General features: G+C 40.9%; 20 protein-coding genes across 35 annotated transcripts in view; 14 read left to right on the top strand and 6 right to left on the bottom strand.

Annotated features, from left to right (window-relative positions):
* The window catches only part of LOC122779654 (ephrin type-A receptor 4-A-like), a 23667-nt gene extending 23035 nt beyond the window's left edge, over window positions 1–632 (top strand). Inside the window, exon 19 of the mRNA XM_044042220.1 lies at window positions 118–632. Within this exon, the coding sequence (XP_043898155.1) occupies window positions 118–235 (118 nt within the window). The 3' untranslated portion in view covers window positions 236–632. The remainder of the gene's footprint in view (window positions 1–117) is intronic.
* An 8436-nt stretch (window positions 633–9068) lies between these two features.
* LOC122779110 (phosphatidylinositol 4-phosphate 5-kinase type-1 gamma-like) lies at window positions 9069–22317 on the bottom strand. 4 transcript variants are annotated; one of them, XM_044041198.1, is made up of 18 exons: window positions 21889–22247; window positions 18252–18280; window positions 18027–18116; window positions 17785–17915; window positions 17564–17681; window positions 15927–16079; window positions 15145–15444; window positions 14703–14911; window positions 14303–14386; window positions 14080–14128; window positions 13890–13974; window positions 13614–13778; window positions 13016–13172; window positions 12841–12909; window positions 12244–12742; window positions 11110–11184; window positions 10408–10491; window positions 9069–10296 (listed from the first exon to the last, which is right to left on the bottom strand). In XM_044041198.1, the coding sequence occupies exons 1-18, from the start codon at window positions 21983–21985 to the stop codon at window positions 10294–10296; spliced, it is 2397 nt and encodes a 798-aa protein (XP_043897133.1). In that variant the 5' UTR covers window positions 21986–22247; the 3' UTR covers window positions 9069–10293. The 4 variants fall into 4 exon arrangements, with proteins under 4 accessions (XP_043897133.1, XP_043897148.1, XP_043897139.1 ...); XM_044041213.1 differs by lacking the exon at window positions 21889–22247 and adding an exon at window positions 18573–18683; XM_044041204.1 differs by lacking the exon at window positions 11110–11184 and having other exon boundaries at window positions 21889–22246.
* Window positions 22318–23148: 831 nt separating this feature from the next.
* Window positions 23149–27747, bottom strand: gpx4b (glutathione peroxidase 4b). Its single transcript, XM_044045935.1, has 7 exons — window positions 27664–27747; window positions 26229–26323; window positions 25792–25936; window positions 25474–25625; window positions 24640–24664; window positions 24474–24533; window positions 23149–23663 (listed from the first exon to the last, which is right to left on the bottom strand). Exons 1-7 carry the CDS (start codon window positions 27730–27732, stop codon window positions 23631–23633), a joined length of 579 nt encoding a protein of 192 aa, XP_043901870.1. The 5' UTR covers window positions 27733–27747; the 3' UTR covers window positions 23149–23630.
* A 24197-nt stretch (window positions 27748–51944) lies between these two features.
* LOC122765505 (C2 calcium-dependent domain-containing protein 4C-like) lies at window positions 51945–54706 on the top strand. Of its 3 annotated transcripts, none has more exons than XM_044019813.1 (3): window positions 51945–52106; window positions 52571–53346; window positions 53507–54706. In XM_044019813.1, exons 2-3 carry the CDS (start codon window positions 52600–52602, stop codon window positions 54056–54058), a joined length of 1299 nt encoding a protein of 432 aa, XP_043875748.1. In that variant the 5' UTR covers window positions 51945–52106; window positions 52571–52599; the 3' UTR covers window positions 54059–54706. The 3 variants fall into 3 exon arrangements, with proteins under 3 accessions (XP_043875748.1, XP_043875731.1, XP_043875739.1); XM_044019796.1 differs by having other exon boundaries at window positions 51945–52208; XM_044019804.1 differs by having other exon boundaries at window positions 51945–52356.
* Window positions 54707–57017: 2311 nt separating this feature from the next.
* Window positions 57018–60738, top strand: fem1a (fem-1 homolog a). The gene has a single exon (XM_044043859.1). The coding sequence runs from the start codon at window positions 57331–57333 to the stop codon at window positions 59182–59184; it is 1854 nt and encodes a 617-aa protein (XP_043899794.1). The 5' UTR covers window positions 57018–57330; the 3' UTR covers window positions 59185–60738.
* A 3508-nt stretch (window positions 60739–64246) lies between these two features.
* Window positions 64247–132434, top strand: LOC122768129 (receptor-type tyrosine-protein phosphatase S-like). 2 transcript variants are annotated; one of them, XM_044023897.1, is made up of 37 exons: window positions 64247–64538; window positions 77778–77992; window positions 81677–81822; window positions 83769–83910; window positions 90588–90776; window positions 100418–100528; window positions 101263–101274; window positions 103381–103387; window positions 107106–107368; window positions 108416–108795; window positions 110082–110283; window positions 111058–111194; window positions 111370–111514; window positions 113507–113824; window positions 113943–114136; window positions 114287–114316; window positions 114975–115092; window positions 115267–115932; window positions 116699–116793; window positions 117494–117747; window positions 118358–118445; window positions 118629–118847; window positions 119539–119696; window positions 120308–120322; window positions 120479–120594; window positions 122172–122269; window positions 122517–122640; window positions 123083–123258; window positions 124345–124464; window positions 125126–125280; window positions 125518–125803; window positions 126607–126785; window positions 127854–127980; window positions 128075–128200; window positions 128783–128937; window positions 129045–129180; window positions 129754–132434. In XM_044023897.1, exons 2-37 carry the CDS (start codon window positions 77848–77850, stop codon window positions 129820–129822), a joined length of 5901 nt encoding a protein of 1966 aa, XP_043879832.1. In that variant the 5' UTR covers window positions 64247–64538; window positions 77778–77847; the 3' UTR covers window positions 129823–132434. The 2 variants fall into 2 exon arrangements, with proteins under 2 accessions (XP_043879832.1, XP_043879824.1); XM_044023889.1 differs by lacking the exons at window positions 64247–64538; window positions 77778–77992; window positions 81677–81822; ... (8 more) ...; window positions 114975–115092; window positions 115267–115932 and having other exon boundaries at window positions 107111–107368.
* An 850-nt stretch (window positions 132435–133284) lies between these two features.
* On the top strand, window positions 133285–143601 carry LOC122768152 (GRAM domain-containing protein 2B-like). 5 transcript variants are annotated; one of them, XM_044023938.1, is made up of 14 exons: window positions 133285–133378; window positions 133982–134082; window positions 136996–137881; window positions 137981–138035; window positions 138277–138349; window positions 139112–139215; window positions 139719–139808; window positions 140636–140707; window positions 140788–140850; window positions 140972–141068; window positions 141170–141226; window positions 141351–141450; window positions 142397–142507; window positions 142833–143601. In XM_044023938.1, exons 3-14 carry the CDS (start codon window positions 137655–137657, stop codon window positions 142846–142848), a joined length of 1065 nt encoding a protein of 354 aa, XP_043879873.1. In that variant the 5' UTR covers window positions 133285–133378; window positions 133982–134082; window positions 136996–137654; the 3' UTR covers window positions 142849–143601. The 5 variants fall into 5 exon arrangements, with proteins under 5 accessions (XP_043879873.1, XP_043879882.1, XP_043879900.1 ...); XM_044023947.1 differs by lacking the exons at window positions 133285–133378; window positions 133982–134082 and having other exon boundaries at window positions 136062–137881; window positions 140791–140850; XM_044023965.1 differs by lacking the exons at window positions 133285–133378; window positions 133982–134082 and having other exon boundaries at window positions 136062–137881; window positions 140972–141041.
* Window positions 143602–143660: 59 nt separating this feature from the next.
* On the bottom strand, window positions 143661–151894 carry LOC122768140 (alpha/beta hydrolase domain-containing protein 17A-like). Of its 2 annotated transcripts, none has more exons than XM_044023909.1 (6): window positions 151715–151894; window positions 150876–150979; window positions 149547–150022; window positions 149180–149374; window positions 148585–148764; window positions 143661–147273 (listed from the first exon to the last, which is right to left on the bottom strand). In XM_044023909.1, the coding sequence occupies exons 3-6, from the start codon at window positions 150017–150019 to the stop codon at window positions 147048–147050; spliced, it is 1074 nt and encodes a 357-aa protein (XP_043879844.1). In that variant the 5' UTR covers window positions 150020–150022; window positions 150876–150979; window positions 151715–151894; the 3' UTR covers window positions 143661–147047. The 2 variants fall into 2 exon arrangements, with proteins under 2 accessions (XP_043879844.1, XP_043879853.1); XM_044023918.1 differs by having other exon boundaries at window positions 150894–150979.
* A 977-nt stretch (window positions 151895–152871) lies between these two features.
* Window positions 152872–181240, top strand: LOC122772152 (semaphorin-6B-like). 3 transcript variants are annotated; one of them, XM_044029885.1, is made up of 17 exons: window positions 152872–153189; window positions 166012–166135; window positions 166846–166957; window positions 168773–168833; window positions 168948–169010; window positions 170400–170498; window positions 170936–171026; window positions 171261–171380; window positions 172080–172168; window positions 172248–172465; window positions 172554–172685; window positions 172954–173103; window positions 173253–173429; window positions 174613–174753; window positions 175288–175365; window positions 177122–177183; window positions 178474–181240. In XM_044029885.1, the coding sequence occupies exons 2-17, from the start codon at window positions 166015–166017 to the stop codon at window positions 179454–179456; spliced, it is 2697 nt and encodes an 898-aa protein (XP_043885820.1). In that variant the 5' UTR covers window positions 152872–153189; window positions 166012–166014; the 3' UTR covers window positions 179457–181240. The 3 variants fall into 3 exon arrangements, with proteins under 3 accessions (XP_043885820.1, XP_043885834.1, XP_043885826.1); XM_044029899.1 differs by lacking the exons at window positions 152872–153189; window positions 166012–166135; window positions 166846–166957 and adding an exon at window positions 168607–168673; XM_044029891.1 differs by lacking the exons at window positions 152872–153189; window positions 166012–166135; window positions 166846–166957 and adding an exon at window positions 168635–168686.
* Window positions 181241–183218: 1978 nt separating this feature from the next.
* On the bottom strand, window positions 183219–185991 carry gpr35b (G-protein coupled receptor 35 b). Of its 2 annotated transcripts, XM_044029919.1 has the most exons (3): window positions 185771–185991; window positions 185364–185487; window positions 183219–184106 (listed from the first exon to the last, which is right to left on the bottom strand). In XM_044029919.1, exons 2-3 carry the CDS (start codon window positions 185385–185387, stop codon window positions 183237–183239), a joined length of 894 nt encoding a protein of 297 aa, XP_043885854.1. In that variant the 5' UTR covers window positions 185388–185487; window positions 185771–185991; the 3' UTR covers window positions 183219–183236. The 2 variants fall into 2 exon arrangements, with proteins under 2 accessions (XP_043885854.1, XP_043885847.1); XM_044029912.1 differs by having other exon boundaries at window positions 185364–185991.
* A 12069-nt stretch (window positions 185992–198060) lies between these two features.
* Window positions 198061–214317, top strand: LOC122773447 (nuclear receptor ROR-beta-like). Its single transcript, XM_044032156.1, has 10 exons — window positions 198061–198541; window positions 206835–206920; window positions 207234–207375; window positions 208222–208746; window positions 209458–209579; window positions 210046–210178; window positions 210508–210615; window positions 210774–210884; window positions 211204–211316; window positions 211814–214317. Exons 1-10 carry the CDS (start codon window positions 198535–198537, stop codon window positions 211973–211975), a joined length of 1509 nt encoding a protein of 502 aa, XP_043888091.1. The 5' UTR covers window positions 198061–198534; the 3' UTR covers window positions 211976–214317.
* A 1114-nt stretch (window positions 214318–215431) lies between these two features.
* LOC122779363 (endophilin-A2-like) lies at window positions 215432–224531 on the top strand. 2 transcript variants are annotated; one of them, XM_044041602.1, is made up of 9 exons: window positions 215432–215627; window positions 217954–218022; window positions 218171–218387; window positions 218607–218740; window positions 218861–219019; window positions 220223–220326; window positions 220943–221076; window positions 221205–221261; window positions 221854–224531. In XM_044041602.1, the coding sequence occupies exons 1-9, from the start codon at window positions 215583–215585 to the stop codon at window positions 222039–222041; spliced, it is 1107 nt and encodes a 368-aa protein (XP_043897537.1). In that variant the 5' UTR covers window positions 215432–215582; the 3' UTR covers window positions 222042–224531. The 2 variants fall into 2 exon arrangements, with proteins under 2 accessions (XP_043897537.1, XP_043897547.1); XM_044041612.1 differs by lacking the exon at window positions 221205–221261.
* Window positions 224532–224831: 300 nt separating this feature from the next.
* On the top strand, window positions 224832–230749 carry stap2a (signal transducing adaptor family member 2a). The gene is made up of 11 exons (XM_044022454.1): window positions 224832–225061; window positions 226543–226614; window positions 226697–226816; window positions 227567–227623; window positions 227714–227865; window positions 227958–228089; window positions 228180–228249; window positions 228824–228926; window positions 229011–229106; window positions 229188–229316; window positions 229651–230749. Exons 1-11 carry the CDS (start codon window positions 224954–224956, stop codon window positions 229704–229706), a joined length of 1095 nt encoding a protein of 364 aa, XP_043878389.1. The 5' UTR covers window positions 224832–224953; the 3' UTR covers window positions 229707–230749.
* Window positions 230750–232117: 1368 nt separating this feature from the next.
* LOC122772375 (semaphorin-4E-like) lies at window positions 232118–239972 on the top strand. Its single transcript, XM_044030377.1, has 15 exons — window positions 232118–232642; window positions 234755–235068; window positions 235228–235373; window positions 235749–235811; window positions 235926–236024; window positions 236113–236212; window positions 236482–236592; window positions 236697–236848; window positions 237335–237513; window positions 237641–237797; window positions 237962–238184; window positions 238305–238420; window positions 238550–238707; window positions 238789–238841; window positions 238928–239972. Exons 2-15 carry the CDS (start codon window positions 234960–234962, stop codon window positions 239473–239475), a joined length of 2214 nt encoding a protein of 737 aa, XP_043886312.1. The 5' UTR covers window positions 232118–232642; window positions 234755–234959; the 3' UTR covers window positions 239476–239972.
* Window positions 239973–240156: 184 nt separating this feature from the next.
* LOC122772365 (cactin-like) lies at window positions 240157–245043 on the bottom strand. Its single transcript, XM_044030368.1, has 10 exons — window positions 244696–245043; window positions 243740–244346; window positions 243546–243641; window positions 243311–243456; window positions 243037–243199; window positions 242255–242369; window positions 241902–242094; window positions 241487–241609; window positions 240955–241292; window positions 240157–240838 (listed from the first exon to the last, which is right to left on the bottom strand). The coding sequence occupies exons 1-10, from the start codon at window positions 244980–244982 to the stop codon at window positions 240348–240350; spliced, it is 2559 nt and encodes an 852-aa protein (XP_043886303.1). The 5' UTR covers window positions 244983–245043; the 3' UTR covers window positions 240157–240347.
* A 613-nt stretch (window positions 245044–245656) lies between these two features.
* LOC122780712 (ubiquitin-conjugating enzyme E2 R1-like) lies at window positions 245657–250803 on the top strand. The gene is made up of 5 exons (XM_044043900.1): window positions 245657–246406; window positions 247406–247492; window positions 247624–247721; window positions 248767–248901; window positions 249008–250803. The coding sequence occupies exons 1-5, from the start codon at window positions 246221–246223 to the stop codon at window positions 249216–249218; spliced, it is 717 nt and encodes a 238-aa protein (XP_043899835.1). The 5' UTR covers window positions 245657–246220; the 3' UTR covers window positions 249219–250803.
* Window positions 250804–252539: 1736 nt separating this feature from the next.
* On the top strand, window positions 252540–261673 carry sirt6 (sirtuin 6). The gene is made up of 8 exons (XM_044028269.1): window positions 252540–252703; window positions 253946–254073; window positions 257109–257291; window positions 258346–258405; window positions 259539–259634; window positions 259719–259799; window positions 260445–260568; window positions 260739–261673. The coding sequence occupies exons 1-8, from the start codon at window positions 252638–252640 to the stop codon at window positions 261036–261038; spliced, it is 1038 nt and encodes a 345-aa protein (XP_043884204.1). The 5' UTR covers window positions 252540–252637; the 3' UTR covers window positions 261039–261673.
* Window positions 261674–267227: 5554 nt separating this feature from the next.
* Window positions 267228–269692, bottom strand: LOC122778597 (relaxin-3 receptor 1-like). The gene is made up of 3 exons (XM_044040646.1): window positions 269185–269692; window positions 268121–268564; window positions 267228–268023 (listed from the first exon to the last, which is right to left on the bottom strand). The coding sequence occupies exons 1-3, from the start codon at window positions 269386–269388 to the stop codon at window positions 267412–267414; spliced, it is 1260 nt and encodes a 419-aa protein (XP_043896581.1). The 5' UTR covers window positions 269389–269692; the 3' UTR covers window positions 267228–267411.
* Window positions 269693–274478: 4786 nt separating this feature from the next.
* LOC122770165 (collagen alpha-1(XXIV) chain) lies at window positions 274479–283422 on the top strand. Its single transcript, XM_044027181.1, has 15 exons — window positions 274479–274572; window positions 274834–274941; window positions 277195–277302; window positions 277422–277529; window positions 278846–278899; window positions 279028–279090; window positions 279302–279355; window positions 279479–279514; window positions 280231–280266; window positions 280600–280626; window positions 281604–281669; window positions 281770–281938; window positions 282073–282182; window positions 282437–282673; window positions 282997–283422. Exons 1-15 carry the CDS (start codon window positions 274489–274491, stop codon window positions 283141–283143), a joined length of 1407 nt encoding a protein of 468 aa, XP_043883116.1. The 5' UTR covers window positions 274479–274488; the 3' UTR covers window positions 283144–283422.
* Window positions 283423–285259: 1837 nt separating this feature from the next.
* LOC122781958 (solute carrier family 25 member 36-A-like) overlaps window positions 285260–286111 on the top strand; it is a 12764-nt gene continuing 11912 nt past the window's right edge. Inside the window, exons 1-2 of the mRNA XM_044046093.1 lie at window positions 285260–285286; window positions 285597–285796. Coding sequence (XP_043902028.1) covers window positions 285260–285286; window positions 285597–285796 — 227 coding nt within the window. The remainder of the gene's footprint in view (window positions 285287–285596; window positions 285797–286111) is intronic.

Below are 286111 nucleotides of genomic sequence, written 5' to 3'. Positions count from 1 at the left end.
GCCATTTTCAAGATATCTGTCTGACAAACTTACTGTAATGTTACGTTTGTGTTTGGATAATGCATGGTGTATCTGTCCGTGTTTGAACATACACATCTTTTGTCTTTGCACCCTCAGGGAGATGGACAGACTGGGAATCATCACACCGTCACACCAGGACATACTCATTGCCAGTGTGCAACAAGAAATGCTGTCTCAAATTCAGCACATGCAACACTCAATGGTTCCGGTCTGATACAAACCTGTTTTTCGTGAAGAATTTCATTTACCTCATTCATGCACTTTAGAGGGACTTTTTTCATCCGAGGAAACACGAGGAGAGGATTCATGTAAAAATACAAACGAAGACGAAGATGGAGAGAGAGAGAGAGAGAAAAAAGCAGCACTTTTGTGAACTTCCGTCCTGTGGAGTTTTCTTAGACTGATAATAAAAACATGATCTGGACGTGGCCACAGAGAGTACTGAGCTACTGAGAGCTCAGACTGAAGCCTCGTCCTCTTATTCGACTCTGTTTTTCATTATTTTATCATCTGTTTTGTGAAGGCAGATTTGTAATGGTGTGCAAAAGCAGAATGGCTTCTTTTTAATTTTGCTGCTTTGGGCTTGACTTGAATAAAATATGTTTCATATTTGCTTGTATGTCTGCGTGTGTGCGTGCGTGCGTGCGTGCGTGCGTGCGTGCGTGTGTGTGTGTGTGTGTGTGTACTGTGATCTCACACAACATGGAATCTCCCTTGTCAAGGTGCCAGCTGTCTTTAAATATTCAGAATATGCAAAGTTCACACAGAGAGTGGGTGGAGTCAGATAGAATGTACCATTACAAGCGCTTTATAGTTTTGTACTGGAAGATCATACTAACAAACTATGAGATTTGCCTGTTTTTTTTTTTTTGTTTGTTTTTTTATTCAGCCTTTGTTTTGTATTGTTTCTTGTACAGATGATTGTTTCTGTTGAAATAGACATGTAGATTAGTACGATCCGTGTCCACGTTAATGCCTCATGTCCAATGCTAAGAATTAGCTACATAAAGCATTCTCTTTATTTATTGTATGTTTTTTTTTTTAAATATAGTTTGTAAATTGTACAATAGAAACACTGAGACAATATTGTAATGATTGCCATATTGCATTCCAATAAATGCCAAAACCCATATGTTTATGTCGGGTTTGATCTTTTTTCTTTTTTTTCTTTCAATGAAGCATTGCGTTGTATTAAATGGACATTAAACTGAATATTGTACACGGATAGAAAATCAAGTGGAGCCTCAAGCTCTTTTTGTTTATCATTTCATTTCTTCTGGCAGAAGAAAATGTTCTCTGTGAAAGCAGAGAGTTAGTCAGAGGTTCCTCCAACGAGGAGAACAACTCCAGAAGAACACCCCGTCGAAATGCTGCTTGTGTAATCATCTCATGGTGTTTTGGCGGGTGTGTGTGTGTGTGTGAGAGAGAAATAGAAAGAAGACTGACACACACACACAGACAGAGAAGAAAGAAGATGACAGAAAAACTGAGGGGGAGAAAGAGCTCAAATTAAAAGGAGAGAATATTAAGAGTGGGCTGTCACTGTGACCGTCTGTATGGAAACATGTTTCTTGTTGGCCAAATTGGGCTGAGTTTGCAGTGCAAACTTGTCAAATCAGCAAACATCTGTGTGTGTGTGTGTGTGTGTGTGTGTGTGTGTGTGTGTGTGTGTGTCCCCATACACACACACACACCACTCACTGGGATATACACACTTCCACACAAACACCAGGGAGTTGATTGGTGGAAGCCTTTGATATATAAAGGAAGAGAAGATACGATCTGTATTCTGGCGAAAAAGAGAGAGAAAAAAAACCTGTCAATGTTTTTCCAGCCTAATGAGAGCTGCCTGTACACACACACACACATGCGCACACACACACATACACACACACACACACCACCCCCTTCCTCACTTGCAGTACGTCCAAATCACACAGAGCAAACAAAATGCTGATGGTGTTTAATGAGGCAGATTCCTCTGAGAACGAGACAGAAAGCAGACAAGAGACAGCGAGGGAAGAGTGCGCTTGACTGGGGGCAATGAAACAGGCAGGTTCCGTCAAATAATGAGACACTGACAATACATTTAGCGGGAAGCCTCTTGTGTTGATGCATCGCACACTGATGTCGACCTGAAAAGTGATAGAAAGATATGTCTTGGCTGAAAATAGCAAGCTGTGGATAAAGTAAGTATTGACTTGTTGTCAGACCAGGTGGTTTTAGCCCAGCTAGAAGCAAAGTACTGTGGATGTCAGTCCACTGCTGTGAAACATCTCAGTAGCTATTTGATGACCTGACACTGGTCACCTATGGACTTTGGTAATCCCTCAACAAACGAAGATACAAATAGTCTCCCTGTAGGGGATTTTTCCAAAGCTATGTCATGCCAAGCCTTAAAAGTTCAATTTTAGATGAGTTTAGTGACCAAAATTGAACGTAGTACCCATGAGTATGCTTGTGTAAGTGCAATAATCCAGTTTAGGCAAAGGTCTGGCTGTTTAGGGTCAGGTCATAACTTATTCGCATGTGTGCAGAGGTCCACCAGGGTCCATGTGACGTAAATTTAGGTCAAAAGATACAGAGAAGAAGATGGTAACTATGGAAACCTGCTTGAGGTTACGAGTCTGCTGGTACCCAAACATGCACAACTCTGTGCTGTGGAAAACAGAGAAAGGGGAGATCGAGTACACTGATGTGGACACTCATTAAGTATAAAAGCCACTAAAACATGAACGCATGGAAAAGCAAATTTAAATGACATGGGCGCGGAAGCATGACCCTTACAGAGGCTGCTATCACGATAAACAAAAATGAACAAGATCCTTGTGCGTTATAATCTGCAGTTGTGACTAATTCCTACACACCAAACCTGTAATAAATGTCTAATTCTGTAAGGAGCCCCTCCCTCAGCAGACAACAGCACGTTTTCTGCATTCATAGACCATCGATTGAGTCGAAAACGCCTCCATTTATATTCACTTCCACAGAGCGATCGCTGTAAGTGCTCCAGATTGTGACAAAAGGGATCGATCATTGGGTTAAAAAGGACACAGTTTGAGGCTGAATCCACATTGCCCCATGGTAGACTGAGCAGTACTAATTTACCCCTAAAAGACACTCTTGTTATATTGAGGAGGGCAGATCAAATCAAATCTTTCAGTCTCTGCCTCTCAGCGGGAGGCGATTGTGGGTTTTGTCACGGATAAGGGCGGGTATGGAGCTGGCTAATCCTGCCTGCTCTTCCATGTGGGAGTGGCAGTGGGGTGTCTTTGCTGCACAGCCAGCCGTAATCTAATGGGTATGAGATTGAGCTTTGTACACAGGCAGGCTCACTCACACACCGACTCAAGCACACACACACACACACACACACAAAGTCTAGATTTGTTTCAGGATTAAATACATCACCTCAGTGACTGACACAGTGGCACAGGCATTCCCACAGTCTCCCTGATGAGCTTGTCTACATGTGTGCGTTTGTGTGTAAATGAGGCCGTTTGGTGTGAAAAGTGCTACCTGATGCTTCTTGATGAGAAATACACAGAAACAAACAGAGGCAAATTAGGGGAGAGAATTCTACACACAGCACTCTATCCCAGTGGAGAAGCAGCTGCCCAAGTTGGCAGGCCATGTCCCTCTCATTATGCGGGTTGCTCACTCGTATCCTGGCACTCTCTTCCCTGCTGCTGCTGCTGCTGGACAGGTAACATCTGACACACATTAGCCTGCTATTAATGACTTCTGCTGCAGCCATTATCGCACATTTGGGGAGGAAACTTCCCCTGGGGACCAATTCTGCAGTGGCATGCGTTATATGTTCAAAAGAAATCAGATTTTCTCAAAAGTTCTGCAAGCAAAGCAGTTGTTTTGAGTTATTTTTGGGAAACACGACTTCGTTGAATGTTCTGTCAGGAATCTCCTCGCTCTTCTTCTTCGTCACTGGCGCTTCCAGTTAAGTCCAGATTTTCTGTGATTTGCTCCGAGCGGTTCCTCTGAAGGAATGTCAGTGGGTGTGGCCCGTGGACCTCCCACACGCAATTGATTGTTTACCCATGATCCCCGAGGCAATACAACCATGATTAACACTAATCCTACAAGTCTGTGCACAAACAGCAGAAATACCATCTCAACATCTCCTACATAAACAGCAGGTGTTTAAAAAAAAAAAAAGCCTTGTGTGCTCCTTGCGGTTTATTTCATTGATTAAGGCATGAGTAGTATCATATACTGCATAAATATTTGTCATATCAAGCGTCTTCATTAGAGTAAAACCACATTGTGAAGATTATTACTAAAGGGACTAACGTACAAGTAAAATATCTAAAAGACTTGGATCTTTGTTCCAGAAAGCATCCTTCGTCAAAGTCTTGGACTCCCACACTGCTGAATAAATTAAAAATGTGACATTTTCAAAGATTATGTCCAATTTAGTTTAGCCATACATTTCTTAAAAGCTACAAACTAGAGGCTGTTGAGACGCTGTCACAAAAACCATCCGAAGTATGACTTCAAGTCATGTCCCATTGATTTTCATCCTACACAAGGCAGCGAACTGTGAAGTTCTTTTAACCAACATATTCGTCTATTTAGAGTGGCATTAAGTTGTGCTTCAACACACACACACACACACACACACACACAAAAGCTGTAAACAGTGAGCTTAAGAATGCCACTTCTCAAGCTGAGGGCAACTGCGGAGTTGAGGAGTAAATCTCTGCGGGCTTTGTCACCACAGCGGGCTCCAGGTGGTATTTCCCTCCTTTCTCAGTAGAAAAAATAAACTGTGACCGTGCAGCTTTTGAAAACAGATGAATCTTACGTGTGTGTTTCTGCAGTATCTGCATTTATGCACAAAGCGCACCATTTTCCCCTGTATAATTCAACATATTTCATATATTGGGAAATGACTCTGCCACGGCTGTTTACACTGATGGGTCTCTGATGAAGTCATACGAGATAAAGACGAGACAAGCCACAGACATTTAGCATCTGTTAAATCTGTAAACCATCCATCCACCGGAAAGCAGCGGTTTAGGCCACTGAAGTGGTTGCAAAAACAATGATTTGAATAGAGGTCTATGGGAAAATGGATCTATTTCTCCCTGGATTTATTTATTTCTATAAATGTATTTTCCCACTTAGATAAAAAAAAACAACTGACATCTACAGTAGTATTATTCAAGTATAAGTAGTATTATTGGCTGCAAGTGAAGTCTGTGAATTTACAGTCGCTCATACAAACTACATCTATTTTTATTAAGGGATGGGACGATGCCACTGTTTCTGTGTCCGATACCGATGCCGATATCACAAACTCAAGTATCTTCCGATACTGATATGAGTCCAATACAGTCATTTTAGACCATTTATGAACGTGTGAAGCTGTTAACAACACATTTTGTGCTGAGTCACTTCAAAGACATAATTACAAATATTGTTCCCCCAAAAAGAAGAAATAAACAGCCCAAACATGACTCAGCTAAAATGCTTTTGCATATTACATTTGTAAATATCTAATATCCGATTCTGTGATTTTGATCAGTATCGGGCCGATACTGACCGATATCGATTCCCATCCCTAATTTGTATGTGCAGTCCATGTCTATACCACTCACCCTGTGAGGGTTACTGTAAACATACATGAGTGACAATAATGTACAATAATAACAATAAATAAACAAAGCAAAATACAAACCTAAATATCTTGAATTAGACAGAAATACAGACGTGGTGACTCATGTGAAAGTGCCATCAAGAGGAAAACATCTCCTCCACAGTTTCATTAACATCTGTTTTAAGATCAAGCGTATGAGGGAATGACTGTGTATAAGCAGAGCGGGGGAAAAAAGGAGGGGAAAAAAGATCCATTATCAGAGAACATCGTCAACTCCGAGACTCGGTACCACACAGAGAAAAAATACCATTACTGATGTTTGGAGTCAAACTCAATATGCTCTCACTGTGTATGCAATGGGAGTGCTTCTGTGTGTTTAGTGCATTCATCCTTGTCATTCAATTTCAATATTTAGCTGAACCTCCTCTGCTCTGCTCTGCCAGCCTGCAGGTTTGATGAACTTCTGCAGAAAAAGCACCAGGCCGCGCTTATTTTCCATTCCGCCAGAACGACAAGTGAGTGTGAGTGAAAGCCCCATGAGCGAGGGAGACGGATTGGAATGAGAGTTGGGGTGGAGGCAAAGGTGGGAATTTTGTCCTTCATCAGCCCTCCATTCCTCTATCCCTCCATTTCATTAAGGATGGATCGATGATCAATAGGAGAGAAGCAGTAGAAGGGGATTAGGATTAGAAATCGATGGCTTTGTTTTCTTCAGCCTGCCAAAGATAAACACTGCCTTAAGACACCGACAACGCAGCACATAGACTTTCACAGCTTTTCATCCGTGTGAGAGGGCACGACATTCCCTGTGTGTGGACAGACAGACATCTGTTTGCAGCTTCTCATGCTGAGTTGAAAAGAGACACTTCAATCCCTCCGTGACAACAGTAGAATGGGAGGTTGGCTTTGATCCAACCCAGTGGACATCTTACAGTGAGATGCACCGTTCTTGCAGAATTTCTGCGTAGCACACTTAAGTGCACATGTTGAACTGTGTGTGGGAGGTGCAGGTTATCCACGACAGATCAGAGACTGACTGCTGGTTCACACCGAGTCCCCGTTTCAAGGCTGTCTGACAATAGCTGGAGATAACTGATTAAGTGGGCACACTGCATGATTGGCGGGATGCTCCTAAAAGCCCGTATTGGGCTGCGAGGAACGAGGCAAGGCATTCTGGGTAGGTGAGGTTTCACCTCCCACAGTTTCAAAAACATGCCCCCTGCTTTGATCTTTCTCTCTGCTATACACACACACACACACACACACATTAGTTTTGATATCTTAATGAAGACACCTCATAGACAGTGCTTCCCGTAGCCCCTTACCCTAACCATCACATCTAAGTGCCTAACCCTAATCCTTACTCTAATCCCAATTCTAACCCTAACCAGTGAATGCGTAACGCTAACCTTTACCTAATTTCCCTAGAATTTAACCAGTTCCTCAGAAATTTGTTATTTCTTTGCGTGTGGGAAATTAAAAATGCATTTTTAGGACCAGGTTTTGGAGCCATGAGGACTCACTGGTCCTGACAAGGTCGGTGTTTATGACGGAGCGCTCACACGCACACATGCACCTTGTTTGTTGTGGCTTTCGCCCTCTGTCTCACTCCTTTGACAGAACAAAGGCATTTGTTTGTGTTTCCTGCAGATGAAAGCAAAGCTTTGTGACGGACCATTTCACCTCAGGTTGCAGCCTTACACAATTTCACTTAAAATTCATCCAATCTTTTTTTTATTTTTTTATTTATTATTATTTTTATTTAACAATGTAAACTCTACAACTGTGCTCATCCATTATTTTACTATATATTTCATTATGATAATGTTCTTATTCAAAGTCACCAGTGTTTGATGATGACCCCCACCAGACAGCTGGAGGGACGAGCAGACACAGACAAACAAAGACTTTCATATCAATCCATCCGATCTGCATGGGTTTGAACTGTGGACGACAACTAAAGCAGCATCAAGTGGACACTAACGGATAAAGCAGATGCCACCATGATTTCGTCTTATTTCCTTTTCCTCTTCCACTGCTTTCTGTTTCCCATTGAATGGCTAAACCATCTTGGTGAACTGCTGGGCATTGTGATATTTATAAACACTCTCCTTGTGGATAACAGTGCCTTTGTTGGGGAATATTTTTATCTGTGGATTAATGCACATGCGGCGAGGCAGCTTATTTGTGCATGGGATCACTTCCAAATGAAGTAGCCAGCATAATTGTGGGACTAATTAATATGTCTGGACAAAAATGGAAGGCTACATCATCAATTATTCTTCACCTTAGTCAATCAGGTGCGGCGTTTAAAAAAAAGGTGCAACTCAAGCAGAAGGAACCAAAGAGACAGAAATGGGAATAAGTTTTTCTATCTGTCTGTTTCTGTTCTATTGTGTGGTGTCTCTCTATGGTTGTGAGGACTCAATAATGTCATTGAGAAGACATGTTTGTCCTGTGGGGACACTTTGGTGATCCCTCATATAACATCAGAGAGCAGGATTTTGGCCAGGATGACCAAATGAATGAAAGTCAATGAAGAGGCCTAACAAGAATAGCTGTTCTGATCTATGTGTGTGTGCACGTGTGTGTGTATGCACATGTGTGTGCTGGAGACCCACTACAAGGACCAAGACTAAAGGGAAAAAACAAAGAGAGAGACAAATTCATTTCAGGACAATTGTGCAGGTGGCCACTGATCCATCCCAGCCTCACACACACACACACACACACTTGTGCTTCATTCAGAGTGAGGACCCTCATAGACATAATGCATTTCCTTACCCTAACCTTAACCATCACAACTAAATGCCTGACCCTAACCCTAACCTTAACCTAACTGTCACCGCATCCTAACATGCAACATGTTTTCACCTTAATATATAATAATTGACATTATTGAGACTTGCTTTTTGTCCCCATAAGGAAGACAACTCCCCACAGTGTGTCTGTGTCAACAGGTCTGCTTTAGTTGAAGCCATATTGATCGCTTTTTATAAAAATTCTATTTATTTTTAGCCGCAAAGCCTCTGCAGATAAAAGAAAAAGGGGGAGAAAAAAAAGAAGCAGCAGCAGCAGCCCTGCTGAGGCAATCACGATTTCATCTCATTATGTGTGTGTTAAAATGTCAGTGGGATGTGGAGGGGGTTGGACATGAGGCTTCAAATATGAGCCTCTCTTTCTCTGATCCATCAAGACCACCATAAAAAGCTCATATACTGTCATATGTCTCTGTGCTGTTGAGTTTTACAATGCAACTCACAGTCTGGAGTGTTCATGTAGTCCAAAATACTAAATTAGATCCTAGTCAAGATGAGGCAGCACTAAGAGCCGTAACATCTGAGATACTGTGGTGCCATCTGGTGGCCGGATTTTACACTTACATTTGCGACTGCTTTGTTGTTAGAAAAGAAAAACCAACAGTAAAATGTTTTTTGTTTTTTTACACAATATAATGTTTAATTCCTTTTACACAGTGATCCTCGTCGAATACTGTAGCCTGCAAACAGGCAGCTTCAGCAAACTGAAATGATGCCATAACAAGTTCCAGCAGTGCTTAGCCATGTTGTTTCAGTCGGTTTCATTTGGTAAGATATCATCATGATAAACTCAGTGTCGTCAAAGAGCAGCAGGAGTACAGCATGTTTGACGTTTCTCACACAGCCCACATGCTCATAGCTGCTTCAGACACGGTGGAAGTTACATCCTTTAGACAGTTTGACAAAAACAAAGATCTCGTCGTATGCATGCAAACACATGCACACAGAGACACACGGGCACAGACGAGACGTGCATGCATGTGCTTGAACACATACAGTTCTACATGTTTTACAAAAAACAATAATCATAACTTGATATATTTCTCCTTCCTTTGCCCTATTTCGATGTCTCTGTTCTGAAAAGGGTGTAAATGCATGGCTGTTGTGTATTTTGTTTTGGTATTTATGCACAGTATAATTCTCTGCATATTTTTTACTTATTTTGTTCGTATTTTTGTTGTTGTTGTTTGAGTTTGTCAATAAGGCATTTTGAACACAAGCATTCACAGTCAGACCAAAGTATTTTGAGTGGATCACCAAACACCACTGGAACAAACACAGCAACACAGAACATGAACTGTTTTTGAGTGGGTGGGGTTTTTTTTTCTTCACACTGATGACAAAAATAAAACACGTATACGATTTCATAAGACTTCAGCCACATATATAGATTGGTAAGGTGCTAAAAATATAATCATATACAGCCTTAATGAAAATAAACGTTTGCGTTCATCTGGAAGAGGAGGAACTCACATCACGCACCGTATGTCTCTATGTATGTTTGTATTGCATAGCCAGAGCTGGCACTGTGCACAGTGACTCATGGACAGTACAAACGTTCACAGTTTATTCCTCCACTCGATATTCAGAGTCAGATTGTCCATGAATTTCGCGGTTTATGATTTACTATTTGTTTGCATAATGATTTGTGATGATGGTTTGTCATTACCCACAGTAGGTTTGCCCTCCATGTGTATTTCTCCCTTTAGTGTGTCACAGTCTTCAAGGTGAGCTTCCACATGGAGCTTAAGCAGAAATTGATTATTAAAACTTCACAGCTTTGTGTATGTGGAGACAACCTCTGGCTTCCTCCATCACTGCCACCTCCACTGCGAGTTACTGAGGGAGAATTAAAGACACAGAAGATTACCACGAGGGATGCACACAAACACATCAACGCATCGCCGCTCTGTGCCGTCACTGTCAATCCTGTCTGAACCCAGAACTTACTGTCTCGCTCTCCCCATCGGAGCTCCGTCTGGACTCTGAGCTGTAGTGCAGAGGAGAGTACACCCAGCTCCGGTCCTCCTGAGTCTTCCATGGTCATCCAGCAGAGGGCAGCAACAACAAGAAAGAAGGGGGAGAGGAGGGAGGTGACTTTTGGGGTGATTTCAGCATGAAGACAAAGAGTTAATTAAAGCTGAACTGTACTGATTTATGTCTGAGGTGCTCCAAAGAAAGCAATTAATGCTTTGAGCTGCATAAAGTGAGTTTATACAGTGTACGAATTTAAAGAGAAAACTCAACGGGTGAAACTAGACATTAAGGTTGTCTCATTGTCATTCAAGACACACAGGCCTGATCCGTTGTTGACAATAAAAAAAATATTGAACTTTTCACAACCAGGTTTACAGATGCTTTAAGTCAGTGCCAAGTGCAGCTTTAATTAACGGACAATTTCATTCATGAGCTCTGAATGAACTGTGCTCAACTGTGCTACCTGGCTGCTAGTGAACACGAGAAGAGGGCATATAAGGCGTGGCAGGTAACTGTGTTACGGATGCACACAGATGCATGCTACCTTTAAATGCACACAGCTCCTTACAGAACACCTTTGAAGATCCTGAAGGAGTTGTGTTTGTGAGCGTCTGAGTGAAACAGTTACCCACAATGCCACTGAATATGAGAACAACTACTCTGGCGGTGACTTACATTGTAACTTGAGCTAGAGTTTAGCTTACGGCGACCAAGAACTGGAGAGTACACCCAATATCTGCCATCTGCATACTGATAGATGGACACACACACACACACACACACACAGAGAGATGTACAGAATGTGTTGACAGGAAAATAAAAGGGAAGTGAGTTACAACAAAGGAGAAATTTACAGAATGGTGGGAAGCAGTAGCTGGAGTGAGACGATAATGAAAATGGAACATGAGTGCGATAATGTAGAGCCATAGGCCTAAAGTCATACACAAGACAATAAAGACATCATGCTGCAAAAGTGCATGAACTATGAATGAATGCAGCCAGGCGCTGGAGATAAAAAACATTAATGACAGCAACCCCGTAGTGCGTGCACACCTCGAAACACACCCTGTCCCCTCACCATCATAACTCTACCACGCTGTCCTGACTGGCCCGCTGTAAGAAACCCAGCGGATCAAAGAAAGACAGAGGAAGAAAAATATCTTTTACTTTTCTGGTATGATATTTGAAAATGCAGTGAGTAACTTTAGATGATTATTTGTGTTGTTTATGTTATAATTTCGCCCGTTTGGTCTAGGTGAACAGAAATAATGTGGCATCATTTGAATGTGGCGTCACAGAATACAATCCAACCTGACCGAGGGAGAGTCTGCTTGCAGCTGTCTTGCTCTCTAAGCATCATAACATGTCAAGTCTGTCTGGGCCAAAGCACAACTGATAATGATGTCACCCATAACAACCTAAACACATAAACACACAGCTGTGATGGCTCAGACTCACATGTGCCGTCGTTGGTTATCGTCTATTTTCCTCTAAACGAGAACATAACTTTGTGAAAAAGACATCATGTTTTGCTCATTTTCCATAAACTTCCATTCAAACCGAGTTGTTTTTGCTGCGGTCTTGACATGAAACTAATCACCGCACGACACAACATCTAAACACCGCTGTACTGAGAAACACAGAGACAGAGTTGTGTGGCGCTTCATCAGCATTGTGTGAACTCATTTGAAAATGTTTCGAACGCAGTGCACATTTGCATATATTTAAACGTCCCGTCCCGCAGTTTGTTTCACGTCTTTGAAAGTTGTTCATTAAGTCAAAAAAAAAACAAAAAAAACAAGCACTTACGAAGTAGATGTCAGACACTTGCACCTCTCCTTCCAAGGAGTTGTGGCTGCTGGACAAAGACAGCTGATTGCACGACGGGCGTGGGGCCTGCCGAGGAGCCTGGGAGCTCGGAGAAGCAGAGGAGGGAGGTGTGAACGGGACGTGGGAGGAGGCACGAGGAGAGTCAGGGCAGATGGGAGTAAACGCTGAGGCGGGAGGGAGCGTGGAAGCGTTCGCCGAGGTGGGAAGTGTGATTTCGGCAGTTGTCTGAGACTGCGCGGGAGGCCGAGCAGCTGTGGGAGAGGTGAGCGGTTTGGTGGACGGCGAACGTGTGGACGGTGACCTCGCGGCTGATGCAGCAGCGGAAGAGGAAGAAACAAAGGAAGGAGGGAGGGTGGAGGAGGAGTAGGCTGAGGACGGACTAACGGAGGGAGGTGTGGACGGAGGACAGGCGAGGGGCTGATGATCAGGAGAGGTCATCTCTGTTATCTGTGTGAGCTCCGTGCTCTTGGGGATTTCGCTGTGAGAAACGGGACAAACAGTCAAACACCAAACCAGCATTAAAATGCTGTTCCATAGGCAGCTCTCCTAACATTTTCATTTTGCATACGTGTGCACCTTAGTTCCACCTCCACTGTTATGGTGTCCTGCTTTTCCTCATGCACCTCAACTATCTCTTTTTGTGACCTACGTGAGAAAACACAGGGCACAGGGAATCACGCTGGCGTGTTTCTTTGGACAGAATACAGAACCCACGAGGAAAGACACTGGGGATTCACAAACGTGTTCTCACCTGACCACATTTGGGGAATTCATCTGTCTCCTGAAGCGCGGGTGCTCTGGGGTATCGAAGGGAGTGGTGGGTAAGGAGTTGTTCGAAGAAAGCGTGGTGGCAATAGACGCCGTGGTGGCATCTTCAAATGAAGGAGGAGTGCAGGGTGGTTCTCTCCCTGAATGGTGGAGTCACAAGCACAGAAACAGATCAATAATAGAATAGAAAAAGAATATCTCAAATATGAATACAAACCACATTAGTCCACACTGTGCCTCAGTTACTGCAGATGTACTACTTTCAGTACAGGTAGCAGTACACACATTGTTTATCTTAATTTAAGTAAGCTTTACACTTTATTTGAACGACCCTACATCAGACAGGTTTCTCTTTTTATTAACATTATTTAAATGTTCATTACTGAACCCTCAGTGTACCATAATGGTGGCATTATTTGTTCTCATTTTGCTGCATGTATAAAACAAATCATATAATTTACAAGAGTTAGAACCACACAGTTCAAATAATGCCAGACTATCAAATTCAGGTGTTAAAGCATCGCATTTTAACACTTACTGTTACAGTTAGTGAACTACTAGAAGATTAAAAGAAGTTCTACCATTTTCCTCCAGCGTGGGGAAGCCGCGAGCTCCTCGCAGGTTCTCCAAGTTTTCCTGCATCTCTTCACTCAGTGAGGGTCGTTGTCCAGCTGAACTGGTTCCAGCGCCGGACTTGGACATGGACAGAGCCCCTCTGCCCCTTTTAGACGGAGAGGACCGCAGTGCTATGAAAGCAGGGGACACAGAAGTCAGAGTAAGCACGAAACGATTGCTTGTTTCCACCGATGTCGTCAAGGGAACAAAGTATTGTGTTTAACGCACACTTGCACACTCACAGCTGCTCTTCTTGAACACGATGGCGCTACAGAATTTGTAGAACCTCTCAGCGTAGAAACCAGGCCTATGAACGGACACTGTGTCCTGTGAGCATGGAGAGGCACCAGTCACCAAAAAAGCAGTTTCACGGTGCACGGTGAGATTTGCTTTGCAGATTATTATTGCAACGATTGCGTGAGAGCAACTCACCCCATCATGGATGAGAGATTTCCAAGAGTGCTCCAGTTTCTTACTCAGTCTGTCAGACAAGACAATTCAATTATTTAGTTGATTCACAGACTTATAGAGGTTACTTGGTAACTGCAGGCTGGATCAGAGACGAAAAGGGACAACGTTGCAATTCATATCCTTCATTTTTCTTTTTCTTTCAAACTGTTCCACATCTTTAGCCACTGGTTTCCTCTTTTCTTACCTGTAGGACTGCAGAATATCAATAATCCCGATGAACAGCAGGAGGCGCTCTCCTTTACTGCTCACAGCTGGAATACCACCCATGCTGCGGGATGGAAAAGAAAACATGACAATAATTAGAACAATTTTATTTAGGAGGGTGTTTGGCTGTAACTGCATATACTACCCATAAGTGTGTTTGCATATGTGTATATTTGCTTCAAAATAAACATTGCTTTTTGATTTTTGTAGCCTTTTAAATGTACTTTAAGCAAGGGCCTTGCTTGACGGGTAAACTGCAACTTCTGCATAGTGAGGCGGAAACGTACAACCCAAATAAAGAAGAAAGCCACCATCGTTCCCTGATGTGCTTGGTAAAGGCAGAGCTTAGCAAAAGAAAAAATGAAGAAACTGTGACTCACGAGTCATCGTGGTCAAGCGTGTCTCTGCAGGTGGAGCTTCCCTGTATGGACTCCATAGCGGTGGAATACAGAGCTCTCTGAGCTGCAGGCCTCTTCTCATCCCCGCCGCCTGCAGGTGAACCCTGGGACTGATATTCTCTTTCTGCTTGGGTTTTATTGTGGACTCCAAGCAGCAAACTGTAGTCCATGATCTTAAAACTCTCCAGAACCTGAAATGACACACACACACACACACACACACACACACACACACAGGGACATTTCAGAACATCCCTCAAGCTTCCAAGATTTAGAATTTATGATAATTATGGTGTAAATTCTGAGCTCCAAATGAAGTTAATTATTTTTATTTTGTATGGTAGTCTTTCAACTACTTTGGATTTATTTTTTTAAAGTGATTTGGAAGCGACCACTTGTTCAGTCAATACGGCTTTTTTCTCACCAAACAGTCTCTCTGCAGTGTTTTCACCAGAGCACTGTACGTGTCCTGGTCCAAAATCAGGCCTTCAGGAACGTCGCTCATAAAGTCCAAGTCTTTAAAGGTGGGTTTGGACTTCTCTCTTTCCTTCTTGGACGCTCGCCTCTTGTACGTGGAGCCCTTCAGGTCAAACTTGAGGTGCATGCGCACCGAGCGTGGCAAGATATTGTTCATCACAACAACCCTGATGTTCTTTCCTCCACTCTGGACGCAGTAGAGGCCAAAGAATTTTGGCAGCAAGGTTCGGGGGTTCTGGTTCAAGTTCTGGAAAAGGGTTGGTGCAGTGGACAAAGAGCAAAAAGAAATAAGGATTATCTGGTAATAACACATGCACCTGCCTGACAGCGTGACCCCACCCACAGTGGCTGCAGTGTGCACGCTTAAACTATTATGGAGAACTTAGCCCCTGTCTTTATCGGGTGCAACCTCTTGGCTCTTATGTATAAGAAGGCGGCCTGGTGGCGTCACCAAACACCAAGAGGTAGGATAAAGAGGATCAAGACGAGTTCAAGTTTCAGCTGCTGCGCTGCTCTTAAGAATGCGTGCTCATGTTCACAAACATGCCACAAGAGCATGTGGAAAATGTTTCCCTCAATCCTCCAAGTGCATATTGATATTTCAGTAGTCGGCTGTAATCACACATTTCCAACAGGCAGACAAAGGAAAACATTTAAAACAGACTACAAATGGATGAAAAGCTGAGAATAAAAATGATAATATCACACACAAGGAAGTTGCTCTCTTACCATATAGTATCCAGGGAGTAATTTCTGTAGAAACTCAGCTTCCTTGTGCTGCACAGTTTTGATGATGAACTCGTCGTCGCGGGTAACGTAGAATATGGAGCCACTTGCTCCGGGATTTGTCAACTCGATAAGTGCCTCGTTACACAGAGAATACTAGACAGAGCGGGAACACAGATTAGAATTAGTCAGATCTTTGTTTGAGTCTGAATATTAAAGCTGTCGAGCTCGCCTTCCTTGTTTTGAAGAAATGCTCTGTTTGTAAATTTCATATTCATTTCATAACACTTGGATGAGCCTGCAGACATGCAGTGCTCCTACTGGACGCAGCATAACGTTCAATTAGTCAACATAATTGTGATAAGACTTTCGAGTGCAATGTTTGAAGAAGCTTTGTGCAACCAAGCTATTATGCAACTTTATACCCCCGATAACATGTTCAATAACTGACCCGTCTTAAACATTAGCACTTTACTACCATCCAATGTCCCTGGCACTTGTCTTTTTGTATTTAACTGTATCTGTATGTATGTACTGTACATGTATAGTAAGTTAGTGTGTGTAACTTTTGTATTTTTGTGAGCGCTCATGTTCCTATGTTTGTTTACCTGAAGGTGTTTTCATCCCAATCGACCTGCCAGGGGCCTACAGGCAGACATTAGCCTCAGGCTATAACCTGGCATATTTACATTTTAATGTTTATTAACCCTGTAACACCGAGCGTATCGCAGACATAACGTTTCCACAAGCGCACTTGCGGTTATAACGGTCATTTTCACTTGCACTGTTGCAGGAAGCCAGAGAATCAGCGCCTTTGTTGACAGAGAGGGGCGCGTTAGAAAAACGCCTATAGTTTCTATTTTTTAACCTGTTTTTGGACATTGAGAAAGAAATTGAAACAAATGTTATTCTAAACATGTTTCCTACTGTTCAAATTTCAAATTTGATCATTCTAATAGTTAATACACCATTTTATCGTGCAGTAAATTGTAAATAACTGCCAGATATTGAACGTTATTCTGGAAAAATGGGCAAAAGCAATTACTCACAGGACATTCTCTGGCCCTTTTATGGTTAAAATAAGCAAAAACGTCCAGACATATATGTTTAACTAAAGTGAACAACACAGCAGCCCAACAGTCCAACATCAGTGGTGTTTCTAGAATTACACCGGACATTTAAGAGATTTGTGGACGTGAATGTGACCACCGTCTACTGTTCATTTGTCCAATCAAGTCATTCTAATGGTTAAGTTGAGGCAATGCCGTTTGGCAGCATTGGCACCCCACCCCTTCACCGCCAACACACACACACACACGTGGACACTAAATACTTCCTGTCTAATATGCCACAGTACAAAGAGTTTAAAAAAGACAGCTTTAGTCTGCTAATCTTCTGGCACAGGTAGTGTGAGCTTAAACATGCAGCTGAGTGAGTACTTGTGAGGGTTCGTTTTTATGCTGTTTTTGTAAATGTAACAAGCAAGAGAAACAAAACACAATTTCTACTCATCTCAGACAAATTAAGGGAACGATAACGTAGTGTAACGCGACTTCACCACAAATAATATGCTGCATATAACAGGAAACAGCACAGACATTCATCATCATCACTTCATCAGAGAAAAACAAAGATCCCACCAGGTAGTCGTCAGGTCGAATTCCAAACAGCTCCCTGAAGTAGCGGAAGGCCACAGGAGCGTAGGTTTTAAACCTGAAGTCTGGGAAGTGGTGGGCCGGTGTGAGGTTGCTGCCTTCACTGTGTGGAGCATCACGAAGAGTAAAAAAAAGCTGAGATATTGTATAAGGTACTACCCACACGCATGTGCTCATAATTACAAAACACACGCATGCAAACGCACTTGGGGAAGAAGATGCTTTCAACCACATAGAAGTCTTGCATCAGCACATCTCTCTCAGGCTTGGAGCTGAGGTTGCCAACCGTGTAGCCAATACCCAGCTGGATGGCTCCTTTCAAGGCAGAGGAGGTTGTCTGGAGGTGGAGAACAGAGAACAACAGAGGTGTGGGAGGAAGGTACTGTACATGAAGAAATCGTGACACCAAGTACACGGAGGAAAAACAAGTGAGGAAGAAGAGCGTTACCTTCTTGTATGTTGTCTCACCAGAGGCATCAATCCTCCTGTGGCCGATCTTCTTCTCATGAGCGGGGCCCAGTCCAAATGGGGACGGCATCTGTCACAAGGAAAGCACCGCATGGGTCGTGTGTGATCGGAGGTCATATTCAGTGAATAAAGACCAGAGAGAGACAAGGACAATAAGACAAACACGTGAGACGTGGTGCATGGCTGCTGTAAAGCCTCCCCTCACCTCTGTTGTCTGAGACTTCTTGGTTGAATCTGTGGACAGAAACAAAGAGATTTAAGAGTGGAAAATGATTTTTTATGATTTAGCACAATTAATTAATTGTGCATAAAAATCAACTACATCAACCTTGGTCCTTGTTATTTATTTTTCTTATTTACAACTATGGCAGGACCTTTTGAGGGAGGGGGAAAAAAGGGGCTATAAAACAAAACAAAATTAGATTTAAAACATGCATAGAAACACTAGACGAAGTAAACATGTTAAGACATTTACAAAGACACAGCTAAAATACACACAAAGGCGTTATTTTCGTCCGATGCCTACCGACGTGCTATTCCAAAAAGGAAAACCAGATCCCGGCTATAACAAAATCTGACATTCCTTTTTCAGACAACAGAAGAGTATAATTTTCCAGTTCCAGTCAGATTTGTACTGAGAGGTTAAAAACACTATTGGATTGACTTCCTCCATAATCTGATTGTTGCCATTGGCTGACGTTTCCAGATCACATTCCTAACCAATCAGACGGAAGGATTAGGAAGAATCCTTCCGTCTGACATGAAGGACACAACTCGACTGTGTTTGTACGTGCGTGTGCGCCCTGAAGAGGACGAGTGTGACAGAACAGAGGAAGTGAACGGGAGATGAAACAAAACAACACACACTATACTAAAAACTTGGTTTGCATCATGATGCTGAATTTCAGGTCATGCGAGGTGAAGATTAAGGGTTAGTTTAGGGTTAAGTGCTGCTGGCAGAGAAGGGATAATGAATCCTTAAGCCATGTTAAAGCGCACAACACACACAACGAAGCATATGGTGCTGCCACAGAGACATGACATAATAAGAATTGTGTATGAAAACATCCAGCGATTTTTTAATTTTTTATTTCTCTGATGATTTCAGTGAGATTTCTTTCTTTCTGCACCTCTGTGACACTGAACTGAATAAGTGAATGTTTAAAAGATTTAAAGATGCCATTCCAGACAATTCATCGATTAATCAAGAAAATAATCAAGATATTGATATATGATTGCTATTTGTAGGCCTAAATAGTCTCTATCTAGGCTATGTGTTTCTGTGTGGTTCCAATCCAAAGCAAATTTATTTCTATAGCACACAACAAACAACTGAGGCGACCAAAGTGCTGCACATCGCATACACATAAAACAGACAGCATATGAAACAATACAAACGATAAAAACATAAAATAAAACCAATAAAACATAGAAACAAGGACAATAGTATTGGGGTCAAAGAGGCTGAAGGGCATGTCATGAGTTTTGCAGCTACTGGGGTCAGGAACCAAATTACTCGTTAACCTGATGCTAGATGCAAAGAAACAGCATCACCAATCAATGCAGTAGTGGTTGACATATGTGGGTCAGTGTTCATCCGGCTGATCGATACATAAACTTAACACAGGCATACAGTAGATCCATGCTACAGCACTACAGTGGCTAAAACATTAACAAAGACAATGAAGAGGAATCTTTCAGGTTTCTTTGTACCACACACATCTACTCGCACCTGTTATCTGAGTAATGCTGCATCAAAGTCTGCACGACTGAACATTGTCAAGGTGTATCCTGAGCTGCGCACGCACGCACGCGCACACACACACACACACACACAAACACAGAGTCTTTGTGGGATTAGGGTCACGTCTGTATAAAGTGCCACTGGGGCTGCAGGCAACTAACGGGACAAACTTTTGGTGGCATTTTTATTTTATTGATCAATAACGTACTGTATGTGTGTCAGTGTGTTTTTACTGTATGCAACACAAAAAAACCTCTCCATGTCTCTCACTATGGCAGTGTTCAGATCTCGTCTCTCATTCCTGCACTGCACAAAAATCACCAAAAGCTTTAATACTGACAGATATTTGTCGGTGTTTAGAAGGATTAGTTCTCTCTCTCTCTCTTGCTGTGACTTTAATGCAACACTAAACGCAGGTGTATGTTTCCATGCCCTGAGGTGGATTAAATAATAACCATCTGTATACAAACGTGTGGGTGAACAAGCACATGTAAAGACAACTTGTTGGATCTGTTGAGCTGATGAGGGCAAAAACTTCTTAATTTCCGAGGTTACATTACGTTTTTGCGAGGGTCAGCCCATTCAAATGGCGACCCAGGCTCTCCGAGTAGCATGATAGGTTTGCCAGCATTGATAGAGCTCTTTTGTATTCTCTTAAATGCATGTTGACACGAGCATATGATGCTCACAAGCTATTTTCTTGTTCATTTTAAATAGAAACTAGTGACAGCTACTACTGCGCACCTTTGAGGACAGACTGACCAAACTATTTATATTTCAAAGTGAAAAACATTATTGCTAGCCCCCCAGGTGCTCAGGTACAGTACTTTTATTATTTCTATGCACTGGATATGCCTGGATACTTCTGTCTTTAATAGCCCCGGCCTAGTGTGTTTCTAGTGTCGATAGAGGTTTTATTTAAAAGGAACAATATCTTTTTCACTGATGTTTGCTTAGTGAAAAAAAACAGACTGTGTGCTTCAAGTTTAAATCAATGCTGGAAATGTTTAGGATAATCTAAATATACAAGTTAAACTGATGTCGTGAAAATCACTAACATCTTCAAAATGTCACAATCTAATGATTTAGTGATACCCCCAGACATACACGCCTCATCTGGATAGGAGGAGAACTGGCACTTGTTTTTCTTCCCCACTTCCCGCACTGTCTCTGCACATTATATCATAAACCTCATACTGCACATTGTGTAGTATTTACAGCTACGGCATAAACATCCATGCTTGGAATTGATCTACATGAGGGGATTAGAGTGCGGTTTATGCTATAATTCCACATCAGATTATGTAAAGGCACTCTCCAGATTTAGCGAGGACGAGGAAGAGTGAGAGACAAAAGAAGAATTATGGACACAAAGGAGAAGAATAAAAATGTCATCATCTCGACACGTGAACAGCTCAGTCAGGTCAAACGCATTCATCGGTTCACTCACGTGAGAGTGAGCGTGTGCACATTATTTTTTTGGCACAACCTGTGTTTGTGCCAGCCTGCAGCAAACCACTGACACCATTAGCAGCAGAGCAGCAAGCAGTGACTTCAGTCTTGACACCGTTATCTAACCTAGCAATCGATTATTCATTTCCACAGCTTAGGTTCCTGTTCCTAAGTGACATAATGTAGTTATTCCCTGTGTGCTGGGCTGAATTCACACATTATGCTGCAGGTTAGAGTGCTGCCTGTTGATGTCCAAAATCCTCTCACTGGCAGGGCTGCAACTATTGTATGTGAATGATTAATATGTGTCTTATTTTCTGGATTAATCAATTGTTTGGTCAATTAAATGCCAAAAAGAGAAAAGAATCCATTACCATACTCCTTTCATTTTTCAGCTCCTTAAATGTCCTGTTATTATTTGTTTTCCTTCTCCATACCAAAGACACTAGAAAAGATTATATTTATATATTATATTTGCTGAAACCATAGTAAAATAACTCAAACTGACTAATCACATATTATTATTATTTTTTACATAACATTAATTGTCGATTAATCGGTTAATTGTTGCAATCCTGTCACGTGTTTTGAATGATGGGTTGCCATTTAGGGACGAGTCCCTCTGTCACTGGAAAGACATACTCACCGGAGTCTCCCTGGTCGAGCTGGATGGTGAGGCCGGCAGCCAGAGCCTCGCTCGCTGTCCCCTCATCCCCGGTTTCCGCAGTCCTCTCCTCCTCCATCTCCGGGACGCTTCTTCCTCGCGACGACGCGCGGGCACCCGGCGGTCTTTCCTCAAAGAGAAGCAGATGCAGCGGCGGCGCGCGCTTCCACAGTGTCCGTCATAAATCCTGCCATCGATATACTGAGTGCACTAATCAATGACTACATGCTGTGACTGCACGACGCTGCGTGGCTGTTTGTTTCGCCTCGGTGAGAAGCAGCCGCCGGCGCTGATGATCGTCTCTGCCGCTGCTCTACGTCACCTGTGATGCGCGTGCCGCTACTCTCCAGCGTCGTCCTGTGACGTGTCAGCGCTTATCGTACACTGTTTATGTCGGGAAGGTCTTTTCCAAATGTTGTTACATTAAATTCCACTATCCAGAATCAGCATTGCAGATACCAACATGTTAATTAAAAATAACGGTAAATACATTTTGACTCTTTTAAATCTAAATAAGTCAATTTCGGATGTAGGCCACAACCTCTACAATCAGGGTCTATTAGTCCCATAAAATGATTTTATGAAATGTATATATAGATAAACTACACATATAAAATTATTATATTTTGTTGCATTTATGAAATTCAAGAACTATACAAAAAGAAAACAAGCTGTTAATAAAACCACCAAAAAACAACAACAAAATACTGGCATGGATTGGCCTACCTTGAAATAAACCACAGAACTCTGGAGATCTATTTTGGCACTTTTCCACGATTCAGTCCCAGCAAGCCCTGCCTCGGCACAACTCTACAGTTTGGTATGGTTTTCCATTACTATAGTACCCCCTCAACGGGCTGAGTCATCATAGCACGGCTGCATGCAACTGCTTTGACTTTGTTTTATATGCTACAATATACAAGTTTGGCAATGGCAACACCACTCTTGTAAAGCATGACAGCTGCAAACTGGTTGGATGGATAAACATGTGTCCTGTATACACACAAACGCTCCCACAGTTAGGTCCGATAGCATCGTTTGACAGAGCCCAGGCAGAATAATAACTTCTGCCAGGGATTACTAGTTTTTGAGCAAATATTAAAACATATACGACATAGTTAAAACTAACCCTAAATCTTAATGTAGTTCAAACTGCAACATACAACCTTCAATTATTATTTATAAATATATATATTGCAGAACATTCAAAAAAATTCAAAAAAATAAGTAACAAGCCATCAGTTAAACATTTAACAGCATTTATTTTTGATAAATAATGCATGTTACATGATCCTTTCATAACTTAAGTGCAAACAATATTATATTTTAGAAATTAAAATTAAAATTAGTATTTCAGAAATGTGTGAAATTTATGGCATCCTAAGTGTGTTTACACAGACACATGCATGAACTTAACTACCAATCACATTCAGAAAGAACAAGATAGTATTTGTATTAGAAGTTGTATTGGAATGACTAGTTTTAGGCTGAAGTAAAATTTGAAGCACCTCTACTTTGAATAACTGGTGAAATGACCTCTCATATGGACTTGTAGGATTTGATGTGGGTGGGGCTCTGGCGTCTAGTTGCACGCAGGAAATCATCAGGCCTGCCCCGCCCAGAGGTGGGTTTACAGACAGGCCGTCACTGGTCCAGAGACTCACAAACACTAACACCCTGACGTCCATAGGAGAGGTCAGGAGACCAAAAAGAACACAGCTGTGTTACATATATGAGGGCAGGTCCTTCTCCACCACCTGCAAAAACAAACAAATAAAGATTTCACTAAGAGATGATACATAATGAATGGCATCTACTAAAGAAACGTGGACGGATAGAGAGCCATTTATCACAAAATGTACACTTTTTTTCAATGCCTTATTTTGTAGCTGGGTCATACGAGGAAAAAAATGCAACAAAACAGCCCAAACTGTAATGTGATTGTCTGAAAATTAACATGTATTGTTGCTATAGATATCTGCAAGAGTATTATGACTACACTCCTTATTTCATGATGAAGTCACAATGAACGTGTGACCAATTTAAAAGATATTATCATTACATTTTTTACATATCTGTGTGTCAGAGAGCTGCAGTGTGTGTGTACGATGCCCACAGATGCTATCAGAGCTTAAGAGCTTCAAATCGATGTGATACAATAATAAAAACACCTCAAAAGTCTCTCAATTTTTCTCTCAGTGGAGGTGGAGACATTTCAGCATAACACATTACCAGCAAAAATGCTTTCCTTGCGTGATTTAAATAATGATTTTCTTTTTTTATTTCTCTCATGCGTCAACTGAACTCACCATGATAGCATGATGTGTTGTGAGGACTTTCCTCCTGCATTTGTTGTGTAACAGAGGTTGGCACACGGCATTACTGCCCCCTGGACTCAATTGTGGGTACTGTGATGAGTGACTGACTTTTATACCCACTCAGTCACAGTCCAATGCATTCACTGTATGGCGTCATGCACCAAAGCCATGACAGTACAGGATGAATACACATACCCACAAACCCCTAACAAGTAAAACACCCAATTCAACAAAGAGCATACTACTTACAGTGGGATCATCTGTTGGACCATATCGCTTCACCACTTGTCCTTCTTTATTTATAAGAAACTATCGAGAAACAAGACATTCCAATATTAGCACACATATTTATTTTCATAAGAAATATACTGAGAAATTTGAACAAAAATTTACTTTCAACTATGCGGTAATTTACCTTTGTGAAGTTCCATTTGATGGCACTGTGATGACGAAGAAGGAAAGGAAATAAATGATTGAAAATTCAACTGTTACACAAACGATAAGCAGCAAGATTGAAAATGATTCATCATCTGAAGAGTAACTGCTGCATCCAGTCCTCCAACAGAATATACTTTTTCTAGTGAAACTGTTTAGGAAGTCAGTTCAAATGCTGGATTCCCAGAAAAAAGGCATACATAGGCACAATAATACCTCAACATTCTAAAAAAGTGGCAGGAATTCAGCCAATACTGTCCAACTAGGGTTGAAAAGGAAAAATCAGTACAGTGAAACATTGTGATATTTTGCGTGGCAATATTATGTCACTTTTGAAACATTAAGTACTGATTTTTTTTTAAGCATATAATTTTTTTTTTTTACTGATGTTACAAATAAACATCACATTTTGACATTTCAGTCCACTAGATGCCAGTGTGCTCACTCTGATTAGAGCTATTGTGATTCAGTATTTTGCAATAATATTGTGATAATATCATAACGTGGCGTCTCTGCTGATTCGCAGCCCCACCCAACTACCACGGGCCTATGCAAATAATATACAAATAATATACAAATGAGACCATTTAGTCACACAATTTTTCTCACCATCAAAATCAAATGTGCCTAATGAGTTGTGACTGGACTTATAGATGCAGAATTTCTGGGTATGTTGCAATCTATTTCACAATACCCAAACCAGTTTCAGGTAGGACTAGCTCAGACATGATTTTGCTGATCCCCAACATGAGATTGAAAACTGATAATGAATACAAATGTGTTGACTTCATGGTGAAATAGGACAATAACTCACTTTCCAAACAGCCCCTTGCCTTTCGGCTGTGCTTTCATCCATTGCCACAGAGGGTGAGCATTGTCTCCATTCACCTCAATCTTACTGAAGAGATCAAACTCAGCATTGTAACCTTTAGCAAACTCTTTGATCTCTGCCTCAGTACCAGGCTCCTGCAAGACAGATAAAAAGTTAGACAAAAGAAAGAAATTTAACATTATATGAACACAAGCTTCTACAGTATATTCAAAATATGCAAGAATCCACTGTACACTGTCTGAACTCAATGATGTTAAGATGATTCACTGATAAATGACATTCATCTATCATAGCATTTACCTGTCCTCCAAACTGGTTGCATGGGAAGCCCAGGATACGTAAACCATCATCAGCATAGGAGGCGTGCATTCTCGCTAGCTGAGTGTAGTTCACTTTGGTCTTTCCTCATTTAGAGGCTACATTTACAATGATGCATACATTTCCTCTGACGGGGGGGAAAAAAACCCCACCACAGAACAAACAGGAAGTTAGACAGAGAAAGTATTACATTACATTACATGTCATTTAGCAGATGTTTTTATCCAAAGCGACTTACATTACAAGTACATTTCAACATTTGGGTACATACAAGAGCTAGAAGTAGAACCTGGGCATATGACAACTGTGTGTTTAACAAATATAAAAAAAATTAAAAAAAATCAACCCAATACAAGATATTAAATCGCTGCATCCTTAGAGTTCGTGAAATCATTAGGGTAATTGAGGTCACATATTACCTGTATTTCTCAAGGGACACTTCATTTCCATCAATATCTTTGGCGGAGAACTCGTAGATGGACTTGGCACTCTGCCAGTCTACCGCCTGAGCACACTGCATAAAAATGAACATTGTATAAAAGGTGTGTGTGTGTGATTGAATAAGACCATTGGAGATAACCTGTTGAGGTTAAAGTACACAAAAACAAACCAAAGGTTAAACCTAAGCTCAATCTTAGGTGTGGGAGACACAAGCTACTACCAGTTTCTATAAGAGTTAAGTTTGATCTACTGGCATTTCCACACTCAAACATCTCTAGGGGTTTAAAGGTAGCGGTCTGAAAAAAGGAGAAAACATTGAGAAAATACCACGTTGATGTCAGAGGAGAATGACCATACTGACTAAAAATTATAGAAAGACAACAGTGACCCAAATAATCCCTTGTCAGAACCAATGTATGCAGAAACATAGAAGCAAATGTGCAGCAACAGTAGACCATTGGTTACTTCATCAGGTATTATTGTGTACCTAAAGAACAAGCTGGTGAGTATAATACATGTCCTTTAGCGGACGCTTTTATCCAAAGCGACTTACAATAAGTGCATTTCAACATTTGAGTACCAACAAGAGCTAAAAGTAAGCAAGTGCTTCAAGTAAGCCAAATTATAAAGTGCTACTCATAAGTGCAACGAGTAGCATATATTATAGAAAGTAAATATTTAACTTTCGTTGTGGCTATGATTATATTTAAATTGGACAGTGCAAAAGTAGGCTGTACGCACTGAAATTCCTATTGAGTCATGAATTAAATACATTCGACTCATGACAAATGGGAGAAAATGGAAGGAAGTGAAACTCCGATACACTTTGGCCCATTTGGTTCTTTTAAACACATTGGAATAAAAAGGTGTTTCATTTGGCTTGTATGTGTCTATACAAAAGCTAGACATAACAACACACTTAAATCCAATGCCTTCACAGCAAGGGATTAACATGAGGACGTTAAGTATTTACATCATTATTGGGCCTTCCCTGCTGGTCTGACATTCGGTTACACCGTTTCACTTATACATAATCTGCAGTTTATCAGATATCGGGGGCGGTACCCGATAGCAAAGTTAGCTTAACGTACAACAAGCGAATAATATCAGTTAAGCTACTGAAACAGGAAAATTCGATATGAGTTCAGTTAGTGAGCATCGGATATTCAATCTAGCAAGAGGAGTGAACCGTTAATTAAACCCAGTCATTGTACCATTAAAAGATGTTGACATTACGCATTAGTTTGTTTTACCCTACAAATAGGGGACACATTTAGCCGCTGCACTGCATTTATAAATAAACATCTTGAAGTGGAGTCCAAATGTCCGCTTTGTAACAGCAGCACATGCAATTACATTAAAGCCACAGTTAATATAAACGTGAAGACGTATATTTTGATAGCGTGTACTCACCATGGTTCTCAATATTCCTCTACTCGCCACCAGTCCTACTAACGCTGCTCTGGCTATCAACAGCCGCATGGCGGCCACAAATGATGACGCCGGCTGTCACGTGTACTAAATGAAGTTAGGTTTAGGTTGGACTCTAGGATTAGATTTTCATTTAGGGACCATCAAAACATTCCAGTTTGAAACAGGGGCGAATTCTAATTATTTCATTAGCTTGCGGCATGTCACCCACTGACTCCAAACTGCAAACTTCAAATGTGCAATATCCAACGTTTATCTTCAAAACAAATCTTAACTATGTAAACATATATTACTCTGTTTTGGTAGCCAGTGCAAAAGAGACATATTCACGTCCTGTTTACTGTTACATTTTTTGAAAGTTCGGAGGTTAGGATGTCCTTTACATGAGGCGTATGTCTTGATTTTCAGTTCCATTCAAATGTAGCACTATTTACACAATTGGAAGTGGAATAAAGTAGGTCAAAGAGGCCAACTAATGGCGCCTTTCTGGATTTACGTCCAAAGACCACTCACTCTTAAGATAAAAATGCTTCAGATGAGGAGACAGGTATCAGATTTTTTTAAGGAAAAAATAAAATAATTCTTTATTGCATCCACACCTATGTTTTTAATAAAAATGGTTATTTGTATATAGTAGTAATTTGGTTTTCATTTGAAGTCAGTAAGTCATGTTTTATTGAAGGTATGGAAATATACATATATAATAAGTAAATAAGAATATTTACATGAACTATTAAGAGCCCTCTTGGTCTAGGATAGTCATACTATATAGCTTCAATTTGAAGCCAATGTGGGATAAGAGTTTATTGATGGTCCCTATGAGATCCCAATATACGAACCAAAAGCTAACTTCACGACTGTAGGCCCCGCCCACTGAAGGACGTCGCAGCTTTTTTTCTTGTTTAATAAAACCTTATAATCTCCTTTCAAGTTAATAAGACGATATTTTAACCAAACAGTTAACTGGCCTTTTTACTTATCCTTATTGTGGCTGTAACAACTGTCAAAACTAAAACTCTTAATCTAGAGCAGAACAAATGAAGTAATCACTGCTGTGAAACAGCCAAGTCACTTCGATCATTGTTGGTGCTCCCTCAGTCACAGGAGACTTATCATGAGGTTTAACTACTTGATGACGTCTGATTTCCTGTCTAAACAGGTTGTTATACTCAACCCAAACACACTAAAAATTGGAAGGCAAATAAAGCACATTTGAATGTACTGGCTGTGTACGTAATATATCATTTTCGCAGAAAATGTTTGCACAATGTTGTCAGCGATACCTTAATGTTGCAACTCAATCATCCCCAAAACAAAACAGCATGAACGGACACGGGGAATCCTTTATTTGTCCAAATTAATTAATGACTTCTAAACAGAGCAAAACAACCTGGAGTTGTGGAGTCCATAGAACAATGGGGTGTCAAGTCACCAACATAACAGAAGAGTTAGTGAAGATTCTGTCTCATATTGTTCATGAACATGTTGAAATAAAAATTGTATTTCTTTTCTTGTGGAACTCAAAAGCCTGGACCAATGAGCATTCATTTGCCAGCGATATGCAAGCACAATACAGATGCTTTCCCACTACACTCTAAAATTGGAAATAGAACAGAATTGGTATATATATATATATATATATATATATATATATATATATATATATATATATATATATATATATATATATATATATATATATATAAATAATAATACAGACAAGAAACTAAAACTGTACAATCTGAGAAAATGTTATCAAAGCTGTAGTTTTGCCATTTTTCCAGCAGTGGGCACTATCTATTTATAAGAAGAATTAACTGTGCAGAGTCCAAGTCTTATATAATGTCTCTGGTACAATTCATTATATCTTAGGATAAAGCATGCAAGTTATGTCGAGAAAGAAACTGGAACAAAACTTATATGTGATTCTGTGAAATGTGATATTTATTTCACTGAACAACAACATTAAAGTAATGCTTTATTGTGTTTTTATTTTATGTTTGAGTCTTTGTGAAGAGCTGAATTTTGACCATGCTTTCCGCTCACAAGCTGATTAGATGACACAGCACATCTCTCTGTTTACTGCACTGAAACTAAGTGAGGAAATGATCAATTTTCTGGTTCTGTGATATTGTTCTGAAAAAGAAGGACTTCATCGAGTATATTATCAAACGGATCGAAGCGATTTCACCCGAGAGCTATTAAACATGTATTCAGTCTAGTTAACACTGTGGGTTTGGACTGAATCAATGTTCAACAATCTGCATCACAAGGGGTTCAAGAGGTTCTTCTCTGAATGTCAGCTGTCTGATGGTTGTGTGGTTACAGCTGAACGTTCTACACTTTGTCCCTCAGGGATTGCAAGGATACCCTCGACTCTGGATGTGACAATTCCCTTTAGTTTTGACCAAACTGACACGCCGTATTAGAGTTTGCCGCCTGGATCACGAGGAGCAACAACTGACAGGGATAATTAAAGGGATGCTGCATGCTAACTCGCTGCTAGTGGTGGCAGCAGGTTGTCTGCCCTCTTTCACACACACACACACACACACACACACACACGGATGCTGACATGCACAGTATGTGTATCTGGGTAATGTGGAGGTCATGTCTTCTGAGGAAGAGGTTTTTAATTAGGGAATGGCAAAACACAGAATCCGCCACAGGTTTCCAGCCGAAACGACCCGTGTAAAGCCTCTAATTAAACACCTCACATGTACAGTAGCCAATTAAAACCTGAATCAAAGACATGAGGAAGAGTAGGAGGTAGACGCTGTCATTAGTTGCTCCTCTTGCCTGTACTGGCAGGGTGTGTGCATATGGAAATAATACAGAAGGTTTGCTGTGCATGTGCTTTTTTTGACTGAGATGCACAAAAAGAGAATTCCCTCACATACACAGAACGCATGTGCAATGTATGTGAAGGAGGACAAATGTCCAAACATATCCGCGCACACACAAAGGACAATTCATCCAGACGAGCAAACGCAACTTTAATTAGAACGATGAGGATAATAAGGTCACAAGATGACATTTGAAATCACAGCGTGACACACATATGTCCCCCTATCAGCAGATGTGATATTGCTTTAAAGCTTGCTGCAAAGACAATTCTCATTTAAGGTTCTTTATATTTACCTGACCATGACATGGTGTATGAATTGTGTGGCACACCATCAGCTGTTATACAGGAGGTCAAAGGCTGAAATATCACTCCATCTTCATGCAAGCTGCAGGATGTAAATGGAAAAGCAGAATTTGAATGAACACCACAGAAAGGGAGGCGCAGCGTAACCGTGTGCATATTTTCATTTCACCAATGTCTGCGTGAGACCTGGCCGCATCTGATCTATATTACTGACAAACAGCGGCCAATATCCTACGCTCTAACCAATGTTTTAGGTCATTTGGAAAAAAAAATGCACCAAGCTTTATTGATGCATTTTGTTTCTCATCATGGAGTTATGTTGGGTCATACATCTGAGAGTCGGGTAACTCTGCCTAACTGACATCACATGTTGGGAAAAGCGGAGCATAATGAATAAGAAGAGACAGTAAACACAGAAAAACAAACAAGTTTCATATTAAACAGGGAGAAAAAATACAACAGTTGCCTAGGAACAACCTCTTCTAAACCTGACTCTCCGAACCACCACCCCCCACAATGCTCGCACATGCACACACACACACACACACACACACACACAAAGCCTTGCACACCATAGGAGATTAGATCAGATGCTACAAGAAAAGTTAGGGTTATTTCTCACTGTTCCTAAGCAACAAGTTTGCTATTTTTTCCCCTTGGTCATATCTGTGTCAGCTCCACTGGAAATTAACAGTCAGAAACAGAAATTAAGTTGACCACAGACCTTTAGTTTTTTAAAAGTTCCCTTTGTATTTGGACGTTCAATTGGCATGAGAGCTGTACAAGTTTGAATTAAAAACAAAATAATGGTTTTATTTATTTGAAATATGTCCAGATATATATCACATTCACTGGTATCCGGTGTCAACTCATTTTCAACAACTTGAAAACATTTAACAGTTTTGCCAGCGCACATTTTAAATGTTATTCTGCTCAGGCGGGAGCCTTCACATGCTTACTTTGTTACGTGCAGGGACGCTCTCATAATGACCCCACATATTGCGCTCACATAAGAAATCAAATTAGGCAACTGATCAGAACACACACACCTACAAGATGGCTCTCACCTGTGCATATTTTAAAAAATGCAACACGAAGGGAGTGTAATGAAAACAGATGGCAGCCTATATCTGCATTGGCAGAGAATCTTTTACATTTAACCCTCACACTCTGAGGGGCTTGGTTGGCAAGGCAACAGATTCTGCAGTCTGTTTCCCATGACTGCATCTCAATAGTCCAGATCAACCTCCTTATCACCCCCTTCCTTCCTTGGGAGAACACAAGTACGACCAGGCAGGCAAAGCACGTGCTGAAACCTATTGTGTGATACTGACAGGCAAATGACACCTTCCTTACGACAATCTCCACCCATGAATCCCTTCCCAGGATTCATCAGGCTATTCCACGTGTTAAATAGATCAGAAAACATCTGCCTACCTTTACAATGTTCTTAAACTGGTTACACATTATATTACCAAACACCTATATGGAATAACCATGTTCTGAAAAATACATAAATACACTTACATAACTATTAAAAAGAAATGTTTAATTGGGGAATTATAATACTGTATTTCATTATTATATTAAAATATAACTGTTATACTGTTATAAATAAACTGTTCAACAGTTATGAACTCAAATTTAAAAGTAATCTGCCAAACACTGACGGTGAAACCATGCATCTATCACACTGTTAATGTTCTGGAAATTAGAATGTAGGGTTAATATTGTATTTACCCACTGAAGCATTTTTTTGTTGTCAGAAACAAAAACCTTTTTTGGTGAAAGTTCAAAAGTCTGCACAGAACTCTGTAAAGCTCACCGGGTGGAAATAATGAAAGACACTCACCACTGCCTGCAGTTGGCACAAAAACAGGGGGGAAAAAAAGAAAAAAAAGAATCCTAAGTGTCAGAAGAAAGATTTTGTGGTCTGATGAAACAAGACCTGAACTCTCAGCTGTAATTGAAAGTGCTGTGGCTGGAAGAAAAGCAAGCACAGCTCATTAACCATTTTACATGATTCCCCGCTGTGAAGCAATGAGGTGGCGACAGCGTGCTGGCAAGGCGCCGGTGTCGAGCAGCGGAGACTGGGACACTTGAATGAGACAAAAACAAATGGGAATTTAAAAATATCTCCCATAGAATCAAATTGAGAGGACATAAAAAATGACTGGGTTTGGCATTTTTGTTATCTGACAGAACTTGACTCCATCAACAGTAAACAGTGCTTCACGGTTCCGCTGCACGGTTCTGAGTGTAAATGCCACATCACAGGCATAATCAGGCAGATTTAACTAATGTCACCCCAAAATAACGTTTTTTAAAATCTTTCTTTTCCTTAAATATGGACGTTGAGCAGGGGAATGCAATTATTACGACTGTAAAACAGTTTAAAATGAGTCATTCTTGCATACACACCAATTAGCGATAGTGAATTTGACCTCTGCATGAGTCCCGACCTTTTTACGCGCTGTTTGGAAAAACACATGCTCTCATTTGTTAATCATTAACTCAATTCCACATCATTTGAAATGCCCCCCCCCCATCAAGTGGTATATATATATATATATATATATACATGTATATATATATATATATAGACATATACATGTGCATTTCAAAATTATTGCTTGGGACAAAACTTGTATCTATAGGCTGTACAGAGACCTGACAGAGATTGTACCATTTTGAAAAGTTATTGTCTTCACGCAGTTTTGTGGTTAGTTACAGCCTCTCGGTGTTGTGTTGCACAATGTGCTTCCATCTAGAATATTTGCTTTGTCTCCAACAAACAGCAAACAAAAGTAAACAAAAATGTAGTCTGTATTCACATGTTTACATGTGCTAGGATAGCGTTGTGTGGTGTAAGAGTGTGTGGAACAGTTTTATGGTACGATCTTGTTGTAGATTCTATTCTTGCCCGCTACTGTGTGCCAACCGAATTTCATCGTACTCACCTAAAATGACAAATCTGAATCTGAATATAGCACCTCTCTAGTGTTACTGACCACTTTGTCACACCCATTCACTCACACATCGCATCTATGGTCACCAATGTTTTCCTCACATATTTAGTATACCCATTCACATGCTGCCAGCACCTGCAGACAATAGAGCAGGGAATCAAACCCCTAACCACTCTATCACTGATCCACAGCTGCCCAGATACAGTTTCTGCTGTTGTTAACATGATCCTATAGATTCCACTGTAATTGTTAATGCTAATTCTGTCCTAAAATAAAAATAAATATCCCTTTATTGTCATTTAGAGACGCCCTGAGATGCAGTGTGGAATCATCTGTCTGGTTTGAGGTTTGGTACGTTGGGCAATCAGAGATGGTCATGGCTGCACTGGCTGTGGTTATTTGAGATACTTATCAGTCTGGTCCTTCTCCTGTGATCTCTGCCACCCACAAGACATTCTCACTCAGAGAACCGCTGCCCTAATCCTCACTGAATATGTATTTATTCTAAACAAAGGCGAGAAAATCGTCCGTGAAAATCCCAGTGGATCAGCGGGCTCTGAAATGCTCGGACAGATCATCAACCACACCATTTTCAAGGTCACTTAAATGATGCGCGGTTTGAACTTCAGCAGGTCACATGATTGGCTGATCAAATATGTGTGTTAACAGGTGTACCTATAGGTGTGCACTGCAGCCAGATAATGAATCCTCAGCTCACCCGGCCTTTGTAAATGTCACATTCACTTTTACAAAATGATGCCAACAAGCTGCAGCGGAGGAAAACAGCTCTGCCACAGCTTGTTATTGAAAATTGACCGGAAGGAACATCTATTTCCTAAAAGTCAATGAATAGATAAATATGGCTATTCAAGCCAAGCCATGGTGTTAGGGGTTCAAAGAGAAAAGGAACATATGAGTCAGGTCAGATAAACAATACAGAAGTGCCTCAGCTGGAAATGTACTTGTTAGGATTCGTGTTATTTGGAACTATTAAGACACGTGATGTGATGCTGGCCACCACAGCGCCACATCCCTGCTCGAGATGTGCACTCCAATAAAGCTACGAGTGTGTCAGTAATATCAGGAGGAAGAGAGCAATAGACGTGTGTTCACCTGCTGCCTCACAGCAAGACTGACCTCTGCCTGTGTATAAAGCCTTCTTCTCTTTCTTTCTGGGTTTTCTCTGTTTTTCAAGCAGATAACTTGATTTTTCTTTGTAATGTTACCTCCTATATGGTAGATTGGACACTCTAAATTGAGGGTTGTTTGTCTCTATGTGTGGCCCTGTGATGGACTGGCGAGCTGTCCAGGGTGAACCCTACCTATCGCCCTATGTCAGCTGAGACCTTCATCCTGTGGAGGATAAAGCGGTAGAAAATGGATGGATGGATGGTTCCTCCTCATGTCTTTCAACTCAACCCATCACTGACTCCAGAGGTTCCGTCAGTGGGCCACATTATTTTATTTTAAAAATGAAAGCAGAACATAGAAGAGGTTTAAATAAAACACAACAAGCACTAGGAGTTGAGTCTTGTAGTCAAAGCCTATATTGTTGCATTCATTTGGAGTCAGTGTCAGTCCCATGACAGGGACACTTGAAAAAAAAAGAATTGCATTTATATTAATTGAAAATAATTGGTTTTGAGTCAGTGGATCATTGAAGAAAAATATATTTGATGTTAATAAACACTAAAAGCACAGATTTAAAAAAACAAATGCTCATATCAAATGTAATCCATTATTAATGAGAAACAATATTCTTTATATTATACGTTTGTGCCACTTGGTGTTTATGCCCTAATAATGTGCTTGGCATTATGCAAACAGTCATATGCAAATTACATGTAAAGTGCCTGTATTTATAAAGTCCTTTTGTAGTCGTGAGCTGCCTCACATCCATTCACTCACACATTCATTCATCCATTCATACAGCCGTCATACACGTTCACACGCTGCTGTCACAGCCATCAGGAGCAACATGGGGATAAGTGTTTTGCCCAGTGTTGTAATGTAAGTACAAAGTACAAATACTTTTTTCCACTTGGTCAAGTGAAGAATTAACTCAAGATCCTTGTGATGCTGCTGTGTTTGTTTATTTCATATTCTCTTATTCATTTTCTTCTTGAAGAAGCTCATTGAAGTTGCCTGTATGAAAATATTCAATTTTGAAAACTGACAGAATTACACTTACAGTTTTAGATGCTGCTCTAACAAGGATTGTTGTAGCCACCTGAAACTTGATATGCGAGACGCCAGACCCATCCTGAACATGTCCGTAAAAGATTACCTCCCCACAGGAAGTAGAAGCCCGAAACAGGAAGTAAAGTGTAACATTGTCCGATCTGCACAAAACTTGATTTGTGAGTCAAGGGACCCTACTTAAATGTATTCATTCCATAGAACACAAATCATTAAAACCAATTCATTTTGTGGACAAAACAAGACATTTGAGAACATAATTTCCAGGTTTGAGAAACAATATAAATCAGCCCCCTTCTCCACAAAAGCATCATCACACCAAAATGTCGGTCAACTCTGTTTCCTGTCAAATTCATGATGCACTGGATGCTGAGACTGGAAGAATCATCTCCTCGCCCCTCTCTCCATCTTGGGTCACCAGTGTTTGCAGCTTGCAACAAGCCACTGACTTCTTTGTCGACCGCTCGGTTGTTCCAAGTCTGATCTTTACTTCGGGAAACATCTTGTACATCTGTGACTCACTCTTTTATTTAACTGTTGAATATTTTCCTGCACTAATGTGTGGAGCATTATCTGGCTGTGATTCATCACATCACCTACCTGAGGCTGAGACAGTCAGAAATATTAGCATGTTCAGTGGCATATTTTTATGCATTAGCCATATTTAGTGTTAGTGGCTAGAAGTAAGGAAGTTGAGAATGGGGCAAGTAGCAGCATCACCATCCACTCTAGCATTCCCTGCTTTAGAGTCCAATTTATTATATTCCCTTTAAAACCTTGTACAAATCCATATAGGGTTTGAGTTTTCTGGTTAAGATCAACCGAACACTTGGAGCAGTGTCAAAAGGTGCCAAGTCTACAGTAACAGATCAGTGCAATTCGTTTTAAAAGAATTCCACATCTTTAAGTTCAAAGCACTAACACTCATCACAGTATCAACACCCATCTCTATATCATTTACTTGATATAAAGAAGGCAATAAATACAAGTTTTCAATGTCTAACATTACAGGCTGAAAGTAGCAGTGTCTGTACACCATCACCACCTACAAGTGATGTGATTTACACTACAAACCTGTCCATTCCAATCCTTTGTTTCGGCAGAAGATAAATGCATATCATGACACAGTCACAAAATCAGATGGATCCTTGTCTGATTTTGGAAACTGCACAGCCATGGTATGCCACTCAGTCAGGATCTGTGGCCAGATTTCCTCACACACAGAGAAGAAGGGGAAGGACGAAATGCCTTACCATGTTACGGGTCGACTCAATTTACCTTGTTCTCTGTTGTGTGAAGAAGACCCAGCACATAAAATCTTGACTGATTTAAAAATTGAGCAATTAAATGCGATCTTTTACAGACTGAAACAGGCTGAAAGTAGCAGTGTCTGTATTTTAGTGTGGTGATGCGTAGTAAAAATAATAAAATAAATAACAATTGTATATGTATATATATATATATACATATATATATATATATATATATATACATACACATACATATAGACATATACATACACACACACACACACACACACACATCCTATATCATCCCAATCAACTTTGTGGTTTTAAGAAACTGAAGTCGCAGACACACATTATTAGTATTGGTGTATTTACTGCATACTGGAGGTTGCAGTAACTGAATTGTCAGTTTGCTGTTTATATGGTGTATGTTTAACAAGAAAGATTTTCATTCACCCATTTATACATGAGCTCACTGATGGAGCCCAATCCATTCACACAGTAATGACACAGCCAGCAGGGACCATTTCTGTGGGTCGTGCACCAATGACATTTACCAAAAACTGAGAGAACTGAGACTCTGATTAAAGTACGATCTGCCTCTGAGCTCCAAACATCCTGTGTACCGTCTGTGTAGATGAATAAATTAGGACAAAATGATCACAGTTATTCATTAACTTCAAGTTTTTTCTTGTGATTACTGCACGACAAGTAACTGTGGTCAAGTCAAGTGTGAATGTTTGGGTTGTGTCTTTGTTGGTGCAGAAAGAGGAGCGGAAAAAAACAACAACTAATAAACGCCATCGTTCAAATTCATCACAGAAAATCAATTTCAGTGATCATAGTGTGACGTCTTTACGTATCAAATGAAATACATGTTCCTTGGACTTAATGATAGCTGAGGTTAGGAGTGTGGTAGCAGCTGTGAGCTGACCATGAGGAATGAGTAATCACACACCCCTGTAGGTATGGCGCGTAAGAAAGCTACAGAGAGACATATCTCTGTCTATAAATAATTTTGATTCAAGGCATAATTGTCTGGCACAGAGGGAAGAAACAGGAACACAAGCAGGTGCATGAAATCCACGGCTAACATTTCATAAAGGACTTGTGTTTGAAGATAGTTGTTAGTGACAGATGGATATGCTGGATTGGAAAACAGTAGCCATGGATGAGGGAAATATCAGCACAGTGATGAGCTGTATACAGGCATGACATTCTGTTGCTGCTCTTGCAACAGAGAAAGAAATGCACTCCCACATGCTCTTCTCTGGGTTTCTTATCCATAAATTTAACTTTTGGGTTACACGCTATGTAGGAGGCGTATGAGAAACAGCTTGTACTATGTATGATATATTCAGTGTATAGCAAATACAGTATATAAACGAGGGCAACGTGCACGTCATCCCAATCTCGTGAAAATGTGCAATGGCAAAAAAGTTCTTCAGCACAACCACTCCATCAACAGTCGCTTCTCACCAGCCAGGAGTGTATGAAGCGATCACAATTATGCAGCGGTGCAGGTGTGAACACAGCAGCATCGGTGTGAAGACATTCGGGGCGCCACATGCACTCCATGTTCCAGCGGACTTCTCAGTTTGTGCCAAGTATCGATCCATTTCATGGCAACGGTATCAACGAAGACGGCCGCACGTTACACGTCTTTTTGGTGACATCTCACACCAAACACATGGCACAGAGGTGGGTGATTCAAATGATCTGATTGACACCCGTCAAAATCAAAGAATGGGTTTGTTTATGTCAATGATTTTTAGCTGAAAATTACTCATATATATATACATGTGTGTATATAGATATACACATAAAGTATATATATATATATATATATGCATACATACATATATCATTTTTTTATATACACACATATATACATATATGTATATAAAAATGTGTTAATAATCACAACAACAGCTTTGTAATCACATACAACTTTGCTGGCACCTGATAACTGGAGGCTGATTAGTCTCCAACTGTAGTTTGTGGGAGTGTTAACAATATAAATAAATGCAGGCTCTGTAGTGCAAAGTGTTGTTGTCTCACCACCTCAGGTCCTCCCCCATTTCAAACACACCCCCCACTAGATTGCCGCTGTGAGCGACTCTTGGTATAGGCCAAGAAATATAATTTGCCAAGACAAACGCTGAACCTTCATGCGAAATACAATTAACGGGTTAATAGAAGCCACACTCGTCATATTACCAGAGTGTGTAGGCTTGTTATTTACCACAAATACCGGCTCTGCATTGGGGATTCATGCACAACTGAGGACAAATGTAATGTCAATGAGTCAGTGCATTAAACAAAGAGCCAGGAAGACAGTCCAACAATCAGAGATAAAGAGCAGGTTAAGATTTGACTTCTACTTTGTGTGCACATTTTTCTCGTAGAGTGTTTAATACAAGAAACGGACAATAGCCGATAGATTTGAAAAGTGAAGCCGAGGAAGTTCGGGTGTGACTCTGCTGTTTGGATTAAATGGTAGTTTTAAGGGAAACTTTATTTATAACATCAGTAAACAGAAGTTAATGGTCTGCTCTCAATCGTTTCAGCTCTTCTTCAATAGAACATGATGCCTATTTTGTAAATGATGTTCCCATTTAGAGGCAAACAGATGATAAAACGTGGCACAAATAAATCGACAGACGCTTTTATCCAATGCGACTTAGAATAAGTGCATTTTATATTACATGTCATTCAGCATTTCAACATTTGGGTACAAACAAGAGCTAGAACTAAGTAAGTGCTTTTGCTTAAGCCAAAGTATACTTATGCTACTCATAAGTGCGATGTACAAGTACTTTTTTTTTTGTGTCGTCGTCGTTGCTGCCTTAGTCGAGGTAGAGTCGAAAGACATGTGTTTTTAGTCGTCGGCGGAAGACGTGGAGGCTTTCTGCTGTCTGGATGTCGATGGGGAGCTTGTTCTACCATTTTGGAGCCAGGACAGCAAACAGTTGTGAGTTCGGTGAAGGGGGTGTAGGGTTCGATCATGTCCTGGATGTTGGACTGGATCCGTTTGTATCGCAGATGCGAGCAGCTACAGGAAGCCAGTGAAGGAAGCAGATTAACGGTGTAGTGTGAGAGAACTTAGGTAAATTGAAGACCAGTCGGGCTGCTGCATTCTGGATGAGCTGCAGAGGTCGTACGGCACATGTAGGGAGACCAGCCAGGAGGGAGCTGCAGTAGTCTGGACCAGAACCTGTGCCGGGTTAGAAGAGGTTGTATCCTTCTGATGTTGTGCAACATGCATCTGCGAGATCGAGCTGTTGCAGCAATGTTGGCGGTGAGGGAGAGATGGTCGTCCAGTGACACCAGTGTTTTTAATAGTTGGTCAAATCACAAATGGGGGGTTTGTTTTGTAACCAGATAGACTCGGGCCACTTTTTACATATAATATGTAGGTTTTTCAACCCAAGGAGCATTTGATGGCTACAGTGTATGTTATTCTACAGCCTATGAGTAAAGTCACAGTACTGAAATATACTGTTATCAAACTACATTCAGCATCTGTGTGTGCGATGATGAACATTTCCCACTCATTATTTTTGCAATTCGTGTGGTTATAAGCACATAAATTTCCATGTTGATCTCCTTATAAGCTCTCATTACATTTGGGATGTTTTCTGCCCCCTGCTCTGGCACAACGATGATGTTGCTATGAAACCCGTCTGCTCTTGTTTTACAGCCTCAATCACTGAATATACAGTAAGTCCTCGTATTCAGGAAGGTTAGGAGAGCAAGCTCCTGGACAGCAGCAGCAGAGGTCACATGCCTCCGCCGGGAAATAAACATAATGAAGAAAGCTATAGACAAATTCTGTTTTTAAGTTGCAGTGACAAGGATTGTAATGTTAACGTTCTATAGGACAAAAGAATGCCGTCTTTCACAGCACAATGTGTGGTACAGCACTTTCTCCAGCCTACAAGAGAGACATGCACTCAGCCTCAAAAGTAATTAACTCTCTTCTGGTGTTGAACTTTACCACAATCTGAATTCTGCTCTCTGCTGAAAGGTTGCTTTAAAATTGCAAAGGACCTCTCTTCAGGTAGAGGACTCAGCATCACAAGGACTACAACATCTTACTTTTAACAACAGGATCTACTCGGAGACTAGATCGACTCTTTAAAGGGGCTCTTTCAGGATAAGGGCTGTGTTTTAATTGTTCTTTGCTGAAAACTCCCTTTTTACAATTACATATATATATATATATATATATATACTGTATGTATACTGTATACACACACGTATACCCATACACACACATAAATCAGCGCACTGGCAGAAACACCAAGGAGTGTTTCTTACAAGCTAGGCTGTGCATTCATTTGATGAAGTTAATTGTATAATATAAAATATACACACATTGTCTGGACATAGTCCAGTTATCCACCATCAGATGTGGTTCCATCAGTATGTTATATGTTTCACTTCTATGTGGCAAGAAATAAATGACTGGAATAAGGTCCAGTGTGAAAGACACATCCAGTAGATGACACAGCAGAGGTGATGACTCTACGACTGCGAGGGAAACTCTGACTTCTGCTAAAATGTCATCAAATATGTACGGTTGTATATAAGTGTGGGCCACACGGTGTTGTAGTGGTTAGCACTCTCGCCTTGCAGCGAGAAGACCCGGGTCCGAGCCCTGGTTGGAACAAGGGCCTTTCTGCATGGAGTTTGCATGTTCTCCCCGTGTGTGCGTGGGTTCTCTCCAGGTTCTCCGGCTTCCTCCCACAGTCCAAAAACATGCAATGTGGGGATTAGGTAAATTGGACACTCTAAATTGACCGTGAGTGTGAGAGTGAATGGTTGTTTGTCTCTATCTGTGTGTGGCCCTGCGATGGACTGGCAAAGTGTCCAGGGTGTACCCCGCCTATTGCCCGATGTAGCTGAGATTGGCACAGCACCCCCCACGACCCTCTGGTGGAGGATAAAGCGGTAGATGATGACTGACTGACTGACTAAAAGTGAGCTACAACGTGATAGAATCAGCTGTTTATCACAACAACAGCTGACCAGCTTCACTTGACCTTTACAAGGCTCGTAAAGGTGACTGACTGAATACATGGGGCAAAAGTGTCTTGTCCAGGGCAGCGCAGCGTCTCTGGGTGTCAGTGGAGCAGTAGGCAGCTGTGGACGTACAAATAAGTGGGTCTGAAATGAGCTTCCCCGTCCACACGCTGGACCTTTAATAAGGCTGCTGGAGAGCTAAATGTGATGTGTTTTACAGTTAACACTTGATTAATGATGCTTTTATAACCAGACAAAGACCACAGCTGATGGTGAAGCAGAAACACACACACACACACACACACACACACACAAGGAAAATACATTCTGTATAATTTTACATAATAAACAATGGGTATACTTGCACTATATGGTTGCTTAGCTACATATAACCACTGATCAGGAAAATGGGTTAAATGAATGTTTGACTGTAAAATGACGCAGCTCGTGGTACAAACTGTGCTGCACACTTGGTTTTACAACATTTCAACATACAGTCATTGAACAAATATAAACCTGGTATTTAGAGGCATTATTCTTTCATTTATCAAGACAAGCTGTTGATTATCATTGAATTGAATTGTTTAAGACTCTTGCCTTTGCAGTTAGAAGACCTGGGTTCGCGACCTGGTCGGAACAAGAGCCTCTTGCATGTTCTGCCCCGTGTGCGTGGGTTCTCCGGTGTCCTCTCACAGTCCAGAAACATGCACATGGGGGTATAAGGCAAACTGGACACTCTAAATTGACCGTAGGTGTGAGAGCGAAAGCAACTGTGAGAATGTAAAAATCCTGGAATTAAAGGAATACACTTGGTCCGAGCCTTGAAACTGCAACACTAATTCTGCACTTTTAAGAACCACTCGTAGCGGTAACAAGACCTCAGTGTCACTGGTGGGCACGTAACAAAAAAAGAATGAAGATATTTCTCAACGCAGGGGAAACTGAGGTTGAGAAGCACAATTTTTCTTTTGCTTTTGAGTACTGTAGCTGAACTGTGACGTTAAATAAATACCAGCAATCATTCACATTTAGACGGTGAATCAGGCCAATGAGTCATCCGCGTGTTGTCCTTTGCATTGTTCACAAGAAAGTGAGTCCAGCGAGGCTTAAGGCTAAAGGATCCTCGTTTCATTTAATGTCTCCTATTAGTGAAGTACTTATCTCTTCCTCCATTTCCCACTCCTTCACCCCTTGGGCTTTGTGTTGACACTAGGCAACCAATTATGAGACTTAAAGAAAGAATTAAAAACATTGTATCATATATGCATTTTTTTTTTTTTAAATGCAAATCCCCACACAAACAAACAAAAAAGGAAATTGTGCAGATCCACAGAAAACCTTCGGCTCACGGTGTTGCCAAAGAGAGTCGACATCAAGTTACACAACACACAGAACAATACAGTGGTCGTTTTATTTGTCTCTGGCAACATATTTGATGTCCTGCCTTAACTCATGTGACAAAGAGAGAGAGAGACAAACACCGGTTTGTAAACTGTATAAAAGATCACGACAAGTATTGACGTCTCCTGATTGTGGAACCAATCAAGCTTCTCTTATCTCCACACCAATCAACGACTCTCATGATTCACTTATCGATTGACTTGTATTGGCGACGAGCCTCGGCCGCAATGTTTACCGCCTTGTCAAAAATATTCAGTGCAGCATTTGGTCGTCCCTTCTTGTCTCCCTGTTTGAGAGACACTGTTCATTGCCAGCATATTGTGTAAGGATTCATCATGCTGCCGTTGTTGACAGACTTGACTGTCACACACTTGTCAAAATGCCAAGCAGTCACAAGGGATGGAGCGGAGACAACACACACACACACACACACACACACACACACACACACTCTCTCATGCACGCATATGAACGCAGGGGGAGGAGACTGAAAGTATCCAAGTAACAGAAGGATGCCATCTTGTCTGTCAAATACAAGTTCTTGATGGAAAAACAGCAAAACTCAAGTATCTTTTTTGACATTTAAAAATCACTGAGTCACAACGGAGAAAAAGAAAGATTTCCGTAATTCTCTTACGGTAAAAAAATACAACATAAACTTAACATAAGTTAAAAAATAAATGACATATACACCGTGATGATGTGTTTCCAACATGTTTATACGTGCTATTTTATTTTCACAAGCATGTGGATCGTAACAAATCTGTTTGACTATAACTTAATCAAAAAAACATTCATAAGATTTATAGAAGACAACTTTAAACTTTATCGTTTTTCCCCCCCATTCATCTATTACCTGCTGCGGAGAGAGTGGAGCCACTCACAGCTGTCACTGGGCAGGGTTCATGCTATTATTATCACGTATCAATTAAGAGGGAAGGATTGTTTTAAAATGAATAAAATACGTATATAAATATTCTGCATTGCATTCTGTGGTGTAAAACTATGGAAAAGTATGGGTGATTTAAAAAAATTAAGATTAATATATGATTGCTGTTATGTTCAGTTTAAATGGGTTCTTTGCATGTATTACAATTTGACTCCAAGTTCAAGTAGAAAATCAAAATTAAGTTGTTGGTTGTGTTTTTTACCTGTGGGATTAAAATGAATTTCCTTCCTTAAATTCATGGATATCTCTGCTTTATTGTGCTTGTGTTTTCCATTTGAAATAGCTAATTCATTCAAAGTTTAAGAACACTAAAACAGTTAAATAACAGTTAAATAACATGTCACACTTAAATGACCAGAATACTGCAATTGCACTTATAGTGTATTCTTTTCTTTGGAAAAGAAATCTTGATTAAAAACTTAGGTCACAGTATTTTGGAAAGACTTCCACATCAACAGCATTTCACACAAGATCACCATCGATAAGACTTATTGAATTTATTAGCTTTATGAAACTGAAAACTGTCAAAAATGAATAAATAAAATATCTTTGAGAAATCAACATTTCATGAGCAGTTTTATAAGCTTTATAAGCTGTGCCATATGGCATGTGTCCACCGGCTCGCCTCGGCACAGCGCGGCACAGCATGGCACGGATAAGTTGCGTTTCCACTAGCATAGTACCTGGTACCAGGTACTTTTTTTAGTACCTGCTCTGGCGAGGTTCCAAGCGCACTGAGTAGGTTCTATACGTGACGTTGTCAGACTGCCGGCCACTGATTGGTCAACGTGCCGTCACAGGAAGCGATGGAGTCTGTGCTCCAGTCATGGAGGACGTACTGAACAAATAGTTTTAATTAACCGATTCTAATGATTCACTGAACTGCTTTACAAGCCAGTAGTGACTGGTTTGTGTGTGTCGTGTGTAAAACGAAGTCACTACAGTTTGGAGTGATGACTCCGCCCACGTTGAGTAGGTCCTATTTTTTGTAACTGTGTTGTGCTGTGCCGTGCCGTGCCGTGCCGAGGTGAGGCGAGGCGAGTCGAGGCAAGCTGGGGCCATAGTGGAAAAGGGCCAATAGAGATGAGAGAGGAGAGCATCTGCTTTGCATATATACTACGCTCAAATGACATATAATGTGAAATGACTTGCTCCTTTTTTTATTCCTGTTTCTTTCTACTTCAGGCTGTTGCTCCCAACTGTTTTACAGATGGTGCATGTCCACCCTTCACTTTGTACATACTTTATCTTGCACTGCATTCACCCCCTCGCCATCTGTCTCCTCTTTCTTTTTTTGATTTTTTTTGCCTTGTTCACTTGTTCAATATGAACTCGTGGTTTTGGACCTGTTTGGTTTGTATATGTGATAATCCTGACGCATGCCATTACACCGCTACAGATCAAGGCCCGAGCACCAGAGAAGCCTTTCTCTCTTTAGCTGTATGTGCTCGCTGTTTGTTTACCTTGGTGCCCAGTGGCCCCTTACCAGATGGGCTGGTTGTCTCAGAGCCACGGAGAGGATATCAGTGCAGCAGCAGAGTGCGCCTCATGCCAACCAACTCATAGTGATCAGAGACTATATCCTCTGCTCATTTAGACACTTGGGCAAATAGATCCACATGCAGAACAAAAATACAGAAAACACAACACACAGATGAATGGTTATAATCAACATTTAAAATCATAATCCAGTATTACATTACATTACATGTCATTTAGCAGACGCTTTTATCCAAAGCGACTTACAATGGAATTGAGTACAATCAGCCAGGGGTGGAATCGAACTTGCGACCATGATGTCTTTCGCACACAGGGTAGGGTCTTAAACACTGAGCCACTCCACCCCACTCCATCCAGTACCTCTGTGAAATGCAGTGTGGACGTATTTTGCAATAAAAATCTAATCAAATCCTAATTTTTTCATTTCTACAACATGCAACAATGAGACGATTGTGTCCACGCTCGCACTGTTCGTCCTGTATCCGTGTGACTCAACTCTCAGCGCTGTCGTAGTGGGGGCCATGACTCACACTGAAAGCTTTTGACTTCATTGTGGGCTTATTTGCTCAGATTATATAAATATAGCATATTATACAGGCCACGATTTCCATAATCACTTTGGCTGGTGTTTGATTTTTCTACTTTCGTTCCAATAACAGAGGAAATTGCGGCATGTTTGAGCCGACACAACAGCCCGAAACAAAATCTGCAAATGTACCAGCGACAGCTAAAAAAACAACAAGTCACTGGAGTCCCACAAGTGTACTTCAAATTGTTTATACGGTTAAATTGTTGTGTCGGAGGCAGAGCTAAGGAGGGGTGTTTTTTTAGTATGTGTGTCCGCTGCTACACACTCCCCCTTTTTCAATCCTTAGGATCAACCAGTGACAACTCCAGTGGCATCGCTAGGGCATATTGATCGCGTAGCTCCTGGAACCACTGTGTAAAACTGTGTTGTGAGGAATGGAGAACAAAAACAAGACAATCTCCAATAAATTCTGCAGACACATTTAGTGAACCCTTTATTTTATTTTTTTCTGGGAGATGCATTGCATTAAATTAAAGATTATTCATTCAAATCAAATCCAGAAATGTTGACATTTCATACATTTCAATCAGTTTTCAGAGAACTCAACACTGCATATGTAAGCAATCAGCTGGAAATCAACAGATGCCATTATACGCTGTTGTCCATATAACAACAGCCCAAATACATCCAGTAGTGAATATACGCTAATGAGTGTAAGGCTGCCAAAACGTGTGGGTGGGTGGACCTAAACATTTCTGTCTATGCTGCTTTGTATTCTATTTCTAGGCAACAATTCCTCTAATGTAACATAACTGAAAAACACGGAAAGGTCCTTCATTCTATATCTATAAGTAGTTAAAATTCACTTCAGGATAAAACAGCCACTTAGAAATCAGTGTAAAGCAGATGTTGCACTAAAATGTTGTTGCAATAAATGTCTAACCCTAACCCTAACCAATTCCTTCAAGCAGGAACACACTCACTTTCACATTGCCTTGACGTATCTCGGTCAATTTAATCAATTACAAGACTTTCAAGTCAAAAGGCTGAGGGGGATGCAAGAGTAACAGCTACAGCAGGGGAATCCAATATTATATCTGAATAAATATGTGTTTCCAAAGGACATATCTCCCTTTGTACAAAAATCAGGCCAAAAAAAATAAAAATCCATGTACCAAATTGCAAAGACGGTGGCAGCTAAGAATAATTGGACAACTTCATGAGCCAAATCAGCCGAAACCTTGGAAGACAAAGCAGAGAAGGGTGACGTGTCCCACTGTTAAATGCACCTGGTGATTATTGGGATTAGCCGATGGTCAGGTGACGTGGCAGGCACGATTTACTGGAAAAGGACAACCTGCAGCCGAGAGCTAATTGGAGCGAGAAATAGCGTCATCAATAGTGTACGTTGAGAGTGAATGGTTGCCCCTATGTCCCTATGTCAGCTGGGATTTGCTCCAGCGGAGGAAAAAGTGTTATGAAAAGGAGCACACAGCCATGGTCCAATTAAAGCTGGTACGTGCACATGTTCATACAGTGAAGGTGCTCTTTTTTTTTCTTTTTTTTTTGTTAGTTCTGTTTCACTGACAAAAAGATTCTGTGAATCATCAAACAAATAATGCAACGCTTAGAGAATGAGGAGGAACTCCACTTCTCTGAGTGTGTGCAGACATGCACACTGGCCGTTATTCCTTCTTAGTTCCTTCATATCGGCACAATCTTCTTCAAAGAACTAAACAGTGGCAGCCCGTCCATAGAGGGCGCTTGGGCGCCACCCCGCCTCACGTGGAGAAGATCGGAATCATTTAAAATAATTTATAAAAACATGGAAAATTTAACTAAATGAGCTACACCTTATACAATCCACGACTCCCATGTGTAATCTGCATTCAAATGTTGTTCTGTCGCTCGTTTACAGTGCTGGTCAAGTGATGTATTTCCTGTTCCTTTGTTTATTGTTTACAACAACTTTATAAATGTTTATTGCATATTGTGAGGATGTGTATTTTTGAGCATTTTTTCCTTCTCTGTTTTTGATTGACACCAAAAAACTCAGACTGAACAAAGCCTCATGTTGGGGGACATTCTCCTTCAGTTTAGAAATCCTTTTCTTTAGAGATGTTTAGCGTTGTTCAATGTTGTGCACCTCTCTCGCACTTGGCTTCAATAAGTAAACATTTCTCTGTAGCAGCCGTCGTCGACCATCACTCCCTTGATGTGCTTACCTAATGGGTTGTCATTAATCTGTAATTGCCTGTGATCCTGCAGCAGAAAACTCTCCATGAATGGATGACCATTTGCATATGTTTTTTTATAGACCCCGCAATGACAGCCTTTAGAGCGGAGAGCGTGTTCATTTCCAGGCTCACACGCCTTCATTTGAGCCACTCCAGCTCAATTAGTTTGGCTCTAATGCATCAGTAAATTGTTATTTTCAGACATTTCTAATGTAATGTGAATACAGTTGGTCAATATTGTGCAGTGGATAGAAAGACACTTCATAAGAAAGTGGACTTTTGCTGTTGTTTGCGGTGACAAAAACTTGTCACTGGTTATAATACATATTTATGAGTTGCTCTGGATAATATTGATTTTTCAGGACTGACAACCTAATGACCGCTAATCTGCGAGCCAATATGATTATCAATCTTCCTTCTCCTATCAGCTGAAGATGCTCTTTGACAGGCAGATTACCGGAATACACTTGAGGTTAGATGCTCAGTGTACACTGGCTACTGTGCTGAGGGTTACAAATGAACTAATATAAATGTAAATAAGGAGCAATGATACAAAATGATACATCATATATTATTATTTTCAACACTAGTATTAGAACAGTTAGAACAGTATGGAACAATGTGACGTAATGTAATGTGAAAGTTGGTCTGCTATATGAACAAGCTCATACAGCATTTGGACATAAAATAGTAGGAGGAACACGTGTGTTGTCAATGACATTGCTCAGTTCCACTCCACAGTCCTGCTGTTGTTCAAGTATGAGGGGAAATCACATGAAATACGTGAAATACGTGAAATACTCGTCAGTTTAGCGTGTAGAAGCAGTACAGAGTGTCCCGTGGACAAAGCCTGATGGCTGCACATTTGTATAGGCCATTTAACAAACCCTGCAGAACACCGACTGGTCCAAATGACTCCTACGAGATGGCTGCTCATACCATGACAGATCCACCTCCATGTTAACACTTGGCAAAAGACACTTTGGGTTGAATGTATTTTTATTTATTTATTCATTTACTAATATACGATGTATAATTTTGGAATTAATTTTATCATTGCTCCTTATTCCAGCAACTATATAAATTAAATGAATTTAAAAAAGATTAGTCCATTACTTTATCTTTACTTGGTTTGTTAGTTGCTTATTATTATTATTATTTTCTATATTCTGGATCTTTTGAGCACATCTTTTGCAGAGGTTCTCATATGAATTAAAATCATCATGTTTTTGTTTTTTGTTTTTTGTTTTTTTAGATGTCCACCATTGTCACTTTGTGCCAAAATCAGCTGTCCATTGATGGCACATTTACGTTATGCCTCTAATCTAATGAACGGTGACTGTTGGGCATTATTTCACACAGGAAATGCAGCTCAGTGTGATTAATAACATTAATAACAACAATTGGTATCACTTTATTGTAAGTCTTTCATAAGCGGTAAAGAAACATCTAATGAGTGGGTTATAAAACAATTATATGCTAGTTGTTCCTTGGCTGTAGTGCTGATTAATGTAGTAATGACTATTCATGCACAGGTCTCCAAAATGAATACAAGATAAGTTATAAGTATGTAATAAATCACAGCAGTTAATGCAGGCAATGTGTTGTTTAAAATTTAAATGACATAAACCTAAAGAGACTTGACTTGATCTTCATTATAGATTCTAAGATCTGCTCATTATCATTAAATATTGACATATTCGGCACAATGTTCTGAAGCTGAAATTATTATTATTATTATTATTATTATTATTATTATTATTATTATTATTATTAATAATAATAACAATAATAATTCTATTTTCAAGTGCTTTTTCTAAATACTCAAAGACACTTTACAGAACATAAAAGCAGCAAAAACAACATTAAAAAGTAAAAAATTGCTGCCTGTAACAATAAACCAAGCAACACCCACGGATATTAAGTTGTCCTATAAAACAAAACAAAAAATAATAAATAAATAAAAGTGTAAGAATTAGTGTCATCTGCTCCTTCTCCTTCCCTTTCTCAAACATCTCAAGGAACCTTAGCACTCATTCAGCTGTTATAGAAATGTGTCAGAGAAGGCTCCATAAAAAAGCCTCTTACCTAAACAATAATATACATTTACAAACTCATTTCTGACAATAAACGCTCCTAAAGGTTACAAGCCGGATCTTTAATGCAAATATCTAATCAGCCTATAATACACGGCAGCAACCAATTTGTTTTCGGCTCTAAATAGAACATTAGGGGTTCTGTCAAAGGGAAAAGTGAGTTTTCATTCTGAAGTTTAGTCCAAAACTGTCACAGACTGCTGCTTCACTGCAGAGCTCTGTCTGTGAGCAGCAGTGTGTGTGCGTGTGTGTGTGAGAGAGAATCTGGAAGCTTAGTCTTATGTCTACAGGAAGATTTATGGACATCAGTGGGATTTTGAGACGCAGTCCAAACTCAAGCTGAAGCAAATGTAGAGACTTCAGAACAGGGATGTTTGAGCTCTTATTTCTTTGTACAGATACATTTCTCTCTGTGGGCAGTGACTATATGATTAAAGTGTGCAAAATGCAGTTTGATTCTGTTACTTATGACACAGATATGCATCTTAAATTGTGATGAAAGCAGTTTATTTGTCACTTTATTTGCCCACTTTCTGGTGACAAAAGCTTTCCCTTTCATTATTATTGCTGAGAGTGAATTCAGATGGCGGATGTGAACACAACATTGTCACTTCAGATCATCGTCACCTTCTCACCGGGAAGTCCAATTATGGCACCTTTATTACAGAGATAGATGCACTGTCAACACAAATGCATCTATGCAACAATGCACCAGAGAGTAGGATCTCACGTGAACACCAAATGAAATCACAGATACGATGTCTTTGAAAATCAATGAGGCGTGAGATATGAATCTCACATAATTTGAGACGTTCCGTGGGCGAAAAAAACAACAACAACAGCCTTTAGATGAGATTCTTCCCCTCTTCGTGCCTACGCAGGGAATAGTTTGGTGATAAATATCATTGGGAGGTTTCACAACCTTCTCATTGGCTCTTAAGTCACAAACCCCCATCATATAAAGCGGGAGGACCCGCTCCAGCCGCCTTTTACCGCTGGCAAGCGCTCAGGATCAAGTCTTGACACCCTTTACGCACTCCTGTGCTTGGACGGGCTGTGGATAAGCGCACGCACGCACGCGATCCGTTTATCGAAGGAAAGGAGTTTTATATTCAGCGGGTAGATATATTTGACATTAATTGTGCATCGCATTAGTGTTGAGTGTGGTTTGTTTGAGGGGAAAAAAGTTATCTGGACTCGCCTGGCACCGTTATTTTACGCGTAAGTAACGGAAAATGTGATTGTTTTATTTGTTTAAAAAACAATTGAAAAGTCGTTCGTTTCAATTGTGTAGATTCATGTGCGTTTTGGACCCTAAAACCTTCATGAAGGAATTCTAAAAGAAATGTCTTCGCTTCTTGGCTGCAGCGTATGTTAACTCTTCCTTCAATTACTTGATTAAAATAGTTTAAGGGGATGTTTTTGCAAAAACAAAACAAAACACATGCATATAGATTTAAGGCTTATGTCTTGAGGGGAATACATTTATATTTATACATTAGTTATCGAGTAAAGTCTGTTGGTTTTGTCTGTTGTCATTTTTGGATGCAGTGTCTCTTCATGCATCACTGCTCTGTTCACAGAGAAACTGAGTAGAGGATTCTGAGTGGGCATGTGGCTATTGGAGAAGCTCCGTGGCTCTGTGGAGAGTAGTGGGACACAATCTCAACAAACGCAGACAGCAGAGGCCATTCCTGTCTCTGTTTATGCCAATGTCCTCACTCCAGAGAAGATCCCAGATTTCTTCATCCCCCCTAAACTCATCTGTTGCCCACCTGAGGAGTCTCTTACCTCAGAACCTCAGCTCTGCTCCACCCTGAGACCTTCCTCCTCTGATCATGCCATCTGCAGCCAGAGCCCCAGAGCTCGCAGGAGCAAGAACCCCTGCAGCCCTCGCCTCTTCTCCCGCATGGCGGATGCACGCAATCTCCAGAAGTCTGCCAATCGTCACATCATCCAGATAGAGAGTGCGGATGAACCAGGTGCCGGATCTGCAGACAGAGTCAAAGTTGAAGTCAACACTAATGCAGACCCTCAGTCACAGACTGCAATGTCTCTTCCCTATGTACCTAAGGCTCAGACCTCCTATGGCTTTTCCACCCTGGTGGAATCTCCTCACACCCGACGCAAGGAGAGCCTGTTCCACAGTGACCCGGGCAGCCCGCTCACCTCCCCAAACTCACAGAGGCGCTCCCAAGGGGGGACTTTACTGACCCCTGCTGACTCCAACCCCTATCGCTATTTCAGTGGTGGAGAGAGTGACACCTGCTCCTCAGCAGAGTCATCCCCCTTTAACTCCCCTCTCCTGTCCCGCTCTGCCTCTCTCTTACGATCCATAACTCAGGAGACACAAGCAAAGGTGAGGATTTCAGTTTCTGTGTGTCTGAGAATAAACAAACAGATGGGGGGGACCGTGGGGGGACCGTGTTGTAAAAGTGTTTTTCCTTGTTTAATCAATGTGAGACATTCTGTAGGTTTACTTGCTCACTTTGTCTCTCTGTCTCTCTCTGTCTCACTAGGTTTCTCGTGCCAAGCGTTCCCTGGCGCGGCACAGTTCTCTCTCCACTGACGAATGCAGCTCAGCAGACAACAGCCCCAACATGCAGCGCCGCCGCATGCGCTGTCCTCCCTCTCCTGCCTTCCGTGGATGTAAAAACAGTGGACTTAGGGGGGCTGCTTCGAACCTCCTGCAGCGCGAGCACACCGTCAACCTCCACAAGGGGGGGACACTGAGGCTGAGCACTCACTATGACTCGGAGGCTGCTCGGCTGAGGGTGCGTGTGCTCACGGCTGAGGCCCTTTATGACAGGCAGACAGATCTTAAAAGCATTAACTGCTGTGTAGCAATTTACCTAAACCCGGGCAAGCAGCAGAAACAGAGGAGCACCATTATCAAGAATAGCAGGAATCCCGTGTTTAACGAGGACTTTTTTTTCGATGCACTGCCTCAGGCACAAGTAAAGAGTCTGGCCATGAAGATAAAAGTAGTGAACAAAGGAACCAGTTTGAAGAGAGACGTGCTTCTAGGAGAAAGAGAGGTGTTGCTCAGTGAGCTGCTCGAGGGCCTTTAGGGAGCTCCTGTCAAGACTGGAATGAAAACAAGCAGCTAAGCACTGTGAGGGCCCTCTTTGTTTCTCTGGTGATATTTTTTTTATCCCTCTCCACAAAATTGGTACACACTGGACAGGAGAGAGCATGCTGATGACAGGGATCCCAGCACACTGTGTTATGTACATCAAAGGACGCAAAGCAGATGCCTCTGTTGAATTAATTCCCACTTTTTCCCGTCTTCAGGTTCTCTATCTGTTTTCAGAGATCAGTGTCAGACCAGGTCCAACAAACCACCATCATTTACATGTTTAATAGTCGTTTAGCAATGTGAACTGTGGATCTGTGGTCCATGTTTGTGTATTTATTGAGCTTACAAAAGGTGTTGCCTCCTCTGAAGAGCATTGTGACGTGGGACAATAACATATCGACTGTAATGCAATGATGATCCTGTGTGAGCTGACGGTGTATTTTTGTAATAATGCAGTAACATTACATGTGTGTTTTTGCACGCTCCTGTGTAAATTTATAATGCCATTATGTCGTTGAAAGAATTTATATTTGGGAATTAGATTTTAATGGCTTGTGGTTGTACTGTTGATATGAATGTTGTTATGTAACGTGCCTTTGAACTCACAAATAAAAATATTAAACTCACACTGGTGAATTTTTGTTGCTGTCTGTTGTTTGTTTTTGACCCTACAGTATTGACTTGGTAATTTTGTCCTCTGATAATTCCTCTGGCTCAAGCACAAGCCCTGGGAAATAATTCTAAACCCCTATTCTGCGCTCCTTAATTTCGGCAAAGGGTGAGGTAGGGTCCGCTGAGACATGCACAGGCTGTGTCATTTGTGAGGCTTTTAATCCTAGTTCTCTGCACACAATATTGTCTTTGTGAGCATTCAAATTCCCTGTTTAATTAAAAAAAAAAAAAACATGCTTCCTGTTTAGGCTGCTCTCTAGTGATTTTCAAATTGTTATTAAGGAAGGCAGGAGGTAAAATCATGGCTGAGTTGCTGGATGGAACATTCTCCTGCTCCATGTACAACAGAGGTTATATACTGAATTACGTATTAAATATCTATCATAAAGGCATATTTTTAATGTGGAAATAAGTAAATGTTCAAGAGTTATAAAACATATCCTACTACATTTGACTGGCACTGATGAGCCCAGAGTAATATCCAAGTTTGGATCGTATACTTCCCCTACTGGTGAAACACGAGAATGACTAAAATTGTTATAGTAAAAATCTCTCTTTTGTCTATGTCCAATGAAACAAAACAATGATTGAATGGAATTTATTGCAAGAATATGGAAGAAAACACATTTAAAGTGTAAATCAAAACTGTCCAAGTAGTCAATTAAATTAGCAAAATTAAAGCGAAGCAATAGATGCAATCCAGTGATAATTGTGCTGCGTATCAAAAAGAAAAGAAAAAAAGACAAGATAAGTAATCTGTGTCACCCATTGTATTCCTAATTGGAACTACTATATAATCCATCCAAGCCTTTCTTTTTAAATAGTTGTTGACCTATCCTGTTAACACATGTGAGAGTCTATTGAAATATCTCTCAACAAGCAGCCACAGAGGCACTGTGAGCTAAAAGATGATTCATTTCCTTTTGTGTAAAAGGCAAATTAATCAAAAGTAACCAATAATCTATAGGCATAATCAAAGGACTCAAAGGCAGATACATTTGGAAGGGATGTTTCTTTGTTGAGCTCCTAGATGCATCTTACTTTTGGTGCATGCTCTACATTAAAAATGATCATTTGAGGTATCTGATTGGGAAAAGCAAATATTAGGTATTAACCGAAATTAAAACAGGGTTATTGAGAACAGACCAATGATTGTTGCATGAGTAGTGCTGAATGATACAATATTTATCATTGATCTTGAGGTCAGATGATAAATCAGTTTTACCAAGTTCAGTCAGCATAATATATAATATCAGAGGTGATTTGTAAGGTGAGACAACTGAATTCCCTATGTATATGACCACTTTTTAATCCATACTGTGTATAATATAATTAATGTGTATTACACATGAACTAAACTTATACAGAATTTACACATATTCAACATTTATTACAATATTTTCCAATCCATTTGAAATTGTCTGAGTTCTGCTTTGGGATGGTGCCACTATCTTTGTGATTCTGGTGGTGTTGTGTCATTGCATCTGTATTCAAATCGCCCAGAAATGAATTTATAAACTAATCAAATTCTTCACCGCTCCACTCTTGTGAAAAGCTTCAGGACATGTTACATCATTGAATTCATGAATTCAAAATAAGGTAGATGACTTTTCACTCTGTGGAGGGATACAGTCACAGTGAAGTTGCTATCTATTATTTCCAGTGAATTCCAGAAGGTCCATGATATCTACAGTGTGTACAGTGTCTTTGTGTGATGATGTCATGAGATCTTTCCAGGATGATTGGCGGCAGTCATGTAGTCATGTGTGTTTCAAGATGTTTAAGCAGACTCGACATGACAGAAATTACAACTTGAATGCATTTTTGGGCAATATTAGACACTTTTAATTGAGAATTTATGCTATGTCCCACATACATATAAATAATCAGAGGGCAAAGGGGCAGGTGCTTGAGCACCACCTGGGGTCTATCTGTGCACATGAATGTTATTACCCTGCCAACAGTTAACATTAAAGTCAAAGTCAGCTTTATTGTCAATTCTTCACATGTACCAGACATACAAAGAATCACAAACAAAACACCGCATTGTCGGGAGAATGGGGGCCGCCATAAAGAAACTGTTGCCAAACATTATTAACGTCATCGCTGTTAAATAAAATAAAATATTTAAAAATAATACTTAGTATATAACTATGACATAGTTTTAATGAAACATTTAATGTAATTCATATGCTCTCTCTCTCTCAGTGGCTCCACTGTCTGTGCTGGTGACCCTAGTTGGTTGGTCTGAACAACCATAACAAACGAAGCCGTCAGCTGGTACGGTATTCAGCTCCTGTGCACCATGGGAAATGTAGTTATTTTTAAACTGCCAAGCGCAGCTCACTCGGTATCAGGAAAACTCTTTAAAACCACGCTACCCACAATCCTTTGCTGGAATGACATACGTAGACCTGTCAAACAACACACGCCATCTTGACATCAGCCTCAAAATGGCAGAAAGATGTAAGCTAGAAAACGAGTCCCGGCTGACGCTCCTGCTCTGTCTTATTTAAAAACACACTCGTCAGTTTTCCTAGAAACGGGTGGTAATGGGGATGGTGTCCGGTGCGACAGTACTGAGCCTGTAAAATGGACATAACGACGGCGGTTTTCAACGCGGCCAGAGATGGTAAGCTAAAACTTATCCAGAAGTTGCTGTGCAACAAAACTCCTGAGGAGCTGGAGGCTTTAGCCGAGGAGAAAACACAGGGAGGCACTCCTCTGTTGGTAGCCTCCCGATACGGACATTTAGAGGTTGTAGATTACCTTCTTGAACACTGCAAAGCAAATGTTGAACTCGGTGGTTCGGTTAACTTTGACGGTGAGACCATCGAGGGGGCTCCGCCGCTGTGGGCGGCTTCAGCAGCTGGTCACCTTCCTGTGGTGAAGACGCTACTGAAACACGGTGCCTCGGTGAACAACGCAACATTAACTAACTCTACGCCTCTACGAGCCGCCTGCTTCGACGGTCACTTGGAGATCGTGCGCTACCTGGTGGAGCACAGAGCCGATATGGAGGTCGCTAACCGCCACGGACATACCTGCCTCATGATCTCCTGCTACAAGGGCCATAAGGAAATAGCAAAGTTCCTCTTGGACCGCGGAGCAGATGTCAACCGTAAGAGTGTGAAAGGAAACACCGCCCTTCACGACTGTGCTGAGTCAGGCAGCCTGGACATCATGAAGATGCTGCTCAAGTGCAATGCCCGCATGGAGAGGGATGGGTACGGAATGACCCCGCTCCTCGCTGCAAGTGTCACAGGTCACACCAACATTGTGGAATATCTCATCCACCAGCCTCGCTCCTCCAGAGAGGAACGCATTGATGCACTTGAACTCCTTGGGGCTACTTTTGTTGACAAAAAGCGGGATCTCTTGGGGGCGATGAGGTACTGGAGAAGGGCTATGGAACTGAGGCAGCCAGGCGACAAAGCTGGATCCCTGGCAAAGCCTCCCCCTGGTCCCCCAATCCCTGCCTATGGTTGTGCACAGGAGGTGAGCACAGCCGAGGAACTGGAAGCTTTGATTACAGATCCAGACGAAATGAGGATGCAAGCATTGTTGGTACGAGAGCGCATCCTGGGACCGTCGCACCCAGACACCTCTTACTACATCCGCTACAGGGGAGCTGTGTATGCAGACTCGGGCAATTTTGAACGCTGCATCAGCTTATGGAAGTATGCTTTAGACATGCAGCAAAGCAATTTAGACCCTCTTAGTCCCATGACAGCCTCCAGTTTCCTTTCCTTTGCAGAGCTCTTCTCATTTGTTCTTCAGGACAGGGCCAAAGGCACCTTGTCAACACGTGTCACCTTCCATGATCTGATGACTGTGTTGGGGAAAAGTGTGAGGGAGGTAGAGAGAGCTGTGGCACAAAGAGACAACCCTCCAGAACCTTCACAGTTCACCAAGGCCCTCTCCATCATTCTCCACCTTATCTTTCTGCTGGAGAAGCTGGAGTGCAGCCCAGAGCAGGAGCACCAGAAGAAGCACACAGTATATCGTCTGCTTAAATTAAACCCCCGAGGTCGGAGCAGCTTCACTCCTCTCCACATGGCTGTTGACAAGGAGACAACGTCGGTGGGCCGCTACCCAGTTGGTCGCTTCCCCTCCCAGGCGGTGGCAGCACTGCTCCTAGAATGCGGTGCAGACATCGATTCACGTGATTGTGAGAACAACACACCACTGCACATTGCTGCTAATAATGGTTGTCCAGAGATTATGGCACTACTTCTGAAGGCCGGGGCTCACTTTGATGCCACAAATTCTCAGAGAAAGACAGCCTATGAGCTGTTGGATGAGCAGAGCAGTGGGCTCCCGGCCCTTTACCCACTAAACTACATCACCCTTCAGTGCCTGGCAGCTCGCGCGGTTGAAAAGCACAAACTTCCTTACAGGGGACTCATCTCTGAGGAGATGGAGGCTTTCATTGAGCTGCACTGACTTTCACTACGCTCCCATGACAAGGAATCCCTGCACTACCACCCCTGTTGTCCGCCATACTTTATTATGACATGCACCAAAAGTCCTCCTGCACACTATTCTCTTCATCTCTGCCCTTTTGGACTCCTGCTTTACTCCTGCTTTACATCCTCATGTCTGACAAACCATAGCAATAAATATCCAGCCTGTAGGCATAAATCACTAGCTGAGATCTGATCAGTTATCTCAGTTATCTTCATGTAGATGTTTACAGTGATGCTTTCTACTTGCTATTTAAAGCTGTGGATAACATCAACTTGATATGGGCTTGAATACATTTTCCTCTCAAAAAAAGAGCATTGCAGTATGACGGTGCTAGTGTTGGTGATGTGGCTGAACCGAATACAAGTTGGGTTTTAGTGTTACTGATAGAAAGCATCTGATCAAAGTAGCCAGATAACATGCATGGAAATTAAAGAGTGGATGCAAATATCTTTTTGTTCTGTGAATCTTTGCAGAAAGGATGTATTTGAACAAACCTAATTTTTTTTTCATGGTTCTACATGTTCACATATACCATGTGTTATGGTTTGAGTAGTGTTGAACTGACTGTGCCAAAAGTCAGCTATGGAGTTAGGCTCTGTTACAGATTGTGTTGCAAAATGAATAGCAACTAACATATATTCCACATTGTTTGCAGGCAATGTAATCAATGTAATCTCACAAAACATCTAGTTCCAGACAGTAAGCAACTCAAGTTGTTTGACATTTCAGACTGTGACATGATTTGACATCCTGCAGTCATATGACCGGTAAATGGAGCTGGTGGAAGAGTTTGACTCACACTTCCCAGTCTCTTGAAAGGCATTTATAACCTATTCAGTTTGTGATATTTCAATCAAGAGGCAACTTTGTTTTCAAGCAAAAAAAATATCACTTACATGTTTTTCATGGGATGAAACTATTATTTAATTGTACATGTTTGTCTTGTGTTGAATCTGGGGATGCTTCACTGACAGTGAATTGATATCTTTTGAGTTTATGAACTTAGAATTTTTTCTTCTGCCTATTTCTGAACGATTTGAAACTGGAGCCTGAAATGTGCCTACATCCCTGTATTTCTGTGAAACGTCATTGTGAAGATATTTAATTCAATATCAGAAGCAGCTTCAGAAACAGGGCTTTGCATTATAACTGACCTTACACCCTCCTGTTGTATCTTAAGTAAAGGTCATAAGGTAACTGTCCAACTCGTGTTTTAATTGTCTTTGATTGAATTTCCCTTTAATCTCAGATGCAGTTCACAGAAATTGAAAAGGTGGCCCTCAGGGCACTCCTGCATCTTAGTCTTATTTTTAATTGTCTCTTTTGTCTATCTTCTGTTATCATGAATGTTTTATTTGTTTGTTTATATGCTAAGCATCACCAAGTTGAATGCACATTGAGTCTCCAACTTACATTCAGGCTATGAACTGTTGCTGCCTTCATCTTTCTCAGCTGATACGTTTAACTGATGATAACTCAAGAACAAAAGTGTGTTGAAGATACTTGAATAAAATTCAGTATCACAACGGGTTCTGTGTGCTTATCTGTGGAATTTGTAGTGTTGTTGTTGAGCCATTTATTTTTCTGAATTCTAAATGTGGAAAAAGGAGCTTTAATTATCCATAACTGGATCTGTCTGTACTCTGATTTGTCACGACTACTTGGGCTTGAGTGCTGTGGCTTACAATAGCAGCATTTGCATTAATAGCCACTTTACACATATCTAGATGGGTTAATGGTTGCGATAGTAGGACATAAACCACTACAACCACATCAGAGCAGCTATGTCTATAAAACGATTGCATTTAAAGAGTGTAAGACTAAAATAATTTGTAGCGCATGTGTTACATTAGTGCAATATTATAAATAAACAGTGCTCACTTAATTCAGCTCTTTTTACTAAACAAGGGCTGCTCTGCTCTAAAACAGGACACTGACATAAAGCATGACAGAAACTTGATCTTTCAGCGTCCAGCTCTCTTAAAATATAAATAGAGTGCAATTAACGTCACGGCTGCAGGGTAGAGGTAGAGACAGCGCACTTACCCTGCTAATTTTAGGTCTTTTGCCCTAGCTTCAACTCTGAAAGTGGGAGTAGTGTAATGCAATACAGTAAGGCAGTTCATGGGGTGACTGGCAGTGACAGTACATGAACAAAGAAGACTACATTATTCAGATGGGACATAGAAACAAATTATTATGATGGCATTACCTGATATAATTATCTGCTTTTGTAACTGTCCATTGTTGGTGCGAATGCAACACATGTTGGCATAGGTGCTTTATAGACCCCTGTTGGTAAATTAGGGCACACATGTGTCCAAGTGTCATGAAACAAAACAGTGACAAGTTATAGAAGATCTTAAAAGGTCTCTTGGGGTGGGTGAAACCTCGTGGTTGTAAATGTTTATATTATTAACTTAGGAAGCAGGCTCCAAGATATAAAATGGAAATAAAACTGGCTTCAAAAATGTGCTTTGCATTTTCAGAGTCATAAAGTTAAAAATTGTTTATGGAGTGCTTCCTCTGCCAACAAGAGACTTCAATACATTGTGGTATAACTAATCCAAGATGCATAAACCTTCTGCATTACCACTTCCCACCCACCACAGCACGTAGCAATAATCTCCCACTAGATGTCACTAGCTGCAAATAAAGTCAGTCATACTGGCGTCCTTTGTCCCTTGAGGACCATGTGATAGACTCAAAAGCCTATATCAGCAGATGTCATCGGCAGTGATCGCAGTTGCTTAATTTTCCACTCATTATCACGACCTGTCAAGCGATATTTGTGTGAGGGAGTGGTAAGAGAAAGAGAAAATGAGCTTCAAATAAAGGCATTTGGCAGAGCTGAATATTCATTTATAATGTAGGGGTGTCTCTCGCACAGCACCATGCCAACCTACAACACCAAACTCCAACACCTCGGTTTCTGCCCTATTAGCAGATGTTTTTCTCATGTAATGTGACCTAAATTCAACCAAAACGATAAGAGAAAACAAAGAATGTCTTAGTACTACATGAAGCATGTCTTACACCCAAAAGGAGTTTTTTTTTCTTCTCTCTTTTGTTTTTCCTGAAGATTTTTTAAGCTCAATTAATGAGTGCATGGACATCAGAGTCACCGCCCTGGAACAGAGCCCATGTTTCCCCCCAGAAGGCTTATTTAACACGTTTTGCAAATTAAGGTCAGGATCACTTCCGTGTAATTTATTCCTTGTTGGATGATTTTCCTGCAGCCATTTCCATGTGATGCTTTCTTGCGAAATCAAAAAACATTTAAAATATACAGTATATATCAATTAGTTTGTGAATAAAAGGAAAACCAGGTTTTTTTTTTTACTTTCCTCCAATGTACACAAATGTGACACATTCAGTGCATTATGGCATTGATTGACTGAATGACTGATTTATAACAATGAGTTACATCCATTGTTATGAGCAGGTTCAAACACAGCCGATACCAATGCAGCCGAAATGACAATCAATGTTTTTAATTAGTCTGTTTTTTGCAAACTGGTTTTACAATTGAGATAGTTATAAAAAATATTATTGAGGGGCTGTAATATCTGAAACATCAGAACTTATAACATCATATCCTAAACAATAAGTATGTTGTTCTGTATGTTGTTGCCAAGGTGGTTTTTAGGCACCATTTGGCTTTGTGTTCATCTGTTTGACTGTGAGCGGCGTGTGTGTGTATGTGTGTGTGTGTGTGTGTGTGTGTGTTCGTGCTGCATTAGTTATGTCCTTAGAACCTTTTCAGGCATAAACACTGACCTTGACAGGACTGCTTGTCCTCATGGAGACCAGGACCTGATCCTAATGAGGCAGAACCTGATTTTATTATTTATAATTTGTGTTGATGTATTTACCACCTATACCCATAACCTGCAGGTTCAAAAACTATAGCTCCTTTTTATTAACTTTTTCTTCTTTCTTTTACATCTCTCGTTACAGTCTGTGCTTAATAACATTTTACGTGATATTTACGGTTTACTGGATTGTATCAGATTTTAAGTTTTGTGATTTTGGACCAGAATTGGACCAATAATGAGTATCATATTGGCCTATCCCTAATATACTGTGCTTAGCACATTAATTAGACCACCAACATAGATATTTTAGAAATCTTTCAAAAACTAAACATGTTATTGATATTTTTTGGCAAATAACAAACTGAATTCACCTCTTTATACCCAAATTTGAGCCGGCTCACTGGGTTTCTACTCTGAGAAGTCAGAAATGAATCCAGCATAACAGTCACCACTATTTTTCTTTTCCAGGAATGTAAGTAAATAACTAGAATTTGACATCAAGAAATATTAATGTGCTTAACTATTTTGTCAGGGTTTCTTTTTGTAAAACAGTACATTTGAAAATGAATGGATAGCAATAATAATCATATCATTAAAAATATAATTTCGGGCCTCTACACACTGGTGTATTAACCATTACAGAAACTTTTTTTTGATAATTACCGATGCTGTTAATGTAGGGCATAAACCATTCTATATTAGTTTATGATATGTCTCCTATGGTGTTGTTATTATTATAATAATAGTGTGTGCCCCAATAATGTCCTACAGTGAGTTGTGCTCACCTTGCAATATTTTAGAGTAGCTATAATTTAATGGTGCACTCCGACACTGTAGTCCTGCCAACAGCTGTGATTAGACACTATATTATCGGGATCTACGGGGTTTTTAAAGGTGCTTATTTCTTCGTTGTAGCCCCTGGGGATCAGAGTGTGTGTGGGGATTCAGTCGCCAATTCACAAGCAACTTTAACTCACCCAGCTGCAACCACCTCTTTGGCACCACAGCTGGATGAGGAGGAGGTGGTGTGTGTGTGTGGAAATGGGGGTAACACGGGTGATGGGGGATACGGTTGCTATTGGAGACCTTGCCCGCATCACGTCATGTGTGTGTACACGGGGGGGAGGGGAGGGGGCGGGGGGTGTTTGAGAGCGAAAGAGATAGCGCAGGGAGGGGGAGGGAAGTAGGAGGGCATTGAGGAAGAAAGGCAGGGAGTATCAATGACATCAACCAGCAGCATCTGAGGCCGCCCGACCGACAATGCTCCCCCGTCAAAGGGCTGAGGAGCAGCCCTGACCCGCTGCTGCGCTCGGTCCACGACAGGCAGCCACGACACACGGCGATGTGTGCACGCATCATCTCCCCCACAAAGACAGCGCTTTCTCTGAGCGGAGCTGTGCTGCCACTGGATTTACATTCATCCTTTCTGTTACCGGGGAAGCTTCCAGCTGCAAATCCACCCACATGCATCTAGCAGACAGAGGAGAAGAAGACGGAGCACTTCCCACCAAGGTAACACCGCATCCTGCATATCATGTTCGCAGCCGTGCACCCCACCCACAGTCAAACGGCTGGTTTTGTCTTGTCGAATAACCTTTAGCAAACTAACGAGGAAACAGTGTATATCAGTGAATAATTGCACCGTGTATCTATTGTCATGGGTTAGGAGAGTTTTCTTTGTGGGGGGTTTTGATCCGTGTTTCATCACAGCATCACTTGGGAGTTTGTTTAAAACGTTAAAGGTGTTTGTGCACATCAGGCCGACTGTCAATGAGTGCGCGTCCCCCTTTCACCCTCCTGCTTATTCTTGGCTGGGCAGCGTGAGGGACTCTGGCTGGCAAAAGCCTTTGTTCCTCTCTCGTTTAAAAGTGTCTTTCTACAGAGCACCAGGGGGAAAATATCTATCCCATTTTAGCAGAGAAAGGAAAGGGAACACAATATGGACAATAACATTGAATTGTATGTCAACTGAGCATGGAGAAATAAATACATGCACATACATCCCAGATGTAGCACGGATATATATGATTATTATTTTAAAAAAAAAGACATACTTACTAAGACATACTTAGACATACAAAATATAAGTGAGCAAAAGTAAAATGTAATTCCCACTATGTGCATATGATTATGAACAATATGATAGGAAACTGTCATTTGCAGATTATAAATTCATTAGAATTGTGTTTTTGTGTGACACCAGGTGGTGAGATGGACAATAGAGTGGCAGCTGCTTCTGCTCTGAAACATTATTTAACAAAAAAAAAAGAAGCCCATCCGCACATATAGGCAGTGCTTTACATTACTGTGTGTAATTATATGTCTATAATTACACACAGTAGGATTCGTTGTCAACGCATCCACTTGTGTGTAGAGTGCAGAGTGTAATTTAATGATACATCGATTCACCCTGACACATTTAACCGTGGGCTATGGCTTGTTTTGGATTCACACATGTAAACTACAAACGACTGTTGGTTTCTTTTCTGTGTTTCCACTTGTGTGGTCTGTGCAAAGTGGAAAATTGCACCGTCTTGGTGAAAACTGAGGGAGGTCTTCCTCACGCACACAGATGGGAAATTTTCCCTGGGGCACTCTGCATTTGCTGGTTATTGTTCCAGACCATTTCCACGTCCCTAATTATTCTAATCAGTCATTTTTACACATGGATTCTTCTCTTTAGCTGCCCCCAGTCTTTTCAGGAAGACTGCCTGTCTAATAGAGAAACGCGCAACTCACCTTCATGAAAGCGACACGGATCTAGGTATTTGCATTATTTTGACAGCGAAAACCATTATGTGGAAGCAGAATAATTCAACTAGCAATTTTTCATCTGTCTCTTGGAAACAGATCAAATAGTCTCCTCCACGAGCCGAGCGATGCTCAGCCCCACAGGTATTCATCTAAGCACTGTTGAGAGGAGCATATTATAAAATCAGTGATGGCATGTACTCCCTTAAATAGCATTTCACTGGGTTCAACCACAGGCCTCAATGGTTCCAGACTCTTTCCAAGCAGATACCACTGTAAGATCCAGCCAGTTTTGAATATGCCAGATGACGTGTGCTCCCAGTGGTGCAGCTTTGGTTTCACGTCAAAGGGCTCATTGAAGTCTTATTCCCAGTTTCTCAAAGCAGCATTACCCTAACTGCCCCGCGCTCTGCTCTCCCTCTTTGTTTAACACTTTGTGCCCATCCGTGGGTTTTTGTCTGAATCTCCATGTGCGTTAGATTTGCTGCACCCGTCAGCCGGCAGGAGGGAGAACATCAGTGTGTGCAACTTTGATGCCGGGAGTGTTGCCACCTGTATTACACGCAGGCAAAAACTTTGTTGTTGTCTCGGCATTGATATTAATTGACCTTTTCAAAGCCTTCCAAACAGTGCGCTTTTGTCTTCTCAGCCACTTGTTTATTCAGAGACGGCTGGAAACAGTGCACGCAGCATGCAGAATGAAGCCATCAGACGTGGGCAAGGTTGGAATTATTTGCGTTGGTGGGTGAGGAAAAGGAAGACACAGTTTAATGACAAAAGGGATGAGACGTCAGGATGTGCAACATGGAGGCGTATCCTCCTCCTGGACCGTTGGGATTCTTTTTATTTAGTTCAGATTTGTGTCGACGTTTCAACTGCTTTATACAGTATTATAAAATGTCAGCTGTATACATAGGCAAATTGTAGACAGTCAATCAGTAAGTGCATAAACAAGTAATGGCATCTGTTGTACCTGATGGAAAATGCTGGTGCAAAGACCAACCTCAGTCTGTTACTCAGGATCTCTTCAGTGAGCCAGACTCATAATTACCCCGCCCCCCCCGGTTTTTTATTTTTTTTTATCTCGGAGGTCATTTGCAATTGTGTGTGTGCTCATCACATGTCTATATCTATATGTGTGCGTGCAAATGAAGCCTGAGAGATAGGTTGTGACTTGACTGATGCCCTTCTCCAGATGAATCAGATATTCTGGTGTGTCAGCAGGGATGAATAATGCACACTCCTCCACTACCTCTCCTCCCTTCCTCTCTTCTCCACCTCTTGTCTTGACTCATTTGCCTCTCTTTTCATCACAACTGCCACATCTGAAGACATCTTCTCCATCCTCCCTCCCCTCCCCCTCTCTTTCCTAATGCAAAGCAGGGTATCGTTTCGCCGTTTGCTGTCCTCTGGTCAACCCTCTGCAGCTAACTCATTCCTCTCCACCTGAATGGGATTTTGCCGTCGTCGTCAGCAAACAAAAGTTCTCTCGCTTCTCCTGCAAATCTCGTGTCGAGAAACATGTCGAGGTTTTCCTTCTGTTGACATTTGCAAACGAAGGAAAAAAAAAAAAAAGAAATGCTAAATATGTTGATGTACACAGTTCATTATCCAATCATGGGAGGAGGAAGTGTCACTATTGATTGGGTTTGACAGTTACATCCCTGACTGACAGGAGTCATTAGGAGGGTTAGACTGACTGACAAGATGGCTGACAAAGCAGGAGACAAACTACCTAATCAGAACTTGGAGGAAGAGTGGGGACCATTCACTTTGAAGTGTAGGCGCTGGTTTGCTGCCCGTGTGTTCATACACCAGAGTATTCTTTTCACCTTGCTTCTAGCTCTATTTTATATCTAGTATTTTTCTGCAAAGTTGGATGAATTGATTCCAGCTAGATGCATGCCAAAATAGAATTGAGACATTCCACGACATGAAATAATACGATTTTTACTCAACGTCGCTTTATTTGTGAGATAAAGTCATATGCATGCTCATGAAGGCAGCAAAATTCAGCGACTAACTGATCATGCTCGTGCTAATCACCAGTTATGACCTTCAGTGACCTTCATACACTGGGATGAAAATGACAGCATATAATTAGCTTTTATCCCTCAGTTGTTTTACATTTTAGCCACATTAGAGATGGTTGTTGGAGAAATGACTGTACCTATGCTGAAATGATACATGTTTGCATGCTATCATGCTAATGTATGGGCGTAATTTATAAAAATCAGTCAACATTTTCCTGAGGCGGTAATGGTCGGAATCGCTAGTTTCTGGTCTTCTTCAATAGAACATGATGTTGTTGTTTTTTGTCGGTAAATCATGTTCCAGTTTAGAGGAAAATAGATGACAGAGCAGAGCAGAACTGAGTGGACACCAATGTGACAGCTGCTACCGTCCAGTTGGTGCCCGGTAATGTCTGTAAACTTCTGTTTGTAATGTTGCCTGCGTCACAATTCAATATGTTGCCGGCCAAATCACAAATATGAAGGATTCAGGAACACGAGTTTAGATTCTAATGGGTGATGTCACAACAGATACATTTTACAAAGAGTAAAATGATGTGGCTCCAAATGCTATTTAGTGAAAGCGTGTCTTTGTTTTCATTGTTTCTACTCTCCCAAAAGACTTTTATACCAGAGGATAGAAAAAGGACAACATCATAAAAAACTCTTCTCCATAGCAACAGAGAGAGGGAGAGAGAGAGGGACAAGTTAAAAGTTTGGAGATTAGTGTCCCTCAGAGGTCAGTGGGAACATTTTGTAGTCTGTGTAGAGCGGGGGAGTGGTTGACACGGCTATGGAATACAACTTCACATTTGTTTGTGGCATTTCATGATTACTCTGTCTCCAAAGTGCACAGGGTGCCAGCTAAGATGAAGTATTTGTTTGGCCGAGGTGAGAGTAATGGCTATTCATTGGTGAAAAGCATCCATGCGCAAGTCTGTTACCCACGACAAGCATTTCATCTTTTCACTTACAGAGACGCACTTTCTCCATCTGATTTCAGCAATGAGAGACGCAGGACAAATGCAGTTTTTCTACCCCATTACTCCCGTTTTCAATTCTATTCACAACTTTATCGTCCCTCAAGGAGGAATTCATTTGGCGTCACAAATCTCATCTCCATCAGGAAGTCATGCAAGGGCTGGTTAGTGACAGAGCTGCTAAGACTGGCCACCTGTGTAGCACGTACATATTTGTTCACCAGAGTCACTTTTCTTCTGAGTAGTGAACTCTTTAAGTCTCCAACCATGTAGTGCGGCGTTGTCAGTATAAATTGACATCTTTGGCCCCGGTTTTGTGACTCAAATCAACTTCATACACAGCAGTAGGAATGTGAACGAATGGGACATTTTCTGATCTTGCTGTTGTTGTGGTGGAACATTGTTGCAGTGAGGAGATAATGAGCTCTCAATGGACAACATGTCATGTGATCATAGTAGACAGGTGACCATGGCAGCACAAATACACAAGGGAGAATTCAATCTCTGGCAAACACAACAGCATGTCTCAGGGAAATTCGCAAGCAGCTCCCAAAAGGACGGGAGATATTTTACATCATCACTAAATAAATAAAGGATTCCTTTATGATTTCATGCGTACAGTTTGTGACAGTGAATGAGCAGCAAAATCAGTGTTTTGGAGCGCCAGGTGCTTGTACTGTAGACTATGTTGTGAGCTCTCAAATGTTGCTATTCTTTCTATAAATCAATGATAAAAAAAACCAAATCAATATCTAGGCTTTCTCTGTAGCTTACATTAAAAACATCCTCGGCTGGATAATGGTATATGACTGATCAATTGATATAAGGCTGTTAAAAGACGGCTCCGTGTTTCTCCAGGCTGCCGTTATCATTCTCCAGGATGAGCTCATCAACAAGCCCTCAATCCAGCCATGGTTGGTCTACGATGACTGATGTGCAGGTTTTTGCTAAACAGCTCCGACAAGGAGGGTGGTGGATGGAATGTCCCCTTCACAAAAGCACACAATAGAAATATGATGATGACAGTGTCGTCCAGGAAAATAAAGGTGTTCTCTGTTGTCAGGGAGCTTTAGTCCTGCTCCAGGAGAAGCTCATTAATTGGCTGCGGTGTGTTTTGGCTGGCAATGTCTTTCTCGCATATGTGTGTGTGTGTGTATGTGTGGGGTTGGTGCGTGTGCATGTGTAAGCTGTTAAATGAACACCGAACCATCCATCAGTGACGTATAGATAGATATATGTATAGATAGATAATACCAGCATTTATTAGCGTTCAAAGAAGCAAATGTGTGGCTTAGGCTGTCATTAGGTATCGACTGTGTAATTGGGCGATTTACACAGTGCCTCTTCCCTTTCATGCCAAAGCTGTTTAACAATTAGGGATGTACATGCAAGTGCATAACTATGTGGACATCAGTATGTGTGTACAGTACTCGCTGCCGCTGGAATAAGAGTCTGTGCCAGCCTTAGATATGCTAATTGGACAGTGAGTTGACAAGGACTCAACCATCAGCCTGCATAATGAGCCGCTGCACAGAAGATCGGCTGCCTGTGAGGAGCGAGCAACAGTGAGACAGAGGTCGCTGGAAGGAATTGCGAAAGATGTTTGGGTGGTTTGTTTGCAAGCTTTACGCCTGCCGTTTCCTTTGAGTGAAGGCTGTGTAGGTGTCGGTGTGTGGACACGCACACATCGTGCTCCTCTGTGGTTGTTTGGTGTCGTTAGGTGAAAGCCTTCATCTGTTAGGTGAAGCTCGATCTGGAAAATGTCAATTTTATTTTGCAACGAGGGGGGAAAAAAACACGACAATGCTGTTTTGACTTTGAGAGAGGTATATGAGCCCAGGGGTTGAAGGGTCTGAAAAATTGACTCGGCTCATGGAGGAGGAAGTAATCCTTCAACTGATTTGAAAGTATGCAAATTGTTTAAATTTCAACTGCAAGGTTTTCAGCCACCAGAGATACGCATACATCACTTTGAAACCAAATGGGACACGTTAAAGCACATATACATTTCAGGCACATTCACAGTGTCTTTTTTTTGAAAGAAATATATTCTAGCTGCTGACAAAAACGTCTACTTGGCCTTTTGTTTCTAAAGAAATATTTTATTTCTTTGAACTTCTCTATTCTATCATGTCTCTTTTTACATGAGCATAGTCCAACACAGAAAACAGATAGTTTTGCATTAGTGAGTTATGGGCCAATAGGTTGAAAGGAAAATGTTGTTTTATTATCAACAGTGAGACCTAACAGATGTACCGTATGCTCCTTATAAAGGAAACGTTAGATTTACTGAGGCGGACTCATTCCAGCAGTCCTAATTCTTAACTTCCTGTGAGCAGACCAGCATTTCTAACGCTATTTTTTGCTCTGACCCTGTCTGATAATCTGCTCTATATGCACTTCCATGTCAATTGGAAAATACATTTCCTTCTTAGCAGGAGCCAGTCCAGCTGTTGCCGCTTGCTGACGCTGATACGTCCATTACTGCTCGTTTTAGTTTGTCAGTTTGTCTGACCTTGGGGCTCCTTTAAGATGTGTGGGTGCACATTTCCTGCACCATTGTTGGGCTGCTACAAATCTGCTGTGTCCTAGACATGCCGCGACTGAGGTCGAAAGAAAACTTTTCACTTTTTCTTTTTTAGCACATTAGGATTTAGGCAGGCAGAGTCACGCATCTCCTTTGCCATCCTTCCCTTTGTTCTTCATCACGAATACACAAGTTGTCTTGCGTATGGGGTTTGCACTGAACAAAACCCTGCAGCACGTTGCAGAATTTAAAAGTGGAGAACAGTAATCGAACTGTAGTTATAAATAATAGTCACGCTGGTGTGAGATTCTATTGATGTCCTGATGTTACTGATTCACATCCTTGTAGTATTCGACAGAGGAGTGAAGTTTGTGTAATTTCTCCAATCTTTGTCTTTCTGCAATCTTTAATTCTTACTTATCACACTTCTTCTACATCATTAGCTGCAGGTGATTAGTAAATTAAAGTGGGACCTCAAGCAAAATGTGTGCTCCCTGCCAGAGAACTCCAGAGAGAGGTTGTGGGTGGGTGTAATTTTAAATTTGATTTTGTTTCCACAATCCCAAGGTAACTATTATTATAATTTTGGATTCCATTATTCCATGTTAAGTTCATTATTATCAGTAAACCAGCACAGTTTATGTTGGTCTTGAAGGAAACTTGCCATTGAAATACATGTAAGAGAGCACTGTAGTACATAGTTTACAAAAAAGAGACACTGGGTGAAAGCATATACATTAAATATAATATACAAAATAGAATACAATATACATTTATTATTAATATACAAACAGAGATTCTGGGTGAAATTTAACTAGGTTTTGGTACTTGAATCATTATCATCATAATCAAAATTAATATCAAGCCTTAATCTCATCAGTATTTAACCGTGTAAGTCTTACTGAGGCTGAAAGCCTTTTGCACCAGAGATCTGGCAGCATAGAAAAACATACAATGCAAAACAACAAACGCAAGCAAGCTGTGAAAGATTTATGTTTTCTTTGAGAAAGCAGTTTGTTAAAATCATTTCATTACCAATTTAACAATTGTTTGATTTATAATTTAGAGCCAGTTTTAGTTAAAGGCCACATACAGCGCAATTTGACCTCAAGTGGGCCGGACCATTAAAATATTAGCATAATACCCTGTAAACCACAAATACTCCAATTGTCCTTACATTTAATCACGTATCTTTTTTTTACAAAACATATTATGAACATGACATTTCTTGAGAAAAATAAGTGCAATTGCAATAATAATATACAGAAATATCATGCCTAAGTTTGCCATTTATACATCGTGCACCAGAACGTACAGATCACAGTGGATCAACAAAGGCACAAAGCATTTAGTCACAGGTGTCTGGAACTGAAAAATATAGTAGTTCTCGTTTTGATTGGATTCTAATCATAATATGACATTTTCACAAATTCATCCCGTGGGCCAGTTTGGACCTTCTAGTGGGCCGGCTCTGGCCCCGGGGGTCATATGTTTGACACCCCTGATTCAGACTCTAACCACTAAATGTGCTCAGAATTCAGTTTATTACATTTTTAAAGTGACATTAACAAAAGTCTGAGGCTAAAGTTAATATCAGCAGCACACTGCTTTGAAAAATACTATTTATTTATTTAGTTATTTCTTCATTTCTATGTCCCCATGACACATATTTGCTCTGAAAAATCAGATTTAATATCTAGTGAAAACCTTGTTTACAACTTCATACCAGTGATGGAAATTTTTGCTTCTGGTTGGGAATGTTATTGCAATGTGTCAGTTTTTCTTTTTTTTCCCCCACTGTTGGGGAAAAGTATTGAGCTGTCCTAAATTCAGCATCCTCCAGCATTAAGTTTAGTTGATACACCCAAGTCTCCAGATTCATTTATATTCACAGCAATGAATCATGGCATTTGAGTGACAGGTGTGTCTTCTTGTTAGAGAGGAGCCTCAGATATTTTATTTCCACTGCTAAAAGTGTAACCAGGGCAGTGCAGCTAATTCCTGCAGCATGTTGTGCTTCTGATCCTCGGCGAACGTGCATTCATACATGTGGGTCGGTGTATTTGTGTGTCTGTGGGCTGCGTGTTTAAGAGTGAGAGAAGGGAAGTGCGAGGGAGCGAGTGCCAATCTCCCCCATGATGCTCTGCCATCTGTCATTTTTATTTTGTGTGCATGCGTTTGTGACTATTGTCTACAGGTCATAGGAAACCTTCCAAACTTTGCCACGCGAAGCCTTTCACAATTCAAAAAAAAGATAGATTTTATGCTGGAAAGTCAGAGAATAATAATAATCATTAATTCTGAAGTTTTGTGTAGTTTTTTTTCCCCCCCCTTTCAAATGTTCAACACACACAATGCTTGCTCGCACCTTTAAACCCAAATTAAAACAAAAAAGGAATGAAGAGAACACGTCGGCTTCCTATCAGGTGCGCTGTCTCCCAGCTACCATGGTGCCGCAGGAAACAGATCTGATCTTTCCCTGAGCACTCCCAGCTCGTTGTCATGGAGACAGGCCTTGTGAGACCATCTCAATCCACTTGTGGCAAAAGGCATCATGGGTAAAAAAAAAAGTGGAGGGGGGGGAAGGGGGAGGTTGGGGTGGTGAGAAAAACAAAACATGTCATCTTCACAGGCCCCAGCACAGCAGGGGCAGGTTGGATGGCACCTAAACAATGTTATTTCATCAGCCTGATGGAGCACAATAACCGGTGTACATTTCAACACCTGAGCTATGGTGTCATTATCTGCTTCCCCGCAATAAATAGCACATATATCCCCATCAATCCATCTGTCTGGCTGACCATCTGTGTTGTCACGCTGAAAAAGGTAATGAGACCAATGCCTCCCATCGTCCCTCTGGATGATTAGGACGAGTAGATTGTTTATCTCTGAGGGGGCTGAACAGGCCTGAGTCATGAGGATAGCCATGCGCACAATGAATGCCATCAATTTGAGGTCACCTTTTAATTAGTGCATGGCTGGTTTTAGTGTTCATGTGGAGCGAGGAAAAACATTGGCCGTGTTCAGGAATAGTAATAGCATCCGCCCTGATTGATCACAGGGCTAAATACGGGTGTGAACATATTGAATCCGTCACAGATCCGATCACAAAAACACATTCAGGGATGGTTTGGGGAAACATGTGGCCACAATCAATGAGCTGCATGAATGCAGTCGAGCCCGCCTCCTTAAATGACCTCTTCTGACCCACTGCAGTTTCACTGTGGTGTCCATGCATTCATTCACTTGCAGTAATATTATCGGTCCAGACCTTGCTCCTTTCTGTGTGGAGTTTGCATGTTCTCCCTGTGTGTGTGGGCCTTTTCTCTGGGTACTCCTGTTAATTGAACACTCTACGTTGCCCATAGGTGTGACTCACTCACTCACTCACTCACTCGCTCGCTCACGCTGGTGCCAATCCCAGCTGACATAGGGCAAAAGGCGGGGCACACCCTGGACAGGTCACCAGTCCATCACAGGGACACACGTGGCGTATTTCCATGGCACGGTTTAGGTTGCATCTCCACTACGTGAAAAGTACCTACTCAACGTGGGCGGAGTCATCACTGTGCGGCTGCGTGAAACTGCGTGAAACAAACACACACACAAACGAGTGACTAGTGACTTGTAAAGCAGTTGTTTTCAGTGTAACTGAATCAAATCACTAGAAACAGTTAATATTTGTTCAGCAACCGGAGCACGGACTCCATCTGACACAGTCACTGGACTGAAACACAGCGGCAGTGTGATGACAGTCACGGACCAGACTCCTCTGTTAAATATTGAGATTTTAGACATTTCCCCGGTAATTGTGATTGGGATTAACCCACGTTTTTAGGATTGTTAAGTTGTTTTAACTGTTCTACAGCTCGGCACTGTTCAGCTTTATTACTGTGTTGGACGTCTCTTCCTGTGACCAATCATCGCGTAGTACGTACTCAGCACGCTTTTGGAACCTCGCCGGAGCAGGTACTAAAGTTGGTACCTGGTTCCAGAAAGACCCTTGTTCCGACCGGGTCACAAACTCGGGTCTTCTTGCTGTGATGGACTGGTGACCTGTCCAGGGTGCACCCTGCCTTTTGCCCTATGTCAACTAGGATTGGCACGGCAGCACTCATGTGGAGGATAAAGCAATAGACAATGAATGAATTTTCGTGTGGTTAAATTGATGTTACAGCAGAAGAAGTTAGCAGATTTGTACGTTACCAGAAATATTCCCGCACACCTTTTTTTCAGAAGCCTTGGTGTCGTGATTGTCCGCTCGTGAGGACTGACTAACTTGCTTGTAACCTCGCGTGTTAACTGTCATATCTGCGTCGTCCACATGGATGGGAATACTGGGATCATTGAGTGCCGTCATAGGACAAGCACAGACATGCCTAGACTAGTCTGGTGTACTGCTGTCTTCGTGGATTTGTTCCGCTTGCTCGCTCAGCATTCACAGCTGTAAGATGCTCTAAAGCCCTTTTGTTTGAAAAGTGTCAATGGGCCAGCAACAGCTGGATCAGCTGGTGCAGGGCAGCTGGGAGGAGGAAGGGGATTTGGATCGAGGCAGGGTTTAGTGTGTATAGAGACAGTGAAATGAATGGTAGGAAGCCGTGGAGGAGATGGCATCAAAAGAGGGGAGATTAACATGGACGGCAAGGAGGAAAGTGGAGAGGAGAGGGGAGGAAGGAAATGAGGAGATTTCAGGAATACAGACACTAATATAGGAGTGAGATGAGGGTAAGATTAAGGATTAGGTGGAGGATGAGGGACTGTTGTGGAGGTAGAGAGGAGAGGGCTTTGTCAGCAGGTGGAAAACAACAGGGAGGGCTGGACGCACTGAGAATGATAGGTAGGGTTAGACTGAGGTCACACGAAAATATAAAAGGCCTCTAAATCCAGCTCACAGGACAGTGGAGGCAGACACATGCAACATACGAAGAGTACCTAATGTTTCAGTGGCTGTGTGGCTCCACGCAGAGCAGTAGGCCTAGTTAGATTAGCAGTGGCAAATTGAGTTTCCTTAAGAGGAGAAATTACTTAACATGCTGCCAATGGTGCATGAATGAGCTCTGATCAGATTTTTCTTATCACATTGTTGAGCTGAAAAGGGGACGCTGAAAGCTTTTCTATTCAACATCTATTACACAGAGATAGATAAGACAGGGGCAGAGTGGCGAGAAAAGGAGCCGAGATCAGATAGACAGCCATGTTTTCAGATGAGCTATTTTTAGTGTAGGAACTGGCAGACAGTAATGTGTTTGAGCAGGTCATTAGCTCAATAAGTGGTTGGAGGAGTCTTTGAATATGTAGCTCACCAGAAATGCCTCTTTTTATTCAACAAAGGCGAGTAAGGGCGGGCTAATCTCTGCCACTCCATTTCAGCCAGTTCATCAGGGATGTCAGGCTGAGCGTGTGCTTATGGGCATTTGCGTATATTTATGTGCCGATTACACTGTGCCCTGTCACCTGTGAATACACACTGTGTCTCGTATGTTATCCTGTATTCGTACTTGACTGGAGATGTGCACGTGTGTGATATATGTACAGGTTAACAAAGGCTCCTCTCTCATTTTGCCTCCCCACCTGCATTCTGACACGCTGGGCCGAGGGGTGGGGGTCGGGAGAGCTCGACTGGACTGAGGAGTTATTGACTCCCAGACAGGGAGCTTCTGCACAGCACAGTCTAAATCTCTGCAAGCAGACAGAGCTGAATTATGTTCAGACTTCCAGATGTGTCCAGCTCCCTGCATTCACGTCGGAAAAGAGCGCACGACACTGATGGTGATCCCCTCAAGGCAGGGGATTAACGAGAGAGTGAATATCTGTTAAAGGAGACGTTTCTGATGCATTTGCTCTTATTGAATTTTTCTGCATTCCTATTGACCCCTTAATCCTCTTTTGTTTTAGTGTTTTTCATTACTTTGGAACACTCTGGATGTATTATTGCATTAACACTTTTATTTGCCACCAGAGCAGTGCAATAGTCAACGCTAAGAAGGAATTAGGTCACAGCTGAAATGAAATTATTGGGATGTCGGAGGATGAAAAAAGCCCTCTTAAAAATGTATCATTGCGGCTCATTTCATGGCTCACTAGAAAAGGAGACTCATTAATACAGAAGCAGTACGCCGAAAACTATTTCTGTCCATGTCTTGTCTTAGTTGTTGAGCACTGGCTCTATTGTTCTGGTATTAGATCAGTCAGAGCCAGCCTGCTTGAGCTGTTAATCCCAAACTAGAAGTGCTCTGGCGAAATCATAAAACTTAATCCTGCATTAGGATGAGTGTGTCTTTAATTTCCTTTATTGGGATGTTTTTTTTTTCTGCTCATCTGTATGAATTGTATGAATCTATGTTTCCCCCCTCGTGGTGCGTTGACATTTCAGCAGCCACTCTAAATGCAGAGCGATGAACTGGTGGTGAAATAAATGTGCTCTTTCTTTTGCATCAGCTAACCTTCATGTTTTTGTTGTTCTTGTCCCCCATGTCTGCAGAGTGCCTATCCCTGTTGAGCGAATCCCTGCCTGTATCTAATCCATCTCCAAGCAGCCCACAGTGCTTGCCATGCCTCTGCCCAGGACAGGTGGATTTTTGGCCCAGTCCAGGAGGCCTACCCTGGGGCTCAGCATTAGCCCCTCCCCCCTGCATTTGCTGCTGTTCTCATTTATCCTGCTGACCAGCCCTTTGAGCAGTGTGTGTGGACCACTAGGTATGACTATCCGTCCATCCATACACCCATCAATTACTCTGTATAACAATGTGTATACAATGATAATAGAAGATATATGTATGTATATTCATATATATATATATATATATATATTGATAAAATGCATATTGATAAAAACACATCTATACGTCATACAGCTCAAGATCCTTTGTGGATTTCAGATTTGAAAAAAACAAGATACAGGCCTAAACTGATGGAGCGTTGCATTTCTGTGAAATGGAATCAGTCTATGGAACAACCTGAACAAAAACATGACTTTTATAAATTCCGTTTAAACCACTATGTTAAGGAAATACAATGACATGTATTCCATTTGAATAACTTACTTTTATTCTTTTTTGTGTATTTATTGTATTATTGTAATTTTGTTTTATCTGTGTGATAAAGATGCAGAGTAAATCAGATTATTATTCTTTCTGCTCCTTTCCATTCAAGACTTGGACAGGATGTTGTGCTTATATTAAATTGTTTGTTCGCCTTTTTATTTGTAAATGAAATGAGATAAACTAAGACTAAACTTAACTTCCCCCCGCATATAAATTTGCTTCAAATTCCACCTCTTTTTCGGCTGATCAGCAGCTGGTTTATTGTCAGCGGTAAATGTGATGTACGAAGGTGTGAATATATGTGTACACATGCATGTCCTTTGTGTGTGTGTGTGTGTGTGTGAGGAATAAAAGCGGGCTTATCACTACATCAGCTCCGGACTGTGGCGTTGTTAATGTGTTTTGATAAGCTGGCAGGTCCCATCAGCATGTTCCTCATCATCTCCTTGATTGCAACATTTCCACAGATTTCCTGTGTCAGCAGTCGTCCACACACAGACTAACACAGATACCACACCCACACACACACACATACACTCAGGCTAAAGATGCAGTTGTCATTGTTAGAATTGGGTATTGTTCAATGTGGTTTCTCATTTTCCATCTACGTAACCAAATTGAGGCCATGGTCTTTCGAGAGGACCGACGTCATATTTGAAGTGTTTTTATGGTGAGAGAAGAGGTAGAATTACACAACAACGTTCAGATTAAATGTTGTGGGATTGAAGTTCTCTGCCGCTCGACCACCTACAGTGTGTCTACTGATCTCTCGTCTCTTTCCTCTGTAAAGTCCAACACATAGATAAACTAAGAAAACAACAAAACTGTTGCCCTTTCTTCCATTCACAGTATGTGTTGCTCTGAAAAAAATACCCCCAAACTATTATTTGCCATCAAGGAAGATCCACTGAAATCCAGTGGAATGAAAACACAGCCATTTCTAGTTTCTGCTGCAAATGTCTACCTAGTTTGTCACAGAGATGGAAAAAAAAAACAATTACATTTTACACAGCATCTAGGAAGTGAGGATCCATTGATAGAAAATCAAAGTTAATTTTTATAATAAATGCAATCATGTCAGAACCTTTCTGCAAAACGGTTGTCAAATTGCTTTATTAGTGAGGCAATAAAAATAAATGAGTTGTGAGTGGCCATTCTAATAATAAAAATCATTTAAGGTGAGCTCAGCACACAGCCATGCAAATAAAGTTATGAATATTTGATTTCAGTTTTGAGCTTCTACTCAATTTGGCTTTACTTTTTTCCTTCTTCTACACAGCACACTAACTCCATTATCTTTGTGTAACAGACGAATTCTGTTGCAAACATTTGGCTGTGGGACGCAAACACATTTGACAGCAAAGTCACCTAACAGGAAGAGATGGTTGCACTTAATATCTTTCCCATATTAAAGCCTTTGAAAGGAGAATGAACCACAGTTACATTGATTTTCCCCAAAGGAACTTTTACAGAATGACAAATTAAACTTGCATTTCTTTAGCCTGAACTCAGGGTTCATTCATAATATTTTTCTTTCTCTTGATGTGCTAATTACACTATTACACCGGAGCTGTCAGTCAAAGCCTCTGAGCACAGCACGTCGTCAACTCAGTCAGCGATTAACATGAATACAGGTTATAAAGTCAGACTGGTTATATCTGCCTGGTCCTGTGCAACAGAGTCAATCCCTCTATTAAACAGACTGCAAACGGTCTGCATTAGTTAAAACCCCAGACAGCTTTCAAGAACCGCCCAGAGATAAAAGTTAGTGTTTAGTGCAGATTCATCCAGAGCCTGTGCTTTTTCCCAGGCTTTGAGAAGAGGCTTAAATTGTAAAATTGCCAATGGGGTCAGTTTTGCATGAGGATTGGCGGTGAAGCACTTTTAACGGAACACAGAAGACATTTTGGACTTAACATAAAGCTACCGAAAACCATGTTCAGGAAGAAACAAATTGAGTTTATTCATAATTCCATTATTTTCATCTATACTCTTACTCTCAATGCTGAATTTGCTCACTACCCTCAGTGAGAGTCACTTAGACATAAAGTATGGTGCTCTTGAGCCCTGAAATGGTGGATATAAATTTGTCTTGATTGACTATAGTGTTGCTTCTTTCTGTCAAGAATTATGACGAGCATAAAATGAATCCACTTTATTTATGACACGTTGAGTGGGCCTTTAAGAGGTACACCACAGTGCAGCAAGCACGGGAACATTCTTTTGTCATTGTGTTATTCCTGTTCCTGTCAAGGCGTATAGTAGTGAGACTGGAAAGTGTTTTGGGGTTTTTTTTTGTGTGAGCAAGCAGGCTTTAGAATTAGCTGGTGATTATTTCATGTGTCTGTTTGGGAGTTTTTTGGTTACCGTTCTGTCTTCAGAGCATAAGTGAATCAACACAGCAGGAGCTCACCCAGCCAGACATAGGGGAAGTGGGAGGAGGGACTCAGGTTGCTATGGTAAGGGTCATACTGACTTCACCCAGATGGATAGCAGCGATTCTGTAGCTGAGGAGGAATTCAGCGTGGAACCATGGCAACAGGACACAGATAGATAGCAAGTGGTGGGTGCATGAAGTTATTTGATTGATCTGACTCAGTCACTGTGAAAAATATAGGTTCAGTTCTGTTGGCTCAATATCGGACTTGGAAATTGCTGTTTTCTCATGGAGGGCCAAGCTGCTGCACACACACGTCTAACATCAGTTGGAATTTCTCCCCTCAGATTCAGAAATGTAAGAGCTAATGGTATATTTAGTGCATTAATCATCCGAATCAGTGGAAGATCATTAGAATCTGCAAGTACAAAATCCCTCGTAGGTGTTAGAGTGCGCAGGCAGAGAATACACTTTTTTGTGTTAATGTGTTTTAAGCCTGTTATATGCTGTGGATCTGCAGCCAACACCTTCCCCACCATTGAATCACTGACTGTGTCCTGACTGTCTGTGCTGTAAGCAGGACAAGGGTGGTCTGCTCAGGGGGGCAGGAAAGACAGAAATAAAGAGGGTGAGACGGACAGAGAAGGGGAGACAGAAAGAGAGAGAGAGAGAGAGAGAGAGAGAGATGTTCTTCTGAAGCCCAACCCCATCTTTTATTTATGACCCACAGGAAGCCCTTCACTGTGTCCTCTAGATGATACCCAGGAAGTAAGCACAACACACAGCCATCAGAGCACAAATCAGCCTGACCAGTGTCACTGACAGAGGACGGGGCGTGGTCAGCAGGGGTTGTTGTCGGTTGGAGTCGATGTCCTCTCTGTCTGACAGTGTCAGTTTTCATGTTTTAATTTATTTTCGTGTTCCTCTTGTTTCCATCCCCAACTCCCCTCCCTGCCTCAGCTCCCCCGAAGTTCACCAAGATTCCCACAGACCAGATTGGAGTGTCGGGGGGTGTGGCATCGTTCGTGTGTCAGGCCAGTGGTAATCCCAAGCCTGTCGTCTACTGGAACAAGAAGGGCAAGAAAGTCAACTCTCAGCGTATCGAGGTGGTTGTTACAGTGCACAATGTCAATTCTTACTATAACAGAATGACAAATGTGTATAGAGATGTTGCATGAAATAATAATACTGATACATAGATTGATGAATTTGTTTGATAAATGATTGAAGTGTGCATTTCGTTTGGAGTAATTTAACAGTTATGCATTAAAATGAACTACAGACAGACAGAAAGGAAATGCTGGCTATGTCCAAAGGTGAACAAAAGATCATGAAATGACACTATAAATGAGATAAACATAATATACCATACATCAATCTTTTCAGCTCATGGCAAGAAAGCAACTAACTATTCCTTCACGATATTTTAACATTGCAAATGTTGCTGCAGTGTGTTGTATAACAGCCAACACCACACGAGATTTGACATTCTATCTTATTCATGTCGCTGTCCAAATGCTAAAAACAAAACCTGCAAATATGAATTCATTATGAGCCTGAGTGTATATTGATAGTGTGTATGTGTATGTATGGTAACACGTGCATTTCAGTGAGAGGATCCGCCTCCAGGGTTGGTAAGTTTCTTCTCTGCAGAAAAAGGTCTTTGTGACAGACACTGTCTCCCTGCCACTTCCAAGGTCATGTTTTCAGGTACACGCTCTTTGTCTGTGCCTGACCTCCAACGTTTCTGTAGAGGAGAGCGAAGTGAAGCGGGTCGTTTTTTTTACTTTCTTTTTTTCTTTCTTTTTTTATTGTAGAGGTCAATAGAATATTTTAAGGATGCCAAACTATTGCAACCTGTTTCACAGTATAAATCATAACAGCAGCAAACGTGTGCATCGCGTTTCTCTCGCTATTTTTAACTGCCATTTCTGCAACACCTCGTTTGTTTCTTTAATAGACTGACTAGACATTGCCAAGATATCTATGTTTGATAAAGGAATCACAACTTCATTTAATGTAAGTTACTGAATAAATCTTAAGATAATAGATAGCTAGATAGATAGATAGACAGACTGACAGACAGACAGACAGATAGATGGATGGAGGTTGGAAAGAGTCTTTGAGGATGTGATAAGACTTCTGCACCTGCATGTAGTGGGAGGTGAATATGTTGTTCAGGCCTGTTAGTGGGGAGCTGGTAATGTTCTGTTCTGTGACTCGAAATCACAACTTAATTCAATGCAAGATATTTAAATCTTTAATAAGAGGCTAGAAAAAAAAATATTTGGGACTCTTGCGGGAGCCACCTGCAGATCCTGAGCCCATCTTTTGGAATAACTACATTAAGCGATGTTGAGTGTCTACTAACTTCCACACCTTAAGACTCACACAATGATAGCATGCACTAATCTCTGTATATTCAAAAAGGATTTTGATATGTAGCAGGACAGTTTGATGTCACCCCAGTGAATGCCCAGGTCCTATTCTAAACAATGTCATACTGTGACTTATATGCCTACGCGCCAAAGCTCAGTCGCCTTCTTTGCGTAAACAAGGGTTTACTGACTGGATGATACTGATTTATATGGCTGTTCTCGACTTGGTTCCGTCTTATTTATGCCCTTTACTACAAAGAAACAATAGCCATTATGCATTACGTCCTCGTGGCATTTATCACTTGATTATTCCCAGAGTTTGGACTGAATCGGAGAAATGGAATACTCCGCTTTGGAATACTCCACAAACTGAACTAAAAATATCGTAACTCCTCACACTCAAACTTTTCGTTCCCCACTTAAATGTTAGACAACGAGAATCCATTGAACAGTTCCTGTGCTTTTAGATTGTTGCTGTGATCGCAGCCACGGCACTTTGTATTTGCCATTTCCTAAATTATTGTCCATTTTAATTCTTGTAGTCTGTCTTTTTGAACTTGTATTTTTTTAGAGACCCTAAACACAGCACGTAGAGTTCAAGTTTACTGTTTCACTTGTGATTCTTGTGTCTCCTCTGCTGTGGCTGATGTGTGTTTTCTTGTGTGACTGTTCAGACCATAGAGTTTGATGACGGTGCAGGTGCTGTGCTGAGAATCCAACCACTCCGAGCTCCCCGGGATGAGAACACCTACGAGTGTGTGGCACGCAACAGTGAAGGAGAGGTGTCCGTCACTGCAAAGCTTTCCATTATCAGAGGTGAGGCACAGAAACACACGCACACACTCCTCATCTTCATCCCTTTCCGCTCGAGTGGTGCTTTCATTACACGTGACCACTCACCTGGCTTCACATGTCGGCCCCGGTTCCCTGAGCCGTCAGTTGTATAACGCGGGAGCAGAACTGCGCCACACACTGCTGACACAGCAAACTGCAGCAAACTGTTCTTTTTATAGTTCCTGTGCGTGCAACAGAGCGTTTTCCGGCCACAGAGAGGGCTAGCTACTGTGCTAGCTGTATTTTAGCATCCCAGCTTGCTGTAACCACTATGCCTCCTTGCCAGATTAAGGGTGTTAATCTAATTTATGATGCCTTCTTGCAGGGAAACATATCTAATGTGGTGCTTGAACATGCTGCACATTAAAGTTGTGGCCACAAGCATCTTGGGGGTGTGATCACTGACTATTTCGCCCAGCACAGCTGGAAAGGATGCAGGCATAGAGGGAAGGCTGCTCGGGCTGTTACTACATGAAAATCAATGGATTAGCCTTGAGCTTGTCTACCAAGGAAATTGAGGAAGAGATGGAAAAGGTGGAAGAGGATGTTGAGACGAAGCGAGTGAAGGAGGATGAGGAGGTTGGGGCGCAGGTTGAATAAACACAACACGATGGCATGAAACAATAGAGATAAAAATGGGATGTCGGGGGTGCAGGGGGGCAGGAGATGGATGAGGATTGTGCACTTGGCAGGACTGTCGGCTGAGCAGAAGGCTCGTTTCCCAGGGAATAGAGTTCCGTCCATCTGTTACCCGGTCCATCATCTCTGCATGCACAGCCACAATCTAAAGCACATTAACACATAAACTATACCTCGAGGGCAAGTCTCGCCGTGTGTGTGTGTGTGTGTGTGAATCTCTACTGAGATCTGTGCACCATGACATCTCCTGTCCTCTTGGGCACTCAGCTGTCTTTGTTTCTTCTTAATCAGATGATGTGTTCTGTGCAGATTATTGGACAACATTGAATGACAACGCTATTCAGAGCCTTACTAGACTTAACAGTTTTGATTAGTCAAACAGTGAGTAAGGAAAATCAGCAGGGTCATAGACAGACAACAACCAAGGAAAGGTATGTTTCAGACTGTGGATAAATTACTATTTTTTTACAAAATGTATTCATTTGGGAATAAATAATAAATTAAATTAAATAATACAATGGAATACATTTGCAAATGCAAACGGATCATTTTCTGGTTGTTTCATGCATGAAAATCCCCTCAGACGGTTTTATGCCATGATAAAGCATTGGCCATTTGATGATAACGTAGTATCGGAGCGTCTTACATTTGAATTGAGTTTGAGTTGTACCTAATTCGGAAAAACTAAACATCTGAAACGATGCTGTGTTGTCACCAGATTTTTCAGAAATAGATCCTGAATTGATCTTGGATCATACAATTGAATCAACAAATTTAAATGACTTAATGTCTTGTCAAATTTAGATTAGATTAGATTAGATTCGACTTTATTATCTCACATTGTGGAAATTCACTAAGTTCTACGTGTCTTTGTCTTGGTCTGCTTTAGCAGCTTACAAGAAAACAAGAATAATGGCACATTTACAAGTGTTTATAGTCCTATTACTGAACACAATGAATGTAGAATAAATGCCTCTATTTGACTGTATTCTGCCAAAGCCATTCAGCCTGAAATGCGCTGTATTCTTAAGTGTTATACGGCCTGATAGCTCATGCCATTCACGGTTGCTGTTCAGTGCACAAAAGTCCGTGAAACTTGTGTTTGGGTGAATCGTTTTAAAACGTTTGATTTGATGGGAGAAAAGGTCCAGCAGCTGAGGCAGAAAAGAGACTTTCCATTACTGACCAAATCTTTCTACTCAGAGCTCTTTTCATACCCTGATGCATTTCATCTCATCATTTTGTATAATGGTTGACCGACACTAATAGCAGTGTTGCACAGTGCGAGGGGTTTGTGGTCAGCCACAGGATATGGAATCCTGCTCTATAGGTGGCCTAATGGACCTACTGCAGTCGTGGTAGGTTATGGTCAGGTCAGGGAGCTCTTTGGATTTTTGTGCGTTTTCCATCATAATGTCCCACATCACCCGTCCATCCCATTACATACTCCTCTTTTCCTCACTTTATCTTTCTGTCTTTATACCAAGGAGCCTTTTCTTTGGCCCACAGCAATGTCAGTTTCTAATTTCTTCCCTCTTGTTTTATTCATTCTTTCATTTTCTCAGCCATCCATTCTGCCTGACCCTCACCGTCTATTCAGACTGTCTCCGTGTGCCATCCCTTTTGCATTTTTACAGGCTCTTTGCTGCTACACCCCACCTCCAAACTCACCTCACCCCCTTTCCACCCAAACTACTCTTTTCTATGGACGCTGCAGTTGTGTTGTTCCGCCTTTGGGAGATGGGAATATCTGCAGCTCTGCATGTTTGTAAACCTCTGGTGGGCAAGAGATTCTCATCACTGCAGAAGCGCGCGTGTGTGTGCGTGTGTGTGCGTGTGCGTGCTGCTCAAACCCTAATGATTGTGTATGACTGTGAATGTATGCATGTGGATGTCTTCATTGAGGATGTATATTTGTATGTCTTTGTGTGTGTGCATGTGCAGCCTAATCCTGATTATACTCGCCTCCCAGTGTCCCATTTTAGGGGAAAGGGAGGTGAGGTAGAGGGTGAGAGATAGAGAGAGGAAGAGAGATGTTCTGCCATCATGGCAAACACTCCTCATATGAACAACAGAGTCAGATCAGTGATTCCCCCCAGGCGTCTGCTGCACTGGCAGGCTGGCGGCTCAAGCAGAATTTTGTTCTGGAAACAACTGAGAGTATCAACTCAGCCTGCTAGAGGATTACACTCCTTGAGTGGGGAACTGGCTCTTTTATCACATATACACCCTCATCTTGACTGCTTTATATTCCCTCCTTCCCTCTTTCTTTGCCTCACGGTCTATTCTTCATGTATGTTTGTATGTAATGCATTATGTAGGGGATTATCATGCTTTGTGCGTTGAGCTGCTGGATCTGGGAGGAGCGGCAACGTAGGGCTCAGGATGGGGGGACTTTTGGGTGGGATTGATCTGCGATGCAAACTCTGATTCTGCAATGTATTGTGATCTATTATCATAAAGTCCCATTAGCATTTAAAGTGTTCCCCTTCAGCCCTCTTGGAGTCTATAGGAGTCAAAGCATTGCAGCCTGTGAGGATTGCTGAGTGCTGGCAGATTAATCCTGAATCCGACTCCTTGTGTTTGCCTTTTATTCAGGCGTCTTTCTTGCACATGGCCATTCCACACTGAAATGAACTGAGAGATGAATGTGCAACCTGTTTCTTGCAGGACAAATTATGAAGGGAGTAACTGAGTGTGTGAGAGGACATGTCAAAGACGGACTGACAAAGTAAACAGTCCATGGCTGCTTGTTTGTGTGTCTGTCCTTTTTGTGGCAGCGCGTCTGTGTGTGTTTGTGTGTGCACATGAATTGCATATTTACCCAGATCTGGTTGGCTCCATTGCCTAGTTTTGGGCACTGAGCCTGATTGCCCTTCTGCAAGCATAGCCAGGCCAAAATGTTTGCTCTCAACCTCTTAATAAATACAAACACAAAGCTTGAGGGGACAATGCTGCTCATTCCTTGCCAATGTTTCCCCAAACGCTGTTGACGCGCACATTGTTTATATCAACATGGTGCATTTTTCCAAAGGCTGTCTTATCAATTTAACCAGGAGAGGAAAAATAAGCAGCGCTTGTGCACAGCTGTGTTAGTTTTTGATAAATGATTCATTTGCTGAAAAGTGTGATCAAGGCAAGGCCTGCAGTATCTATTTCAAGCAGCGGCTGACTCATCCTTGATCCTTGCTGAATACCTGTATACCCCATATTCTCCTCTCCAGTGAACTATACTTCACTGTCCAGTACTGCTTTTTACCACTGTCTGCAGTATCCACCATCTGCAGGACAGTCAATGAGTCTATCTATCCATCTATCTATCTATCTATCTATCTATCTATCTATCTATCTATCTATCTATCTATCTATCTATCTATCTATCTATCTATCTATCCATCTATCCATCTATCTATCTGTCATATACACACACACACACACACATGTGTGCACATATGAGCCCCATGCTCAGGCGTGCTGTAATTAACAGCGAGGGAGTTTGTGTAGTGTTAGCCCGCGGGGTGATAAAAAAGACCATCTGAACCCTCTCAGGAGAGAGAGATGGGGTTGGGGGAGGGCAGAGGGGAGCAGATGTAGGCAGGACATATACCACACCCTGGGGGAGCTCACCTTCTGACCCGCCTATCATACCCACCCACCCTTCCAACAGTGGGCGTTCCACTACTCCATCCAAGTGGATCATTAGCATTGATCAGTCCGGGATGATGTGAGGCGAAGGCAGGTGGGTTATGGTGCTCTCCTCACTCAGCCAATGGTGAAAGGATGTTATGAGGGCCTGAATGCCACCTGAGCTATCACCAAAGCGCTGCGACCGAATATTAGCCCCGGACTCTCCTCTGACTTTTGAATGCTCTCCTTTTCGCTCAGTGGCATTTTCCTCCTCTGCCTCAACCCCCCCCACACACACACACACACACAGACACACTTATGCTCGCCATTAGGAGCAGCTCGACATCCCTATCTGACGGGGTCTCTGGAACACTGATGACAGTGCGAAGAGGGGAGCGGAGTTAAAAAAGGAGAGATAGAATCTATCTCCACTCAGCCTCTCATCCCCTTCACAGAGTGTGTGAGACAGATGGTACATATCTGTCATGTGGTTTCGTAGCAGGGGGCCCGGAGGAGGAAGAGGAGGAGGAGGAGGAGCAGGAGCAAAGGAAAAACACACACACACACACACACACACACACACACACACACACATACGTCTGCATCTCGGATTGTGTTTCGCTCTAGATTTGTCAGTGATTGAGCTGCAAAAGTTGTGGCTGTTGTTGATGTTGTGCTTCACAATTTAGAGACTCAAATTGGGTTAAGATTTTTTTTGAACCAAACAAATTGCTTCACTGCTGAAGGAAAATGAAATGTATAATTGTGGTTCCAGGTATGGAGGAGGTGTGTGTATGCACAGAGAGAGAGCGAAAGAGTGGTTAAAAGGTTAAGGAGAGCAGGAAGCAGGAAGGCTGATGGATGCTTGATTACGTGTCTGGCCATCTGGACCGTTGTCATCGAGATGCTTAATCCCATTCACCGGAGAAAGTCTGCATGACTGTGTGTGTGGGTGTGTGCCTCTCCAGCATGCACACACCCGCACTTTCTTTTCTGAATATGTGTGGACATGTCTCTTTACATTATTTCACACCTTGCACAAAACCTGTGAAGATGCTAATAAGAGTGCAGCTTCAGAGACAAGTACTGTATGTGTACACACACACAGGCAACACACACATACTCACACAAACATCCGCTGCCACCCCCCCCACACACACACATAATCAGACGTATCCTGACACATGCAGACACATCCCAGATCGGCCTCTCTAATTGTTGGTACATTTTAACAATTACTGCTAACAAGTCCTTATTACCCCCAGTGCCCTGTCCCTCCTCTTGATCCCAGCATCTAATTGCTGCTGCTGTTTCTGAGTAGCTCTCTGCATAGTTATTAGATAAGAATCATTACCAGTACATAGCACACATACTGGAGGAAAACTTACAGTTCACTGCCACTGTCACCAAGCACCTGTGTTTCTAGGTTATGAACTCTGTGTGTGTGTGTGGCAGTGTTTATAGAGTATACGTGAGTGCACATCTAGGCACTTTGGTGAACTCCTGCTGATTGGGCGGTATGTTTATACTGCTGGAGAAACAGCCTGTCAAACACACACTAAAACTGACTCCATTTCTGCCCGCCTACTGCATCACCTAATGACTAGCTAAAGGGCTGCTAAGGATAAAGGGGCTCGTGTGTTCTTGAAATGCATCTCCGCTTTCGAGGGGCCTGAGGAGGTGGAGAATGTGACTCTATGTTTTTATTTGTTTACCAAATCATTAGGAAATGAACCACTCACATTATATGTACATATATATGTATATGTACATTTCATTTATATAGGCATAGTGTATACACTGTGCAAACACACTTGAGACACGACACATTTGCGAATTGTTTCAGCGTTTAACCCTTAGTGCTCGTGCAGCACAGATCTGTGCCGCAGGTGCACCCTTGGTAAATTACTGTAGGAATAATACACAGCTCCTTATATGGACATCCTGGGGTGTGTGTGTTTATAGGTCACATCTTCACATTCTTATGGGCTGTTGAGTCAATGTTATGATTAATTTTATATATCGCTTAATTTATTTTCTTTTTTAAATGATATTTATAATTATGCAGAAGTCACAAAATAGTCAATATGTAGCTGTAATGTATATCTTTATTTAACTAATTCAGTCCAATTTTAAAACATTTGAGTACTTTTTCCTCAGGTGTGTTTGTATAGTTGCATTTCATCAGATTGCCTATAGGTTATGCTGGAAAAAAAAAGGATATAAGACACTCTATGTTGCATATTCTTATAGCCTCTGTATATACATTTAAAGACAGCTATGTAAACAAAAACAGCCCAAATGCTCCGTGTTCCGAAGGTTAACAGATTAGTTTATTGTTTTCTGTTGATCCTTTTATATTGTGATAATGTTTCATTATCTCTATCTTACAGATGACCTCCTGCCGTTCGGCTTCCCCAGTATAGACATGGGTCCCCAACTTAAGGTAGTGGAACGCACGAGGACGGCCACCATGCTGTGCGCCGCTAGTGGAATCCCTGACCCAGAGATTTCCTGGTTCAAAGACTTCCTGCCTGTCGACCCCAGCACCAGCCAGGGACGCATCAAACAGCTCCGATCAGGTGAGAAAGCGGTGAACTGTCAGCGACATCATTTAACTTGCAAATAAGTAAACAAATGATGCAGCCAAAGAGTAGCATCGCTGTCAGTTCCACCCTCTGGTGCCCTAAATACAGTAATTACCTCTGTAGCTCTGTATGACAGAGGTTTTGCTTGCTTACGCTGAGTGAAAAGAGAAAATGCTCTTTTTATCATCATTTGGGAGAAAAGATTATTAAAAAATAAAAGATGCACGAAAAGAGAACAAATCTCTTTCCATTGGTGAACATAAATAACAAAGCAGCCGCATGCAATTGAAACAAAAATGCCAAAGTCACACAGACTTGGCAGCTTATTAAAAGTGATTTGAAAAGAAAGTTTTCACAATTATAAAGGTAATACACTTTGGAATAGATATTTAATATACTAATCAATCTACCTCAAAGCAGCTGCAATTTTCTTTGCTCTGTTCTCAAAAATCAATAGAAACAGTGATAAGAGTTTCTTCACATTAGACATATTTTATGTTGTGACCCGCCCAGTCTGAAATTGTGTGAAATTAGTTCAGTTTCTTAATGTGAATGTGAGATGACTGCTCGAAATGTTTTTTTTTTTTTTGCTCCTGTAGAGAGGAGGGACAGCTGAAGGAATTGATACAGAACATCTCGCGCTTACCCACTTTAATCAGTTTTGTTTATGCTCTTCTGTGTAGATGCTACTGTGTCTCGTGGAGTAGGCAGTGTAGGCAGTGTATTTCTTAGACATTCTCTCCTCTGGGGAATTGAAAGTGATGGTGAGGCGAAACCATTATGCTGTTGCTTCATCCACATTCTCTGTGCTCCCTCCAATCGTGCCAGCTCTGATATCTCACTGCTGGGAGCCAATATCCCTCACTGATCACCAGTGCCCTCTGTCAGCCGCGTGTCGGTGACTCTCCAGTCACAGTTTGCCGCGATGCAGTTGAAACACATTTAATGATTTGCACACTTTCAAGTTTGAGGATTTTCACGAAGTGACAGTTCACTGTGTTTTGACCCTTAGTTACAGTTGTTAAGCCTGTCAAGCTTCCCCAGTCTCGCATTGCACAAACAAAGGCAGATTTATCACACTGTGTGGTTATTTATATGACTCTGATTTTACATAGAGGGAGAAAAAAGCTCACTTTAGTTTTCAGGCGTGACTTTTACCAGCTGTAATTAGTAGATTTCCACAACAAATCAATGTGAACACTGTCCTCAGCTGACTTAAATCCAGAAACTACTGACTGGGTCTTCAAAATGCAAATGTAGGCTGTACCACCATATATTATGGAAAAGTGCATGGCCCAGATTAAAAGGAAAAAAAAGGGGAAAAAAAGGTAGATGTGGAAATGAAGGTGTTGTGTTTACAGGGGAGGCCTGAATAAAACCGCTCACCATTTATAGTTCAATTAAAATAACACACAAACACGTATAAAAGCCAGTGTATAAAAACCAGTCAGCCGCAATTATTGTTTATGTTGTTAATTTCACATTTATGGATGGGCTTGCTACGACTGTAAACTTTCTCAGATTATGTTTTCAGAGATAATTTAACATAAGGTCAAGAACGTCAGACGATGAGGTGCTTTGTGTTTTTAGAAGTCGACAATCTATCCCTTACCTTTTTTTTTCAGTTTAGGAAGAAGGATAAAACTCCTATCCAACATCCCTCAAACTGAAATTTCAGTGCTTGACAGAGCTTCCATTTGCTCTTAGCTGTTGGCCATGTTCTCTGCAGAGATTAGATTCCTCACCCATTCCTAGTATAATTTCCAATAACCTACTGGTGTGTAAAAAATGGAAACGTGGATCTGTGATATATACAACGCCATGTGTGTAATTGCCTCTGTAAAATATCTGCAGTGGTCGTGTGGAAACTGTGTTATAGGACCAGCTTTGCTGCTGCATGGATGCAGCAAAAGCAATACTGTGAAGATAAACATAGAATCTTGTTTATTTTCCATATGTTCCGAATCATAATATATGAAAAATGCTTTGTTTCCTTAGCAACAATGTAGCAGATGCTGTCAAACGTCCCCATGCATTGTGTTTACTCTTTTCTCTCTTGATAAGTATATGTACATCTTAACAGATCTTTGTTTAAATTGTAAATTATACTGTAACTTAAACCTATCATAGTACGTTTTACTTGTCTGCTCTTTAGGGCGTCACTCTCTCGCTTTCTCTCTCTCACTCACACACACACGCACACGCGCACATGTCACTGATACACGAGTGCTTTATTTATTTTTGTCCACATATCACATCAGTGAAACAGTAGCAAGACAAATAGGTTGGTGCGATTCAGGCCAGGGTTTAATCGGTTTTCAAATCACCAAAAGCATCGCAAAGCTCAACAACAACATGCACTGTATAATGAGCCAAACGCTGCAGTGAAATGACTTGAAGAAAATCAATTACAAGTGACTTAGGCATAAAATAGCACAGAGATGTGCAATGGATGAAACAGTCCTTTAAGATCACTTTAATGGGGTACCTCCCAAGCAATGCCTCTGATTTAGTAGACATCATCCAGTTCTGTTTGGATCGCGGCCATGAATCTCTTTTGAGCTGCAAACACTGTTTTCTCCCTGTCGCTTCGGCCTCCGTTGAGTGGTAAGAAATATCTTTTGGCTCGCACGCGGGTCAGGATGACAAATGATGTCGAGAATGACTGTACTCTAATCCTACAAAAGATGACTCTTAGCCATTTCACAGCCCATAATAATCCATCACCCGCTGTGTCCTCCCACCACAGGTGACCGTCCAAACGATGCCCACCGGCTCCGTGTGTATATACATAAAAGCTGCACGCACATGCCCTCAGTTTCTTGGGGTAGTCGAAGCATATGGTGCAGCGTGGAGCTGAACTTTTACTGACATCTTTATGTCTCCGCCAAGGCAGCCATCTATTTTTCCATGCCATCTGCTTTATGTACGTGAGGAGAAACAGGACAAGTGATCTGTCTGTGGCTGACATTTGGGACTGAGATTTGCAGAGTTTACCTAAGCACTTAATAGCCTTCATAGGACTGAACTCTAACAGATGGCATGCAATATGGAACCCCAAGGTTGACTACTGGGTAATGGATGGACCTGTCTTGGCCACAAACTGTAATGTGATCAAAGGTTGTGGTTAATGCTCACAGATTAGGCCCCTTCTATTTGAAAGAAAACAGGGAAATGATTGAGGACATTGTTTAGCTTCTTCAAAACAGCTGTAAAGACACATGTGATAGTATATTACATAGTGATACTTGTGTTGTGTCTACATTTGTTGGAACCAACAGGTATTTTTTTACACTTCACTGACATGCGTCAACATTAGATGTATGATGATGTGTGAAGGTAGATTCAGTCTTCAGAAAATCATCAGACATGTCTGCTGCTATTTATATCTTGGGTTGTTTGTTTGTCTGTACAGCAGCAGGAAAGGTTTAGTTTTTCAAAATAGGACTTCTTTAACTGTTGAGACAGACAAATCCTTATATATATATATGTATATATATATAAACATATATGTACACATCTGCATTTCACAGTGTGACATCGTTTTCAAGGTGCTAACTTAGAAGGCGCAGAAAAAAAGATTTTTACTGATAACTACTTATTTCAAGTCACTGCGTCACACTAAAATAACATCATGTTATTGTGTTCTGAAAAAAAAAAGAAAAAAGGTGCAAATGAAAAGACTTGGTATAATCCCGCACAGCCGATTCTTAAATCTATTAAGTTAATGAACTGTGATAAAAGTCGAACCCATCTGTCTTGATTGTTGGTATAGTGTCCCGTCCTAATTACAAGTTAATGTCTCACCTCATGGGAGAAGTGGATCCAGGTGATCTATTTGACCCAGAAGTTCTGGCAGAGTGATCAGCATGGCAGTATCTGCTGTCATCTGAGCGACCCACTCTCAGCTCGGCAGACACAATACACCATCCACACAGCGTTTCAATTTACTCGTCACATTTCATTCTGGCTCTGTCACCAGCATACGACTCGCTAACTAACTGCTCTGCCGCTCCTTTTTCTTTTATGTTATCTTTCACTTTCCCTCCTCGCCGCTTTTTAATGTGCTTCCCGTGCCGACTTTCACTGTGTTTGCTCACTGCCAGTTATCTGTCTGCTTTGTGTCTTTACGTAAGTGTGTTTTCACCTGTCTTTCTCTGAGTAATGTGCTGGCATGTTTTGCATAAAAGATGATTTCAATTGCCCAATTTTAAATGTGTGCTGAGGTTTAGCCACATGAGCTATTTCCAGCTGTCAAACAAGCTCCAATTTGTAGAAATTCCCCTGTCCAGCTCCATCTCTTCACAAGTCGATCTTTTTGATGCTTCTCCTCCTGCCTCCAGTGGAGACTCAGTGTGTATTTCCCAGCTATGCTCCATACTACTGGGAAATGAGAGCTGGAAGAAACAGAGGGAAAAGAGGAGGGCAAAGAGCTGTTTCTTATTTCTTATATAACTGCAGAAGACAGAAGCAAATGGATGACAGCCTCAGCTAGCATGGCACCAGCTCACTAAACACACTCAAACAAACACAAAACACATAGTTGCGTGCCCCAGTTCTCTGGAAGGAGTAAAACATTTTCTCCCCTGAGCTTTTTAAGTGTTTATGCAGTCGTGCAAAGTCAAGTCAAGTCAATTTTATTTATATAGCCTAACATCACAAACACAGTTTGCCTCGAAGGGTTTTACAGTCTGTGCAGCAAGTGACACCCTGCACCCTTAGACCCTCACGTCGAGTGAGGAAAACCTCTTGTGTCCTTGTGACAGAGGAGGGATCCCTCTCCCAGGACGGACAGACGGGCAGTAGGTGTCACACCTATGGAAGCAAGTTTAGCAGATTACAAACAAAATAATACAAAATGGAAATAGAAATACAAGATGGAGGAAATAGCGCAAATTGTGACAGAGGGTAATAGAAGAGAGGCAGATGGTTGCAAGATGGCGTCATCGCACAGCTGTGGGTGGTTCATGGTCACAATGGTGCAGGTTTTGCCAGATTTTGGTCTCATATGAAGAATTTGGCAACCCAAGATGCTGCCAAATAGAACAAAGCCACCAACCGCTGTGGACGTCTGGAGGAGGACAGACCGTGACGAAAATTAATTAATCCAATAGAATTTAGAGGATTGCAGAGTATTAAATAATCCTAAAGTTGATCAAAGATAGGAGGAGTCTGACACATGACTTTATTTCTCCTTATGCCCTGAGAGACAGAAAAAATAGACAGAGAGAGAGAGAGTTAATTTACAGCTGTCCACCACGACAGTTATCATACTGGTGATTCTGATTAGCTAGACCAATAAGCAGCATCTCTGTTTGGTCAACCTCTAGATTTTTGATCTGAGAGTTATCATGAGCATTTACAGGCAAGTACATCTGTGTATCATCAGCGTAACAATAGAAGTGAATTGCATAACCCCACATGATACAACCGTGAGGTGAAATGTACAATGAGAAATGTAGTGGTCCAAGGACAGATCCCTGAGGCACCCCATACTTAAGTGAACACTGATGTGTTGTTATCATTGGACAGATATGATTTAAAACAAGTAAGATTTGAGCCAGAGATGCCAAAATTATTTTCAAGTCGGTCAATAAGAATATGGTGATCAATCGTGTCAAATGCTGCACAAAGATCCAAAAACTAAAGAACCAAGATGGAATTAGCACTTATGCTAAGGAATAAGTAATTTACCACTTGTGTAATCATTTAATCACTGCATACATTAAGTCAATTATATTTACTCTTGAAATACCTCATTGTAAAGGCACATTATTTTCTTTTTTGAAAGTATATTCTTTCATCGATTAATTGGTGTATTGCTTGGTCTTAAAACAAAGTCAGAAAAGTCGAGAATGACAGGTCATTTGTGTGTCATTTTACCCGATCTTAAAATCCTGTTTACAGCGACAAACAACAGAGAAAATAGCAAATCACTGTATATGATCGTCAAAAACGATGCATTTAACTAGCTACTATAACTAGTATCTATAATTCAACATCACCACAAAATAACCAACAAAGGGGGTAGCATTTATTGCAGCACTGAATTAGTGTCAACTGTTAGTTAACGTATAATTAAAAGATAATTATGCCATATGATAATCGTTTCTACTTTTGTAGTTATATTTGTATTTTTATTTGTAGTTATATTTGTACTTTGTTCTATTTTTCCACCATGCTCATGTTAAAAAATGTGAGATACTATAGCCTCTTTTTTCACCATACATCTCTTACAAGCCAGATGTCTTTCTCACAGACGATCTGATACAGACACGGCCGCGTGTTTGGCACATCTGTTTATCTACACACTTGTTTGTGCTTGTGTGTTCGTTCGTGCGTGCGTGCTCGTTTTGAGTTGCCTCATTGTTCTCTGTGATTGTAGTCCATGGTTGTGTGTGTGTGTCTCCCTCAGGCACCATGTCAGTTTTAGATGAGATATATGACAGAACAGGAAGAAGAAGAAGAAGAAGAAGAAGAAGAAGAAGAAGAAGAAGAAGAAGAAGAAGAAGAAAAACACTGCTCATAATTCCAAAGGCTGTTTGGAAACAAAAAAGCAAAAAAAAGGCAGCAAGAATAGCATCATGTGAAACAAAAGAAACAAAACCTGACAAGTGTTGCGTGTAATTATGGTATGGAAGCAAAGGCGTTAAAGAGCATCGTTAGGTTGTTGCCGTGAGGGAAAGTTGTGGATCTTCTGCAAGGTGGAAACTTTCAACAGTGAGGCTGATGCATTAGAAAACCGTACAAATACCCTTTAGAAATCATCCATGTCCATGAAAAGTCATTTAAATTTTTTTTAAAACTTGTCTTGGCTTTTTGGAAAGAAGTTCCGAAGAACGTTTTCATATTGACACTATTGGCATTTCTGTTGGCTTTTTGTGAGACATACTGTAGCTGGTGCAGAGTGGAGACAACACAAGGTCAAAGCTTATTGGCTGGACAGTGTAAGAATCAATGTGTGAAACTGAGAATGTTGATAAAAAAAACTGTTGTGGATGTGGAAGTGCTGTTCACACCCTTTTTTTTTCAATGGAAAGTAGCCTCTGCAGAGGCTGCTAAATGCTGCCAGATCACGTAATATCATAATTAGCATATTGATTTTTATCATTGCAGCATATTTGCATTCTTCCCTCTTCTCTATGTACATATACATACACTCTATAAAAAAGCATACACTATGTGACAACAAACCCTGAGATATAAACATGAAACTGCTAAAACATGACATGAAACTATTTTCATTGTGGATTCATCTGCATATGTTTTTTTTTGTTGTTGATTATTTGTTGGCCGTTTTTCTTATATCTCTAGAGCTGGTCAATAATAAGGTAATCAATTCATTGTTGCAGCCCGAAATGGAACCTTTTTAGAGCATACATTTTTGGCTGTCATTGGAGATCATCACCTGAAAACTGGAAAAAGAAATTCATGATTTTAAAAATAGTGAGGAATAATTGGGCAATGTTTTAAACTCTCACATTTTCCAGAGAATTAATGTTTGCAGTGACTCTGTGTTGCACCAGCTCAGTGTTTGTCTCTGGTGTCAAAGCAGGCATATGCCAAAATCTGTCTTTAAATATTCCAAGTCATTGTCATTGTTGTTTTCATCCTCTGTGTCTCTCTCGCTGTCAGTGAAGCCAGTGTGTGAAGTGCAATTTTAAAAAACCTCTCTGTGCACTTACAGGAATAAATCCACATGTTGCACCTGGGCTAGTTGATATTTGCAGTTCGAGGACAGGGCTTGTTGTTGGGGTTAGGCCAGAAATACTAGAAGTACTGGCACATGCACGCCTCTGAAATGACACTAGAGAAGCCTCTGCCAAGGCAGCTTGGTTTCCAGCAGTGTCATTACAGTATGTTCTAGAGTGAATTTTCTGCATTTAAAGTAAAGACATCTTAGTTTCATTGTGTGACATTCGTGCAGGTAAAGCCTGCAGTAAAAGTACCAGGGTGTGTGACTAAGAGTTGTCTCAAGACCCAGAAAATAACATTTCCCCTAGCAGCAAATGTTGACTTGCAGCTTAAACTAACTTCCAGCATCAATTGTTAAATTTTTAGAAGGGAGCTGTCATTAACCGAAGTGCTTTTATTCGTTTTTCATGAGCCCAGTGAGAGTAGAAGGGAAGAAGGGGAAGGCTTTGGGAAGAATCCAGTAATGGGCCGGTATCTTTCACCACAGTTTAAGACTCAATCCCATTTCACCCCTTGCTCCTACTACTTAGCCTTTTCCTCCATTTTGCGTGTTGAGATAGAGGTGTAGGATGAAGTGTAAGACCTAACCAGCCAATTCAAGCAGAACTAAACCCCTAAACCACTTTCTTTCATGTGAAGACAAAGTCTATATGGGTATCTAGCAGTGTTGGGTAGTAACGCCGTTACTTTATTCAGTAACTAGTAATGTAACGCGTTGTTTATTTAAATTCGGTAACTCCGTTTCCGTTACCAAAAGCTGCGTTCCTTTTGGTGAGGCTTTACAACGGCACGCAGTCCCCATAACATTTAAGCGATCAATAAAGTTTAATTGAATTGAAAAACAAAGCACGTGTCGCCCTCTAGCGTCCCATACGTAATCAAACACGCGCCATGAAGAGGACTGGACAGGTCGGTGTGATGGCGAGCGAGAAGGGGAAGATAAGTTTCTCCTCGTTGAGGTATTCACATTATTTTCAACTGGAGAGCAGAGGGAAAAACAACATTTCGGTAACTTGTAGACTGTGTCCCGGTTCAAAAATACTTTCTACGGCGAACAACCGCAACAGCAATCGGCTGAAGCACCTGGAGAAGCGGCATGCTTCGACAAAGTTAGCAGCTAAGGTAGCTAACGCAGCATCCGACACCGAGAGTCACAGCAGCGAGCACACACACTCCACCCAAGCAGTAGCGGTTGGAGTTCGAAAGATGGACCCATAGCCAGGCATAACTTGATAAAACAATAGCACGGTGTGTTTAATTGTTGATTTGGATCTCTTTTAGCAATATCAGGCTATTATTCCAAGAGTCCAATGGTACAATTTTACAGATAAAAACACGTGTTTTTCCCCCTCATGCTACTACTCATCTCCACAGTGGAGGACCCTGCTTTCAGACAGATCATCAGCGTAAGAAAGATGGGCTTGCATCCTATGGAAGACTTTATGGCCTGACTGAAATAAATAGGCATTGAAGAAATACTTTATCGTTTGTGTCGAGGTTTGTGATCATATTGCTTGGATGATTAGATTCAGTGATGTGGATGCAAATGAATTGAAACGGTTGTTTTAATCAACAGTTTGTATTATTCAGCATCAGTACAGAACTGAAATGACGGCCAGAGGGAAACTCAATCAATCAACCTTTATTTAATGGGAGCATTGGAAAAACGTTTTACTCAGTAACACCTTACTTTTTCGTTTAAGTAACTGAGTTACTTTTTTACTAGTATCTGTAATGAATATATAATGCACAACACTGGTATCTAGTAATAGTATTTGTTGATCCAGGTGGAAATCTTCAGAGTTCAGTATAACTACTGATTTTGTGATAATCAAAAAAACACCATCTACTGCAGGGATTTCAAACTAGAGGACCGAGATCCAAGGCTGAAGAACAAACTCAACTGAACATTTGTTTTTCTGTCTGTCTTTCTTTTGCAGGAGCGTTACAGATTGAGAACAGCGAGGAAACAGACCAAGGGAAGTACGAGTGTGTGGCCACCAACTCACAAGGTGTACGCTACTCCTCTCCCGCAAACCTATACGTGCGAGGTAGGACCTGAGTACAGACCACGTGTGCGCACGCACGCACACACACACACAAAAATTCACTATTGTTAAGGTGCTCTTGATATGACTTATTTATTTTCTCTTGTAAGTGTGCTCTTAAAACGAGTATTACTAACCCATCCATTGTCTACGATAAATGTTGACACTGTTGTTTTGGCATTTCTCACAACCACCTTTAACAAGTCCACCTTAAACGGTGGTGCGGGCTCCCCTCAGTGGACTCACACTGATCCTAATTTGGGGAGCGCACCGCAGTTTAACTGCATGGAGACACTGCTGATCTGTCTACTAAAATGGTTTCTGTACTCGAGGCACAAACGATGAGCTACCATAGGAATACGAAGATAACATTTGACAAAATGATCAGAATCAGTAGATAATTGATTCTTCAATTGGTTTATTCAACAGCATCTCTTTACCCACATGATCCGTGTTTAACTGTCTGTAGCCTCCGGACAGTGGGCGATGGCTTATTATGAGCTAATATCTGAAAATCCACAGCCAATGTTGAGATTTACGAGTTGTAGTATATCAGAGAAGTCTGTTTGCGGTGTGTGATTGTTGTGTGTGTGTGCGTGCGTGCGTGTGTGTGTGTGTGTGTGTGTGGGTTGCAGTGGAGTGAGTGGCTTTGCGCTGGCGTTTTATTCTCTCTGTGTTTCCCCTCTCTCTCTCCCTCACGTCATTGTGTTCTGCATCAACCCCCTTCCATCCCTCAGAGCTTCGAGAAGGTTGGTGTGCTCTTTCTTTTCTTTTGTTACTCCTTTGTTTCAGAAAGCTTCAGTTTATTGAAACAGAGAGAAACAAAAAAGGAAAAAAAAAAATGACACATTTTAAAAGGACACTGGAGTAGATTTGAAAAGAAATGGTTTTTGTCTCCAAAATGAAGAGAGTTGATTTTTTCTAAAGCTGCTAAGGTGATGAAGTGGTCTGCCTACGCAGCAGAGTGCATTAACTGCATTGTGAGGCCTTGTGTGCAGAATCCTTGGTATTGCCCTCACTCCCTGATCACTGTTTTCTGCATGGTATGATCCTGTTGTCATGGAGACCCAAGAATTGGAAGATTAAAAAGAGGCGATGTTTGCATGGAAGGAGTGAGAGAGAAAGAGAAAGGAGCACCGCTTGCATGTGTGTTGAGTGACGGACCGACGCAGGAGCATGGCACAGTGTGTGTGTGTTCACGCCTAATGATATGCTCGCATTGTGATATTATTGAACTTGACTGTCTTGTCGTGTCTTGCTACTGTTTGTTTTTATTTACTTCTCTTTTTTTGGGCCTTCGTGTCATCGTGTGTAACGTTTTTGTCCCTGCACATCACACTTGCTCCTAATCCTGCACTTGTTGCACTGAGTGGAATCTTTGCACTTGAAGTCACATGTGAACGTGCCATTGTGTTTTGCAGGTTTGTTGTTATTCGGCTGAATTCATGTTATAAACTCAATATGGCAAGGAACTCAAAACATCCCATCACAAGCACTGGACTTCAGTACAAATTTGACCTACTTTTATTTTGGCTGTACACATGATTATTTGTCGACTTCACGACATTAGGTAATTCATTATCTATTGCTTTACCCTCCATGTGAGCGTCGCGGGGCCAGTGGAGCCAACCCCAGCTGACACTGGGTGAAAATATTGTATTTTTTATCACACAAATGTAGTCACAAGTTATCATTTTGACCTTCGCATGAGCTTTTTATATCCAAGCATAATTTACATTTTAAAACAGGGCAAATTTGTTTATTTTAATATTTTTAAATAGAGATTATTATTGTACGACAAATTTCACAAGGCACAAGAGAAAGACATACACCGTAACCGCACAAAACAATCGCAGCAAAGAGACAAAAATCCTTCCCTCACCGTGCGTAAAAAAGTCTACAGTGTCACCTTTTAACGCTGTGACACTCTGCCTTCCTTTTAGTCACTTGAAGCTAATATGTTTCCCTTTTTTTAAGAATCAGAAACGCAGAGAAAAACACAATTTTCAGCTGAGGAAAACGACCGTGGCTCAACACCACAGGACGCAAACTCAAATGTAACTATTTTTCAAGCACTTAAACTACAGCGTGACTTACAGCATAAAAGTACATATTCACTTTACTTTCACAACGTCACTATGGCGTGGCTACTAACTTGTCTGTTATGTTATCAGCAATATGTTCATTGTAGGACATCTGCTCGTAATTGGCTGTTAATGAATGAGCTTCAACAGTAGAAGTAAGCGAGAAAGCCACTGACTGAATGACTGATCAAATGACACCATTGGTCAGCCAATGCTGCACGACTGAGTCAAGAATTTACACCACGGGTCAGCCTGCCAAGTAATGGAGATCCCCCCGTAGCTGTAGTGCTTTCCAAATAAATTGGCAAATGTACTGGTTTTTCAGACTCCTACTATGATGTTATTTTTAATCTCATCGAATGACGTCTGTTTAACAGACTGAGGCTGTGCACTGTGTGGTAGAAAATCAGCACAATATTGCGTTGCCTCTAACTGTCTTTCCGAGTGATCACTTTAACGGTAAATACTAATATAATAAGTGTGATTATAAATTGCGTATAGTGTGAGACAAGATAAAAACGAGACAAAACAAGTACCAATATCACATTTGAATCCAGATGATGTGGAAGCAAACGGCATCAAGAATCATAAATCAATCATAGCAAGATTAAAAAACCGAGGTCTTAATTGAATTTGAAAACATTAATGGTAACAGAAGACCCAATGTGGGACGGGAGACTATTTCATTTAGTCAGCAACAGAGAAAGCATTGTGAGCGTTGGTATTAAAAGACAGACAGGGACTAAGAGGAGCTGCTGAGTTTGTGACGAGTGAGACCGTCGAGGGCTTTAAAGACAATTTGTAGAAATCAAAGTTAATTCTGGTGTGGAACAATGCGTTGTTTTGTGTGTGTGTGTGTGACTGTTGGTGTCACTCACACACACACACTGTGTTGTGGGAAAAAAAAAGACGTGGGCTGGAACTAGAGCACCTGTGGAGACAGGCTCTGTTTAATTTTGCAGAATATGAATAAAACAAAGGCAAATCTTTCAGTCTGACACATGAATTAGATTTAATATCATACATATTATATTAAATCCTATATATATATATATATATATATATATATATCCCTAACCCATTAGACAAATGCTGGGCTTCTGCATCATGATTGGAGGAAGTGTCTGAAAGGTGGAACCAGAAACATACACAACAGCCGAGCCTTTTCTGCCTCAGTCAAATGACAGATAAATACATTTCAGTTTGACATGATTATCGCATTTCCTTCTTCTAGTTGTTCGTTTGCAGAATGTTAGTAGATAACTGTGCCTGAAATGATCTTCCCTTGTGTCAAAGACCAACACCCGCCACTGATACAAATTCCACATGCCTGTCAATACACATTTTGTGTAATAACGCATATAAACATTTTAAAATAAATGACCCAGTAGGGCATTGCTTGGTAAAGTATCTGAATATTTCAATCTCACATTGTATTATCATTATATGCCAACTCTGTTGCAACATAACCAGCGTGTCTCACTGACCTCGGCTGTCATCTCCAAACGCTGACTGAAATGAATCGCATACTTTCACATTTTTAGAAATCGAGGGGCCCTTAATGATTCGCTCTTATTTCAGTAGTTTGTGAAAGCCGTGTCCTTGAGTGGGACAGGATGGTGCTGTGTAAATGTCAGTTCGATGATGGGCATGAGCGGTTATATAGCGCGGTGCAGAGATACAGCGGTAATCCTTACTCTGTGCCAAGGTTCCTTCAGTCTGTAGCCTCCAGACTCCCTGCAGACGACAGGCCTAATGATAGCTCCGCTGCTCCGTTAATAAAGATTGAAGCTTGCCGCTCTCACAAATGTATGGAAAGTGCAGCAGTATGATGCAGCCTGGCTTGATTAAGTTTAAGCCAGAGGCTCCGTGAACATGTGAAGGATTATTCCTCTTTGTGAGCTCACGTTATTGTGGAGTGCTCGGCTTTGTCTCACCGGTGAACACTTCAGTCTCATGATGGTCACGACGGAAACACATTTTCTTTACTAGAATACGGTTCATGTTTCCGATCATTTGACCGTCATCCTAGGGCTTCACCTTCATCCTGTTGTTGCTCATGTTACCAAACTAATCCATATGCTTAATTAACTGTCTTTTTCAGTCTGTTCTGCTGTGTTTATGTCGGTCCAGTCAGTAACTAATGACTGAATTAAGCTGATACTTGTCATGTTGCATTGCACCTGCTGTGCCTGTTGTATATGCATGTAGCTGCCACGGATGCACTGATGTCTGTTTGTCTGTCTGTCAGTCCGTCTGTCTGTCTCCAGCATGATCGGAGGAGGAGATGCCTGCATAACCATGTCTGTTTCTAACAGATCTACCTGTTTTTTGTCTCTTTGTCTCTTTCTTGTCTTCAACTTCTGTATCCAATTCTGGGTATCTTCCAATCGTTGTTTTTTTTTGTTTGTTTTTCTACAAGTATCCCAGATGCTTTGTACTTGATCTGTTATTCATGAAATGATAGTGGCAACATGGCAACTATTATTTTTTAAAATTGTTGAAATCATGCAAAACAAAATGTTAACTTCTATCCAATTGTCTCTAGATTCTGTGATTAGGGGGATGTTGCCTGTGAAGATTCCAAGTAATGATGATACACATTATGGAGTGGAGGTTATGCAGCATAAATATATATATTATTTTTTATTATTATTATTTGTTTATATTTTATTTTGCTTTTAATTATATGTAAGAAGACATGCTGCTGAAGTGGCAAATAAATAAATCTTGCAGTTTTATTGTTTTGCTATTGTAGGGTTGTAGAGTAAGTTCTTTTTTTGTTTTTGCTATTTTGTTACACACATAAGCGAGTGTTGAGCTGAGTTTTCCGACAATGGTTCTGCTTTCTGTCTGCTTTCCCTTTCATTCTCTCCTTTCATCCAGAGATGTTTGTCTGTTTCTCTCTCTCTGTCTTTTTCTGTTTCCTGTGTTGTGACCCTGGGGTATTCACTTCTTCTCTGTTCTGTTCCTTCAACACGCAATCTTTACCAGTTTTGTTTTCTTTTTCTTTTTTTCTGTTCTTACTTTTAAAAGCCTACTTTCTGAATGGGCCTGAGTCTGGTATACAGCCATGTTTTAAAATAGATCCATGTGTTTTCTTCTCCTCGCTTCTCTTTTCTTCCCCCCTTTCCCTCCTACCCCGAAACCCTCTTCTAATCCTCTCTTTATCTCCACTCCCCTGTCTTTTCCCCTCCTGTCCCTTCCCCTTTTTTCTCTTCTTCTTCTGCATTCTGTCTGCACCCTGATGTGTAGGAGCGACAGACACATGTACATAAGTTTACTAACTTATAAACATGCACATACTACCTCACATATCTCTCTTTTTGCTCGCACTTGTTCTTCCTCTTTCATGCTGTCTTGTTGTTCTTTGCTGTGTCCAATGATCACTCTGTATTTACCACGACACCTTATTAGAACCCTCGATTCACTCCTGTCCACATTTCCAACTCATCTGACGACACACTGTATCAGTTACAAATCTTATGTATTGTACAGTATTTTGTTGTACAATGTGGCTGTCCTTTGCTACATTGCCTGTCATTGTCTGGAAGAGAAGCAGAGCTGCCTCTCTCTATCTCTCTCTGTCTCTCCTCCGCCTTTGCCTCGACCTGTCTCTCCAGTGTCTCCACTCTTGTCTCACTTCTCTCTGTCTCCTTCTCAGTCTTCAGTTCTTCGTTCTCTTCTTTGTGTTTTCTCCACCATTTTTATCCCTCTTGAGTCACCCAGGCATGCGAGTAACCTATGAGTTCAGTCTCTCCCTCTACTGTACAGTCGAGCATGCTGCCACTCCTGCAGCACTGGATGTCATTTTCTACTTTTTACTCATGGAGACACACAGAGGAGACTGGGCCTATTGATCCATCCCATGATGCTTTACAGAACACTCACACACACAAAGCCCATCTACAGCAAAAGCACATCAAGGCACAGAAATTAAAGTGAAATGTATCACTGACATTTCTGATTTAGCATGTTTACTCATTGATTGGATTTGGAAATATGATAAAAAATACATTTTCAAAACAAAAAATAAAATTCTGCTCAAAATGGAAAAAAAAGAGAGAAACTGACTATAGGTGTCATGTCCTGGTTGAAATGATACTCAAGAGTTTGTCACTTTATTATTTTGAGTAGGCAGCTCACTCTGATTGGTTGAGCTCAACACAAGATTTGTGTTTTTTGTTGGACTCATCAGTACCATAAAGTAATTGGGACGAAACTTGAAATATCCCTTTGTAATTTTTCTGTAAAAAAAAAACCCTGAAGTTCATTCTCCCCCTTCCTGTTACCTCTCTCTCTCAACCTCTCTCTCTTTCTCTCACAATCTCTCTCTCTTTCTCTCCACCTTACTCCCTCACCTCCCTCTTCTCTCTCTCTTTCTCTCTTGCTTTCTCCTCCTCACTCCCTTCCCCGCTTTTCTCCTCCACCACCCTTTCCCCCAACCCAAACCCCTGCCTCCCTCCTCCTTTTCCCCCCCAACTCTCCTTTCCTAGTGCGCCCCCTCGTTTCTCCATCCTCCCCTCCAACCATGAGATCATGCCAGGAGGGAGCGTCAACATCACTTGTGTGGCTGTGGGTTCGCCCATGCCCTACGTGAAATGGATGCTGGGCAGCGAGGACCTGACCCCGGAGGACGAAATGCCGATTGGGCGGAACGTGCTGGAACTCAACAGTGTTCGCGAGTCTGCAAACTACACCTGTGTGGCCATGAGTAGCCTGGGTATCCTCGAGGCCACTGCTCAGGTCTTAGTGAAGAGTAAGACGCTCTTATAACACAATTAATCATTTTTGCCTCTAGAGTGAGAGAAAGGGACCTGAATAAAATGTCTCATTTGTTGCTGACTAATGAATAGATTCTGTTTTATTGGCTTCCTCTGTATTTATAAATGCATGTTTACATTTCACATCTGTAAATGTAAATTATTTATTGTCCACGTTTTGTATTAAGTTAGAGCCAATAAAGTTGACTCTGTATTAGTCAACTTTATTGTAATTGCACACACTGAATATGAGAGCACACATTGTAATGAATGACTTTTAAAGGTGCATTGTGTTAAATTGAGCATAACTCATTTTGGTGAAGTTGCATGTTGCAGCTAAATTTGCCCTCACCCCGCCTTTATCTTCCAAGTGTGTTGGAGAAACTATGTAGCCTTCACAACTCAAAAGACAACAAGTGATTGTACACTTCAAAATAATAATAAGTATAGTTGTTTTTCTTCCATTTCTGCAAAATGAAAATCATTTTAACTTAATGTAAAGATATAATACAGTATGTAACTTTTTGACATTCAAATATCTAAAAGTCAAGAAACTAATGGGATACATTAATTGCATTTGTTCAGTAGTGAACACATTTATATGCAAAGAAATCTGTATTTCCATTCAAGGGAACAGACCATTTCATCTTGGTCGCCTTTAAATTATGTCTTCTGCTTCACTCTGCGTGCCGTAACTTTCAGAGCAAACTGCCCTATGAAACATCAGAGCGGGGAAGGAAATATTTGGCAATAGTTATCGTTCGTTTTTCTTTTTAATGTGTCTATTTGTCACTACTGGATCATGACAATGCATTCCTGGTTGCTGCACGTTCCAAAGCTGAATCTCTCTCAGTAAAGCACGAACATACACATCAACTAGACAGGAAAACAAGACAACAGTTCCCATGATCCCACGCTGCTTTACGACATCATTAAACTACGTTTTTTTGTTACTATGTTGTTGTTTTGCTCCTGCCAAAGAAATTTAAATATAGGCCTACAGTACAAAAATTATAATTCTCTCCATTTTCCCTTATTCCAAGCTTTGCCAAAGCCTCCTGGCACGCCCATCGTCACGGAAACCACCGCCACTAGTGTGACTATCACCTGGGACTCCGGCAACCCCGACCCGGTCTCCTACTACATCATCCAGTACCGAGCCAAAGGGCCGGACAGCAAATATGAGACAGTGGACAGCATCACCACCACCCGCTACAGCATCGGGGGGCTGTATCCCAACACGGAGTATGAAATCAGAGTGTCTGCCTTCAACAGCATCGGTCAGGGCCCTCCCTCTGCTCGTGTGGAGGCTCGGACAGGAGAGCAGGCGCCAGCCAGTCCTCCTCGAAATGTTCAGGCCCACATTATCTCTCAGAATACTGTGATGGTCCGATGGGAGGAGCCAGAGGAACCCAATGGACAGGTGGGACCAGTGCAGATACAGATCATGGCCTATTTGTGATTTGCTCTCACCAGTAATAGTTGTGAATATACATTATTTTTCTAATATTTTTTTTTTTCCATTGTTTGGCATTCTTGTTCTGTCCATGCTCTTCTTGCCGAGGTGACATATTCCATCATCTGAATCTGGGGTTTAAAGATGATGCTTGTTCCCTTTTACCCAAAAAGTAATGTTTTGATATGATGTTTTGCCTACACTAATACATTTAATTGAATCCCTGTGAACTCTAACGCTAATGTCGTTGTCAGCTATGGTTTCTCCTCACGTGTGCACCTGTAAGTGAAGGCTGCTGCTGTAAAATCATCTTTTATTAACATAGAATAATACTATGGAATGTCTTTGTGAGATGATTTGGCTTCCAAATACTGTATAACAGTTGTTTATATCCATATATTCGCGTATGGCATCGCAGTGTAATGCATGCCTTTTTATTAAAGGTATTGCTTATCCATGATAAATAGGCAGACATAAAAACAACATAAAATTTGAACAGAAATTTTATTTGCTCTCACTTACTACAGACTGACAACCTTTCAAGAACCACATGGGGTTAAAACGATAAAGCCTTAATAAAATTTACCATGGGGAGCTGTATTCCAGTTTGCAGGTTCATGTCCTTGTGCATGGAATGTGTCTTGTCAGAGCTTTCCATCCTGTAACTCCCCTGCTGCCCCCCCACCACATTCTAAAGAAGGAAATGGTAATTGGACTGTCTGCTCTAAGTTAAGAGTACTCCCTCTTGAGTCCCATTTGCTTTTCTCTATCCTACCTAACTCTGCAGTAGGTTCATAAAAGCGAAGACTGATTTGAGAGCATATGGGGATTACAGATATTAAAGAATAATAACTGGAGAGGTGGATGTAAAGGCACTGGCATGGCGGTGGGATTACATACACTCTGTCCCATAAACAAATCCCGTAGCGGCGGGGTGTCGTGATTATATCTTATGCAGTGCAATCTGAGGACACTCCTCTTGTATTAAACCCTCGCTTTGTTTATCAAGGTCAAACACATTACAGACACAAAGATTGAAGAACATCGGTTTGTGACAAAGACCTTTGACAAACAGTGAGCAATTAAATCCACTGCCCCGTCTGGACTAAAACAATACAATAATTCATACATGACCTTGTGGCTGTAATAAAAATCTAGTTGTGGTGGAAGAAGGTATTATGGCACTTCATTCAAAGCAGTCAGCTCCAGTATGGAAAACCCTCCTCTCGCTCTCTCTCTCTGCTCCTGTGTAGGTGAAAGGCTACCGTGTGTACTACACCATGGACCCGTCCCGGCCAATGAATGAGTGGCAGATTCACAATGTCCAGGACAGTGTGATCACGACCATACAGAACCTCATCACCTCAGAAACGTACACCATTCAAGTCCTCGCCTTCACTTCTGTAGGAGACGGACCCTTCTCAGACCCTGTCCATGTGAAAGTCATGCCTGGAGGTCAGTGAAGTGAAAAAATTGTGAATGAACAGACCTGTGAAGATGTTATCAAATGAAAACACATTTCAATGCAGTAACAATAAGGGTTCACATTTCTGTTTATGTTGAGCTGCTGCTGTTTCACCATGAAATGCCTTTAAAAAGACATAAGGTATATTATTAGGTATATAGAGTATCTAGCTAAGAATTTCTTCAATGTCTCTTTCGTAAAAACAAAAAGTTTTTTTTTTCCATCGAAGACAATTTAAAAGAGCATAAATAACAGGTGAGTTTAAAAGTGATTGGTGATGATCGGTTTAAAACCTTAATAAATTCTGGGTCATTAATTATTTCTGACACGCTTGTTGCTTAAGTGAAAAAAAAAACAAAAACAAAAAAACACCGCGTTGGTGATAAATGATTTAGGAATTTGTATGAAGTATCAGACAGAAGATTAATACTGCAAATGTAATTTATAAAAATGTTGAAGTGATTAAATGGAATAAAATACAAATGAAAGGTAAAATGTAGTGTGTGCAAAAATGAAACAAAGTATGAAGGGGTAGGGAAAATGTGAAAAAAGGTCTACCTTAATCCAGGTGAACATTCTGAGCACTGCATTTAAACCACTTTGGTAATGGACCTTATCAGTTACTGTCATTAAGAAAGTGGGTCTTCATTACCATTAACTGCAAAACAACAGAGTAAAAACTGAGAATGACTTTTGTAGAAATGCTTCTAGATCAGACAGATCAGTGAGTGAGTGTGTGTGTTGTTGTCCTCTCTCTCTCTCAGTCCCAGGACAGCCGGGGAAGTTTAAAGTTGGAAGAGTGAACGACACCAGCATCGAGTTGACCTGGGAACCTGCTTACACAAAGGAGGGAATTGTCAACTATGAGCTGCTCTATAAACCGGTCAAGTTTGGCAGTTTGGTAGGATCCTTTTCCATAAATCTGTCTCCTGAGTGCATTTCTTAACATCTTAAGACAAAAGGATAGGAGGACAGTTGAAAGAAGAAGTAAAAGAAAGATTAACCTCAGTGTACTGCACACCTCTCTCTAGTGAAAGTCTCATCTCTGTCGTGTCCTCTGCTCCTCTGTCTCACAGGAGAAGCTGACCTTCACTCCGAGAAATTCTTACACAGTGGAGGGTCTGAAAGCAAACACCGAGTACTCCTTCTCCCTGGCTGCCATCTCAAGCAAAGGCATCGGTGCCTTCACTAATGAACTGGTGCACAGGACGTCACAAGCCAGTATGTCACAATTTTACCAAGTTCGCAGTGTGTTTCCTGCAAATGTCGCCCTCAAATTCACATGTGCCGTGTTTTAATCTTTGTACACAAATCGCACACACGCACAAATGAGATGACATTGTGCAGAGCTCCTGACCTGGTAAAAAGAAAAACCTGGAAAACCATCTAACCACCTCCATGTATCTCGTTTATCAACCCATCTGACCAACCCCCCACACTCATCCATCTTTGTTTAACTGTGCCTTTCTTCCCCGCGCTCAGCCTCTCACTTTCTTACACAGCCAAAACATCATGACAGATGGAGATGGAGCACCGATTAATGTTCCACTATTCCTTTTCTTCACCATCCTTTCACTTTTTCCACTCTATCAGTGTCTAATGTCTTTGAAAGGGCGAAACTGTTTGCCATTTACTGGCGAGCAGCCAGTGGTGTTGAGCATTAAAAGATGGTAGCTGGTCTGCTGTGTTGACAGGTAAGTGTCAGCCCGTGTGTATTTTGTCCGTTCTCTCCCTTGTCTCATTTTCTCTCCTTACCTCTGCAGTGAAATAAGTTAGACTGCCTGTTGGAGTTATTTTATGTCCGCCATCGTGAAGAAAAAAGAATATGTCGAGAAAATGGTGCAAGGAAAAGAATGAATTATGTAGATGTGTTTGAGGAAAGAGCCTGAAGTCCTGTGGTATGTGGCGCTATGTGTCATTTCACTGGTAAGTTTGTGTCCAAGTACAGATACAAAGATTTAATGGTCAGATCGGATTGAGAATGAAGCACAGAATGGGCTAAACACTCTCTAATGGTCATATTTCATCCTTTACATCCAAAAAGAAAGAGGGGCCCATGTGGTACATGGGGGGGGGAGGTGGCACAAGGCGGGAGGAAGGGTTTAGGAAAAGGAAGGTGCCAGATAAGCAGACTATTTCATGCAGCAGAATTAATTTCCCAGGGAGGTTATGTGCGCTTTGTTATCGCCAAGCTTTGGTGCACATCTAGATTGTCCCCTGAGGCCAACTGAACAGTGGCTGTACGGCTGAGTGGATAGATACTTGAACCCGTCAGCAAGGACTATTACACTCCCACTCACACACAAATGCAATGCACCCCTGAATTCACGCACAAGCACAGATACCTCAGCCATGGTGCATGTGTGTGTTCCTTAAGCAACGCTATATTGGGGGAGTGAGAGTCGGAATTCATCTGTGGTCATAAACTTTTTTCTTTGCTTTTCGTTTTCCTCAACTCATGTTTGTGAGTTCCGATTCACCTGTCACCACATTCATCATTGTAGCCTGACTATCCATCCTTCTATCCATCCGAGTGCCTTCCTTGCCGAGACCGTGTGTTATTATTTTCAATGTGTTGCCTAAATCCCTTTGTCCCTGTGTGAGATCTGTTTTTGTTCGTTTTTTTTTTTTTCCAATTTTCTCTTCACTCTGTGAAGCCCAAGATCTTCCCCTATGGTCCGCAGTGGAAAGTTTCAGACCACTCTATTATCCAGAGGACTCAAGGATTACGCCACCATGGGCGATGTGAAATGTGTATGTTTGTCTGCGCTCCTGTGCAGTGAACTGTGGCCCTGCTTTAGAAAGAAAGGCTTTATTTGTTTTTCATTCATAAATCGGAATCCTTTCATGCCACTGGCTATAGCCGAAGGATAAAATATAATCACTGGGTATTGGATACACATTCTCCTTTGGTATAATTAAGTTGTCCACTCAGGGTCAATACTCTTGTCTCTGGTTTATTTCATTAGGCTCTAAGCCTAACATGATACTTTTACATTATGTAGTTGTGCCCTTTTTCTTGCCTGAGTCATGTTTGTCCTTGTGTTATCGCTTTCAGTTCAGTTTATCTTAGACTTTTATTGTTTCTTTTTTTTTTTTTATCCTTATTGCCTCTCCCATTACTCATGTTTTTCCCCTATTTTCAATCCCATCCTCTTGGGTTTCTTCCTAAAACTCTTTGCCAATTGCCCTCCTTGCCCTTTGTCCAATCAGAGCCCTCAGCTGCACCCAAAGGTGTTTCCTGCGAGCGTGCCAGCTCCACCTCACTGAGGGTAAGTTGGAGGCCGCCTCCAATCGAGGGCCAGCATGGGGAATTGGCAAGTTATGCGCTCAGATATCAGAGAGTTTCTGGGGCAGGAGGCGGAGGTCAGGACCAGGAAGTTAAGTGGCTTCCTGTCCCGGCCCAACAGGGGCAGACAGTGGTAGAGGGGCTGGAGAAATGGAGCTGGTACAACATCACCATGTCAGCCTCAACTGCAGAAGGGACTGGACCTAACAGTATGGCTGTGCTGTGCAGAACTGATGAAGATGGTAAGAATGAGACCTGTACATCAGACCTTAACAATATTGATTGAACTGAATATTCACTGGCTGGACCGCTGGTCACTCAATTAATTCTGCATTTGTGGGTTTGTGTGCATGCACTCAGTTCCTGGTGCACCCCCACGTCAGGTGGATGTTCAGCCACTCAACTCCTCGGCTCTTCGAGCTACGTGGCGATCGGTGTTGCCTAGGTTACAGCAAGGCCAGATCCGAGGGTACCAGGTACATTTCAGCCGTGCCGGGAGTGGTGAATCACGCAACCTTCCCTGGATCAAAGACCTTTTATTGGATGAGTCTCAGGTGACACAATAACTGAGTATTTAAATGATTAAATGTTGTTCATTTATTATTATTATTATCATTAAACATCCCTCTCTTTGCTCCCTTGACTCACGCGTTCTCTCATCTGTCTCTCGCTGCCTGCGGGGCATGTAATGTCTGTGGGATAAGATGGAGGAGGAGGACGACTCGACCCAATATGTGAGTGCAGACTACCCAGAATTCTCTTCTCATTTTATAATTTAAGTCATAAAATACCCATTAAGTCCGTACTCAGAGAGTGAATTAGTTGCGATTAAGCTTTTTGATGATTCCTTTTTGTTAATTTTCTTATTGCTAAGTACTGACATTCCACATAACAATACTTGAATTCACTTTACAGAAAACCATTATTACAAAGTATTAGTACTAGTATTTAGATTAAACTTTTTCATTTGCTTGGTCTAGAGTACTCTAGTTTAAGGTATCCCACAACAACAATGTATTCTCTAATTGGAGAAAAATTATATGTGAAATATGTACCAATGGCAATTGAGAATGGGTGCAGTAATCCCAAATCAAAACACAGTTGAGCACTGATTGCGAAAGTTTCTCTAACACAGAAACAAGGGCATGCACTTACACCCCCTGCACGTGCACATACACATATATGCACATATCTGTCTATAAATTGAACCTATTAGATTCATATTTGGAGAGTCAAAGTGTGTCTGTGGGCATCTTTCATCCTTCATCTCTAATGACATATCATGGTCTTTCTCTCATTTAACACAGTACATGTCTTACACAGTGTACATGTCTTACACATTGTACCTTTAAACACAGTTTGAGTGTTGTGTTTTGTTTTTTTCCTTTACAGGAGCTGATTTTGGGTGATCTAAAACCAGAGACTGTGTACTCTGTCTCAGTGGCAGCATACACCACCAAAGGGGATGGAGCACACAGCAAGGCCAAGCTGGTGCAGACCCCAGGGATTGGTAAGCATTTGCACTTCAATGCACTGGGTATAGTGTCATTTATACCCAGGAGCCTGGAGAAAACAAACCCAATCATTTCTAATTCATCTAAAAGACACATATATATATATGTGTGTGTGTGTGTGTGTGTGTGTGTTACAATTGATTTTTTGCTGCCTTCTCTTTTGTTTGCAGTTCCTGGCCCTCCTTCCCTTTGGGTGCATCCAGGATCAGTTTCATCAGTTGTGGTGCGGTGGGATCCTCCTCTAGAACGCTCTGACTCAGGGTCTGATAGCCAGGGGCTGCCAGTGCAAATAGAGGGCTACCGCCTACAGTTTGGCCTGAAGAATGCCACTTTAGACACCACAGTGGAGTTCACAAATAGCGAGAAAAACTTCACTGTCCAAAACCTCTCCCCAGGCTCCACCTATATCTTTGTCCTCTCCGCAAAGAGCAAAGCAGGCTACGGTGATGTAGTGCAGCAGGAAATAACAGTCCCCATGTTGCCTCCCTTGGGGTACCCCAAAATATCTGACATTGTCACTGCCACTTGCTGCTCCATCCAGTTCTCCTGGGTTCCCCTTGCCCCAGAGGACTCCAGTGGTATCATTACAGGTTATACCATAGCTTACAAGCAGGGCACAGATGGCCCCAAACCATCTGCTGATCCTGGCCCCTCTTCCTCACCAGTCTTCCCTGCTCCCCCATGGCTGATCACACTACCAGCGAGTGTTTCCAGCTACACCATCTCGGGCCTTAATCAGAGCACAGCCTACGAGTTGCAGCTAAGAGCCCACAACAAGGCAGGGCCAGGCCCTTTCAGCCCACCTCTGTTGTGCCAAACACTGGCCTTTGAAACAGGTAGGGCTGGCCTAGGGCCATAGAAACACCCTTAACCTTGTAAGCACTGGTTCAGCTTCACATCTCTGCTCCCCTTCCTGTGGAACTCACTCCAAAACACAAAAATAAATTAAGTCTTGGCCAGTTCTTACAGGTCAACCTTTCACCTGTGCACCTTCAGAGAAGCTGAGAACAGCAAAGTCCAGGGGACCATGACTACTCCCCAATTTCCTCCAGTCACTCACTTATACCCTCATCACCTACCCTTCACCACCAGTGGAAGCAGGCTGAATGTTAATGGATGTTTGCCTCAAGAGCACTGCTTATCACAGACCCTCAGGTAAAAGTCAATACAGGGCTGGGATATATAGTATCTAATGTAGAAGGTAAGTGTTCAAGTGTTGAGTTCAAGTGAAAGCGGGCATCTGGAGCTGTATCTGCAGGTAAGCTTTTTTATCAGATAGACCTCCACTGCCACCTTTTCCAAAGCCTTTGCTGACATGGTGAATTGTGAGTCCAACAGACACGGCCTTACACTCGGAGAATGTGGCATGTCACATTTCAGCAGCTGTACTCTCTGTTATGTTATACCTTATTTCTCTTGCCATTCACTTTCCTCATCACCTGCCCATCCTGCTAACCATCATGTACTCTTGCCCTGTAACAGAACTTACTGATGCGTTCTCCGTTGTTACAGGTTAGCAGCCGGGAAGCAGAGGAGCCTGTGATGTGATCGAAATCCTCACCGTGATTGATTCTTTCTTCTTCTTTTTCTTCTTCTTTGCAGATGTCCCGAGGAATTTTTCAGTCAATCTGGCCACAAAGACCAGTGTTCTTTTGACTTGGGAGTTTCCTGAGAGCAGCAATCCATACCGCTTCACTGTACGTCCGTAATCTGCTGCATGCACTCAGTCTGTAAATGTGATCACGTCTTACATAATGCAGTGTATTTACAAGGTGTTTTTAGGTGATTGTGGTATGTAGCATATGTTTCTGTATTTTAACAACTGTTGAAGAGTTTAACTTTAAGGGCCCTCTGCTCGCCCTGCGGGATGTGGACATTATATAGATTTTCACGAAGATTTATTACAAAATCTACCAGCTTCGATGAAAACCACCAATTAACACCTTACGTCTTGTTTGTTTATTGAAGACAAACATGTTTTACAGGGGTTATACATCATCATTTCTTGGCCTTGTGTCTTCACTTGGTTGCTGGGCAACTGGTCTGGGCCAATAAATAGATTTGCACATTAAAACAGTTATTTGTTTCTTTTGCTTTTGTATGAATAAAACAGAGATACATTGTGTTAATTAGTGAGCAGATTTTCTTACCTTTGGACTATCCAGGCTTGTTCCACATTTGTTTAGCCAACTGCTGGTAGTAGTTTTACATTTAATGATACAAATAGTCTCATCCAAGTTTCTGAATTCAACAGAAAATAGGTATAAACAGTACAAAATGTGTCATTTTAATGGGTGATCAAGTATTAAAGTACAATGTAATATCATCAGCGTAGAGTATAAGTGTCTTTCCTTTGGCCTTTCTTTGTTAACTCACCAACCTTCTCCTTTTCCCAAGGTGGAGTATAATCGACTGAAGATGGAGGTGGACGCTCGGCTGAAAAAGGCAGTCATTCCAAACCTTCAGCCCGACACCAGCTATGACTTCAAGATCACTGCTCCTGAGGGCAACATGGGAGGCCTTCGCCACCGCATTACGGCCAAGACCTCTCCACCAATCACCATCCGCCGCCCTGAAATTGACCACACCCGTGAAACAGAGACAACGGTCACCATAATCCTGCCGTCGCTGGAGACTCGCAGTCCTGTCAAGTAAGACTGAAAGATGCAATGGTAGAATGATAGAATTGTCTTCCAGGCATTTGACATAATCACGGTGCATGTGAGCGTTATCGTACATAACCCTTAAACACCTAATCCTCAAAAATATCCGTCTGGACTTTTTTGCTTATTTGAACCATAAAAGGGCCAGAAAATGTCCCGTAAGTGCTTTTGCCCAGTTTTCTAGAATAACTTTAACTTTCAATATCTGGCAGTTATTTACAATGTACTGCATGTTACTGCATAGTGTTTTAACAATTTAAATTGAAGAAATTTTTTTTTTTTTCTATTTTAAATCATATTTAAAATAACATTTGTTTGAGTCTTTGTCTCGATGAGCAAAAACACACCAAAAAATGGAAACTATGTACACACGTTTATCCAACTCTTTCCTCTCGAGTGAAATTACCATAATAACCACACCTGGGCTTTGACGTGCAACTGAGATTTTAGAGACCATTGCAATTTTAGCACAAACTGTCGCATAATTACAGTAATGCAAAGTGCGCAAAAGTGATGTCTGCGATACGCTCAGGGTTAACTGACAAGTCTAGGATACATGAAAAGGGTTGCTTATGTTGTTTTGTCCTTTCTCACACAGGAATGTTTATGTTGTTGTGGTTCCACTGAGGAGAGGGCGTGGCGTCATCAGACACCTCAAGAGTCCAGATGAAATGGACCTAGAGGAGGTGAAGACCACCACAATAACAGCTCCATATTATTGTCTGTTCTTAATATGAGGAGAGGACCTATGAACACACACGTACAATTCCATCACCGAGAAGAACTGGCAACGCTTTTTTAATTCAGCATTAATGTTGTAACTATTGCTCAATTCTTTTCCATCTCTTTTTATTTCTTTCCTGTTTCAGCTGTTAAAGGATATTAGTCAAAGGCAGAAGGATTCCCGGCAGCAGAAGCAGGTGGACTTGCGCCGTGCTTACATCACAGCCCGTTTCACACCTGCCACCCTACCAGCCTTCTTTACCCTGGGAGACCAGCTGGACTATGGAGGCTTTGAAAACCGAGCTCTGGAGCCTGGGCAGGAGTATGTCTTCTTCATCCTGGCTGAACTCAACTCCACTACCGGGGTATGAAAACCACTGTGTCACATTTGTTTTCTTTCAGCACTTATAACCAGCCCCCACCCCTCCGGCGCTGTGTCTCCCCCAGAGGCTGTCACTATACCTTATAATCAATAATATGGCTTCACTGCTTGACGTCAGTCAAATTATTGTAAGCAAAAGCAATAACCTTCATGTACTTTGATCATAAATGCTAATAAAGAGAGATGCTCTCTCTTTAAAGTGTCAGTAGAAGAGATATTGCCTTGTGCTGTGCTGGCATGCACATTGATTTGAATTGAAATAGAAATAAATACACATCTTGAATTAGGATAGATTTTATTTCATGTTAGATGTTTGTTTTTATTTGGAGCACGTTTATTCTTGGGTTAGGCTCCTTTAGAACTAATAAAAAGCCACTTCAGACCTTAAATATGAAACCATTTCAGACAGGAACAAGGTCATAGTGTCGGTGTTTTCTTTATATGTTGTCTGAAATGCAAAGACTGATGAAATGTAGTTTCACATGAAACCATGCTGGTCACAGTTACAGAACGTTACAGAAATGCCTATATTAGTGTGTTTTTTTCAGGACTAAATGAAATGCTAAATACTATGTAACATCTTTTTATGATGATATTTCCTTCTCATAATACTGACCCTGGCCAACAAAAACAACACCACTCCCTGACGATGTGTCTTAACGTGTATTTTTCAGAAAATGTATGTGGCCAGCCCGTACACAGATCCAGTAATTGCCCCAGATTCAGACCCCCAGCCCTTCGACGCAGGGGATGGTCTGATCTGGGTGGTGGGACCTGTCCTCGCTGTGGTCTTCATCATCTGTATTGTCATCGCTATCCTCCTTTACAAGAAGTGAGTGGAGTGAACTTCATAAAAACCAAATGTCAAATCACACAACCGTGAGACAAACATAGACTTTTGCTGAGACCAGGTAAATGCCACAGCAGCTTTGATTCCCACTCTCACAGGATACGGATGGCTTTACTCTGTTATCATTTTCTCTTGCGGGGCAATTGTGCTTAGAGCAAACACTCCTTACTACATATTAGAATCTTAAATAATTGCTTTAGGATTTAAAAACACTCATTCCAGATGCCACTTTTAGCAAATGTTAGTCTGCTGGAGAGAGTCTAATGAACATGGGGAGATTTCAGCCAGTGTAACACTGCCTTTTTTAACAGTGCATATCAATATAAAGGCTTTAGGATTGTTGTTTTTTTTGTACCAGAATGGTTTAATGTGGATTTTCAGATATTCATCAAATTTGTTACAGTTTAGACGTGTGTTCTCCCCTCAGGCAGTTATCAACCATCCTATCCCTGCTGTATGCTTGTGTTATCTGCTGCAAGCATCAAGCTTTTGAATACAAATGCAAAATATTGATTTTCTTCTCTAACAATCTGTCTGTTTCCTTCCCCCTTTTCCTCTTATTATTCCCTCTCTTGCTCTTGTTTCATTGTAAGCAGCAAACCTGACAGGTGAGATTTATGTTTTTTTTATTATTATTCATATTAACCCACATTAAAACGCCATATCTGTTAATGTACTATTTTCTCAAACCAAGTAGTTGTGCTGAAGTTTAATTTTCTTTTTTTTAATGTGCTAACTGCGATTGTGATTCACCGGTGTCTCAGCAGCAAACGCAAGGACTCCGAGCCTGGAACCAAAAGCCTTTTGAGTAATGCTGAGATGATGGCCCATCATCCAACGGATCCTGTGGAGATGAGACGCATCAACTTCCAGACTCCCGGTATGCAAGCGCGTGCCCACGCAGACACCCAAACACACAGTCGGTATCTGCATATTAAAGCTCACCTCCAATTTCTCATCATGTGATAGTGAAATATTCATGCAGCTATTTTAACCTCGGTAAAATTATGCAGCATTGATTGTGAAATACTCCCCCGCTTCACAACCAACATGCACCTGGCAGCTTCAAGTCATTTTTTGAGAGCAGAATGGCCACTGCCCAGGTAGTACAGTCAGTGTCTAGTCATGTTGAGTCATAACGGTGTGACAAAATCTCTGATCGCCCACAGTCCACATGCTGTGCCGCAGACAGCACACCAGAACAGATTTTCTTATCGCTCTTGAATGTTTCTGAGTCAAGTTTAATGGTCATGATGATATGTCACATCAAAATGTGTTTAAAAATCGTTTTTCTTAAAGGAACTGGCATTGCTAGTAAAAAAAAAAAAACACTGTGAAGTAACTGCATGGATGTCGCTGCTCCTTGTATTCTAACACATCTGCTTGATTTGTGACATCAGGCCAATGAAGCACTTAGCAGCATTCAAACGACACATGGGATCAAATCAGTCACTTTTACTTTTGCAGTTAGAGTCTATGGAAACCTCCTTGTTGAAACGGTGGCATGATTTGTCACCTTTTCAACACTTTGCCACAGTGAAAAGGTGTAGCTGTTACCTGCCAAGTTATATAAACTACAATGATGCCATTTTATTGTTCATCCACAGATAAAGGTCTTTTTTTATCTATGTTCCTGTGACGCATATTAGAAGCAACTGAATAGAGCACTTCAGCTCTGCTATTCAATCCCCTTGTGGCAACAACACTGAGGCTCCATCCACACACACACTTCACTTCCCCTGAGATTTGTGCCTTTGAGATGATCACCCAAGATGAAATTTGTTTGCCAAAAAACGGCTGATGCTGTCTGAGGTCATTTTCATTGTGACAGGAGTGTTTTGTCGTGATTACCTGTGGGTGCTGCAGCTCCAGGCTCTGGGAGAAAATAGCCATTGAGCCTGGTTTTGATAGCTGGAGCAGCAGAATGGCTTTAACACTTTTTGTAATGCGTCCAGATGCTTTTCAATCCAAGACACGTTGAAAATGCGTCTGGGCAATGATGTCAAATGGATTTTTTTATCGTGTTCATTGAAACATTTGATTTATTGAAATAGATATTTGTTTTGTGAATGGAAAATAGATTGCTATTGCTTCCCCTTCCCCTTCCCAGAATTGCCAGCAGGCAGCATAGGTTGCTTCTTTTCTGTTTGTGCCAGTATGTGTGCGCGGAACGTTCCTAATTAGTGTCCTGTCTGTTTGCCTTGCTTAGTTGCTCCTGTGATCACGCAGAAAGCAATTTATCAAAGAAAAACAACTTACAAACGAACGGAAGCTTCCTCACTTTGTCCTCACGCATGGATCAAAATTGATTTTCTGCCTCAGCGTGTTCCTTAATATGTGATATTCTGTGATTTTAAAATAATCTTCATATCCTTGGATGAGAGTGATGTCACCCCGCACTAATTTGAGTTATTCCAGCTGAACTCGGCTTCACCTCTGACCATTATTGTCATGCAGGTATGATGAGCCATCCTCCCATCCCCATCAGTGAGCTGGCCGAGCACATAGAGCTCCTGAAAGCAAACGACAACCTGAGACTCTCCCAGGAGTATGAGGTGTGAAATAACTTATTATTCAATTTGAATAAATAGATGGCAGGCTTATTTCTTAAGGATGTTAAGCCTTAGCTTCATAAAGCAAATCTTATTTAAAATCTATATCTCTGTGTGCAGACTATATGTTCATGATTTATTCAGTCGTGCAATTAATTGCTATAACTTGTCAACATTAGAATGCACTCTCTTCCATCCTCAAGTACACTACTACGCTGCTAATGTGTCTATATTTGCTGCTTCTTCCCAGTCAATCGACCCAAGTCAGCAGTTCACCTGGGAACATTCAAATCTGGAGGTCAACAAGCCCAAAAACCGCTATGCCAATGTCATAGCATACGACCACACGAGAGTCATCATGGCTCCAATTGAAGGTAAAAGAAAAGCAGGTTAAAGAAGCTGAGAATCAAATAGGAGAGTCAGAGTGTATTAATGTTTGAAAAGTGTGAACACCGAAGAGGAAGGAAAGAGAGAGAGAGAGAGCTCTACAGATTGATGACATCTGAAATTGCAAACAGTTCTGCAGACCGGCTCTGTGCAGTGGCATGAAACTGACAAACAGCGTGTGTTCATTCAAGTGCAGCCAGCACTCCTCCGGAACAAGGAGGGGGAGAATGGATTTGATCTGGAGCTCATGCATTTACAGCAACACAGCCTTGTTTGTTTTTGTTTTTTTTATCATCCGCTAGTCATCCAGCAGCTGTCGAGAAACAAGCAGTTCATTAGGCTGTTTGATGTCATACATGAAGGTTAATTCACTATGTCGCATATGCAGATTGCAGTTTAGCAAAAGCCTCACAAGTGTCTTCTCCGCAGGTATCGTGGGGAGCGACTACATCAACGCTAACTACATCGACGGCTACAGGAAGCAGAATGCATACATTGCTACTCAAGGGCCACTGTCGGAGACATTTGGGGACTTTTGGAGGATGGTGTGGGAGCAGCGGTCTGCCTCTGTTGTCATGATGACACGCCTGGAGGAGAAGTCTCGGGTAAGGAACCAGGTCTTTACATACATACATACGTATATATTATTTATGCTTCAATTCAATAGTATTAATAGTCTAATTGTAATATTCTTTTACACCTTAAAATAAATTGAATAATACATTTCTTTAGACGTCAGCCCATGAGTCATATTTCCAAAACCTCATGGTAGTCAATTTCTATATTGAGCAGGACAGTGGTTTATAACATGTATAACAGAATGTTTTAAGTCAACTGCCACATTTATCTGCCTACACTAATAGGGCTAAGCTTTGTCTACTCAGTGTCACGAAGCTAATGCTGTAAGAAAAGGAAAGAAGATGTTGGGCCAAAATGAATAGAGCTTCTTAAAACAAGATACACAAGAACATGCTTCAAGTAAAACAGAAAATGTCTTTTCAAAACCATGGATTGTAGTTAACATTGATAAACATAACTTGAAATATTTTTGAGGGAAATCACAAATTTGGGTGAGAAAGTAATTTTTAAATGTGTCTCACTGTCTTAATACACAACTTCTGATATGGTTTCTTCAGGCTTTACATTTTCATCTTTTTATGTGTTGTTAAGGTCAAAGATATGATTCATTTTAGATCACACATTACAAAAAAAAGGTAGTGCACAAGTCATGAAACAGACAATTTTTCATTTATTTTTGTTCATAAAAATGAACTTTGAACTGTGACGTATTTATTGCTGAGGTGTGTTTATATAGTTGGTGAAAATGGAATTAGAATTATTTCATCAGATTGCTTAGGTTGTGCTGAACAATGTATGTAAGTATGTATATATGTTTTTAAAAATAAAAAAAAGCAGCCTAAATGCTCTGTTTTCTAAGGGTTAAAAACAGGATATTGTTTTTTCTCCACCCTAATACATACAACCTATATTTATAAATCATTAACGCTCATTTACAGCAATATCAAGTGAACATATTGATCCACATCTGATATATTCCCTGTCTGCAGCACTGTATAACAGTAACAGTACATTTAGCTGGATCTGTTTGGTTTAAAAAAAAAAAAACATGCAATAGAATATATGGAATGTTCAGTCCAGCCTTACAATGTATTTTTCTCTTATGAATGCAGATAAAGTGCGATCAGTACTGGCCCAGCCGCGGCACAGAAACATACGGGATGATCCAGGTCACCTTGCTGGACACAATGGAGCTAGCCACTTTCTGTGTGCGCACACTCTCCCTACACAAGGTACATTTGTTTGCTCTTTCCTTTCTTGATCCACCTTTCCACTCTGTTGTAGTTGAATTCTCATCCTTTGAAAGCTGTTTTGATCCCTCAAGTTTACTGCCAGGCACCAGGAACATTTAAACGAATAATGCGCTTCCATCGTTAATGCATGAGTAATGAATGTGGATACTCAGAGGACAATAGATTAGTACGTATTCAAACCAGGCCACGGCTCCCTGTGTCAGGTGCTGTGATGTGATCTCTATTGGAGGCAGAGCACTGTCTTACAGCAAGGGGCTAATCTAGGACTGTCAGACTGGCATGTCTCGATGGCCTACTTAACAAACACAGAAACTAGGCCAAGTGTAGCTTCCAAGTGCTTCTCTAAATTGTCATTGATGAGTTGTGACACGTCAAGTTAGGAGATATGTAAGGAGGAGACATTTTCATGGACATTTTTGCCATGCTGGTGTTTTTCTATTCCTGCCTCATGTACTGTACAGTGTAAGAATTTGAATAAAGGGTTTGTTCAGTTTTTTGAATGTATCATTGTATGAAGGTAGGTGACATTTTTTTTTTGACTATGATAAAAAGGGCAGTGGAATTGGAGCTGACACGTGTACAGTCACCAGCGGTTTTCAGTGACTTAAAGGCAGTTTTCTGTCCACGTTCCTTACATTAGAGTGGCAACAGTGAGCGGAGAGAGGTGCGGCAGTTCCAGTTTACAGCCTGGCCAGATCACGGTGTGCCGGAGTATCCCACTCCCTTCCTCAACTTCCTCCGCAGGGTCAAAGCCTGCAACCCTCCAGATGCTGGACCTATCATTACTCACTGCAGGTATACTTACATCACACACACACACACACACACACAAACACTGAAGGCACAAACAACATTTTTCCATAGGGCCTGCCAAGCAGTTCATCCAAACAACTGCATGATTGAATGCATTAAAAGGTGTTGCTGTGGAAATGTTGAGAGAAAGAAGTGTCCGTGCTATGAACGCTACCCTTATTTCACAACTGATTCATTTCAGAAGTCAAATAGTTTCTCTTATTCCTCTCTCCTCATCAGCGCTGGGGTTGGTCGCACCGGCTGTTTCATCGTCATCGATGCCATGCTGGAGCGCATTCGACATGAGCGCACCGTGGACATCTACGGTCATGTGACCCTGATGCGTTCGCAGAGGAACTACATGGTACAGACGGAGGATCAGTACAGCTTCATTCACGAGGCCCTGCTGGAAGCTGTGGCCTGTGGGAACACCGAGGTGGCTGCCAGGAGTCTGTACTCGTATATGCAGAAGCTGTCCAAGGTGGAGAGTGGAGAGCATGTCACTGGCATGGAGCTGGAGTTTAAGGTAAAGGAAAGCCAAGGGTAGAGTTTTTTAAACTCTATGGTTTTGTCTGGAATGGGGAAAAATAGTTGGTCTACTCATTTCTTTGTAAATGCAGTTCTGTCTATAAGCTGTCCCTCATCACAGGTTGCTTGTGTCTTTAAACTTAATATTAGTTTTAAATTTCATATAAAGCATGTTAATCATTCAAACAGTTGACAAAGTTGGTACACTTGACGTTACCATATAGTAAATATATAATATGGTAATTGTGTGATAACATTTTTGTAAAAGGGAAGTAATAACAATGGAAAAAGTATGTGGGACATGACAAAGGATGCATTTTAACTTTATAACATGGTAATTACCAATTCAAACATTTTAATTTGAAGGTATTACACTGATTTTTACCAGGAGTTACCAGGATATTATATGATATTACTGTAATATTATCTCCTTAACACAACACTTTTACCATTATTATTACCCAGCTGGATATTACACATAATTAGAAATAAGATGTTATTACCATAATTCAAACATGTTGTTACTTTAATGTAATATAAAATGTTACTAGTAAGAAGTTGAAATTAAAAATGTCCTTAACAATATTTTGTGTTAGAATCTTTTTGTTTTGCCTGTCTTAATGTCCCAACTCGCAGCCATATTTGCTTTTAGAAGTATTTGAGTATAGAATACACTAGTAGCTTTGTACAACAGCAACCACGCAAATAATCCTGCTCTAGACAATAGTTTAAAATTTTTAAATCTTTGTATTCACATGTGGTTCCTTTACGCTCTCACTCACTCTTTCTCTCTCACTACAGCGACTGGCAAACACCAAAGCCCACACGTCCCGGTTTGTCACGGCCAACTTGCCTTGCAACAAATTCAAGAACCGACTGGTCAACATCATGCCCTATGAAACCACCCGCGTCTGCCTGCAGCCAATCAGAGGCCTGGAAGGCTCTGACTACATCAATGCCAGTTACATAGACGGATACAGGTATGTGTGTGTGTGTGTGTGTGTGTTTTCCTCTCACGAAACACTAATACGTCCTGACCCCCTTTGTCCCCCCCGTATGATGACTTGATGAGTGAATGGAGTGGATAGGTTTTCACCGCAGCACTCTCACCTGTCAAATCCTGTCAGATCTGTCACTGCTGTACACGTTTGTCTGGCTGTACTGTGCTCGCTTCAGTCCCTGTGAAGGGGGGCAGATGCAGAAGTGCTTGTGATGACTCAGGCATTCAGAGTGTGTACACACACACGTTTTCCTGCCTGAAGCCTGTCCTCCTTTTTTAAGTCTGAGGAGTAAGAAACAAGAATGAAGGCCGGCTTCAGGTCACCAAACCGGACATTTTCACTCCCACACTGTTGGTTAATAACCAGCCAATAGAGAGGGTTGAATTGCACAAATATTCAGGAAGAATAATTGACCACAAACCCAGTATCGAAAACATTTTCTCCAAATGTCAAAAACTCCTCATCTTCCTGAGGAAACTCCAAAAATGTCCAAAAAAATATCAGTCCCAGTTTCTTTTTTTTGTCTACAGATGTTTTATTGAACCAGTCGTCACATTCAACATTACAGCCAGGTTTTGGCTCTTATGTCATCACAACCTATTAAACTTAATCATAAAAGTGAGCAGCAAAATCACTGGACTTGGACAGGAACCCGCTAATCACCACGTGCAACAACAGAAGAACCATAAAATGGGACTCTGAACGCTACAGACTCCATTTACGTCCCACACAGCCAGTACAGTCACTTATCTTCAGGCCAGAGAAACACTCATTTTCAGGACTAAAAGGGTCGATGTCAAGCTTTGTAAGCAACAAAAGGTCCTTTAGACTCATTAATGGCTGATTTACATCCTACACCATTATTTTGTTTTACATTTCTCTTTTCAATGCTGATGTACTACAAGTGCTCACCTTTCTGTTGATATAAGAGGATTACTATGTGCCATATATATCGATGTGCACTGACGCTTTTACGCTAATGAATTTCCTAAAAGATAAATAATGTTCAATGTAATTGTGTGTGTGTGTGTGTGTGTGTGTGTGTAGGCAGCAGAGAGGCTACATCGCCACCCAGGGACCACTGGCTGAGACTACAGAGGATTTCTGGAGGATGCTGTGGGAACACAACTCCACTATAGTTGTCATGCTCACTAAACTGAGAGAAATGGGACGGGTACGGAGAAAATGTGTAAACACGAAACAGTTATAGGAAAATGCCACCGTGTACAACAGTGGATCAATATGTTTCTTCTTTTCTACTCTCTCAGGAGAAGTGCCACCAGTACTGGCCGGCCGAGCGTTCAGCCAGGTACCAGTACTTCGTCGTGGACCCTATGGCAGAGTATAACATGCCTCAGTACATTCTGCGGGAGTTCAAAGTCACGGATGCCAGGGTGAGTTTCCATGTCTGTGTTTGTGAGTTGCATTTTGGATGGCAGCGACTTTTCTGCATGTCCCATCGACCTGTAGTGTGTTACTGTGTTTGTACGTATATGTGTCTAATGCATCTAACACTACAGGTTAACACTATCGACAGATTACTCATTCAACAGCGCTGTCTCCAGACAATCTTGACAGTGTATACGCGAGACCTGTCCGTAGCCGCGCACATCCGCTCGTGCGCGGTGTGGCGGTCATAGATAACTCTAGTTAAGCCTGTCCCACACTGACGCCACATCGACAGATGCTCTATTGATCTCCATTAAAGGGGAGTCAGGAAGGCTGAGCAGAGGAGAAAAGATGTAATTGCGTACTGAGTGGCTGACAATAGCAGACATACTGACGTTACAGCTTGAAGTTAACCACAGCCACTGATCCAGGGTCAGATAACAGTAATCATTAGAAGGTAAAAAGGATATTCCTTGGCAGAGTCTCTGTCCTCAAAATAAACATTTGACTGTGCTGAAAAGACAACAGATATTTTCAGACTAGATCAGCTGTGTGCCATTATTCAAATCGTTTCCTCGTCCCTCCAGGACGGCCAATCGCGGACAGTTCGTCAGTTCCAATTCACCGATTGGCCAGAGCAAGGTGTGCCCAAGTCTGGCGAGGGCTTCATCGATTTCATTGGCCAAGTGCACAAAACCAAGGAGCAGTTTGGTCAGGACGGACCAATCAGCGTTCACTGCAGGTAAGAAAAGCTACATTCAGTTACTGGACTGTGGCATGTTTATGTCAGTAAGTAAGTAAGCCGCTCTGAGAAGCTATAATGAAGTGTTTTCCTTTGTGTCTGTGCAGTGCTGGTGTGGGCAGGACAGGTGTTTTCATCACTCTGAGTATTGTCCTGGAGAGGATGCGTTACGAAGGAGCGGTGGACATCTTCCAGACTGTCAAAATGCTGCGGACACAGAGACCAGCCATGGTGCAAACTGAGGTAAACACTGCTTTGTTCAGCGTCAGCACAGACACAAGGATGATCTGTTACTGCACACTCAGTGTTGGTCAAAACAGTGTAAATATTAATCAGATGTTATATCCACGGTTATACGATTTCCTCATAAAGTACATCTATATAAAAACAATTTGTATGAGGAGATTTGTTTTTTCATTTGCATATAGTTTTATGTGGAAATACTAAATGTATGAAAACACTGTTAAGTGTTTATTTTATGCTGCTTTCCTGGATATTGCTTAGACAATCAAACTTAAATCGTCCCTCACTTGTCGAGTCGTTAAAGCATTATTTGTAAAAACACTTTTACAGTCATTCATAAAGTCTTATTTTTAGCTGTTTAACAATGCAATTTTGTTTATGGAATTTTATCAACCCACAAATTAAAGCTCCTGTGAACCAAAACTACTGTATGAAGCTGTCAGTTGTATATTTGGAGAATCTTCCGTGTTGTGAGTTGCCAGCTAAACATAGTGCTTTTGTGCATTTATAACACAAATCATGTATATACTCTACTGTTTATAACAATTCTACACGTGTCTGTGTCTCACTCAGGATGAGTACCAGTTCTGCTACCAGGCTGCTCTGGAATACCTGGGTAGCTTTGACCACTATGCAACATAAGTGAAGCTGTCCCTCCATCCTTTTGCTTCAACGTTCCACAAACAAAGCAACAAGTGAAACAAAAAGAAAGACAGCCTGAAACAAACGTGAGCACTGAAACTTTTCTGGGAGCGCAATTCAAAGATGACACGTACACCGACAAGGACAAAAAGCAACAACAAAAAGAGCAACAAGAAATCTATGTCTAACAGCACTCACACTCACCAGGACCTCACCTGAGAGACTGGTGGGTGTGGAGACTATTCATGTATAATCCATATACTTACCTCAGTGTTCCAGTGTGAAGGACGTATAATACATGTGTGTTGTGGTCAGCTATCGCCAATATGAACCAGTGAAATACAAACGGCTTCTCAACAGGAATTACCATACTATATGTGTATAAAATACAAAAAAAAGAAGATAAAATAACTAAAACAAAACAGGAAACACAAAGAGCCTGGATATTTGCTGCACCCTAAATGGGCTTTTTATCCTCAACTTTGTATTCATTGGTTTGTTGTACTAAAGGGTACAGAGTGCAATGGTAAACGTTTCTATGTGTCTGTGAGTCAAAGGTGGCTACTTCTACCACAGTTAATTCTGATTATAGTTTAAAAGCAGATTACCAGGTGATGCCTCAGCACAAGCCTGCAGTTCTGGACTCACCACACTGAGGACTGCTGGGAAAGCATGCAGATGCTCATCTACCCACTGCACAGTGCCAAGAAAAACCATGCGGCGTGAACATGAACTGTGGCCTACAAGGAGAGATGACTCCATCTTTCATGCAGCACTATGTGATATCAGACAAGAGACCGCTCGTAAACGCCGGCCAAGGATCAGTTCACACTCCCCAGTTGTGTCCTCTGTCTTAGCCTCAACTGGGCTGAGATTTGTAGTCCGGTGCATTCTTCATTCAGCAAAGCTTGCTTGATATTTGCTGTAGTCCTTGTTCATCCTCCAGCTCAGATCCTCTTGATGTCAGTCCCATTGTGACAGTTTGGCAGTGGCTTGTTGAAAGTGATGCTAATGAAAGAGCTGAGCTTCAATCCCTTTGTTTCACAAATAGAAAGCAACTCTCGGCCCCTTTCTGCAGATTGTTTGTGTGTGTGTTTTTATTGAACGTCTTTACCTTTCACTGACTTCTTGTGTTCTAACATGCTGCCTAAAGCTCATGGGTTGGGTGTTGAACTTTTCTTTTTTTGTCGTTCAGTATCTTGAGGATGAAACCTGTTTCCTGATCATCTTTGTCTTCTAAAGCTACTTTAATTGCATCGTTTTGCAATTAAATCCCCCTGATATTTCACTGTCCAAGAAAACATTTTGCACAAGTGGTGAATAACTCACTTTCAACAGTCCTCTCTCTTCTCCCCCCTCCATAAAAGCTCTGTTAAAGCTCTATCCGTCCCTAAACTACAGTGTACAGAATACCCCAACATAACCAATTGATGTTTCCTCTCTGTCTCCTCCAGTACAACAGCAAAGTCCTTGATATTGATATACAGTATATCTTCTTGATTTGACATTGTATAATCATAACATGGTAACTGAAGAGCACAGCAATGTTCCAGTGAATCAGACATCTTGGGCGAGTTCACAATTTTGTACATACCGTCTATCATTGGAGTCCTAATACAGTACAATTACATACGTCTGAGCACAAGATATAAAGTGGGATTGGATGTGATGTAGTTTTTATTGTTGCAAAAAAAAAAGCCTTATTGTTATTGTTCACTTTGTCATATTTATTTCATATGATTTTTTTCTTTTTTTAATATATAAATTTTATTCTATTTTGTTACTTTTTAGGTTTGTTTTTATTTATTTGTTTGGGATATCTAGCAACTATAACCAATAAGATGATGTTTACCTGTTTCTTTGGCAAGCCAATGTAAATGTATAATATTGTCCCCTTTTGTTTTTTTATTTTTAATGGTTGGGTTTGGTGCTTTTTTTATTTGCTTATTATCATAAAGTATGCCCTCTGTGTAGGGTGCTATTTGATACTGATTACTGATGTCCGACTAGTTAGCTTGAGATGTACATTAGAGGTGCACATAGTTTAAGTTTACAGTGATGCCCTCCCCCCCCCACCTGACCTTAGTACAGTAGCAGCAGCAGTGGTGTGGTCATAGCAGCAGAGGTATGGTCCTGCCCTCCGTGTTTGGTTCAAGGGCATCAAAAAGAGATAGGATTTATAGAGCAGACTTTGTTGGTGGAAAACCTCGAGCTGTTGGTATTTAGTTTGCCGGTGAGCACATGGTAGCAAGTGTATTTTTGAAAGAGAACGGGTCAGAAACGCCCAGCTACACGCGCACACACACATCTCTCAAAGTTCTTGTTTAAATCTGAAAATATTCTAATATAAACTTTATGTGTGGTCCAGAAGTCTTGACAGTGTGTGACATAATATATGAAACATGTTATTCCTTCAATTTCTGATTATTGTGTCAAGAGAAATATAAAAGGCGCACACAAAACATAATATAAAGTGTGTTGAGGGCCAGCTGTGATGATGCCATCCCCCTCACCTATGTACCTGTTCTTTCCTTTCAAACCATGGATGTAGATATTGTATCTTGACTTTGTATTAAAAGCAGGATGATTGGATATACAGCACAAAGAACAACTGTGGTCGTGTTTGTGTTTCATTGCTTACTGTTATTCACTCTTTGTCCACTAGGTGGGACCAAAGCAACCCTCTGGTAAAATGCACTCAAGTCACTTCACCCAGATTCGACTTTTTGGACGACATACTGCGCTTTTTTCACATTTTGGACGACATATCGAATATGAAGTCATAAAATTAGCCATCCATTCAAACTGTTTGAATACATCAATACATATTAATAGAGAGTAGAGTTTTAGCAAGTGACCACCGCCGTGTGGTTTTACTGCTTTGATATGCTATGCTACCAGACTTTGGGTTAAAATGACGTGACTGAAAGGTGGTCTTATATATTAACAAGCTGTCGATAAATGTAACTCATACAACGTGTTTTTGAAGCGAAAGCATGTCTTGAATAAACCTGGTGTCACAGACCTTTTACACAGCAGATATGTGTTGACATGAAATAGGAGAGCAAACACAGGTGTTACCAATCACACTAATTAGGGTTCCACTCCAGGTTTAACAGAGCCAGGGTCGTGCTGTTGTTCAAGGGTAGGTCACACAAAATACTTGACACTTTAACCTGTAGAAGCAATTTTTTATATTTTAAAACTGCATATGTTTCCCATATGTTCTGGCTGTTTTATAACACTATGGTTGTCACAGTATTGCACATCGAATCTAGTGGTGGCGTAAGGCTCAGTACTGTATATAGTTATACTTTGTTTTTATGTGGCAAGTTGGGGTGACCCGCGTTCTTTACAGGTGCACTGAAGTCACCACACAGAATTCAATCAGCCATCAGTGCGTAATGACTGGGCAGTGCCGCCCACTGTTATATGTATGTGCAGGTGACTGCGCCGCTGACGTGCGCTGCTTCCTGAATCGGCGTCACGCTGTGATCGCTCTGGTTCGGCGTGGCTGTGGCTGATCGATCTGTGATCCATACTCTCTAATCGTACGGTAGGTTATGCTTCAGGATTGCTGCGTACATATTTGTCAAGTTACGGCGAGTGGTAGTGGCGTTACACTTGCGTCCACTCTGAGTCAGCTGTGTTGTAGGCGTGCTACCTCCACTGCGGGTCAACACGTCGGGGTCGGAAGGTAGCTTCTGCTCTCTACACACAAAGTTAAGGAGTTTAAGGGCCAGCCTGTGAATCACGGTGCCGCGGCCCTCTATCAATCTCAGCCTCTAAGCCGTGACTGCTGTTCTGTCTCCCTCTCTTTTATTGTTTGATTTCATATCGCAGCTACTACTTCCGCTATCGTTACTCCTATAGCTTTATGTGATAGTTTAAATGATAGTTATGATTATTGTTTTTGTATGTTCTTCTTCTTTTCCTTTCGGCTGCTCGATTTGAACTAATGCATGTTCTGTAATAATTATTTGGTTTGATTATGTTCTTTTGTTCTTTAGATTGCCTTGTCACGCTATTCAGATTGTTTTGTGCATGTTATTATTTGTGTTTCTTTGTAACCCGTTTCCCAATAGTGAGTTTGGGGGTTTGAGTTGTTTTGAGCTGCTCTTGAGTCGACTACACTGACGATTTGTGTGTCTCTTTGCAGGGCCGGAGATTTGGGGCAGATAGCGGCTGGTCCCCTCGTGGTGGTGTCCGTCATTGGTCTCTCAACTGTGCAGCACTTGGGTGTCATCAGGATGGTTTATGGTAATCACTGTGGTGTACATTAGGACCCTTTCTCTTACCAGCCACACTTCATGTTTGGCTAAGCACAGCTTTGTGGGCAGGTAGTGTAGTTTGTGCGAATACAGTGACTCAATTAAATATTTTTATGGATGGGTATTTTTCACAATTATGTGAATAAAACATTTGTTTATTTTAGGAGTCACATCTCGCAAGTGCTTTTTGAATCTGTGTCCTTGGTCTAGGGGGAGCCCTAACGTGGGCTAAATGATACTTATTTTATTTATTTTTTTATTTCCTCTGAGTGAAATTCCCTGATTTGGTGTCAGTTTGCTCTCTACCACCACTTTGCCATATAAATAACAATGTTTGGGATTTCATGTAGCTCATGCTTGAGGAAACCTGCTACCTTACATATGTGGATCCAAATATGCACTTCCTTCACATACACATGACTTTGTGTAAGTGTTGGAATGGCTTTCCAGAATCACAAACACAGGTTTGTCAAGTTTGGGGAGGTTTCTGAAGCTCATTTGACGTACTACAACAGTGACACATATTATTTTTCTGTTTGTGACAAACTATAAAAATACTTTTATTTATCACCTTGATCTCTACATAAGATGTGTTTACTTTGGAAGACAAAGAGTTTCCTAATCCAGAAAGTGATGTACAGCCTTTCCTCACCTCAGTCTAATCATCTTGTAGGTTTCTTTTTCCTTTTTAATAGGAACATAACAAATCCACTCGGTTACCAGAGTGGGTTTATGATTCAGAGATGGGTTAGGGATGTTACTGTGTGTTTTCAGATGAGAGGGTGCATGAGGAGATGCAGTCAGATGCTATTCTGATTCATCTGATCTTAGCATAGTTCAGCACAGGTGTAACTCTCCAGAGGCACACACTAGAGTCTGTGTAAAGTTCACATCAACAGTCTCTGACTTTGATCTGTGTGTTGATATGAAGGGCACCGAGAGTACGAGAAAGTACGGCGTGTTCCTGACAGAACAGTGACGGGCTAATCCCTTCCAAGTCCACAAATATCTCAGAAATCCAACCACAGTGTGTACATGTATTGTGTGTGTGATGTTTTCCAGAAATAAATGGGTGCAAAAAAGGTAATTGGAGGAGTGTATTGTTCTGTCCATCACATGTTATTTCATGAATGGTCATTTGAATATCTCTATGATCTAGGCTATAATATTTCCTTCTTGCGTTTTGTTGAGACACGTCTGTTTTGTTTAACAGTAGTAAGACAGCAATTCGGTGTAGCTTTCTGCTCGGCCACAAATGGTGAAACACAAACACACGGGTCAAAGTGACCTTGCTCCAGACAAACACCACAATAACGTGTATCTGAATTCTGCATTTCTGTGGTTGTGATACAAAATATAAGGATTATGTTGCATTAAACCTGTTTTAAAAAAAATAAGGAGTAGGAGGAGATTTTTTTTTTGAGCATTTATCTTTATCATCAGCAGTCGAGCAGATATTTTCCATGACTAACATCCCCTATTTTTCGCGTACAAACGCACAATAACTACATGTTGGAAAAAAAAATGTCACGTTCCAAGATTGTTACATGATATAATAGCAACTGAAACTGAAAGTGTGCATTTCATCTAAAATGAATATAAATACAGTCTTGTGTTTACATCTGCACAAAATGTAAACTATGACTACAATTACTGTGAAAAGTGCCGTCATTTGACTGATTCCTCACTAGTTGGTGAGTACTTTTATTTTGATACAAAGACAAAGGTCAGCGCAGAACTCGAAGCTGCAAACAGAGGCAATGATGGAGAAAAAGAGCAAATGTGAGAGGAGGGAATGACAGTCTTCAATCACCTGAGTACTGTGTATACTTGTAAATGAGAATAAGCCTCTGTCTCTAATTTGCTGGGCTATTATTCTCTGTATTTTATTATTTTATTGTAAGCTTTATTGTTTATTAGGCCTATGATGTCATTTTTGATATTTTGTCTAATTTATCTCTGATGTACAGCACTTTGTTTCAGTTGTTTGTTTTTAAAGTGCTTTATAAATAAAATTAGATTTGATATGTGCAGAAACATAAATGTAAGGTGATTGTTTTCTACAGTTGTAGTAGACTGGAATATTTGACTGATGATAATTCTAATAGTTTTTTGCTGTGTAATGAAGTTATTAATAAATTAATCAGTGAAGTCTTCAAACCACCAGTGACTAAAACAGTGACAGAGTTGGATAAAAGTTTCTGGGAATGTAGGTTATGACCACGTGAAGAAATTATTGGATTATTGAAGATTATTTATTAAATGACCGTGGTTTGCACACACACGCACACACTCTGTGAATACATATACAACAAAATGTTGTATGCAGTTTCCATCTGTGCTGTTTGACACTTGGGAAAACTGATGAATCACGTGTTTTTCTCAAAGCTGTTGTGCCGAGTCATCGGTGCAGCTGGCATTCGCTGATGTCTATCTGTGCAGGCTGAGCAGGTTGCATGGCAGGAGATGTCACGTCACTGTCGTGTTTCTGAATACCTGTGCGCGTCTGTACTTATTTGGATCTTTTCTGGCATAAACACGGGCCATGTCAGGGCCAGTAGTCCTCATGGAGACCAGAACCTAGTCTTGGATGAGGCAGAACCTCATCTAGGAGGAACTGGTTTAGAGATAAGGCTTTGGTTTGGCTGTCCAAATGAGCAAAAGGCAACGTTCTTACAAACTTGTGTGTGTGTGTGTGTGTGTGGTAAGGTCAGGGTAGGTGCACTCATTGTATCTGTTGCCATGACGAGTCAAACCTTTGTGTGCCGTGGCTCTGTCTTACACCTGCTGGGTGCAAGCTCCACCTCTCATTGCTGATTGGCTGACTCGACAATAAGAATCCAAACACTTAAAGTAGGATGAACCTGTCTCTGTATCTCACCTGTCACTTACTGTTTTACAGCCACTGAAAGAACCACACATGCACACACGCTGTTTTAGTGTGAGTTTGGAGACAAGCATCAGGATCATCAAGGTACAGACACTGCACTGAATGCACGAAAGTGTGTGTGAATGAGTTGTTTTTGTCCATTTTTCATCATGAGTCTCAAAGGCAGGAGATTTTCCCTGGACAGCTCAATGTGAGTATGAATATCTTTTTTGTGTAGTTGAAATTAGATGTGCAAGTTTTTGGCTGCTGGTTTTCGAAAGTGAAATTCGTACATTAGATATGCTGTAGCTGCTGTCACCCAGTCCATCTGAGGAGGATCAGGTTTTGCTTTCACTCAAACTGACACTGACAGAGTAATGTGGCTGGATTCACAAACAATTTGCCTATTTACTGGTCGGACGACAGCTGATGCTACACATGGTCTTTGTGCTGATGCATTATGTAAGAGATTCTCTGTGTATTCATGATCATTCATTCATACATTCATCTGTGTGGAAAATCAACATTCTCCTGATGCTAACTATAGAAACAAGGGTAATCAAGTGTTTTCCCCAAGTATGCAGTTTTTTTTATATCCACTTTGTGAATCCACAATTAAAATCCAACACTGACGGTCCCATCAGAAAGATCTCACTGACTTATTTTGAATTTTCACATGATTTCTTTGCTCTATGTTTTGTCCATGGCTTTCTCACCACGGCTGTATCATTAAAAAGCCGTGTGCCGACATTTATCTCCTGCTCTACAGCAGCCTGGATGGAGTTGGAGTCTTTGGTCTACGGAGAGGCAGCAGCAGCAGCAGCAGCAGCAAGAAATCGAGGCCAAGCAAGAGTCTGGACGAGTCCCGACTGAAGATCCACGACTTTAATCAAAACCTCAGCTCCAACATGACTCTCAGGTAGAAAACTACTCTGCGCACAAAGCTAAATGACAAGGAAATTAGTTTCACCGAAACGGAACGTCCTGATTTCATTATCTGATGTTTGTGTACAACCAGGGATCAGACCATCGCAGAGGAGAACCTTGACCAAGCACAAGAACTTAACAGTCATGTAAGTGAGCGTCACCTCTTCATGCTCCTCCCTCCATGTACACACACACACACACACACACAGAGAAATGATTATATATTCCTTATATAATATAATAATGTTTCACGTCATTTATCACCTGAGGCTACAGGTCTCTCTCACAGCTTCAAAGAGCTTTACAGCTCCTGAAGCTCATTGTTCTTCACAGTTTTGTTCTCTTAACATTTTTTATTCATTAATACTTCACTGTTTTCGCACACAGAGCTTCCAGAAACACAATAAGAGCTTCCACAAGCTGTTCCAAGAAATTTCTGAGGGGGAGAACCTGACAGACAGTAAGTCTGTGGCCTGATTCGTATCTGTTGATATTGATTGTGGAAGTGGCGTCACATTTTGTCCTGCTTTCTCCTCGTCCCTTATGTCTTCTTCTGTCATGCTGCCTAGTGACATATTGTCCAATCACATAAAATCTTATTTGTCACGGTGAATTGTGTCCTCACAATGTTCATTACTTTTTAATGGAACCATTTTTGATTTCTGCATGTGTTCATGTAGAGCGTTTTTTTGTTGACCTTGTTTTCACAGCCCAGTCACCAGAATCATAGTTTGCCTTCCTTATGTTTATGCAAACGCCAGGTGCATGCAAATTCCGTAATCAAAACTTTATTTACATGTCTACGAATGAGCAAACCAACATGTGCAGTGTTCTAACTACCTGTGGCAATTGAGGAAGTGAGGATGACGATAACTATTTCCTGACTATGGATGTGGTTAGGTTTAGGTTTACTGGTGAACTTGTGGTTCAGGTTAATTACAACAATTAACCAAGCATGTCTTCAAACACTGCAACAATCTGCAGCAAACACTGTTTTGCCTCAAGTGGATTGTGTCGTTTTATGAATGTTCATTTGACGCCTATGTAGACATTTGCATATATTCAAATATGGTCCTGTACTGATTGTAGAAATTTAAAAACCTGCAGAAAAGTAACCAAAACTTTTCTTCTCTGCCTGTTTGTGACTTGTGAAGTGATGTTTTTGAATGTGCCATAGAGATAAATGTATAAATGTATTGAAACGTGTGTCTCTCTGTCGTAGTGTTCACCTGTGCCTTGCAGAAGGAGGTGTTGTATCACGGGAAACTCTACATTTCTGAGAACCATGCATGTTTCCATTCCTCCGTGCTGCTCAAGGACACCAAGGTAGAACAGCACAACACAGTAAAGTGAAGTGGTGAAATGAAACATCACCACCATAACAGCAGTGGTTTTTTCTTAATAATAATAACAATTTCCAACCAATTTATCTCAATGGTTTTTAGAATTTGGTTCGGCAGTGCAGTCGTTTGAGCTTAAAACTATAACTATTGGAACGTCCTTCTATCATTTTAATGCTCTGTTTTAAAACAGCTTTACTTGTTTTCTCCGTAAAGCACTTTGGATTGCCTCAGTGCATTAAATGTGTTATACAAATAAAATGGCCTTGCTTTGCTCCATTTACAGCCTCTTGTTCCAGAGGCTTTTAAGGAGCAGTTATCGTTAACTTTAGTTATCATGGAATTCACTTTCAACTCCAGCATCTAGACTCTATATAAACTATATGAATGCTTTACATCGTAATGGGGAATTACCGTAATTACCCTGATAGAGTATGAGATAACAAGCTTCACACTGACTGTGTGTGTTTCTCTCTCACCACATTGCAGGTGGTGATTCCCGCGTCCAGCGTCACAGGGGTGAAGAAACATAGCTCGGCTTTGTCAATGTTGTCCATCCAAACTGCTGATGGAGACAAAGTGAGACGACACTCTGATTTTAAGTCAAATGTTATATTCTCATTTTTCATGAGCGACATCGTCTGCCGGGCTAAAAACACTGATTTCACTGCATTGTTGGATTACAGTTGTAGCTAAAAACGTTGGATGGGTTTTCTGGTAACACACTGTGCATCTCTATGGAAATATAATGACGAAACTCCTCTCCTTCAAAACACATCGCTGATGAGATATTTTTAAGTTTCAAGCTCAAATGGTTTTTAAAGAGTGATCACACGTGTAAGTTTTTTTTTTCCCCGTCTCACTGTTTGTAGTAATTTATTTATTATTCATTCACCACACGGATGTAGTTGGTGTAGTGGTCCCTGTGTGTGTGTGTGGGGGGTTCTCTAGTTTCCTCCCACAGTCCACAAACATGCAGATTTGGGGATTAGGTAAATCGGACACTTTAAATTGACCATAGGTGTGAATGTGAGAGTGAATGGTTGTTTGTCTCTATGTGTCCCTGTGACGGACTGGTGACCTGTCCTGGGTGAACCCTGCCAATGTCAGCTGACATTGGCACCAGCGCCCCCTATGACCCTCATGTGGAGGATAAAGTGAACGAAGATGAGTGAGTGAGTTTGTTAGACAATAGCTTGAGGTAAATCCATGTGTTAGTGATATTTCTACCTACCAATCAGTAAAAGGAAAGATGACAAGTGGACTGTGGGGATTTTTTTTTTAATCCAAATTGCAGTGGCGCCGACAGCTTGTCAAGCTATGACTTCAATTTGAAAGTCTAACTGTACAAGTTGTTTGCTGCTGTCCAGGTCTAACAATGTCTGCTGCCACTTTTTCCCCCTCAGTTCACGTTCGTGTCTTTGAGGAACCGTGAAATTTGCTACAAGCTCCTCCAAAGTGTCTGCTCGTATGTACAGGTACTTAAGTGATGCACAAGAAAGCTGTCATTTCTCAAACAAAAGTCATGGCCTTCAGTCGTGTTTGTGTTTGTCGACAGCAGGCGACTCCAGGCGGCAGCCCTCACCTCTCCTCTGCAGACAATGAAGCTGATCTGGATGCGGTAGGCTTTGTTACCCCGTCTCCCGCCAATATCTTTGGTTATCGGTGAAGTTGAACGTGAGCGTGTAATGCAAAAGCAACAAATGATGAAACATGTTCATGTGGTCCATCCTTGTGGACAGGTCTCCAGTTATTCCAGTCTGGAGGACAGCATAGATCACAATCTGAGGAGACAACACTGCTTTGATCTTGGTGACTTTCCTCAGATTTCCAGTGAGAGTGAGAGAAAGCTTAATGTTTTGGTTTTTTTTGGGTGCCTTGCGCACCATAAAAAACTAAATTTATCTTTGTAAAGTAAACCTAATAAATGTGTTTTCTAGGTCCCACAAGATGCAGTTCCGCTCATCAAAGCATCTTAACAGGTGAAGACGACCAAGGTGTGTAAGCCCTCAGAAACAAACGCACAAGTAGTGTAATATCTACTCAGCTCAGCCATGAATCACAGTGTAATGTGCCATTGAAGAATGATGAGATGATTGTTTTTTTTTTTGTCTCAAACAGCTTTGTCATGGATCTGGAAGCTCACGGAGAAGTTTTTCTCATTCTTCCTTCTCCGAGAAATAAGGAATCTCAGCGTTCTCTTTTATATCTACATTATGTTGTGAGTATTATTCCTTTCCGCCTTTTCCTTAACTGTATGTGTACAGCAGCAGCAGACCACACTCCTGCCACTTTACTACCTAATAAAGCGGCCATGAGAAGGCTCGTGCTATTGCTGCTTACGGCAACACAGCAGGAGGAGTAGTAAAATGTCCACCTTGGTACCAAGCAGCACACAGATGGATGAGAAGAAATAATCAGCATCTTTAAAAGCAAACTCACAGCCATTTTACCTCAGTTTACAGTAGGTTACAGTTCACTGGCCTTAAATATCTGCAACATACTGTATAAATATTACCATCTTAATGTTATCACGCAGCGTCCGCAGACATCACAGATGCATTTCACTGATATCTTATTGTTTGGTCTGAAAAGCATCTTAAGACAAGTTCTTGATTCTCTTTCACTTTAGGATTGAAAGCTATAAAGTTAAAGCAGCACTTTAGCGGAAAACGAAAGTCAAAGTGTGTTTACCTGGTATTCCTTATGTTGTGGGGACCTAAATCTGTTCACACAGTCACATTATGGGGACTTGTCTCCTGTATGGACAAATATCAAGTCTCCCTAATGTAATTTAATACATTTTAAGCTGAAGATGTGTTTTAAAGTTAAGCTGAGGTCAGCTAAGGTTAGGGGTCAGAGTCAGGGTTAGTAGTAGTAGTAATTATGGTTAAGGTTGGAGTAAGTCTCCAGGAAATGAATGTAAGTCAAAGTAATGTCCTCTGAAGTCATGTATGTATTTTATGTTGTTACCTTTCTCTTTCTCTTCTATAAGCACCAAATTTTTCCAAATCCAATTGTCCTCGTTGGCACCAAAGCCCAGTTCCAATGAGACAGATTAAGATGCAATTTCTGGTAAATTAAGGATAGGGTTAGATAATAAATGGTTATGGTTAGGTTAGGATTAAGGCTAGTGTTAAAGTGTGTGTGTGTGTGTGTTTCAATAGGATTGCGTTGCTGTTGCTGGTGTCTGGATACATTGGGCTGAGGATCATTTTGCTGCAGGAGCAGCTGAATTCCTTGGGAGCCCTGACTGAGTTGTCTTTGCACCACAAAGAGTGAGTAGTAGACAGCCCAACAAAGACAGTGTAGGCTTGTCACAATAGAGTCACGGAACACTTTTGACCTCCAAGACCGGTTTTGGCGACTTAAAAAAATCATTACCTGCAGATCAGATGGGACAGAGTAGTTGTGCAGGTTCATACAAGCAAGATAAGTGATTACATTCCTGCAGAGTCACACACACTCACACCAGGAAGTATGGCTCTAAAGTTATGTATCTTAATCCATTCTCTCAAACACCATAGATATTATAAATAAATTGATATTTGAAGTACAGAAAAATGTTTTTTGCTTAATTGAATTAAATGTCTTCTTTTGCAGATACCAAGAAACCTAGCCTGTGGCAAGGGAATTGTGACAGAGAAGTGTTTCCAGGAAATCATGCAGTGTACCGCTCTATTCAAATCCTATTCTGAGCCCTGTCTAGACAGGATCCCAAAAGCACCATAACACTGAGTCCCTGTCCATTTGACAAACAGTTTCATCGGTTGATGGTGTTTTCCACGCTTAAGTTCCCTCACAGTAAATGTTAAACTCCTGCAAAAGTGCCATGTCATGCAGGACACTATTTTGTTGGACATGCACTGATTTTCTGCTGACAGTTTAAAACAAAGGGGTGCAGCCGTCCTGTTCTGAGCCATATGGAGTCATCCTGCTGAAGCCATGTTTATTTCCTGGCCAGTGAACAGCTGAGCTCAGCAAGCAAACACGGCTGGAGACTTTGTCATGTCATGGTTTTGGATCAGCACAACCTCCAGCAGCGAGTGTACACGGCAAACAAGATGGCGAGAGATGCACTGTGTACATCGATTTGAAGTAAATTATATATTTTATAACTTAAAGGGTTCACTCTTTATTCTTTTAGGAGTCTGCTGTTAATAAGACAAGGGAGCAATGGCGACAATTGGCCAGCAGAGGGCAGTCACTTCCATAAAACTTGGTTGGTAACGTGTTACACACCCAGGATTTCACTTTTACTGCTATTATCATATGACTGGAGAATCTGTTCCATATTTCAATTGATTTGGAGGCATTCAAACGTTTTTTTTCCCAACTGCAATAAAGTATTTATGATACTATAACGAGATAACTCATTGGTGTATGTTGTGTATTTGCATGCAGAGCTTCAATAAGAGTCAAGATTATCGGTTTCATATTTTGTACATAAGTGAATTTTTTTTTATTTTGTTGTCCATAAAAAGGTCAAGATTCAGTCCCATGAATTAATTTCATTACATCATATTCTTAGTTCAAAAAGCAACATAAAATTACAAATCATAATACAAAGAATAGAATAGATAAGTACAGTAACCATATAAACAGCCCACAAATATGGTCTACCCCCCCAACCACCCAACACATCCCCACTCAAACTCTAGCACAAAACTCATGACATTACATCAGTTAGTATCAGCAATAAAAAAAAATTAAAATGAACATCCCGTTTTTTTTTAAAGCGCTTCAATGTTCATATGTTATGAGTTCAGCTTTATCCTCACACAGAATACATAACAGAGATCACCCTGTCATTTGCTCTGCAAAACACAATAAACATGCATACATTTTTTTTTTTTTAGTGTTTCACACCCTGACCGCCCCCCATCAATAAACATTCAGGGCCAGAGGATACAATGCATGTCTAACCATAGTGGTGCATCAATAAAATGTTTTTTTTTGTTTTTTTTAAACCCCATTTCTTAAACCAAACCCAATGAATGAAAAGTGGATCCAGTGGTTTCCCTGATAATACGACCTGACCAGAAGAAAACTGAGGCCTACTTCTTTTTTCAGAGAAAAGCAACTACTCTCTCCAACTCTTCTGAGAGCTCAGATCCCTGGTTCAAGATGGTAACAGATTTCCATTATTTACATTTCAGAGACACGAAGCACAGGATGAGAATGGTGAGGTTCCCTGTTTGAAACGATGACAGCGGCAAAGTGGTGTTTCACAAACCTTTTCCACCACTTACCAAGACCCACTTGCACTCCCAAAAATGGAGTAATCAGATAAGTGCTAGTTCTGTACATGTTCCCTTTAACAAAACACAGCTACTGTCACTGAAATTGATGGGTCTTGTGTACAGACACCTTGTAGAGGACCTGAAAAGTGGTCCTAGCCTGCAACTATAAAACCAGTTCTTGTACTTTTTCAGGCCAACACACAAGGTGTATTATGTACATATTCAAACAGGATGCTAGTATCCTTAATGCTAGCCTGTAGAAGACAGTCAATAACAAAGAAGACGACACACAAACTTACATTTTACACCCATATTACACTTTAGATGCTTTTTACAATAGTGCTGAACTTAAGACCTGCTTTGCCATGCTTGATCTGATATATATAAATGTGTAAATATACTGTACAGTACAGTATGTGTATGCATCTAGTGTTTCATTGTGTGTGCGTGTGGTGGAACCTGCACCACACCAACAGTGAAAGGCTCAAATATGGCTTGTGTCAGACATGACGCCTGCTGCCACCCATAAGAGAGCTCCTGTATTTGGGGCCACAAAGGTTAAAACGGAGCTAAAGTGAACATGTCGTCACGTCTCGGCGCCCGATCTGAATCACATTGTTAGTCATTAACATCAACACATATGGTTCTGAGACAAAGAGTCCATGGCCCTACACTACGACAAACACATTTGGATTAATTATGTCAAGACAAACACGTTAGAAGAAAATGTGCTCAAAGTGAATATGAACAAGAACCCGTCAAACTCCAGTAATGAATGATACTGGAGTGAGACTCAGAGAAAAAAACAAAAAAAACGATGCCGTAAGACTACGAGTTAACCAGAATTATTCTGATCAAGGGCAATTATTCTGAATGGAGTTTGGTGAACTAAGCAGCTACTTTGTCTTTTATACCTTTAAATCCTCTAAGTCCAGCCAAAACACCTATCAAAAGGGTTTGTTCTCTAAATAGTTCTACAAATAAATTACAGACATCCCTGATGATCACACTTCTAGCATGAAGGAATAATTCAACATTTTGGAAATGTGCTTATTTGCTTTTTCTTTTGCAGAGGATAGATGAGAAGATTGATCAAACCAAGTATAATAAATAGAGTTACAGTTAAAGCTAGCAGCCAGTTAGCTTAGGTTAGCATTAATACAGGAGAGGAAACAAGCAGCCTGCCTGTGTCCAAACAAACTCCAGATCATTGTGCCTACTGGCACCTCCATGGTAAATCTTCTCATCCAACGCAACAAAAAAAGTCAATAAGTGAATGCCCCAAAATATCAACCTGCTCCTTCAGTTCTGACTTAATCCTACCTTTAAACAACACACACCAGGGAACACTAAAGGATTACTGCCTTCTGTTAAATCCTCTAATGTGACATGAAAATTACTGAGCTAGCCTTCACTTCTATTTTAGTTTCCCTTATGTCAGGGAAACATCCACGTAACCACAGTTGTCCTCAGTGTGGCTTCCAAACGCGTGTTTCCATTTCATCCACATCATCATTCCTGTTCAGGATATGTTGATTTTGGAAAAAGCAAAAATAACTCACAAGTTTGCCAAGTTTGTGAACAGTAAAAGGACAGCTGGGAAATTCGTGATCTTCTCAAAGAGTCAGAAGTGAGGGAAAGTAAGTGACACCCAACCAGCCATACAAGCTATGAAGAGTATTCCAGATGAATCCTTGTGTATCCGCTTCAGAGGACAAAGGAAAGATAATGGACCCTCATACCACACACAGAAAAGCAGATAAGAGTAAGCTGGATAACAAGTTGGGAAATGCCCTGGCAGTCAGGTGGATGTCCATTAACTGGTAAACAGGGAGGATAGAAGAAGAAGGAGGAGGAAGAAGAAGAAGAGGGGGTGGGGGCACATCCTTGACCAGTGTTTGTCCACTGGAGAGAGTACTGGTCAAGCAGTGGAGGTATTCTTCATTCATACACTTGCAAAAAAGAAGAAAAAAAACTTAGAGGAGTCTTCTCCACTTGTGGATGTCCAAGTCATCAGGATGTTCATTTCATTCAGCACTGCTCCAAGCTCACACAAGTTCATGTCCGCAGAAGTAAGAGGTCCATGGAGATATGAATAAACACTAAATAGACATCCATCCATCAATCATACATTCACTAACATGTCACACTTAAAATTACATCTGTGAGCCTTTTTGGACAAAGCACCTCGTTCTTCTTTCTTAACTTGTGCAAGTTAACACATTTTAAAGCTGCAACCCATAATACTTCCCATGTTAAAAATTGTATTCGTCATTTTTTGTTTTGTTTTTTGTTTGTTTTGGAGCATTTCCACCAAACAGATAAATACACCTGATCATAGCTTAAAAAATGCTCTCATCTTTAAAATGAGAAATGAAAGAGAGGATGTGTTAAATTAACCTTCAGGTGTGCTGCTTCAAAGACACACAGATGTGGCAAAAATAAAAAACAAAATAATGTCCTTTTTTTTTAGATCTACATGATGATATACTTCTGTCTCACTTAGCTTCCTCAGACACACTTACAGACACACACGCCTCATTCATACAAATGCAGTGAGGCTGTTGTTTATTTCTCAGGCATGCTGTGCAGCGAGGTCCTGGTTGATGAAGCGCCGTAGCCTCTCCAGGTACTGACTGTAAAGCTCAATGTCGTTGTGACCAGCTCCCTCCACCCAGAGAGGCTCCACGGCCTTGGGGCAGCGCTCGAACAGAGCAAGGCCGTGAGAGAAGTCGATCACCTCGTCCTCTGTACCATGGATGATGAGAACTGGAGACGGGATCTTTGACACCTTCTCGATGCTGGTGAAAAATAAATACATAAAGTAATGGAGGTTATTTATGTACAGTGCAGGATTTTATGGATTTTTCCTTCAATACTGAACAACAATGAAGGATGATGACATTGCACCCAGTTCTCAACCCAGTCTAGATTGAGAACATCAAGCATTCACTCTTGTTAAGTTACAGTGCATGCAAATAATAACACCTTTTTACTGCTGTTCTTCAAAATGTTGATTGTGTTACCAAAATAAACTGCTTAGGAAGACAGACGTAGTTTTCCTGCTTTGAAAAGTGACGCATATTGTAGCATGGGCGTAGCAGTGAGCCACCAGGGGGCAACTCCAACAGTTGCAAAAATAACTGTTTGAAGTTACAGGTAAAAAAAACCTACTTCTCACTTGATGTACAACAATTTTCCTGAAGAGTAGAGCATTGTGTCAGTCTTGTTAATTATGTTCCCATTTACAGGAAAACTGATGATAAAGTACACCAAATATAAGTTGATATGTCTGGTTGCAAAGCTGACGTGTCAGAGTTGACGTGTCAAAGCAGTCATGAGTGTGCCTGCTTTTTTTTTTCAGATAAGATCAGACGAAAGAATTTGACTGTAGACTTTGCCAAGATCAGTTTGTCAACCAACCATTGTAAACCAACTTGTCTGCCTTTGGACACTGCCAAGTTTAAGAATTTTAAATATATGAAATATGCTATAAACCTAGACTAGCTTCTTATGTATATATTAAAATTAAAATTCTAATCTGATTAAACATGCCTTTTTCTGACAGACATTTTAACTATTACTATAACTATATAACTATTTCACTAGGAATCTGTTTCCACAATGAAGTGGTGTTTTTGATTCATCAAGTGAATGTAAAACACCTGACAAATAGTGGCACATTTCAAATTTCACAATTTCAAAATAACATAGAAGGTTAGCTGTTGTCAGGGTAACAAAAAACACCAGCAATGTTTTGCCATAATGCAGTTCTGTTCAATAATATAAGCAGATACTGAATATATAAATAAACTGAAATAAATGTGGTAAAGGGATCTGTGATGGTAGATAAATGATTCATTCACACTTGGTCCTAAGTGACTTATGGCCAGTGTATTCAGCCTTTATTGTAATAAGAGCTCAATATCTGTCACACTGCTTCTAAGCTGTGAATTCACAAATATAATATTCTGCCCAATGGAATAGCAGAGAAGGCGATTACACCACAGTAGTTTGAGGAGTTTTTCATATTTATTTTTCCACTGTGATATATTGTTGACATTTGAATTTCCAAAACATTGATAAAACAGGTTCTCGGCTGCGAAACTTACTTAGGGAAGGCATCAAAACAGTATGTTTTCTTGGTGTCGGGGAATGCCACTCTCATACCAGACGTGAGAGGAGAGTGGAGGACCACAGCAGCACATTCGAAACGTGACGCCAAGTCTACAGTGGGCACTGTGCCAATGCTCTGTCCATACAGGATTATATTCTCAGGGCTGATGCCATACCTGAGATACACACACAAACACACACAATAAACATCAGCAGATTTATGTAACACAATATAGAATTTACTTCACGGTTCTTCAGCAGTTATCTCACTATCTATTTAACAATGCAGGCAGGCAGAAAGAAAAAATAACTAGTCAACTCTCACTTTGTTTCCTATTACTCTTCCAAATAATCCAACATCCACTCATTAAGTAACATTTTAATACTCGAGAATTTCCTTGAATAAGCACAAACATATGGTTTAAAAAAGTGGCTATAACAACTAATGAGATGTGCAATAGACGTAATACTGACTAACATAGGAAAGTACATGTCTAATGTAAAGAGAACTTATTTCAATGATGTAGTCCAATAAAACATAAAGTTTATTTCTTCCCCTGAGATGAAAACAGAGACTTTCTGCCAGCTTACCTAGAGCGCAGGGCATGCCAGGCAGCATCGATGTCAGCATAAAGGTTCTTCTCAGAGGGCTTGCCAGTGCTAACACCGTAGCCTGAGTAATCATAGGAGAAAATGTTGCAGTTGATGCGCGTGCCTAAGCCAATATAGAAGCTGCTCATCTGGCCTAGGTCCACTGCGTTACCATGGGAAAACAGCACTGTAAACCTGCAAGGCGAAAGAGAAAGTGAAAGCAAGTAAGAACAATTAAGGAGGCCAAGTTGAGCAAGAGCGCCAGCAAATTGGAAAACCTTGAAATTGTGGGAATAATCAAAAAGATGTGAGTTATCATTGGAAATTATAAATCTGTGGACGCGCATTCAATCTCAGTGTTTCTCACCTAGCATTGGGAGCACAGCGAATGTACATACATCCAACCCTGTTCCCTCGGCTGGACCTAGTCAGGAACACATCTGTCACATCCAGCTCTCTCTGTGAATACTGGAACTCTGCTCTCTCACTGAGATGCAACTTCCACCTGCCTTCACTCGCACTACCACCTGCTCCACCACCACTACTGGTGCTGCTGCTGATGCTGCCGCCGCCGCCACCTCCTCCTCCACCTCCTCCACCCCCTCTGTCACTTCCGCTACCAGCACCCAGCCGGGAACGCAGTCCTGGAGCTCCGAGAGATGGCACGGCAGCTCCAGAGCCAGGCCCAGAGGTAGTTCCTGCTCCAGTAACTGGATCTGGGTCAGGAAGAAGGGCATAAGTGGGCTCTGGAGGGAGGAAAGCCAGCTTGGCTGCAATGCGACTGGGGCAAGGGGGGCAGCAGAACAGGCAGCATAGCTCTCGTATGGACAGACCGTTCATCTTCTGTTAAAAAAATAAACATGGGTGACACAGTCATTAAGAGGCAGAAAAACAGCACAAGAGCACAACATATGAGAAACCTTGCAATTACATTACACAGTCAAGGCCACATATCAAGTGACTTATCTTATACCAGTATCTCCTAAATGCACTGAACTACACCAATGTTTTCATTTAAAAAAAAGATAATTAGAAAGAAACGAAACTCCATTGAGACTCACTCGTATATCAACATTCCTGTACACTGATCCTACATGTGTGAGTGTAAAAAGGAAGTGCACTTTCTGCATGCAATTGCTTTTTAAGTCCTTACTAAAATGCAACCCCAAAATGTTCCAGACTATAAAGAAAGACGTATTCCCTAAGTTTGGAGTACTGTGGAAGCCAGACGCATGTCATAAAAGTGATTCACTTTAAAACTTAAACATATTAGAGTGGATGTAGAGTAAGTAAAAACCAAGTATATGGTAAATGTAATAAATTTAAGATGGAGTTGTAGAACCCCAAGACATGTCAGCCCTCTGTAAGTTGACACCAGTTTTACAAAATGGCTCATTCAGTCATTACACAGACCTTTAGTTAGAGAGATTCATACATCTCCTCTAGCTAATATCTTGAAAGGCTCAGTGGTGCAGGGTATGTCTGAAAGCAAGTGCTACGGAGCCTCTCACTTGCATTAAACTGTTGTCCTCAATAGAAAGAAGCTAAAGTTTGTCCATAAAGTCACTCTTTATTGAAGCAAAGTCACTATCACTCAGAAAGTGAAATAAAAAAGTAGTTATTGAGTAGAGATAAACAGCAGTTACCATGTTAAGTGACATGTTTCTGGAAAAAAGAAATTATGTTGTGAATATACCTGGAATCAGAAAGATACCTGGAATCAAAAATCCCTGGGTCTTGAAATGAGCTGGCACACGGTGGTGCCAAGGTCTTCTAATGTAGTCACTGAGCCAGCTGGAGCTTGATAGAAAAGAAAACATATTACAATGGGTTTTCATCACAGGACAACATGACTTGTAAATTGTAGTCACAATGGCAAAACCATTATTTGACCGAGTTACTCTTGTCTTTAATGTTGCACATGACAACCGTGAAAATATGCTACCATCCTTGCCGAGTAGCTTAATTAAATATAATTAAACGGACATGGAACAAAAGGTAAACAGTAGCCTTGTATCACACACCGATAATCCCGATCAAAACAAAACCTTGTTTGTATATTGACACTTAACCTTAAGCCCGATGGTATTAGACAATTGGCAGAAAACAGGCCATGTCTAGTTCTTGGTAATTACAAATCCTGTAACCATGGCATTTGATATGGGAAACGTTACCCATGGACTAAGGCTGCTGTAATGTCACTGCAGAACAAAAATGATGTCCTGATGTGATCTAGACACTGGTGACTAATTACAACACCCACTCAGAGCGATTGATGTGCTAATGTGGCTATGTGGATAACGATGTTAACCTCTAATGTTAGCCACTGTTGTTTGGCATATTATGGATACGACGGTGTATTGACACAGCATGCCAACAGCTTGAGACGTACATAGGCGAAACATAACAGTGTTAACAAATTGTGTAGTTAATGGCACATAAGAGTCAAAATACCATCACTTATCATTAACAAGGCGACTAGCTAGCGGCGGCGTCTAGCTCGGTAGCACGATAGCTTCAAAGCTAGCTACTTACCGATTCACAGTAGGTCGGCAGGCAGGCGGATGTGCCACTATATATACAAAGAAGCAGCACAAGTGTTCGAAAGTCCTTCTTGTGCCTTGACATGGATGGTTTTCTTCATATGTGTTGACAGCTGTCGGTGGCTAACTAGCCGAAATTCATGGCAACCAGTTTTCTTTTTTTTTACTACTGTCCGACTGGAGCCGGAAATGACGTAAGAGCTTATTCCTTTTCAAAACTTTAAAAAAGGAGCAAGGAAATAAAATATGTATCATCCTTTGATGTATAACAATATAATGTACTATAATATAACATGATATGATATGATATAACGTTATCATTACATTCAGTTAATTATTCCATTTATCAGGCTTTACAGCATTTCACAGTGTAATAGGAGACTGTCATAAAATATCATTACATGTAACATGGCACACATAGTCAACACAAAAAGATGAAAAATGCCAAACAAAACAGCAAAAATATAACTATGTAAAACAAAGAAAGTGTTTGTTATACAAAATGCAATGCTCCTGCATTCAAACCAACATTGTAAGTGCAGAATTAAAATGTACCACTTGCATGTTATGCACAGCCCCCTATATTAAAAAATATAGGTGGAAAGAGGATATATTCTTTATATCATAATTATGATATATAATTATATTCTGTTATGTTATATAATAATGTGATGATAGTATAAGTAAAATGTGTCAGCTGTTGACGGTTTCCCTGAACATCATTACGTGAAAGTGTTTCTTTCAGCAATGTTTTAAGGTTTAGTTCAAAATGTGTGTGTGTGTGTGTGTGTGAGGGAGCGAGAGAGAGAGAGGGAGGGAGAGAGAAAGAGAGAGAGAGGGGGAGAGAGAGAGAGAGTCTCCATTCATCACTGATCCACTGCAAGAGTGTGGGGCTGTGTGAATTATGGGCCCCTGCAGTCACTATGCCTGCTCTGCGTTGGACATTTCACCTCGCCACTGTAAATTTAAAAAGAAGATTACATTTTGCTGACAACTGATTTCATAGCCGTGGTTTTGACGAAGTGAAGACAAGTGACCGGTGTTAGGTAGACTTGTGGTACGCAATTGCAGGATCTGGGATTTTTATTTTTTTGCAGGCTCCTGAACAACGCTGTCGGGGTGGGGGGGTGGGGGGGGGAGAAAACGTAATCTGGACCACAGAAACCCCGTATAGGTTTCTGTCTACGCCTTCAGCCCTCAGATTATTTCAAGGGGGGAATAAGGTTTTATAGTTGACTGGGCGTTTTGGACGCGCTCGGTAAAACGATGATGCTTCTACGGCGACGCGCTGAGGGAAGAGACAGGTGAGGTGCGGCTGAGGAGCTGCTGTTTCACACAGCCTCTGGATACCAAGACCCGCGGTGTCCATCACCCTTTTTGTCCTCGAAGAAGAAGGGAAGCGAGAAAGGGGGAGGGCGAGTTGGCGACTGGCACCTGTCTCAGCCATATACCTGGCCATCTGGTGCGGTGAGTGTGCCAAATGGTGAGATTGAGAGAGGAATACACGAAAGGGAGACATGAGAGTGGGAAGGTGGTGGTGGTCGGGGGGTGGCTAGGATGGAATGAACAGGTACACAGCATGTGCGCAATTTTATCACTGCCACCAAACGCAGTGCTGCATTACTCCTCCGGGTCAGCCAGCAGGTCTGTTCGGCTTCGTCTGAATTTGTAGACATGAGCTGCTCTTTGTGTCTGCTGCAAGTTTGACGTTTTACCCGCGTTTTCATGTGCATGATGTTGTTGTTGCATACCACTGCATAAGATGGTGCTTTCACGTGTTGCATGGGATCGAAATAACAATGTATTTTTTTCTCTCACACACGTTAAATTGGCTTTGAAGTGATGTCTCAGCAAAAAAAGAGCTGTCCCTCTCATGCATTATAGCACTGCATTGCAAGGAGGAGCACAAAGCCTGATAGAAATCTGTAAATTAGATCACGACCAGAATCATATTTGTGATCTAAATAAGGCCAATTGCTCTAATGTGTTCTATGTTAATAAATGCTTTGTTAAGGTTTTCTGTCAATAGGGCTAAATAAGATGCAATTCAGTTTGAATCATAAATACAATTGATTATGTCATTATTCACTCACAGAGTAACTAGAGTGGCTACTTGTACCAAGCAGTTTATTAGTAGGGGAAAGAAAAAGATAAATAATACAGATAAAAAAACATAAATATATGGTTATTAGTATTCCAGACTGATTCTAGAAACAACCCAAATAAATAGTCTAGGCCTAACTTTTGTTCACAATGTAAACTGCACACTTACAATAACTTGCAACTTGCAAATTTGCCTAAACCCCAGTGCACAGTCGAAGTAATGCTCACTTTCTGCCACCCAAGCTCTTACTGAGGTGATTTAGTAGTTATTTAGGTAATTTATGTTTTACAGCTTCATCCTTCACACTAAAAGCGACTGAGTTCCCGTTAGAAAGAACTTAACAGCTCCCAGCTGCTGCTGTTTATGTTTGTGTTACTGTGTGAGTTGAGCAGCGCAAAGAAACGGTTGGAGACAAACAAACAAAAGAAATGGCTGTAAATAAATAAATAAATGAGAGGCAGAGGCACAGACAGACTGATACAGAACATAAAAGCGTGGCAGATCCGATATGTAGATGACTGGAGCATTCAGGCAGCAAAAAGAAAATGATGGAGCAAAATGCTCAGAGTGAGCAAGTGTTGAGGGATAGGGGCTGCAGACAGCAGTCTGAGCGAGTGTGAATGGTCTCCCTGTTTTCCTGCTGCCCACACATACAGCCACACAGCAGCCGTGTGAGCAGGTGCTAACCCCGCCACACAGCAGCGGCAGGGAACAACAGGTGCAGCCACTGTTTCCTTCAGCCGCTCTTTGGAAGGGAGTCTAACACCCGCCCATCCCGAACATAAAGCTCTACCAAAGCTTTTTAACACCAAAACACCCGCGGCTCCTACTGAAGCAGCACCAAATGAACCAATACGTCAGTCATTCATAGCATGCAAAGCCCAGGACGGAGTGATTCAATTAAACAAATAATTAAGCTGCAAACAAAGTTGGAGCCACTTGAAGCAATAAGGCCGAGCAGGCTGCAGATAAAAAGCTACCGTATTTAAGAGAGGGCCTCAGGGTGAGACCACTGCCCACAGGGACACTTAATGAGCTCTATTGATCACATAGGACTGTATTCAGTCACACATGCTAAGCTGGAGACAGAGCATCTCAAGCTCAAAATCAGCAGGTAAAAGAATCAGGTAAATCAGCAGCAGCGTTGGGATTTCTTTCTACGGAGCACATTTCTGGCAATGTGTAGCACGGCAGTTAGAGACTGTGTGTGTGAATCAGACAAAAGATGTTTGGAAAGGAGAGAGAATAGTAAAGCAATCTGCAACAAATTGCCTCTTTTTACCTTTGGTGCACAGACGGGAACACTGCTGTGGCCACTAAACCTGCCATTTTCTTTTTCTACTTTCGTATCAGACAAATGGTATGGCTCGTTTCTATTTGATAAACTCAAGTGACTCTAACCCCAGAACACTGTTTGCACACTATCAAAAACATTTTCATGTGTTTTTCCAAAGCCTTACTCACTGTAGTTTTCCATGTTGTTACTCAGTCAGACTGTGACAACATTTAATCCCCAAGTTTGACGATCTAGAATTACCATTACAGATATCTGTAACACCTGTCCAGGGTGTACCCCACTTTTGTTAGCTTGGATTGGCACCAGTGCCCCCCGTGATCCTCATGTGGAGGATAAAGCAGTAGAAGATGGATGGATGGATATCTTTATTGTCATTTTGACTAGTCGTAATTACATTTTGACTAGTTGTATGAATTGTTATTGTAGATATCTGTGATGTCATTCTACTCATTCTCATTCTGATGTATCTGTAATTTTTACTAGTAAAATTCAAACTACTTTTGCCATATCTATAACTTCATTCTGACTATCTGAAACTTAATTCAAGATATCTAAAATGGACACTCTAGGTATCTGAAACTGGAATTAGAGATATCTGCAATTCAATTACAGATATCCACAAATGAATTGTAGAAATATATAATGACAAACCTCATTCACATGAATGGCAAAAGGAGTTTGAATCTGGAAAACTGAATTACGGATAATCTGTAACTGTACATACAGACTAACAGAAAATCCCGTCTGTCACACCAAGTCCAGGAAATAGACCATATATTGTGTTTCTGAAAAGTAGCCAGACTTTTGGGATTCCAGTTTCACTCAAAGTGCAGCATTTATCTGGTGGCAAGGTTTGATTGGATTCTTTACAACACAACCAACACTTAAAAGGAGTGTTGAGGTCCAAATACCTCAGGGCAACAAGATCAGAAGTAGCTTGCTGAGTTGGCATCTGCTGGGTGACCTGTTCTGGTGGGTTCCTCAGAGCAGGGAGTCATACTGCAGGATTAAGGAGGGCACAAGGTCAGGATTCACACAGGAGAACTTTCTTTTCTTGTCACAACGTAGCTCTTATTCCAAGACAGTTGTTTAAAATAAACATCCTCATGCAAAACATTTGTTTGTCTGAGGTGCAAGGCTTTAAAAGAACCAACATAGTCTTTTGAACAACTTATTCCAGATGCTTAAAAAGTAAAGCATAAACATGATAGGTCCCACACAAGCTGAGGAGCTTAACCTATTGCCGACTCAGCGGAAAAATTGTTGATGGCACCATAAACTGTTCACCACAAGACAGATGATGTCCAGAAGGCCAAGGTTGATGATATTTCTGTATGTGGTTGCTGTATCATCCACGTAATGCCCCATATTTGTTTTTAATGGGGGAAAAAATCCTTCATATACTTCACAGTAGTCATGCATCTTCAGTTTCATACCTCTGTCTTCACTGATTCCTCCCCTGAGGCGCAGGCTCCTTTTTATGCATCTCTGTGAACATTGTGTCATCCCGGCACATGCTAGAACATGCTGACATGTGCGGTCATTTTGCAGTGTGTTGTTCTGTCAAGTGTCACCTTAACACACTTTCAATAATTCATTACCATGGGTCAGGGAGATAATTGTCTGTGAAGGCATGGATGTTTATGGTAGGTGAGGGCCATAGGAGACAGTGCATATGCTTCTCTTTGCATGCAGCGGAGCCTCCTGTTAAACTGCCTGGCATTTCTGCTGTGAGTGATACCATAGTGGTTAAGATAGAGGTAGACCAAGCTCTCTGTGCACTCATTTGCATCACAAATTTGCAAAGTGAGAAAATGAGCATCCACTTCATGCTTTTACAGAGGCTTGTGCACACGTCTGGATGCACAGACAAAATAAGCAAATAAGCAAGTAACCTTTTGTTAAATGCCACCACTGAGGCACTTGACTTTTTGTTGCTTCTTTGCACAAAACAAATAGAACAACACATACTGTATATTTGTGCTGGCATTTACCTTCACATATTTATCCACTATTTTTTTTTTGCATTTCTTGAGTTAAGGCATCTTAGCCAGAGGGATTTGGAAGACTATTTTAATGGGAGATAAAGGCACAGCCAAGTGCTTTGTCTCCCAGCTACCCAAGATGGTTTTGTATCCTCATGAAGCTTTGTTGTGGCTAGTCTTTCTCTCACCTTCATCCTATCCTCTTCCACACCCAAACCTCTTTTGCAACAATCAAAACAACTTTTCTCATTTAATTCAGTTTTTTCATCGGGGTCCAGTCACAAGTGAGAGAAGAGGAGCAAAGAATACCAGAAACACAGTTATATCTGTGAGGTGGAGGGAAGGCTCCCAGGTGACGTATATTCTCTGTGTATGGGTGCACGTCTTGTGTGCATTCATCAAGTTATTTGGCATTTTGATATTGGTGGTGTATGGACTACCTATTGTGAGCTGCAATCCACTTGCCAGATTTCTGCCAAAAGAGCTATATTTATCCTTACAACAACATGACGACAATATGAGCTATACTTTTAAGCCTGTGCTTCGTTCTACATACGTGTAAAAGAAGGTGCAAAAAAGGGAGTATGAAATATATGCTAATGGCTTCCACATCAAGTTATTACCACAGACTATTGGCCTGTGAAACACAAAAAGCAACGGAAATAAACTAATAAAAAAATATATTTATGGATGCTTTCACAGTTTATTGTCATGAAATGAACACCAATTGTTAAGCAATAAGCTGAGTCTGCTTTGTATTGCATACTAGTAAATCACATATGTTACCTTGATTCATGGTTAAGAAGACGAAAGGAGGGTAAATGTCATACAGACTACCTGGAGCAGGAATTTCACCATGAACAATGTGAAGAAACAGGGAAATAACAAGAAAACAGATCATTTCCACAATTGTTTAATCACTGCTCTTCACTGCTTTGGTATTGTATGCACTCTGAAGGAGTGCATGTGTTCGACTGTGCTCATAGTGTGTGTCCGAGTGTGTGCACTGCATACTCATGTGTTCGCTCAGAGCTGTGCAGTGAATGTATATGTGCTTACTGCAGTCAAAGGCTGGTTAGAAACGTTTGCCCTTGCTGCAGCTTACAGCGTACACCACAGATGTGTGTGCATGTGTGTGTGTGTGTGTGTGTGTGTAGTCTAGGGATTACCTATCTTGTGGAGGCTGACAACTGTTTTTCATGACATTTGGCTTTCTGACATAATATAAATAGTGATATTTGAGGTTATGATATGGCTATAGGTTTGGTGTAGGTTCAGGTTTAGAGTTAGAGTTGGGCAAGTAGTATTTATAGTCAGTATCCTGGATACATGACTCCTTGTGTGTGTGCGTCTTGTGTGTGTTTCCCACTTCTGGCTCAGTGCAGCACCAAATTTGTATTATTTGTGGGCGAGCCGTTTGGGTGCCTTGTACCTGCATTTTCGAGCTCTTGTTTTTATTGCTCTGTATGTACACATCCATTATCTATAAGCTGATAACTCGCTGCATCCATAAGCTAGTGTGTGTCTGACACTACCAGCAATTTGGCTTAAGGCACAAGGCCTGATTGGGAAAGAAGTCTGAGGGGAGATGGAGCTCACTTTGGCTAGACTCCAGCTCTGTCCATCCTATTTTAATTACCCATGGCACTCACCCAAGGGAATAGCTCTCCTCCTCTCTGTCTCTGTGTCCTCTCTTCTCCTCTTCAACTCCATTCTTCACCATCTCCTCGTTTCATCTTCCTCTTTCCTTACTTAGTCATTCTCACCGGCTCTCTGTTCTTCCTTTTTGTTCTTTTTCCACATCACCTAACCACACACACATACAGCTGCATTAAAGGTCTATGCAGAGGTAACCTTTGCATTAGCATATAAATAACCCTGTTGAAGATTGAATAGTATTTTAGGATATTTAACGGCAAAAGACAGATTCCCTTTACCCTGATCAGACTTGTACTGAGGAGACAGGCAGCCTCTTGAGGGAATATCTCCTCTACGTTGATAAGATAAAGACTTGACACAATGATTCCACCAATGGAGCGAGAGTGTCAGCATGCATATTTGCTTTCCACAGCGTTAGGAAGGGAGCAGGTCTGTAAATCTGAATAAATATCAGCGCATTTGATCGTAGCCACTGCAGCCTATTTGTTTTGATACCACGTGATTCTAATGACACTGCCACCTGTTATGGAAGATGTTATACAGAAAACAAATGACTATTCCCATTGGGGTTCTTTTCCCAGCTCTGCGGAGTGAGTGAATGACAAAACTGTACAGTAAAGCAGCTTTGAGTGGTCATCAAGACGAGAAGAACTACTGACCATTAACTTTAAACCTACAAATTCACCAACATTTACCAACTCAGTTAGTTATCTTTAAACTATAGAGGGACTATAAAGACTAGTTAAAATATTTTGGTACACAAATGTATTGTTTGATGAGAATTTGCAGCATCCTTGAAGCTATAGAACCACTAACATATTAGCTTAGCTTAGCATGAAGGCTGAAAACAAGGGGAAAGAGTTTGTTGATTTTTTGTTGTTAATGTTTGTTTTCCAAAAAGATAAATGTGAAGGAGGAATTCCTAGTACTATCTTGAAACACAAACTCAGCCTTTAATCTCAGTTGCTACACTCATTTTGCTTTGTCAACAGTGTATTGAATTAGAAATCCTGAAGAGAAGTTCATCAGCAAGCAGCACTTCCCAATACAATACAATAATAGTCTAAACTATCTCTCGTTTGAAATTAGAGATTCTCCTTTGTGGTAAAACATTTTGTGTTTTTAGTGTGGAATCAGTCAAATGTGTGATAACTCTAGTCTTACTTATTTTGTGTGAAAGAAAATGTCACAGGTTACTCTTGGTCTGAAACATCAATGTCAAACCACAAAGTTAACATATTTTTGATGCAGGGGATTTATGAGGAATTTATTTTGTGGAAATGTGTCTAATCTTTATCTGGACTCACCATTATGAAGTTTATATGAAAGTATGAAATTCATTCTGAAATCTGTCATTTTGACCCTGCCCTTTTCCATTTCTAGTAAAAATGTGTTTTAAGTCTGTTGAATTACTCAAGTCTGAAAGTGACCCACTTCTCCCAGTTTGTCCCATGTCTGTCTCTCTACCCTCCAGCCATCTTTCTTTATTCTGGGCTTTAACCTGCATACTATCCTCAGGAGCAACTGTGTTAGAAATGAGAAGAGGGTGTAAATTACTCTATTACACCATGTGGATATACACTACATCTTTTTTTTCTTTTTTTCTTTTTTACATTTCTGAATCCAATTTGACTTCCCCTATTTATTTTTTTTATCTCCAAATCAACTTGTCATATTAATCTGAGACCAAGGGAGAAGAAGCATTTCAATAAAAAAGAATTTCATCATTACATGTAGCTACTTCTTTTGTGACTTCTCATATTTGATCGTGTGCAGTAAATCTTTAGAGAGACATTCATTTGATCCATCAGACTGATTCAGCTCAAAGTCACATGGTTGAAGAGGGGATACCTTAAAAACGCTCTGCAGTAAACAGTGTGTAATCATGCACTGTTGCATTTCCTGGGATTATTTTCCACTATTGACCTATTGATTTCTAATGAGCTATAGGCCTTCCCTCAAACCAGAGTGTAGCTAATGTGGAGGCAAATTTCCTGCAGGGCCCCATCCCCCACTTATTGAGAGAGATAGAGAGAGAGAGAGAGAGAGAGGGTACCCCCACCTCCATCTATCTGTGTTCATGTTTGAGACTGCACGTACGCACGTGTGTGTGTGTGTGTACACGGGCGTGTAAGCGTGCTCACACTTATGTATGTGTTAGAGGGCGAACACGCCCTCCTCGTTTTTACATCTACTGCAATAGAACATCTTTGCCTGGCTTTGCTATTGGTTGCTACGGTAACAAAGGCACAGAGTGGAGTGGCTGCAGCAGCTAGAGAGAGACGGAGAGAGAGAGAGAGAGAGAGAGAAACACAGGCATCAGAAAACACAGTTTTGTTCCTGTTATGAGAGAAATGTCTGTCAACACCACACTCATGCAGTTTCTTTGACAGACACGCACACACATATCAGGTTCAGCACAGACCGTGGCTCACGTATACACTGACAACAACAGCATCTTGCATTGCATTGCACAGCAGTGGCTTTGATTCACCGTGAGTCAGTGCCTTTAGACTCACTGCTGAGACCTTTTGTCTTAATGTTTCCTCGTGGTCACTTAATGCCCCTCGGTGTGAATAGGGATGGTGCTCTTTATTCTTTGTCTGTTTAGTAAGATGAGGACGTATTGATCTTGCTGAGCAGCTTTACAGTAATAGTTAAGATGCCATAAAGCAAATATGTGCCCGTCTAACATACACTAAAAGGCCACAGTGTCATTTTAGGATAGGGTAAATATCAAAGACCATTTATAAAGAGTGGATACAGTCTTTCTGTTAGGCGACTGAAGTCATACTGTCATTCAAGAATATGAATGGAAGTCTATGGGAAAATTAGCTTACTCAAAACATCTGCTTTCAGTTTTGTAAAAAATTAAGTTCCCATTGAGAGGAAAATAGACAATAAAGCACAGCACATATGAGTGGACATAAGCTGTTATCGGCCTGGGTGCAGGTGATGTTTATGTGGTCATCATCACCACTGGTTTCCCCTTGTTAAATATTAAATATATCCTCAACCAACACATATTTGTCCCATACCTTGTGGATATGCAGGGGGTTGTAAAGAAATACTATTCATCCCCTGTCACTCCTGTCAGAGTACAATGGAGAAAAGTGGAGCTCAGTGTCAAGTGGTGAGGACAAAACATATGGACAAACTGATAAAAAGGTGAGCACAGGTGATTACGCTTCTTGAATTGACCTGCTGATTGGTTAATGATGTGATGAATAGCAGTTAATTTGCTAATGGGCTGCCTGATGAGGCCAGATTACACACTGTGTGACTGTCATCGCCATTACACACATCCCATGACAACCGTGCCTGTGTCACAACATTTAATCCAATCTTGCTTAATATGTAAGTAAGAAAAGCGCTCTCTGCTTCCCATTCGCGCACATCTCTGTTCTTTTTCTTATTTTTCTGATACTCCCTCACCATCAGTCTATTTCATCTTCAGCAGCGTCTCTCAAACCTGACTCAAACAATCTGTGTCTTTTATCTTTCATCCACTTTCTTCCGTCACTCAGCTCAGCGGGGAAAACTAAAGAATGTTTGACAACATTAAGAGTGCACCCCATACATCATGTTAGAGCCCACATTACTACCAAAAAAACCTGCATCTGTCATGGCACTGGTCAGCTGTTATAGGCTGGCCTTGGTCCAGATCTGATGGTTTATCTTAGGGAATCAATAGCCTTAATCAATGTGCACTCTAATGAGGAGTTTTCATTAATGATTGGCTGCAGGGTTTTAGTATGTTGCATGTGCAGTGTGTGTGTGTCATATTTCTCTATTGTCAGAACAAGTTGTGCGGTTTGTGTGCTTGTTGTACTGTGTGTGTTATTTGTGTAACCAGATGTATAAGACTCACAAGTAGCTGACACAGATGTTCCAAAAAACTGAGTCTTTAAAGTGGTTTGATAATGCATCGTTCTTTAGATCCCAGGAGTGGCGATTGACCAGGGTGAGACCAGATTTTAGGAGAGCTAGTCGATGAACCCGGGGAACAAATGCACCATAAGAAAATACACAAATAATAATAAGATTTCAACACGGATAAAGAAAGGATAAAGACTATAGAGGCTGTAGATGATGAGATGATTGCATGCAGGTGTGCCGATCAGGAGGTTCCAGAGCTCCAGCAGGAGGGCAGAGACAAAGAGCCACACCCTGGTTCATCACTGCATGGACTGAGAAAACAGCCTGAAGACGGAGGCTACATTCACATTAGCAGCCACACTGTTGGATTCCAAATTCATTACACGTCAGAGTTGATGGTTTACATTCATAACTACAAGTGTTTTTCATCGGATGTTCGTGTGAATGTGTCTGCCCTCTGAAACAGAACACGCGCACGCATTTGACTCTGTACTGAAGTGGCAGATGGGTCATAAATGGAAACTACTGCAGCTACATGAGATTTAGCTCGACAGGACCATAGACGTCTGTACGTCCTGTAGTTGCTGCTTTGAATCAGAATCACCTTTATTGTCATTATACAGTGTACAACGAGTGTGTTATAGACAACTATTTTATTGTAGTCTATGGTTAAAAAAAGTAAACATTTCTCCAGGATTTTGTTTGAAAAGGGGCAGGAATGTGTACAAGTCCCAAGCAGGAAAAGAATAAGGCACCCTTCTCACTCTCAGTAATTTCTCTGTACTATAATTTCCAAGTTCTTTTAGGGATCATTAAAGTTGACCACATTGACCATACATACATGGATGCATATGTCTACTTATGGAACAGCACTCTCCTCCATTGTAGTTTGGCTTTGCAGTGATGCCGGTGCATGTTGATGAAATGAAAACACTCAAGAATCAGAATCAGAATACTTTTATTATCCCGAAGGTAATTGTTTTGAAGCCACATGGTTGTAATATAACCATTTTCATTTATGTTACATGGACAAATGTGGGATGTTTATTTATTATTTCACAAGAAATTGTGTCACAAAACCAGATAAATGATTAAACATCGACACAAAATCCACAAAAGAAAAGAGTTTGATTTTAGGTTTGAACCTTAAAAGTATAGCCTCAGTATAGCCATCATTAAACCTAAACACAACCTGACTCAATGAGTTTGATACTAGAGAATTCTGGTCCTCCACCCACACCCTCTCGCTCTCAGTGCTCCTCGCTCTTCCAATTGTGCCTGATGAGGCAAAGGCTGAGAGATGTCAAACCTTCAATTCATCTGGGCTAGGATTTCATTTAAGGTGGCCCCCGGTGTATCGTCTGCAGCCTGCGCTGTTTCACTGATGTCTTCAAACAGCTTGTCACTCAAACTCACGCACGGTCTCGAGTGTTGGTGAAACAGAAAGAAGCGGCATAGATGCATTTTTGATACAAGCGTGTTCTTCAAATAACATATCTCGTCGCCATGGCAACCAACCCATCAACCCTTCAACCCAGTGGTCTATCTCCGAAAACAGTCATAGGGGTCTTATCCTGGAACAGGCAAGCTGAGAAATGGAAGGAAAGAGAAACGAGGGGAGGAGGTGGGCGATGGCGATAGAGAGTGAGGATGAAAGAAAATAAGTGGGGGGTTGGTGGAAATGTGGAACATGGTGTTCGGGTTGATTTAGTGAGACCAGCATCCATACAGCTCACATCTCTTTGTCTGTGGTCCACAAAACCCAAGTACTCCTCCTTTTTTTGCTTCCTTTGCTCCTCTCTTTTCATCTCCTCTTTCAAAGTATCCTCACATCAAAGACAGTTACTTCTGCCATGCGAGCTGTGAAACTGAGCCACAGACTTTAATGCCAACAACCATTAATATGTGTATGGTGGGCACAATTTCTGTCAGGCAGCAACTGCTGTGACGATGTGTATTTCCACTGTTTTTGTTTTACATGTGCAAGAGATGCTCATCCGTCATTGTCATTTAAGCATCGGTAAAATTTTGGTTTGTCACAAATTCTGACTCAAATAATAAATAATGTTTTTTTTAAAAACAGCAAAGTTATGTGTTCTGACATAATAAATGAGCTGCATGATATGGTTAAAAAAAATCAGATTGCTATTATTTGTGACAAATATTGAGACGGTGATGTGATTCATAATTTTAATTTTAGCGTCTCAACTGTCATTTTCACACACAGAACCACCAAAATTAAGATTTTGAAGACAAAATGTTCTCATCTGAAAAGCTTGGCTGTTGAATTCATCATAATGTGTTGCCACACATTTCATCTTCATTGAATTTGCAGTTTTGATCATTTTGTTATTAATTGTGCAGCCAAGCTTAATATACTGTACATCACCATGTAGCTCTGTCATTGTAAGCATGTTGATACTATTTACCTTCCCTGGAGCTGGTTTATTAATTTGGATTTGTTTTATTTTATTTTATTGTATCACTTGTAAAACTGAAGGTAAATATTGTTTCTCAGAAGGATCATCTGAGCTTTTGCACTGCAATTACAGACATCAACTAATTCCAAAAACCAAAGATTTAACACCAAGGCCTTAAAATAATTTACCGGCTCAGGCACATTCCAGACATTACTGTGTTTACTAGGAACCTGTAAACTCCTCCTCGGTAAAATTTCTACCTTCCCCAGAACTCAAATTTCTCCTGTTTCTAATGTGGTCAAACAAATAAGAGGACAAACTCATGAACACTGGACGAAACTAAAGTCATCTGAAGAATTGCATGGTGCAAATCAGTTCAAGCTTTTTATTTAAAAACAAATAGGATTATGAAGTCTTGTGTGGGTGTATATATCTGACACTGGATTGCCCCTTTGTGGCCTAACCTTTCACAGACAAAAACCTGTTTTCTTCCCCTTTTTTTTCCCTTGCTCGTGATTTAGGGCATTCTTGACTTTTGACCTTTTGACCCTTCATTACCTAAATCTCTCCTTTTCCTATACTCTCCCTCTCAGATCAATAGAGACCAGCTTCCTCCTCTTTTGTGGCTAATTACCAGTCATATAGCCGCCATATGTCTGTATGGAAACACAATTAGTGAGAGGAGCATTACAACACAAAGGGGGCTTTATAACCCAGTGAATATATTGAGTCTCAATTCAAAGTGTCTGACGATGGAATGATATTTATGACAATAGAAACACATTAACTCTGCTGACCCTGATCTCACACACACACACACACACACACACATAGGAACATGTTGGAATTTGAAATGCACCCTTCTTGTGCATTTACACACACACGTATACAGTGCAAAACAGTGAATTTATTTATATTTTCTCTGTCATCTCTCTTTGTTAACAGTGCATGTGTGCTGCTGCCATGGCAACCATGGCCCCTCCCCTTACATTTCTTCTTCTGCTACTTCAACTGGCTGATGGCTCATTCCCAGAGGAGCCCAATCCTCTCAGCTATGTCCCCACAGAGGGTATGTATGTGTCCTTCCCACTGTGCACGTGTGTGTGTGCGTGTACATGAAGGTGTATGTGCAGCATTGATGAATGGCTCTGTGGTAGAATTGGAAATTGTGAGGGTCAAGGTGCAGAGCCTTGTTGTGGTAGATATGTGTAAAATATGAGGGAGAGAGGGGTTGGCAGGTGCAGGAGGATGAACAAGTGGGATGGGGTGATTCAGAAAACAAGGGAGAAAGCTGAGAGGTGGAGGAGAGGAGAGGAGGAGAGAATGGGAGGAAACAGGTGGAGATGGACTGCCACGTTCTCTCTCCCTTCCCCGCAGTCAAGGACAATGAGACGTTTTCCCAATCTGTCTCCTGTTGATGAGGACTCCCTGTGGAGCCTGTTGTCCTGTGCAAAAGTTTCTTATAGTTTGGCCCCGCCTCCGTCTCGCCTCCACTGTACTCTCTCATTTATCTGTTGAGGAAAATAAAGGATTGTGTGAAAGTGTTTCAGTCTAATTGCTACACCGTTCTTCTCTGCCCCATTATCTTTGTTTTCTGAAACAAAAGCGCCAAGAATGACTGAAGGTATTCATAAAGTCAAGATTGCTGGAGCTGTTTTGAGATTTTTCTTTTTGTTAAATATAGATGAGAAAAGTGTTTTCTATCCATGGCTGTCACACTATCCAATAGCACGTTTTCATAAGTGCTTCATTATCTGTGTTTGTGTGTCCTCATGTCAGTGGTGAGGAGATATCCAGTGTTTCTAGGCAGAGCCCATCGTTCAGCACAGAGACAGGAGCTGCACATCCAGACAGTCCTGCAAGTCAACCGCACACTCTACATAGGAGCCAGGTAACCAACGGCAACCGCCTCCAACTGTGTGTTACCAACATGTTCACATTAATATCCTTTTGCTTTCCTTTGATGCCACTGCTTCCATCTGCTGTCACCTTGCAGAGGATAGTTTTTTTATAGTGTTTTTCAATCTCGATTGCTGAATGTCAAATGAATGCTATTAAAGTAGCATACTCTTACACATGATGCATGGAGTGAATAAGAATAGCCAAGAATAGGCAGAGAAATAGCAGTTTATGGTTTCACAGAAAGAAAATGTCCAATTAGCCAAATCAATGATGAGCAATGGGGATGGGATAACTTGCTCAGAGGTACCTTGCTCAGAGGTACCTGTTGGAATATGAACAGTTACAAGCCAAGTTCCCTTTCCACTAGGCCATGGGGTAGCCTAAACCCCTGGGGGCCATTGAGCATCTAGTCTGGTCAAGAGGGGGCCGGTCTTGAGAAAAAAACAGATGTTTATAAAGCAATTTCTTATACAACATTTATATTCTTATAAAACAACACAATATTCCATGATGATGTCGTTATTAACGATATTCTTGGTGATATTTCTCTGAAATTCAAAGTAAAAGTGCCTGTTTTGATATGGAATTGTGTATCATAAATAGTGAACATTTATGATGCAAAATAAACCTATTCATATCAAAAACAATTGTGGTGAAAACAACAAATAAGCTTGTCTATATATGTCATTTAATGTTTGATGTAATACATTTAAACAATGTGATAAAATATCATAGTATTACTATTATAAACATATTGCTAAAAAAATTCTGTCTGTATCTGATCACCTTGCTGTGTTGCTGTGTTTAATGGACGAGGAGGTCACCGCTTATTTCATGTTATTATCATAACATGAAATAAAGACGTGGCCCACAGGCCGCCAGTTTGACACCTCTGCACTGAAACTTATGTCCAAGTCCATGTAAGAAGTTGTGCAATATTTCCACAGCAATTTACCAAGGGTGCACCTGCGGCTAGTGTTGTAATATAACAAAGTGCAAATATTTAGTAGAATTTTTACATATCTGTACTATACTTGGTTATTTATATTTCTGACAACATTTACTCCACTACGTTTCCTTTAACCATCTTCGTTACTACAAAATAAAAGTTGAGTTTGTGACGTAATGCCTGTTCGTTGTCGCTCGTTGTGGCACCAGCTGCTAGCCGCTCAGCTGTTAGCCGCAGATTTCGGCTCCAAGTGGGCTTAAAACACACCGGCGGCTCGTTGTTTACCGTGTCCGACACCGGGGCTCTGGTGTCCGGGTTTCTGGTCTCCTGTCTCCGGGTTTCTGTTGTACACTCGGGACGCCGGGTTTTAGCTCTCAGCTGTCAGCTCTGCGACAAACCGGTTAGCTAGCGAGCTCACGCAGATAAACCGCAGATTTCAGATTTTTACAGTCTCCAAGTTGAATTAAAAGACAGTGTGTCTAGAAGCTTCATAGACTCCAAAACCTCCACAAACTCCAAAAGGTTCAAAAATACAAACATAGAGAGAGCATGTCACCATTCATGACAGAAGGTTAATTAATTTTAATGTTGTTTAAAGTTTTTCGCCTGTACCTGATACTTCAGTACATTAAATGTCAGGTACTCTAAAAGGTGACTTTAACTTCTACCAAAGTCATTTTCTGGTAAGATACTTGTACTTTTACTCAAGTATCCCTTTCAAGTACTTTATACAAGACTGCCACAGATCCCTCCAACGTGAGCTCTAAGGGTTAATATTATTTAATATAATTTAGTGCATATTAAATCAGTATCAGTATTTGTGAATAATTTGGTGTGTGCTGTTGTGCTTTATAGAGATGACTTGTACAGAGTGGAGCTGGATAACATGGCAGGTGATGAGATGTTCTATAGCAAGGTAAGGCTTGTTTGTGCCCCAACACACACACACACAACCAAACACTCCCAAATATGATAATGATGCATGTGCAGGCATGGCGTATGCAATATGACTGTCTTGTTCCTTTGGCAGAAACGAACTTGGGAATCCAATAAGAACGACATTAGAGTGTGCCGCATGAAGGGCAAACATGAGGTAAAGTATTCACACACAATGCTGCGACCCTGACATCGACTCGTACACCTGCATGCTTTATGTACACACCAATATGATCATGTCGATACAGAATCAACACATCACTCAATCATACTAGCTTAGAAAAATTGTTATTCAGACTAAAAAGAATGGAAAAATACATTTTCTTGCACACCTGCAATGTTCTAGTTGTCATCACAAATGCACGTCATTCATAGCCTGTAGGTAAAATGACAATCTCTGTATTTAAACTGGTGGTTGGTATTGTTCTGAGATATGAAGCGGATGCGATCAAACCTAAAAAAAAGGAAGAAAACAATTCGATGAGACCGCAGCCGGGGTGACAGTGAGTAACCTAAAATATAAGCTTTATTGTATTAATGCAGCAGTGCCAGCGGCAAAATCCACTATGGGCAGAAAGCGGATGGAAGAAAAAAATAGAAAAGAGGCAACAGGAAACATTATAGAGCAAATGCGCCAGAGAGCGACGCAGCCTCGGGCAGGACACAATAATTGAAATCAGTTGAGACAAAAAAAAGGTAAAGGTAAGAATGGGATGTGTGGAGGTGGAGGAAAATTTGGGAATAAATTCATAAAGAGGATAAGACATATACAAGGTAGTAGTGGGCAAGAAAGGAGAAAAGCATGGGACGGCATGAATGAGTGAGTGGAAGGGGAGAAAAGCATAAGACATGAAGGAGAACAAGTCCTCTTACTCAAATCATAAAGCTGCTACCTGCTATAAATGACTGTTTACGCTATATTGTGAGTCATTTACTGGAGTTATTAAACCAGTTCTACTTGAAAATGTATTTTCACAGTACAGTGGACATTTTAACTTGCTAAAGCAAAAACAACAACAACAAAAAACTGTTCCATCATGAAGAAAATACATTAAAAAGACAAAACTGTTCGGTTTCTGCTGAAATTGACGAGTGAGTGTGAGAGAGTGTTTATAGCCTCAGTGGTTCAAGCGCTGCAAAAATCAATGCCAAGTCGAAGCGATATTGGTTAAATTTGTTAGTGTACTGTTTTAGCAGGCGATGAAATGACGTGCAGTTTGTATGCTAACTTCTCCACTGTCTAAAAATGCATACTGAACGTGTGATATGTTTCCATTTAACTGTGCTGCAACAAAAGGCAGTGTCATCAAGTTGCAGACTCAGTGGTCTGAGCTTTAAACTTTATCTCAATCAGCAGCCTCCACTTTATGGACCACTATAAAGTCCTTGTTGTTTCTCTGGTTGAATGTGCTGTTGCCTCTGAGCGTCGTTTTAAGCTCAGGATGTTCCTCATCCTTCACACTGGAAGCTCTCTTCCGTTGATCTACCCTAAGTCTTTTTTAATAGTTTGCATTTGTGTTTTTTGTCGTTTTTATTTGTCCTACAGGAAGAATGCCGTAATTTCATCAAGGTCCTGCTCAGCCAGCACGGTGGCCTGTTTGTATGTGGAACAAATGCCTTCAACCCACTGTGTGCCAATTACACGGTTAGTATCTACCCAGCAATCAGCTGGTTGTTCTCTGTGCACCTGCCATCTTGTTTATCTATTTATACACTAGTGTGCATAAAGGTTTTTGTTGCCATTAGATGTGTTGTTATTGGAACACGTCCACGTATGAAGTTTTAAAATAACCATTACTTTCAGAAAATAAAAACAGCTTCGACAAGTCAAAGTGATTAGCGTGACCGACACTTACAATTGCACTATAGCGCAACCCTGGCTCTCTTTTTCTGTGTTTATATAATATTTACTTTGGAAAAGGTCCATGCTTGAGCATTGCATACATGTGTTGTATAAGTTCAACTCACTGACAACTTGCTAATATATAAGGCCAAATATCAGTCACGTCATTCCAATCCAAATGTCAACAAACCTGAGACTATTGCATGGTACTTTATGAATGTATTATTTTCTTTTTGCAGAGAGACACCCTTGAAATGGTGGGTGAGCCTGTCAGTGGGATGGCGCGTTGCCCATATGATCCGCGACATGCCAATGTGGCGTTATTTGCAGGTAGTGTCTTGATCTAATGTCGAATCAGACTCCAGCTCCAGACGCTGAAATGTTGTGTGATTGTGTCTGCTTTCACAGGTGATTTATAGTCTGACTTGTCGCTGCATTTTGCTCATGTAGGTTTAATCTTCCTGACCTTGTGCACAATCTCCTCATCTCTTTTGTCTCCTTTCTCCGTCTTGTGCATGTCTCTCTCTCTCTCTCTCTCTCTCTCTCTCTCTCTCTCTCTGGCAGATGGAAGTCTCTTCACCGGTACCGTGACAGACTTCCTCGCCATCGACGCGGTGATCTATCGGAGCCTCAGCGACAGCCCTGCCCTCCGCACAGTCAAACACGACTCCAAGTGGTTCAGAGGTACTTTGAGAAACAGACACATTAAAAGGGCAGACCAAACACTGGCAATGAGAATGGTGTTAATCACCTTTTTTTTCAACGGCCTGAAGTACCGATAAGTCTTCATCTAAGGCTATGAAAACCAAACCTTTTTTTACTTTAAAGTGATTGTACACTTATACAAATATACTTATAGCGAGTATATGCAGTTTCTGCCAAAAAACTCATCTAAATGTCATACACTAAACCGCTTTTTCACTGGTCACGAATGAGTGTGAATGATTTTTGGACGGGATTAAATAACAAGATATATTCAGTGAACGCAGACATGATTAGACCTCGAGAACATTTTTAATAGATTTATTATAATTGGAGCACCGTCGGAGAGAGTGATGTATTGAGGTTAGTCGGACTCCACAAACTCACGGTTTAAACAAGCCTTTGCTTCAACAGTTTCCATCGAGTAAAAGCCCCGGAGCTGTAACAGTACTGGATGAATAAATGATAAATAATGTGTATCCTCTTGCCCATGGTGATAAATTAAACAGGACATGAATGTTTAATGAGCGAGACTGGTGGACAGCAGTGGTCCATGTTGATGTGATTGTTATTACAATGCCATGTCAGGTACTGCGGAGCATTAAGTTTGGCCTCAGGCACTGCGTCGCCACAGTTGTGTAATGTGTTTGTCTAAAAGTGCTTTCCTCACACTCTTTTCAGAGCCTTACTTTGTGAGTGCCATGGAGTGGGGGCCTCACATTTATTTCTTCTTCAGAGAGATGGCAATGGAGTTCCATCATTTAGAGAAGGTACTCCTTTCCATTATTTCTTCTTTTTACTCCATTAACTACGATTAAGTTGACATTAATCGTACCTGCTTCATTTTAGGTGATGGTGTCCCGTGTGGCTCGTGTGTGTAAGGCCGACCTGGGCGGCTCTCAGCGTGTCCTTGAGAAACAGTGGACCACATTTCTGAAGGCACGGCTCAACTGCTCCATCCCCGGAGACTCTCACTTCTACTTCAACCTCTTACACGCCACAAGCAACATTATCCATATGCACGGACGTGACGTCATCCTCGGTCTCTTCTCCACGCCACCAAACAGGTCCAGACCCTCACATGATACTCGCACAATTATAGGAATGAATACTCTCTGTTTCTCATCGTTGTCTCCTTTCCTTTGTCGTCGGTAGCATCCCTGGTTCTGCGGTGTGTGTGTTTGACATGCAGCAGCTCGCTCATGTCTTCGAGGGCCGGTTTAAAGAGCAGAAATCCCCGGAGTCCATTTGGACACCTGTGCCTGACGAAGCGGTTCCTAAACCCAGGTATTGTGATGCAAAGAGCAGAACTTGAGAACAATACTGCATTGCTGCCGCCCTGACCATCTGCCTCACATACAGTCCACTTACTGCCCTGTCATAAACCCCCAGCTGTCAGTTACACTGTAACTTCACTGGTATTCAGCAAATATTCTAATACAGCCTCCAGCTTTTTCTTCTTGCTCTCTCTGGACTCCTGTCTCTTGGTTTCATATCTATCTTTTTTTCAGCTCTCACTTTCTGTTTTGTTTTTCCTCTCTCTCTCCATCTGCAGACCGGGGGGATGTGCAGTGCAGGGATCCAGATTTAGCTCCTCCACCACGCTGCCAGACGAGGTGCTGAACTTTGTGAAGACCCACCCACTGATGGATGAGACCGTTCCACTACTGGGACATAGACCCTGGGTGGTCAAGACTATGGGGCGGTACACAGAATGACTCAGCAGTTTAATAGCATGCATACAGACCTTGTTTTATGGCATGAATATAGGAAGCTACATTTCTAAGCCTGTACAGGTAAGAAAAGAAAAAGTATTACATGTCCTTGACCTACTGTATTGATATATATGTCTAGATACCAGCTGACATCCATGGTGGTGGACACAGAAGCTGGTCCCCATAAGAACCGTACAGTCTTGTTCTTGGGCTCAACTAGAGGAACCATCCTCAAGTTCCTAATGGTTCCCACTGGAGACTTGGTCTCCCACAGCAGTGTGTTCCTGGAGGAGGTGGAGGGATTCAACCCAGAGAAGTGAGTCGGAGCCAAGAGATCTTTGTCCTTGATCTCAGAACTATGAATTATACATTTTGTTAAATTGCTTCAGGTAGATCAGGTCTCATGTTGCCTGCATCTAGTTGGTAACTGGAGAGCTGCAGTGGTCTCACCTGCAGAACTGTCTTTCATTTTTGACCATGACATGTAATAGATGTTTTCTTCATTTTTTCAAGGAAAAGATGTAGAGTGCATACCACAAAGCTTCCATTTAAAGGATTTTTATATCCCATGACACTTCGAGCACAACATGCTCTCTCTCAGATGTTTCAAACGTTAGGTGTGATGCCTCTAAATGTTTTTTACTGGAGGTCAACATCCTTTTTCTGTTTTCACACAGATAATGTAAAGATAAATATGCTATGCATAAAACTGCATAAAAACAACAGAACTTGCATGACATATTTTGATGAACTTTTTATTCTATAAAAAAGACTTTTAATGATGTCGTCTGCTTTCCATCTCTGCCGTACCTCTGTTGTTCACACAGCTGTGCTGAGCTGCTGCTGTGTTTTACATAGGGTATGACTTTGGAAATTACCATACATAATTTAATAATAATTATAAATTATACTTTTAAACAGTCTAGAGACCTCCACTGTTCTCCATAAACTGCCAGGAATCTTCATTATGAAGCAGTGCATTTGCTGGTCCTGCAAATATTTTACAATAAAAGCAGAGTGTGCTTTTACTTTTTAATGGGTAATGTTTAAAGTGTTGTGTTTGTGACACAAGCAACACATTGGTCAGCCAGTGTCAAAATTCAAATTCAAATTCAAATTCAAATTCAAAAGGAAAAGGAAGGAAACAAAGAAAAAGACAGAGAGGGTCACTTAGGCAGGAAGTGAGACAAAAGTTCTCCAATCAACAATAGTGGTGAAGACAACAAGTTTACGATTGCATCTAATAAGTGTCATTAAAACTAATGTGCCAATTATCTTCAAAGTGGCAGACATTCTTCCACAGCATTTTCCCATCAGTTCTAACATTCAGGTGTAGTAACTGTTGTGCGTGGGTTAGTGGCTGTGTGTTATGAAGGGCCAACAAATGAGGCCTTTGATCCTGTTGCAGGTACACGTATATAAGCAGCACAGTGACCTCTCTTCGCTGGACTCCCTCTCCTGTCTCCTGTCCTCATACTGCTTTGTCTCATTGTCTGCAGGTGTGGTGAAGACTCTCCTCAGGCCCGTCAGCTCTTATCACTGTTGTTGGACCAGACCAGCCACACTCTGCTGCTGGCCTTCCCCTCCTGTCTGGTCCGAGTGCCCACTTCTCGCTGCCACCTACACTCCCGCTGCATGAAGTGAGTGGCACATTTTGTCCTGCAGAGTATTTTTCATTCACTCAGCGTGTCTGCAGCTGATAATTAAGTCACTTTAAATCAAGCAGTGGCCGTGAGCCAAGGCAGTGGTCAATTTTTGTTTTGTCTCTGCTTTTTCACAGCTTGTCACTAAGGTGTAATGATAAAATGTGCAGCTCGGTTTTAGTTTATGTCAGTGGGAGTTAATGTATTTGTTTTTTCAAACCGCAGCCTGACGGTTTTTTTTTTAATAATTTATTCAGGGAGAAATGGTATTAAACTTGACACAAGCGGCGTCGAGATTGGGATTTATTATAAATACCAAAAAGGCATTTGTTTATTACTGCACATATGGAGGAGAAGCTCCACAGTGCAGCACTGCTGTCTACACATGATCATGCGCTGTCATATATCTTACTTTAGATACAGGAAATGCTCTGTACAGCCTGAGTGAATAATTTATTTATAATTTTACAGATTCTATTCCTAACTTCTTGTTTAATACATAGTCATTTGTGTGTCTTTGTGTGTGTGCAGGAGCTGTCTGGCCTCCAGGGATCCTTACTGTGGCTGGACCAGAGGCAGCACCTGCTCCTTCCTGAGACCAGGCACAAGGTGACAGCAACACACTCACACACACACACACACACACTTCCCTCTGAAGATTTATATGCCTCTGCAGACCTGCCTTCTGCCAAGACACAGCAAGTCCTGGAGAGAGAGAGGGAGAGTGTGTTGCTGCAGCCTCACTGTACAATACGTTGTCTATACAGACGTCTGGCAAAAGAGTCAAACTATTTAAATAAGCAGATTTGATGCATGGACCTCTAAGACTTCAGACTTCAGACTTCAGTGAAATAAACTAAAATGATGCCGCGATAAGGTGTGTGTTCATTGTCGCGCAGCTATGGCTCAGAAGGTCGGACAAGATGCTGAACTGTGGCGGTAATGTGTTGTCCATAAAGTTTGTTTATTTTTATTTAAAAATAGAGACAAGAGCACATTTATTAACATGCTCATGTAAATGTGCCAGATTGTAGACAATGGCTAATTTCCATAATTTCTGTCATCCTTAGGCAGGTTGAAGTAACATAATTTACACATAAAAACCCACAGTGGTATACACCCAGTAATAGGGACATCTTTACTAAGTGCAGCCACAAATAGAGATAAAACACAGTAGAGAGCCAATCTGCATTGCACTTTACAATGTCCATTTCTATTGCACACTGACTACTTCATTAGTCATTACAAATTGCACATCCTGGGGAACAGGTCCACAGCCCGGAATTGCCCTCGTCCACTTTTAGAGCAATAAGAGATAAATACTTTTACTGATAGACAAATGTGTTAAACTTTCCTCGTTTTGCCACAGCAGCTCCATTTGCAGTGTCACACAGCGCACAAGAGGTAACGGTGACATAAAGACAAAGGATCATTACTGGGACTGGCTGTAGAATGCTTTGCTGTTTATTGCATGAGAGAGAAGGGGTCAGTCATTAACAGTGAGAAGACAATGGCACGGCTACAGGTCCCGGGACCTAATGGTCCTTGAGAAAACAACATATTAACAGTGGGACCGCAAAGCCTAATTTGAAATACAATGTAGTGCACAAATGGAACCATCTGCAGATACTTGTAAAACTTGTAATTATATGAATATATTTAAACCACTTTGATAGAACACCAATGAAAATGAATGTGGTTGTTATGCTCATCCTCTTGTTGTGTGCTTTTATAGAGAGTTAGAAGGTTTATATTTTTACATGCCTATAGCTACACAACGTAACTCAGTTAGTGTTTATGCCAATGAACTAAAAAGAAAATGCTAACCACTGAATTCACAGCAGCTTCCTCTGTCTCACTGTTTTTTTGAAAGATACATTCAGTCAGGAAGTTTGAGTAATGATGTAAATGTGTTGTATAGATAGAAAACTATATATAGATATATAGATATATATATATATGTACATATAGATATATACATATCTATATTTATATAGCCAGTAGTCTATATCACATCTGTACAGCTGACCCTGACCTCTGACCAACAATCAAGCTGAAGTGGGAAATCAATCATGGGATGGCACATCAATAAGTGTTATATCAATTGAATTTATTACTGCCCACAAATGCCCCCATATATATATATATATATATATATATATATATATATATATATATATATATACATATATAAAACACCTGAATCAATTTGTATTAAAGGGTTTAATGGTTATTCCAATTAAGTCTTATTTTGTGAATTGGGAGAACTATAATTATAGGTGTCTTTGTGTTTCCGTGTGATAATAAATATTGTAAATATTGAAGTGTCTGATGTGTTTAAACTGTGATATCTTTGTGGCTGCAGGCTGCCTTTTCAACAAGACGTGGAATATGGAAACACCACCTCCCATTTAGGAGACTGTGACGGTAGGTTGCAGCACTATAACATGGACACAGGTTGTGCTTAGTGGACTGAGAAAAAGGCTCCGCCTAGTGGCCCAGTCCTTTATTACACCAGTTTACTTGGCACTGAACATTTTGTTCTTTAAACGCCAATTTCTTACCCCTGTAGGGGACGATATTTGTAATCGTTTCTGAAATTGAGACACATTTTATTAAGACGTAATATGAATTCTTCTAAAGCTGAAAATGTGTCTTAGCATCGTGTAGGGTTTTTGCATCTTTGTCCAAGCTGTTTCAGGTGGGAGCAGAGCTGGAATTTTGCTTACAGACTCACTTCCTGCAGGTCCACATATTTCCAGTGTGAGATGGTTTGATTAGAGAGAATGGAAAAGAGGTGTAGCTGCTTTGTAGACAATACAAACGGCATGATTAGAAACGCAGCATCCTCTTGCGAGTGAAGCTTTTTTCTGTGAAAGCTGAACATCTGAGAGGGGAATGGCCAACTGGGAAGCAAGATGGAAATAGCTTAGGAGAAGAAAAAGTGATGTCATTTGTGCTGAGAGGCTCAGATGTCACTGCAGCAGCAACAGCAGAGCTACAGTGAAACCCTCTGAAGCTCTATTATGAAATTCACAAAGTCAGTGGAAACAAAAAAGAAATGTAATTTCCTTTCCAGCGGAAATGGTGTTGTTTTTTGTCAGCTTTGTTTTACTCCAACTACACCATTGTAAAAACCTATTTGGATCTCCAAAACATCCTCATTCAGACTGACTGTTTTTTTACAAATTAACAAGAGGAGAAGTCAGTGATGCCAGACTGCAGACCCCCAAGATTTGGGAGCACAGTAGAGGCCGAGCCAGAGGAGAGGCATGTACTGCTGTGTCTGCAGATGGCAGTGATTAGAGCTGGGTGGAAACACTGAGGTAATGGTATGCTGCGAAGAGAGACTTTGTGACCAGGCTGCAGGATGGAAATAGTGAAAAGAGGAGCATCAGCTGCTGTGGTCTGAGTTGTGCTGATGACAAGTGCAGGCCTCTCCCTTAACTTGGAGCCTGTGGAGCCCCAAGGCCAGACTGGAGTGAAGCTCCTATTAAACACTTACACCACAGAAAGTAACCGTGTAAACATGATGATCACCAATTATGAGTGTTATTGTATTTATTGATCTATCATGATACATTCTAACCTTTTGAGGGGAAAAGCATTTAGTAGTAATGAAAACAGTTTAGAATGTTGCCCTGCAGAGTGAGACAGAAAGTCCATTGTGGTATTCTACTTAATGTCATCTTCATAATTGTGTCTCTTTATCTTCAGGAATTCTACAGCAGAGTTTGTTGATTGAACCAGAGAGCCTGGTTTCCCTCAACCTGCTCGTGGCATCTGCAGTTTCTGCATTTACCATCGGGGCGGCGCTCTCAGGCCTTGCCGTGTGTTGGATCATGGCCCATAAGCCTGCCAATCGTCGCCACAGCAACACCTCCCAGTCCTCCATCCAGCGGCGAGAAAGAGGCCTGCTTAGCAGCGGTGGAATTGGAGGCTCAGTGCTGAGTGTGACGCGGCAGGGAGGTGGAGAGCGCCCCTGCACTCAGAGTGGGGAAACCCTCTTTGTCATGCCCAACGGCTGGGTGAAGTCAGGAGAGCTTGACCCTGGTTTCCTCCCCACACCAGAACACACGCCTCAGCAGAAGCGCAGAGGCCTGCGACTGTCTGACTCCAACTCTGGAGGGTGGGACACCAGTCAGACGTACCTGGGCGGAGGCTCCGTGGGGCTGGGTTCACCCTGCCGCATGCCCCCCTCTGTCTACCTGACCACCAGACTGTTTCAGCAGGGGGGAGGTGGAAGACACGGTGGTGAGGGCCGAGGTAATGACACGCCACGCCAGCACTATGTCTGCCTGAGCAAACAAGAAAAGGGAGGGAAAGGGACACCCAAGGCCCCACTCAGGAAGTCTGCAGGAGAATACATTTATCCCATGACCCCCCAGGACTCACCTGAGCGTCGGAGGGTGGTCTCAGCACCCAGTGCCCCCATGGAGTACAGTGACCCGCTGCCTCTTCGCTGGCCGGCCCAGGAAGGATACATCCTCAGTAGCCACGGCATGGTCCCCGTCTCTCTGCCCCCTCCTTCCATGCCCGCGACCAGTGGCCAGTCATTTATGTCTCAGCAACACACCCCCGCGCTGAGCAGAGCTCTGCTGAGAGGAGCTCTGGAGCGAGGGGAGCTGGGCGAGCTGGTGGATCTCAGCCACCTGCTGAGTAAGAAGAACTGCAGTGACAGGACTCAGACAGGCCAGTGACTGTTGAGGAAATGAAGGGGACAACTTTCCATGTCCAAAGTTTTATTTACACAGATCTCTCTCCTCTCCCTTTCATCTGTCTGTCATTGTTATTCAGCCCCCTCTAATCTCCTCACTCAGACACCTACCCCACCCCCACATTTCACCCCATAATGAGTCTCTCCATATGACTGGCTGCTGGGTCTGCCACTCATATCCTGGCTCACACTAATTGGTCCGATGGACTGAGGTTGTTGCTGTGTCTGCATTGCAGAGTTGCCTCACTCTCCTGCTACTCAGCAGCAGAAGCAGGAAGAGGGAAGAGAGGGGATGGAGAGAGAAGTGAAAGGAAAGTAGAAATGGGGGCAGACAGGATGTGGACAAAGATGGACCTGGCACTTAGCAGCTGTCGGCTCTGTGCAGATTAACTGAGGTTGCAGAAGCAGTCCGGTCCCGCCACAAGAGTCAGTTGTTTTTTTTTTTTCTTGGATGACACTGACGAGGCCGCCACCCATCTGCTCTCCCGCGATAGAACCTGTTGTTTTGGTGCCAAGTAGGTGCTTGAAGTGAAATTGCAAAATTTTGAACTTCAATGGACATGATGTTTAACTCAAAAACTGGAGTCATTGTGACTTTAAACACAAATCGAATGAATCCAGAGGCGTCGCCGTTTTCTCTTTTTCTCTTTCTCCGTGCTGCACATGTACTGCACACACAACACAAGGATTCATGTGTTTGTATAGGTGGGTATTTAGTATTTCATGTACTTGAGAGTAAGGACGTGAGTGCCAAAAGCCTCTAACCTGTCTCATGGGGATATGGGACCATAACTCACTTCTTTGGAGAGCAGAGTGCGGGAGTGAAACGTCAGCACTTTTTCTGCCAACTGCATGCTCTCTGTAATGACGGCATCTCAGCCGCCCATTGCTCTTTTTGTTTGCCTCCTTCCACACCACATACTCTTCGGTGACTTATAACACATGAGGACGTCGGGGAGAGGTTAAACTGCAACCCTGGACTGAAACGAGACCTCTGAGCAGAGCAGAAAAACTGTGAATTTTTAGATGGTCAATCAATACACTGCAATATATTAAGACTCTGTCATTCACTGCTACATTAATACACATGTTTTTAATGCTGCGTTAGAGAATACAGTCCAGTTTTACTAGGCAAAGTTTCCCCATAAGCCCACGGTGGGTCATTGTCCCACAGACATGATGCAGAATAAATTGACAGTTACAGTGTTGATGAATGAACCCTCTGGTTTAACGCCGAGCCAATAGGGGCAATGAAAGTGTTCCCAGGAGGCAAATGGACTATAAATTCAGAATATCAAAGTGTCTACTTGCATGAAGTGGTCTGCGTTTAGATCAACACAACATGGTCTGAAAGTGTTAGTGAATAGATGCAAGTCATAAAACGAGACAAGATAAAGATGACAAAAGCAGAATCGCAAGGCGGCTTTGACTAAATGAGGCGCTACAACAGCCACAGAGCGTAGTGAGAGTGTGGGTTTGTTGAAGCCGACCGGACTGGATTTCCGTCCTTGAGTCGGTAGAACAAATGCTAGTTTGCAATGGCCTCATAGTGAGCAGCAATATATGGTTTATCTGTACATAGTAAATTTTGATTTAGATGAAATGATAAGACATACGGTAACTCCGAAACATGACATCAGGCATTGGCTTGATTTGTCATATCGTTTTAATCATTGATATATGAAAAAAAAAAAATCTGTTTCAGTGTAAATTTCATATCAACCTGCTCTGTTTTTTTACATCTTTATGTCAAACCCAACTTATGAATGATGAACTAATTACTGAAGCAAAAAAAAACAAAAACTGAAAGTGCCATGAAGACCATTTCAATCAGCAGTGCACCTGTTTCATATACTGTGAGGATGGAGAAGTCAGTTATCGCAGTATACTGTACATGCACTGTGTCTGCGTTTGCCCTTCCATGCTGACTGGTATGTTCGTTCATTTAGACGTCCGATTGTACTGTTGAAATTGGTTCCCTCTGTGAGATGCTGCTGATGCTGACCATTGTTTTTTTGTTGTTTGTTTGTTTGTGTGTGTGTGTGTGTCTGGGTGGTCTGTTTATAAACTACTCTCGCCCATCACGTGCTGTACATATGTAAGAATAAATACAGACATTTTGTCATGCCCTTTATGATGATATTGTAACAATGACATGGACTGTGTTTAATCCAGAGTAGCCAACATGTAATAATAGGGATCGATAAGTAGTTCATAAGCAGACCTTCACGTGGACAAGAATGATGAGTGGGACCGCTGCACATCTCATTTTTTTTTGCCTTGTAGTTTTAGTGACTCTCTTGTCATCTTCAACCAACTGCCATACTGGGGGATCCTGAAAGTGATTCTCACCATCTCGAGTAAACAAATGTGTGTGTTCTTCTCTGTTGATTGTCATTCTGCTGTGTGCAGTAATAAGGAAAAAGCACATCTTTTTGCATTCTGAAAAGGAGCTGTCCTGCATCATGTGTGAATAGTGTAAATAGTCATGCTGATGGTATAGTGTATCAGTTTGATCAGTTTGGTTTTTCGTGGGTGGGGAACATTAAAGCTCATCTGAGACGAGACTAAGGTGTGAGGTTTTTGGTTTACTGGGTTTGTGGTTTTTTTTCGGTGATGATCGTGTGAATAAAATGTATATATAGTATTGACGTGATTCAGAATGACTGCTGAGCTCAGTTGTTTCGTTCTTGTTGTTAGAGTAGAATCATGGGCCTGATCTCAGCCAGAACTGAGCCATCTCGTTTGACTGCTGAGTTTCTGTTGCAGTTGCTAAGATACTGCTGTTATAATAACCATCAGTCTTTGGAGTACTGCTATTAAATGATTATTCACTTGACTGCTGACGTTGTTGTGTGTGCATTCTGAACACACTAACAGAAATAAATGTGCACCATTATACACATGCCCACGCGAACAACACACGTCTACATAGGCAGCTCTGCTGCTTCACAGTGGTCTGTGGTGATGTGTGCATCATCATTGCACTTTATTTTCTTTGAAAGAGAAATGTTTTCCCATCAGATCAAAAGGTTGTTGCTTCACAGGCATCGACCAGAACAGGAAACGCCTCACAAGCATTTACCTCTCTTTCCACAAGAGGGAGCTGGACACTGGCCTCCATGCATGTAGCCTCTGCAGAGGGAGTGAGTGTCCTAAACTCTTGGGTGTCTGTGCAGTGACTGAACACTGTCTGTCTCTTGGTCTCTAAACAATAATAAGTGACTAATAATAAGAGTAACTTTAACCTAAACATATCTTTACCATAAACTACAAGATCTGCCACCAACCCAACACCTCCACTAAATCAGGGTTTGTAAAAACAAACTATTATTAGTCAACTTGAGGAATCAGCTGCAGAAGTTTATTTTTGCATTAGCTCATCCTTCCCCTCCAGGAGTATTGGAGAAACCTTCATGATGCAGCCGTTGAGTTGTCATTAAAACTCAAAAGACGGTTAGTTTGTCCACTGTGGGCTCTTGTAAAACCATAGTAGTAACATAATCCGGTGATTGTACACTTAAAAGAAGTCTGTCTATCTAATAAATTGGTAATCTCACAAAAGAAGAAAAACACCACAGCTGAATAGTAATCTTCATTTCACCTTCCCTGTTCCCTGAAATGCTTATTTCTTTATAACCACAAATCTCAAAATTAGGGAAACACCAAGGCACAATGAAAGTCTCAATCCTTGATAATCTTAATCTAATCCCCCCCCCACACACACACACACACACACACTGTGTATGGGGGGGGATTAGATTTATGAATAAAATCGTTTCAGTAAGAAATAGTAGCTAATAGAATCAAAACAGCAGTTTGTAGCAGCAATCCATTCAGACACAAGTAAATACACATGTGGAGGCACAGATACGGACTGCCAGTTTGGAGGCGGAGTGTACAGGTAGTTAACCAGGAAGGCAACATGTATTGGCGTGTAGCAGACGGTGAACACAATCATGTTTGCTGTTACGATATAAACTATGCTTTTCCTCTGCTCTGATTTGTTATCTGTCTTTGTCAGAATACAGATGATCTGACTGGAGCAGAAGACAATGATGACCAGTGGAGTGAGGAAGCCCAAGCAGATCAGAATCCCAATAAATTGTCCTTTAAGCGGTTGATCTTTGCATCTTTCATAACACGTCCAGAGATTCTCGGGGTAATTCTCCTTCCGGAATATGGCACATATCATCAGGAGAGTTGCCCAGATAAACAGACAAACAACAAAGGCCGCCGCCTTCTTCTTCCTCCAAAATCTGGCCTGCAGAGGGAACCTTATAACCAGGTAGCGCTGGACGCTGATGGCGGTCATGGTCATGATGCTGGCGTACATGTTAATGAAATGCATGTACATGAGGAAAGTGCAAAAGGTTGTCTTTGGTAGGCAGAAGAAGGCATCGTAGATCCTGAAGGGAAGGAAGAGGATGAAGGCAAAATCGGCGACAGCCAGGTTGAACATGTAGATGTGTGTGTCTGTCCAGGAATCTCGCTTTGCAATGAAGGCATGCAGAGCTGCCGCATTGACGAGTACACCCAGAAGAAACAAGGCACTGTAGGCCAAACCCTGAAGGAGGTCCACATGGCAGGAAGCGTTGGTGGTAATGTTAGTGTTGTTCGTGCACATAGTCATCTGTAGAAGAGGTGACCATGACAGTTAAACAAACCCCACACATATTACATAGAATGCTCCAGTGTGTAAGGATTAGAGACATCTACTGGTTCATCTACTCGACTCAACCCGCCCCCTTTACCACAGATGTTAGGAAACTACGGTGGCCTTCACATACCAGAAATGATACAATCACTCTCTGACAACTCTGCCCTCTCCCTTTTTCTTTGCTGGTTTGTGCATCGGGGTTACCAGTGTGTGTCTCTTTTATTATTACTGATACAATAGCTCTTGTATTTGTAATCCAAACAATGTCAATGTCAGAACCGCAACACAGTATATAGTAAGATACTAGATGTAGGAGGAGAATTTGGGCTGCTGTCAAAACATGGCGGTGCAGGATGGCTCCTTAAAGCAAGGCCCTCGCCTAAAGTGCATATAAGAGGCTTAGGGATCACCAGGGACAGGAGGTTATGAGTTTATGAGTTGTGTGGTCATTAGACCATATCATTTGTGGCAATAAACCTTTCTCAATGTTACACCGTGGACCTTTAAAAGACCTTTTAAAGGACCATTTTTTTCAAGTTCTAAAAACAATGCTCATGTGCACAAAACATTTAGCTGGTGTAATCAATCCTGTTAAAAGGCTACACGACCTGAAGAGGTCTGTGCTGGCATTACCCACAGGATTCTGGTGTAATAAGTGAGCAGCTAATAACCCTCGAGCACCAGATCCTTTTTTTATTATGTTTGTTTAACCAACAGCAATCATGCATGCTCAAAATCACATTACTTGAGGCACGCGTAGACTTGTATACACAGCTCCCTCTGGAGTCATAGTCAGTCTTTTTTTCTTTCATGCACTATGACAAATTTCAAAGTAAACTTAACCTGACAATAGATATCACTTCAACGCATGAGGATAAGTTAATGAAATTAAGATAATTTGATGTATACACTTGTCATATCTTCAAGTCAAGCATGCATCCACTTCCCAGAATACTTGATGACAACTAGCAGTTCCAAGTAATATTGATTTTAATTCAATTATATTCCAGCGTTTTCATTATCCAGACCAATTGCCATAACATCACACTGAAATAACATACAACTTTTGCATAAACCTGTTCTGTTATGCAACCAGGAGCATTAGCCAGTCACAGTCATGTGGCAAATAACAGTAAAAGTTAACATTTAAATGTTTAAAATTTAAATGTTTAAAATTTAAATTTAAATTTAGACATATTATTAAAATGAATAAATAAAACCTTGACTCACCAACTGAGCTGTACTCTTGTTCATGAGACTAACCGATCTTTAAATGCAGCTGTGACAGTAGACAGTAGTACATCCAAGTTAGAAGACAAACAGTTGCATCATTTCCGCTTTTCTGTGGGTTTTCCTGCCAGTCACAGCAGACAGACACACAGTTTGTATATTCCTTCCTTCTGCTTTAAATGACAGATAAACCAAAATAATCGTCAATACAATGTCTCAAATTACTACATGTACATGTACATAAGTGGGTAATACGAATCTAGTACAGTTTCCTGCCACATCCTATGCTTTTCACATTTTTTTGGATCCAAATTTAGAAGTGTGAAGTCGGTAGAAAACGAGGTTACACTAAAGGTTAAAGGGCATCGTCAAGAGTTGCCCGACTGGAAAAGAAAACAAAGTAATACTTGTCCTTGTGCAGCAAGTGGCACACATTTGAACACAAGCTCTGACGACAGCGCAGTATTTTCTGTTTCCTTACCAGATAACATGTCTGTTTTCAACTGGCCACACCTGTGCACTGTGGGCGGCTGCTCTCAAAGTGTGATCTCTCTTTTTGTCGGTAACCAAGCAACATACTACACCATTAACTGGTTCCATATAATGTCTTCTTTTTTGACAAACATACACACATTTCTCTAACCGACAAATGCTCTACATTTCTGAAATGAAACACAGTCACATTTTGAGGTTCTTTTAGAAGGGTTTCTCATAGAAGGGTCATTTTTCTATCCTAATTTCCAGGTAATAGTCTGGTCATGAGAATTACTATTGGTGCCCATCAGTGGGAAACTGTCGCACAAGGCTGCATATGAAGCAAAACAGATATGTATGGTCTTGTGGGTCAAATGCTGGGTATGATAAGTTGAAATTCATTTATTTGGTTTAATCTAGGCCTAATGACCGCATTCTTTACATGTTAGGCTCTGTAGATTTATTTGTTTTTATTTTATTGATGTTAATTATATCTTCTTCGTTTTGTTATAAACAATTCAGTTGTACGGGGCCTGTTTCTGTTTCTGTTACAGATAAAACTCTAGCAGATCAAAATGACTGTCTTTTTTTCTCACATATTTAAATGTGGATTATCTGGGAAAATCATCTACAGTACATCCGCTGACTGTTGTTGTGCTGCCTTCTTGGCCAGGTCACTCTGCTTGACTTTGGACTTGCTTGAGACTTGAAGGTGAAGATTTAACACTTGCATATGCATGACTTACTCTCATCTCTGGAAATGAGTAAATAAGGAGGAAGTAAGACTGCACATTGTGCACTCTCACACCCACACACACACACGCTCAAAGTGTTTCACACTTGGACTTGGCTTCCTGAACAAAACTGATGAGCTGACTCTTTACATGCTAAACCACACAGATCGTATTTGCATATTCTTTCTGTCTGTACGACATCAAAGTCTGTTGTGATGTTAACCTTGGATGCATTCACACTTGTGACCTATAGTCTACCATTATATTATAATAGCTGTCTGCTTGTGATCAGGTCACCAAGAACATATGTAAAGCAACACTAGGTAACTGTTTTTAACCTAAAGGTTTAATATTTTATTCTATTATACCATTACCATTTTACTGTTTTACTTCTATTTTTGATTGATTGTATGTTACATACCTTTTATGTTGCTGTGTGTTTAAATCGGTAAAGCACTTCACTTTGGTCAACCATGGTTGTTTTTGGGTGTACTTGACTAAAAACCTTAAAAACAGATTTGTGACTGGCGATCTGTCCAGTGTGTTCCCCCGCCTATCGCCGTACGTCAGCTTAGATTGGCACAGCTCCTCCCACGACCCTCATGTGGAGGATAAAGCAGTAGAAGATGAATGGATGGATATTTTACTGTCCCCAAAAGGCAAGGCAAGGCCGTTTTAAAAATAGAGCACTTTTCATACAGATTTGAGGTAGTGTGTGACACTAACCTTTTAATCTAATATGTCTTCACCTTAAAATGTGTGTGTCAAGTTTTGTTTGGTATATGCTCACTTGCAGTATGTGCCTGTTTGTCTTTTGGGGCTTGATTCACTCGTCTATGATTGGATGTGATGTCAGTCCGTTGTGAATGTTTGAGTAAATGAGCTTTTATGATGAACATCGTCAGAATGAATCAGGGACATTCTTATCATTGGAATATCGTTTGTCCAGGGACGACGATGGAACAATGGACGTACTTATTCTCAGTGACCCTGAACCCTGACAGACAAATCAAATGATGTCTGCATCACCATGAGCTGTTATACAGTAATACAAGCACAACGATCTTCTAATCAGGGTGATGATGTCATGGCTGTGAGAGAGAGGGAGAGACTGACTCACTGATTCTGGCTCCTGGCAAAGCTGTATAAAGAAGTTCTTTCTGTATATCATTATCCATAAATTTCAGACAGTGGGACAGTTTCCTGTGTAGGAGACAAATACATTTAATTTTAAAACTCCTTTGTGGGGGAGGACAAAGATTCACATTGTAGGTTTAGCCCTTGTCGTCCCTGTGGACTATTCATCATTGACCATGTTTAAAACTGTGTGTGTGTGTGTGGGGGGGGGTTCAGACAATAAAAGTGTTCAACTGAAACCAAATCTGGACTTTGTCAGTTGTTAATGTGGACCAATGTAACCTTTAGTCAACAAGTCACTGCAGTGAGCAAAGTGCAAAGGTGAAAACACAATGTCAGCCTCACTAAAGAGTTCAGAATTCAAAATTGTACTGAAACGCTGAAAGTTCATCCAACAAGCAAAGGAAAGAAACAAAGCGTGAACATCTGAGTGCCTGGGGGGTGGAAATCTCAAAACCTACTCTGGAAAAAAAATAATGGTAAAATGACAGGCTAAACTCGAACAGTTGAGAAAACATGGCGTGGCCATTTTGCATGCTGTTTTTTGTAGTTAAACCTATTTTTAGTTGCTGCAGTTTGGTTTCAGGAAGCTTTTTGACATGCCTCTTCAAGAAGAAAGAGTCCGTCTTTGGCCTCTGAACTGTCATGTGGACTATGTAAAACCTGATCCAACAATGATCCCATTAATGCTGAAAGTGAGGTGTGACTGCCTGTGTGTGTGGAGATGCAGTGGCATGTGAATTATTTTTATTAATCTATTGTTTACGTGTTACGTCTAACTCACCGTTCACTGAAATGACCTTCACAATTACTACTTCTACGGGAAAAAAACAGCAAAAAAAAGCTCGGGAAATATTGGATTACTTCTTGTTTATTAGTGATTACAGCTCGTGTTTTTGCAGCGATTGCATTTTGTAGACGATTTTATTAAAAGCTGCTTTATACTTGAAAGATATAATCCCCTGCACAAATGTAATACTGCACAGGAAATGAATGGGCTCGACATTACGGATGCAGTCCGTTGTTGACATTCATTTTGTTTTAAATCCTTTTAGGCTTGTGCTGTTTTCACAAAGATATTACCCAGATCTGCCTGGTGCTGGTACGTCATTTTGCAGATATGTTTTTATGTGCAAGTCTCAGAATGATCGGTTTTGACTCATGTCTGCCTATCTGTGAACCACTTGGCTGACTCTCCTTCCTGCCTACCTGGGTTAATTCCTGTCTGTCTGGTATGCTTTCAAACTGCCTGTTACATGTATGGCGTGAGGGGGGTGGTGGGTAGATGAAGGTTGGAGAAAGGGGTGGGGTTTCGGGGTCCATCGCTTAAACTAGGTCAGTGAAGACACACCCCTCTCCTCCATGTGCCCCTCCTGTCTCCTTTCTCTCCCCTTTTCCTTCTGCTCCCTACGCAATGCAGACTTTCAGCACAGGTCTCCTGTTTCCCCTTTATTACCTCCAGAATCCAGAAAACACACAGCACAGCTTGACGCTCTGTTGATGACACTGATACATCCTCCATGCCAGCATTAGGCAAACAACGCATTAGCTGAACAAAAGCTGGTTTGCACTTTTACAAATGTCAGTGAGATGCGATGAATCAGCTGCACCATATGGATCTGCTGCTCAGCCAGAGTTTCAGTGATTTGCACCCGCTTTTGTGTGTGTGTGTGTGTGTGTGTGTGTGTGAGAGAGAGAGATGACAGATTACATAAGGCTTTATCATTGCATAATGTTTGTGGCGGTCGACAATCTGTGATCTGACACCTCCACATTGGAACACACGCATCATCATCATCGTCATCGTCATCGTAACTGTGTCACTGTTACGTTGTGTGTGTGCATGTGTTCAATTGGCCATGTGGACCAATTGTCAAACAAACCTATCTTTGTGAGGACATTTTGACCTTGTGAGGACATGTTGGCTGGTCCACACAACTTTAACAGTCTTTTTGAAGACCTTTAGTTGCGATGCTTAAGGTTAGCGTAAGGTACGGTGGCCGACAGGAACAAACACACTGCAACGACCCATGCAGAAGGAGAAACGAGCTGCATATTCACAAATGCTGCGGATTCCCAAAAACACCAGCAAGTCCCAAAACACCAGCAAAATCCTAAAACGGCACCAAGTGCCGTTGCAATGCGTCTATGAGAGTCTATGCAAAGTATGCAAAACCAGTGTGTGTATGTGTCTGTAGAAGGCTGGAAGGACGAAATTTTGATTTACTACCTACCCAAAATTATCTCGTTAGACTGGTCCTCACAACTTTAAAGAGTGTTTTGACAATTATAACGCTCAGTTTTAGGGTCAGTGTTAGAATTAGTTTTGGTTAAAGGACCTTGTGAGGACATTTGGGCTGGTCCACACAACTTAAACTCTTTTTGAAGACCTGGTTTTAGGGTTAGGGTTAGAATTAGGTTTAGGTTAGGGTTAGAGTAAGGGGCTAGGGAAAGGCATTTTATGGTGATTAGTTAGCTATAGGGAATTATGTCTATGAGTGTCCTCATTAAGAATAAAAGCTCTCTCTCTCTCTGTGTGTGTGTGTGTGTGTGTGTGTGTGAAAATAAAGAACAATCATTGCATTCATCTGCCCTTTTTAAGCACCATCAAATACACAACTTGTGACTTATCATGTGTCAGTGCTGCTTTTTTGACAATAATGACTGAGAGGACTGTGAAATATGCATGCCAAACAGCTAACACCAAGTATTACATAAGCCTCACGTGTCATACCACAATCCCCACACTAGATGGCTCTGTTTCTGTCTCTGTTCGGTTGTGCGGTGATGAGTCATTCTCGGCGGTTATATATGAACTGAAGTCTGAATCACCAAGTGCAGCATGTCCAGCTCAATAAACATCAATGTGCAGTCAGCTATGAGGACACACTGAATACATGACAGCAAGTGTCCCAAAAAAAAGAAGGTTGTGAATTTGCATTTGAAAACTATATTCAATATTCAGAAATGAGACAATAATGCGGCACAAGAAAAGACAAATGTAAAAGTGATGTATCGCGGTGATTTGCCAAAGAAGCATCATTTGTTCACTCGTTCCCGGCTGATTCAATCATTTGAGGTGCTTCTCTGCTGTTGCACTGATATGAAAGAGAATAGAGGATCTGAGGGGATGTGAGAGGATAAAAGAAAATGTGACGATGAAAGGAGGGGTGTGTGAGTTGCCATGTGTGATAGCATGTGGCACATATACCCTGGTACATAGGCCGTGTGTGTGTGTGTGTGTGTGTGTGTCAGGTTCACATGCACATTGACTTAGGGAGAAGATAAACACAGTTACCATGGCGACCTCGAGTTACTCTAAACACATCTTTGCATGGCACATATTTGTGTTTGCATGGGACGCGTCCTCCACGATGACGCAAAGACACATGTGTTGTCATTTACGGTTATGAATAGGTTCACACTTCAATCGGCCACAACTCTCTTTTTGTTTTGAAAATGTGTTCCCCCTCTTTCTATGTGTGTGTGGGAGTGGACATTATCGTTTGAGAAACAAAGGAGGAGAGATGTAGAATGCGCTCCGAGACAAGTCTAGACATACTGTGGATATGTAAACGTAGGTTTAACAAATTCAGCGGCATGTTGAGAAGAAAAAGAAGCAGTTCTGTGCAGAGCGTAGCTAGTTTGAGTCACATGACTATTTGTACAAGAGGAAATACCAGCCTTCCTCTGTTGAGCTCTAAAGAGTGAAGTCCGTAAAATGTTGTGGTTCCACAAACACAAGGAGTGAGTGTCAGAAATTGCCTCTGAAAGCAGACACACATATTCGATACAACTGAAATCACAGGGTCTGTAAATAGGATATTAATAAACACAGGCCTGTAAGGCCTTTAGTCAAACATGGATTTTTACAAGCCAATACATCACCAACTGGTTTTGACCTTGAAAGTCTTGAGTGTAAGAGTCAAGCGTCAAGCAAATCAGTGTGATAGAATTAAGACAGTCCTTGAGCACACCACTATTATCGGGTTTGTTTTTATTTTTACATTTGATTGACAGGAACCAAACAACATCTCTGATACAGAGAGGTGCTGAACTCTCTTGAAATGTAAAACAACCAAAGCAGAGGTAGAAAAAAAAAAGCAAGATGTTCTTTAAGAAGAGATGAATGAAGGGCATCTTGACCATAGATCATATATTTAAAAAAAAGAAAGAAAAGTATCCTCGCTGAAGCCAACGCAGAAGTAGCAATATTGTGAATAGCCACCAGGGGGCGACTCCGCAGATTGCAAAAAGAACTCAACTTGAATGGAAGTCTATGGAGACATCTACTTCTCGCTTGGCTTACATCATCTGTTTACATTTCCATGATAAGTTTATGGCCTCAGTCACCAGATTCAGCTCTTCATCACTAGAGCATGATGTCAATTTTGTGGATTTCGGTCCCGAATACAGACCGTGTCGTGTGGCCCTCAATTCAGCTCTTGAGGACCTGGCTAATCGAGAATCTTTACTGGAAAGCTTTCAGGGCCTTTTATAACTCAGAACATCGAATCGTCAGGGTTTAGGTTCAGGAGACTGAATAGAAATATACAAAGATAATTAATCTGAAATACTTCTTTCTCAATAGAGGATATTGAGTTAAAGCTTGAAATGTGGACTAATCGATGCAAGCTGTGCTGAGTGCCAGGCAGCCGGGAGTGTATGTCAGGTCAAAGACACAACTACAGGTGAATCATGTTCATTTTCAAACAAATGTTCATCTGTGCTTCCAAAACCTCAACATCACCAACCAGATATTCAATTTTACTGTGATAGAAGACCAAAGAAACCGAGAAATAATTATTTCAGAAGATGAAATCATAGAACTTGTCAGCCCTCGACGCAACAAAAATACATTTTGCATAAAGCACGTGAGCTAAGGGAGTTCATATTCTCTTTGAGATAAGTCTTTTCCTCATGACCCGCGATTGAACTCATCTTTTATTTATTGTGCATAGTTATCAAACTCAAGAGCTGCAGAGCATATAAAAAATTAAACTGATAATGAGAAACGGAGCGGGAAGAAGAAACAGATGTGCTGGAGTGTGGAGATCCGACAGGAGCTGGAAAGATACAAAAAAAAAGAACGGGAGTGGAATGGAGAAAATATGGAGATAGGGCATGGGTATGAGGTGGAGGATGAGCAGATCATGACAGGAGGGAACAAGGTCTATTACTTTATCTGACACAGTGACCTAGTGACGCAGCTCCAGATTACAGAGCAGTCACTTCAGGGAGTGAGCGGGATTAATGGCGATTTCAGAGAGGAGAAAACAGGGAGATTACACAAATGAGGAAAGAGGCAATGTGGGGATTACAGCTTTGTGCCTAAAATAATCTCAGCAAATGACTGACACAGCCCAGTACATGTGTGCATGTGTTTCGGCCATTTTGTGGATGTGATGCACAACTGAGTACAAATTGAGAAATGATACAAGGTGGTGAACGTTATGTGGGATACATGTAGGCTACATGTACATGTAAAAAAAAACCCGTGTTCACACATGAATTCTTACCACCTATTTAATATGTGCCACGAGAGAAACTAGACTGGAATGTAAGGACTTGGTGCTACTAAGGCAGAAAGGCTGGCCATGGGGCCCCACTGAAACCATGTGCGGTCAATCAGTTACAGTTGGTCCCTCATCCCTACAAAGACTCTTTGATGTGAGCGAGGCCTTTAAATTCAACCCTGGGGAGTCACGAGGCTACACAGGCTTTTGATGTGAGTCAGGAGAAACCGTATTCCCTTCCTCACAACAAGATGTTCTGCACAGCAACAAACTGCCTGCTTGTCTGAAATCCAAAGAGCCAGTGACGGCCGTAGCTTTTGTGGAAAAGCTGAAAACTAGCCTTGGAAAAAAAAAAGAGGATGATTTTGCATGTAGGCTCTGCCATCTAGCTGCCATCCCATATGTCTTATAAATACAAATGTCTCTTTGTATCTATTATAACTTGGAGAGCGCCAAGCTATTGTTTTTGCGATAACTAACTGGAGATTGTCTTTGTCTATTACTGTCTGTGTTGCTTTTGGCAACTTTACGCCGATATTTGAGAGGACTGGACGCAACGTGGACATGGGCTGTTTACACCTCCTTGTGTGTGCCGTGTCTATGATGTAAGTATCCTCCCATTTACATAAAGGTTCTGCCACCCTCCCACATCTGCTCCCTCATCCTGTTATGCTGCTGCTGGCCACCCTCCAAAATCTCAGTGTCTCTAAGCTCTCTTTTTTTCCCCTTCTCCTCTTGTCTTTCACCTCTTAGTTTATCATCAGTCAACAAAATGTCCGCCATATGAAGTCAGGCTGAAGACCCCCTCCGTTCTCTCTCTCTCTCTTTACTTAGTAGGATGATTACATAAGAGCTTAGGTCAAAGTGTCACCGCTGTTGTCAAGGGAGACATAGAACAGAGAGGGGCTTTAGAGTAGACGTGCCTGGGGGCGAGAGATAGGGGAAAAACACTACAGCAGACACTAACAGCCGATATAGCTAAGAATTTGCAGGAAATGCCGGGGAACAAAAAAACCCTGCAAGGATATAAACATGTGTGCATTAATAAAAACATTCAAATATTTCGACGTACCTCACTGTAGCTGAAATAAAGCAGACAGGGAAGTGTACATGTAAATCATAGAGATTGTATAGAATATGGAAGAGGCAGCGGAAAAGGGGAGAGGAAAAAACAAAATAATGTGAGTTCCTGTGTGTGTGTGTGAGAAACAGAAAAAGCAGCTAACTGTAGGTTCTCTGTGTTTGCCTGCTCCACTAACCTAGTTTAAGTAATCTCTGCCTTCATGCTGTTTTGTAACATCGCTGTCAGAACATTGCATCATAAGGCCGTCCACTTCAGTATCACAGTGTCCCGAGCACACATTTGCATCAGAACGTCAATTGCCCTCCATTCATAGATGAAACCAGCGAAGATGATCTAATCGTTTGCTTTTTAAAACGGGAAGTACCCAGCAATTCCAAATGATTCAGCGAGCACACAAGAAACAAGCCGGCTTCAGACTTGTGCGATTCTGCCAGGTCACCGGTCTCTTTCCTGCATTCCTGCTGCAGCGTTACATGTTCTCTGTTTACTGCCAGTAAAATAAAACAGCTTCTTATTTGTTATTTTCTTTACAAAACAGTTGTTTCTATTTGTTGACAAAACAAGGTGTGAAATTCATTCTTCCAACATTGTGTGACAAACAGTGCCCAGGGTAGGGGCTGTGGGAGGATTCTGCGAGGGCTACATGTTTTTTTCTTTATTGATTATATGACTTATTGATTTTCAATTTTTTTTTTTATGTGGAAGAGTCATTTTAAAACTGCCCTGTTTGGAATTGAACCTAAGTTAAAGACCTGTTGTGAACGACAAAGTAGTGCCTGTTGTGTGGTAAACAAAAAACCAGTCGGACAGCTCCTTAAAGGTTGTTTTTAATTTAATTTAATTTAATCAGTCGTGTATGAATCATGACATATTTATGTGTCGGGTCGAGACAGCGGGGAAAGGAAGTAAAATAAATACGTGCGTGGTTCTGTTTTACAGAACAACTGACTGTGGATTTATCTCACTGTCACCACCTGGAAGTGCTAATCTCACAACTGATCACAACTGCAGTGAGCAACGGCACTGTTGTGTCGTCTGGTGGTCGTCAAATAGAGGTTGGGGGACATCTGGGGAGCCATTGTACCCTGTAGCAGCAGAATCACACACACACACATGCATGTGTATTTTTGCAGTGTGGAGCGAGGTTGAGAAATGTTGAACGTAAATGTGGAGGCGAAAACCGATTGACTGGCTGTGTACATGTGACTCCGCCTCTGTAGGTGGCGATGTATCTCTCTGTAAGCTAGCGCGTATCGAATCACTTTCTTGTTGACCTTGGCGTCAGAAAAACAAACGGTGAGATGGATCGTGCTGTGGTACTGTACGTTTCATACCAGTGTACCTGGTCCGTGTTGTCTGAAGAAAGACGATGCCAACGCTGCTGTGATCCGAGAGAGCTTCCAGGTCAAAGAAACCAAGTCCGACTAAGCGTATACATGCAGGAGTAATGAAGCGCATTATCCAGGTGTGTTGGTCTGACTAAGACTAGCTCGATTTGAATCTAACGTGTCTACATTAAGAAATTAAGAAAACCAAATTATTGTCTTAGTCCGACTAATATCAGACTTTTAACCATTCTGATTGTCTGTGTGCTGCGTCATTCATAGAAAAAAAAAGGGTTGGTCAAGCAAAACACTCTTTAGCAGCAGACTTCACTTCTTCGTCAGCACTTCTTTGTGTTTTCCGTCACACTCCAAACCTGTTTGTAGTTGTTTGTCTCTCTCTATACGAGCACAATTTTGCTTTTGTCTTCTGTATGTCCTGACATAAAACAAATGACTTCCTGTGCGCAGGGCAGGAATCTCACATGGTAACACAAGGTCTAAACACTGCTATACAGAGAGCGTGGGGTGGAGCCGATCGGCTTAATCGACACTGCGTGAACTCATCTGACAAATGTGACAAACATTTGTTTCACATTTAAAAGTCACACACTGCTGTTTTGAACTCAAACACCACACTGTCCAAACTCTTGCTTAAAGTGCATCACTTAAAAGGCATGATTGTTATTTTTAAAGCAATTATACACTTACACAAACATACTCATGGGTTACGTGTTTCATTTCTGCCAATGAAGCCTCCTAAATGCTACACACTGAACCCTTGAAGCAACATGTATACGGAACGCTTCATGCATCAAATAAAATAATAATAATTATAACAGATTTCAGAGTAAAGAAAACAGTAAATTAATTTAAATGTTGTAATGTGCAATTGATGACATGCATACAACATAGATTAAGTCACATATTTGAGCAGAAGAATGTGAGTTGAGGGTCTACAGTATGTCCTGTGTATATTTTATTGTTTATTGTTTATTTGTTTTGTTTGCTTGACACCAGACTATAGGGAAAATACAATTTTGATGATGTACTGCCAACCAGTCACTCCTGTAGGAAATGGAGCCCCTGTTTTCAAGCCTGGAGATTTGTGCCATGTTGACATTATGCAGCCAGAAGTTCAGAGATGCCACCAGCAACCAGGCACCTGTTGGACGATACCAGCTGTCAATTACAGTGGCGTCTACTCATATCATGTTCCCATTTTGAGCAAAACATATGATAAAGTACGGCACACTTTATCATGTATTTTCCTCAAAACGGGAACATAATTAACAAAATTATCAATATGTTCTGCTGAAGAAGACCCAAAACTATAGCACTTGAATATATGCGTGGTTACTTCCTGGTTTTCAAAAAGCCAGACCAAGTGTTTCCAGTAAGCGCTCAGCCAAAGATGCAGAGATGTTCTACAGTTGGTGTCTGCAGAAGTTAATATTGTGCAACGAATAATATAAACGTGACTGAAAATGAAAACTTTTTGATTGCTTATTGGATGTTATAGGTTGTGAAATGATTTTGTATTGTATTTGGCAGGAGATCGGGTTTTCATTCTAATGTTCTGTTTGCACCCAGTGGAGTCAGCCCATAGTGGCTGTTTAAAGTCATTCCTGGTTGGCTTCAGGAGGAAACCGGAAGACTACATCAGTGTTTTATTTATTTTATTTCATGATAAGATCAAATGTATGTACTTGTCAGTGGTTCATTTGTAAGACACTCAGAGGTGGAAAGTAATGAATTACAGTTACTCGCGTTACTGTAATTGAGTAGATTTGTTTCTGTGTCATTTTTAAAAATGCATACTTTTACTTTACTACTGAGTGAAAAAATGTTGACCTGAATTTAAATACATTAAAAAAGATATTCACGCACTGGAAACTTTGGCAGTGAGTGATGAATGGGCAGGACAGATGAATTGAGGCTATGGGGAAAGTTTAAGCATTTCGTATACATTAAGTGTTATCATATTTTTTATCAGCACATTCATTTAATTAAAAACAAATAATGTGAGATGTGTATCCTCTTTGCACAACACAAGAAATAACCCCAAGTAACTTTTACTCAAAGTAAACTTTAAGCTACATTTTTACTTTTTTAGTATATGATTATATTCTTAGACCAGTACTTTTAATTGTACTGAAGTCAAATGTTGTTATCAAAATAGTGGTACTGTTACTTGAGTAGAATATTTCATTACTCTTTCTTTCCACCTCTGAAAACACTGCAAACAAAACCACGAAATCTGATAACAACAAACAAAAAAACAGTGAATTAAATAAAATACTTGCTTGCCTTTGTTATTTGTTTATTTATTTGATTATTTTGTGGCGTAAAAAGAAAACAAAGGAGACCCTCAGTCAATCATTTGCTCAGCCACCTTAAGCTCGCTCCCGACGGCGCGCGCCCGCGAGAGATGTGAGAGGAGCTGTCGACGGTGAGATCATGTGAGAGTCCACGCTTGGAGAAAGTAGGTTAGCAGGGTAGACTGAGAGGAAAGCAGGCGGAGAATCACAACGTCCACCGTGGGACTATTCTGTCAAACAAACAAAAAAAAGAAAAAGTTCAACCAAATCGACTCTTCGCCGATCGAGACACTGACGATGCGAGCCAACGCGGGTTTCTACGTTCTTCTATTTTGCTCGGACTTGACCGAGCGATAAAGCAGAGCAGTTTTCCTTCTTTCTTTTTTCCTTTTGGCTCGCGCTTTAGGGGAGGTGTGTGTGTGTGTCTGCAGTCGGGACCAAGTTCATGTTGACAGATCCAGCGTGAGTGTGTGTGTGTGTGTGTGCGCGCGCTTCCCTCAGTCTCCGCGCTGTCACACACAGTCACAGCCACATGTAGTCGAGTCCTCATCGTCCCCAACCATCCAAGAAGACAACACCAAACATGAGAGGTAAGTGCACTTCGTGTGTTTGTTTGAACTTGTTTGCACGATATTGTGTTGTTGATTTTGAACGTCTTAAGCGGCCACATGTGCGCGCACACGGAGTTGAGTGCGCCTGTTTTCCTCCCAGTGCGCATTAATCCCTTCATGACTGGATTATCTGTGCACAGAGCCCGAGGCTGCAGCTGCAGCAGCAGAAGAAGCAGAAGCATGCTCGGCCACTCTCCAGTTCAGCATGCACTGTTATGCAACTCCCCCCACCACACACACACACACATAGTCTTTTTGTTTTAAACATGATGTAACCATGTTATCTATTTTATATCTAAGCACTTTTTAGCTACATTTTCTTATTGAATTCACGTGCCACATGTAGAAAAGAATAATTAGTCTGATTAATTATAAGAGCTTGTTTAAGGAATGTTGTTTTAGTGTACCAAATGGGCTGTTTTTGCAGAAATATAAATTGATTTCCCACCTGAGAGAGAGTCCCTCTGTATATTTGAGCAGGAGATCCATGTTATGCAATAAGGAGAAGGAGGGGCATGAGTGGAGGTTGTTGTTTGCCAAAACTTGAATTATGTAATCGAGATGTTAGTCCAGTTTATCGAGTTTCTTGTTAATTGGATTTTAAAAAAAAGAAGCAAATACTTTAAATTAGGCACATTTCACTTTAGGGTATAATAAATCTATAATAAATCTGTCTTATTGGTGCATGATTATGTCACTGTATTGATTCTTCAGGTGAATCACTCCTGACGATGTGAATTAACTTTTTATTAATTCGCAGTGATTGAAAAACCAAAATAATAATAATAATAATAATGATTTCAAAAATATTAATAATAATAAGGGGGATGACTGTGCCAGCATGGTCGGCTGTGTGAGTGTACAGAGGGAGAGGGACTTGGCTGTTCCACTGACCTAGTTATGTCACCCGGCATTTATACAGCCCTGGCAGCAGAGGGAGGGGGAGCGGCTCTGGGAAGCGCCGTTGCCGCCAGACGTATACAGCGCCTTGTGTGGTTACAGGCTGAACTTGAACTTGGGTAGTTAACTTAGCAGCATGGCTAGGTGGCTTTCCATCAACTTGAGGTTTGAATGTGCATTAGAAAAGAAGGGGGTGAATGGAAAATGTTGAAATAACAACAGAGTCTAAGAATTGGTGACATCTAATGGCGAGACTGCAGAGGACTGCTGTAAAAACAAGGCGGTACAAGATGGCTGCCTTTGTGAAGCAAGGCCCTTGCCTAAAGTACATAAAGAAGGCTTCTTCTGAAGTGATTATACATGTATTCAAACATAATTTAGGGCTATTATTATTATTAATAATAATAACAGTAATAACAATTTATTAACAAAACAGCGCTGTGCAAAAGTCTTGAATATTCTGAGATCACTGGCATTTGGATTTGTATGATGTGACTTCTTATATATTAGCAAGCTGTCAATGAGGTAAACTTATACATGTGTATGTAAAGCTGAAGCATGTCTTGAATAAACCTGGTCGACTTTTTTCACTCACAGCAGATGATTTTTTAAATAGTAGGACAAACACAGGTTTTACCAGGAACATTTATTATATAGTTTCCACTCGAGTTTTAACAGGTTTGTGCTACTGTCTGATGGAGCTTTTCCAGTATACAGTTCTACCACAACTCAGCTCGGCACGGCTCAACTCTACTTAGTTTATTTTCCATTTTCATTAGTAGTAGTACTTGGTTCTTTTTTTTAGCACATGCTCTGGCGAGGTTCCAAGCGAGCTGAGCTGATACTGAAATGTGACGTCCACAGACTGCCGGCCACTGATGGGTCGGAGAGTGTCATCGCTGGAAGAGTCATGAGTGCGACGTCTGACAAACGAATCGAACCGAACAATGCCGAACTGTATATCAGTTAAAAACACTTAAAAATCGTAAAAACATGCATTAATCTCCAACATTTAGCAAGGAAATGTCTAAACTCTCAATATTTAACAGAGGAATCTGGTGTATTTAGCGATCGTGAATCAGAACCCATTCAGGCCCTATTTAAGTTCAGTGATCGTGTGAGAGTCTTTGCGCTGGTCATGCAGGAAGTACTGAAGTAATCTTTTTTTAATGAAAAGATTCTAATGATTCAGTTACACTGAAAACAACTGCTTTGCTCGTCACAGCATTTATTTTGCAGCCATGCTGTGACGACCCTGCCCATGTTAAGGAGTCGTCACAGCCAAAAAAGTACCCAGACTGGGTAGAATCGAGCCGTGCCGAGCCAAGTAGTGCTAGAACTGTAAAGTGGAAAAGTGAGTGACAGGCTCATCTCACTGAGCACCTGTGTAGGGAATTTTCCACTCAGCTTCAACAGGTGTCAAATTCAACACCAGCCAACGAAGCCCCCCCTCCCCCACCACCACCACTTTCCCTCACTTAGCTCTCAGCCCACTTCTTGGCATTTTTCAAAACAGACATTGTGTGTTAGCCTCAGAAGAAAGGGGCTTAGTTACCCTTTAAAACTGCATATATTGTCCCCGTATTTTCCCGTGTTCCAAAAAAGTGACGGAGAAATGATTATTCTGTATTATAGAATTTCTAAAATAACAAATCTAACCGTCTAAGACTTTTGCAATTCACTGTTACCATGATATCATTTTCTTCAATATCATTGCAACTATGGTTCAATATATAGGGAAGTGTTTATATACTGTGCAAACAAACAACACATTAATGCTATGAACTGTTTTGCCTCACATTTGTTTCTCTGTTTAACGTGTTGTTTGAATGTTCACAAAGAAGTTTAAAACCATAATTAACTGGTTTCCAGCTTTTACTCAGGGACAAAATGTTCAAAATCCTCAGTTATCTGACATTATATATTGAAAATTGTAATTACTATCTTTAGGCCATATACAGCAGTATATTGCATTTCTGCCAGTAAACCCACCTAAACTTTACTCACTTGAGCTTTAATAAAACAGCCACAAAACGTGACTTTGTACCCAAAGTTTTAATCAGTTTACACCTCCTTATCCTTCTTCTGTGGTGAAACACACTTTACATTAAGCACCACCTACTGCTTATTTAGGTATACTACCTCAAAATCATCACGCAACAGCGGTGGATGAAAACATAAAATTTGCATTTCGTTTTTACTTGTGCATTTGAATGAAAATCAGGCGACGGGCAAAGCAGGTTTGTTTACAGCCCGTGAAACCCAACACTCTTCTAACTCGTCATAAACAGGAATTAGATAGGATTGGCCAATTGGTAATGTGACCATCAGAATAGTTCAAATGTAGCCTCACACAAAACGTATTTATTTATTTGGTTAGTTTCAGAAAAGGAGATGAAGTTTTTTGGTGTGTGTGCATGTGTTAATCTTTGCACTGAAAAGGCAAAGGAAGGAGTAAGAGGGAAGGAGGGGGAAGCAGAGGGGCCTCTGGTGGCCTCTCTGTCAGGATGTCCAAAGGTAAACAAGCTCCAGCCATTTCTTATTTCTTACTACTTAGCGCTGAAAATATAGGTTATTCACTCAGCTAGAACAGTGTCAGCATTTGTGTCCTGGTTTGAACATGCTTATGTTTATGTACATTTAAGATCTTCCTTCAAATTGTTGAGTCATTACGCGTGTCCTGACGTGTTGACAGACGTCTGTCTTGAGCTCCAGAGCATCCTCTGATCTTCTGCATAGAAGACTTCACTTTGTTTACTGTGCGTAAACATGGCAGAGGATCATGAGACTCACACATACATGGGCACACATGACAGGAGGCCTATGGAAATTCTTAGCTTTGTTCAGAACCCCTGTTGTGGGCCTCGCCTCGGCGGCCACTGGTATTTGCATATTTTAAAATAGAGCCAATAGATTTGAATACACTGGGATTAAAACTGCCCGACTGTATATATGCACTTAGTGTCGAGTCTCAACACTGTTTCAAGTATGATCATCGTCAGAGAGTAACGTGAAAATAGTTGTGATACATGGATGACGTGCACGGAGGTTTAAAATGTAATCAACATGGCCGGTTGCTGTTTTGGCTTCAGTCAGACAGACGCGGTGTAAACAGACTAAATCAAATAATATGGACATTTAAAAAAAAAAAATTCAAACCATGTGCAGGAAAAAAACATTCCTGTACTGAAAGGTTGTTAACACTGTGGATTGTCTTGAAACAGCTCTGTGCTGTGCTGTATGCGCACACCTGTGAGATGTGACACAACAGGTGCTTCAGCATTGCTAATATGTACAGAGATCGAGGACACAATGTCTCAGCTCCCTTCTCACTGTCTGTCTTCTCATGAGTCTTGTTTAAAGATGCTGCTGAGCCCTCAGTCACGTATGCGTCTTCGTGAATTGAGCAAAGACAAACAACCTGTAGTTGGTTAAAACTGTGTGTAACATTGAAATGGGAGAAGTGATGTGTGCAGGATCCTGCCAACAATTATTTTTCCCTCTTTGTCACACTACGGACACACTGACTGTTTGAGAGGAGGGGTCTTGTTCTGGATTTACTGACAGTTTTTTAGATACATAGAATTGAAGTGTTAGAAGCACAAAGCCAGTGATTTTTCCTCCTCCTCTCCCTGCCCTACCCCTTCTGAATTAGGCTTTCAGAGATAAGACGGTTACACATTTAGCTGATAAACACGCTGGGGCCCAGTATGTTTGTAGCTGAGCTCGTAAAATGTCGGTTCCTGGTTTACATATTGAAAAACTGTAGGCTTGGGTGTGCCACATGCTGCTGCTGTTGTCCTCCTGCCACAACACCTTCCTTTGTTTGTTGTTTGTGTATTTACACTTCACAAACTGTATTTCCTGCTGACACGTCGAGTTAATGTGCCGGTGGATGAGGAATGTTGAGTGCTGCCTGTAGTCTTTGTGTAAAAATATCGCAAAAATGTTTGGATTTTTGTGGAGTAACAGCTCTCTCTCTCTCTCTCTCTGGGGAGTTAAAGGTCACATGCCTCAGACTGGAGCCTAAGCACAGGTCATCAATGATATTTAGGGTTAAAAGTAAATGTTGCTTTAACATTTGTGTGGCTCCTGCTGTTGTTGAATTTCCTACACTTGGGTAATATACATTTTTGTAGATGAATCAACCAATGAATCAATTCAAATCAAAACCTTTTCTTTTTTTGAAAATACAAATACAGGAACTATACTGGTTTCAGCTTCTCAGATGTGCATACTTTTTTATAGTCGGGTTAATGCTTAATTGAATACATAAGACAGTAAATATGTTATGTTATCACCTCAATTTGATAGTTATATTGACTGTTTTCACTATTTTCTGGTATTTCTTTAGAGGAAACAGTTAATTAATCAAGAAAATAATGGATAAGACTGTTCAGTAACTGAAATCATTTTTAATTGTGGCCTCATTTTCATCAATTGGGCTGCAACTAATTATTATTTTCAGAAGCAATGAATCTGCTGATTATTTTCTGGATTAAGCGATTCATTGTTTTATCTTTAAAATGTTAAAATGTTGCTCTGTGTTCCCAAACCTCAAATGTCTTCTTGTGTCCACACTCCTTTGTCCAAAGATTATTCCATTTAAATTATCTTTTTGTTATATGGAGCAAAGAAACAAGCGATCTTGTTAGAAAACACTCAAACCAGTTAACAGATTATCCAAATAGTTGCCGATTCATTTAGTAATCGCTTAATAATCGTTTAATTGTGGCTGTTCTACATTCAGTGTAATGTTCTGTGCTTATTAATTGTCTGTATGTGGATAATTGGCTCAAGGGCGTGATCATTTTTTCACTTATCTGGTTATCAACACTCTAATGACATTAATGGAACATTAGGGAGATGGATCTGGGTGCACAGTGTCTGGCTTGTGTATGGGATGTCTGCGGAGACTCAGCGAAGAGGAGTGAGGAAGCATGTTTATGTGGTTGTAGCAACTGGGGTGGGTGGCTGGGCATCTGTGTAAATCTGGCTCTCAGCACCGGACAAGAATAGAAGGAGTTGAAGCAGAAGCTCAATGTCAAAGAGAGGAGTGGGGGTTGAATAGTTGAAAATTAAATGTGCAGTTTGTCTTCGTTGAGTGGACTGTAGCCAGGTGAAGTCAGGGCTGTTACAGTCGAAATGAAATGAAATCTGGTTTTCCAACTATGAGATGGTTGAAACAATGATTGATCATCACACATCATCAGTTTATGCAGAAACTGATTAATGGAAAGTCTGCCTTTTGTAATGACTCAACTGGTAAGAGCAGTTTTTCCCGCTGTCATTATCCTGGCCGTTCTTTGTTAACTTTGCTATTATGTAACATAGCCAATTTTCATACGCCAGTTATGAGCCTTCAGGGAAATGTTTTATAGGGGAAGTCTTAGTGAGCATTGTTCAGTTCCACCTTAAACTGGTCTGCGGAGAGCCGGGATTGCGCCTTCCTCCCTCCTCCCTCTCCCCCTGCAGTGGGAAAGTGTGTCAGTAGGACAGAATGTCCACATGAGCTGACAGGCTACAGCGCCCGAGTGACGAGCGACTCGGCCAATAACAAAGAGGCTAGAAGAGCGCTTAACCAGTGGGAAAGAGCGAGTCTGAGCAGGGCAGGGTCTCGGTGTTGCTAGAGTGAGCTCTGAATGAGTGTTGTGAAGAATGCTCACAGACGAGAGTTATATAATCCAGTGATGTGGGAGGGAGGGGTGGAGGGGAACCTGAGAGGAAGGGGGGGGATATTTTTCCATTGCATGCCTGCAGCTGCCCAGATCAGTTGGAGTATTTAAGTAACAGTTTTAGGGAAGAGACAGCCGACCGTGCCATTAAAGGGGAAAAAGGAGGTGGAAAGTTGTGTTTTCCAAGTGTCTCGATCTGTAAGTGGTTTTCCGCACGCCATTCCAGCGGCACAGAGGAGCTGCAAATACAGATTTGAGAAATTAGCATAAAGATTACACAAACAGGCGAGAGGCATGTGTCTTACGATATCGCTGCTGCTGCTGCTGTTGTGTGTTTTTTCTTGGAACAAGAAAGAAGGAGCCTTTTGTGTGTTTGTCATATGTGCAAACATCATGTGATTCTCTATCTGTTGTGTACTCTGTTCCCTGATGGGGCCCACTCGCAGGGTGCAGACAAACAGTCCAGGACAAGTTGACTTCTCCACGTCTTATTGTGACGCCGTTTGTCTGCCTTAATAGAAAAACAATTCAATGATTATGTGTAATCAAAACAGTGTGTTGTACCAAAAAACACGGAACGGTTCAGAGATTATAACGCACTCTGAAAAATGAGGAAGGACAAAACAATTACTGGTAGATGGGAGCAAAAATATTAAAGAAGAAGAACAGGATTTTGTGAAAGATGTGATCACTCCAGGAAATTAAGCATGTTTGTAACAATAAAGACTGAACTGTTGCTATAGATGCCTGCAACACTCAATACAATGCGAATTCAGATTTGAAATTCAAAGGCTCAGAGACACAAAACTCTTATTGTCAACACATATTGTATCAGATGGTGACAGAAAATAGCCTTTTTTCGGCCTTTAGGGTACATGGAGATAGGGTCGTCTGACTGTGACGAGATAAAGGCACGGGGAACCTTTTCAAGAACTGCAGGAGATACAAAGGACCAACTGTAAGGTTCACCAAGTGTAAAACTGGAGTATTATGCAGCATCAATGGCCAACAACAGAGAGATTGACAAAAACTGTGCCTGAACTGATTCACTGGAGGGGGGGGGCAAAATTAAGAAACTAAAAGGGTGGTTATGATAAAGGCCTTGGGTGTGCCACATATATAAAGAAGGTTATAAAGAATTTCTTTTACAACTCACACTGAATATCAAACAATATTTAACAGCAGGATTTGACAGATTTAATTTCTGTATAGCTGACATTGCTGTGCATTGAATAGATGTTTGTTTACTTGTTACTTGCACGTAACAGCATGTCAAATATGAATACATCACCAGAAAGAGGCCCCTGTAAATACCACAGACAAAAAAGTTCCCTACTTTAAACTCTTCTCTCAACCAGACTAATAAATATGACTCAAATCAGTCAGGGCTTTGATCAAGTTGTACAGAACAGTACATTTTAAATCTTGGATCTAATCAGTAAAGTCCGACTAAATGTCATGTAAGGGCTTATGTGAAAGTGTGAGATGTCTGAATGACCATGTCATGTTCGAATGACTGTGTGTAGTTGTATATTAATATATTTTGGCAGCATTCCACAGAGTGACTTAGTTTTGTCATGCAAGCCATTTGTTGCCACTGCTTTACTTCACAAGGCAGATGCTGACTTGAAGCCAAGAGTTTTCTGACCTCTTTCATCACCGCTCTTGTTTTTTTGTTTTTTTTTTTGTTTCTGCAGCTCAGATCGAGGTCATCCCCTGTAAGATCTGTGGGGACAAGTCCTCAGGAATCCACTATGGCGTCATCACCTGTGAAGGTTGCAAGGTGAGGAGGAAGAAATGCAGACATTTAGGCTACATCCATTTTCAGTTAAAAATGCATAAAGTCTGTTCTGGCATTTAGAGCCCCAAAAAACAAAGTTAGGAAGCTAACTACTCCTATTCTAGTAATACAAAGCTAAATGCAAATCGGTGAAGTATTGCTTTAAATTTTTACCATTTTTGTTTCTGGTTGCAGATTGTTTTTTATCTGAAAACACATATGAAAATATCATAGTATGGATGTAGCCTTAATCAAGCTATTTCATTATAGATGTGCATTTACAATATTTGTGTGTGTGTGTGCTTTTGTATCCCAGGGTTTCTTTCGCCGCAGCCAGCAGAATAACGCCATATACTCTTGCTCCCGCCAGAGGAACTGCCTAATCGACCGAACTAACCGCAACCGCTGCCAACACTGTCGTCTACAGAAGTGTCTGGCTTTGGGCATGAGCAGAGATGGTAAACGCACTAAGAACGCACTGAAATCACTTTACACTTCTCCTTTACCTCATGTCATTTACTTGTGTGACTTAGATGTAATTATTCAGAGCAACTCTGTGTGTGTGTACGTGATATTCCTTATGTCAATGTAATGTCCTCTGAAGTCATGGAAACCAGTGTGTGTGTGTGGGTGCAGGGATGTTCCACTTTAGCTGATGCAATTGGGGACACCAAAACAAATTATACATATATGTATGAAGGGCCTGAAGGGCTGAAGAGCTGTCATTATGCCAGGCCTGGAACATACAGTACTTGTGGATAAGGTGACAGAAGGAACCTAAGTGAGACAAGAATATCTTAGAGTTCAGGGAAGAGCTATAGATATTAAGGGTTTTTTAAAGGTATGGCAACAGACAAATGCAATTCCCTAGAATGTTTAATTAAACATGTAAATAAAAACAAATGTCCGTTTTTTTCAAATGTTTTCATCAACAGCTTCAGAATTTAATTCTATTGTTCTGATCATTTAGTGGTTTAATGGTTTAACAGATTAACGGGATAAAGGTTTCTTGTGTTGCCGAACTGCATTGTGGGTGCATTGCTTCGCTTTGCTTGTGTGGTGGGCAGTAGACGTTTAAAGCATTTAAAGCAGCAGCACAAGTGTAGACCAGTCTAATCACGTTATGCATATATTCCACACAAGTGCAAGCCAACCACATACCACGCTACTACTCCACAGCTCAAACGGAGCTCTTGGACAAGGTCGTTCTCCCAGTTGCAGATGGATTTTTTTTGTCAGTCAAAGTGCGCACCCAATAACAATGGACATTGCAGACTGTAATCAAATGTATTTCCTCTGTACAGCTGTAAAGTTTGGTCGTATGTCCAAGAAGCAGCGTGACAGCCTCTATGCTGAAGTGCAGAAGCACCAGAAGTCCCAGGAGTGTGTGGGCTCGGGAGGAGAGGGCTCTACAGCTCTGTCCTTACCCAGGGAGGATGGAGGCTGTGCCGGTCGTGGGGAGGATGGTGAGGAGGGTCTGAGCAGGTCCTACAGCAGCGGGCGCTCCAGCTCGGCCCTCAGTGACCTCGATGACATTGCTGCACTACCTGACCTATTTGACCTGCCACTGACCCCCGAGGAGGCCAGCGAGTACTGCAGCCTGGAGCTGCTCGGCGGAGGAGCCAGCGCTGGAAACACCTCCAACTCATCGTCCTCTTCTACCTCCTCGTCCTTGTCCAATCAGAATTCCCCGCAGCAGACTCTAATGGATGGGACGGACAGCAAAGGGATACAGCTCTTGCATACACACTCTCACACACACTCTCTGCTGGGACACACACATGTGCTGCTGGACCATCTGCCTGATGACTGCTCAATAACAGACCTTGGTGAGTGCTAACAAGGCATCATCAGATCATTCTCTCTTAATCACCCCTTATGTAAACAGTGTCACAGACAATATTACAATGCCCGTAAGCAACTTAATCAGGCCACAATATGAGTATGGTCTCCTTTTTCACGTCCTACATTTAATGCAAACCTCACTCTTCTTTAAAAATGATTCATATTAAAACTGACTTCAGGGACAATAAATCCTTTCATCATAAACTATTTACTGTGAGTGTTTAGTTTATTATAACAGCAATTTGCATTTGTCCCCAATGCATAATAATAATGCATATTAAACCCACTATAGCCAAGAGTGTAGTCTGGGCATTATGGGTATGAATGCACTGGTGATGCAACACTGAGATACTTTTTTACTTGAAATTTAAATTTGGGGGGCAGGTGAAGGAAGCGATGATGATGAAGTGGTATTTAAAGAGATAACAAAGCTATGGCATTTTCAGAAATGGCATCTCTCGGGACCTCAAATTTATTATTAATCGATGCTGGCAACAACTGCAAAAAGGCTTTGGGCACTTTTTAGAGATGCAGTCAGTAAATATTTTGGCTGCTTGATATAATGCATCAAGGAATTGGAGAAGATACTAAATCTAAAAAATAAGATGTCACAGCCATGTTGATGTTCAACTGTCTCTCTCACTCTTGTCAAATTGCTTTAATGTGTGTGTGTGTGTGTGTTCATTTCGTTCCAGAGCGCATCACTCAGAGTATTGTGAAGTCTCACCTGGAGACGTGTCAGCACAGTGCCGAAGACATGAAGAGATTCACCTGGGTACAATACACACCTGAGGAAACCCGTGCTTTTCAGAACAAGGTACATACAGTAACACACAGACTCTACCTAAAACCTAAAACAGAAGACCACATTAACTCAGTATCAGCCTAAACTCGGCTGTCAGCGTTGGCATTTCCAGGTCTTTTACTCATAAAACTTGACAGAAACACAGTAAACAGTGTAGGGCGTTCATTTTCTTTGAAGGAAGTGACTTTAACATCAACTTTTTGTCCATTTTATTCTTTTTTTTTTTTTTTACAGCCTCAACTTCCTCTGTTGTTGGGGAAATGCAACATACATTTTAGATCCACTGTCTGATGATCAAATAACACATTTATCTTTGCAAAATGTTTTTGGGGGAAGTGGCCCTTTAAATAGAATATTTGTTTTCCAATTTTCCAATCAGTAGTTTTATTTATGTAACTGGAATAACAAATGTTATTGTTTTCTGCTTAGTCAGTGAACTGATTATGTCGTCTTTTTTTGGCTTATGTCACCGGTTCAGTCAGCTGAGTGGATGTGGCAGGACTGTGCCCACCACATCACTAACGCCATCCAGTATGTGGTGGAGTTTGCCAAACGCATTGCAGGCTTCATGGACCTGTGCCAGAATGATCAGATTATATTGCTGAAAGCAGGTCAGTGCACAGTCTAAAATATTCCAAACAATACTTGTTCCTTAATTAACACAGTGTGTCCAACTCACACGGGAGAAAAATGGAATCAAAATTAGCCAGAATTGTCTACCTCTCTACATTTGTTTACTCTGTAACTTGTAACCTTTTTAAGTTCTAAATTTATTTTTAAATGGTTCAAAAATATATATATGCTGTGTGCCAATTTGGGTCAAAATGATTTATAGTTTGTTGTGTGTTTTGAGCATGCTGGAGTATCTTGGACCTTCTCTGTCCCTGCTCATCTATACATCTCTCCATATCTTAACCTCTGTCTGTGGCTGACCTCTCAGGCTGCCTGGAAGTCCTGCTGATTCGTATGTGCCGAGCGTTCAACGTCAACAACAGCACCATTTTCTTCAACGGGAAGTTCGCTGCACCTCAGCTCTTCAAAGCGCTCGGTGAGTATCAGGTGGTAATGTGACGATGTGATCTGTAAAAGATTTGGATAACTTTAAAATAGCTATGTTTATTACACCTTATGTAAGATGGAAAATCATGCTCCCTGTAGGTCGCTGTAGATTGACCGTTAATCAAAATGTCATCTCCATTTGTGTAGGTTGTGATGACCTGGTCAGCGCAGTGTTTGACCTTGGAAAAGGACTCTGCCATCTACAGCTGTCTGATGAAGAGATGGCTTTGTTTAGCGCTGCTGTACTTCTATCACCTGGTGATTATTCTTCCACTTCCCTTTGTCACTCACAAACACTTTCGTAAAACAGATAGAGAGCACTAATTATCCCGCAGAATGATAGCAGAGCTGCTCTGTCCTTGCCCACGACAGTCACACTGACATTCAAGAGCAAGTAGCTTGTCTATTTTTAACATAATTATTGAAAGGTAGGGGTCACATGTTTTCAGGTTATTATTGCATATTATTTAACTGATGGTTCTCTACTTACAAGGTTGACAAGGTTTAGAGTCGTACAAATCCTAAAGGTACTTCAGGAGAAATTGTATTTGAAGGCTTCATGATTTCTCTCCTGTAGAACGACACTGGCTGACAGAAGGACAAAAGGTTCAGAAACTTCAGGAGAAAGTCTACCTGGCTCTGCAGCATAGTCTACAAAAGAGTGGCGCTTCTGACGAGAAACTGGACAAGGTACAGAAAATCAGTCACTAGGGCTGCGTGTTCTCTGCAAATACAAAATGAATGAATACATACATGTTGGAAACAATTCATATCTTGATGTTCTAAACCTTTCATTAGAAAATAGGTCATTAAAGGATCAATGTGTAGAATTTTGGGGGCAGGAATTTGATAAGAACCCTTTCTCTTCCATGGAGGATTCATTTGGCTGCAAGATGCAAACTTCACCCCTAGATGCTGCTAAATCCTACACACTGATCTTTTAATTTGTTTAAATTTGTTTGGTAATTTTATTTTAAATTCATTATCCAATGAATATTTGACAAAAGCTCACTTTTACAAAGGTATACCACAAATCAAATCACAATACCTGTCAGGAAAAAGCACAATTAGGTATTCCCTCCATATTATTCAGCCCTAGCAGTCATAATTCTTCTGTAACACAGTATAGTTTTGTAATAAACATGGAAATGTACCTTTTTATAATCGAATTGCCTCTTTCCCCACAGATGATGTCCAAGCTGCCAATGATGAGGTCAATCTGTAACCTCCACGTCGACAAACTGGAGTTTTTCCGTTTGGTCCACCCAGAGACCGCCTACAGTTTCCCGCCACTGTACCGGGAAGTTTTTGGCAGTGACATGTCTCTGCCCGACTCCACCAACAGTTAGACAGATAAACAAGACAAGAGAGATGGAGTTTATTAAGAGGTAGGGAAGCAAAAGGAGAGACAAAAAGAAGGATAGAGATGTTCAAGCTCAACAACCAGCACAGTTAAGAGACAATCCAGGACTTGTAACACTCCAATGATCCCAAAGTAGTCCTCCACGTTCCCAGCAGGCAAAGCACCTTACACTGCACATGCTCATAGTCCTCGCCATATTGTAGCATTAACAGCGCGCGGATGGGCACTGTAATAATAACACACAGCCCACTTTGCATGTAACAGCTCCCAAGCTCTTGCACTTGTTAAAGATCGGATCCACTGTGGATCACCCAAACAGTTATGAATGTACTTTATTGATAAGCACCAATGCACAAGCCACAACGCAACAAGAGTGAATGTATGTCCCTGCCACTCACGCAGACACGCAGTGTTAGAACAAAGTCATATTCATGGACAGGTCTCACTGTTAACACAGCTTTCAGTCCATACTTCACTCACTTTACAATATGTGAGTATGGTTCACATTTGTATCCACACACAATATCTGACCATCACTTAGGGACCAAGACCATGAGTCATAACAAGAAACACGCGGACATACTATGACTCATGGCTTAGGCTGAACTCCATCAGCTGCAAACCACTTTCACACACAGATAGACGGTGTTCGGTGCTGCCTTTTTGTAGGCTCTTGTATCGCAATGAGAAACCTCAGTCCCACACACCCCTTTCCTTGTAAATGCCACTTAGAGACAAGACAAGATTAAAATTTATCTTTAATTTATATACACATTTATAAACAACTATTTTAAATAAGAATGTAAATAGACGATTATATAAGTATATGGAGGTAGGACGTGAGTTCAGTTCAATCAAGAGAGTGAAAGGTAGAGAGAGAAGAGTGGATAGTATGATGTAGAGGAGGAGAAAAAGACAGGGGTGGAAGGATAGCCAACTATAGCCAATCTTTTTCTTGACTATTTTCCCTCTCATGACAAATACTCTCAGGTTTCTGTGGCAATGACTCTTGCCCCAACGGCAATTAGGTTGCAGTCGTCACACGAGTGATGATGGGTGGACACTTGTTGCATATGCGACACAGCAGGGGATGCAGGGTTGCCCGGACAAGGGCAAAAAACAAAAAACATTGCGGATGTCTTGCATTTAAAGTGAGAGCTTTCAGTTTGCACTTTGGCTGCTTCCCCTGGACAAACGGGACACTAAGGAAAGACGAAAACAGTGCGAAAGATGACTTCATGAACTCTAGAATAAAAGGGGACACACCGAGTCTGCCCTTTCTAACCAGCAGTCAGAAGAACAGGTGTGATACCATTATCTTTCACTCATGATGTTGGTTGGTTTAAAGCCGGAACAACAATGGTCCATTATATGTATCATAAGCCCACCTTGCTGGTTGGAGCAACTGTATTATTTTGTACATTTGCTGTTCCTTTCTCCTTTAGTCCAAAACCCAGCACTTGACTGAATACCATGCACTTAAACTTTCCTCTTTCTCACTGGACACGAGTCTAAGGTCAGACAGAGCTACCAGCTGCCCCCTGAGTTGGGCCTCAATGCCAGTAAGACTCAACAGTTTTCAGTCTGTTTTTATTATTTTTGTTTTCGTTTTGATTCCTCATCTCTCACAAGGTGTCACCCAAAACAGTTTTGTTTTTTTTAATCATGTACATAAATAACACACTTTTTGTTATGCTTTGAGATAATGATATGGTTTGACTTGGGTAACTGTGAAGTTCTTGAGCAGAGTCTGAGGACATGCTGTTTGCCACTCAGGGAGCCAGCTGTAATCTCTTGACCCTTTTATTACCAGTGTCATCTTTTAACCTTGTACTCCTCACACCTTTGCACCTAAGATGAGACCCGTAACCATGATCACTGTGGATGTAAGTTCTATTTTTGTGAATGTTACAAAGTGTCAAAGCCCTTTCCGTTTGTCCCGATATTGTAACATTACATTTAAGAAACAAAAAAAATTAAAATGAATCAGTTAGAGTTCAAAAAGGATTTCATTATTGGGGCTAATGTTTATTTTGCTGTGATTTTAATTGATTTGTCCGCCGTTTATCCACCTCTTTCTTTATGTTTCTCCACCTATGTCTTGTAAAATCTGTGATCTATTTTCTTTTATTCAAGAAAGATTGGGAAATGTACAAACAAAAAATGTTTGTCTTCCTTCTCTCTGTTTGACAAAATGTGCAAGAGGTATATTACTAGTCCAAAAGTAACTTGAGTCACACAGCTCGATATACTATATTGTCCAATGGGATACCTTGTATGGTATGTGTGGTTTTAAGAATGTAATAAATTGTTTCTTTTTCTTTGGAATGCTTGAGTTTTATTTAAAGAAAACCTGTTGATGAATCCATATGTATAATTTATGAACTAATTAGCTCTCCAAAATCTTCTGATCGTACTATATGCCGTATGCCTTTACTGTCTACACAAGTCTATTAATGTCAAAATTGATTGGCACTTTTTAATTATCAGATGATTTGGCAACACATGGCCAAGTGGAAGTGAATTTGGCTTGTAACTAAAGGGTTGCCGGTTCACACACCCAGAGAGGTCAAGGGATGGGGTGTCCCTGAGCAAGGAATGCAGCCACCATTGCTCCTCATTCGCAGATAATGTAAGTGTTGCTCACTTAATGTGTGGACATTGTAGCAGTTCTACAAAGTCACTTTGATAAATCAAAGACTTTGATTTGATAAAGGTTAGGGTAAGGGGCTAAAGCAGTGGTTGTCACACCTTTTATATCAAGTACCACCTGAGAAAATATTGAGCTCTTAAAGTAACAACATTATCACTAACGTTAAAATACTGTGGTGTAAATAGGCCAAGTAAAGTCAGCTACAGGGAGCAGATTTATTCCCAATAAGATCATTTTCTCTCTCATCATCATCCTCTTCCTCACATACTTCACACACTGGTATAGAGTAAGATGGAGCAAGAGATAAGGTGACACTAATTATTATTATTTCATTTATTGTTATTATTTGTTTTTGTTTCATTTTCTATACACCCCAAACAGTATTTCCACTCCAGTACTTTTCCTCCAAGTACAATTAAAGAAAGCTTATGTACCACTGGTGGTACACGTACCACAATTTGAGAACCGTGGTTCTAAAGAAAACGTGCTGTGGTGCTTCTTTAGTTCCTTTTCTGACATAAACATTGACTTTGACAGGAAAAGTAGCCCTCATGGGGACCAAAACCTGGTCCCCGAGGCAGAACTTCATTTCTGAAGGACTGGTTAACTAAGATTGCATTCGTGGTTAGGTTAAGATAAGGGTTATTGTTAAGTTATGGTTAAGGTCGTTTATGCTGCTGAATGAATCAATGCGGGGTCCTAAGAAGAATAGCTGTGCAAACCTGGGCGTGTTGACCCATTTTATTATTTACCAGGATGGAGCCTCCCACTTTGAGCTGGGGCCAGGAAATTGTGGTTGCCTAGCAAGTTTCATATTCACGGTGCAAAGTTTTCAGACGTGTTGCTGCTGTTTCCCCCCGTAAACTACAAACTCACTGCAGCTGTTTTAAACACGCACATCTCCACGTCGACGTACAGGAGGCAACTTTGACGGGGCAAGATGTCCGTCGCGGGGTTTAAGAAGCAGTTTTACAAAGCGAGCCAGGTAAACGCGCTACTTTTCTGACGTTAGCCGGGATAGCCTAGAAGCTAGCTGTAGTTACGTTGACTGCGCTAGTTTCGAGATAGCTGGAAGACGTTATGAACTTGGCTAACACTTGTTTTCTTGGTTAAACACTGCAATGTGCAAGTGTGTTCGTGAGAACACAAATAGTTATGGTGGTTATTATATCGAATAATTGTCAACAGGTTAGCTTACTGTTAACCCCTGACAAATATACAGAGGACTGGTACAGTAGTACTTTCAGTTGTTAATAACTATGTATTCCGCTATAATTGATTGGATTTTGAAGCATGTTGGGTACGTGTCGTTAGCTTTGTTGTCAGGCTTGTCGAAGCCAATTTACAAGATTGACGTTTAAATCGGCTAATGTTACTAATGCTGCAGAAGTGTGTGTGTGTGGCTGGCGTTTGTTTTCGACTTGCTATGTTGTGAAGTCGGCGTTGATTTCATGCCCTCTTTCCAAAGTGGTGTCCTTGTGTGTTATCTATGGAGTTTTCAAAACACTAAAAACAAAGTGGCTCGTGTGTTCTGGTGACATTACTGCTCCAACCCGGCAACTCTAATCTCTTAGTAACAACTGTGATTTCAAGTGTTTAACTCAGGTGACGTGACCACCACCTCGTCTAGTTGCTATTTAAACATCTCTTTTTCAATGGTCTGACCCACAAAAAACTATATATCTACAATGTCAATAAGACGCAGATATTATCTCTTTATGTAAAACTCTAGTAAAGATTGAATCTTATTTTCAATTTTTAAATAAAATTATATTTCCCTAAACATGTTGTGTTGAAGTGAGTTTTCGCTCAGTGGGTGTGTGCCTGATTGTGGGTAATGGAATCCTGTCTATGTGAGTACTCTGCCCAAACCAGCTTCCAGTTCCCATGTAAACCTCAAGACGGATATAGTGATTACATTGACTGTAAAGCAGAAATAACACATTTTTGTGTGAATGCACTGATATCTGGCATTTAGAAGGATCTTAAATCTTAATTCCTTATCAGAAAACTGATTATGGATGTAATACTGGGCAAACCCCACCATGAATACTTAAAACATTGGAACTCTAGTACAATAAATGTATGATTCATATGCTAAACACTTTGCCTTTCTTTAGCCAACCTCTGACCTACAAGTGTTGCACACTCTCATTGATGCCATGAAAGAAATAAGGCAAGGTGGAGGGTGGATAATAAGTTGTCTAAGTTCAGTTACTTAACAGGGTTCTTGTCATAAAAATATAATGAAATTTATTACATTTTGAATGGGCATAAAAAAGTAATTTTTTTTTTAAACCAATTATGTCTTTAAAGACATAATTGGGCAAAGGTTTTGGTTTGACAAGGCAAGCACCTCAGTTCCCAGCAATGTTTTACCAGATCCAATGCTGTATCCATTTACCACACTGCATGCATAGTTATGGCTTTCAAAAAAGTTTCCATATACATTATCTAACCTAGTCTGTCTGAGACGGGCAGGTCTGGTAGGTGTGCTGAACAAAAACATTTGTTTCCAGTTATGAAACCAGATGTGGTGAAAAGGGTGTTTTTTTTTTCCCACATCTACACAACATCGTATTGTTGAGAGAGATTTGTTCAATCTAATTAAAAAGCAGTTGGACTGAATTCTATTCAAATAAACCAGTGTTTCAATTTTGCCAGGCCTGTGTGTTCTATAAACCAGATACTGTATTGATCAACCCATCTTGTCTGAGTTTTAATTGTTATGTATTTCTGATAGCTGCACCAAGTTTAACCAAAAGAGAATGCATGTATAGGAAGTACTTACAGAACTAGTCTCTGTACGGCCTGCCAGCCACATGCACAGGACTTAAGTCTGTCAAAGTACAGTATATATGTGCCATGTGTTAGTAACAATAAGAATTTGTGAGTGAGAGTAAGATGACGGTAACATGTGTTTAGTAAAAGTATCCATGAATGTGGGTGTAGTGATGGAAACTGCTGTGTGTGTGCTGGTCTGATGGAAAAGAGAAAGCTGTAGGCTCTATTTACAGCCGTGATTCCATGGACATGAATACATGGGAAATTCCTTGGGCTTATATTCCTTATTCCTTGACAAATAAAATTATGGAAAATGTTTCAACCAGCTGGGAATTTCTAATGACAATGATCAGATTGATTTGCCAGTAAAACACTGCACTGCAAAAGTGTCCTTGTGCGAGCCTCTGTTCCAGAAATTCATCTCCGTAGATGACCTTATTCTGTGGAGACCAGAAATGATAGAGAACATAATGCATAAACTGGCAGGATTTAAATTGACCCGTACTCTGTTTGCTTTTTCATCACAGTTGATGAGTGAGAAAGTCGGCGGTGCAGAGGGAACCAAACTGGATGAAGACTTCAGGGACCTCGAAAGGGTGAATTATTTACAAATGATTTATACGTTGATGAGCAATATCTTGTGTTAATATCACTTTAAGAAACACAAATTAATAGCTCAACACATTTTAATAGTGTCAAAAGCACACTTGGGAATCATTTTCTCTCCTCTACCTGTATCACCAGAAAGCTGATATCACCAGCAAAGCAATGGTGGAAGTCATGAATAAAACATCAGAGTACATCCAGCCCAACCCTGCAATGAGAGCTAAGCTTACCATGCTCACTGGTATGTCCAAAATGCGTGGCCAGGAGAATAATCTGGGCTACCCCCAGCCCGAGGGCCTCCTTGGAGATTGCATGATTAAATATGGACAGGATTTGGGCGGTAACACCAATTTTGGTAAGTGTGTGTGTCAGTATAAATTAATGTAATGGTGTATGTTTTTAAAGTATGGGCCAGTTAAAACATAATATGATGGGGCGATGGGTACAAAAAGAGTACATATACTCATTGTTTTTCATGTTTTCTTTTTCTTTACATAAATAATAATTACTGTTAACATGCCTCACAATGCCCTACCATCTCTGAAGTCAGTGATTTTGTGTGTGCGTACTGTAGGTGGTGCTCTAATAGAGGTAGGAGAGGGCATGAGGAGGATGTGTGAGGTCAAAAACTCTCTGGATATTGACGTGAAGCAGAACTTTATTGACCCACTGCAGTCTGTCGCTGAGAGGGACATCAAAGACATTCAGGTATAATCAAAGATGTGGTATATGTGTGTTTTACAAACACTGGAAGTGAAAACTCTTTAATACTGTACACTTAAGTAGAGCTCATCCACCTCTCATTCTTTACTTTTCGTTTCCCCTCAGCATCACCTGAAGAAGCTTGAGAGCCGCCGTCTGGACTATGACTATAAAAAGAAGCGTCAAGGTAAAATCCCAGATGAAGAGATCCGACAGGCCCTGGAGAAATTCCATGAGTCTAAAGAAATGGCTGAGAGCTCCATGCATAACCTGCTGGAAACAGATGTGAGTAGCCTGTAGTCAAAACCCAATTAACCTCGCTTTGCAGATGTCCCACACTTTTTTAATGCACCACATTCAAATGGTGATTTAACAATTGCATATAAGCTGACTTTATTATAATAATAATAATAATAATACAAGGTAGAAAATACACTTACAACAGTATTATTCATGCATGTTGAACCTTGTACACCAATGTTTGTAATAACTGTGATATTTACTAAGAGTAAAGGAGTAATAAAACACACTCAGAAATGTTGATATTTACGACTGAACAGTGATTGTGGCGTGAGCAGAACCCCACAATAACCAATGAGAGTGAGCTGACCAGGAAACAGATGTTGCGTATTTGTTTTAGAACCATCACTTGTACAAGCCAAGTTGATTCTCAGTCATGACTTCAGCCACAGTTTTTTGCGTTTCTCAGCACAAAACATCGCGAGCACACAACAGCTATTAACTGACGACGCAGAGAGTCCGCCTCCATGTCTACTCTGTTTATATTCTGAAGTCACGTTAAATCACGTGAGTTTCTGTGAGGTCCCAAATCCTTGGAATCTCCTCCCTGAAATTGTTTGATTAACCGCCAGGTTTGTGGTTCTGCGTGTTGACTGGATCGTGTAGTCGGTGATTTCTCAGGATTAAAACATTGAAAACAACGTTTTTTGTGTCTGTGGTCTCAAGTGAGATTTTAAAATCCTCCAGTGTGGGGCAGGCTTTATGTTGCAAAGTTACTTGTGCAATAATAATATAATAGTGAATAATTTTATTTATAATAAAAGTACCAAAGATGTCTTAACAACTCAGGAGTGGTAACACTTTCATCCCTTCTTATTCCTTCTCCCACTCATTTCTTGGGTCATTGTCTCGGGCCTCAGCTGCGCCACTATCTCGCTCACTGATATCACTTACGACAGAGGAGAATAGTTTGAGGACGTACACTGTGTCGGGTGACAAACCTTTTTTCCACAGTGACTTGCAGTCTTGTGAGCCAGCTAAACCCGTTCTGTGAGGTGTTTGCATGTCTTAATGAGGTGTTTCAGAGCATCCCGCGTGATGTTATTTTTATAAACAATAATGACTCTGTAATGAAGTAGGAATGGCAAGTGGCAGAAATAGAAGTGGAATGCACTCAACCAGGTGATGTGAATCAAGACATGTTTTTGGGTTTGGTCTCATGCTAAAATCATTTTTATGTGCATGTAGGTGGAGCAGGTGAGTCAGCTGTCCTCCTTTGTGGAGTCTCTGCTGCAGTACCACAGAGAAGCTGTGCAGGTCCTGGATGATCTTTCTGATGGACTGAAAAAAAGGTCAGCACAATGTCTATTTTTAAAAATGACATACCTTTGATATGTTGAGGCTGTGTCCTTTGGCTCGTGACGTGGTATGATTCAGCCATTTATTCATACATACCTATCTGATTACCAACAGCAGTGACGGATGCTCAGCTTAAATCACTTATTTTTCTTAAACATTGTGATTGTTTTGTGGGGGGAAATATATATATATGTTGTAATGTTTTTTTTGACTACTATTTAAGAAAAAAAAAATGTTTCTCTTAGCTTGATAAACGTTAACAGACAAAAGTAGAAGCTTCAAAATATATAGGAAGTTGTGTTTATCTGCAATCCAGGGCTTTAAAAATAAATGATTCATTTTCATTTTTTAGTTGTAGATGTTATTTACCACTGTCCAATTCATGTTACTCCAGTGTGTCCTGTCTGTCAGGATCCCAGAGCGAGGTGGGGCTTGTCAGTGTGAGGAGTACTGTCATATCAATTTCTAATTTTGGAATAACAAAATATTTGATGTTAACTGTGGTATTTCCCACAGGAAGCTGGATTGATATATCTTTGTTTGACCTTATAGGATCTATATTGCTGCATCTCACAGAGGTAATGGTTTCTTTCTTTCTTTCGTATTCAGGGTGACTGAGGCTCAAAACTGTCCAAGACAAGAATACACACCCAAACCTAGACCACAATTTGACTTTGCGGAGTTGGACCAGTCCAATGGAGGATACTCACCTTCTGCAACCAGTCCTCCAGCTTATTCACCCGGTAAATTTACCTCTGAATATTTTGTCAGGGCAGTGTGCTTGTGTGTTTATGGCCTATACCCAAGTAGGAATATTGGCAAAGTCAATATGCTCAAGACTGATGTGTGTTTCCTTTGTGACGTTAACCAGCCCCTGCACATTATCAAGGTCCTTCTTTCCAAAGGAACTCCGTCAAGAGCAGGCCACGTGAGTGGATAGATGAAGCTGTCACTTACACAAAGAACCTACTCCGTTTCTCTGCTGTCACTCACTCTTGTTGTACATCTGTGTGGCAGAGAGCTGCATTAATGTCTGTGTCAACTTTTCACTAACATTGTTGAGAGGTGTTTGTTGGGTCCAGTGTGTCCTGTCTGTCAGGATCCCAGAGCGAGGTGGGGCTTGTCAGTTTGAGGAGTACTGTCATATCAAGGCTGCAGACACATACAAACCATAGCAAGTCTATTGTTGTTTTAAACTATCGGGCAACCTGGTGCTGAATTGTATGTATCTGACAACCTTTTCCTTGAAACTTCTGAACCTTGAGAAAAATCACCACATGACTTGTTTTATTTTGTCAGCATATCCAGTTGATAAAATAAAATGCAAATTTGATCTTGAGCTTCAGAAGGATTCTCTTTACCTCTCTTAATGACTAAACTGTTTTATTAACTTACATTTTATGGTCTATTCCAGAGTCTTACTGGGAAACGCATTGGAAAATCACTGGTGTTCATGATCTCGTCTTTGAAGGACAACTGCTCATTTCAAAGAATTCATTTTTTTGCTTTTCTTTTTGTAGCCGAGCCATGCTGTAAAGCCCTTTATGACTTTGAGCCGGAGAACGAGAGCGAACTGGGCTTCCGCGAGGGTGACATCATCACACTAATCAGCAAAATCGATGAGAACTGGTTTGAGGGAACCATTCGTGGAAAATCAGGATTCTTCCCCAACAACTATGTGGAAGTAGTGGTGCCTCTACCCTACTGAATGCAGCAAGGCAAGAGGGAGACAACCGGTCATGGAAAGGGGGGATTATAGATTGTTGACTTTATTGAACCAAAAGACATGTTTATTGAAATTTAAGGGCAAACATCTCAAGACAGGGACCTAATATTTGTATCCAGGTTATTTGCCTTTTGTCCATTCTCATGAGTAAAATGGATTTGTAAGAATGGAAGTAGGTTCAACAAGAAAAGTGAGAAGTGTCTAATGTCAGAGTGCATTTACCACATCCTGAGACTTTATATCCATTCTTTATGCACCTGTGCACTTTTTGTACATTACAATCCCATCACCAGGACTGAGGATGAAAGATTATGATAAAATGACATCTGCGATATCGTGTCCATTAGTATCCACAAACACTAAGAAGTGCAACTACTTTATTGCGATATTCCTGTTTTATTTTTACAGTGTGATATTTTTTTTTTCTATGTATTTCTCATATTGGTACTACACACATGCAGGTATATGCATGCCTTTTGTTTTTTTTACGCACTGTTGTCTACACTCCCATTTGTCGCCTCAGTGCCTCAAGACTACAGTACTTTTGTTATGGGCTCAACATGGAGGACAGGCTGCTTTCTGATGATGTCTGAAACTATCCTCCACTGCCATCTGGTGGTCACTTTGATTGGGAGGTCTGTGAGCATCTTAACTCAAAAAGTAAAGTATAGATTTTGATGACATCTGTGGAAATGAAAGTGATGGCCAAATGAAGTAATGATTTGTTTTTGGTGATTAAATGGGCACTGATGGGGGAAACTGAGTGTCCATTATATGAAGGGAAAGAAAAAGCATGTCTAGATGAAACTGATAGACTCCTGTCACACAGTGGTTTTGAGTAGATTTTGCTTCTAAAGGACTGAAGGGGGCCCGTAAATACACACATTTTTTTGGTACATTCTAATTATTGCTGACTTAGTGAGTCAATGTGCCTCAGGTCTTTTTCAGTTAACACCACCTTCTTTTCTCCGCAAACCAAAGAGAAGTTGCAGACAGTTTGCAGCTATTTTTTGACGGCAAAAGTACACGTTTATACACAATTAATGGTTCAGTGCATTATCTTCCCGTTTTATCTAATAAGCAGAAGCAGACATTTGTTTTCATCACAGGGGCAGCTTAGTAATGCTATGTGATTTTCTTCCCCCCCACACCCTAAGTGATTTACATTACGCTGAAACCATTGTCGTACATTCCTTAAGTCCCTCTGTTTTCTCAGGCTCTAGAGATGCTGCTGGCAGTGTCACTTGACAGTGTTTTGTGGACTCTCGATTCAACCGTTAGTCAATGAATTTGCAATCTGTGATGTACATTCTCCCTCTGTGCTGGGGTAAGCTTGGCTTTGGTATTCTGATGTATACTTTAGTTTGTAGCATAGGAATTATGTATTGGATGTTTTTGTACCTGCCTCATTCCTCGGCTGCAACTGACAGATGCTCACTCCTAACTATTGTGTTGAGGTTTTACTAATAATACGTTTGGTCTTGGTACAATGGCTGGTTTTCAGTCTCACTTAAGCCCATTACAAGCATGAATATGAACTGTGAGGGTTTGTGCTTTTCACTAAATTGCCAACTTTCTCCTCTTGTCATGATCCCCTTGTTAGACCACCCCCACCCCACTCATTTCTCCCATTTCTATTTAAACTGCTAGTGGAACAGACAGGCCTTTTTCATAAGGGAAGGGCACACAGTGCTGGATTATGCCCTTCCTCCCCCACTCCTCTTTATTCACCACCTGCCCTCATACCCCTGCCCCCTTTCTCATTATCTGCCCCATCCTAGTCCCATGGTGCCTCCGGATCTCAGTCTCCAGGTCCATCCCCGGTATAATCTCTTTATCATAGTTTGTGCCTCCTAATGTTATATTAGCATGTCTTCTGTGTTATTCATGTTTCATGTCGGGCCATAGTGTTTGGCTGTGCCTGTGGTTCAGGTGTGGGTTCTTATTTCTCATTATTCGTAATTAAAAGCCTGGAGTTGGATAGGGGAAAGGAGGGTCAGGGGCTCAGGTTGAGCTATTATGCAGCTTGTGATGATTAATGTTGTGGACAAAAAAGAGCTAAGATCAATTTTTATGTCCTCTTACTGCCACAGTTTAAATAGTCGTCTGACGACTGCAGCTGACGTTTATCACCTATCTGTGCCCTACTATCTGAGATGGTTCGATTCACAGCCGTACCCAGATGTGGCCCAACATTGAACCAATATATAATAAATGAAGTATTATTGGCCTTTGAATGCTTTATATGTGTTATGCACAATCTTAGTGGTATTGTCCGTTTAAAAAAAATGTATCCACTTTGCATGTGTCTTCATTTACAGCTTCTGTGTGTCGGGCAGTGGATGCCTTTCGTAACTGTGACTATGGGAGATTTAAAGTCAGATTATCCTGGATTATCTATAGGATATATGTTCTACCTTTATATTAAATGTAATCTTGTTTGTTTTACAAAGGGGAATGGATGCTGGTAAAAAAAAAAAGTCATTTGGTTCTGTTGTGTCTGTACAAAAAAAATACAGCCACTGAATTGGCCTTTTTTAATTTCAAAGAATTAAATTATATTAATGATTGAAAATATCTAAGGCGTGTGACTGTAATTTGTTTTTACTTGCTTGCTGCCAACCTGCTTTTTCTTTACATTCATCTGCCTGCACAGTATTGCTCATTTTTGTCCAATGAACACCCACAGTCTGAACATATATCGCTGAACAAAACCACTCAATTGTTAATCTGCACCTTCACACACACACACACACACACACACACACACAGGAGTCTACACCACCAGCCAGCTGTTGAAATAGTGCCACAGCGCTGTATCTCATCGAGGAAGGCGTGTCACTCCCAGAATTACTCGGATACCCTTTGTCCTCGGTGTCCAGCCAGCGACACTCATGGCGGCTGCACCCGTCAGACAGCGGTCCGGGCCGGGGGGACCCCGGGCGCAGCTTCCACCCTGCTACTACGAGGGGTTCCTGGAGAAGAGAGGACCGAAAGAAAAGGTGTGTTTTGCCGGTGCAGATCCAGTGCCATGTTGTCTCAGTGCATGCTGTCTGTGTATATGGGTGTCTATGCGTTGGACACCGGCTGGTTCCCCCCCTCATCCCCACTGAGCTGTCAACTTCCTTATTGTGACAGAATGGGCGAGGCTGCTGCTGCTGGGGATATTTTTCCACATAGCGGATCTCATGTTTGATTTTTGTGCTTTCAGTTTCCTGTGGCTTAGAATCGAGCAGTTTCTGAACAAATCACGACGCGTGCGTCTAGGAAACCGGGTGTTGCTGTCAAAACGTTGCTTCAACTTGCATTTTGAATAATATCACATGAATAATCTTAAAGGAGATATTTTTATGGTTGTTACCATTAACCATTTTTGTATGCAAGTACTGGGTGAGTGTTCCTATATTTGTCTATATATATTAGGGGTTGGAATCACAGGGTTCCTCATGGTAAGATATGAGATGCACAGTCCACAATACCAATAATATCACGATACAACGATTCCGTGATAATCAATAAATTGCAAGACGAGCATATAACCATATACCCAACAGTTTGTTGAGCATTTTTGAAGCGGGGGCTTACTACACCATACACAAATGAGGAAGAGGAAAAATGACATACAGTACATGCTCGGGAAGCAGAGGTGTGAGCTGAGGAGTCCTCCAATTGTTATGATCTGCGGTCTCATCATTCGATGTCACTAGTTCTTATACACTACAACGCCTTACCAAATAGCCAGGCCTTGAATGAGAACTTCACCATCAGTTTTTGTTTTTGTTTAGTTTTTTACTTTGTGCTACTGTGATACATGAGGTCATTCAGCTTGCTTAACTCTTATATAGTTATAGTGTTTTTAATGACTAAATCTTCAATGTTACTCTTAATTTCTTTTTCCTCTGACTCAACTGTATTTTACATATAGAAATGACATTATCAAAAGGGCTATGGTGGCCCCCACTGGGGACTGGGCCCCCCTGTTTGGGACCTGCTGAATTAGAAGCTGTGTCCTTTTGTTTAATTAACACTGTATGTTACAAACAGTAGGACTGCTACAACATCATCAGTCGCAGTTCAATTCTGACCTAGTGAATTGTCCACATGTTATTCTCCAAATTGCCGGTCCAATGTAGCAAAAGCACAGTCACAGTGGCAATATTATATATTATAAAAAAGGGTTATTCTGTGTGATTTGTCTTCCATGTAACATAATAATGTATGGGACACATGGGTAAGCCCCCTTCCCAATTAGGCTCATTGAAATGTAATATGAGCTTGCATGGTTCAGGTGCAGGATGTGTCGCTCATCCATGGTCGCAGATTGACCACAGCTGAGGCCCTCTCTCTATCTTTCTCATGGGACAGGAAATGGGAGAGCAATAAAAATGGAAATATCCATTACACAGATGTGGGAGAGAGCAATGGATTTATTGTCACTGCTTTCGTTTCCTTTTTTTTTCCTCCCTATTTTCCTGTGTGTCAGGCGTCCCGGCGACTCTGGACCTGCCTGTGTGGGAATTCCTTGTATTTCTTCAATACTGCAAAGGACAGTCATGTAAGTGTGGACAAGTCGTATACATTTAGTTTACTGTGCATCACACTGTTCTGACAATAACATGTATGTGTGCGCATTACAGTATGTGGAAAAGTTGGACCTCAGTGGATTTGTCTCCCTGAAGGACGATTGCAGCCGAGACAGAAACCTGGAGGCAGCCAGACTCATTCTGCGCATGAAGGATGGGGAAACTAAACTTACAGTAATTCTGTTTTATTATTTAGCTACAGATAATCTACAATACTCTTTGAAATCAGAGTTCATCTAACATTTACAAAGGGCCATTTTGACAGGTCACAGTAGGGAAATCACAGCTGTAAGTAATCAAATGAATGATGGCTGAGTTCCATTTAGCTTCCTCAGTTTCCGAATGCATGCTGATCCACTGTCATACTTTCCCGACTTACATAAGCTGAACAAAGCCATTGTTAATGTGATCAGTAACCCCTGTGCTTTTTTAGATTAAAATCACAAAGAATAAGAAGAAAAATTGCATAAAGAATGACCCTCCATTAAACCAGACACAGTATAAGGTGGTCAAAAATATATAATCTTTCTAAACAGAACTAGTTTTAATCCTAAAACTACATAAAGGGGCGGTGTGTAAAATGCTGAATGTTGCAGTTGAATATTCCAACAAGTGTGTTAGAGAACTTATGTAGCCTTCAGTGATTATGAAAACTCCAAAGATGTTTGGTTTTGTCCATTGTGGGTACATGGTGGTCTAAACAGGGGGCCTCTGAAGAGCTGACCCAGCTCCTGATATAAATATAATTAAGGCTCATTCTGAGGTAATGAAAAATCATACTTCATACAATATTCTTACCAGAAAAGTATTCATTTCATTTCAATATCTGCCAAATGAAAATAATTTATACATTTTAAAAGACTTTCTTCTCATCGTCTCATTAGCTTCGTGATCTGAAAAGTTGTCATTGGTTTTTTTTTCCAGGCACCTAACTTAGAATCAAGGGAGCTGTGGAAAGGTTTCCTTTACTCTGTCATTGATGTAAGTATTCCTCTTTCATGCAACGTTTCACAGCATCTTTGTCTTGGTGTAGTTTAATAAGAAACTCCACCTCTTCCACCCCAATTCCAGCTCAACGTGCCGTCCTGTCTCACGTTGCTGCCGGGACAACTGCAGATGCTGAAGGAGGTGGTGGACAAAGAAAGATCCAGGCGGAGAATTCGCACTCCCACGCGCGCTCCTCCTTCACCGCTCTCCGTGCCTTTAGTAGGAGAGATCCCACCGTGAGTTCTCCTCGGTGTTCATAACAGGGTGTGTGGCTGTGTTACTGTGTGTGCAGACCTTTTCCTCTGTGTGTGCGTGTGCGCGTGTGCAGGTGCTTTCGACCTGTATCCCGAACAGAAGCTGAAGTTCTGCTTGAGAGACATCCAGACTGTGGCAACATGTTGCTCCGTCCAGGCAGAGATGGATGTTCACTAGCTGTTACCACACGACAAGACCTGAATGGGTAAAACAGCTGCCGAACATCTGGACACCACAGCTGCAAATACACTACACCGTCTTCACTTTCTGTGTGTCCTTTTTTTTTTATTTATAGGTCAGTGTTCAGACATTACCGCGTGACGCAGAGGGACCAAGGCGGTTATGTCATTGATGTAGAAAATCCTGTAAGTCTGTTATAACTGATATTTTTTTTACTTACTCATTGATTTATGTTACTTCCAAGTGGCAAGTGTGATATGATTGAAGAAACAGTTTTTAATGTGGATTGTTACATCATGGCTGAAACCTGATTCACAAAACCAAACAAATATGAGGTCAAAGCATCCCTGACTTGGATTAAAAACATGAAAAGGTAGAAAACCTTCACTACTTTTAGGAGGTGGGACATGAAAAATAGAAAATTAAAAACACAGTTCCAAGATGTCAGAACTACAACATACAAACTAACTTTTGTTTTTAAAATGATTTCCTTTTACTTGGCTTTCAGAGCAGGTTTGCTAGTTTTCGAACAAAAGATGCCATTTTAACCCTTAGTGCTCACACGGCACAGATCAGCCACCTTGGGTAAATTGCTGTGGTAATGATACACAACTCCTTATATTATAAAAAAATAAATATACTTCATATGAACGCAAAAGGCGTATGTATGAAATTAATTTACAAAGATGAAAACTAAGCACATTTTCGCTCCAATTTCAGTTTTATTTGGCATATAACACAACAGGTTTCATCTTCCAGATTCCCTGTGCTACACTTCATGAAGTCATTGATGCCCTGGTAGAGAAGACAGCAGGGACATTACAACCTTTCCTACTGGAGGAGCCGTATGAGGAGAACATCAGTAAGACACACATTTTATCGTCTAACCTTTTCACATTTAATCTAAGAGTCCAACCATGCTTTGTTTTTTTTATAATGCCATCAGCATACGTTTCTGCCAATGATGAAAACGGAGAAAGGATTCTCCACACTGCCCCGCTAAGCCCCCTCCCAAAGGCTCCTGCCCTGCCACCAAAACAAGGTTTGTCTCTTTGACATCAAACGCAAACAGACAGTCACAGACAGATAACTACAATAATCACTGCTTTTCATTCTGCTGCAGATCGTTGGTCCAGTAGTCCCCTGTCCAGGTCCCCCGCCCCGGACCGCCGTATTTTGACCTCACCAGTGCCAGCCTCACCCACAAACCCAATGAGACGACTCATTCTCTCCCCTTCACCTCTTGCACACAGTGAGTAGATAATAGGAATGTGACTTTTTAGTGCACATTTTACATAAAGTGAAAAAAACAAGAACCCATTATGAGATCATAATAACTCACTGGATCCTGGAATGACTGCAAAGATGCAGGCTCTTCCTTGTAGCACGTAATAATAAGTCACTAGGTCTCATGTTAGCAAACTTTTCAGGTCACTCCTACATAATAATAACAATTTTCCCCATTCACAATTGTTAATTCACCACAAACACATTAAAGTGAGTGCTGTTTATCACACTGTGCTGAGCCCTAGTCGATGACATCTGCAGTTGCTTCAACCCAAAGTGTATCTTGTGTCTGCCCACAGCGCTCAATGAGGAACTAAAAATGAAGCTGGAGAAGAGACGAGCAAGTCAGGAGTGACTTAAAAGGCACAACTTCTCTGCACGGCGTATTCAATCTTCAGTGCCAAACCCGTTCTCACCGCAGCTATGTACTCATCCTGTGCCTTCTAGGTGGAAGACGAGGGACTACAAATGCCACCACTTCCGGTTAGCGCTTTCTCCATGTGCGTACAACTGTTTACAAAACTGCCTCCGAGCAAATAGTCGCACAACAAAAGAACTCTGAGTCAACATGGCTGGCAGCTAAAACCTATCAGAGAAAAAAACACTGACACACACTGGACCTGAGCCTGTGTCTGTGTCTAAAGCTGAGGAAGTTACTGCTGCACCCCAGACTATTTAATCCTCTGTGAAAAGTAAAATAAACCAGGCACGACTGGGTTTCAGCACAGAGATTCTCCTCCTTCACCTCATCACGTTAAGAAAAAAAAACAAAACAGAACAAAAAAAAACCATCTGAAAACAGTTGAGCCTGCCAGCAAAATGAAACTTGCACAATCTGCCTGCTGCTCTGAGCATTCTGTGTGATAATGTTGTTGATTCATAAGTGACACTGCTGTGGTTCATTGCAAACCTGACTTTAACTGTACGTTAAGTGTTTTCTTATTCTCTGCTACTGTGTACGTGCTACTGTATGGTGCTACGACTCAATGGTGCTCACACCTGTTTGGAGACTCTCCATTGTTCCCCTTCAAGAAAATCAATCGACTGTATGTGAGGGTGCCCTCTAGTGGAATGGAGCCTCACTATCAGCACACCAAATCAGACAAAGGCTTTTGGTTTTCTCACAGTATTAAACCCTACCTCTAAACATGCAGCTTCACTCACAATATGATTATTTATTATAAATCTGAGGGTCATTCAACAACTCGTATTTCTACATGGGAAACATTTTTTTTCCCCCTCACATTTCTGTACTAAACAGATCAAACTGACTCACATCTCCTTACAGTGAACTTGTACATGTATGTTTGTACAGTATGTGATGATGTGTCTTCTTTTCCACTATTCAAGAGTAGTGTTTGTTAGATATTGAGGGCATTAAATTGTTTTTGCATGGAATTGCTCTTCCTCGTCGTAATTGTGCAAAAAGTACAACTTTTTTTTTTTTACAAACGGTACAAATGGTCAGAGAAAAGGCTGGACACTGAACAACTTTTAAGACAATCCCTACATGAAGACATGTGACTATTATAAAGTAAAAGGGTTATTTTCAGTTTACTATAAGACTGTATTTCCATACAGACCAGTTCTTAGGATTTATACTGAAATCATATGTATGCTGATCAAGTAAAAATGTTTGATGACCTTTAGTGGCATGGTGCTCAAAGTGTGGTACGTGCAATCACCAGTGGTACGCAAGCTTCCTTCTACTGTACATACACCAGTGAATCATCAGGGTATGTGATTGCAGTGGAGCTGAGGACTTTTGACCAGAATGTGGAGAAAATGAAACAAATAACAAAAAAATTATAATAAATTGAATAATAATAATTAGAGTCACCTTATCTCTCACTCCATCTTAATCTTATTTCACTATACCAGTGTCTGAAGTACATGTGAGGATGATGAGAGAGCAAATGATCTAATTGGGATTTCCTGTGGAAAGGTCTGTAGCTGTCTTTGCTCGGCCTATTTTACACCACTGTATTACTTTACTTTTAAAGTTTGAGAACATCTATGATGTCCCCTGCTGTAGTAGCAAACTTTTTTTTTCATGCAAAAAACATCAAAGATCCATGGTGCACTTTATCGAATAACATCAAAGGTCCACAATACCATTTATTTCCCTAAGGTCGTCAGTTGACTCCTTTAATTGTTCCCATATTATACTGCAATTAAACTAAATCGAAACTAAATTAACACAACACTGGCTCCTACACCTGCTATAATGATATCAATACTGTACACTGGTAAAACATGATGTCCACATATCAGATTTGGGATGATTATTGAAATATAAAACTTAAAATAATAATAATAATTAAAAAAATATTTTTTTGATTTTATGCTAGAGTGATTTTGACAGAATGAACTTTTTGTTTTGGTTGTATTGGCTGAGTTGCATCATGATCCTGCCCTAAGGACAAACAGATGCAACACTGGACTTTTTACATGAGGATGTTGCATAACCAAATATATCTGTTGGAGCTCCACCATATGAGACAGTAGTAGTAGTTTGTATTGTATTTTTTGTTGTTTTCTGTGAAGTGTAGGGTTTATTGTTCCTAAATAGCATTTATAGTACATTTGTACGGAACTTAAATGTTTTACATTTTACCAGGATTGCGTGCTTTTTTGTGTATAACACTGTACATTTGATTGAGAACTCCAGTTCAATATATTTGACTATACTGTGCTTTCATTTTAGCTGTCATGAACTGGAAGTGTGACTGGTCTCTATTAGATATCTGCAGCACAGTTCACAGGAACAGCAAACAGACCAGCGATAAAACCAACGCCTTCCGCCGCCTCAGCGTCAGACTGAAGAAATTTAAAAAAAGGGTGAACCTGCGGGGGGAAACTAACCAACCAACCGGTGCAGCAGCAGCAGCTGCCATTCAGCTCCTTTCACCGCGGGCTCCGTACGCCTCAGTAATAGATCACTGCTGAGTCTTTGAGAGGACACAGAGACACAGAGGACAGACTGACGAGGCGGTGGCGCTTTTCTCCCCCTGTGCTGCACTTGCACACAACCTGACTCGCAGTGTTCCTGCGCACATCCAACCTGAAGGAAGTTTGTACCTAGTTTGCGCGACAGCCAGGCTTCACTTTTGCGCGTGTGTTGTGTTGTTCTCACGCCACTCGAGGGATTTATTGTCACTACCAGGACTTTTGACCAAGTCTCAGTCAGACCTGTTTGTTAGTATATTTTGAAATTGCCCTCAAAACAGGTATTGGGACTTTTTTTTTTTTAATGGAGTTGTTCACAGTCTTGGGCGTGTCAGTGCGCAGGTAAGTCAGTGATTAACCGTTGATTATTGACCTGCTGTTCGAGTTTGCGCTCGAATTTACTACAACCACAAGAGACTATGGGGGCATTTAGGCTTCAAATGATAAATGAACCACAACGCTGTTAAATTGTTAACCACAGCTTCACCAACATGACTTTTCACGTACATGTTTTAAGGCGGACTTTGTTGTTTGTGCGTGAAATTTGGCGCAGTAACGTAAAAGCCTGCGTACGCTGTGTGTGTGTGTGTGTGCTTGTATTTGCTACATCTTTAGGGTATTTTCGGTCATAATTATTGACCTTGCCAGGTACAGTAGTCCTCATAGAGACTAAAACCTGGTCCCCAATGAAGCAGCACCGAAGTCCCGAGGAACTGGTTTAGCTGAATGGTTAATTGGTTAGGTTAGAGTTAGGTATTAACTGGTTGTGGTTAAGGTCATGGTGGGATAATGCTTTGTTTAGGTTGTCCAGATAAAATTAGTTCAAGTCAATGCAGCTGTCTTAAAAAGAAATGCTGTGCAAACGTGTATGTGTTTGGTGAGTAAATCTCGTCTTGGCCCCAGGGCCAAATATGTGGAACATGTTATCAAGACTACATTCTCTGACAAGCTGCAGCTCATCGGTGTTACACACCACCTTTGTTAGGAAAGAGGCACCCACAGTACACACCCACTGTGTAGGCTGTGGTGTAACGAACTGTTGTTACTGCAAAGTTTTTTAAAACAAATGAACCTGCTTAAGAGAACAGTCTGACGTGAAAAGTGTTTTCTGATGACCTCAACCTGAATCAGATCATACAATATCAATAATATCATTAACACTGAATACACTGGATGTTACATCCTGTCATAGTAGGACTATTCTCTGTGTTTGTGACATGTAAATGGAATATTTTAGCAACTCCTGTAAACATGCTCTAAATCAGAGGTGTCAAACGTTCAAACACAGTGTGGTGACAGAATATAATACTATAGTAGGCTATGTTTGCCAGCAATATTTATATCATAGTAATAATAAGACATTACAACAAAAATGTGTTAAAAGTGTGTATGTATGTATGTATGTATATACATATATATATATATATATATATATGTATATATGTATGTATATATATATGTATGTATGTATATATATATATATATATATATGTATGTATGTATGTATGTGTATATATATGTATGTATGTATGTGTATATATATATATATATATATATGTGTATGTGTGTGTATATATATATATATATATATGTGTGTGTGTGTGTATATATATATATATATATGTATGTATATATATATACACATATATGTATGTATATACACATATATATGTGTATGTGTATGTATATATATGTGTGTATATATACATACATACATACATACATACATACATACACTGAATAAATATAAAAAAGCCACTTTTTCATGTCCATGAAATCTCATCATGAATGTCCTTATTGTGATATCATGCTGTGATACCACTTTTTTCTCTCTAGACTCGCCCCTCTTGACCAGACTTGATGCTCATTGGCCCCCGGGTCATTTGAGTTTGACACCGCTGCTCTAAATAATGTCTTCAGAATGAGACTAATAGTTGGATTTATAAGTGTGGGTGTAATCAGTGGAAATGACAGCAGCCATCTTTGCAGCAAAGATGCATTAAGTCTAGATGCTTCTATCACAGTAGAAGGCGAGCGATACCTCAGACCACATTGTGCAAAGCTGCTCTAGCAAAAAAACCCACATGGTGCTCAGTGCTCATCTGCTCTAGTTTTTTGGCAGTCTCTGTGCATCTCTTTGTGTGCTTATGTTTGGTGCTGCAGGAGAGCTAAGGTCGACATCCCTGCACCCTGCTGAATGCCTTTCATGGCCCTGCATTAACATCACTATGGCACTGACAGAATTACTGCCTTGCTGACTTTGGCTCACTCTGCCCTTTCTGGCTGTTCCTTTATTTTTTTTTTTAAATATTTTTTCTTGCTTTGTTTCTTTCACTTGTTTTTGGCATAACTTTAATTGTTTACCTTGGTTCTTGTTTGTTTTATCCTAACATTTTTGTTGCACATTTTTTTTTAATTGACCGTGATAGCCGTCCAACCATGTCTCTCTTACAGCTCTTCCCAGCTTTGTTCCTTTGGTGTATGCCATCCATCTCACCATGGACAGCCTGCTGAGCGGGGCCAATAAAGGAGCTGGGGCTCTTGAGCCCGACACAGACCTCACCACGTCATAGATGCCACTTGCTGTCTTTACCCCCGTTTGACTGACTGTTGGGGAAACAACAAAGTGTAAATTCCTCTTAGCTTGCACAAAGGAGCCATGCACCCACTGCTCTCCCTCAGTGTCCTTTGGCTGCTACCTCTGGCCTTGACACTGGAAGAAGACTCGCCGCTGGACTGTGTCCCCCGCAAATTTATCCTCTATCATGGTGAGTACTTCTGTCTTGTGTAACCTCGGTGTGTTGGCCCATATTGGCACATACACACACACAGACAGTGGTTTATATTTAAACAGACTCCTTGAGAAACAGGGTTGCATTATTGGTGGTTGCTAAGTAATGAGTCAGTCATATTTTCTGTCTCTGCAGGGGTCAACGCTCACCTATTTCATGAGGACGGAGTGTTCAACTACTCCACCATGTTGTTGAGAGAAGATCTGGATCTGCTAGTGCTGGGTGCCAGAGAGGCTGTGTATGCTCTTGACCTCAACGACATCTCCAAGAAACGTGCCTCAGTAAGAACAGCACTGTTGACATTTGAAGGCCAGCATTTGTCGACTTAAGAAATATCTTATCAGAGATTTCTTGGACAAGAGCTTCGGTTTTGTGCAAGACTCTCTGCCCTGAATAGAGTTTCCCAGGCAGTAGTTGCTCTCAGGTTTTAATGTGGTCCAAATTCTGTGAAAGAAACCTGGGGAACTTAGTTCAGGGCAACAAAGACCCTTAGCATCCCTAAACGACTCAAACAACCTTGTGTTGAGCTCTAAAAACAGGAGAAAGTACATTTGTACTTGCTTCCTTAACTGCTAGTGTTGCATCCACAACGTTCTACTGGAAAGAAAGTGAAAATGTGGACGAGTGTGTAACCGCAATTGTTTTCCCGGTTTTAGGTGAAATGGAGAGTGACGGCAAAGCAGAAATCGGAGTGTCAAAACAAAGGGAAAGATCCTGAGGTGATCCCATCAGCTGAGAGCAGCATTACACCTCTGGAAATTATTAGAAGAATAAGAAGGTGTGATTCTGTTTGAGCAGATGTAGTTCATTGTGTTTTTAAAATGCATTTACAGCTGGAGTGCAAGAACTATATAAGGATATTGCATACGATGGAGGACAAGAGGATGTTTGTTTGTGGGACCAATGCTTTTGATCCAGAGTGTGATTACATGGTAAGACAAATCGAGAGCTCTAGTTTGTACTGTAAAAATGGGAGTGAATACCAATGATTTGAGGATTTAACAGTGTTTGTGTTTTAAGTCCTATTCAGACGGAAAGCTGATTCTGGAGGATAAAAGAGAGGATGGCAAAGGGAAGTGTCCGTTTGATCCTGCACAGAGATACGCCTCCATCATGGATGGTGAGAAGTTGTTAAACATTTCTTTTTAAAATAACAATGTTGCTTTAATGGTCCAGTGTGTAACACAGAAGAGGTTTTATTCTCAGAAACTAATGTATTTTGAAGTAGAAGCTTACTTCTCAAACGAGTATCAACAACTTGGCCGCCATAGTTCACTGACATGTTTGGGAAAGGGAGGGTTGAGCAGTTTTTGGCATCACACTTACAGACGGGACATTTAATGTCGCAAAATATTGTTTTAATATCCATTTTCTGTCTCGTTTGACCAGATGATAACCTGTACTCGGCCACTTCCATGAACTTCCTGGGATCCGAACCTGTCCTGATGCGCAGCTCTCCCATCTCCATACGCACCGAGTTCAAGAGTTCCTGGCTTAATGGTAAAATGTGACAATATCTTTTTGTTTCTTTATTATCTCTGTACTGGGCTATTTCAGGAGTTAACGTTGATGGGTGTGTCTTCTTTGTTTTCTTTTTACACCAGAGCCCAGCTTTGTTTCCATGGCTCAGATGCCAGAGAGTGAGAACAATGAGGAGGGAGACGATGACAAGGTTTACTTGTTCTTCAGTGAGAAGGCTGTCGAGTGCGATTGCTACAACAAACTGGTGGTCTCCCGTGTGGCCCGTGTCTGCAAGGTTATAAAGAGCTTACCGTGCTTGGACTTTTTCACTACTTTCACAATAATAGTGCTTCCCACACACACGTATGGCACTTTTCCATGATACAGTTTTAGCACAGCTCTTTGAATTTTACTTTTCCATTTGGGATAGTACTTGCTCCCTGGTGCCATCAACCACTGCTATCACTAGTGTGTGACATCAACAGCCTTGAGCCATGAGCGTGACGTCCGACACAGGAATCAAACCGAACAATGCCCAACTGTAAATCACTTAAAAAGACTGAAAACATGTGTTAATCTCCAACATTTAGCAAGGACATTTCTAAAATCTCAATATTTAACAGAGGAGTCGCTCCACAACCCCTTCCGCCTGATGCACAAACCAAGTAGAGTCGAGCCGTGCTGAGCCATGTAGTGCTAGAACTGTAAAGTGGCCATTAAGCGGCATTATTCTGTCCCCATCCTGTTTGTGTAATATTATGGTGTATGTCTGTGCCCACAGGGGGATCTTGGAGGTCAGAGAACTTTGCAGAAGAAGTGGACATCCTTCCTGAAGGCTAGAATGGACTGTCCGGTGTTGGAGTCTCAGCTGCCATACATTATTCAGGACACTTACCTTTGGTGTGATCCCCAACAGCACTGGAGGAACTGTTTGTTCTACGCCATCTTTACGCCACAGTCGTACGTTTGAAGTAGCAAACATGTTAATGTGTCTGTCTCACAGGGAGGAGGGTCGCCCCTTTCTCAAATGGTGTTTGGCACAGAACTTGGCCCACATTTTCTGTGTTATTGTGTGTGTGTGTTTCAGGGACACATCAGACCTGTCTGCTGTGTGTGTGTTCCGGGTGTCGGACATTAGCAGAGTGTTTGCAGAGGGGAAATACAAGACTCCAGTCCCTGTAGAAACCTCTTTTGTTAAGTGGGTGATGTATAGTGGAGACATCCCTGTCCCTCGGCCTGGAGCTGTGAGTCTGCACATGTTTGTGTGTGTGTGTGTGTGTTACAAACAAATCAAAATCTCAAAAGGCTACTTTTTTTTACTAGTGGCCCAGATGGAAGCTGATTCCTTTTGTACTTTGACACCATTGTCCCTCCTTTTTTCTCTTTCCTTGACCTCTTCACTTGTCAGTGTATAAACAATGAGGCTCGTAAAGCGGGTATAACTCAGACTCTGGACCTCCCAGACCGGACTCTTCAATTTGTCAAAGATAGGCCCCTCATGGACCAGGTCATCCAGCCAATAGGAGAGAAGCCCCTGCTGGTGCGAAGGGGAGCTACGTTCACACGCATCATCGTGAACCAAATGCAGGCTGCAGATGGCGAGAAGTACCACGTGATGTTTATCGGCACAGGTGTTTCCACGGTCACTTCCTGCTTTGTTGCTGTAGATAGTTTCACACGATTAGTGTTTACACATGAGACCAAATGCAGTAGTATAAATATGGAATGTTTCCTTGTTTTTACATGAAAAGAGGAAGGAACCTTGCTGAAAGCAGTGAACTATGATGGAGAGATGTTCATCATTGAGGAAATTAAACTTTTCCAGTCCCAAGACCCAATCAAAATCCTCAAGTTTTCTAATGTCACGGTAAGTTGAAATCTTACCATAGTCAAATTAGTGCCCTGAAATATAATATTTACATCATATATCAGTAGACAAGTTAGTAACCATGTCATTGCTCTGTGTCTGTGTGTGGGATGGATCAAACATGCACAGCGTCAGCTGTATGCAGGGTCAGACTCTGGAGCAGCACAGATACCACTGGCCAGTTGTGAGAGGTCCTCTTCTTGTATGGACTGTGTTCTAGCAAGGGACCCATACTGTGGCTGGGATAAACGTCTTGGGAAATGTGTTGCTCTTTCTGAGTCACAAAGGTAGGCAGCTGTCCTCACATGCAGCGTTTGCAGCTCTGACATCATCTCTAAATATTTCATTTATTGCCGCTTCTGCTGTAGAGAGCTAATCCAAAGTGTGAAGGAAGGAAATGGCTCTCTTTGCTCAAATGCAGGTGAGTTCAACACGCACATTTTAAAGCCCTCTGGGTGATATTGGGCTATACTGATACATTTTATTTGATGTTGTTTTTGTTTTCAGGTCCAATCAAACCAACAAATCAGTCCATCTGGCCAGGTGGGAACGTGAAGCTCAGCTGCCCTAAGCCTTCTAAATTGGCGAAAACCAGCTGGGAGCGGGACAACCGCCCTCTGACTCCTTCAGAGCGGCTTCAGCTGCTGGAGGATGGACTGCTCATCCTCAACGCTTCACTCAGCGATGCTGGTCGATACCGCTGTCTATCTGTGGAGCACTCGAAAACCGACAAGTACACAACTACTGTGGCCGAGTACCAGCTCACATTAGGTCCAGCAGGCTCAGGCAAGGGTGGTCACATAGTGTTTCCTCAGGCTCGTAGGAACGGCCCCTCTGTGACCGGACTGCAGGTCGTAGTCGCACTCCTTGTAATTTCTCTTCTTGTCCTTTTGGCTTGGAACTTTTACAAAGGGCACCTGCCTCTTCCGTGGAAATGTGGGAAGAAAAATAAACAATCCCAGGGGTCCTGTGAGGAGGAGGGTGTAAACTCTGCTGCACACTACCAAGGAGCACAGAAGCCTGCACTGGCAGAGGACAAGTTCCTGGTGTCTTGAACAGGCAGCAGCAGCAGCAGCAGAAACAATAACCACACCAGAGAGGGGGCAGCGTTCAGCGCTGCAGGAGACAAGAATGACCTGCCAGATGTTAACCAATCACTGAATTATATCGACGATGAGTCTGAAATTTGAAAATGACTGAGCAATTCTTTCAAATTAATTAATGACAGTGTAACAAAACAAGTATTTCTGGCTTTGCCAGAAGGTTGGAGTGAACAACCTTTCCGTGTTGAAGTCTCGTTTTCAGTGGATACACACTGAGACACCAAAAAATTCTTAAGGTTTTTGTACATGCTTTAATTTCTTTTATTTTAATATTGCATGTACATTTTCTGTTTTAACTAATTATTCTCTAACTATCCTAAAGATTCCAATGTTTTGTAAAGATTGGTTTGCTTTAATAGGGAATGTACAATACCTTAAAATGAGCCAATTTGTTTTAACCACGAGTTGTAGAGGTTTTGTTTTATTGTATTAAACCTTTTTCTACCTGACCTTTTGTTTTTACAGTGTCGACTGCTTTTACCACAAGACATGACTTGCCAAGAATGTGGAGAACCGCTGTGGAAGTACTTTGCAGTCATGAATCATCTTTGTACTTCTGTGTGTTACTGCTCAGTTTTGTACATACATTATTTCAGAGCTAAACACTTACGCTTGCAGCAAAAAACAACAGAGTAAAAAGGAGGAAATCTTTAATAAGTAATTTTTAAGCCACATAACAATTATCTTTTTCAAATGGAACAGAATGATTTGTAACTTTAACAAATGACATGATACAACAATGCAGACTGACTGTACAGCCTACATAAAAACTGTATGGTTAAAACCCAGAGACTGGCCTTTTGGTCCCTTCTAGTAAGCTGCCCCTATCTCCTGTAACGGTATCTCTTGAAGTGGAACCACAGCTGGAAGATTCCATTGGCGAATTGACAGCGGAAGCCGTGTCTGTGTGAATACTCCCATTCCCTATTCACTATCTTAAAGGCGATGTCCTCATAAGGAGGGCCTGCATGGAACCTTAAGATTCCAAAGTCTTTGTTGTCAGGGCTGGGCTCGAGGAAGTACTGTGGGGTGGAGCGTTTGTCAATTAGATCTGGGTAGAAGATATTGAACTTGTATCCTTGGACGATCTTGGGTGGAGGATTGTCGAAATCATAATGTGTCTGGTTGTATTTGTTCCACTCAAAGCCTGTGTGCACCCGATTGAAGAAGCGGGGCTTCCTGGGGCGATATTTGTCCGCCCACAAGTACATCTTTCCTGTGACGGGGAACTCCACGCTGAACTGGGCCTCATCGTTGCCCATGCCCTCTTTGGCACGACGCACAAAGAAGTCCTCTGCACTCTCGCTGGCATCACCTAGTAGAGAAGTAGAAGCAACAACAAGTGAAACCATCGCACATTTCTGAATCACACGTTAAGAAACAAGTGCACTATACGCACATGTTTTTGCATGTGTGTACATGGTCTCGTACCTGTAACCTGTAGTTGTCTGCGTGCCAGCTGCAGCCTGTGTGTGTCCTCCTCTGGTGTGATGGTGTGCGTGTCTAGTGGCAACTCAGAAGACGTGAGCAGTGCAGGACTGTAGCGCCCCGAGTCATACTCGGCTTGACTCTGCTGGATCAGGTCCTCCTCAGTCAACACAGCCTCCACCACCTCGCCACTCTCCTCTCCATCCTTCCTGTCACCCTCACCTTGGTTAGAGGATGTGGATGGGCCTGCCTCTTCTTCGGTTTCTCTGTTCTTACTTTTGGTGGAGGATGACTGCCCAGGTTCTGCTGCTCTCTCCCTGGTTCTCTCTCCCATTCTCTCGCTGTCATTACAAAAACATTAGTTTTATTCTAGTGTGAAGTCAATACAACCACATCCATGTTCTCAAAACTGTATTTTTCAGTGACAGCTAATTTAGTGGAGTATTAAGTGAATACTCAGGTCAGAGTAATTGACCAAGCCAGAGATTTTCAACAGTTTGTGGATATATGCAGTGTGTGTTTCCAGGTAACTTACTCCTCTTCCTTAATCTGCTGCTCCTCTTTGATGATGGGGAATAAAGGTTCACTTTCCACTCCTTGTTCCTGTTTTAGCTTGAATAGCTTCTGCCGCAGCACATCCTGGTGTCGCTCTCTCAACCTGAGACATAACATTGTTTCCAATTAGTCATAGTTTTCCCTTTACTGTGATACCTGGGTAGATCAAAGTATGTATGCAAGACCTTTGGCAAATGTGTATCGTGTATACAAAAAGGAGCATTCCATTATGGTGATGGTATGCTCGGTAATAAAACCTGCTTATCCTCTTCCTACATTTCTTAGCAAAAATATGACCATGTTTGGCATTAATGGGTTGAGCAGTTGTTGAGACATTTGAGTGACTCAAAAGACAAACAGTTCTGAAGCAACAGTAGATGTTTCTGTATATGTACCTGGCTCTGGCCATGTAGACTTTGACTTGCTGCAGCAGACTCTCCCAGTAACCGATATCAAGATTGGATCCTCCAGCCTGAATAGTTGACTCAATTTTCAGGTGCAGCGCCTGCAACTGGCTGTACGTCTTACCTTTGAAGACTGTCTGGACATCAATGCTCACAGCTGTGTTAATGCCCTCACGGCGGTCACCTGAGATTTCAAAAAGATTGCATTGAACAAGTGTGGTTGAGAACAGCTTCCTGTTGCATTCACGACCACTGTGGGAATAGATGCAGATGCAACTTCACACATAACAGCAAACAGGAACAAATAACATCTCAGTGTAAAAAAAATTCATAATGATTCATACCTGGCCCTTTCCCTGAGGCCTCCAGTTTTCTCAGTTTGCTGATTTCATCTTCAGTGATGGTTGTCATGTCTCTCCAGAAATCTACGTTCTTGCCTTGCTCCAACTCCATATACACCTATTAGTATAAACGACAGTTACAGTGAACCATGTACTGAGTGACTTCATTTAGTCATTAGTAGAAGTCAACAAAAAAAATGCATCCTGTTTGGGGTCAGAACTTCTCTCAGCAGTTTACACTCAAAGCTATGTCATCATTCAAGGTTGACATTAGGTTTGGACAGAGTACATTGTGACATTTTATAGTAACACAACACAGTACCACATAATTCACTCCCCATCTCTCAAAGCATGAAATAAATAGTTTCTTACATCCTATACTTTTTAGTGTGTTGGCCTCCTCAGTGGTAGTGAGAATAAAATGACTATGTGACATGATTTTGATGACAGAAACATAGATTCTTTGTTGGCACGATTGTCTCACTTTTCCTAAAGGGAATAAAGTGAAGTACTTGAAATCCTCAAAGACCATAGTCTTGAATAATGCATGGCAACAAACGCTATGAAACAGACTTATTTAAACAAGTAACTGATTACCAAACACACTATCAGGGTGATCACATTAACAAGGTGATCACTATCAAATCTCAACATGAAACATTTTATGCTTATGCAAGTCAACATTTGCTTGGTAATGTATGACAGTTAAGAGATTGCGACATTAATTAATAATATTTCCAACAATTTATACCAAGTTTACCCTTGAATGTAACATATGAACACACCTTAATGTCCTCCAGCAGGTCATCCATGTCAGTGACTGTGAGCCCGTTGAGGAAGGTATAAGGTTCATGCATTTCTACAGCAAGATCGTCATCCTCTGCACTGATGTACTTTGCCAAAAGATCAATGGGCTTGGCACGACCATCACGTATACGTATTTTAGACCTAATTTTAGACGTGGCGAGAAAATGCATATCAGTATTTACAAACTGTTGTTGCGGCCTGGAAACCAACTGAAATTGTGCAAACAAATCAATCACATTGCTGTAAACAAACCGTAGTTTGGCCTGATGTAAATGGAAGTTGTCTTCCTGTTCAGCCCAGGTCTTGAAATGCTCTGCCTCCTTCTCTCTCTGCAGCATCTCCAGCTCTGTCTCTCTCATGGCTTTTTCTCTCTCCCGCTCCAAGCGAAGCTGTTTTACCTACATACAAAGTTATAATGATTAACCAATGAACAGATCCTCAATACTCAAGAACATTACACTACTACAAGAAACTATCCTGCTCATACCTTCTGCAGCTCCCTGCGGTTTTCCTCCTGAATACATTTGTTCCTATCCTTAAGCTCTTTTTCTCCAAGATGGCCGATGCCCTTCTTATCCAACGCCTGAAAAAACACACAATTAGGCAATATTTGAGACAAGGTGTGACAAAAAAATGACAATAACAGTTCTGTGACTGAAATAATCAGCTGCCCCAACTCACCTTCTGCCATTTAAATGTGCCTAATAAGTTGTTGTCACCAAAGGGATTGTCAGCATTAGTGTAGCCCATGTATTCCTCACTCCAGCCCATCTTTTCTCTCCTCTTCTTCTCCTTTGCCTCCTTCTTTGACAGTCGTCTAGCCCTCTTTTCCTCTGGTGTCTCCAGAGCTTTCAGCATTTCCTTTTGTTTTTTCTTTTCCTCCTTTTCCTTGACTACGTGCCTCTCGCGGTCAGACCCCGAACTATCAGATGACTCAGGGGAGCTGGAGCGCTGCCTCCCTCGACTTCTTTCCCTCATCCTTTGTTCCCTATCTTCACTCCTCTTGCTTCGCTCTTTGCTTTTTTCGCTCTCTCTCCTTTCTCCTTCTCTGCTGCTGCTTTCCGGTCTCTCTCTATCTCGGTCCCTCCTCTGTCTTTCTCTGGCTGGACTCCTTCTGGCTGGACTCCTTCTGGCTGGACTCCTTTGTCTTCTTCTTTCTCTGTCACTGCTTCCATCATGGGAGTGTGAGCTGGACAGGGACCTTCTTCTTGTCCTCTCTCCAGATGTTCTTCTCCGAGCCTCCAATTCCTTTCTCCCTCTCATCATTTTGGGATCATCTGAATCAGAACTAAGACAGAAAAGATGATTCAGTAGGTTTGTTTGTTGATGAGTAACCATGTTTTTTTTCTATTCACCAAAGGAACAATGGGCTACAAAAGAGAACATATAAGGTGCTGTTTGTTTATTACATAAAAAATAGCCATCCCTAAATCTTTGAAAATGTAAAACCAATACTCCGAAGACTTTGAAAGAGGTTAATCTCTATCTACTCAAGGATCGTCTTGTCTGTCTGTCCGTCTTGTCCAGTGTCAAGTTCAGAGTCATCAAAGTCAATAGTCAGAGTCATCAGAGGCAAACACATTTTGGCCGTTTATATCTGTCCCTCTGGAAACCATATAAAAAACACCCATAATTACCTGGATGATCGGCCCCGGTGTGTTCCCGGCCTCCTATCGCTCTCAGAGCCACTTCTGGAACCAAGACGGTCCCTGTGCTGATGTCGATGTCTGGCAGGAGAGCCATTGCTGGAGTCCCTGCTGGCGGAGCGTCCCCGACCACGGGCGGTTCTTTTGTTGTCCACGGACCGACTGCGGCCTCTCCTTTTCTCCGGAGACCGAGACCTGCTCACTCTAGACATGTTCCGCCGGTCTCGGCTGCGGCTTCTGGGCCTGGAGCGGGACCGACGTCGTGATTTCGAATCCATCACGGAGAAGTTGAGAAGTTTGTCAGCGCGGGGTCTGAACTGTACTGTGTCGCGTAAATAAGACGTAGCAGAGGGAAGCTCTATTCAGTTTACATTTAATCTCAATACAGCAGGGATTAAATAAAATACATTTATTTGATATATGTTTCACGAAGCAAAAATTAGAAGTAAAAATCTGCATTTAAGTGTAACTCTCGATAAATTGGCTGGTTTCCACAATAACCACTCAGGCACTTCAAAGACAACTACATAGGGGCTTTCTACGATGAAGCGCATATTCATGACACTAAGCGCAGAGTGGAAAAAACACAAATAAATAGCTGTCAAGTTTAACTGTTATTCTGACAGCACTTTAAACATTAAGAATTAATTTTATTGGAACGTAGCTGTCACCCAATATTAAAATAAATTAAGGTTCAAAATAGGTCAAAGCAGGTTTTCTGAAACACAAACAACATCGCGTGTTCGTGACGTCATGCAATTGACTAATAGAGTTCTCTGAATTCGCGTTTAAAACAATATTTTAATGAAACATATGACCAACTTAACGAATTTGTCATTTTATAAACGAATTGTCTACAGTCAACTCATTTCGTATGACCTGGTGTGGCTCATCGGTTGCCTTTGCATAATAAGTAAGTGTTACAGTTTAAATTGGACTACAAATACCAGACGACACAAGACGTCATTGCCTCTTATGATGGAAGAGTGTACTCCTTTCAACAACAGTATTCTTTACTCAGTCATGTGAAAGGACATCCTCAACTACATTTTCCACCAGACCAAACCGATAGTGTTTTTCTTTTCTACTGGCTCTAGTGGGGAGTTATAAACTGCGGTGAAGTAGGCTCCGGCTGCTCGGTAAGGTGGAGCTTGTCAGCTAGCTCAAATTAGCCTACAGTTACCAGTAGATTTACGGCTTATGTCCGAGGTTGCCCTGCCAGGTAGATCAACTAAAGCTGGAGGCGCCGGTCAGGCACAATGATTTGGCAAGTGCACCCATTACTGAGCATTGACGGTGGTAAATAATTTATCCGGTTTGGGAACAAATCAACTCCTTTCAACGTCTTTGTTTGCGTGCGCGCAGCCTGGCTGGTTTGGCCTGTTTCATTGTCTCCGAAGATCGTAAACACACCAGTTGTTTTGGCTAGTTAGGCTAACTTAGCCCAGTTCGTGTAAACACAACCCGTTAGCTGTCTACTTCAGATTATCCCTAAACAAAACTATCAAAAACGAGTATGGCGCAACACGACTCATCTCATGTAGCCAGCTCTCAAAAGGCACTTATGTTGGAGATGAAGAGCCTCCAAGAGGAGCCTGTCGAGGGTTTCAAAATAACACTGGTGGATGAAGCTGATTTGTACAACTGGGAAGTGGCCATTTTCGGACCCCCGAACACCCATTATGAAGGAGGGTATTTCAAGGTAAGAACCTTTTTTTGCAGCTTGTCTTTGGTACAGCTGCCACTCCAACTATACCACGTCACAACAGCTACATGATCTACAAGTAGTAACACAATAAAAACACAAGAAAACGCCATTGGATCACAGAGGTTCAAACATGTTGTTAAATATGTATAATGTACGGGTTGATTCTTACAAAAAAAAAAAAAAACCACCGTTACCAGCTTAAGCATTTCCCCTTTTCCACGTCTACCTCAAGATATCGTATATGGGATCATATACGATAATGCAGCACACTGTCATAAAAGGCACCCACAATAAGTTAAATGTGGCGAATTTCCATTCCATTAACCAGATAATAGATCACAGAGAAAGATGTTAATATTCCACTCAAGTGAAGCCTGAATCAACTATTTAAATGGCCTCGAAATGTCATCAGAAACGATGGAAACATGACAGAAGCACAAGCACATTGCTCCTCATAGATTAGTCATTTGATTCATGCATATTTGGATCCTACCCTGCAACCCCAGGAACAACACTCCAATATGTTTTATGTAGATTACAGTACCTGCTTTAAACTCTAGTTGCATATCTTACATATAGCCTAAGATTTTTGTTATTCTCTACAAATGTTCCCTACAAATAAGTGTCCTAATAAATAAAGTTTTGTAACTTTGCTCTCATTAGTTAATATGTTACAGAAAGCTTATGAATGCAAACCAAATTTGGTAGACTATGAACAGAAAGCTCAGCCGAATTGTGGTTATTTTGGTTAGGAAAAGTGACAGGCAAATGTCATAACATCTCATGCTTACATTGCACATAGTGATATGAAAGAGTTGTGTCCCTATTGTAAAATATTCAGGCTAGCTCCAAAGCTATTCTGTAATTTAAGTACAGTGCTAAAAGTGCCACTAATATGAGACAGTGTCGCCCACAATATCCAAGTCTGTCATAAAAATACCAAAATTATAGACACAGTGTACAGCCAAATTAAAAGAGATCTTTATGTTCTAGGCTCGGATTAAGTTCCCCATAGACTACCCATATTCTCCACCCACCTTCCGGTTCCTCACCAAGATGTGGCACCCCAACATATATGAGGTAAAGTATCATAGCCTTGTTCAATTTTATGTTGCATCTTACGTCCATTTCATGCTTTCATGCTTTATTTATTTAAATGGCTGCCCTACAGTGGGCGGATAATAAAAGAGAGTTTATTTATTCTGTTTTAGAATGGAGATGTCTGTATTTCTATACTGCACCCCCCAGTGGATGACCCACAGAGTGGAGAGCTGCCTTCAGAGAGATGGAATCCCACCCAGAATGTCCGGTTAGCATAACTACTCATTATCTCTCCCCTTATGTGTCTTTTTGTTTGTGTTCCTGCCTGCTTTGTACTCTTTCAGCCACGTGACTTGTTCCCTTATCACATGACATTTGTCTTCCCCGGAGACTAATTCCCATAAACCCAACATTGAATCTATTTGTGGGAATTCAACACCACATGTGTAATGAGATCTTTCTTGGCAAGAGGCCATTGTCCTTTTGTTTGCCCATTCTTCATTATTTCTAGGACTGTACAATGTATAGACATCACAGCTCAGTATAAAGTATTAAATATTTAAATTCTTACCTTTTTAAAAATGAAAACAGCCCTTCTGTAACAGATGACATGAGTTACTTGTAGAAAAAAATAACATGAGCGACATAAAATAACTGCAACTCCTACCTCCATATATAAAAGCTTATCTTGGCCTCAAAATTGCTTGATTTCCTCCATTCACAAGAGTTAAATTTGATCTTTTAAGCCTGCCCCCATCCATCCTACCTGTTGTTTACCTGTAAATAATATGCAGTTTTCAATTGCCAAAAAGTGATTACAAGTGTTGTTTCTGCCTCAAAAATTAGTTGATTTCATTCCCAAAGGTTTATGTTGATAGATTATATATCACCCATGCCCTTTTACCTGTTAAAATACCAGCAATGCACTAAACAATTGATGTTATTAAAATGCATTTTTCGCTGGGAAATATGTGAAGGTACCCGAGTTGTTTTATTTAAGTCTCCCAAATATGTGCCAGTTTTCTTGGCCCTTTTGAGATTGTAAATTTAATGCCTTTATGGACTCTTCATAATACTAAATCAAACATTTAAAATTGTGTCAGCTCAAAAATAATTCTGATCGTTGTCTTCGTCTATTTTAAATAGTTACCTCATAACAATTCCATCCATCTTCTACCGCTTTATTCTCCACATGAGGGTCGTGGGGGGGCACTGGTGCCAATTCCAGCTGACATGGGTCCTAATAACAATTCATGTGCATTAAACATTTCCATCTTTAATACAAGGACACTCATTTTTATTCTTTCCTCCAGGACCATTTTACTGAGTGTGATCTCGCTGTTAAATGAACCCAACACCTTCTCTCCTGCAAATGTGGACGCTTCTGTCATGTACCGTAAATGGAGGGACAGCAAGGGCAAGGACCGCGAATATGTGGAAATCATTAGGTAAAATGTCAAACAATATTATCTCAGTGCACCAGATCTAAAGAAGGTTTTTTCCCCCAAAGAGTATTGTTCTTATTGCTGTGTGTGTTCTTTATCCCTCCTTCAGGAAACAGGTCTTGGCCACCAAAGCAGAAGCAGAACGTGATGGCGTCAAAGTTCCCACCACACTGGCTGAGTACTGCGTCCGCACACGTGTCCCAGCCCCTGACGAAGGCTCTGACCTCTTCTATGACTATTACTATGATGATGATGATGTGGAGGGTGGAGATGGCGACTGCTGCTACGATGAAGATGACTCAGGGAATGAAGAGTCGTGACATGCTTTTTTTTTGACAGTAATGCTGTCTCGCTGGCATATGCCATCCCCTTTTTTTCTGCCTGGGTTGCCAGATATTCAAGGTCTACAACCTTGAAAGATTTGAAGCTTCTCACTACAATGAAAATAGCTGTTTTTACCTAAACCTCTTAATTATTCTTGAGGTTTAAATCAATGCGTCATTGTGGAAGGGTCATACCTAGTAAGATTTGCACCAGCACAAAAGTTTATCCAGTTTTTATCACCACATAAAACCTTACTTTGAGAGAATAACTTAATCCTTTGAGTTTTTAATTCCCCTGTATGGTACAAGATATTGTCGGTTTAATATCATTGTCCACAACAGCATCATTTGCACTGGTGCAAACACTTCCAAACTTTTCTCAATCCCTCTCTCTTTGCATATGTTTATTTCCTTAATTGTAATTGGGTCTCACCAACCAGTACTTGGTCTAAGTGAATGACTAAGGAGGAGGACTAAATGCAGCCTGGTTGTGTTGAGCAATGTGCTGCAAAAACATGGAATCTGACGTTTCAGTTTTCACAGTCTGTCTTGATTCAACAGGACGGGACATGAATTGACACAAGACTGTGTTTTCAAAGTTCCTGTGCATGTCAGAACATCTTTGAAAGCTTTGTGTCTCTTATTGATGGACAATTTGCCTACTTCATGATCTTATTTCAGTTTGATGACAAAAAGGCACCTGTGATGATGAAGAAAGTGTGTCCTCCAGACCATCTGACGAGCTGAATCAGTGGGTCTAAATCTTTGTGAACATTTTTGCTAACATACTGATATTTGCTGTGTTTCCTCTTGTTATTGTTGGATGTATTTCTTTATTATTTTGAGTGTGGGGTCATGTTATTTTAAGTAGCTCAGATGTAAGTCTTGTAGGGTGACCAAGTTTCTCAGCATCGGCTGGTGAGTGGGCAGAACTAATTACTGATCCAAGCTATATTCCTCCTCATGTTTGCTCTCTGAGCAATCCAAAGGAGCCAAAGACCTACACCAGTGTAAAAGAACACCCAAAGCATTTTATGGCTGTTTGTTGTACTCGTCTTTTTTTTTTTTTTGCTCTTGCAGGCTTTGTTATTTATTTTATTTTTTCTTTGGTTAAACCATATGCCTGCAGTCTCTGATTGAGAATTAGATTGGATTTTCAAAACAAAAAAGCCATTGTAGGGGAACGTGTTGGTCTAAAAGTTTTTAGGATTATTAGAGGGCCACCATGTTTTATTTTCATTTCAGTTCTTTGTGTTAGTTGTTTTGATAGCAGTTTTAGAGTGTTTGGGTGTCTGTGTATTCTCGCATAAGCAATTTTGATGATTTAGTTTACTTAAATTGGTACTTCATAATAAATTTCTCAGGACAATGAATTACTTATGGCAAAATTCAAACAGGTAAATACTTCCCTCTGTCAGTGGTCTTCACTCTTGGTTTACAGCTTCAACGGGAACCTTAACTGACATGCACATGTAGCTGTATTGGTGGTCACCATGTTGTTTTACTCACCTGCATTTATTTTTTATTTTCTGCTATTTAAAAAAAAAATAAAAAAAATGTATCGGAAAAAGAAGGTTTAAGCTTTTAACTATTTGGAGAAACAACTGGGTATTTTCGGTCTTGTGAATGTGAGCAGAAGAGCCACAAAAACTCGACAATATGGATGCTATGTTTTTATACATTTTATATAGACTTCCCAAAGTTCAAATTACACATTTGAGCTTTGTTCTTTGGAACTGTGTATTCCATTTCATACTCCACTGAGATTGAGGATAGAAGAGATAATAGTCAAGGAATAAGCTCAGGCAGTGTGAAATAGCTCTGAGACATAAACTGCCCCAGAGACATGATGACAGTTTTTAATAGACTTTAATCTCTTTGTTCAACTTCAAACTGTGAAGGGCAGCATTGCACCTCTTGGTGTACAGCCTGTTGGAAATTCTTGGAAGAAGAAGAAGAATCAGTTGTCAAGTGGAAACACTAAAATACTGAAGAAAGTTCACTGTCAGTGTATGAAAGTTAAAATACCACCAGCTGAAAGAGTTAGGCAGCTCTGTATTCCAAGGGCCTGCATCTTCCTAATAAGATTTAACATTCTAAGTAGGTTTTAGACCATTAAATATTTGGATTCCTACATTTTAAATGGCCTCACATTCACACTCGGTTACAGACAACATGAGAGTTATAAAAAGTGGGATAGTGTTTCATATGTAGAGCAATTTAGGTTTTAATTAGGTTTTAACCACAAATGTATGGACTTTGTTGTCACTATTCACTCATTAATTTCTGTAAATGAATTAAATAGAAGGCCCCACAAACCAATATAACACATTTCTTCAGTTGCCAAAAAAAACTACAGTTCTGCCCTCATGTTTAAAAAGCTTATTTTGATCTCAGAATGACTTCATTATCTGTGCTAATGCTAAATGACAAAATGACATGTAATCTGTAGAATACAGCAATTGTACAAGAGGTCAACCATTCAAGTATTTAGTTACTCATTTATTTATTTAATTAATTAATTAAACTTCTCATTTACAACACTGTAAAGCATTTCAACATTTTGAGATAAACAAAGAATAACACAACAACAAAATAAATCAACAAAAAAAAACCTCATGACTCAAGACTTCAAGTAGTCTGTGAGGTCATTCTTTAAGCAAAACATCATTAGGTCCAATTTCATGTTCTCTATTATTACACCATAAATAATTATATTTTATTGTAGTAAGATCCCTGTATTTTCTTTTTAACCATTCCATAAAGTATTTCCAGAACAATTGAGCATGAGAGCATGAAACTAAGAGATTGTTTTTGTAATGTTGCTTTTACAAAAGATACATTCAAATTACCTTGAAGCCAAGTCTTAATCTTATAAATATGGTGGAATGATAGATATCATTCATGATTTTGAAGTGGATTTCTTTAGTCTTGGGTGGAACTGGGTATTTATGGAATTTGGTTCTCAGTTTGGATATGTTGTTCAAGTAAGTCCATAATGTTTTTCCTATAAGATTGAGCAGGGATTAAATCATTTTGTTAGAGTGGGTCTCATTAATTCATTTATTTTATTATTTTATTACATTTTTAATAATTAAAATCAATTCCATTTATACAAAGTGTGGGGATTCAGAGTACCAAGATTCCATGTTTGGTATGGCACCAATAAGAAATTTAAATATTTTGAGGTCGCACTCAAAGTTATATTTACGACCAAAAAAACACAGTAAGGCTATACATCCACATTTGTATCTGACAAGTCCATCCACCATGTAAGCAACTCTATAGCATTTTCTTGAATGAATTGAGTCAAGGCGTCGCATGGTGATGACGTCAGTCAACACCCCGCTCATCTTAAATCATATGGTAACAGCTTTCTGAACAAAACAGGAACAATAAAATCACCAACACTAGTTATGTCTGTAAATTATGCCGCCGGGCTTTCGCCGTATGCAGACAAAGGCGTCTGCGGACTTCCTGAGGTAAGTAAAATACACCTACCTACCGACTTGGCTCTAATTAGCTAACGTAGCTAGCAGGCTAGCTGAGAATGTCTCGTTTCCGTGCAGTGTACAGGGTATAAAGTAAAGATGGAGAAGATATATCCATTCTGGAAACGATGTAAAGATACTCATCTACCCTTCATATGTAAGGTTGTACTCGCAAGTCCGGGGAATGTTCACACATCGACGGTTTTCTTAAATATATACTATGTACGTTGTATGTTATTTATTCTATATACCGAAATCTCAAGCTTTGTGGATGATGTTCAAAGACCAGAAAAGGGCTGGAAAAGGAGAATAAAGTTGTAGAAGTAGAGAAATTTAGTAGTTTTTGTTCTGTGAACAGCTCATTTGCAAATTTCTTATCCATATGAAAGTATTTACATTTTGTACGACGCTGAACACTGTGATGGTGTTATGACTTGCGATATATAAAAGCAAATACTTTAATAGGAAGTGTTAATGTCTTTCTGCCTCAGGTTTGCTGCGGTTGTTATTGGAACACTGGGTTATTTCCAGTCTAGCTTTTCATGCCTTTGTCTCAGTGCCCCCTTAAAATATTTTCTTCTACTCCTGAATAAAAACATCCCTTTCTACCTGAGTTGTATTAGTATATTTGATAAATTAAATAAATGTAATGATTTAACACCAGTTGCAGTGTATTTTATTTATTGCAATTGTTTGCAAAGATTATTTAAAGAAGTTATCCATGATGTTAAATTCTTGACTAAACAAAACTAGCACAAGGAACAATCTACATGTACAGTATCATAGTTAAAGCTGTCAATATTTATTTATCTTTTGGAATATATATGTTGATACTGTATGGTGACAACAATACATTTTTGATACATTGTGCAGTCCTTTATAAAGTTGTACATTTCATTTGTGTAATTAGTTTTTGGGTTCTTCATGTTCATGATCTGAAACACAATTATTATTATTGATGAATGAATGAATGAATTCATTCATTCATTCAATAAATAAATAACAACAGCAGCAATAATAATAGCAGTTCATTCAAAACCAGTGACATGAGACATCACACAGAAACAATCTTACAATGTGTAGACTTTTTTTTGTTGTTATCAGTCTTTATATCATTAAAGAAGTAATGCTCTGATCTTAAGTTCAAGTGCAAGCTATGTGTGATCAAGTCACTGTCTCTACTTATTTGGGGAATATGATTTTCATTCTTGCTGTATTTTGTGTGTGTGGCAGACATTTGATAATCCAGAGGAGCTAAAGCTGAAGGTGGAGACTCTAGCCCAGTTGATTAAAGAGTCTCAATACCTAGTTGTCCACTCTGGAGCAGGAATCAGCACCTCAGCAGGAATCCCTGACTTCAGGTGAGACATAATCAAATGCAAGTCACTGAAGGTTTGTTTTTCCCTCACAAATAGCGACAGCTGATGTTTAAATCAGCTGGGTAGAAAACAGTCAAACCTGCAATCAAATCAAAGGCTCGACTTTTAGGCTTTTTCGTTCATTCATTCATTCATTCATTCATTCATTCATTCATTCATTCATTCATTCATTCAGTCATTCTTCTTTCAGCTACTTCTGATTAGGGGTCTCCACAGTGAATGTACTCAAATTATTGGATTATTGGTTGTTGTTTCTTTCTTAGCAGGATAATAATCACGTCTCCTTGGGTGACTGCCAAACCATTGCCTCAGAGTGCAGGCAGTCAACACAGTTGAGCACTCTGAAATCTCATTTCCACCCGAATGTGTTGCTGATTGTCAGAAAATGTACCGAAATGTGTTTGCTTTTACAACAAGATAAGCAATAAATTGTGCTAATCCCCCAGTCAGTTGCCATTATACACCACTTCATAAGAAGAGGGTACAATGAAATGACTTCATTAAAGGAGGTTGACGACAGAGAGGTTAGATGACCATTTAAATCATATGGCTTCTGTCCAACATTATCTATGATCTCAATCTATTTCCACTGCAATGTGGAAATACAAGTGTATAACAAAAGTGTACTGACCTTGTGTTGATTTCTTACTGCACCTCTGCCATATGTTAAAAAAAAATTTATTTGTGAAGTTTTAAGATTTTTTAAATAGCTTTTAAATAGCTGCACCCGTCGTTTTGTTCAAATTGAATGTCTTATCTAGATTTTTGTGACAAACAAATTGGAAGAACTCACTATTCTGTTACGCTAGTATTTCTAATGGTGTCAAAAACAAATGTATATCCTTTTGTTCAAGTCTGAAATTCACATTTTCTTAACTTTAAAAACATGTCCAGATAAACAATACTGTATATCTGCATGACTCTTGCAGCAGATGTCCATGTCCCAAGTAATGCAACTTAAATATGTAGTTTCGTATGAATGTTAAATCTGCCTACCTTTTGAGCTGAACAGATACCATGAAAAGGACAACTGTGTCTCTGACAGGTCAGAAGCAGGAACATTGAGATTATTTCAGTTATTCTGAAGACTGCTGTAAATGCTGAACTGGACAAAGTGTTTCTCCTGCTCAGCCCAGTAAGAGACTAACTAGACAGTACCATTTTATGTTTTTGTCAGCCTTAAAAATATGGATCACTCCCATGTAAATAGCATCTATCTATAGTGGAGTTACTGTTTGCCTGGTGGTTTAATGAATAGTCAACTGTTTCATACTCTGACTATCTGATAATTAAAAATCAAAGTTATCCAGTTTCTTTTTAGGATTTTTCTATCGGTGCTCTAATTATAAAACACACTGTTACATGTAGGACTGTGACAACTCCTTTTTCAATCCTTTAAATGGAACAAAATGGTAAACTTAATATTGCATTAAAATCAAGCCGACACTGTTTTACCAAAAACAGTATGCATAATGCGTTGCAAACTGAACTACATCGCTCTGGGATTTTTATTTATTTTTATTTTTAGTCAAAGCCAGGTTTTTTGAGTATCAGAGTGATTATTGCAGTTTTAAGCGGTGCTGGAACAGAACCAGTGATGAGAGGGGAGAGTGAAGAGAGAGACTACATCGCTCTGGGATTTTTATTTATGCTGCAGATTTTTACTTTGTAGCTCAGTTGGCTGCTAAATCAGTAACATGCAAGTTCACTGATTTCACTTGCAACCAGGCACCTATTGGACAATGAAAGCTGCTGGGATTGATTTTTTCCCTCTAAATTGGAACACCATTTACAATCTGACATCATGGTCTATTGAAGTTATCGATTTTCACTAGGGGTCAAAATATCGATTTCGTGATATATCCTGGTCCGTCCTTGTGCAATACCTATTTACAATATTTTAATTATATAAGTACACAGTCCTTGCCAGTTTCACTTGCCGGGTTAGTGATACATTCATTAATAGTTTAAACCACTTCACAGTTTATTTTACAAACATGGATGTAAACTGCACTTTGAGTGCGTAGTGGATGCATTCAGCAACAATGCCATAACTCTAATCTAGTCTTCCACTATTACTTAGACATAATGACATGTTAGTTTTAGCTCCTATTTTTTTGTAGTACCACTACTTGCCCAGATGGGGGTGCTACCTGTCTGTTATTTGCCAGGAGCAGCGCTCTTTAAAATGAATTTGCAATGTGTATCTTTATGGAAAACAAAATTTGCTACTGACATCAGAGATATGAAAACTTAAACTTAGACTTGTGAATGACAGGCGTTTTCCTATGTGAATTCACATTTGCATGCTTGGAAATGTTGTACGTGAATAATATTTGATAGCTTTGCCTGTGAGGCAGGTAGAAGCGACCTTGGATGACAATATAATTAAAGCTAAGGATTTTCATCAAGCAATAAGTACAATTTATATTCCCACTATTGCTACATACACACATGCACACACACACACCGATGCACATGATCCAGCTATGTGTAAGAAATTCAGCGGCTTGCCCCATTTACCAGCCTTACAGATCATCTGTGACTTTCATGTCCTGCAGCATCTCTCATGGTGATAAGCATGTAATAAATGATGTAGGTGCCTCTCCATTAATGCTGGAATGTCTTTGAACTGGTATTGGCTCAGCAGGCGGTGAAATATACTGGCAATGAGACATGGGGCTATTTGAGTTCACACAGAAAGCAAGAGATGAGACTGTTGTGGCTGCATTTGAAGATACAGAAGATTATTTCCCTTGTTTGATGTGTAAAGATAAGTTGTGTGTCCTTGAAGTAATTTGCAAGTGTCAATACCAGTGGTGACGGCAGCACCGTGTTGTAGATTTAAATGCATTAGAATCTTTGCAGTGTTCTGCTGTCCCAATTATTGTTAGTAGGCTCAGACCTGCAGCATGTTGTCAATTTGGTTTTCAAAGTTTGTAGAACTCCTCTTACTCAGCCATGAATACAAAATCACACATCTGGTCTTGAGTATTCACCAATATTTTCTGTTTCAGGGGTCCAAAGGGGGTGTGGACATTAGAAGAAAAGGGCGAGTCACCTCACTTCAACACCACATTTGAAGAGGCCCAGCCCAGCTTAACTCACTTGGCCCTCCTGGGCCTGCAGAGGGCCGGATACCTCAAGTATCTCATAAGCCAGAATGTGGATGGCCTGCATGTCCGATCAGGATTTCCCAGGTAATAGATTCGAATCAGGTTTGAAACTGATGAATTGAGTAGGAGGTGGTGCACCCGAATTAACAAATTGATGTGCTGATGATTACATTTGAATCAAACTTGCATAAGTCAATTTATTTAATTCACAGAGCTTATTGGAGTCCATTTACTCACCATACATTCAACAACGTCCAAATCTCTAACTTTCCTGCCGCATCAGCAGACAAAAAATTCATATGTAGATGTGCCAAGTTGTAGCCACTGTAGTCTCTAGGCGGGTTGATGTCATGTGAGTAACACATTAGTACACAACATGTTACACATAGTAATGTAAACCGTGATCCACAGCAAACCTATATTATGTACAGCCACAAATGGACACAAATTATATAACAACATACATATAATCAATAATTAGGTAATCGCTCAGCTCAAAGTGTTCAGAAAATGCCTCGAATTCCTCCTTAAAGAAAACAAATTGTTTATTTGTTGGGGTTTTATGAACACAAATAATAAAGAGAGCTTTGTTTTAAACCAATTTGTTCAGCGAAAAGTTGCGATTCGTCGTTTATAATAAAAAGCTGCATGTGATAATGACTGTAAAAGCCAGTCATTGCACCACCTACTGGCTGCACCTTCAGTACACCTTCAGTAACATAGTTTCATTTATGTGAAGCTTTCAGAGTGTGGTCTACATTTGCTATACTCTAACATAATAAATTATTTGTGTATTTTATTTAGATCCAGACTTTTTTTTGCTGGAGACCACTTCATAGCTTTTTATTCTCCACCACTGTCGAAGCAGCAAATTGGCAGCTCTTTGAGGAAAATCATTGAGACAGCAAACAAACTTATGAAGTAAACTGGTATATGCGCAAGTTCTGGGTGGAGCTATAGAGCACATAAATAAGAGTAGTTCAGAAAATTTATCAGAGCAGAAGTTTGAGAGAAGTACTGAGAAAAACTTGTGTTGATGAATCCTGACATTAACATTAACTTGAACAATGATCTAAGAGAATATTGTGTTTGTGATCTTTTTCCCTTTGTGGACTTTTCCCCCTTCTTTCTCTATTAGGGATATGTTATCAGAGCTTCATGGAAACATGTTTGTGGAGGAGTGTGAGAAATGTGGCCGGTATGTTTGCACCCATATATGCATTAAACATCACCCATCACATTATTATTATTTTTTTTATTTCTCCCAAAACTCTAATCTTTACAAGCTGCTGTTCTTAAACAGATTATTACTTTGGAGCAATTTAATGAGGTATAACACCATGAGGTGCATTACTTTTCAGTATATGCCAGCCTGTACTGCATTTTAGCTTTATTGCATCTGGTGGGAGTTTTGGTGCACAACTTTGGCATACCAACATCTTAGACCTTGTTCATACCTGGTGTTGACATCCATCCTGAGTAATCTGTATCAATCATATTCAGATTGGTCTGGTCTGTGAACACTAGCATTCTGAGTGCACCCTTAAATCTAATCACAGAAACCACATTCAGAGGTGGTTTGGGGATTCACGTGACTACATTCCTGAGAATGTATGAACGCAGTCCCTCCTCAGGACAGATTAGAGACCGCCTCATCAGCTGACATCATCTGATCCACAGCCGTTACACTTATGTCTGTATGTCAGTCTGTCTCGCTCGCTCTCTCTGTCACTCACACTTAAACACAAACACACTGACATCAGACACATATGTACTGCCAGACTCCTTAAAGCACCATTTTGTGCACTAACAGTCATTGGTGTGTATTTGGTGTGCCCCCAAGACAGAGCCCTGGGGCACACCACTGCTGACAGGGGAGGGGAGGGATTGAAAAAAGTTGAGTTGAACGTATTGATTGCGGCCAGAGAGGAATGAAATTGTTCATAGAGGTTATTGTCAGTGAGATGATTGTGCACCTGAAGAGCAACTATTGCTGCAGGATATTGTTGAGTGTAGAGAACGGAGTCTGTGTGTTTCCTTCAGCAATTAGTTACTTATTAATTCAGATACTAAAAACACAGTTGTTGATTTATGAAGCTGAACATCTGCAGCCAAGTATGGAATTCGATGTGTGTTAGACTTTTTAAGAAGCAAACAACACTTTTTAAAAAGCAAATTAAATATCAATTTAATCATTCAAAAATATTGTATTTTATTGTTTGAAAATACATTTGTTCTTTGCACTGTGTTTTTTTATTTGTGAGCGGGCGTTAGGAAGCCGACTGCCGATTAAATCAAAATTTTATTGGCTTTATTGTTTTTTTCTCCCAGGCAGTATGTCAGAGAAAAAGTGATCGGTGTGATGGGCCTGAAGCCAACAGGACGTTACTGTGATGTGGTCCGCTCCAGAGGACTTAGAGCCTGCAGGTAACACGTGTGGTTTTGTGCATTTCCATTTATATAGTTTAACTTCACACATTTATTGTATTATGTGAATCCTTTTGACAACAGAGGGAAACTAATTAGCACCATTCTGGACTGGGAGGATTCTCTGCCCGACAGAGACCTGAACAAAGCAGATGAAGCCAGTCGGTGAGGCATACATTGCAGTTTGTGCCCTTTTATATTATATTATTGTTTCTTTTTGTTTCATTCAGCAGCTGTTTTAGCACAAATTACACTGTATTTCTGTCTATCATGGTGTCCTCTGTTTCATGTTAAAAAGCGCAGGCCATTGGTCAAACTGTGAATGTCCCCCTGATAACTGAAAACTGTAAAGCCTCTCATGTGTCAGTATTTCCTCTCTATTAGCCACAAAAAACATTTCCTATTTGTCTACAATTAATTAGCTTTGCGTCTCATCCTGATGTGTGCTCTGTGCAAGCCGCCAGTGAGAAGAATTTGAGTCCTACTGATGGCAAAAGTCATGAAAGTATGATTTTCTAGCTTGATTTCTGCTGTGATTCAGACGAGACATTGTTTCATATTGCAATTTTGATTTGAGATTCAATAATTGTTCAGCCTTTGTCCTCAAGACTAACATGGGAAATTAATTGGAGAAAAGAGAGTCAAAACTGAACCGTGATAATTCTCCGGTCACCACCTCCTGCAGCCACTGTCGTCCTGATGAGTTGTTTTGTATATTAGGAGATGAATTGTAGGCGATTATCAGATAAAAGAGACTGAATAACGGTTGAAGATTAATGTACGACTCGTCTCTCTGCTGTTGGCTCCCAGACGAGCAGACCTGGCACTGACCCTCGGCACGTCCTTGCAGATCAAACCCAGTGGGGACCTTCCACTCCTCACCAAGCGCAAAGGAGGGAAAGTAGTCATCGTCAACTTGCAGCCTACCAAGCACGTGAGTCTCATACTTGCACCTCCACCGCACACATATTTACTGTATGGAAGCCAAGATTGCCACTTAAATTACTGAACACAAATCAGAGGCTGGTAGAAACGGCGGTTATTATTTTAAAGAAGTCAACTTCCTGCTTTTTAGCAACTGCGTTGTCATTTTCTATCTTTCAGGACAAGCACGCACACCTGCGCATCAACGGTTATGTGGACGAGGTTATGAAACAGCTGATGGAGCTGCTGGGATTGGACATCCCAAAATGGGAAGGACCGACTGTCTGCGAAGGCTCTTCTGCCACATCTGAGGCCGATGTCAAACCACCACGTGCAGTGACTGCAAAGGGAAAGATGAAAAAGGAACTCATTAAGGAGCAGAGGAAAAGAGTGGCATTGTCATCAATGGATGATGGGAGCATTAAGGAGGAGGTGGTTTCAGTAAAGCGTGAGAAAGCAGACTCTAGCAGTGATACATAAAGAGAAATAGCCTTAGGTGTTTTTCTTTTTCACAATAACACCTCAACACGAACCCATCCAGGAACAAAGTTTACAAGCAAGGGTGCTCAGTTTCATCACCTTTACAGAGGATGGAGACCCTTAACGTCCACCAGCCTCTGGAGCACACACTTGTATTGTATTGCTTTGGTTTTGTCAATCCTAGAGTAGTCGCACTTCTGAAGCTTGCTCACTCACTCCAGTGAAGTCTCACAACTTGATCTGCTCACTTTATAGGAAAGATGTTTGTTTTGCAGATTTTTTTTATTATTATTTCTGGTTAAAACGTTTACCTAAAAAAAAAAATGACCAATGCTCAGCCGGCACTATGACTGTTTCTCTCTAGAGCGAGGATTTAATTTAGGTCAACGCAGTGGAATATGGAAGACAGGAGCCTTTTTCAACAGAGCCTTTTGTTTAAACATGTGAGGTTGCTGCACCTTATGAAGAGCATAATTCATATCCATGTGCTGCTTTTGATTGGACTACAATCACACTGTACATTCCTTGGAACATGATTTTATCTCAGGAAACAGCATTGTAGATACAGAAAGTCATTTTACAGTTTTGTTATATGTAAATATTTTTTATTCCCATTAAAAATAAGTACCCCTGTGCTGTGGTGTCAATCAGCTGTTGCCTACTTGCATGTCAACCAGGGTTGAAAAGAAAAATAAGAGGGAGCATGTGTGATTGTTTGTGCCATAAAGCCTCCATAAGCATAACCCCAACCATTTCTGAGGTCAAAATCTACTCAAAGGTCGTAAAAATATTCATTACACACGGCTGCACTGAGAATGAAAATGATGATATCTACATTATTTTTACAATGTCTAGTGTTGAAGGAGAGAAGACTTTCCTCCTCCTATTGTTACTCTCAATACAAATACCATAAAATTAAATGAAATTAAAGTCAAAAAACATTTGTATGAAGTATTCCACCCTTAAGCTGCTGTGGTGACAATTTATCCAGTCGACACAGTTGGTGTCGACTGGGAAATGACCCAGTCTATGACCCGTTAAATCTACGCCTCCAAAAAATAAAGTCTTATTTATTACAATGAAGTTATATGGTATACAGCTCCTTTAGCCAATAAATAAAATAAAACTAAAACGGACAGGGAATTAAGGAAATAGAGCACAAAAGCAGCAGCAAAATCAAGCAGGAAGAAAAGTGTTTCCACTCAGCCACACCTCCACCAGGCGCTGTTATAATTATCAACCACAAGCCTTATCACATGTGAGAAATCGCTATATCTATTAGACTGATATTAAACTATTGATCATTTATAGAAAAGAAACACAGCATTTGAACAGATATTTTGGTGGGTATGTAATTCCCATTTGTTTTTCAAAGTTTTGATTCACATCTGTCTCATTCGGTTCAGCGTGTGTTCGGTCCAACAGATGAGCCGTGAAGTCTTAGGCTCTTCTGAATAGTGAGGATGCAGAGAAATGAGGAAGAGCACCAAATGGTTTCTGTTCACTGACTCTAAGATTATAAATTGGAAACCATGAACTCTATCTACAGCTGCTCGTTCTTTTAACCTCGGTGCCAAGAACATTGGTTAGTCAGGCAGTCGACAACAGACCACCACTGGCTGTGAAGCCAGAGAGAAGGGACAACAGTCAGCGTGGCACGACTTAAGTCTGTGCTGTGCTGCAGAGGGGCTATAAGGAATGAGTCGCATGTCTGTGGCGAGAGAGACTGGAAGACTTTCTCCCTCTATGGTCTGATGACGATGACGCCAGAATCAAACTTCTCAGCTGTAATTTAAAATGCTGCGTCTCGAGGAAAGCAGGCACAGTTCATTAACTATTTAACAAACACACCCTGCCGCAGAGCACTGTGGCACTTTCAAGTAAGAAATTGAGAACAATGAAGAGCGGCAAGAAGTCCAGACTAATCTAAGTGTCAAAAACCACTTGGACTGGGTTGAGTTGAGCTCATAAAAGACTGTCACACCAGAGCAAACAAGGAAATCATTTACTGAATCACAGAGTGGTGAGTGTTTGGAAAAAACAAAACAAAAAACAGAATACTTAAAAGCAGTTTGTAAATCTATAGCCACTTTTAGACTGTAATGTTCCTTAAAACTAGGATAAACTGGCCAGAAAGTAGACAAATCTGGCCTAAATTCAAGAAAGCTGAAATGGTGTAATGTTAGAAGACAAAGTTACAACTTAAACAGTGTTCATTTTTTACGTCAAACTTGCTTGTCAAAATTGTTTCCTATTAGGCAGAAATGTAAGAAAAATTTTAAAGATTTTTTACTTCCTTTCTTCCTTAACAAGCAAGTGCACATATGTACCTAATACTGTAGCCAGTGAGTTTATTTTCAAATCAGTCAAATTCAATGCATTTCCATTAAACCGGTGAGAAAGTTCATTTGTGAGCTTTATTTTCAAACCTGAAACCTAGGTATTGTAATGATTCTTGGTCAATCATTATAATAATTCATGAAGTCATGAAGTGTTTCATCACATAAGATTAGTTTTTAAGATAATCACTTACCACTCTTTGATCTTAAAAAGAGGAACATCAAATTGTCACGGTGCCTCCAAGACACATGCACTTTAATTGTAATTTGACTAAGTCATGCTGTGCAGCAGCACTAACAACTGAATCCAGATTCGTCACCACAGTTCTTGACAGAAATCAGTCTCTAGAGACGCGGTCTTCCTGTTCGTGTACCCATTTTTATTACCCACGGTTCAGGACTCGTTGCACCTACAAACATGAAAACAGCACATTTACATTTGCTTTGTCTGCTTTCATGTAGCGCTTTTGCTAATCTTCACATTCATCCAGGACCTTTCTATCACACTCTTGGTTTTTTCGTGTCTTTATCACTGCGTTTATCACTAATTGTTGGAACCAGGGATCTAAATAGCAGCCCTTAGATTAGCTAATATCCATCTTCTATCGCTTTTTCCTCAGGTTACGGCCATGACAACATAACATCGCAAGTCCAGAGGCGACGATAGATTGGTGTAGAGAAAATGGAAGAACAAAGCTTTCCCTTCATTATAGGAAACAATTGAAGTTTCCCCATTACGATAAGAACTAGAGGGAGACCAATTAGTTTCAACAAATTAATTTTTTTATCCTATATGAAGATTTTACTTAAATGACTGTTTATTATGTGCCATGAAGTGCTTTTATTTCAATTAAACTCTTGTGATTTCTAAAGAAAAACGGATAATGATTGAGATTTGACTCAATGAGATTTGAAAATATCCCGTAAACTCAGTTTCAGGATTGTGAATGACCACAAGAAGCTGCTGACCTCTCAAGTGTAGTTCCCAGTGTGCATGTGGGTTCTGTACGGGTTCTCCCACAGTCCAAAAACAGGCACATTTGGAATTTGGTCACAGTTTTTACTTTACTCTACTTTATACACACACAAAAAAATTTAATCCACGCACACAATTCTGAAAACTTGGAAGCTTGTTCTATAGATGAACGACATGCCTCCAAATCAATTCAATTCTGAGCATGGGTCCATTTGTCTCACTGAAACAATTCACTAATTCACATTCTTACAAATCTTTGAACACACGTCTGTTCACCTATAGAACCACTGACCTTCAAATGGCAAACACCCTGATTACCAATAAGAACACATCAATCGCGTATCTGTGTAAATGAGGCCTCCGATGACTGATATGAAATATTTATTTTATTCTATTCTATTTTTGTATCTGTGCACTGGTTGACCTTGTAGTGTTTCTCGTTGTACTTTCATTATTGAGTTGAATTAATGAGGAAAAAAAAAATCCATCATTCATTATTCTACCGCTTTATCCTCCACGTGAGAGTCACGGGGGCCGCTGGTGCCAATCCCAGCTGACATGGGGTGAAAGGACAAGGTCACCTGTCCATCACAGGGCCGCATATAGAGACAAACAACCATCCACTCTCACACTCAAGTTTAGAGTGTCCAATTCACCTAATCCCCAAATCTGCATGTGCTTGGACTGTGGGAGGAAACCGGTGAAGAGAACCCACGTACACACGGGGAGAAAACAAGTAAAACGGACCTTATTTCCACTCACTTCTGAATATGTAAAGTGTCCTCAGAAAATTCTTTTCTGACTAGAGTTTAGAGAAATGTTGCCCCAGTCTTTAAACTAAATTTGGGACCAAGTGGATGTTAGATTGTGAATGTGAATAGTTTTTGGGTCTGTATGTTGTTCCTTTGATGAACTGCCAGTCTTTTGATTGTGTACTCCACTTCTAATGCCCAATATCAGCTGGGACTGGATGCAGCCCCTCTGCCGTCCTTGTCGCATAATCATAAATAAAGAATGAACATCGTGTTTGACTTTGTAAACAAGTGGTTTTAATTAGTAATTATTCATTATTAATTATTTGTATACTTAAAGATGAAGATGGTCTTGTCTTTCAGTCACGTCGTGCTACCCTGAGACTTTTTTTAACCTGTCACCACCACGCAGCATATTTTTTTCTGAACCTAAATGAAAGCCTGCTGGATGCGAGTGGATGCCATTTGTTTGGTTGAGGGGGTTTTGTCTGTCGCTGCTCGGTCCAGTGTTCGGACCCTTGATAGGGAAAGAGAAAATGGAAAAGCAGAAAAAAAGAATCTGAAATGATGATTACAGATGTCAGCGGCTTGGCACTCTATGATAACACTGTGAACAGCAGGCTGTAGCACAGTAATCTGTGCAGGTTCTGAAATCTTTGACTTTTCTATTCACAGCCAGAAGGTGCAGTTTCCCTTGGTGACGTGCTAGCCTTCAAAACTATGGTTCTGATCAGAGAAGTACTGTAATTACTATTAGAGTGGCACACTGTGGAGGTAATTTGATGGTGTGTATGTGCTCATCAGCCCTTATCTCTTGGCAGTTGAACATGATTATCCCTGACTGTAAAGGTTGCTAAAGGGCACAGTTGTATGGCAGCTTTTGTGCCGCTGACTAGTTCTTTTCCCTCATCTTCCTGGTTTTGGATTCTGCAGCAGAGATTAACTTCTCGTGAGACGTCACTGGAGTCTTTTGTGCTCTTGTTTTATTTAATGTCACAGAACTCACATGGGTTTTTTTTTCCACAAAACAATTTACAGACACAGCAAGACGGACAGAGAGACATGAAAATGGCCGACAGTTTCATGCTGGCATCAAACACTGCTTACATCGAGGAAAATGTCCTGGATTTGAACACAAGACAATAACACAAATGATAAAAAAATAACATACATCGCTCCTCATGGCAATGTGACAATCGTGCTTTTATCATGACCAAATTACAACTGTTTTTCTTCTTGAATGAATGTAACTCGGAGCTGATTGATCCCATGTTTTGATGTTTTTCTTTCCAGTTTTTCAAAAGGTAAAATAACCTTCAATGTGTCCGTGTGAAATAGGTGAGGAGGGACGACCTAATTATGGCACCAAAGAAAACAAGGCAAGGAGACGGTGTAGTATGACGGTATGAGCTGAAATAATCAAACTTAAAATACAGTGTTAGTGTTGACCTGTTTTGGGTTTGCTGCTAACGACAATGAGTCTCCTATGCAGACACTGAACAAAATGAAATGCATTATTTAAGTTCCAACAACATTGTTTTATTGATGCCCCCTTTAAAACATGTTGAGCTTCTTTTAACAAAGACATCCCTCGCTACGTGGATTGTTATTTCTCTGCCCACCAAGTGAGAAAAATAAAATAAGGAAATGATTGAAAATAAAGAATTTGCCAAACAAAACCAACTCAACTCCGTGATAATCTACATTTATCACAGTTCAAGCCGTCTGTGCTATATCTGCATTTCTTTTCACAATAAAGAAACGACTGTCAGTTTAGTGTGCGGCCCTAATATTTATGTCTTAAATGAGGTTACAGAGAGATGCCAGTTAGTTCAGCTTTGCACAAAGAAGCAAACCATATCCATTATCTACCGCTTTATCCTCCACCGGAGGGTTGCGCCAATCTCAGCTGACATAGGGTGATAGGCAGGGTACGCCCTGGACAGTTTGCCAGTCCATCACAGGGCCACATAGAGAGAAACAACCATTCACTCAATTTAGGAGAAAACACACACACGCACGCACACACACAGAACATGCAAACAGGCCCTTGTTCCAACTGGGGCTCAAACCTTCTTCTTCTTGCTGCAAAGGCAAGAGTGCTGACCACTACACCAACCGTGTGGCCACAAAAGCTCACTAATATATTTAATTGTTAATATAATATATAAATTACAATTGTTTAATTTAACTGCAGCTTCAGGCTTGAGAACTGGGATTAGTCCTCTCATCAAACTCTCAGCAAGTAAGACGCAAATATGCACGTGTCCCAAACCTCCCCAAACGGTTCCTTCTCATAGAATAAGTTACATGTTGATGTCTTTATGTATGATGACGAGACTGGACGGTGCTTCCTCCACTCGTTTGCCTCTCAGAGCCAGCGTGACGACATTTTGGATAGAGCGCGAAACTCTCAGCAGGAGCTCCTTCAGTCCAGCTCTGTACTCCTGTCGGATCAGGCAGTAGAGCACCGGGTTGAGGCAGCTGTTTGCATGAGCCAGACACACGGTCAGTGGGAAGGCATAGGCCTGGGCGTTGTAGAAGGCTTTACTGAAGGGCACCATGTCAAATTTGATCAACACCCCCCACAGAGTGAGAGCCTGGTTGGGCAGCCAGCAGATGAAGAAGGACAGAACTACAATGGTGACAGAGCGGGTGACTTTGGAGCGGCGGCGGTGGCGACCGCGCTCACACTCTGACCTCTCTCCGACGCTTCCACTGTCCACACTGCTGACAACACGTCGGCTCAGGATGAACCTCAGGAGGAGGAGGTAGCAGACGCTGATGACAATCAAGGGCACTACAAATCCTAAGAGAACTTTTTGAGTTTGATAGAGTCCAAGCAGGACTTGTGGATCCCAGTAGTCTGAGTCGGAGTCGGAGAACCGCACCAGGCACAGCTCGTCGTCAGCCGATACCTGTCAACAACATAAGAGCATCAGAGGCTGCTGATCTACAACAGAGAATATCTTCTGTAAGCAAATCAAATTGGGAATGAAAGATTAGTCTCAAAACCTGGACTGTGGTGGAGTAGAGAGTGTGAGGCAGCGTAGCCACAAGTGACACCACCCAAATGGCTAAACTGACCCACTTGGCTCGAGCAGTGGTGATCCTGGGGCTTTCCATCTTCAGGGAGGTCACCAGGGAGCGGTAGCGGGTCACACTCATGGCGGTGAGGAAGAAGACGCTGGCGTACATGTTGAGCGTGGTGACCGAGCTCACGATCTTACACATGACCCGGCCGAAGGGCCAGCGGAAGTCCAGCACCGTGTCCACGGCCCAGAAAGGCAAGGTGAGGACGAACTGGAGGTCGGTCAGTGCCAGGCTCATCACAAAGCAGTCAATGGAAGAGTGGTGGCGACCACGTCGGCGGGAGTGGAGCAAGAAGAGCGCCAGGAAGTTACCCACGAGTCCCAGGACACACACCACGAGGTAAACCAGAGCTATGAGAACTCGCACCTGTCAGACAATAACGTCAAGCACTTTCAGAAACATTTACTTGATTTTGAGATGCATTTCAGGCAGAAGGGATCATTTGTATTACATGTCATTTAGTGACTTACAAGGGAATTGAGTACCACCTGACAGGGGTGGAGTTGTTGTGACTACGAGGTCTTCTGCACACAGGGTGCCAATCTTAACCACTGAGTTATCCCACATTAGTGTTGGAGTGAGTGTCACTGCTCCAGCCAAACTGTCTATACACACTTTTAACTATTTTCCTCATCAGACAACATTTCGTCAGAAGGGAATTTTTCCAGTCCAACAACAACAAAATCCAGAACATAAGAACTAGTGAAGGTAATGCAGGGTTTACAGTGTGTGGAGCTGAGAGGAGTAGCATGAACGTCATCAGTCCACTAACGAAAGTCTTCTGCTGTAGCAGCTGCCACCCTGAGGTAATAGATGCACCATATATTATGTAGTTATTAGTAAAGTATAAACAAATGATTGTTTTATCATTGTAATAATTGATAGTATTTTTCTTATTTTAAAATGTTTAATATAATGCATTTTTCTTTTCAAACAATTGAATATTCATCCCTATTCATTTCAATGTAGTCTTTGCATGAACCTACTGCCAGGTTTGCGCTGTCTCCGTGCAGGTCCACTGAGGATTCCTTGGAGAGGATGTGAAGCCAGCAGTTCAAAGAGAAGTTAAAGGTTGCCAGGTTGGAGGCTGCTCCCGTGGGGCTGACCAATTTGGAAATTTCGCGCTCATCCTCTTCTCCACACACGCTCAGAGAGGTCGGGGGTCCGAAGGCGCTGCCGTTGCTCTGCATGATGCCGCGGAGGTGAAAATTGGGGCTGGGTGAGTTACTTTTTCTCAAGCAAGTTGTGCAGTTTTGCCTCCTATTTCAGACCAGCTCTCCAGAGTGCGGGCGCACTGCAGCGGAGGACGCAAACATCCTCAGCGTCCTTGTCCTGCTGCATGGAAGTGTTTCAAGTCTCAGCGGGAGATCAGAGTCTCATCATTTATTCTGGTGGCTCCTAAAAAGTATTTCTGCCTGCGTTTGGTTATTTTTACAGTAGTGGGGAGAAAAAACATGGGTGTGATTAAAAATGATCAAATGAGAGGCAGCCTACTTCGGAGCGTTCAGCTTGAAGTCTGACTAGTTGATGCAACATCTCCCTCCTCCTCCTCCTTCCCTCCTCCTCTTTCTCTCTCGGTGACGCTGTCAGCATCCACAGACTGGAAGCGTATACTCACGGTGGCGCACGCGCGCGCCTTCGACATGCAACATGTTTTTTTGTTTTTAAATCCTTATCTTACTGCAAAAGGTGAGAGAGGACAACGCGCTTTCTATTGCAGGGACACTGAGAACTTCAGCTGATGTCTTACCTCTCATGTTGTTTAAAAAAAAGGGGGATTCCATTTAGATGTTTCAATATGCACAACTAACCACAAAACCAAAAATACACAAAGCAAATAAACAAATAAGCTCTAAAATGAAATCTGCTAAACGTTTATTACATAAATGATGAGCCCATAACTTCAACAGCAACGTCAAAGCATCACCATTTACGTCACGCCAAACTAGTTTGAAACAACACGGACACAGCCACAGCAAGAGGCAACACTATGCATCTCCCAGTGTTTGTCTCTCTCTACCTGTGTGTGTGTGTGTCTCTGTCTCTCTCACAGCTCCAAACAGCAATCATCATGCCTGATCTTTAATCGATCACCCTCCACTTCAAACCGCGTCAGCTGTTGTTTCCTTTTGATTCGTGTAGGACTTTTTTTTCTCTTTCCATAAAAATACGCCCCCCCAACCATTTTCATCACCAGCCACAGTATTTACAGTTGTGTTTTTTTTGTTTTGTTTTTTTTTTTACCAGTTTTTTTCCTGCACTTGAGCCACTGGAACACTCTAATTTCTCCCAAATGCGGCTCAGTGAAGGATCTTGATCTCAGTGTTTCTGCTTTCTTTTGATTTAAAGCCGCGTTGCATGCTTTGCACGTCTCACAATTCACTTGTATTGAATTGTATTTGCTTCTCTTGTAGTCTTGTGTTCAAAATGTACCTATTTTTTAAAATTGTTTCCATGTTGTGTGACCCACTGTCTGCAAACCTATGATGAATTGTGTCAGTGCTGTCTTAAAGAAAAACCCAAACCAATTGTATTGAATAGATGTACCTCGAATAAGTAAATAGTAAAAACCTATTTGGCAGCTGTAGAACATTCTGATTCTGGTCTGTTTCTATTCTGTAACGTTAACCTACAGTATGTTGCAAGCCACCTTTTCTGTATTGTGCTGTATTTATATGCTATAACCTACCATTTCATATATAGTGGGTTTTTTTTCTCTCTCTCTGTCTCTGTCATGTAGCAAACAAATCACACTCTCAGATACTGCGCCAATCATTACCTTTAAAATTCCCTAACCTGATGAGAAATGCGCAACCACACAGGATGGTATCTCCACAACCACATTTCCATAGCATTCAAAGTTGTTGATTTGCATCTAAAATGCACATCAGAAGAATCAGATTTCAAAAGGCCTTTGGCGTTTGTGAGAGCCAGAAAAGAGAGAGAGTGAATGCTTTTAATTTGCATTTCTCATAGGTAAGGGTCAGTATTCACCTAACACCAGCTGTGGTGAGCTGAGCGGGGGATTGAATGCACAAAAAAGAAGATATTTTGTCATTTTCTTAAGCTTTAACAAGTCACAGTGGACCTGCTTGAGTAGTTAAAAACTAATCAGCTATTTTGCACAAAATTGTTTGTGATTCACTGCAAAAAAACTTCACTTTGCCTCATGTCCCATGAGGCAAAGTGAAGTTTAACTATCAATTAACTATCAATTTAAAAAAAAAAAGTATTTGTGAACTCTTTCATCTTCTTTTGATTCATTTTGAAAGCATGCAAGGAAAAGCACCCCAAAGCCACTACTGTGCGATCTGCTGGATCTTCTAAAACCCCTAAAGATGTTTCATTTAATTTTCATGAATTTTATTTTATTTTTCAGTAAATAAAAACTGGTGCTGTTGTCCTGTGCCTCCCTTAACTCCTGTTTTTGTCTTTTGCTAACATAGAGCTCAGAATGACTATTAACCTGGGACTTGTTTTCATTCTTGTGTCAAAGTTAAAATTTCAACAGGCCAAGGTGAAAATATATTTAGTTTGGATGATTTAATGTATATGAGGGTAAAGATAATCATGTTACAGATTCTGAACTGTTGGAGGAAAAAGTGAAATATAGTCACACACTGAATAGTTCCCTTTGCTTTGCTGCAGTAATACTATGCACACACAGTTTCACACACAGCATCCTTACCTGAGAGCAGAGACAATGTAGGTTCAATCAAATTAGTCATGATCTTGGTGGAAGAAATAGAACAGAAATGATCATCATAAAGGGAGCACTGTGTGCAAATGTTACAGCATGTTCAAATGATCTGGTTTTCGGTTCTTGTCACAAACAAACAAATACAGAATCCTGCTGTCCTCCTGTTACCTCCTTTCACCCTTGACTATGCTCAGGGCCTACATGACTGACTATCTATATCTATATTTCTCTTCATCACATTATATGCTGTTTCTACTGTAGTTTAATTTCTCCTTTTTTGTTGAATGTGTTCTCCCTCTTTCCTCTTGCAGGGTGAAAAAAAAGAGTCATAGGTTAGTATGTCGTCCAAAATGTGACCAAAAAGTCATAGGTTAGTATGTCGTCCAAAATCAGTCAAAAAAGTCATAGGTTAGTATGTCGTCCAAAATCAGTAAAAAACTCATAGCATAGTATCTCGTCCAAAATCAGTCAAAAAACTCATAGTATAGTATCTCGTCCAAAATCAGTCAAAACTCATAGGATAGTATGTCAGTCTCAAATCAGTCAAAAGTCATAGTATAGTATGTCTTCCAAAATCAGTCAAAAAGTCATAGGTTAAGTATGTCGGCCAAAAAATCAGTCAAAAAGCTGGCAGTATAGTATGTCAGTCAAAATAGTCAAAAAGTCATACTATAGTATGTCGCCCAAAATCAGTCAAAAGGTCATAGGTTAGTATGTCGCCCAAAATCAGTCAAAACTCCAGAATAGTATCTCGTCCAAAATCAGTCAAAAAACTCATAGGTTAGTATGTCGTCCTAAATCAGTCAAAAAAGTCATAGTATAGTATGTCTTCCAAAATCAGTCAAAAAAGTCATAGGTTAGTATGTCGTCAAAAATCAGTCAAAAAAGTCATATTATACTATGTCGTCCAAAATCAGTCAAAAAAGTCATAGTATAGTATGTCGACCAAAATCAGTCAAAAAGTCAGTACTATAGTATGTCAGGCCCAAAATCAGTCAAAAGTCATAGTTAGTATGTCCGTCAAAAATCGTCAAAAGTCACATTATACCATGTCGCCCAAAAATCAGTCAAAAGTCATAGTATAGTATGCCTAATTCAAAAATCAGTCAAAAAAGTCATACTATAGTATGTCGTCCAAAATCAGTCTAAAAAGTCATAGGTTAGTATGTCGTCCAAAATGTGTCAAAAAGTCATAGGTAAGTATGTCGTCCAAAATGTGACCAAAAAGTCATAGGTTAGTATGTAACCTGAAGTACAGTTGGCCAAGTGGCCTAATGTATAGAGGAACTGGGCTCATAAGCTGAGGGTTGCGAGTTCAAATTTCATCTCATGCAGAGTTTTTTCAAATGTCTAATTTTGACAAAAAAGTCATAGGTTAGTATGTCGTCAAAAATGTGTCAAAAAAGTCATAGGTTAGTTTGTCGTCCAAAATCAGTCAAAAAAGTAATACTATAGTATGTCATCCAAAATTAGTCAAAAAAGTCATAGGTTAGTAGTTTTTGGTTTATACCCAACACTGTGGGATAAAGACAAATCCCTCTGCTTGTTGCCAGAGTGAGGCCAACCACAGAGTTCTGGACAACATGCCACTTTTCATTTTCCACCTGATAGATGACCCTGCTCATACATACACAAGGATGTCAGTTGCATCAGAGAGTGCGTAAAGCAGTGTTGGCTTTGAGTTGCAGTCTTAACAAGCAGAAAGACAAGAGTGCAGCATTTTCTTCATATAATACGCAACAACACTCATAACTGCGGGCATAGTTTTCTCAAATAACAAAATGTTCTCATCTGTTAAAGAAAATGCTTAAGCCTCTTTAAAGTCCACTTGCCAACCCTAGACAGTTTGTCACCATAGGAGCTCTCTTAAGGGCTTAAGGATGCCTTGTAATTAAACTTTTGTCTTTTCTTAAAATATTGTTACTGGAGGATTTGAACAAAGTATTCAAGCTTTAATGGATTTTACTTCATTTGCCATTGATGATTATGAAAGGAACGTTGCCTTTTTTGATAGCTTGGATGATCACATTTGATCACTTTTTGCGAAAAAGACTCCCTGTAACTCAAGTTGTTTAAAGTCACTAGCCTTGTCAGAGGATTTCTGATTACATAAGTGTAAATTCCCCATGTGAAACAACGCTGAGCCTCCTTGAGTTGCATATATACAGTATATTAAAAAATGAAGTATTCCCAGGTTTCCAGACATCACTGACTTTCTTCCACATGTGAAACAGCTTGTATGCAACAGTGTTTATACAACCAGTTCAGATTCTATAGAAGCATTTCTGACTCCATGGGAATATTTCTGTTAATGTATTCATCTTGGCTCGAGCTTAAACTGAGTTTGAGAAATACCTTCACTTGCAACATATGGAGACATATAGATGGCATGCTTTCAAATATCAGGCACTGAACAGTCTGAACTGGATCCATTTGCATTTGGAATTACATGTGATGGCATGAAGTATTGTTAAAACAAAACTGTTTCTGTCTTAGTCTTACTGTATGGCACATATTTCACTATTTACTGTATGACCTCATATATAACACAGTCTTAAAAGTTTCAGCTCCTCAATGAAAAGGGAATGAGATGGACATGTTTGTGCGTGTGTTTACCCAGGGGTCAGCAGGACAAAAAGGAGCAAGGGGGCTGAGTGGAGCTCCTGGCATTGAAGTGAGTATCACATCATCTCCACTGTGTACTGTACATGGTTAAAAGACAAACAGCAGCAGGGACAGACATTTATTTAAAAAGAAAGAAAAAAAAGATATTTGAAAATGCTATAAACTGGCTTTCTTTGCTGTCATACTTTAATAATATGTTAAGTGGGTGCTGGTGAAAGAAGTAAGCATGTATTTGTGTTGGTAAAGGTCTGCAGGAATAATGTTTTTTTTCATCCAGAGAGGAGATTGAGTGACATTATAATCTTTTCAGGGGCCAAGTGGTTTACCTGGACTCGTGGGAATGATTGGATACCCAGGATCAGATGGTCCCCCTGGACTGACTGGTTTAACAGGACCACCTGGGAAAATAGGACGTCAGGTAATCATCAGTGACATTATCTGTATGATAACATAGTGATTTGAGTGACGTATGCTATAAAGAAAGTCATGTGCACATAAATGTAAAACCTCTTTGATACTGGTATTAAACAGAAATGTGTACAATCACATTTCACTATTATTTCCACTTAAATACCTACAATCTACTGTATGTTTTCTGAATGTTCCACATGAAATGTTACACTGTTGAGCTACATGAGTAATGAGAAGTCTGACTTCTCTCAAACACTGTAGAGGCAACACGAGTTATGACAGTGTGAGTTGTAGAGTTGACATCGATGCACACAGGAACCATGTGTCACAACTTGCACTGCTAAATCTCCAGTGATCTTTACATTGTGAGGATCATGACTTCACAGCTTTGTCCATTTTGTGCCTTATTCATTCATTCATTCATTCATTCATTCATTATACAGCAGATGTCTGAAGAGAGAGCTGAACCTAGGCCACAATGAATAAATATGTGCTGCCTAATTTAATCGACTACAGTGGAGTTAGTGCAGAATAAGCTGTTGTGGAAAACTGTGTTTACCTCACTATGCTTGTTGTCTTTATTTGACTATAGTACGTGGCTAATGAGTTTTCTTGAGTTGTTTAAATTAGATATACAGTAGGGCCCACAGGTTAATACTGATAACACTTATAGAGACTTATATAAGACTGAGCTTTTATCACAACCTCTTTCTTTTCTCTGCCTTGTGGTCATGCTCCAATGTCACCATCAAAAACACATAAAGTCCAAAATACATTAACAAGAAAAGCAGAGTCATACGACTAAGTGTGATATAAATGTGCTGCCAGAGTGGATTAAGATTTTATGCATGGCCAAGTCTTTCTTGTCGAGGTTTCATTTACAAGTTATTACTCTTATAATCTCTTAAATCACAGCAAAAGATTGTTAGAATGTCGAAAAATACAAGTCCTGTAGATAAAAAAAATTATTTTTTAGTGTATTTAGGCTTTTTCTTTTTCACGTGAAAAGTGGATTTTCCGGGTAGCATGTTTCTCTTGAGCCAACTGCCTGCTTCTTTGCTTTTTTATGGTGCTATTTGACTATAAACCATGAAGAGCTGTCAACAGCTGAGGTCAGCAGGAAACGTGTGTCCTTATTAGTCATTATTCCCATAATTGTCATAACCGTCTAATTTATTGTTTCCTTATTATCTGCTGCATATTCATTCCTGTTCACCTTGCCAGCTGGACGCATTTGCACATCGAATGGGGGAAATTAGTTTGGAGCATTTCTGTTTTATAGTTGTGAGCAACAGGAAAGAAATGCAGCTGAAGTTGTTCTTGACACTTCGACCACATTTAAATTCAAACACCAGACAGGTGCTGTAGCTGCAGATGCTTTTTTTTTTTTCTTTCGGTCTGCTGTTCAAAACAAGACCCAACAAACTCACAATGCATGATAATGATAATGCACTGAGAAGACTTCAGGTGCAGGGAATCTGCAACGTGAGCCTGTAAGTGTTTGATGGATTAGTCTTACGTTTCTCAGTGATGTCATTTAGATTGTAGACAGTTTAGATGGTTAATCTACAGCAGCACAACTCCAACCTGCTCCCTGATTTATCTGCTCTCTTCCTGGTGATCGAGGAACAGGAGCCATGTGTGAGGCAGCGACCACTCAATCTGTTATTCTAATATCAGTCGCTCCCCTCTGCTTCAACACACTGCTGATGGAGCAGGAAACCGCTGCGGTCTGCGGCGTCAGTGATCACTCTGTGAAAGGCAGTCAGGTTTATGGCGAAGCTCTCAGAGCACGCTGTCAAGAAATATTGCAACCAGTAGAGGCCGGCAGATGAGAGCACAGTGCTTTCCAGCTATGACTTTACAGCATAGTTAGAATTATGTTCAGAGTTATTGAACGGAATGTCTTACATAGAACCATCAATCAGTTAACTTCTTCTGGGTAAGGGTTTCCAAAAGACATGAATATTAATGGTAAGTTTTGCTTTGGTCAGTTATGGTGTAACAGTTTAAACCATATTTTTGATAAAGCCTGCCGCTGAATGATGTGGTAGTTTTTGTCCTGACCTTTCTTGTAGACTCATAAAGAAGATTGACCGCTGATCCTTCAGTTCTAAGATCTTAATGACATCTTCTGGATGAAATATCTTCAAGTATCTTCACTCAAGTTCTAGTTCCCCTGGATGTTTGTAGCCGTGTAACCATACACCTGATTTGACATTTACAAAATGTCGTTGACACAACTCTGCTTTCTTTGCAGGGCCAAAGAGGTTTAGTGGGACTTGAGGGACTTGCTGGACTTCCAGGTCGTAGGGGAGAGGCCGGACTTCCTGGACAAATTGGAGAAATAGGACCACCTGGACAGAAGGTACAAAAAGAAAAAAAGGTTTTGATGAGTATTGATCTCAAGTATTCTAAGTTGTTACAATGTTCCTGCTTGGACAAAACAAATGCTTTCTCAAGTGACCTGACCTGTGTTGGCCTTAGGGGGAGCCTGGTCTGTCAGGAGACAGAGGTACCCCAGGATTCAAAGGCATGGAGGGAACTTCTGGTGACCAGGGCAAGAAAGGCGATCCAGGACCCAAAGGACAACCGGTACGTGTATCTTCATCTACATCTAATATTCAAGTGTATATGCATCACCTGAAATAAAAGCAGTGGTGTTATGCACATCATGGCAGGTTAATTTTATAGAGAACTGGCTCATGCGCAAACATGGACGAAATGATCTATTTTATGAAAATGTTATCAGAAATCCTGAAAACCCTGCCATTATAATGAATGAACTACTCTTGATTTATTTCTAATACTGTAATGTCCAAATTCTCATTTTTATACCTTAATTGAATGTTAATTGTAATTTAAAGTGTTTATCACACAAGATATTTGTTACTTTGCATGGCATAATGGAGTATATTCCTCATAATCATCTGTTTTCTGAACCAGCAGTTTCTTTTTAACTACTGTACATTCACTCTTTTTCTGGGACTGATTCTAGCTGGTTAGACCCTGAACATTAGTAAATTTGACAATTTAATTTGTACCTGCTCAACAAAGTTACGGTAAGTACAAGAACGCACATTCAGGACGCAAACTGTGAGAGAAAAGTGGCACCATTCTCCCTATTACAAGTAAATGTGTCATCAAAAACAGTTTTGAAGCCGTTATTTTAACGTAACGTTGTTCATAATCTTGTTTTAAATTACCATACCATTGCTCAAATTTTGCTGGTTTTCTAAAATGTATTATGTTTTTCTAATTGCTTTTTAAATTTATCTTTGGGGGGGGGCTCAGGTAGCCAGTCTGCAGTGGGGATAAAAAATCTGTGTCTGACACTTTTGTCTCCCGGAGTGGAATAAGAAATTATGTGGGCGAGACTGGGAATGGAAACACTGTGCCTGGTAAAGACGAGTTATATAAGATCCTCACACACCAGAGATCTGGAAAATGAGGTGCTCCGCTCTACTTATGTAACTGCTCAAAATGAAGAATAAAGGAACAACATTGAGTCCCCGCTTCTCCCCTCTTTCCACCAGTTATCTCCATTGATGTTTGTGAAACAGAGAGCAGACTCGGGCCCTTGGGTCAGATCCCTTTACACTATTCACTGAATAGAGCTTCTCGGCCAAAGTCGCGGGGTGGAAAGTGGAGCTGTGCAGAGGATGTGATTGACTGGCTGTACAAACATTGTGTCTGCCACCCTGACAGGCAGCACTCAGGCACAGAGCAGGGAGCAGACACCTAATCCTACTGTGTGTGTGTGTATTTGGGGTTACTTTAGAGCCAGACATAAAGTGTGTGTGGCCCATTTTCTTTAGAATTGACAAAAAAGGACAATCTCCTCTGTATGAAATGTGTAAAAATACATGGTCCTTTCGATGCTATGATGCCACCATCTTTTCTGTTTGTAGGGAGAATATGGAAATGTGGGCATGGTGGGTTTGCAAGGCTTTCCAGGTCCAAAGGTAAGACTCTGGGCAGCTAAACTTACAGTTAAACAGCCATTAAACAATTTAACTGAAACAGAAATGATACAACATACTAGAATAATATTGTTATATCAACTTACAAGAGCTCATTTTTGTCCAAACAGGGACCAAATGGTGATTTTGGATTTAGAGGCTTCCCTGGCCCCAAAGGACCGATGGGTACTGCGGTAAGTTTAGTAGTAAGACTTAGAGCGAGTAACTACACCACAACACTGCGGGTTATCAAATACAAAACAATGACTGGTGTGCAAAGAAATGTAGGATCCTGTCAAGAAAAGTTGTTGTTGCAGAGCCAAAGACCTTAAAATAAATAGTTAGACTTTTTGTAATCACCTTCCATTTTGTTGTATTGACCCTCAATTATAATGTTTGTTTCAGGGATTATCTGGACCTGTAGGCCCTGAAGGAATGATGGGTCCACTGGGCAAACCTGTAAGGAGTTTCATAATGATGACCAATGTGTTGACCTCACTTTTAATAAAGTCTTCAGTGTGCTAATTAATGAAATTCAAGTTGAGGTATAATATTTCATGTGTTTCTTTTTCTTTTCTACAGGGACCAAGGGGTCCAAAAGGGGGTAACGGTGAAATGGTAAGGATTGATTAAAATATTTATATGATAACGACTTAGAGAGCATGTGATTACATGCTACTATGTCAATGTCAGGACAACACACCTATAAATTCTTCAGCGGGAAGTGTTCAGAAGTATACTATGGTGTAAATACAAAGGCGAAAATGATGGGAGCTCTGTTTAAAGATGCATGAAGGCAGTGGGAGGTTTTCGTAAGTCTGACTGTCTTAAAGCGTCAGCAGATCACGGTGAGTGAATCATAGCTGTAACTCGGTGTCTCCGAGAGGTCGCCGTGGGAACTTACAGTACGCACAGACCTCCTTGTGTAAACACTGCAAAGGAAATGCCTTGTCAAAATGTTAGCATGGCAAACCACAGTGCAGTCCACACACATTCACTTCTGTTTCCATTCTCCCAGTCACACTGTATACACACTGGGCCCACATTCAAGCTGTTTCCTCAAGCGCCCATGATGTCAAATCATGTGCATACATTCACTTGAACCATACAAAATCACTCCAAAAGAACAAAATCAAGTCCAGCTGTTTCCGGTGTCAGAGCTACTATAGAGCATTGTTGGTGGGGGCAGTCGGTGACATCTTACAGTGAGACACATCATAGACAATGATGAGAAGAGCAACTTAACCTATTTTGTCCCTATTCATGCTGTACATACAAATTGTTTTTCATTTTTGTTTAATCATGTTAATAAACAGTCTGTGTCATGCTTTCAGGGGCCCCAAGGACCACAAGGAGGTTCAGGACCCAGAGTAAGTGTCAATCTGTCTGTCTGTCCGTCCGTCCGTCCGTCTACTCGCTATGTTGCTATCTTATATCTAGCTAGCTACATTGCTATCTAGCTATGTTGCTATTTTATATTTAGCTAGCTACTTTGCTATAACCTATCTATCTATCTATCTATCTATCTATCTATCTATCTATCTATCTATCTATCTATCTATCTATCTATCTATCTATTATCCACTATAGATATCTGACCTGTCTTTCTTGCTTGCTGTCTCGTGCTCTTCCTTGCTTTCCTTGCTAAAACTATACGACCACTATGGGGATAATTTTTCACTGTGTCTCTCTTCCCACCTCAGGGACCCCCTGGTGCTCCAGGTCCAACGGTAAGTGCTTCATGTCATAAACAGACAGCCAGGATGATAAAAGTCCTGCTTTGAGATTGATTTAAAAAACACAGGTTTGGGGGCCATAAAGTTAGAGGAAAATGTGCCCAGTGGACAGTATTTTAGCAACACCTGGAAGGACTTTTATGACTTGTCACACAAACATCCACATGGATGAACTTGGTCACCCAAAGGGAAAGGTCACTTTGACCTAATAGATGTTGCGTTTGCTTTTAATTAAAGAGTTAATTATGAAAGTTCACCTACAGTTGAATGTCAACAGTTGCCTCACTGTGACATAACATGATGTTATGTAAAGGGAAAAAAACTTTTCTGGCAATTATTTGGCATCCTCACTAAGAGACAGCAAGAGTTTCTTCATGTGGTTCTGGCTGGAGAGCAATGCTGTTACGTCTCTCCTGTAATCCAAGATTCTCTCCTGTCAAGATTTATTTCTCTGACAGCAGAGCAAAGCCAGGACGCGCTACAGCCAGGGCAGGAATCTTTGTCACTGATTTGCTAACATATAGAAGTGCCAACTAATCATGTAGACTCATCGTTCACATCTCCACTTTGTCATAACTTCTGGATAAAGTTTAGGCTGCTCCTGTTTGAACATTTCTAAGAACGCTAAAAGCCTGAGACCCATCTGTACACTGGTCTTAGACTTAAAGACTCCGCTGTACATCAAATGCATTTTTTTTGTTTCCACACATTATGGGATGACTGTAGTGTTTATGCTGAGTAGAATGTCTTCCCTGGAATGTGACGGTTTATTGATGGAAGACTTTTTTCTCACTGCCTTTCTGTTATTGAAGCGCGCAGCGGTTCTATGAACGTTTTCTCTGTAAACTGAACATGTGTTGATTTCTGAAACCTATCAACAAGCCCATGTATTAAGATCTTTCAGTTTAGTCACGAACGTGAAGCTGAACCTGTTTTTCATTACATTTATCCTGCTGATTTACATTCCACAGAGGCAGATATATGATTACTCAGAAGTCTACAGTCTGTCAGACTCAAACACTGCCCTCAGGACAGAGGTACAGTAAGACACCGGCTGAACAGATACAATTTCAAGGCATTTTCATACTGTTTGCAATTTCTGATTTTGACTCCAGCGTCCTTATCTATCTGATCCAGAGTTTCCAGAACACAGAGATGAGCCTGCCGGATCAGAATACAGAGATACTGAAGACTCTGCGTTACCTGAGCAGTGTGGTTGAGAGCATCAAAGAACCTCTAGGCACGAGAGAAAACCCAGCTCGTATCTGCAAAGATCTGCTCGACTGTCAGCACACACTTAAAGATGGTAAGAGACTTTCAGTGGACATTCATATGAGGCTTTTTTCTTTAGTTCCATGTAGATGTGTGTGTATATAAAACCTTGTCTTGTTTCCCTGTTCATTTTTTCCTCTGTCTTCTGTTTGATTGGGGACTTTTTAGGTTGGTTCTGGATCGATCCCAATCTGGGCTGCATATCTGATGCCTTCAAGGTCTTCTGCAACTTCACTGCAGGGGGGAAGACATGTTTACATCCACTGGCCTCTAATAAGGTAACGATGAAGTGTGCAAGAACTTATTCATCAAAGAATATTTTTTTTTTAAATAGATGAATATTCCCCCTTTTGTCCATGTCAAAGTCTTCAGCATGACAATAAAAGCATAATTGATATTGACTTTAAATCTAACCTTTTACCGTATTTAGGACGGTTTAACATTTTGAATTTGGAAACATTTGATAGAACACATTCAGCTATAATGTTGACAGATTGATCACACTACATCTCTTGCTGTCTCTCGCCCATAGATGGTGTTCGGTGTCGGGCAAGTCCAAATGAAGTTTCTTCATTTATTAAGCACTGAGGCCAGCCACAGCATCACACTCCACTGCCTGAACGATCCATCCGACAATCCATCGGACAGCCTCACCTCCACTGGAAACGCTCATACGCACAACACCACATTTCGGTTTCGGGGCTGGAACAAACAGATGTTTGTGAAAGACACACTACTTGAACCACATGTGCTGCAAGACGAGTGCAAGGTACCTGGCTAGGGAGTGGGAAGTGAATCAGTCAATCAACAAATGTTGTTTTATTTGCCTTACAGTCTGAAAAGCTGAGATTACAGGCAGTTCCATTGTACATTATTTGAATTGGAGCCTGACTGATATATCTATGAGCTGGTTTTATCTGCAGATATTGATCGCATAATACATATATGACCAGCACACTTTGAACTGGCATGAGAAATCCTGCATTAGTCCGACGCTCATTGTGTTATATAGGTATTTATATATGCTGAGAATTATTGAATTACTGCCAATATGAAATATTAAAAACTCCTTTTTTTTTTTCTTTCTGTCAGATCCAAGACGGGAGTTGGCACCAGTCACGTTTCCTCTTCCATACTCAGGACAGTCGTCAGCTACCTATCGTTGACATACAGGAATTTCCCACACCACAGCCCACCAGTCAGCAACATATAGAAGTTGGTCCAGTCTGCTTCCTCTGACACCGACACCACTATCCTGTAACCGACTTACATAAACGACTTAAATGCAAGGCTGTTCAAAATGGCTGCCTACCAAAGAGAAACTTGAACACCAAGCCTGAACGAGTGTCCATGGGAGTTAGTCGTGTGCCATGGAGAGTGTTTTGTTGAAAGGACTTTGCCCAAGGTCCGTTTGAAGGCAGGCCTGTAGGAACTTGATCTCTGCAGGACATCCGGGAAAAAGAAAGCCAAAGGAGAACAGTGTATACCAGTATTTATCAAATAAATGTGTAAACTGTGTTTGTTTGTTTAATTTTCCAGTCGAATGGTGCTTAGGTTGGCTGTATATGGACCCATGTTAATCCCTGATCATAGGGTTGGGCCTCACTAAACCGCAGCCTATACCCAAACTGTCAAGCTCACATATCCCTCTCACCCCAGAACACAATCAGACCATCCTACGCTGGGGCCAAACCCGAAGGAGCGTGCCAGGCCTCTACATAGGAGCAATTGCTCCAGATTTAATATTTGAACTGGAGTGTTGGTTAAAAACCAAATTGGTTAATAGTTGCCCCCCTTATTTTAAAACTTAAGTGAACATTTTTTTCGTTTGCAGTGTGCTAATGTAACATTTCTAAATGTTACAATATCATTTTAGATTACATAATCTAAAATGTTAATAAGATGAATTAATGCATCTGTATTGTGGAGCGGTGAGTTTTAAAACTTTGTTTACATTCCAACTACTGTCTCGATGTATATGGTTATGTAGAGCAACCCACATACGTTCCATATTTTCAAGGACCCCCAGGTACAGCAGATGATGCAGCAGCATGTCTCCTGTTTAGAAATACATATAAAATTGACACGAAGTGAGGAGAACATAGATGTACTGTAGGTTAAACCTGCACCCCATACAGTGCTTCTCATTCACACTTAAAGGTAAAAAGGCCAAAGAGTTTCATTCTCAAAGTAATTGTTAACAAAACCCTAAAGTGTATTGACACCGCTCTCTTATTTTCAGTCTTCCGTTCTCAGTTTCGTCTCTCACCTCTCCTTTTATCTTTGACCTTTGATAGTCAAATATGGTTATCTCCTCCCACCACAAGTCTAAACTCCTTTGTCACAGAGTCAAAATCCTCAAACCACTCAGTGAGTTGCTGGTCTTGAGTGACCTGACCTGCTTTTTCCAAAAATCTGAGCTGGGGGCCTCAGTGCTGTGCTTCCTCTGACAGCCCCTGTGCAGCAGACAGCATAACCCTGAAAGTAGGCCAGAGGTCACTGCTGCCTGGAAGCATGAATGTCCTTACTCTGAAATGAGTGCAGCTAGAGGAATTTGCTGCTTGTCAGCAAACACAACGTACAAATTAAACTAGTATACACTTAACCTAACATATAAAGCATTTGTAAGCCTCGGAATGATTAAATCAACAATGAATATACAGCTTTCTCATGTTTTTATTGTGGAGCCATATTCTGATTCTGGAAAGCATTTGGTGTCTGCAGAGTGGATAATCAAATGTGCATGTTTACAACTGCAAAGGGACAGAACATTGTTTTGGAGTGGCATTTACAGCCCCGGAAGTAAGAAATATGGTTTACAATGATATTTATCTGAAATTGTTGTATTTTTAATCAGATAATGTGTATGATTCTGAGAGCAATCGGATAAGCTTCGGTTGATTCACATGTTGTTGACGGCATCTGTTGAGTGGAGGTCAAAGTCTAAGCAACATGATCACAAGTTCCTTGGTTACACTTTATTTTGATAAGTGCGACTACAGTGAGTTTTGGTTGTTTTTATTTCTCTAGTCTAAATGAAATGTTCTAATGCTTAACCAGTATTCCAAATTATATATTTAAAAGTTCACATCACAATTTTATTGTTTAGGATAATGCTTAGCCAAACAGTGGTGTAATGACTTGTTGAAATGCTTCAAATACAGATTCAAATACAGAACATGGTGAAATGTTCAATAGGTTCATTTGTGTGTCATGACTTTATTTATGTTGTGAGTATATTAGACATATTGCTAACAGCTTTATCTTAACATTTTTCAAATACAACAAGTCAGTTAAGTTACTACAAGTACACCACAGTGCATCTTTACCCATTGCAGTATCACAACACGAGGTCATGGTGTTTGCATGTGCCTGCTCCAAGGTAACTTAAGAGCTGGATGGAATAACAGATTGTGTTACCATTATTTGGTGAATGTGAGTGTGTGTGTGTGTGTGTGTGTATATATTATAGATAGATAGATAGATAGATAGATAGATAGATAGATAGATAGGAGTATTTGTATTGTCTGCTCTTTTCATGATTACACTCAAGGATAGGCTAGAATATTAAAACCAATTATTCTCTTCTCTATCTGTCCCTTCTCTCTTATGGCTAATTTATGCAAATGCAGTGTTTGCTTTTCTTAATTTTGTCCCTTTCTTCCACTGTGCCCTTTTTTTTCTGAACCCTTGTCCTCCCAACCACCTTCCCCTGTGTCCTTTACAGATGTGGAGGTACAGTGGGTGCAATTTTGACTTGTCCTCTGGAAGTGGTGAAAACAAGACTACAGTCCTCCTCCATCACTCTCTACATCTCAGAAGTCCAGCTTAGCACCGTCAATGGTGCCAGCGTGGCCCGTGTTGCTCCACCAGGGCCTCTGCACTGTCTCAAGTAAGGAAAATGAGACGTCATATTAATTGTATGAGCTTTTCTTTATTAGACATTATTAAACGAATTAAAGGGATCACACCATAGTTAGCTTTGATGACATAGATATGGATATAGAGCACTCAATGTAAACCAAATCTTCACATATGTTTTTAAAGCTGGTAAAGACATATCAAACTGTCAATTATTATTAGTAAATTAGTATCGTGTGGGACATTATAGTATTATTTATACTACCAAATCAATATGTCTGAACTTATGCTTGCTGTATTAAATGAGCAGTTGATGATTATATTACCATTTCCAGTCTGCTGTTTG

The sequence above is a fragment of the Solea senegalensis genome, linkage group LG1, assembly GCF_019176455.1.
Source record: "Solea senegalensis isolate Sse05_10M linkage group LG1, IFAPA_SoseM_1, whole genome shotgun sequence".
NCBI classification, from domain to species: domain Eukaryota; kingdom Metazoa; phylum Chordata; class Actinopteri; order Pleuronectiformes; family Soleidae; genus Solea; species Solea senegalensis.
This window is presented reverse-complemented; position numbering and strand designations above follow the sequence as displayed.

Bases quoted from the DNA above. Each gene is read 5' to 3' on its own strand.
- LOC122779110 (XM_044041198.1), bottom strand. From the start codon at position 21,985: ATGGAGGAGGAGAGGACTGCGGAAACCGGGGATGAGGGGACAGCGAGC. The intron at 18,117-18,251 runs GTGAGGGGAGGC...TCCTTGTGACAG, and splicing joins AGAAGTCTCAGACAACAGAG to ATGCCGTCCCCATTTGGACT. The intron at 14,387-14,702 runs GTGAGTCACAGT...TCCATCCCGCAG, and splicing joins ACGCTTGACCACGATGACTC to CATGGGTGGTATTCCAGCTG.
- LOC122770165 (XM_044027181.1), top strand. From the start codon at position 274,489: ATGGACATGTTTGTGCGTGTGTTTACCCAGGGGTCAGCAGGACAAAAA. The intron at 274,573-274,833 runs GTGAGTATCACA...TAATCTTTTCAG, and splicing joins GTGGAGCTCCTGGCATTGAA to GGGCCAAGTGGTTTACCTGG. The intron at 278,900-279,027 runs GTAAGACTCTGG...TTGTCCAAACAG, and splicing joins AAGGCTTTCCAGGTCCAAAG to GGACCAAATGGTGATTTTGG.
- LOC122768140 (XM_044023909.1), bottom strand. From the start codon at position 150,019: ATGAACGGTCTGTCCATACGAGAGCTATGCTGCCTGTTCTGCTGCCCC. The intron at 148,765-149,179 runs GTAAGCTGGCAG...TGTGTATCTCAG, and splicing joins TGGCATGCCCTGCGCTCTAG to GTATGGCATCAGCCCTGAGA. The intron at 147,274-148,584 runs GTAAGTTTCGCA...ATTTTTCACCAG, and splicing joins TGTTTTGATGCCTTCCCTAA to CATCGAGAAGGTGTCAAAGA.
- LOC122779363 (XM_044041602.1), top strand. From the start codon at position 215,583: ATGTCCGTCGCGGGGTTTAAGAAGCAGTTTTACAAAGCGAGCCAG. The intron at 219,020-220,222 runs GTGAGTAGCCTG...ATGTGCATGTAG, and splicing joins ATAACCTGCTGGAAACAGAT to GTGGAGCAGGTGAGTCAGCT. The intron at 220,327-220,942 runs GTCAGCACAATG...TTTCGTATTCAG, and splicing joins TCTGATGGACTGAAAAAAAG to GGTGACTGAGGCTCAAAACT.
- LOC122772375 (XM_044030377.1), top strand. From the start codon at position 234,960: ATGCACCCACTGCTCTCCCTCAGTGTCCTTTGGCTGCTACCTCTGGCC. The intron at 235,069-235,227 runs GTGAGTACTTCT...CTGTCTCTGCAG, and splicing joins CAAATTTATCCTCTATCATG to GGGTCAACGCTCACCTATTT. The intron at 236,593-236,696 runs GTAAAATGTGAC...TTTTTACACCAG, and splicing joins CAAGAGTTCCTGGCTTAATG to AGCCCAGCTTTGTTTCCATG.
- LOC122773447 (XM_044032156.1), top strand. The intron at 209,580-210,045 runs GTACATACAGTA...TCACCGGTTCAG, and splicing joins CCCGTGCTTTTCAGAACAAG to TCAGCTGAGTGGATGTGGCA. The intron at 210,616-210,773 runs GTGAGTATCAGG...CCATTTGTGTAG, and splicing joins TCAGCTCTTCAAAGCGCTCG to GTTGTGATGACCTGGTCAGC.
- LOC122778597 (XM_044040646.1), bottom strand. From the start codon at position 269,388: ATGCAGAGCAACGGCAGCGCCTTCGGACCCCCGACCTCTCTGAGCGTG. The intron at 268,565-269,184 runs GTAGGTTCATGC...ATTGTCTGACAG, and splicing joins GAGACAGCGCAAACCTGGCA to GTGCGAGTTCTCATAGCTCT. The intron at 268,024-268,120 runs GTTTTGAGACTA...TGTTGTTGACAG, and splicing joins TCTACTCCACCACAGTCCAG to GTATCGGCTGACGACGAGCT.
- LOC122780712 (XM_044043900.1), top strand. From the start codon at position 246,221: ATGGCGCAACACGACTCATCTCATGTAGCCAGCTCTCAAAAGGCACTT. The intron at 247,493-247,623 runs GTAAAGTATCAT...ATTCTGTTTTAG, and splicing joins GGCACCCCAACATATATGAG to AATGGAGATGTCTGTATTTC. The intron at 248,902-249,007 runs GTAAAATGTCAA...TCCCTCCTTCAG, and splicing joins GAATATGTGGAAATCATTAG to GAAACAGGTCTTGGCCACCA.
- fem1a (XM_044043859.1), top strand. From the start codon at position 57,331: ATGGACATAACGACGGCGGTTTTCAACGCGGCCAGAGATGGTAAGCTA.
- LOC122765505 (XM_044019813.1), top strand. From the start codon at position 52,600: ATGTGGCTATTGGAGAAGCTCCGTGGCTCTGTGGAGAGTAGTGGGACA. The intron at 53,347-53,506 runs GTGAGGATTTCA...CTGTCTCACTAG, and splicing joins CTCAGGAGACACAAGCAAAG to GTTTCTCGTGCCAAGCGTTC.
- LOC122768129 (XM_044023897.1), top strand. From the start codon at position 77,848: ATGCCTCTGCCCAGGACAGGTGGATTTTTGGCCCAGTCCAGGAGGCCT. The intron at 81,823-83,768 runs GTGGTTGTTACA...GTGACTGTTCAG, and splicing joins TCAACTCTCAGCGTATCGAG to ACCATAGAGTTTGATGACGG. The intron at 118,848-119,538 runs GTATGAAAACCA...TGTATTTTTCAG, and splicing joins AACTCAACTCCACTACCGGG to AAAATGTATGTGGCCAGCCC.
- gpr35b (XM_044029912.1), bottom strand. From the start codon at position 185,387: ATGAACAAGAGTACAGCTCAGTTG. The intron at 184,107-185,363 runs GTGAGTCAAGGT...CCTCTTCTACAG, and splicing joins ACAAGAGTACAGCTCAGTTG to ATGACTATGTGCACGAACAA.
- LOC122772152 (XM_044029885.1), top strand. From the start codon at position 166,015: ATGTGTGCTGCTGCCATGGCAACCATGGCCCCTCCCCTTACATTTCTT. The intron at 166,958-168,772 runs GTAACCAACGGC...TGTGCTTTATAG, and splicing joins ACACTCTACATAGGAGCCAG to AGATGACTTGTACAGAGTGG. The intron at 170,499-170,935 runs GTTAGTATCTAC...TTCTTTTTGCAG, and splicing joins CACTGTGTGCCAATTACACG to AGAGACACCCTTGAAATGGT.
- stap2a (XM_044022454.1), top strand. From the start codon at position 224,954: ATGGCGGCTGCACCCGTCAGACAGCGGTCCGGGCCGGGGGGACCCCGG. The intron at 227,624-227,713 runs GTAAGTATTCCT...CCCCAATTCCAG, and splicing joins TCCTTTACTCTGTCATTGAT to CTCAACGTGCCGTCCTGTCT. The intron at 229,317-229,650 runs GTGAGTAGATAA...GTCTGCCCACAG, and splicing joins CCCTTCACCTCTTGCACACA to CGCTCAATGAGGAACTAAAA.
- LOC122768152 (XM_044023938.1), top strand. From the start codon at position 137,655: ATGTTTTGTCCATGGCTTTCTCACCACGGCTGTATCATTAAAAAGCCG. The intron at 141,069-141,169 runs GTGAGAGAAAGC...TGTGTTTTCTAG, and splicing joins TCCTCAGATTTCCAGTGAGA to GTCCCACAAGATGCAGTTCC. The intron at 141,451-142,396 runs GTGAGTATTATT...GTGTTTCAATAG, and splicing joins TTTTATATCTACATTATGTT to GATTGCGTTGCTGTTGCTGG.
- LOC122772365 (XM_044030368.1), bottom strand. From the start codon at position 244,982: ATGGATTCGAAATCACGACGTCGGTCCCGCTCCAGGCCCAGAAGCCGC. The intron at 243,642-243,739 runs GTGAGTTGGGGC...GTGTTTTTTCAG, and splicing joins GCACATTTAAATGGCAGAAG to GCGTTGGATAAGAAGGGCAT. The intron at 243,200-243,310 runs GTTTGTTTACAG...GTCTAAAATTAG, and splicing joins TTACATCAGGCCAAACTACG to GTCTAAAATACGTATACGTG.
- sirt6 (XM_044028269.1), top strand. From the start codon at position 252,638: ATGTCTGTAAATTATGCCGCCGGGCTTTCGCCGTATGCAGACAAAGGC. The intron at 252,704-253,945 runs GTAAGTAAAATA...TGTGTGTGGCAG, and splicing joins GCGTCTGCGGACTTCCTGAG to ACATTTGATAATCCAGAGGA. The intron at 260,569-260,738 runs GTGAGTCTCATA...TCTATCTTTCAG, and splicing joins ACTTGCAGCCTACCAAGCAC to GACAAGCACGCACACCTGCG.